This window comes from Electrona antarctica (assembly GCF_951216825.1).
Source record: "Electrona antarctica genome assembly, chromosome: 17".
In the NCBI taxonomy this organism is placed as follows: domain Eukaryota; kingdom Metazoa; phylum Chordata; class Actinopteri; order Myctophiformes; family Myctophidae; genus Electrona; species Electrona antarctica.
In genome coordinates, this window is record NC_136798.1 from 35,822,787 (window position 1) to 36,077,392 (window position 254,606).

At 43.7% G+C, this 254,606-nt stretch overlaps 7 protein-coding genes across 12 annotated transcripts in view; 5 read left to right on the top strand and 2 right to left on the bottom strand.

Annotated features, from left to right (window-relative positions):
- The first annotated feature begins 4,062 nt into the window (after window positions 1-4,062).
- On the top strand, window positions 4,063-7,483 carry LOC306941570 (zinc finger protein RFP-like). 2 transcript variants are annotated; one of them, XM_079527099.1, is made up of 2 exons: window positions 4,063-4,167; window positions 5,314-7,483. In XM_079527099.1, exon 2 carries the CDS (start codon window positions 5,323-5,325, stop codon window positions 6,940-6,942), a length of 1,620 nt encoding a protein of 539 aa, XP_079383225.1. In that variant the 5' UTR covers window positions 4,063-4,167; window positions 5,314-5,322; the 3' UTR covers window positions 6,943-7,483. The 2 variants fall into 2 exon arrangements, with proteins under 2 accessions (XP_079383225.1, XP_079383226.1); XM_079527100.1 differs by having other exon boundaries at window positions 4,083-4,167; window positions 5,321-7,483.
- A 5,020-nt stretch (window positions 7,484-12,503) lies between these two features.
- On the bottom strand, window positions 12,504-18,731 carry LOC306940785 (cysteine-rich venom protein LEI1-like). Its single transcript, XM_079525982.1, has 11 exons — window positions 18,696-18,731; window positions 18,286-18,350; window positions 17,218-17,367; window positions 16,857-17,022; window positions 16,594-16,616; window positions 15,939-16,036; window positions 15,668-15,758; window positions 15,073-15,233; window positions 14,149-14,243; window positions 13,571-13,653; window positions 12,504-13,065 (listed from the first exon to the last, which is right to left on the bottom strand). Exons 2-11 carry the CDS (start codon window positions 18,347-18,349, stop codon window positions 12,944-12,946), a joined length of 1,053 nt encoding a protein of 350 aa, XP_079382108.1. The 5' UTR covers window position 18,350; window positions 18,696-18,731; the 3' UTR covers window positions 12,504-12,943.
- Window positions 18,732-29,444: 10,713 nt separating this feature from the next.
- On the bottom strand, window positions 29,445-33,909 carry LOC306940856 (F-box only protein 30-like). The gene is made up of 3 exons (XM_079526091.1): window positions 33,618-33,909; window positions 30,501-32,621; window positions 29,445-29,929 (listed from the first exon to the last, which is right to left on the bottom strand). Exons 2-3 carry the CDS (start codon window positions 32,598-32,600, stop codon window positions 29,735-29,737), a joined length of 2,295 nt encoding a protein of 764 aa, XP_079382217.1. The 5' UTR covers window positions 32,601-32,621; window positions 33,618-33,909; the 3' UTR covers window positions 29,445-29,734.
- Window positions 33,910-39,472: 5,563 nt separating this feature from the next.
- Window positions 39,473-81,998, top strand: grm1a (glutamate receptor, metabotropic 1a; the record flags this gene model as incomplete). The annotated part of the gene is made up of 9 exons (XM_079526981.1): window positions 39,473-40,196; window positions 44,469-44,718; window positions 63,608-63,849; window positions 65,771-65,785; window positions 66,958-67,204; window positions 68,607-68,775; window positions 73,611-73,737; window positions 77,140-78,085; window positions 81,182-81,998. 9 exons carry the CDS (start codon window positions 39,473-39,475, stop codon window positions 81,981-81,983), a joined length of 3,522 nt encoding a protein of 1,173 aa, XP_079383107.1. The 3' UTR covers window positions 81,984-81,998.
- Window positions 81,999-85,135: 3,137 nt separating this feature from the next.
- rab32a (RAB32a, member RAS oncogene family) lies at window positions 85,136-107,780 on the top strand. Its single transcript, XM_079526982.1, has 3 exons — window positions 85,136-85,573; window positions 102,825-103,102; window positions 106,664-107,780. The coding sequence occupies exons 1-3, from the start codon at window positions 85,360-85,362 to the stop codon at window positions 106,811-106,813; spliced, it is 642 nt and encodes a 213-aa protein (XP_079383108.1). The 5' UTR covers window positions 85,136-85,359; the 3' UTR covers window positions 106,814-107,780.
- Window positions 107,781-109,813: 2,033 nt separating this feature from the next.
- On the top strand, window positions 109,814-224,799 carry adgb (androglobin). 5 transcript variants are annotated; one of them, XM_079526971.1, is made up of 36 exons: window positions 109,814-110,025; window positions 113,105-113,267; window positions 113,398-113,490; window positions 115,055-115,126; window positions 116,635-116,805; window positions 122,056-122,195; window positions 126,350-126,439; window positions 130,045-130,217; window positions 131,523-131,621; window positions 144,582-144,664; window positions 145,220-145,394; window positions 146,933-147,029; window positions 148,691-148,841; window positions 153,864-153,909; window positions 156,794-156,968; window positions 159,270-159,333; window positions 159,459-159,557; window positions 161,364-161,460; window positions 161,950-162,088; window positions 166,654-166,768; window positions 167,136-167,306; window positions 168,647-168,785; window positions 169,600-169,734; window positions 192,058-192,151; window positions 197,896-198,027; window positions 198,825-198,978; window positions 200,051-200,238; window positions 201,917-202,083; window positions 206,944-207,131; window positions 209,359-209,461; window positions 215,391-215,548; window positions 216,667-216,822; window positions 217,521-217,611; window positions 217,808-217,922; window positions 222,479-222,662; window positions 224,373-224,799. In XM_079526971.1, exons 1-36 carry the CDS (start codon window positions 109,946-109,948, stop codon window positions 224,562-224,564), a joined length of 4,689 nt encoding a protein of 1,562 aa, XP_079383097.1. In that variant the 5' UTR covers window positions 109,814-109,945; the 3' UTR covers window positions 224,565-224,799. The 5 variants fall into 5 exon arrangements, with proteins under 5 accessions (XP_079383097.1, XP_079383098.1, XP_079383099.1 ...); XM_079526972.1 differs by having other exon boundaries at window positions 215,394-215,548; XM_079526973.1 differs by having other exon boundaries at window positions 206,944-207,107.
- Window positions 224,800-250,892: 26,093 nt separating this feature from the next.
- The window catches only part of stxbp5a (syntaxin binding protein 5a (tomosyn)), a gene marked incomplete at its 5' end in the record, with an annotated part of 168,772 nt that continues 165,058 nt past the window's right edge, over window positions 250,893-254,606 (top strand). Inside the window, 2 exons of the mRNA XM_079526402.1 lie at window positions 250,893-251,030; window positions 253,530-253,627. Of these exons, the coding sequence (XP_079382528.1) occupies window positions 250,893-251,030; window positions 253,530-253,627 (236 nt within the window). The remainder of the gene's footprint in view (window positions 251,031-253,529; window positions 253,628-254,606) is intronic.

The window sequence follows — 254,606 nt, forward strand, 5'->3', positions numbered from 1 at the left end:
GCCAAGTACAGTGAGTGATCACCCAAGATGTGGAACATCCTTTAGACATGTGTAAACAGAGGGTTCAGGTCTGTACTGTAGGTACTCTGTTGAAATCATGTGAATATTGTGAGGCTATGTGGAGGAATATTAAAGTATAGTAATTAGTAATACCAACACTTAGGTTCAACTGAAGTTGCTCTATGATTTAAAAATCACACCCATTCACGATATTATACATTAGACATTTTGTAAAGGATCTGTATGAATGAATAAGAGGTGAACACTGTCATTATTCTGTCATTAATGATGTCATTATTGTATCTGTTGCGCTCATGTTTTTGTTTTGTTTGTTTTGTCCACTGTTTATACCCTTCGTTTCGTATTTTATTTTATTTTTTATTATTCTCTGTTTTCCCTCTGTTTTATTTTTCACCTTCCGTCATTGTTTTTCATAATCTTGTACATTGATTTAATTTAAGCAACAAAAAGAATGGAATACCGATGTATAATTATCATGAACCCTGTAACTGGGAACGAACGGACTAAAACGAACTGAAACTACTCAAAGAGGGTTCCCTTACCCACCTGGAACTGTACGAAGGACCAGTTATGCTGGTCCTTGAATGAAATGTAAAAGTTTATAGACCACCGGTATTGTAATTGTATAGCAGACGTGAAGTCCACATACCAGCTACCAAAAAACGGTTCCGGAAACGGTTCCAAATGTGATGGAACCGTTGAACCGATTCCCGTTCCTCGATGTTGGATCCGAGTCCTCCGGTTTCAGATCCCAACCTTAGTCGTGTACCATGTAATGTGTTTTAAGTAAACAAAACACTGAGGAGCAATGCCGTTGTGCAGACTTGTGTTCTTTTAAACTGTCATTTTGTGTCAAGCCACTGCTTTGAACTATGATGGCCACGGCCCCTCGGTTTGTCCTTCTGTAGTGTTGATTTTGACAGTAAAGTTTGATTTAGTTTTGTCATAGTCTTTTAGTTGTAGTCTAGTTTTAGTCGACTAAATATCATGTTATTTTAGTCGACTAAATCTACAGTTGTTTTTGTCGACTAAAATGTATTTTGGCAGTGCCTTGATGGCATCGTAATGGCTGATTTTATGGTTGCCAGAGCTTTCTATCTGCTATTTTCAAAGAGCACCCGAGCGCAAAATGACTTGTCTTTTAGTTATACTGAATCCCTTCTCCACTACTCTAACATTTCAGTCTAGTTTTTATTTGTTGCCAATATATTTAGTCTCAGTTTTAGTCATCATAGCTGAGTTTTAAATGTTGTTTACGTCAGTGAAAAAAGGTAGTCGACAAACATTTTTCGCCATGGTTTTAGTCGTCGAAATCAACACTGCAGCCCTGAAGCCACTACTGTGTTCTTTCTTACCCTCAGCTGCTGGTGTTGCTTCAGTTCCAGCCAGATCAACAATGTACACCTTCATGCTCTGTTAAGTTGTGAACACATATAGTTTACAATTCAGCAGACACTCTTAATCCAGAGTGCTTCACAGTAAGCAAGGTAAACACAAGGGCCCTCATTTATCAACGGAGTGTCAATTCTTGTTGGCGTACGCCCTGCACGACCCCACATCAACGTGGCATTTATCAAGCGGATCCTAACGTAAGCTTTGATGAACGCTGAAATCGCTCGTCATTTTAATAACTCAAAATTAAATATTCCTCGAAACGCCCGATTTGTTTATGACATGAACAACTGGAATACGACCAAACAACATATGGGAAGAAGCCAATAAGAAAAGAGTTTCCAAAACACCTCCCGCTTCGCTGCCTGTCATGTTATGTCCGCTACCACCATTTATGTCAAAATCAAAACGTTATCACCAGGGATTATTTATTGGCATCTGATCTCCCGCTGCAGTCCTGTGGTCAAAATCATATGTTAATCATACTGGACATTGAAGTCGCCAGGACCAGGAAGAAGCCTAGTTGCAGTGTTTTTGACAGCAAATTTTGATAGTCGTAGTCTTTTGAATAAGTTTCATTTAGTTTTAGTCACATTTTAGTCACCTGAAATGTTTTAGTGTTAGTGTTAGTGTTAGTGTTAGTGTTAGTGTTAGTGTTAGTGTTAGTTAACTAAGTGTCATAAGATTTTAGTCGACTAAATGTCATAAGACTTTAGTCGACTAAATCTACAGTTGATTTAGTCGACTAAAATGTGTTTTGACAGGCCTTGATGTCGTTGTAATGGCAGATTTTACACTTTGGTTGCATGCTGAAAATAGCAGATCTACAAGTTTACAACGCGTCGCAGCACGACGTGTTGTAATCTGCTATTTTCAGCATGCAATTTAGCATAAAACTGGATCCCTTGTCCACCAGTGACCAGTCCCTTCCTAACATTTTAGTCTAGTTTTTATTTGTTGATGAAATTGTCAATATATTTAGTCATAGTTTTAGTCATCATAGTTTAGTTTTCATTTAGTTTCCATTTTGTTTTAGTCAGTGAAAAAAGGTAGTCGACGAACATTTTTCGTCTTAGTTTTAGTCGACGAAATCAACACTGCCTAGTTGACTTGAAAGTGAAACCAGAGGATGTTATGGCTGGAGGATATTATAATTTGTGCTTTTGGCGAGGGGTCATGATCATGAAATTCCTGTCAATATTTTGAAATTAGTTGAAATAAAGAAAATGCCAGCACTCATGTCCTTTTTGCATGATTTTATTTACCTCTGACGAGAGTGAACAATTAACGTACGCGTTTCGGCCTTCCTCAGCGTTGTGACAAGACAACAGGAAGTGTGGTATTTATGTATGAGATACAATCAGATGTAAATTGAACACAGGTGTCAACTGTTATCACCTTACACAGTATCAATAAGAAGACTCTATTTATGGTACCAAGACAGGATTTCCTTACGTTGTTCACTCTCGTCAGAGGTAAATAAAATCATGCAAAAAGGACATGTAATGAGTGCTGGCATTTTCTTCATTTCAACTTGTATCTACGAGCCATGCACCTAGAAGGATTTTATTCTAACCTGGAGTGTTGGTTGTCTGCTTCGGCAGTACTTTTTTCTCAATATTTTGAAATTAGAAAAAACATTTTCGAGGGGGGGGGGGGGGGGGGGGGGGGGGGGGGTCGACAGCCCATACCTCCAAACAGAAAAGTCCTATCTGATTGACAGCCCATACAACCAAACAGTCCTATCTGATTGCATTAAACAACGTTAAATGACGTTAAACTCACTTTGCCACTCGATTTGCCATTGACTTTATGCATACGCATACCCTCTATAGTTGTACTGCTACTTTAGTTCTGAGTATACTGTAGGCCTATTCTTCCTTCCAGGTGGCAGGAAAGGGTTAACAGCTACAGCACAAGGAGGAGTTCCTGACAGTGAGGAAATTCTACTGAAACGAAACTACAGTGAAAGGTTTGGTGTCGGCGACTCACTGTAGTCTACAGAACCTTCTGTCAACACCACGTTTTACACAGAGACTCACTGTAGTCTACAGAACCTTCTGTCAACACCACGTTTTACACAGAGACTCACTGTAGTCTACAGAACCTTCTGTCAACACCACGTTTTACACAGAGACTCACTGTAGTCTACAGAACCTTCTGTCAACACCACGTTTTACACAGAGACTCACTGTAGTCTACAGAACCTTCTGTCAACACCACGTTTTACACAGAGACTCACTGTAGTCTACAGAACCTTCTGTCAACACCACGTTTTACACAGAGACTCACTGTAGTCTACAGAACCTTCTGTCAACACCACGTTTTACACAGAGACTCACTGTAGTCTACAGAACCTTCTGTCAACACCACGTTTTACACAGAGACTCACTGTAGTCTACAGAACCTTCTGTCAACACCACGTTTTACACAGAGACTCACTGTAGTCTACAGAACCTTCTGTCAACATCACGTTTTACACAGAGACTCACTGTATTCTACAGAACCTTCTGTCAACACCACGTTTTACACAGAGACTCACTGTAGTCTACAGAACCTTCTGTCAACACCACGTTTTACACAGAGACTCACTGTAATCTACAGAACCTTCTGTCAACACCACGTTTTACACAGAGACTCACTGTAGTCTACAGAACCTTCTGTCAACACCACGTTTTACACAGAGACTCACTGTATTCTACAGAACCTTCTGTCAACACCACGTTTTACACAACTCTGACAACTTAAACACAGGTGAGTAATAAACATAATGATTTATTATTATTCAGAGAGAATGTTTACATTAAAAATGTTTCCAGGCAAGATCAGTTTCCCTAATTTTCATATTCAGTTCTCCAGTCCAATCTTTGGTAAAACTAGGGGCGAGTTACCAGGAAGTACAGAAGTATAGAATGTTGTTACAAGTGTGTGTGTGTGTGTGTGTGTGTGTGTGTGTGTGTGTGTGTGCGTGTGTGCGTGCGTCCGTCCGTCCGTACAGCTAATCTCCGGCACCGTTAACCCGGTCGATGCCAAACTTTGCACACACTCTCCCTGGATGCCAACGATGAACCTCTGCCAGAACGGCCTGTTATAGCGCCACCAGAAGGCCGACTTTTGAAAAACACATTTTTTGATATTACTCCTCCAGATTCTGTCCAACATTGGCTTTCAAAGTTGGCAGGATTGGCCCGTTTTGAACAAAAAGCCTCAAATCATGAAAGCAGCGTCCAATTTACGTGAAATCTTTCACAGACTTTCCTACTAGGCTGAGGAATATATCCCACCCTTTTCACATTGGCCTGTTATAGCGCCACCAAAAGGTGGATTTTTGCAAAACACATTTTTGGCACAAAATTCCTCAAATCATCCAATTGCCATCCAAGGCGTAAGAAGAAATGGCTCCCTTTTCACATTGGCCTATTATAGCGCCCCCAGGAGGCCACAACCTGACCTGCCCTGGTGGAGACCTGTGTCCCTCGAGGGGCACTTTATCTAGTTACTATTACTATTACTACCAGAGAAGTGTGCTCCTCTGAGTGCAGATCTCTGCCAGGCCTGGTTGACTATCCAGGGCCTGCAGATCATAGCCAATCAATCTGAAAGGAAATTGACAAATATGACAGATCCATCTCAGTCACATGACTTCAGAGACGATGTGTATAGTGTACCAGTTTAGCATAAAGGGTGTTTTGAAGAAAACACAATATCAACCAAGTGGCCTATAGTGCCACCATGAGGCCAATTTGAAACATTTTGGGTGGAAGTCCTTTATTGGCCTTCTGGGAGTGGGTGAGCAAAGTGCCAGAAACTTGGTGCCAGAGATTAACTGCTCACAGACACAGATGGGCTAAAGTGTAATAACTGAACTAAACTAAACATTTATTTCACTTTTATTCTCAGTGTGAAGAAATGGCGTCTGCCAGCTGTCTCCTGTCTGAAGAGCAGTTCCTGTGTTCTATCTGTCTGGATGTGTTCACTGATCCAATCACCACTCCATGTGGACACAACTACTGCAACACCTGCATCACACATTACTGGGACACTAGTGATGTGTGTCAGTGTCCACTGTGTAACAAAACATTCTGTAATAGACCAGAATTCTCTGTTAACAAAGTCTTCTCTGAGATGGCTGATCAGTTCAGGAAGTCAAAGCAGCAGAGACAAACTTCCAGCACAAACCCAGAACCTGCTGAACCAGATGAAGTCTCCTGTGACGTCTGTACTGAGACCAAACTCAAAGCCCTGAAGTCCTGCTTGGTGTGTCTGACCTCCTACTGTGACACTCACCTGGAGCCTCATCACAGAGTCTTAGGGTTAAAACGACACAAACTAATCGACCCTGTGAAGAACCTGGAAGACATTCTGTGTAAGAAACATGACAGACCTCTGGAGCTGTTCTGTAAGACTGACCTCATGTGTGTTTGTCAGTTCTGCACTGAGTCAGACCACCAGTTACATCAGATTGTATCTCTGGAAGAGGCATATGAAGGAAAGAAGGCTGAAGTTCAGCAGATGATCCAGGAGAGACGAGTGAAGATTCTGGAGGTCCAACACTCAGTAGAGCTCAGTAAGAAAGATGCAGACAGAGAGATAGCAGACAGTGTGCAGGTCTTCACTGCTCTGATCAGCTGTATTGAGAGAAACCAGGCTGAGCTCAATGGTGTGATCGAAGAGAAGCAGAAAACAACAGAGAAACAGGCTGAAGGCTTCATCAAAGAGCTGCAACAGGAAATCACAGAGTTAGAGAAGAGAAGCTCTGAGCTAAAGCAGCTCTCACACACTGAAGACCACCTCCACCTCCTCCAGAACCTCTCATCCATCAACACCCCTCCACCCACCAAGGACTGGACAAAGGTCAACGTCACTCAGTCTTCATATGTGGGGACTGTGAGGACAGCTGTGTCTCAGCTGGAGAAGACACTCAGTCAAGAGATGGAGAAGCTGCGTGATGCTGAGCTGAGGAGGATCCAGCAATATGCAGTGGATGTAACTCTGGACCCTGATACAGCACACTGCCAACTCATCCTGTCTGAGGATGGAAAACAAGTGCACTGTGGAAAAGTAAAGAAGAATCTCCCCGACAACCCAGAGAGATGCACTACATATGTCGATGTCTTAGGAAAACAAAGCTTCTCCTCAGGAAGGTCCTACTATGAGGTTCAGGTTGGAGGTAACACTGAGTGGGATGTAGGAGTGGTCAGAGAGTCCATCAACAGGAAGGGAGAGATCACACTGAGCCCCGACGATGGTTCCTGGACTATAGGGTTGAGGAATGGAAATGAGTATGAGGCTTATGCTAGCCATCATGTCCTCCTCCCTGTAAGAGAGGAGCTCCAGAAAGTGGGAGTGTTTGTGGATTTTGAGGAGGGTCTGGTCTCCTTTTATGACGTGGAGACCAGAGTTCACCTCTACTCTTTCACTGGCTGCTCCTTCACTGAGAAACTATATCCATCATTCAGTCCATGTCTTAATAATGATGGTAAAAACTCTGCTCCTCTGATCATCTCTCCTGTCAATCATACAGATTAGACTAATCCTCAGCTTGACATGAAAACATTTTAATTTAAGAAACAAATGTGTGTTTATATAGAAGGGTTCATTAACAGGTTTATTGTCCTAATGAGGAGATTGATGTGAACTCTATTATTATCAGTCAACCCATTGAACTCTATTATCAGTCAACCTATTGAACTCTACACCTGCATTCTATTGAAACACAAATTACAGTCAAAGATCCTGATGTTAAATTGAGTGTTTCATTTGAGTATTTATCTGAAATCCCTGTCTGTGAGACTTCAGCATTCAGGTTTCAGTTCAACTTTACATCTTTGTTCATTAATGTGCAGGATTAATATCATCAGTCTTGTAAGAATATTACTATAGAACATTTAATTAAATAGGATGTAATAATATTACTATAGAACATTGAATTAAATAGGATGTAATAATATTACTATAGAACATTTAATTAAATAGTGAAGCTAATATTCTTCAAGGTAGCATCATTCCCAAGTAGGCCGGATGTCCCACGGACACAGGTCTAGTGTTATTATAGACGATGGAAATTATTGTTCTTCAAAATAAATGTTGTAATTAATTATGTGCACATTCTTTTCTCAGTGCAGAGTTACTGATTAAGTTTAGGTGATTGTTGGTGTTTGGGTTTAATGGGTTATGTCACATTGATCAATGTATATTTTGGGGTTCATCTATAAAGAGGATTTGCTACAGAATAGTTCTGTGTTTGAAACAATAACTATTATCTGGTGGTTTTACAATAAATATTCATGGAGCATTATCCAGTGTGCAGACTCTATTCATGTTAGATATAACATGCTAGATATAACTAGATGCCTGAACCACGACCTTAACTGGCTCATTTCAACAATAGTGATCCTGCTTTAATAGACTTGAATAAACTGTAAATCAAGTCACTTGACACATCTATCTATAAATGACACATCCAGACACCAATTAGCCCATAAGACATGGAACGCACGTGTGTTGCCTTAGCTTTTGTTTTAACCACTTTTACCATCAGGGCCGCCTATTATAAACTTTAGTGTCACTGTGTCAAGTTTGAGAACAGTTCACTTTGCAGAGGCAGACTTTCTGTCTTGTTGGCATCTCAGCTCTGTGCGGTTAACAAATCACCTTTAAATCACAGTAATACATCAGAAATACATATTGCACACATCAATGTGCAATAAGGTTTGGAGTGTATCAAAGGTCCTGTTTTGGGCCATTGATTTAGTTAATAAAATACATTTTCCAAAACATATACAATAACATTACACAAAATATGTAACATATAAGAATGTTGTTTTTTGCTGAACGGGTTGCGAGATTGCAGCCTAATTGCAGCCGGACGTGACTTCTTCTTTCGTGTAACGTCAGAGGTCCAACTCGGTGTCGTGGAGCCACGCCCGCATCTCTGGTCCCAGGTCAAAGAGGCTGGCTTCCGAGGGTGGTCTGTATAAGGGCAGGTGTATATGATATGGTCGGCGGTCTGCTCAGGGTCACCGCACTCACATGCCGCACTGTCCGCCAATCCCCACTTCTGCATTGATGCATTGAAACGCCCAACCCCAGTTCTTAAGCGGTTCAGTGTGGTCCATTGCTGGCGAGGTAGGTCATCTCCTCCTATGGCACCATCTCCTGGTTCCCAGATGTACCGATGCATGCGGGAGGGCCCGGCTGACTCCCACTCTTGCTTCCACGCTGCTGCCAGCCATGCATCTCTGGAGATGTCCTCAGAGGTGGAGTTGAGCATCTCCTGTGCTGCCCTGTTGTAGGGGTGACGAGACCTGAGTCTGCTTGGAGGCGCTGGAGTTGTGGTGGTGCCATGCAGGATGTGCCAGTCCTGCTTTTGGGCTTTCCTGGCCAGGACGAGGGTGGCAGCCTCCCGTCGGAGGCCGGCCGGAGCTATTCCAGCAAGGACTGGCAAGTGAGACACAGGGGTGGGCTTCAGGCATCCCGTTATGATCCGGAGGGCGTTGTTGATTGCCACATCGACCTTTCTTGCATGGGGGCTTCTGCTCCAGACTGGGGCGCAGTATTCCGCTGCCGAGAAGACCAGGGCTTGGGTGGATATACGCAGCTGTCGTCTTAGCAGAGGCTCCCCAGGTTGTTCCAGCGAGGCGGCGGATCAGCGCAACCCTGGATGTCACCTTGGCCTTGAGTTCTTTGAGGTGTAGACTGAAGGACAGTGTCCGATCCAGACGCACGCCAAGGTACTTCGGGGCTTGCTGGACCTCCAGGCGTTTGCCGTCGACACTCACCTCAAGTTCCCTCCTTGCTTCCCTGGTGCTAAGGTGGTATGCCGCAGCGACTGTCTTTCCAACGCTAAGCTGTAGACGCCACCTTTGAAGGTATGCTACCATGGTGCCCATGTCTTCATTCAGGCCCTCTTCCATCGCCTTCCATGTTGGTCGACTCAACATGATGGCAAGGTCGTCTGCATAGCCATACTTTCTGGACGATGTATCAGGTAGGTCATGTATGTATATGTTGAACAGCATCGGTGAGAGAACCGACCCCTGCGGTACCCCGTTCCTCAGTCTTCTGAGCCTACTGCACTGCCCACTGCTGGTCTGGAGAATGAAGCTGCGGTTGGATAGCGTCTCCATGATGAACTTCACCATATGCCGGTCCGGTATTGTCCTCAACAGCTTCAGGTGGAGTCCCCGGTGCCACACACGGTGTCGTATGCGGCAGTCAGGTCCAGGTACACCACCCCAGCTTTCTCATTGTCCTGGAAGCTGTTCTCGATGTCTTGAGAAAGTAGTGTTACCTGGTCTGCTGTTGACCTTCCACGACGGAAACCAGCTTGTTCCCGTGAGAGCTGTGAGTCCACTACTGGCTGGTGACAAAAAGAACAGATCTACAAGCTCACAACGTGTTGCAGCAGGAGATGTAGCCAATAAGTTGGCACGAAATTTGGAATAGCCTATAGAGTTATACCAATATGTACCATTCTATATGCTTTATTTTTGCTACACTGCCTGTTATTGGGCATTTCACATGGGAGTAAGAGACTCATTGTTGCAATGAATGATTAATATATATGGTCTGGAAATTGGGTTAAATATTCGATTTGGAAAGGTTTTGGGAGTTGATTGGTAAAACTGTGTGGGAACGCTGTAGTTGGCAGCAGGAGCCAGTGCTGCCTCCCTCTGTATTGCTCAGGTGCCGGTGTCAGGGTTTAACATTTTCTGACCACGTACTGAACCCATTTGACCTCAAGGATTCAACTACTGAAGTACCTATGATTTTAATTTGTGTGCAATAGTTAAGGGATAATCACTGGGGAACGAGAACTTTTATTTGGCTGCCAAAGAAAAGTAGGCCTAATTGGATTCCAAAGTTTGGCATCCAATTACTTCCACATACTTTGTGCTAGAAATCTAGTTCAAACTTCAACATGTTCAGCTTTATGCTGACAGACTGCTGATTTCATTTGCATTATTAGTTTTATGTTGATTCCTTTTTATGTTGATTTTGTGTGCAGTGCAGGCATGCTTTTCTTTATTATTTCATTTTGAGTTTCCGTGATTTGGAAGCCAGTCTATTCACATTTTTCCCCGCCAACGTACTGGGGACAGAGTTGTGTGTGCGGCCCATCCGGTGGGATGCTACCGCGGAAGTAGTGTCACACTGTTTACACTTTACAGGCTTGCATGGCCAGACTGTTGCCTCCCACTGTCCCACCCACATTCACGAATAGTAAACTGACGTGCATTGATTGATTGATTTAAGTATTTAACAGTTTGCAGAAGGGGTACATTTCACATGAAACCACAGCTATTAGAGAAGTAAGTTGAACAGGTGCTTGTTTTCTTTTAATGACCTGGACTGCTCTGACTATTCCACTGCTCTGCTTTTATTGTTCTATAGTGGAATAAAATAAGTTAAACTAGAAAAAGTGCCCTTCTGGGCACAGGTCTCCACCAGGAGGATAGGACTGTGTGAGATGTTTGGCAAAATGTTTAGGATTAATATAAACATGTTTTTGAGGCATTTTGTTCCAAAAATGTGTTTTGCAAAAATCAAACTGTTGGTGGCGCTATAACAGGCCAATGTGAAAAGGGTGGGATATATTCCTCAGCCTAGTAAGAAAATGTGTGAAAGATTTCACGTAAATTGCATGCTGCATTCATGATTTGAGGCTTTTGTTCAAAACGGGGCAATCTTGCAAACTGTGAAAGCTAATTATAGCCAATTAGGATGGAATATGAAATATCGGACAGATCCGACTTGAGCACATGACCATAGAGATAGTGTGTAACGATTTGTGAGATTTTTGGACAGAATCTGGAGGAGTAATATCAAAACATGTGTTTTACAAAAGTCGGCCTCCTGGTGGCGCTATAAAAGGCAGATGCGGAAAATGCAGGTCAACGGCTTGTCCTTGGCCTCTAGGGAGTGTGCATGCAACGTTTCACGCAGATCGGTGCAGTTTTAGGTAAAAATGTGAAAAGCTGCCTCATGGTGGCGCTATAACAGGCCGTTCTGGAAAATGTGGGGTTCATCGTTGGCATCCAGGGAGTGTGTGTGCAAAGTTTGGCATCGACCGGGTTAACGGTGCCGGAGATTAGCTGGTAACAGACGGACGGAAGGACGGACGGACACACACACACACACACGGACACACGGACGTGCAAAACATACTCTCTCCCCATGCCTTCGGCCTGGTGGAGAACTCTCTCCCCATGCCTTCGGCCTGGTGGAGACAATAACATTAACTTTGGACTTTGCCTCACCGTGTGGTTTTGTGTGGTGTCTCCCAATTGTGGTCACATATCTTAGAACTGAATTTGATCGTTCACACTACTGTGTAACGTGTGTATTTTTCTTTTTGCATTTCTTTTATTTTGTAAAGGTTTTTGCATGAGGAAGGGTCAGATCTTTCTAGGTTCACACAGAGGCGCCATCTGTGATTGCTATAACAATTTGACAACGCATATAACGTTGCTAAACAACACATTCAAACCTGGACTGGACTGCTCCAGGGATTTTTCTACTGTTCATCATATAGATTGCGGGTTTTCAGCCTCTGTTAACGTTTTCGGAATCTAACTACTACTAACCACATACTTTGTCGTGTGCTCTAGCAGCGAGCCCCGTTTTCATTGGCTACTGGGCTGTTACGTCATGTGGGTACAATACATCATCATAGAGTAGCGAGCTACTTGAGACTAAAAACTTTCAGGAACAGTATTTTCTAGTTGAGAAATTAACCCTGACTGAATATCCTGCTTATTACACAGCTAATTCAGTGCCATTGACAAATCTATTTCAATACAAGGCACAGACCGCCATTGACGTATGATGTCATCATTTGGTGTGTTCAGTGAGACTTACAGACTTTACAGTAAAAGTAGCTGTCAGAATCCTTTCCCACATGTATGAACCATTTCACTGTATGTTTTGTAATGGTGTCACACCTCCACAATGAATATAAACGGGCAAAAATAAATTGAGAAAGTCAGTATTGTAATGCTCAATCTATACATTTATTTTTCACAAAAAAAGCACAGAATGATATTGCCATTTGATATACAGTACATATGGTTCTCAAACAAAAAATGTTCAATGTATCGTCTCCCCTTAACTCTGAAAGTGTACAGTGGGTCCATTTGGTTCCATTTGTATACCGTCAGAGTTACAGACCTGTACGTGTCAATTTAGACCCCTCTATAATAAACAAGAGAGTCCCTGGAATGCACTTTACATAAGTGTTCAAGATTTTTTGAAAACAGCCAAACTACAAACTCAAACAGCTGAAGTATAAAATACGAAGGCAAAACAGCTTTTGATGCTGCATTAACTAATTCAAGGACCCCTGGGGGTCCTCCGACCCCATTTTGGGAAGCAGTGGTATATGCGTATACGTACAGTATGATAGAGACAGAAAGACAGAGAGACAGATAGTATGATAGCCATATAGGTTTGCATAATAAAGAATGTCATTGAATGTGGATTAAATCGTGTTTCTTGTGATGCGTGTGGAGTCGGCGTGGGCAGGCGTTTAGATGATCTCCCCACTCTTGCACTTGCAGGTGGCCTCGCAGTAGTCTGCCCTCTCTTTGCACCCATAATCCCCCAGCTCAGCACAGTTGTCCCACTTATCCTTATAGTTACATGGGTTGGCTGATGGGGAGAGAGAGAGAGAGACAGACGGTCATTGAGTTGATGGCGGTAGATGTAACAGTGAAATATCAACTTCACCTGGATATTGTGTACAATACTGAGGGGTACTGTACAGTACCCCTCAAGGTTAAAGGAGCCTGTTCTCTCAGCCTCGGTTTTCAGATTCTATTAGGGTAAGGGTTATGGTTAGGAATGGGGTTGGGGTTGTGTACATGTCTATCTACTAGCTATTTATTAAACGGAACATACATTTTCAGGTCGGGATACCACTTTGATCCAATCAGGATAGAGAACTCAGTCAGGATGCAGATTAAACAAGACAAAACGAGACAAAGAAGTGAGCAACCAAATTTGTAATTGGAACACCATAAAAACAAAGCTGATATTTATTATCTTAAATGAGGGGGGGGGGGGGGGGATGTTACTGAAGAAACCGCTCTATTCTGACACAGAATAGAGTGGCTTTAACCTTAACAAAAAAATAAAAAACACTTTGGTCACTTACTGCACAGCTTGTCATCACAGTCGTTGGGACAGTCACCACAAGCTGGTCCAGCCTTGTAGGGGTGAATGTTCTTGTAGTTACCACTGAAATGAGGGAAACAACATCAAATAACTAAACATCATCTGATGAGACAGTGTCCATCTCATGTCCATCTACACTAGTGGTTCCAAACCTTTACCGGATCAGGACCCACTTGAAAATCTGTGTGTTTGGTGTGTGACTCAACGGTATGGCGTTGGATTTTCAGTCCACTCGCTGTTCTTTTTTTTACTCTCTCCTGCGTACCACAAGAGGGGGCATCACGCACCGCCGGTTGGAACCACAGGTTGGGAACGACTGCCCTATTAATGCATTTGCATTAATTTAGATCTATTTATTTATTTGGGGGGGGGGGGGGGTTAGGTAGGGAAGCAATCAGGTCAGACAGTGCCCATCTAAGTGTGATCAAGTAAAGTTTCCACTCAGAGTTACAGACAGACCTGTCTGTAAGTGTGGGGGTGACAGATGGTGTCGTTGCTTAAGGTGGACAGTAGTGACACACAGATATTTGTACACAGTGTTGGGACAGTAGTACTTACGGTGAACAGTACTGACACACGTAGAAGTATGGGTACTTGGCATCGGGGCAGTGAGCCACGGCACATCCTATCTGGTTGGAGCGATACCACACAACCTGTACCACACACACACACACACACGCACGCACGCGCGCACGCACGCGCGCGCACACACACACACACACAACATCACTGTTTAAACGTTTTCATGTCAGGGACAGGGGGAACCATTTGGGGTCCAACTCCAAGGGGTTAGCAACTGGCAGCCCCTAGTGTTTAACCTCAAATAATTTTCAACCTATCTTCATATAATTGGTACAGTCCTCACTAATGTTCATGATCAAATTCCATCATTTCCACCATTGTCTGTCTCTCATAGGAGGGCTGTGGGCAGTTCAGAAACCCATCCACCAGTGGCATCATCGATTTCTTTAAACAAGATTACAAAATATTTAGATTTGTATTATCCATCATCTTAACCTTGCTGATTATTGTTACATAAACCTGCTTTTAGCAGCATTGTAAAAAAGAATAGAAGAAAAAAAAGGCATAGGATAGATCAACTTAATTATGCAGGAAAATAATTGTTTGTTTTCCATTTGGCTTCCATTTTTGCACTGCAACTTAGTTTGAATACTGGCCTTTTACTTGTAATGGTGTATTTTGTTGTTGTGATATTGCTACTAGACAAATATCAACTTCCTGTTAATTTTACTATTTGAATATCCGGATCCAGGTCTGCGGATCCAGTCCGGGTTTTAGCAAAAAAAACAAACCTCTCAAAAAAGCAGATATACAAATACACAACGCGGCACAAAGTGCTTGTACCTCTGCTATGTTTGACATTTTTTGAATAATCTTGAACAAAGAGAGAGAGAGAGAGAGAGAGAGAGAGAGAGAGAGAGAGAGAGAGAGAAGGCGGTACTATCTATTCCAGTAGTGTACCTGTGTGAAGTGTCCCACTGTTTTTCCATCGACACGGTCAATGTACTCCGTCTCCCCGTACTTCCAGTCCTTCACCTCATCGTACCACATCTGGATCTTATCGGCCCATGAGCTCTCTGTATGGCCGTGGCCCATGGCTATGTTCTCACCACAACCACTGGCTAGAAAGAGAGAGAGAGAGAGAGAGAGAATCACCCAAGGAGGGTTTGACTTGATGAAACATGACAAAACAAATTCTTTCCGATGTGGAAAGCATATGCACAGCAAATGTGCAGCAAATGCACAATTTCTATACTTTTGTATTAAAGATAGTCTCCTCTCTGAGTTGCAATGTAACGCAGCTGTCATCATGAACATTTATCTATCAGTTCAATAAGGCACACGTCTTTTTTAGTTTCCAAATGAGGGACGATTCCGTATTTCAATTCCACCATAATTAGTGTTGTTGCCCCAAGGGACCACTATAGTAGGCTACTTGGGCGACTTTATTCTTCTTAACGTATGTTGCCGCTCTACTCTTCCCACAGTTTTTGCGGCACACTCATAATGTTATTATAATATTGTATTATTAATTATAATGTTGAAGGGTTCTTACTGCTGATTTCCCTGTCCGCCTTGGGGCTGTGTCCCAAGGTACACTTGTCGGCAAATCTCTGAGCATTGGCAGCAGCTTCCTCACTCCACGACTGTGAGAACGGGAGGACATGAGAGGATGTGTGTTCACAAAAAACGAAACGCCAGCGGTCTCCAAGGCTAGTGTTTACAATGCATAGCATCTGACAACAGTATGCAGCTGTATGTGTTTTATATGATATGAGCGATGATGTCATTAAAGATGTCAGATCAAACCTCCAGTACTGTCTTACCATCTTCAGCATGTTGCTGGCGGTAGGCTTCACACCTCTTCTCAGCTCGTTGTGTCTGTTCACAATGTAGGCCTTCTCAGCTTCGGTCATCTCTGCACCTGCACAGTGGTGGAAAGTATCTAAGTACATGTACTCAAGTACTGTACTTAGTACAATTTTGAGGTATTTGTACTTTACTTGAGTTTTTCCGATTTCCAATACTTTTACTTCTACACTTATCCACTACATCTCAGAGGCAATTATTGTACTATTATTATTATTTGAAAACTTTAGTTACTAGTGGATTTTGATTATTATTACAAAACATACATTAACCACTTCAGCCCTGTTGACAATAGTCGATTTACAAGCTCACAATGCGTCGCATCGCAACGCATTGTGAGCTTGTATTTTAAAAATATTTTAATACATTTGAAAACTTGAAAAGGGACATTCCATCATTCCATATAATTCATATTAATAACTTGAAAACAGCCAGCAGAAGCTGTGCTTACTATCTAATCCAAGAAACATCTGCAATCAATTACTGCTGATGTTATGGTTACTGTGCACTGTACACTATGCAATGTAGGCTATAGGTTGCTGTGTTACTACTTGCCTATCGGGCCATGGCTCTTTAGCCATGGCTACATGAAATACGGGCGGGTGGTCTAACCTTTGGGCTTAGTTGGTTTATTCTCGGTCTCGGGTGCTGGTTTAGGCTCAGTCTCGGGTGCTGGTTTAGGCTTGGTCTCGGGTGCTGGTTTAGGCTTGGTCTCGGGTGCCGGTTTAGGCTCGGTCTCGGGTGCTGGTTTAGGCTCGGTCTCGGGTTCTGGTTTAGGCTCGGTCTCGGGTGCTGGTTTAGGCTTGGTCTCGGGTGCCGGTTTAGGCACGGTCTCGGGTGCTGGTTTAGGGTCGGTCTCGGGTGCTGGTTTAAGGTCGGTCTCGGGTGCTGGTTTAGGCTCGGGTTTGCAGGGTTTGGACACGTAGATAGTTCTTTGGCACTCTGCCTTGTACAGTGTCTTCTTCAGTGTCCCTGTCCGGGGCTTAGTACCAGAGGTGGCGTCACATTCACCCCAGCTGCCAAAGCGATACTTACAGTCAGCTAAACGACAGAACAGAACCAATGTTAGTCAGACAGACAGACAGACAGACAGGCCACAAGCAACATTCTCTTGCGTGTGTATGTGCGTGCGTGCGTGCGTGCGTGCGTGCGTGCGTGTGCGACTGTGCGTGTGCGACTGTGCGTGTGCGTGTGCGTGTGTGCGTGTGCGTGTGCGTGTGCGTGTGTTTGCATTACCTCCAAACTCCTTCTTCCAGTTGCAGGGCACTTTGCATTTAATTTTTGTGGTTGCCTTCTCAGTACACACGCCCACCCTGAACCCCTTACCACAGTCTCCCTTGCTAGGGACACAGGGACACGGTACCGAAATGGGACCATTGGGTTTACCTAGTGAAGGGGGGGGGGGGGGGGACATACAACGTTTTGTTTTATTTATTTATTTTAATGCTGTTTTTATTGGGCATTTTGTATTATGAAAATTACATCAGAATATAATCCAACAAATAAGCAGTATATAACGAGAAAAATAACAGTGATGGATACATTATGTAAATATTCCATTTGAGTACAAATAAAATGCATAGTGTTTACCAGCAACATCATGGTTCAAGATGGAAAAGCTAAGGACTAAAAAGCTAAGTACAGTACATTTACTTATACTGTACTTAAGTACAATTTTGAGGTATTTGCACTTTACTTGAGTTTACAATTTAAAATACTTTTCTACTCCACTACATCTCTGATCCAAATATTGTACTTTTACCCCACTACATTTTTTTGAAAACTAGTTACTATAGTTACGTTCTAGATTATTACAAAACATACATTACCCACTTCAGCCCTATATACATTTCGGCCATTTGAAAATAGCTGATCTACAAGCAAGATCTACAATGCATCGGAGACATTCTGCACAATTAGTACTTTTACTTTTGGTACTTTAAGCACATTTCGATGCCAATACTTCTGTACTTTCACTCAAGTTCATTTTTAATTCCGGACTTTTACTTGTAACAGAGTATTTCTATATTGCAGTATTGATACTTTTACTTAAAAAAACATGTAAAACATGAGTACTTTTTCCACCACTGCACCTACATGAACACACCAGAAAGACCCCAAAAAGATTGAGTAATAATAACTATTTCTATGTTTGAACGTTATTAATTGTATTTACTCAAGTAGAATACTAGAATCTATGTTGCATAAGGCAGTAGGGAATCGATAATAAGGCAGCATAAGGCAGTATGGAGTCAGAAATAAGAAAATCATTTGATCCTCATATTTATACTACTTAGTTCTTACCCTTAGCTTCAGTTCCAGCCAGGAGAGCAAAAAGGACCGTGAGAGCAATTGTGTACAGGTTCATCCTGAAAGCCATAAGAAAACAACATGCTCTGAGTGGATGGATGGATGGATGGATAGATAGATACAGTAGATAGAGCAGTCAAAATAAAGGTAGACACATAATTGTTCTTTTTGTACCATTAGTAGAAGATTAAAGCTGTGGTCAGGGTTAGGATATAACGACAACAGTGTCATTATTACATTATTACAGTTAACTACAACAATGAGACAAAACAGGGGGAAAAAACCCGATGAATGGAACAATAATGAACAGAAGAACAGAATATAATTCCAATGGTACTCTATTAGGCTATCTAACACCAACGTCTAATTTAAGCAGATGAAAACAAAGTAGAAAAAAGACTTACCTCCAATAGCTGTGTGACCCGTTCAGATGAAATAATGGCTGCTGTTGAATGGTATCGGCTGGTCTTATGTGGTGGTGGTATTTATATGCTTAAACTATTAGCTTTACATGCGTGTCACTGTCAATCTGTGTTGACATAGATAAACAGCCAGGGCAATATGTACTTTAAGGGCATGTATGTTTTTTAAGGAAATGTATGTACTTTAGGGGCATAGATGTTTGCGTCACATCTTGTTGTACCAAGTACAGTGATCAAACCATGCTGTGGAACATGTGGTCGACATCAGTTTGTTTTGTTCTTTAAACATGTGTAAACAGAGGGCTCATGCAGGTCTGTACTGTAGGTACTCTGTTGAAATCAATTGGATATTGGGAGGCTTCATGTGGAGTTTGTGGAGGATTATAAAGTATATACATGTAGTAATACCAACACTGAACCCCTTCGACCTCAAATGTTCAACTGAAGTTGCTCTATGACAGGGCTGGGCAACTGGCGGCCCGGGGGCCACATGCGGCCCCCACCTTCACTTAATGCGGCCCTCAGGTTAATGTCAGAATACTGATATAATATTGGTTTCAGCTGTTACAATTCCACAACATGCAAACATGACCCGCTTTAATTACTTCAGTCTAAATTAGTAGCTCATTGCTCAACACAAGTATAATTAAAGGCATTTGAAATTACATAAAAATGTTAATTTTCAGGATTCCAATTAAAAAATAGCAAAAATGTAAGATTTCAATTCGAGTATAGCAAAAATAGCCGATCTACAAGCTCAAAACGCGTCGCAGCGCGATGCGTTTTGAGCTTGTAGATCGGCTATTTTTGCTACGACAGTATATGGCCCTATAGAGAGTGAGAGTGGAAATATAGTGGCCCTCTCCATCGTCAAAGTTGCCCACCCCTGCTCTATGATTTAAAAATGTGTGCATTAAAAGCTGCTCAGCTCAGCTGCTCTTGATGCTTCAATTCCAGCCAGTAGATCAAACAACACTGTGAAAGTCTTTAGGCATTTAGCAGACACTTTTAAACTAGGGTTTTTTTCATGATTCTGAATCCATTGCAAGCAACACTCCTTGGGCTAAAAATGGCCATTTTCGTGCAAAACGAATGCTTGGAATGGATTCAGAATCATGAAAACTACCTAGTTTGACATGTCCCATGAAATTGAGAAAATGTTGCCTTATATAGGTTGTTAATGGTACACCAACTTTCAGCAGCTATCACAAAAGTGTCCCACGGTCGCCGACTCGGGCGCCCTACCTAAATCATTAGAGCATGCCCTGGGCTACATCTGTGCAAAATGTGGCACTTTTAGACGAATTAGCGTAAAATATTCATAAGCTAAGGACCTGGATTATTTAGGATTTTATGGAAACTATTCACCTCTTGGCTTGCTGTGCACAAAAACTTCGGTAGCATTACAAATTAAACCCTACCATTCCATTTCTCCCGCTTTATTTCCCATTCCAAGTGCATTTGCCTTATATGTAACGCCAGGTCCGCTATTCCAAATGTACCTGAGGGGGCACATATTTAAACTATTTTCAGAAATGGTATAATATATTTTTTGGTGGGTAGATCTTGTTGAACTGGTCATTTTGAAAGTAGCTCTCAAGTCAAAAAAGTGTGGGCACGCCACTATTGGGGGTTCCAAATGGACCCTTACAGGTCTGTAACTCTGAGATTTGTACATTCTCAGAGTTACTGTATGCTGGTCCTTGAATGAAATGTAAAAGTTTGAGGACGTGAAGTCCACATACCATCTCTGACAGTGTGATAAAAAACAGTTCCGGAAACGGTTCCAAATGTGATGGAACCGTCGAACCGATTCCCGTTCCTCGATGTTGGATCCGGTTTCTCCGAATCCTCCGGTTCCAGATCCCAACCTTAGTCGTGTACCATGTCATTTCTGTGTTTTAAGAGAACATAACACGGCCTGGATCGTGGCTCAGCGGTCCAGGCACCTTGGCTGGTAATCCAGTCTGGCAGTGTGCCGCGGGTTCGACTCCCGATCCCGATGGCTTTTACTGCATGTAATCCCCCCATCTCTCTCCCCATTTCCTGTCAGCCTACTGTCTGTCCCTCCATAAAAAATATAAAATAAAGGTGAAAGCCACAAAAAAAAACATTACAAAATAAAAAATAAAAAATAAAACAAGAGAACATAACACTGAGGAGCAATGCCGTTGTGCAAACCTGTATTCTTTTGTCATTTTGTGTCCAGCACCATCAACAAACTGGATGTGTGCACTGCACAGCCCACTGCTTTAAACTTTGATGGCCATGGCCCCTCGGTTTGTCCTTCTGAAGTGTTGATTTTGACAATAAAGTTTGATTTAGTTTAATCATAGTCTTTTGATTAAAAGCCCATGCAGTTTTAGTCATATTATAGTCATGTTATCCTGTTACTTGTTAGTTGATTTTGTCGACTAAAATGTATTTTGGCACTGCCTCGATGGCGTCGTAATGGCTGATTTTATGGCTTGCGTGAGTTTGTAGATCTGCTATTTTCAAAGCGTAAAATGACTTTTTAGTTCTGCTGGATCTCTTCTCCACTACCCTAACATTTCAGTCATTTCAGTTTTTACTTGCTGACTAAATTGTCAACATATTTAGTCTGTTTTAGTCATAGCTTCATTTTGTTTACGTCAGCGACACTGCAGCCCTGAACACACAGCAGCCCTGAAGCCACAGTACTGTGCTTTTTCTTACTCTCAGCTGCTGGTGTTGCTTCAGTTCCAGACAGATGAGACCAACACCAACACCTTCATGCTCTGTGAACACAGTTTACAATTCAGCAGACACTCTTAATCCAGAGTGGTTTACAGTAAGCAACGTAAACACAAAGTATGGAAAATGCATGGAGGCACGAAAGCCGTGAGAAAACTGTCCTGTCTGTTCAACGTCCAGGATATTGATTGATTATTAGCCTTAGAATTGTCTGTGTGTCACAGATATACAATGTTTTAATAGCCAAACACCCAGGTGTGTACTTTAGCCTACAGGGCTGCCACGTTTCAACAAAATGTTTTAGGGGTGAGACTTTATAGTTATAGTTAGATTATAGTTAGGTTTATAGTTTAGGCCAAAATAATAATTGTACAGAATATTTGTTTCCATTAGGACAGACTGGAAATAACTGTTATACTTGGTGTTTAACCACTTAAAGCCCATCATCCCTATTCTGGGGTGACAAAAATCTACAAGCTCACGACGCACAACTTTTGTTCAACTTTGACCCGTCTGCGTGTGCGTGCGTGCGTGCGCGTGCGTGCGTGCGTGCGTGCGTGCGTGCGTGCGTGCAAGGCCTGTAGCTTGATTCAGCAGAGGTATTTCTCTCCTGGCTGAGGCACTACATATCAGGATCAGGACAGTTTTGTGTTAATCACACAATATTTAAACGCCTATTTTGTCCATTGATGGCTGTGCATGCATTACACCAGTAATGATAAGCTATTGATTTTCATTATGCTCTAGTAGTCTAGAGAACTTCCAAAGTTCCAAAATGTCAGCTGCTCCTCGGCTGTGGAATGCCCTCCCCGACCACCTGAGAGCATCACAGTCTGTGGATGCTTTTAAAAGGGGACTAAAGACCTTCCTTTTGCCTAAATGCATAGATGCCCTGTGTGCTTAAATTATAACCGTTTAGCTAACCACTGACCAGCATGCATTGTTTTATTCTTATCTTCTATATCCCTTTTAAATATTTCTGCTTTTTATTTTTCTCTTGATGTAGCACTTTGAGATTTGTTTCAAATGTAAAGTGTTACAAATAAAATGTATTATTATTCCAAAGGGATAAACATGCATAGCTGTTTTACTTCCTCACCATTTTGTAGCAGGGCACCTTTTTAAATATATTGACAGAACACACTTTATTTTTGCTTGTGCCAACAGTGTCATTTTGAGATGAGGATTATTGACAATCTTTGCACTTACATCATGGCCAAGTACACATTATACAACTGAACCCAGGGTTCTAGCAAATTTCAACATGGATTAAAAAGTAATTAAGTATAAACTTGCAGATGAGAGGGAATCCTTACTTAAAGCAGGGTTTCTAAACCTCACCCAATTTGATTATGCATTATTATTAGGCCACAGACCTCCATTCAGGGCTTACATTTTTACTGCAGGGCGTAAAGTACCCCAATTGAGAAATTAGCACCAGCAAAAAAAAAGAAAACAAAAACAACAGTATGGTTTGCCAGTAATAAATTCCATACAAATGCATTGTAGGCCACCACTGAGGCTTTATGCAATATTCTGGCAACAAGATTGTAATGTTGTGTGGAATCTTTCCTTAAACAGGTCCGTGGATTATAACCTTATTTTCCTATAGCATGAAATGAGTCGCGATATCCAGGCAAAGTCCTTCTTTATTCAATCAAGGCATATCCCATAGTTACATCAAGTTACACGCATCAAGTCATCAAGAATCAATTCCATACAGCATTCAGGCCAGGCCAAGCCTGTCCTCTCCGTTCTCCAGCCAACCAACCAACCTCCCAACTCTTCTGTGTCCCATCTCTTTATACCAAAATAACATGCAGTGGGTGTCACCTTGTCCCTGTGTGTGTGTGTGTGTGTGTGTGTCAGTTAAGTCAAAGACCCCCACCTGTGACAGGCACTATAATAATAAAATGCTCCTGTAAAGCATCCTGAGTTATAAAAGATGTTGAAACAGACCCCAAAGATAGCCTAGGTATTGTTACAGCTGCCGTAAGCCACGGCCTGTGGTCGCTGACCCTAAAGATAATATCAGCAAAGATCACTTCCCAAGAACTATCTTGAGAAGTCAAATAGTAAACCCTACAATTTGGAATGACTGTCTTTCACCCCCGAGAGTGGCTTCCTGCCTGTGGACCAATTGATATGCAAATAGGCTTCAGTTTAAGGCACTTTGTTAAGACACTGGAGAAATGACTTACAGAAGTTAAAGTTATATGTACAATTGTGACTAACCATGTAGTTATGCCTATGTTATGATTCATAATACACCACAGTTGCTTGTCTGTCAATCATCCATCCATCTCTTGGATCACAGTGGCTTAATTGCTATCTTGTATAAAATCATATGTCATATGATATATTTTATGGTTCAAAATACATAGTACTTGGTACACAATATAGCTGAAAATGCATTAGAAAGTCCTACATTTATTTTCAAGACGCGCCATTTCTGCTGCAGTGAAAATCCCCGTTCTAGACTGCAACTAACTATACAACCTCCACCAGTACTACAAAACAATGAGAGGGGATTCTATGAATTAATATAACTATTAAGGACCACTTCAGCACTTTTCAACCTACCTTCATATAGTTGGTCCACACTAATGTTCATGATAAAATTATGTTCTACTCTTGTCTGCGTCTCATGGGAGGGCTGTTGGCAGTTCAGAAATCCATCCAGCCACCAGTGATGTATGATGGTCAGTGTTTTCAGTGACTCTTACTTTACTCAAGTACAGTAAAAGTAGCTGTCAGACTCAATTCAAATACTTTCCCCACGTGTATGAACCATTTCACTGTAGGTGTTGTAATGGAGTCACCTCCACAATGAATGTCAGTCCAGTGGCTACAGAAGATTACCTGAATGAAACCATGTGCTGTTCAGTTCAGACTTAAAACAATCTGATTCCAATAGGACAAGTCTGATTTGTCTGCCAGTATTATTATTTTTGAGGGGCGATAGCAACTCCTATGTCCAGCTTTTGGTGTATGTACTGTAACAGAATTTGTCCCAACAAACATTAAATGTTTTCAATTACATTTTCATTGAGGGGCACGAGCCCATATTCATCTATCGTGTAGATTTGTCCTAACATTAAATGCCATTGACAATCAATGGACATCATGTGCACATTTATTTGCGTCCTACACAGATTAAATTCCCATTGACAATGAATCAAGAATTTACACCATATAATGTAGCAGAGCAAATCTGCTATTTGTCACAAATCGAGAATTTACATCATCAAATCTGTATTTTTGTTAAATTCCCATTGATAATGAGTGGAGAATTTACATCATAGACATGTTACGACATGATGTACGATGATAAGAGCACGCCTCACTTAATTAAAACAGGCAAAAAGAAATGGAGAAAGTCTGCTCAATCTATTTTCTAGAAGCACAGATTGATATTTACGTTGTACACTAGTAAACAGATGCCTCGCACTTTTCTATCCTGTGGTCGCACCCCCAAGTCCCCAGCCTAGCACAGTTACTCCACCTATCCTTATAGGGACATGGGTTGGCTGAAAGAGAGAATCATTGAGTTGATGGTGGTAGATGTGAAATATAATTGTATTTATAATTTATTACACGTCTCAACTTCTCCTGGATATTATGTACACCCCTCAAGGTTGAAGGGGCCTGTTCTCTCAGTTTACAGTTGGGATTAGGTAAGGGTTGGGGTTAACTTTGCGGGGGCCATGAGGCTTAAGGAAAATATGTACGCTCTCTCTGCTAGCGTATTCAGTAACAGGAGTGTCCATGTCTATCTACTAGCTCTTTAAACTAAACATTTTCAGGTCATAATACCAATTTGATCCAATCAGAATAGAAAACTCAGTCAGGATGCAGACTAAACAAGTGAAATGGGAAGTGGTGACACAAAGAAATTAATAACCAAAATAGGAACCCCATAAAAAAGTGCTGGAGAGACAGGGAGACCCGTTACTGAACACTAGAGTGCTTTACCTTATTTTAACAAAAACAAAAAAAACTGGTCACTTAATGTAGCTTTTAGTGTAGGTTCAATAAGGAAGATCTTAACCAACGCTTTCATTCGGCCTTTCAGCACTATCATGGCTCATCATTATCTGTTCTCAAATCCTAGCACTTTGCAGCAGCCAATCAGGTGATTTGACTCCGCCTTTAAATATCTCTGCCTCTGACACTTTGCCATTCTCTTTTCAGTCACAACAAGCAACCCACCTCCATCCCCAACTCCACCTTGCCATCTAGTGTTGAGAAGGAAGGAGGTTCATCTGCTCAGCTGCCACCACCAGCGTCTAGACTTCAATGCTCCAATGGGGGGGTTCTCCCTATTAAAAGCTAATCTTATTCAATAAATGCAATTGGAGTCTAATCGCCAAAATAATGCTCTGCCATAATTTTGCCATTGCCGTTTGCCAAATATCTCCTTGCTAAACTGCTGCCAAAATCTTTCCAATAAACATTTGCTTATTCCATATTGGTGTGTTCTCTCCTTTATTGAACTGCACAGATTGTCCTCACAGTAATCGCGACAGTCACCACAAGCATCTCCAGTCTTGTAAGGGTAGGTGTTCCAGTTTTTACCACTGAAATGAGGGACACAACATCTGAGAAAGTTAACCTTTTCCCCTTTGTCCATCTACACAGTAGTAGCCCACTTGAAAATCTTGCTAATGTTTGGATATATATATATATATATATATATATATATATATATATATATATATATATATATATATATATATAATTTTAGTTAATTATTTTAGTCTTCTAAATCCTGACAGTTTTCTGAAATACCTATGTTTCTATATCAGTGGTGCTCAATATTTCATGTCCAAGAACTTTTCCTCCCTTCCCTCTTCCTGACATTTTGAGTTAAGCTGTAGTTGCAGTAGTTGCAACTACAGCAGAGTCCAAACTGAGGGCCAAAGGAGTTTAATTGACAGGTTTCTGTGTGCCTTCACAATGAACTGAAATAAATAGTGTGCTGCTAATTACAATCTAGCACACCTTGAGCAGAGGCTTGATTACACAATGTCAATTTGAGGGTACCTTGTGTTTTAGGACAGGACAGGAACACCTGTCGGCCCTTTCTGAAACCAGTCCCTTGACTTGAAGTGCTCTCGGGAGGTTCCCTCGTCAGAAAGTGCCCCTCCAGCTGAATCAAGTTCCATTGATTAGGGTGCTGGGTATAAAAAACTGTTTGGAAATACACTCGCCCTCCTTGTGCAGAAACAGGAAACAGACACCATTCGTTGCCATGGTTACCATCACGCAATTGTGTTACCTGTTATTTTGTTTGTACAGTTATATTGCATTTTATTGTGTATGTTTGTGACATTAATATGGAAAAAGGAAATACAGCGTGTCAAAAATGACATGTCATATACATCCATGGTGTTTATAAATCATAAGTTGTTTTGTTTGTGTGGTTTCATAACTTTCATTTATCGTTTTTTTCACGGTGGGGTAAATAAAGAGCCCTTGTGAACATCAGTTGGAGTGTTGTCTATTCTGCATCAGATGAAGATTGTTTAGGAGGAGTTTATTTATCATTTATTTGTGGTGGTACTTACATTTGTAGGTCGCGTTTTCCATGCGGACAGAGAACAGGGCTGCACAAGGCAATCGAGTCTAGATCGGCACAGACTCGCTCTTGAGGGCTTTATAAGCCACTTCCACTCAAGGCTGCTTGGTTTCGGACGACACTTAATATGGCGCAGCCTCGCGTGAACGCGCATATCGAGGGCAAGTGTGTAGAGCGAGTGGCGAGGAGCTGGTTTCAGAAAGGGGGGTCCTGTCCTAAAACACAAGGTACACTCCTCACAATAACTTGCAAAACAGCACCACCCACTGGCGGACAGTCTCAGCCAGCAGGTTCAAGATAAGCTCTGAATATAATTCCAAATGTACTCTATTAGGCTAACACCAACGTCTACTATATTTAAGCAGATTGTGGATGATCCACTGAAAGTAGAAAAAAAAGCCTTACCTTGAATAGTTTGAAATGTGTCCTTTCAGATGAAATAATGGCTGCTGTTGAATGGTATCGGCTGGTCTTATGTGGTGGTGCACCGTGGTGGTGGTATTTATATTCTTAAATCATTCGCCTTAGAGGTGTGTGTGTGTGTGTGTGTGTGTGTGTGTGTGTGTGTGTGTGTGTGTGTGTGTGTGTGTGTAGAACAAACCTGGGGTATCGCTGTAGATTTGCCATACTATACTGATATTCGGAAGCCTGGGCAATGTGCATAAACTGACCATGCCAGCTAAGAATAGCTGGCATGACAACGAGCAAAGCCAAACAACTTGCCAAATACTGCTCTGTTTCGGCTGTTATAGGCAGTTTGTCTGTGTGGAGGAGGAGGTGCCATGTGTATCCTTAAGTGAACATATATTTGTTTCCTTGTAAAATTAATTGTAATTTGTGGAATCAAATAAATAACTAAAATGTGTGTGTGTTCATAGATAAACAGCCAGAGGGCATATGTACCTTAAGGACATATGTACTTTAGTGTCACATCATATTGTGCCAAGTACAGTAGTGATTCTCAAACCATGCTGTGGAACATGTGGTCAGTTTGTTTTATTCTTTAAACATGTGTAAACAGAGGGTTCAGGTCTGTACTGTAGGTACTCTGTTGAAATCAATTGGATTTTGGGAGGCTACTGTATGGAGTAGGTGGAAGAACAAAAGTATAATATATGAAGTATAGTATTAAATACCAACCAATACCACTATTTGACCCCACTGATTCTGAAAACAGAAGTTAGAGGTGGGGCTTTATTCAGAAATATACATTTACGTGCCATTGATCAGGCCAACGGTGCCAGAGATATATATACACACACACACACACACACACACACACACACACACACACACACACACACACACACACACACACACACACACACACACACACACACACACACACACACACACACACACACACACACACACACACAACCTTTTGACACCACTGATTCCCAAAACAGAAGTTACCAAAGGAGGGGTGTTCCACTATACATTCCCTGCCAGGAAATGCCTCCTCCCGTTTCTCAAACCAGGTGAGTGTTGCATGCATGAAATTGCATGCACCTATTCCAAACAGCCCCAAAGACACCCCAGTGATTCCGAAAACAGAACTTGGGGGTCACCCCTGAGACCAAAAGTGCACAGGCTCACAGGTGTGTGAACACTTTTGACAGATGTACATGCATTTGCTTTGCTACAGTAGAATAGCTTTTGACCTCTCGTTAATATTTATCAAAGATATTGATAGAACATTATTTATACATGAAGTTTGAGGCAGAAATGAATAACCAAGTCAGTCTACTTCACACAACCATTCAATCATTAGACTGACTTCACACACAGCAGAAAATACAGAAATCTACTACTTTTGAATTAAAACACTCTGGTGTTCTTAAACTGAATGCGTGAAACACTTAAAAAGGAGGTAAAGATTTTATTAAATTGTAGGAAAAACTCATGCGTTATAGTACACGTCCTGTTTTGATTTGCATGACATCCAGTCTACTCTAACCTGACTCCGCCAGATGGGGCAGCAGAGTACACTGGGTTCCCCCCTCCTGCTCCCATCTGGGAACTCTCAGGCAGACTTGATGCCCGGCCACAAAACGGCCTGGCCAATCAGCAGCAGCTTCTAGCAGCTTCTAGCAGCAGCTTCTAGCTTCTAGCTGCTGCTGATTGGCCAGGCCGTTTTGTGGCCGGGCATCAAGTCTGCCTGAGAGTTCCCAGATGGGAGCAGGAGGGGGGAACCCAGTGTACTCTCTGCTGCCCCATCTGGCGGAGTCAGGTTAAGTCTACTCACCCATTCAGATAATGTCTCAACCTCTATGCTAGAGTATATTTTTTGTAAAGTGGATAATTGAGTAACATGGGAGGGGTTAACAAACCTTTAAAGTGCTAGCATAACTCCAGTTATGCAAAAATGGTGCAATATGGCAAACAATTTGCTCGTCCCATGGCTGTGACTGAAAGGCAAGACAGTGAAAACATTTCCAACTCCATTTCTTTATCTCACAGTTGATATATTGACTCCAAGAAAATATGTTACCAAAACATAGGGAACTTTGCAACACAAACGAATGCAACGTTAAATACTAAACCGCAGGCTACTATAGTACAGTAGCACGTTTTGTGTTACATCTTTGATTAAGGCTCTCGTGCTTCACCTCCTGTGTAGTACAGACTTTTATTTTTTGTTCTCATAACAGAAAACAAATCAAACGGTAACGTTTCAAATTACACAGTGACCACGGTGCATCTAGACAGGTAAGGTGCTCGATCAAGTGTTAATATGGCGGAGGACACGGAGGAGGGACTGGCCGTCCCGCGCTGTGCACATGGCCGGAAGGGGTACAGGGTCCAACTTGCGGTCTACGGTGTTGAAGCGGCACTTCCTAAGATGGTCCGACATGCTGGGGAGGTCTGAGAAACCCCACGAAGACACCAGGCTGAAGCCAGTACTGAATTTCCACACCTAAAAAAAAAACAGGTAAATTATATAGATCAACAAAGAGATGCATTGTACACATATGCAACAATGCTTGATGCAAAAAATAAGTTTTGTCCCTATTTTTGGCATTTCCACTTAAGGGCCTCCTTGCATATCCAAATGAAAACACTCCAGAAGAATGGACACAGACAATAAGCAGTTGCTGATGTATTGTCTGATCAAACAATTATGTGACAAAGTGATTATTTGATATATGCATGATAGACATATCATATCAATATGTAATACATTAGTACATACGTTACATATTGATATGATATGTCTTTTTAAGCAGTCACACCTGGCCTGAATCCAAACTCATTGGGACTCTGAGCTGGGGCTGACAACACACCTGTTGCGTATTGGATAAATCAGTCATCCTTACACACACTCAGTGCCTCTGTCATGACAACATACCCCGAACCCACAATTTATTCAGGATTTCCTCTGTGTGTGTGTGTGTGTGTGTGTGTGTGTGTGTGTGTGTGTGTGTGTGTGTGTGTGTGTGTGTGTGTGTGTTGTTTAATGTTTATTTATTGCAATATTTAACACTTACCCTGTTTTTTATCTGCCATGAAACAGCACCATGAACATTTGGGGAATGCCTCCGCTCCCACTGCAACTCCACAATACCTCTGGCCTGGAGCAGGCTGCCACATACTTCCCTCATAGTCCGCGACACCATGGCTAGCTGGCACAGGCTGAAGCTGTCAAGGAACCCAGCTATATGCCACAGTATCTCAATGGGCAGCCCGCTGAACTGGTCCGAACAAGAGGCACTCTGAAGCTTCGACCCCGGGCACTGCTGGACCCCGAAGGACCTCAGTTGTCTGTCGTGAACGACCTTGGCCCCCTTGGTGGACGGGTAGAACCTCCGCTGGGAGAACGTGCAGCCGTAGTAGGCCAGTGGACAGCGGTGCTCCATCCAGCCGTTGAGGCCAGCGTGGATGTCGCCGTGGACGTTTTTAAAGTGCGACGAGAACTGGTCCCTGCGGAATGACTGGCCGCAAACGAACGGAAACATGTGCTGGTACCGCGGGTTAGGGGGCAGGTAGCGGTTGTGCGGAACCGCTTCCACCTCCAGAGCCTCCAGGACCAGGCCGAGGCGGAGCGTGCGGAAGGGGCTGGGGTAGGAGAGCTGGGGGGCGGCGTGGTCGCAGGCGGATGCCGACGCCATGTCGCCCACCCTGGTGTTAGTTACCAAGATTGCTGCTGGAAAAGTGAACGTCTGTGTGCCAAAGTCAACGTGGTATCCGTCGACATAGATCGTGTCGGAGATTCTTCGACATTCTCTGGACTCCTCTAAACAGAAAAGGAGGGCGGCCGTGATCAAATCAATCTCCCCAAGACCCATGGGGTCTTCATCCTGCTCTAGGTCAGACGTATCCACCGCTTTGTCCTCCATTTTGGGACAAAATCTACAGAGCGAGCGATCGGGGAGCAAAGCCCTCCGTCCGTTTGACTGAGAATACTGGCCAAAGCCCCTGATAAACTGGTTATTGTGTAGTTTGCGTTCCAGCCCCCAGTCTTCTAAAAGCACTAACCCCCTGTCCTCCAAGACCACGTGACCAGCCCTCTGTGCAATGCCTTGACTGACCGGCAGGGGTGGTGACAGTGGAGGGGTCGGCGACTGAAAAACAGAGGGCTCCTCCTGAGCAGCGACACGCGTGTGCTCCTGCTCCTCAACAGGGCAGGATGCCTCCACACAAGCTCCCATAGTTCCCATAGACAGTGGTCCTTTTGCTGCGTCTGAAATCTGCGGTCCATTCTGAGCCCCCTTTCCACTCAAACAGCCATAACAAACACTCTGCTCAACCATGTCTTTTGCAGCACAACCCTCGGGAGCCACAGCGGCCATGGCTTCCAGTCCCTTGTTTAGATCCCTTTTTCGGATGCGGCTCTCCCTGCTGTCCTGTACAGTAACTCCGTTCTTACACTCCATGCTGTTGTCAGAGTAACTGGCGCCGCTGCTGAAAATATCCAAGGCAGCGGCCAGACTTCTAGCCGTCTCCACCGTGGCCTCGTAGAGCTTGCTGTAGTGCTCCTCGTTCAAACCGTTAATTCCGTTTGCTATTTTCTCTTTCGCTGAACATGGCGCGAGCGGTTGTGGCTGAGCAGGCAGCGACCGCGACTCAGAGGCGGTGGACGCCGCGGAGGATGCCGCGGGCAGAGCGGAGTGCGCCGCGCCATCGTCCCGCTCGCTCTCTGCCACGAGTGTCTCTCTCTCTGCGGTGGGAGCCATGGCGACGACTTTGAGGGACTCAAGCAAAGTGCGTTGGTCCTGAAGGGCGAGCGCCATGTCCAGCTGCTCCACCTCCTCCATGCCCCGGCTCAGGGTCTCGTAGGAGGTGTAGTCCAGGCAGCTGACGGGCCACCTGTTCCACTCCATTGTGCAGCACACCACCCCCGCCGGGCACACCTCGAGGTGCGCGGACATTCGGTTGCGCACCAGGGTGTACGGGCAGCCTGAGCCACTGTTGAGGCACGGGACCCTTTCCAGTGGGCACAGGAGGCGGTGCTCGGTGGCCTTACAGGAGTGAAATACAGATCCACACACCAGGGGACAGGTGACGAGATCACAACAAATGCCCGGATTAGGCTTGGCCGTGCACCTGTGGTTCACACATGACATACAGTGGGCATGGCTTTCCTCCATATTCAGCAGAATTAGAGAGGACTGGAAAACAAGTGGACAAAGAAGGGAATAGAATTAGTCCATTGTAATATGTTTATTTTGTATTTATTTATTGAGGGGCGCTACCCCCTCCTATATGTCCAGCTTTGAGGGTTTGTGTAAACAAACATTGTCCTAACAGACATTGAATGCTATTGACAATGAATGGCCAGTTTAGAGTGTTTGTCCTAACAAACATTGAATGCCATTGACAATGAATGGCCAGTTTTGAGTGTTTGTGCAAACACAAACATTGAAGACGAAGGTGAGGACGCAAATTGTGATTGGCCGGAATGAGATGATGTATGATGAGAGCGCCCCTCTCACTTCACACAGGTGTGATTTTGTTATCTACGACTGATGAGCTCAACATTTAAAGCTGTATGAAACAATAAGCTGGCCAACAGTGAAAGTGGGTGCACGTGTGCATTCGTCTACTATATTATTGTTTACACACACTGCATGGTTACAAATAGTTGTGGAATTCTGATGTGACGCTTCATCTGCACGATGATACATCTACATTTCCTGTCAAACGCTTCAATTATTATATGGACAACAACAACGCCCACTTTATTTTGGCAGACACAATTGTTAGTTTTAATAGCTACGTTTTTGTCACAGTTGAACGCACAGGTAGAATCAGCTATTAACCACACAAGGAGTCCTATTTCTTATCAAAACTGTATAGGCAACATTATTGGTTATATATGCGGAAACTCTTGACAGTAACAGGCAGTTTAGCACAAGAAGAGCACACAAAGCAGTTTGTAAGATCTTATTGTCGGTTGTCGCGTAGCTAACAGTAACAACTCAACTTATATCGGCTAACGGTAGCATGCTAGCTTTCATTGTGAGGCTCAGGCTAACTAAGGCTGGCCCACAACAACCAGCCAGCCAGGCTGAGAAGTTGAACCACGTTATTACAATGTTACTACGAAACATCCCAACGTCCGTTATCCCTTTATTCGCCAGACAAGTACGCCAATATCTTCTTACCGTGTCGTTTTATCAATGGTCTTGTCAAAGCAAACTTCTGATTCGTTGGATTTGATTGAATTGAATGTACAGAGTAGAGTAGACAGTGGCGAAAACTGCCAGCTACATCCTTCCTAGAATAAGGATTTGTCCGTGACGTCACAAACAATGTGTCTGTGAAAATGTCAATACTTCGTCGTACAGTTGTGTCGCGGCGCCGAAAATAGCTGAAAAGTTAAACAAACGACGATCGGCTATAGAGGGTATGCGCATGCTTAAAGTGAATGGCACATCGAGTGGCAATCGAGTGGCAAAGCAACATGCAAAGTGAGTTTAACATTGTTTAATGTTGTTTAATGCAATCAGATAGGACTTTTCTGTGTGGACGTATGGGCTGTCAAGGCCAGAAAGTAGTTTTTTGCCACTCAGTAGATCTTCCTGCATAACTTCCTGGTTTGATGATGATGTCACGCGCATACCCTCTATTGTTATCAGAGCCAGATTACAGCCAGCTGTGGCAAGTTGTCGCTGACAATCCCAGTGGTATTTGTACTTTACTTGAGTATTCTCAAATGCCAATACTTTTTACTTCTCTCCACAGTCTCCACTACATCTCAGAAGCAAATATTATACTTTTACTCCACTACATGTATTTGAAAACGTTTTAATACTAGTTACTTTGTAGATTTTTATTATTATTGCAAAAACATACAGTAACTTGAAATGAGATATTCTTCATAATGAATACTTTTACTATAATTGGTACTTTAAGTACATTTATGAAAATACTTTTGCTTACTCCAGTAGCCTACATTTTTAATTTGGGACTTTTACTTGTGTATTTCTGCATAATACTGCATTGCAGATACTTTCACAAAAATGTGAAACCATACATTACACACATTGCACTGCAGTTGCGTTGATTCTCCACCACGGTGTGCCAAAGCTTCTCTTTTGCGAAATGTGTTGAAAATGTAACACAATTAAGGCTTTTATTATGAGCATACTTTTACCATTATAATAGTCACTGTGATATACACGTGAATTCACCTCACTCGTTGTGTTTGGTAGATGAATGCGTACGAACGTTGTTCCATTGCTTTAAAGTTTTTCAACGACATTTTAAACGGACCAGATGCCTCGACATTGTTATTGGTGTATGGCGTGACACGTGACCAGGAAGCGCCAAGAAACAACCTCCCATATGGAAAGAACTCTCTATTATTTTATTATTATCTCCTATGAAATATCTCTACGTCGATTAAATTGTGTAGTATACCTCCTTATTGCAGAGTTTTGTTTAGTGTGTGACGTTACGTTACGCTTAAAATTTACCACAACTGTTACTGTCATTGCCGAGAGTGACCAGCCCTTTCTGAAAGCCACATCGGCATCGCTTCTCGGCCTTTTGGCTAAGATCAAGTGTAGTATCTGTTCTTATCAGTTTAATATCTGATACGTCCCCTACCCGGGGACCATATATTAAATTGATTTTTGGAACTGGGAGATGGAATAGGGGCTTGCTCCGTCCACTCCACGCATCGACCTGGTATTGCAGTATCTCCAGGAACGGTGCACCCCCTCTGCTTGTCAAAAGGAATATCATAACAACTATATAATGCCAATACTGAAGCAAGCTACATCACCTGATTATTTAATTATGGTCATTATATAATTTCTATCTATGAGTTGAGATTAAAATATAATAATAATAAATACAAAGCCGTAGCTGTGAGTGTGAGTACTAGTGAAATACAAATCAAATGTAAAACAAACGGTGCCAACACAAACATTACATTCTCTTTATTGTTAATGGCATTTGATTTGATGTTTGTGTTAGGGACAAGATGACATACATTTTAACTTTAAACCTGTAGGCCTATATAGGTAAAAAACGTAATTCTTGAAATGTGGCGACGTGTGTGTGTGTGCGTGTGTGTGTGTGTGTGTGTGTGTGTGCGCGCGCGCACGTGTGCGTGCGTGTGTGTGGACGGAAGTGTGTGTGTGCGTGCGTGCGTGGTTGTGGGCGTGTGTGTGTGCGTGCGTGTGTCGCGCGCGCAGGTGTGTCAATTGAAGTGTGCAGCTCGAGAAAAAGATCCCGTTTTCGCCAGTAGATGGCAGCCATCACACATGGCACACAGCGTCGCAGCGACATAGACATGTTCTACTATAACCATGGGAGGTGAATTGCAGTTGTGCCTCATTTTATTTCTCAATTCATAGGCTCCTTTTTTTTCCTTTTTTTAATTCACAATTCTCATTATATTTGTTTGACTGTGATGTTCAATGCCTTCTGTCTGAAGAAACGTATCTGACTCCCCCTGGGAGTTGAAAATAAAATAAATAATAATAGGCTACATCTAGGGGAAATCTAATCAACCACAGTGATTATAAAGCCCATAACATCGTGTATATATATATATATATATTTTTTTAAACTGTACAGAAGTGGTGTGATGATCTAATAATGTAAATGGTGAAATTGTCATCTTGATGCTGTCATAATTCTCATTCAAAAGAATCCTGACTGGTCTTCAAGGTCAGCCAGGAGGGAACAGGTTGGAGAGAGTCTGGAAAGGTGGAGGCATGCACTGGAGAGAAGATGAATGCAAGTCAGAAGGAGTAAAACAGGTGTGTGAACGGATGTAAGGAGTAGAGAAGCTGAAGGAGGTTAAATACCATGGGGTCAGGGCCTCAGGGGACATCAATGTGTCCATACACAGACACAGGTGGCAAGACTTGGCCTTGTCCGTGGCAAATTTGAGATTTATTTTTATTTTCAGATAACATTATAATGTTCTCATTGTGATGATAAATACCAATTACTGAATGTCAATCTCCAGGTTTTCCTCGGAATATGTATGACACACTGATTTACTATGACACTATGTCCATCAATTTGCGCTTGATTTAAAAAAGTAAAAGTAATATATCAGTGCCAAGTTTAATTATACTTAGTATATTGTGCATTAACATAAAATAAAACATTGGCTTGCCAAATGGTAAAAATGTTGATTGATGACAAAAATGTGATAAACTATATCTAGCTTTTAGTCAATGCCTGAGTGATGGCAGCAATATTATGTGAACAAAAACACTTTACTTAGCCATATAGTTGAAGCTATACATAATTTGATTCTTGTCTCTTGGCCAATGGTTCGATTACTGCAACAGTCATTGCTGGAAACAGCCCTGCATGGTCTACACGCAGATCCTCACGCAGCTGCCCCTTTAAAGTATATGGCTCCGAGTCCATTCAGAATTGTCTCAATAGCAGATGTATGTTCTTGCTATATGACCGGGGTATGAGCAGAGCTATTGACATCAGGCCTCCATTCCAATCCTCTGCATAAATTAAGTTGGAATAGAGTGAGTCACGACTCAACTCCGATCTGAGTGAGGCAGCGGCTATATCTCTGCTATGACTGGGCTGGGGCCTGGGCTGCGCTACATCCCTGCATGCAAGTGGGATGCTGCGTGGGGAGGCGTGAGCATTAACCAATTGAGGACCGCATTGTCTCACAAACTCTGCTATATTGGTCTCCACTTGTATTCCTATTGAATCCTATTATCCTACTTTACTAGAAGATTCAGCGGCATCGGTTAGTGGACACTGTCGATGCTAAATGGATATTACTTAAGTGTTTACACAAATATCCTACTGGCTGCCTTTACAGACAGTGCACGTGCGTGTCTGCGCGAGCACATGCACGCTCCAACTTTGTGACTCTCCAACATTACTGCTAGATAACACTAGATGGCGGTGCGAGGTTCTTGAACTATAGTCGATGGCGTTGCTCTCCATGGTGCTGAAAGTATTGGGGGCGAGTTGACCAACAATGCCAGTATAGGCTTTTTAAATAGAATAATGTAACCGAACCGAACGGAAAGGCTTCGGATCTCAAATAAATCCAATCTTCACCCTTTTAGTGATCGGTTAGGATTGACGTATAGGCTAATTCTGAAGTGACAAGGTAAAAACGTGCTTGTCTGGCAGCAAGATCATTACTATACACTGTACAGTACGACTTTGATTGTTGCGCCCGGCTAAGTAAAGATTAGTGTGACAACGTTGGCACACCCTCCCCCCCATCCCTCCCTCCCTCTCTCTCTCTCTCTCTCTCTCTCTCTCTCTCTCTCTCTCTCTCTCTCTCTCTCTCTCATTCTTACCTCATCTCTCTGTAGGCCTATCATATGTCTCCAGATGTTCAGTTAAAATTAGTACGGGTTTTTTTAAGAAGTAGGTTATAGGCTACGTCATGGTTTAATTATTAAAGTCACACACAGAATTCCAGAGTAATTTCCTCTAACATCACCGTTCCTTGACTAGAGGACATGTGATTGGGTTGAATTGGTTAGAACCATAACAGCTATACTACTTAATCCTACATTTGACAGAGATCCAAAAGTAGCATCTCTTAAAACGATTAAAATGTCCCAACATTCGCCAAAAGCTTCACTGAAAGTCGGTATGGTAGGTAAGCTGAGTCAAAACTCTCCCTATCATCCATCTTTGTCATCAGCTGCTCAATTGAAACTTAAGATAACTTAAGTTTGCTTGAGAAAAATAGTGTCACCAAAAAATGAGCTGTGCAATGTCTGGAATTGTTCTTATTTGGCCAGATTTTGAATTGTGGCGAGAGTGAGATAAACAGCCTATAGCGATTGGTGGGGGCGGGTCGTGTGTGTGTGTGTGTGTGTGTGTGTGTGTGTGTGTGTGTGTGTGTGTGTGTGTGTGTGTGTGTGTGTGTGTGTGTGTGTGTGTGTGTGTGTGTGTGTGTGTGTGTGTGTGTGTGTGTGTGTGTGTGTGTGTGTGTGTGTGTGTGCGCGCGCGACTGTGTGTGTGTGTGTGTGTGTGTGCGTGTGCGTGTGCGTGTGCGTGTGTGTGTGTGCATGCATGCATGTGTGTGAGAGAGAGAGAGAGAGAGAGAGAGAGAGGTGGGGGAGAGAGAAACTCAAGTATCACAGCCAAGGACCGCGCGCAACAGAAGATCGAGGGAAGCACGCGATGTGTCTCGAGGATCCAGGTATGTCTCAAGTTCTGATTTACCCAGAGTAGCCTATGAGGGGACCAGATATTCCGTTTTCATACGGAGGCAATTATTGAGAATACCGATGCCCCGCCAATCAGCCGTATTCGATGCAGCCTGTTTTGTGTATGGTAGCCTATTGTATTATCAGTTGGGTCTGCTGATAATTGCGTGGCATGCGGTGACACCTTTCTCGAAGAATGCAGATAGATGTGTATGTGCAATTTAATGTGGAAATATACAATGTTATTCTAATGCTAGACTTAATCCAGATTTATTCGAACCATCTCTGATGGGACTGCTGTTCTCGTATTAGGCAATAGGCCTATATACATGATTCTAATTGTGTAAAATAATGTTTATAACCAAAGATAATGATTGATAGCCCATGCAGGCGCTGCCCCGAAGATGTCCTTGTATCTGGTTCCTTTTTTTAAGTGCACTGTCCATGGTGCTGGACGGGGTCTGTTTTTCTCAGTGAAAAGAGTGCATGGTAGCTATACGATTCAATGGGTTACGTTACAATGATATTGTTATTAGGCTAATTCAGCCACCAGCCTTGGGGCTATTTTAATTAAAGGCTATATAGGTGAAAAATTAAGGGGGAAAGCTGCAAACACTTTACTTTCAAACCCAGCGACGAAATGCAAGTGGTTGCGTTTTATATATGACAGCCGATGTCACCGTCTCCGCAGGTGTGCGTGGATTATGGATATGTTCCAGGGAGTGCGCTCACAGACCGTGGTCTCTGGGTTAAACGTGGATCTACTGACACTCCGCTCCACCGCCAGCACGAGCAGATAGAATGCCTGCACAGCCGGCGCGGCTGCTCACGCGACGTGGAATATGACACGCGTAAAGATGGGTCTCCTCGTGCTCCTGTGTCTTCCCGTGTTGTTCCTCCGCGGCGGCCTCGTGCTCTCCTCCCACAGCAGTCGAATCTACGAGCGGGCGGCGGTCCCGCGCGCCGTGGCGCGCTCCGTGGCGCGGATGGATGGAGACGTGATCATCGGCGCGCTGTTCTCCGTCCACCACCAGCCCTCCGCCGAGAGAGTGGCCGATCGAAAGTGCGGGGACGTCCGCGAGCAGTACGGCATCCAGCGCGTGGAGGCTATGTTCCACGCGTTGGACCGGATCAACTCGGACCCCAACCTGCTCCCCAACATCAGCCTGGGCTGCGAGATCAGAGACTCCTGCTGGCACTCCTCCGTGGCCCTGGAGCAGAGCATCGAGTTCATCCGGGACTCCCTCATTTCCATCCGGGACGACAAGGATGGGTCCAAGTGGTGCATTGACGGCACCACGTCCAACCAGCCCCCGCCCACCAAAAAGCCCATTGCCGGCGTGATTGGACCAGGGTCCAGCTCCGTTGCGATACAGGTGCAGAACCTACTCCAGCTGTTCAACATCCCTCAGATTGCCTACTCTGCCACCAGTACTGACCTCAGTGACAAGACCTTATTCAAGTACTTCCTGAGGGTCGTGCCCTCGGACGTGCTCCAGGCCCGGGCAATGCTGGACATTGTCAAACGATACAACTGGACCTATGTGTCGGCGGTGCACACTGAGGGTAAGTCGCATGAACGTGGGATGTATAAAGCTGGCATGATTGATTAGCCCAGATACAACACAGAGTAGCATACCCTATACAGTATGTAAACCAACTTGAAGTTGTTGATGTTCACTTTCTGGCAATTCAGTGCTATTAAACCATTCCATTCGAAAACAGCCAACAACTTCTTAGTTTGTTTAGTTTAATGGTCTGATTGCCCATCACAACCCATTGCCCATGCAACCTTTTCGAGCTAAGCCCCCAAATCAAGACATTAATGTTGCCAACCCCTGATCTTCAAAATGATCTCCATGTTTTTGCGATTAATTGATTCAATTTTCCATGAAAAAGAATAATATCCTATTTATGTTTAATAGTGAAATGTTGAATACGTCTAAGAATGGATTATTAGGCTACTGAGCGTGTCTACCAGGCTCCTGCTCAGGGGCCCTATAAGCCAGAGTGAAGTCATTGTTAGCCTATAAACATTACATTTTCAACCACAGAGTCAAAGGGCTCGCATCATTTGTGTCAATTACTGTGACCTAAAAGTGCAGGGAACAGCGGGCCATTACCAAAGTAACAGTAATAATACTTCAATGAAATGGGTGAGGAGTTAAACTTAGAAGTTACACATTTGTCTTCCATTAGTGTAGGAACGATCAGTGATTTCTCAACCCTTTTAATCCTTAAGGGTTCCTGGTTTGATACGCAGTAGACCACAGACCCCCATTTGGTGTGAGTTTTATCACTGGGACCCTAATCTACCAGCCAGCCCGTGGCCCCATAACCATAAACAAACCCCATATGCCCATATACTGTATAGGCAGGACCACGGCCACGTCAGACGCAGACTTAACCATAAACAAACCCCATGTGCCCATATATAAGCATGCCACTATGATGTGGACATAACCATAAACAAACCCCATATGCCCATATATAAGCATGCCACTATGATGTGGACATAACCATAAACAAACCCGATACGCCGTACAGTATATGTAGGCATGTCACCATGACTCTGATATAACCATAAACATTATGGAGATCTGGTACTCAAGGGAGTGCAGTGCCCGCCACAGAGTTGTTCTGATATGCGATTGTCCAGAACCGCCAATCCGACCGATATGTCCATATATGGGCATAATTATACAGTATGTATAATTATGCAGTATGTATAATTATTGGAGATAATTATACAGTATGTATAATTATTATACAGTATGTATAATTAATTATGTATATCGGTTGAAATGAAGAAAATGCCAGCACTCATTGTATTTCACATGGATTTATTTACCTCTGACGAGAGTTGATAACGTTTCGGCCTGTGTGGCCTTCGTCAGCGGTATATGACAAGATAACAGGAAGTGAGGTCTTTATATATGTGAGATACAATCAACAGTAATTGAAGACAGGTGTCAACTGTTATCTTCTTACACAGTATCAAAAAGACTAATTATGGTACCAAGACAGGATAAAAAAAATCATGCGAGAGGATAAATAGGTACATAGTAAAATATGAATACATCACAATGAGCTATCATACTAAATATGGGGCCGGCCCCTAAAGTGCCTGGGAAGTTAATAGTCTGCTTCGGCAGTACTTTCTTAATTATGTATATCCCCATATATGGGCAATTGGGCATGCCAACATACAGGGTATGGGGAATGTACAAATGACTTCAGGGATCTCCATGGGCATGAAAGGGACAGACAGATCCAGACCGACAGGTGTTAGACCGACAGATAAAAAGATCTCCATATATGGAGGGACAACAGGTACTCTGACAAAGCTCTATTCATTTCAAATCTTAAAACAGTTTGACTTGCTATTATGATAGACAGGAGGCTATATTTTATTGTGCTCGAAGCACTCACTTTCTTATGGAAACTCTCCAGGTTGCTCGTCATTACAGCACTTTTGCATAAGATGCAGATAAATAAGTTAAAATGGAGAAACAGGAGGAGGGCAAAGTGTAATTACTGCATACTGAATTAGCTGGCTCTTCATTAAAGTGCCAGTGAAACACAATCAGTGGTGTGCACCCAAATTATGCCTGACGGGCTGCATTGCCCAGAATCCCCTCTGGAGGTTTAAGGAGCCGTGTGTACCGTCACACCGTGAGACAACATTGGTCTTGGACGGGAGAGGGACATGAGGAGAATGGGGGGTATGTACTGTAGTACCTCGAGAGATTGCTAGGGGGCGTCAGGTATCTGAGTAGGAGCCTCTGGGTTTGGTGATCAAAGTCACAATGTAAGGATAGAGCATACAGGATGGGGTATATTTGCAAGAGAGAGAAATTATTAGACTATACTGTAATTGCCCAACTTTATTTTTTATTTTTTTATTTTGTTCATTCATTCATTCATTCATTCATTCATTCATTCATTCATTCCCCGTCCAGGACAGGCTTCAGACACGCCACCTCAAAAGAACTGAACCCATTTTAATTTGACGTTAGGTCCCCGTTGCGACCGCATGCCCTTGCTGACGTCGACCCAAGGCAGGGTTCGAACCCACAACCTTTCGCATGAGAGGCCATGCGTTCTAACCACTAGACTGTATTTATGCTAAACTCAAAGCTTGAAATTGTCTTAAAATGGGATGTCATACGGTATATTTCCCACATGGTTCCCATGTAAATGGAAATTCCATAAAAGCTCATGAATGCTGTCTTATACAGTTGAATATATATCACTGCTTTTCGACAAGTAAAATCACTACAATAATCTGGCAGATTAAGACCATCCGCTGAGTTTTTAGGAACCCTGCTGAAAATCCATCTGTTTGAATGTCTGTCTTTAATTGCCTCTGAGTTATCTCTGGTCACGAATGACTCAAAGATCGTGAGACTATTTTCCCCACCACCTAAGACAAGTTCAAAAGTAGCTTGTTTCCCATAGCAACAGCCAGAGAGGTCTGCAATTGCATAAATTACCTGGTCCAATTACCATCAGACTGGCAGGAATACACAACGCAGGCCAATACAGTGTCAAGTGAGCAGGTAACTAATGCACTTCCACCCACCTATCCGACAGTCCCAGCAGAAGGAGAAATAACAGCAACATAATTGCTATCATGATGCCATTTTCCAGGGGGAGACTGAAGTGAGGCAATTGAAACTATCATCAAAGGACATTTGGAAAATCGACACAAGGGCCCATTGTGTGCTAAAGTAAATGCATTAGTCTGGTGCCCATCTCTGCCTCTATCTTCCCTGTTGAATATAACCATACTGTGCCCAGAAATAAGGGCTCCTTGGCTATTTCTATATAAATGTATCTATACTGTCCTGTAAATAGATAGGCCTATGTGTTTCTTGTTTTGACACAAACACGCACGCACGCATGCGCGCACACACACACACACTCGCACACGCACGCACACACACACACACACACACACACACACACACACACACACACACACACACACACACACACACACTCATACAATCTACTAGTCAGATGCTTGTGTATTGTGGTCCACTTTCTTGACTAAGTTACCGGTATTCACTGGGCTGTTAATCAGGTTGTTGTAATGTACCAAAGGCCAACCCTCATTGCCCCTTGTGGCTTTCATTACAGTCAGTCAGTAGCAAGCTCTGACTGTCAGACTGTCACACGCACGCACAAGGCACTGATAGAGTGCAGGGATTTTGAGAAACATTAATTCTTCTGAATGGTAACAAATAGGAAAACATTGCTTTTGTTCTGTATTCTTGCTCTTAAGTACAGTTCAGAAAGGCTCTTCTAGATGAGAAACTCTGTGCAGGAAGAAGACAAAATATGTCTTATATTGTATCCCCTCATTTTGTAAACCGCTCAGACCCTTTAACGTGTTTACATTCAAAGGAATTAGATTGCACTAATATGCATATTTAAATGTTTATTCTCATAATGCAAAAATAGTTTTTTTTGCCCCCCCTGGTACATCATCACCATTTTATGCTATGCTACCACTGTGTGCTTAACCCATTCAGGCCTGACGTCGAAATAAAAAAAACGTTCGCTTTGAAAGAATATATATTCAAAGATTTGTGCCGCATTTTTACGATTTTTCAAAAATAGCAGACCTACAAGTTCATAGCGCGCCACCGAGTGGCGCGCTATGAGCTTGTAGATCTGCTATTTTTCAATAGTATAACATAATGCTTAGTTAAAACACCAAAAGGGGTTCCCGCCCAAAATGGGTTTAAAGCTATAATATGACACACATGCGTCCTCAGGTCTAAATGGGTTAGAAAGAACTGAATCCCTTTCTTCGTCCACCACGCACAGGAAGCTATGGGGAGAGCGGCATGGAGGCTTTCAAGGAGCTGGCATCCCAGGATGGCTTATGCATCGCCCACTCGGACAAGATCTACAGCAACGCGGGAGAGAAACACTTTGACCGCCTGCTGAAGAAACTGCGGGAGCGTCTGCCCAAAGCACGCGTGGTGGTGTGTTTCTGTGAGGGCATGACCGTCCGAGGACTCCTCATGGCCATGAGACGCCTGGGCGTGGCCGGGGAGTTCCTTCTCGTCGGCAGGTAAGTGGAGAATCTCATGGCGATTTCTGGTCGGTCGGTCCTAGCCTGGGAAGCATTCCTTTTCGGGTTTATGATCCGGTCGGGAGCGGATGGTAACTTACGTCATGTTGTACTCACTGATTTGTAGTCATCAGGCAGGAAACCACAAAGCGGAATCAGAAGTATACCCAACATTCCCCGTGATCAAGGGCATCCTAATTTTAGCCAATAAAAGCCTTGACGCGGCATATGAATCAAGTAATTATTGGAATAGTTTGTTTGGTATATCCATATTTTATTCCAAAAAACAACAAAGACAAAACAAAGCGACGCCGAGGTGGAAAGCCTGGTGACGCGAGGTTAGGTGGGTCCACTGCCGAGAGCTTGTGTCGGATCTTTAAGAGCCAGTGATGAGCTCTGGGGGTGGGTGGCTTTACAGGGCACTGTACTGTCTGCCTCCCAATGTGCATATCACCAAGGCAACTGAGAAGAATTAGCCCACATTTCAATTGTGTTGGCGAGAGAACATTTCTCCAGTAATGAATAATTTGTATCCATCAAAGATGGGGAAACTGTTGAGGGGAAAGCTGCCTCATTTTGCAACCCCCCACTCCCCCAAACCAACAAACTCTCGCGCTCACTTTCTGCCTTACAAAACATGGAAATGATTATCAAATTGATGCACACCATTATATGAAGACAGAACTGCATGGTCGATCATGCAGGTCCATTTAAACGTGTGTTGAACATGATTGATCGGTTTAAACTTTAACATTCCTCTCATGGCCTTTGTTCTTTGTGTGATGACATCACCTCGTTCCACTCTCTTCAATGTGTCCTCCTTTTTCCCTCTTTTCCCTGGTCCCCCCCCCCCCCCCCCCCATCTCACTACGCTCTCTCTCTCTCTCTCTCTCTCTCTCTCTCTCTCTCTCTCTCTCTCTCTCTCTCTCTCTCTCTCTCTCTCTCTCTCTCTCTCTCTCTCTCTCTCTCTCTCTCTCTCTCCCTCTCTCTCTCTCTGTATGCCAATGCTGAGTGACAATGAGTGACTGTAGCCTTAATCTTTCTCATTAGAAAAGGGCTAGCAAAGTCACCTCACACTTACCCAGCTGGATGTTATGCCATAAGATATGATATTATATATTATATATTATATTATTGTGTGTGTGTGTGTGTGTGTGTGTGTGTGTGTGTGTGTGTGTGTGTGTGTGTGTGTGTGTGTGTGTGTGCGTGCGTGCGTGCGTGCGTGCGTGCGTGCGTGCGTGCGTGCGTGCGTGCGTGCGTGCGTGCGTGCGTGCGTGCGTGCGTGCGTGCGTGCGTATTATATATATACACATATATACAACAAACAAAGATTGATTGATTGATTGATTGATTGATTGATTGATTGATTGATTGATTGATTGACTTGCCGAACGCTGAATGAACCCAACACAAAATCGATGGGATGGACAGGATGTGACAAACAAGACACACAGCTCAGTCTTTGCTTAAGTACTCTTAGCATTATCTACTGCAGCATTGGCTATAAGACTCCTCTTTGGAGTGTCATAAATCCAGTCCTATCACTATTAGTAATGGCCTGGTCTCATTTCACTAACACATTTGTTATGAGCTTCTGGTTGAGCGCGTATCACAAACTAAAGGTGTCTCTATAAGAGCTGACAAACTAGATCATTTAAACTATAGGTTAAAAACTTCAACTAACCCTGATGACTTTTTGTATACTCAGACATCATGTAGCCTATTGTCATTTTAACTGGATGCAGTGGTTCAGTTCGGCAGGATAGGATATGTGCTTGAACTTTATGTATATGTACTGTGTATACAGTACACACTCGGAGACGAAGTGCAGGGTGAACACTGAGGACTTTATTGTGCATGGGCTGATGTAGGTGGTATGGCAGGATGGGAATCTACTTATGATGTGCCTCACGTCCTGCCTAGATCCATGGACCCTGTAGTCCATTTTAGTAGTGCTGCAGGATTAATCGAAAGAAAGATCGTGATCTAGACTCAGACACCTATGCGATCTCATGTCTAAATTTGAGCAAGAATGTTGCAGCACTAGTTGGCAGTCCGATTCATCTTAGTTCCTCTTGTGTTTTTTGGTACAAGAGAGGTTTAAGTCGAGCACTTTGATGTTGTCTGTTTAAAGCCACAGTAGTTGGTGCCACATTTTGAATGTAATGTAGCAACTGCAGCAACTACAGACCGAAAGACAATAAATAGGCAATGTCCATGGAAAGAAAATGACAATTGTGTGTGAATCGTTATCTCAATTATTGTGGAGGGAAATCGAGATTCACATTTGAGCAAGAATCATGCAGCACTACCATTTTGGTCCATATCTACACTCTCAGCAGGGTTAAGATAACACAGAGGTGTAGAAATGAAGTATTTGTGACTGGTCATGGGAAGAGGTGTTGTAGTGTTTGTGTTGTACTGTACGTCACAGGGAGGCACTCTCCCTTAAGACTTACAGTAAATGCCGCATGAATTATCCATGGTGACGCCACTCTGTTACACCTCTCTCCTTTTCCCTCCTCCGTAGGACACATGAGAGTGCATCTGTTTTTAGCTATTGTGGCAGTCTCCATGGACGCATGGAGCGAAGCGCGGCTTAGCTTCTTGCGCTTCTGGGTCACAAAAGAGAGCGAGAGAGAGGCAGGGAAAGAGGGAGATGACAGCGATGGTGAAAATGACAGAGGAGTCTGTGTGTGTGTGTGTGTGTGTGTGTGTGTGTGTGTGTGTGTGTGTGTGTGTGTGTGTGTGTGTGTGTGTGTGTGTGTGTGTGTGTGTGTGTGTGTGTGTGTGTGTGTGTGTGTGTGTGTGCGTGTGTGTCATGTCATGTCATGTCATGAATCAATCTCTAACAGTAGCCTACTACTAGTATAGTACATAGTTATCAATTTTTACAGCCACACACCAGGCACTGATATAGTGCAGGATTTTTGAGAAACATGTATTTTTTTGAATGGTGTTTTTGTTCGGTGTTCTTAAAGGCAGTTCAGAAAGGCTCTTCTAGATGAGACACTCTGTCCAGGCAGTAAACAAAACCGAGGCATTTCTGTCACCGCGTTTGATAAATGAATGTGTTTTTGTCTTTCGCACAGAACTGATATATTTATCTAACTGATATATTTATCTTATGCTTATGAGAAGGATGGCATGTTATTCTTTTAATATATTTAAAAGTAGCTCAAACTAATTTCTCACAGCATGTTTTGTGCCAAACATGCCATAATTCAACACAAGGCAGCTCCATAATAAATGACGGAAAGTTTATTGTCAGGAGTGAATCTGAAGTTTTTAGCTTTCAACAAATTGCAAACAACATCATCATCATCACAAATAGTATACTATTTTGCATCCGCAATGCAATTTCTTCTGATTATATAGATCTGGCTGCTGCCTTTAAAAGCTGAGGAAGGACATTCATTTCAGTCATAAATGTCCTTGGATGTCCTTTGATTGAAAGGGCTTCTATAGAGCGTCGCTGTCCCGCCCCCTACCCTGGACCAGGAAATGATTCTCCGTTCATTTTCCTCATAGACATTTCAGAAAGTATTTATTTAAAGACGTTTACGCCGCGGACAAAGCCAACTCGAGTCGTGACAAATCATGACAACAAACACAATTTTTTGGGCCGAACAAATAATTAGAAAGAAGAAAAAAACGGCAGGTTACAACACTTTTTTTGTTGTTTTTCTTCTTTGTAATTATTTGTTTGGTCCAAAATATTGTTTGTGTTGTCATGAGTTGTCACGACTCCAGTTGGCTTTGTCCGCGGCGTAACCGTCTTTAAATAAATACTTTAAGAAATGTCTATGGGAAAAATGCATTGGGATTCATTTCCTGGTCCATGGTAGGGGGCGGGACTGCAACGCTCTATAGAGGCAGCAGTTAACACTATGATGCATCATGCATGTCTACTGTCTGCTACTGTATGTTGTTTCTCTCTCTCAGGAGTATGTCTTATTAACCTAGGCAGGTCTTTGAAACCTTCACAAGTCTTATACTGTGTGGCTTCAAAAGTATCTCAACACTAATTTGAATTATGACTTCATTTGTTCATTTTTAAATAGTAACCTTTTTAGACGAGGGTGCAAAGCAGCAGATCAGATTACTTGTCAGGAACACCTCAGTATTTGGACCCGTATGCGGAATAACCCAGGCAACAATGACTTGCACTCAAGTACTTTTATTTTAACTCAGAAAACCCTCCCAGGGCATATATAACATAAAGTCCCACTCTTGGGAAACACAGTGTTATAATCGAGCAACCTAACCAATAACACAGAGTCCCTAATATACCTCCATGCTCATTAACCAAAGTCTCTTCAGCTTAGAAGCACAGGTGGACACAGTCTCACAATCAGCCAGGGGAAGGGAGGCAACAGAGGGGCAAAGGTAGGGACGGCGGTCTAGGCGTGGTACGTCCTAGGACAGGACGTGACATTACTAGATGCTTGATGCTTGTTTGCGGGCGACTCCATTCGTCCATTGCTGTTGGTAGTTGAAAGAAAAGCCACAAACTTCTTAAACATTTGTTTTATAATTTATGGAACTTGTAACGGAAATGACGGTTTTTAAATAATTCATGAAAATGTTGAAAATAATTGAAAACAAAATGTAGGAAACAAAAATTAAAGGGAGTAGGGACGCATACAAATGTGTCCGCAACCCACAAATGGGTCTCGACCCACTGTTTAGGAACCACAGGTGTAGTGTACTGAAAATCTGGTCTTGTTGAGAGTTTGATGGTCAAGCTCATGACCAACAAAGTTTATTTTTGTTGTTGTTGTTGTTTGTTGTTCCACTGCTTCTGTGATTGAATCTGTGCTGCACATAGGCACATTAATTCAACCCCTGCTAACAATTCATAATTGAATATATGTCTTGTTCTTTTCAGCAAGAACACAAGAACTGTGTTTGAAAAATAAACCGATCATCCCGGCCTTTCTGTGGCTGTGCGTCGTTAATGATGTCCATTCATATTTGATACAGCCAGTTTCTGGAGAAAATGGAATTAATTTGGCCGCAAAAGCCTTGAAAGTACATATGAAAGCAATGTCGCTGCTAATATACATCACGCCCAGCTGTCAACACATTGCGTTCCTGAGATTCCTCGTTGACGTAAGCTCAGCTGGCGGTGACTCGAGATCGTACTAAACACGAAATATTAAATATATTAAAAAACAAAACTTAATTAACATGTCAGTTTATGTTGTGCGACGGGCAGCTGCAGCCACCCCACCTACCCTGAAATGTAGTCTCTGGGTTGTTTGACTCGTTTGTAACACTTATTGTGTTACTCTTTGGGTATATTTGTACATTTCCACCTTCAGTCGAGTCATATCCATATGAGTGGAAAGGCCGGGATGATCGGTTTATTTCAAACACAGTTCTTATATGAAGAGATCTAAAATCCCCCTATGGGGATTTCAATGCAAATAAAAAGTACACAAACCTGTGGACTGGCGCCCTCTACTGACAGTGACGTCAGGACTTCGGTGGTCTATAGGCGAACTATTTCGTGAAATGAAGCTTAAAGAACCATGGTTACTGAAGTAACCTGCATATCTCCCCAAAAACAGCATCTATTTCCTCTGTGTTCTCAGCATGATAGAGTCGAGTGAACACACCCACCCGTCCGCCTGCTTGCTCTCTTGCAATTAACTGCGTTCAGCCTCTGTATCTTGTTAATTCTGTCTGAACTCTGAATGCTGTTATTACGGAACGCAATTTGCATAAGCGGCTTTTCCACTTGATGATGGCCATTTCTACCACTCTTACAGACACAATTTTGGTCTGTGTCCCATTTCATTCTACTTTCAACACACTCCAGACAAAATGGACACACAGAGTGGGAAAAGGGAGGCTCTGACTGTACTCACACAATACTGTAGCTTTGCACTAGTGACCGTGCACTAGTGACCATTTAAGTTTGTGGCGCCGCTGAAGTGCACAGAGGGTTGGGGGATGTTACTGTATATGGTGTACTGTATGTCACGCGCCTTTGACTCTGAGCTGGAATAAATGAATCGTTTAGGGAGACAGAGAGAGGGAGCGAGAGAGTTGTAGTGCGACACATCTAACTGGCTTCCTCCTGTCATCACTAGGACTTTTATCCGCCCTGCATCTCTGAGGGGAGAATTTGAAGGATGTGAAATTCTGCCTATTCATGTTCTCTTGCAAGTAGCTGAGCAAATAGTGTGAGCTGTGAACAAAAAGATACCTTATCGCTAGTAGCAGCAGCACTAATACTGAATAGACGAATTAGCCCTGCTTTATTTTGGTGAATACAACAAGAAACAAACACATTGATATTTATCAGGAAATACTGTCTGACGTTGCACATGCATTATCATTTTTGCTCCCATGAACTGGAAGGAGCGCACCGTAATTGCTAGTTGGTTGTCTAACAACAGCTGGGTAACAGCTGATTGAGTAGGATAATTGCTGAAATGATACTATTTCAAGGGTGGAAGACCTTCCCCCAGCTAAAATAGGCTACAATTTGAATGTTGTCTGTCTTAATGTCTATCTAATTCAGAGCTCATACATTTTTAAAATGCACATCTAGTTACTAGTCTACACCTATACTGTATACCACGGATAGAAATGCAACGTAGGGGCTAAAAGTGGGTGGAAACAATTCAGAGATTTAAACAGGCTTGGTTTAATGGGCAGCGATGGCCGGATGGTTTGCGGAACAGTCTTGTTATCGGAAGGTCGCCAGTTCGAATCCCCGGACCGGCACGTTAAAATTACCACCGCTGAAGTGCCCTTGAGCAAGGCATTGAACCCCTACCATGAAATGTTCTATGAGCAGGGTCTGGCTGTAAACAAGCATCTCGAGCTTAGTCCATTCACCCTGGGTAAACAAAGAACTTTGCTTTAACTTTGCTTTGTTTCCAAACCAGTAGGCATACGTTTGTTAATGTAGTTGTCACAGCTGTTCTTGCGCCTATATTGAGTTTAGATGTCCCAGAAGAAGGCTGGCATCCCGATCATGGTTTCACGAGACTACTCCAAATACACCAGTAAGACGAGAAGCGACCTCGCCGCGCTGAAAAAACAGAGCTTCTTAATACGTTCTTTACATGACGTGCATCATGGCATGATACCGATAGCTTAATTGTTCGCTTAAAAAAACCCATCTTTCTTTCATTAGGCATTCTTTGAACACATACGTGTAATACATTATGTCACACTTTGCTCAGTGCGAGGTAGTATGGGCCCAAAAAGGCATTAGATTCAAGACTCAAAAATGTTCAAAATTACCCAAGATAGCAAGTCAGAGTCCTGAGTTTTTATTCACCTTGTGTCTAGAACAAAAACACAGCAAAACTATATACAAATGGCTGAATAGGTTGGCCCTCCTGGTCTACAACAGCCCTACATCGACTGATCGACAGTGGCAGGTCCCCCTTCTTAAATATAGGCTAGGCCCACTGGACCGTACCAACCCCAATTGATTCCACAATTATAACAGCCCCATGTCCAGAGACAATACTTTAACACTTGTATAATTCACATTTAAATCATTACACATTATAATATTTATCCACAATTCACTTAATCCACATATAATATAATCAGAGTTCTCTCTATCTATCTATAAAAGCACAGAAAAATGTCTGTCACTCTGTCTGTCTGTAGCCTACACTTCCTTATATTAACCTGACTCCGCCAGATGGGGCAGTAGAGAGTACTCTCTACTGCCCCATCTGGCCAACATCATTTGCTGTTCATATATTCAGAACGGGTAAGGACTAGTATATACAAAAATCACACCCGTGTGAACTGAGCGGTGTAAGGTCTTATATAGACTGATCAGCTGTGGTCTGACATAATGTCTGACGTAATGAAATCACACCTGTGTGAACTGGGTGACCATAGCAACCATGCTAATTCTTTGACACGTAAACTAACAACACGTAAACTAACAAAGCCAGTTGTAGGAGTGGTTTACACCACTCAAAAACACTGTTGGCATGTCCCCTACCCAAACCCACAGTTGGTAGGTGCTCCCTACAATGGAGCCACCAATCAGTAATCAATCAAGCACCACACAATATACAAAAGTCAAAATAACCAATATCACTCTGCAACATAAATAATACCTCAAAACCTTAACCCTGTGTGTTGAATTCAGTCTCAGTGGCAGGCTGAACTGCCACACATTATACTAATACATGAATTATGATGGCAAAAATCACACCTGTGTGAAGTGAGGGGCGCTCTTATCATCGTACGTCATCATGACGTAACATGTCGATTTATGACCATATTCTCCATTCATTGTCAATGGGAATTTAACAGAAATAGCGATTTGCTCGTCTACATATACGTAAATTACCCATTCATTGTCAATGGCATTTAATGTTTGTGTTAGGACATAAATCTACACTAGCTGAATTTTTTTACACTAGCTGAAAAAGGTGGAGAGAAAAAGAGTCTGATAGGTAGACAGAGATCAGTGGTTTACTTATTCTCACCGTTCCACATTCACTTTTAATCTATCACGAGACATGGCCAAAGCATTTCGGGGGTCCCCAGTCAAAAACGTTGAGAACCCCTGCTGTGCTAACCTACTAATGTCGGCTGCTGCACATTCTCTGTAGAAAGAAAATGTGTCCTTCGGAATGAATGCCGTTGTCGTCCTCACTCTGAGTTTGAGGTCTCACTGTCCCTGGAGACAACAATAGCTTCTTCTCTGACAAAATGGCGGACATGTCAGAAATTCCTGTTTCCAAGATTTTCATTAGATACATTGTTTTGTGGCCTTGCTTGGAATATTTGTCTTCAAATGTGTATGTATTTATTGGCATTTTTGAGAGTCATGATTTGGATATTGGTTTAGACTAAGCAAGGTTGCACAACGCGTGCAATCTGAATATTTATAACGCCTCTCGGTTTTAATTGAAAGCAACAACACGCTGTGAAGGACGTCTCTCTCCACTTGATGCCTTGCTTTACAGTGTGTATGGGGCGAATGACACTGGAGTCACAGTGAGCAGAACATAGCACACTGGCATGGACTCATAACACAGAGGCTGAAAGGCTTGTTCGTACAGCTCCCAGTACCGGAGCACAGTATGAAGATATGTAATGTAATGCACATATACAAACATGAGTATCTCTCTCTCACACACACACACACACACACACACACACACACACACACACACACACACACACATACACATGCTAATATCATACAGAAATATACACGCAGGCAGACGCACACAACACACACAATGACAACAAATCACTCCAATATTAGCTACAGCAGAAGAACAGAATTAACAGTGGGATCTGGTGCAAGAGGGAGAATACATGCTCTCCTCCCCGCAGTGTTTCCTGTCCATGGAGAGGCGATAGATCTCCAAACTCAAACTGGGGCATGATGAATAAGTAAAAGCCGCCTGCATGGGCTTTTAATGGCTCCCAGCTCGACCGGGGTCCTCTCCGTCGCCTCAGGAGAGACCTGCTGGTACCACGGAGCTAACAAACCACCGCTGCTATCACGTTAGATGAGCTGCATCAGATGGAGGAGGCGGGGAGATAAAACAATAGTAGTGTGGAAAGACTTTGGGGAGGCGAGGAATTAAAATGATAGTGGGGCAATGGGGCATGCAGTGCAGTAGGATGGTGTATTATTCTGGCAGCGGTTGTTGCTGCAGTATTCAAAAAACAACCACTACTGCTAGAGAAAATAATCCAAATATACCACAATACTTTTATTTAAGTAAGCTCCCCTCTGAGTGAATGTTACAAATGGGTTTTTTTTAAAACGCAATCACAATGTGTTGGTAGCACATTTGATAGCTTGTGTTAGAAACACAATTTACAGTAAACTTCCCCCCTTAACACCACTGCTGAATAGAAATTACAAAGACAGGATTAAGAAATACAGGAGACGCAGAACAAAGAATGAGAGAAAGTGTTCTTTGGAAGATACATGCACATACTGTGCTAATGTACAATTAAACTAAACTACAATTCTGTTAATTGTTGGGGGGAAAAAATAATTAACACTGAGGACACTGTAATGATAATGTACACCCCAGTAGTCCGTGAGTTACAGGGAAAGTAAAAAGTGTTTTCAAATAAAGCTATTCGGGCATTCATAGCAATTACAGGTAAGTCGTGACCATATAGAATGTATGGACATTTCCATTTATGCAGTAGCAATGCTGTGCTTCCATGTCAAACACGTACTCTCTCAAGAAGGCTTCAGTTTGTTCGATATGACGATGTGTTGGTTATGGTATCCACTATAGTGGCAATAGCTATAGGTGGCTGTGACCGTAGACAGATAGACAGCCTATTACCGCTATCTATTGCTGATGTGATGCGAGAGTGCGGTCTAGCCAACACCAACTCAGCGTCAGTCACTCAGCAGCACTCAGTCTAGCATGAGGGTCATCAGGGTATTGAACTCTGAAGTGTTGTTAGCTCTGCTGTCGCGCCGCAGACTCCACGGTGCATCTATAGGTGATGTGCTTCTTGTCTTTCCTGGCTTTGCCCTGGGTTGGCTGCCAGCCTGCCCACAGTGTGTCAATTTGCTTGCCACTAGTTCCGGCCGGGTGCCTGACGCATACGCACACAGTGCCCTACCAGCCTCATCCTTCTCTCTCTGACTTTGTCTGTGACCAGCGGTAGGTCTCCTGTATACGTACAGAACCTGGCATGGCTTAGGGTCGGCGACAGAGTACAGCATCTTGCAATGGGTCTGGTCCACAAGATTCGATACTCCACCAAGATACCCCCATGTACCTGTGTAGATACTTCCTTAATGTTAACGAAGTCCACACCCACAACACCAGAGGGAGTGCAACGAATCATGTTCAACCCAGATTCGGCACAAACAAGGGACTAAATTCTTTTCGCTCCTATGCCACCAAAATGTGGAACGCCCTACCAACAGTCATTAAGACATGCGAATCCCTTGACTCCTTCAAAACCGCTCTCAAAGGGCACCTACGGATGGCTGCAATTCGAAACTGGCCCCCGTAAAATCTGAATCCCCCCCACCGCCCCCCCTTTTTCCCCTCACTGTATATGTTTCTTTTCCCTTTTTACCTCCATTATGATGAATTCCTGTACTGTTCTTTGTCTATATAGAAGTGTCTATTTGTACGTCTCTAAATGTTTTGATGAATTGAACATGGTGGACCCTGTTGTAAACAAGTGTAATGCTTAATTGGGTCGTCCACTCACAGTTAACAGCCTTTGTATTGAGTTTGTGCTTGAAATGTACTGTAATTCTGCAAACTGTTAATACAATTTTCAATCAATCAATCAATCAACCATATTTCTGATGTGGTCCGTCCATTTGACACCTATAGTATGATTGGTAGCATTCTTGTGTGTAGACATCCAGGGCTCTTTCCTGTTGTGCTGTGAAGGTCCATGTCTCAGCCCCATACAGCAGCACTGTACCTACAATCCCCGGCCCGCCTATACCCAGGTCAATCAGTAATATCACAACAATATCACAGCGACTATACCTTCAAATACACAATATACACATTAAAATTGGCTACAACAAAGACTCTATGGTCATGTAAAATATCTTCCTCTTTCATCATAGGGAAGGTAGGCCTACTTTTGTTAAAGATTCTTTCCAGTTTTTCATGTGTTTATGAGGTGACACCGCAACAGTACTTCATTAGACCCCTTGGTGTGGTTGTTTGTATGTTATGTCTTCCTTTTGTATTTATGGTTTCTTCCTGGAGGATGAAACCTTCACAGTCAAACGTGCCAACGGAAAAAAAACAGTGACATAGTGACATCACAATAGCATCCCCTCCCCTAACCCCTCCCCCTTTATCATGCAACAACAGCTGTGGGTGCGGCTTCAGTTCAGATGGATCACCACCCATCACCAGGCAAACCAGGCCTATACTTAATGAACTGGTTGTGTCCACATAAAAACGACATTTTAACAACTACTGTACACTTTTTTTTTATATATATATATTTTTTTATCCCACGATTTTGTAACCCATTTTTCACCCCTGTGTCAATTATCTAATGTGATCCTGGTATCTACACAGCCTCCGCCAACCTAGTCCCCATATATGGGGGACATGGGGAGAGCAACGGACTTGAACTCATGCTTCCTTCATGCCTGAGTGTCCAAGTTGCTCCTTTACACCTGACAGGGGGGAGTTTCCCTGCAGGTTGGTACACCTTTTTTTTTTTTTTAAATCCTTCCTCCTTATATAATATTAATACCTGATTATCATGATTTAGGGTGGGAAAAAAGTCACGGCACGCCAGACTCTTCCCATTCATTCTCCAGGGGAAATTGTGCATGTGATTAACTCTAGCCTGCCAATTAATTCATGGCTTCATAAATATACAAATGTGCTATCAAACTGGAAGTAGATCATCCGACAGACAGGAGGAGTTTGCACTGCAGGCTCCTCTACCTTAATAAATGATCCAGTTATTATTGGTGTGCTCAGCCGCTCTAAACAATGCTGTAAAATCTGTAGTCTCAGGAATTAATCATTTCTCTGTTATTAATTAATCATGGGGCTTTATAGAAGATACATTTTACCTGAGGAAATTTGAACGTAATGCCTGCTGAATAATAAAATGGCTGAGGCTACAGACAGCATTATCTGTGTGTGTGTGTGTGTGTGTGTGTGTGTGTGTGTGTGTGTGTGTGTGTGTGTGTGTGTGTGTGTGTGTGTGTGTGTGTGTGTGTGTGTGTGTGTGTGTGTGTGTGTGTGTGTGTGTGTGCGTGCGTGCGTGCGTGCGTGCGTGCGTGCGTGCGTGCGTGCGTGCGTGCGCGCCCACACGTTTGTGCGTGCGCTTGTCTGTGTGCTGTGTCCCGATATAACTGAATACTTTCAAGTTTACCTCAATCTTCATGCATATACATACCTGTAAGGTTACCACGTAAGATATAGGTGATAGCATGCAGAGACTGCCTCCAGGTGGGCCGAGTGTCCACACAAACGCAACGGACCATCTCTGTCGCTGCACTAGCCACTCCGCTACTGGTCAAGTCTGGTCAGGGCGCTCGTTCAGTGGGGTGGCGTGGAACGCTACAGAGAGTATATGCACATGTGTCACTTTTCCACTGGGACACACCCATCTAGACTGAGTGGACACGCCCCCCTCATCTAGACTGAGTGGACACGCCCTCCTCATCTAGACTGAGTGGACACGCCCATCTAGACTGAGTGGACACGCCCCCTCATCTAGACTGAGTGGACACGCCCTCCTCACCTAGACTGAGTGGACACGCCCTCCTCATCTAGACTGAGTGGACACGCCCCCCTCATCTAGACTGAGTGGACACGCCCTCCTCATCTACACTGATTGGACACGCCCCCCTCATCTACACTGAGTGGACACGCCCCCCTCATCTAGACTGAGTGGACATGCCCTCCTCATCTAGACTGAGTGGACACGCCCCCCTCACCTAGACTGAGTGGACACGCCCCCCTCATCTACACTGAGTGGACACGCCCCCCTCATCTAGACGTCCCCCTCATCTAGACTGAGTGGACACGCCCCCTCATCTAGACTGAATTGACACGACCCCTCATCTAGACAGAGTGGACACGCCCCCCTCATCTAGACTGAGTGGACACGCCCCCTCATCTAGACTGAATTGAGGAAGCAGATTACGTCACATGCATAGCCTCTTTAGGAATATCTGTACCTCCTCATGCTTTACGTCCTCCCGGGGAACTCTTCACTGTCGGGTGAAAAGACGTCACACAATATAGGAGAAATGTGAGCGTTGGTGCTCTCCCTATAGGACCGACTGTAGTGACAGTAGCCAAGGAACCACACTGTTAACTCTTTAAATGGATGGAGAGTCACCATTGATATGCATCCAAGGTCGGTCATTCCTAGTCATTCCTATTGTTCAAGCTGTGAGCCGCCTGTGAAACTGTGAATAGCTGTTGATATGCATCCAAGGTCGGTCATTCCTAGTCATTCCTACTGTTTCAAGCTGTGAGCCGCCTGTGAAACTATGAATAGCTGTTGATATGCATCCAAGGTCGATCATTCCTAGTCATTCCTACTGTTTCAAGCTGAAGATGCACTTGCTTGCCTGCATCTTCAAACTATCAGGGCGGCGCCCCGGACAGCCCTACCGTCAGCTCTTCCCAGCTCACCCCCATATGTCATATACGCTGACCAATTGGGCATGGTATTTAAGCTCACGGTCACCTAAGTCTGTGTTCTTCATGCGTTCCTTCTACATATGCGTTTGTTCCGAGCAGGGGAGAAATATGTAGCAGAGCCGAATGCCAAGATATGACATATTTTATCCACACTAGAATTCTCATTCTATAATAAACATCTGTTCAATCTATTCGTGAGTTATCTAACTGAACTAAACATTGAGAGAAAAATAAAAATAGGGGGACAATTTTTTGACAAAAACGATAGCTGATAACAGAGATATGTTCTGCTTTCCCTTGTGTTTGTCACTAAACTAGCTGGTACTCGCTGTACCTTGCAACAAATTGCTGAGAATTGCCTACAGTATGTGCTACTTTCCAGTTGCAAAAACTAAGAGGGTATTTGAGGAGTTGTGACATCTTTAAAAACTGGGCAGAGAGTTGGTATAACCAAATGGACCCTTATAGATCTTTAACTCTTGAGAGTGTAAATTGAAACCCTTTGGTTTCATTCTACGCTCGCAAGAGTCTACACAATCAAAGAATGTAAGTTATTATGTACGCAGTTAATTGAACAGGTCCATTTGGGTCCATTCTAACACTCTCCGGGTTTAATTAAGATTGGAAACTAGAAAAAGTGCCCCTCGGGGCACAGGTCTCCACCAGGGCAGGTCAGGTTGTGGCCTCCTGGTGGCGCTATAATAGGCCAATGTGAAAAGGGTGCCATTTCTTCATACGCCTTTGATGGCAATTGGATGATTTGAGGCATTTTGTTCCAAAAATGTGTTTTGCAAAAATCAACCTGTTGGTGGCGCTATAACAGGCCAATATGAAAAGGGTGGGATATATTCCTCAGCCTAGTAAGAAAATGTGTGAAAGATTTCACGTAAATTGCATGCTGCGTTCATGATTTGAGGCTTTTGTTCAAAACAGGGCAATCTTGCAAACTGTGAAAGCCAATTATAGCCAATTAGGATGGAATATGAAATATCGGACAGATCAGACTTGAGCACATGACCATAGAGATACTGTGTAACGATTTGTGAGATTTTTGGACAGAATCTGGAGGAGTAATATCAAAAAATGTGTTTTACAAAAGTCGGCCTCCTGGTGGCGCTATAAAAGGCAGATGCGGAAAATGCAGGTCAAAGGTTTGTCCTTGGCCTCTAGGGAGTGTGCATGCAACGTTTCACGCAGATCGGTGCAGTTTTAGGTAAAAAATGTGAAAAGCTGCCTCATGGTGGCGCTATAACAGGCCGTTCTGGAAAATGTGGGGCAGAGGTTCATCGTTGGCATCCAGGGAGTGTGTGTGCAAAGTTTGGCATCGACCGGGTTAACGGTGCCGGAGATTAGCTGGTAACAGACGGACGGAAGGACGGACACACACACGGACGGAGTGCAAAACATACTCTCTCCCCATGCCTTCGGCCTGGTGGAGACAATAATGATTTGACACATTTCTCATTAGGCCCCTGTCCGGTTCAGAGGAGTGTCAGGAGTTCTGCCACAGCACAGTAGCAGTGTTGATTTTGACAGCAAATTTTGACTTTAGTTTTAGTCATAGTTTTTTGGATAAAATTCCATTTCGTTTTTGTCACACTTTAGTCACCTGGAATGTTTAGTTTAGTTTTGTTAGTCTAGTTTTTGTCGACTAAATAATAGGCCTACAGTTGATTTTGTCGACTGAAATGTATTTTGGCAGGCCTTGATGGCGTCGTAATGGCTGATTTAAAGCTACAAGCGTTGTGAGCTTGTAGATCTATTAAATTATAAAATGACTTGTCTTTTAGTTCTACTGGATCTCTTCTCCATTAGCTCCGCCTCCTCCCTAACGTTTTAGTCTAGTTTTTATTTTAGTCTTAAGACTATAGCTTTTTATTTCGTTTTTTTTAATCAGTATTTCGTCAGTGAAAAAAGGTAGTCGATATGACGAAAAATGTTGGTCGACTACCTTTTTTCCTTCCTTTTAGTCGACGAAATCAACACCACACACTCCTGACAGGAGGACAGTGGAGAGCGAGAGAATGTAATTTTGCTTCATCACAAGCTCCGACGTGAGATGCAGCGAAGCAGGTCCACCTCTGCAATACTCCATTGCATTATTCATGTGGAGTGTTGAATAACAATTCTTCCATCACTCTTTTTTTCTCTTGCTCTCTCTCTCTCTCTCTCTCTCTCTCTCTCTCTCTCTCTCTCTACTACCCCCCAATCCCAAATCCAATCTGTTCTACCACAGCTCTGTTGGGACAGTGTTGGAACACACACACACACATACATGAACACTGGCACTGGCACTCGCACACCTATATACACACACAGATACGCACGCACGCACGCACACACACACACACACACACACACACACACGCAAACACACACATTCTCTCTCTCTCTCTCTCTCTGACACAATACCGCAAGGCAGAATTATTTACTCTAGTCCTACAAGACCCCAGTAAATTACATCTGGCCACAGTAGTTGTTTTTAGTGTGTCTGAACAAACAACTGACTACTAGGGGGCACCGGGCACAGCTGTGTCGTATAGCTCAATCATCAGTTTGTCACCTCCTCCTTCACATTCAATATATACCCCGCGATCTTTTGTGGCCAGATGTAATTTCCTGGGGTCTAGTAGGACTATAGTAAATAATAATAAAGAAATCGCTGTAACGTTTTGTAAAATAGTTTAGCCACTTGTTCGAATGCCCCCGCCCCCCTGTCAGAAAATAGCTAAAATCGCTAAAACAAAAGGAAGCAGGCAAATTAAAGAAAATTAACACTCACCTTTTACTTTCACGAATAACTAGCTAAAACATGAACCTTGGTTGAAAAAAGTTGTCCTTTTGTGTAGTTGTATAAAATGACCGTGTGCTCTCGAACTCTTTTCTTTCAAAGGTAGTGGCTCCTGAACCGGCACCTTTATCCAATTTCTGCAAGCTCTCAAACTGGGACTTTGAGGTCACGCAATCTCATTGGCTATTATGGCTAACTGCCCTCCTGGAACATTTCTCTGACCTTAACCACAGCAAACCAATACGTAAACGTAACAATTTATTATACCGTTATTGACCTCATACCTAAACTTAACTCACATAAATGCCAAAACACATTGATTTTAATGTAATGCATGCAATTAGGTCGGCTCCACTCGGCTCTGCCTGTTTTAGCAATGCATCATGGGTATTGGGTAGTACTGCTGGTTCACTACCTAATTAAATTATTATTATTACGGTACTGGTTGCTGGGCCTGAAGCAGCCAGCCAACTGTGATATAAATCTATGCATGTTAAGAAGTGTGCTGTATTTTGTACATCCTAATATGAGTGATAGCACTTCCTTACATGCTTACAAATCTAGTGCAGTTGAATCTTTCCTTTTGCTCATTTCAATTTTCTTCTAACAGCGTGTAGAGTTTAAAGGATACAAGGTGAACTTATAGAGACCTTGTGACTCACACTCAGACACTCTCTTTCACACTGCACACTCTCTCTCTCTCTCTCTCTCTCTCTCTCTCTCACACACACACACACACACACACACACACACACACACACACACACACACACACACACACACACACACACACACACACACACACACACACACACACACACACACTTCTCCATCACCCCGACCATCGTGTTAGGTAATTGGGTCCTTGGTGAGTCACTCCCTAATTGGTGGGTAGCATGCCTGTCAATAACGCAGGTATTTCAAGGCAGTATAGCCTGAAGCCGGCATTAGAGAGACAGACAGAGAGACCAAAATGGAGCCAGAACTCACTGGGATTCACCAGAGCATAAAACCGCCTAGCTCAGGGGCAGCGCTGTTTTATCTTTTAATTTGTTTTTCTTTTTACCTCACACCTGTACCCATTTATATCTTAGGGCCTCACTGGCTAACTTCATACCCAAATGCTAGAAGTTTCACCCAATTGAGGAAACCAACAAGCTGGCGGGGTGGGGGGGGGGGTGGGGGATTGTTTATGTCAATGTTTTAATTGGGGATTTACTGGATTTGGATTAAGCCACCAACCAATTCTGCCAAAGCCAATTTAACCACCGACTGGCACCGAGTGAAATGTGTATGTAGCCTATTATGCTGAAGAGCACAAAGCTGCACCTTTGTAGATTTTTGATTTAGATGGAAATCACATGTGAAAAAGTGTAGTGAAGTCTTGTGTTAGCAGCACACTTTCCTGCTGTTTAACAGAGTAGTATCATTTGATACTATACCCTGATAATCCAATTGATAATCCAATGGATTAGCCTCTTGGCTAATCCAATTCATACCACGATATTATTATGTCAGGTTACATTTGTTTCTGTTTTTGTTCCAGTGCTTAGTTGAAGCTAGCATTCCACTGCCTCCTTTAATCTTTTTCATTGCTTCACTCGTTCTTATGCAGACAGCTTTACTTTTCCCTTCAATAATAACTCTATAAATCTATCTATCTATCTATCTATCTATCTATCTATCTATCTATCTATCTATCTATCTATCTATCTATCTATTGTGGCAGCGGTGGCCGAACGGATTGCGGAGCGGTCTTGATACCGGAAGGTCGCCAGTTCGAATCAGCGGTCCGACACGTTAAAATTACCACCGCTGAAGTGCCCTTGAACAAGGCATTGAACCATTACGATGAAATGTTCTATGAGCAGGGCCTGGCTGGAAACAAGTTCTTGAGCTTAGCCCAGATACCCTGGGTAAATGTAGTAATCATTTCATTTCTGTCTGGTAGTGATGGCTGGGCAGATCGTGAAGAGGTCGTGCAGAACTATGAGCAGGAGGCTGAGGGTGGCATCACCATGAAGCTGCAGTCGGAGGAGGTGACATCCTTTGATGACTACTTCCTGAAGCTGCGCCTGGACACCAACACCAGAAACCCCTGGTTCGCCGAGTTCTGGCAGTACCGCTTCCAGTGTCGCATTCCAGGCCACCCACAGGAGAACAAGAAATACAAGAAAGTCTGCTCTGGTGAGGGTCCATCAACTCAGAGAGATTTAATAGGCCTATCTCACAGCCCGCTTGCCACTTCCGGTAAATAGTGGTGTCTTTAACATTAGCATTTACACGTTTTTTTCTCTGGAGAATCTAAGTACATTTTCTAATGTAAAAATGTGACAGACCAATATTATTATGAAGCAAACAAGATGGTAAATCAGCTCGAACAGATAGAACAAACCTTACCTTGAGAAAACAAAAGTTGTAGACTTCTTAAATTACCTCTGTTAACATGTAGCGTCTATGGAGTGACGTCACGCTATCACCACTAACCCCGAAAGGGGGCGTATTAAGGGGGGCAGGGAAATTCTGTGAGATGGGCTTATTGGCTGTGCTGGCAAAGATTTAATGCACTTGGCGAGATCCAAGGCCCTCCCATAGTGTTGTTTTCAAAATGATGGTTGTTGAGCTGTTTTTTCCCCCTCTTTTTTTCCCTCATACTTTTTTTTAGTAATTATTAAAATGAATGGACAAGGACAGCCTCACTTTCTCAATTCTGGCACTAGGCAATGTTGTCAGTGAGTGGGTTATTTAAGTGGATACATGATTGATTGCACATTTTGAATGGTAATGGAATGCTGTGTGCTTTCTCCCTTTTTCCTATACGTGAATATTCTCTCTGCTCGCCCACTCAAGGTGATCACGGTAAATTCAAATCAACATGTTTGAATCTTATTTATAGCCAGACTATGTATGCAACGTGTCAAAGCGACAGGAAATGCTACGCTCAGTCACATTCAAAATGCAGAGATTGGCATGCTTTCAATCAAATGATGAATGTGAATCAGGATTGTAACTTAATGGGTTGATAATGCATGCATACTGTGTGGCAACCTTTTCATGTTTTATGCTAGATCACCTCAAGTCAAACGTAATGTAAGCTTCACTTTAAATGTTAATCTCGAAAAGCGGAGCTAACGCCAAGCAATATAATTACCTCGACTATCCCTGTTACTGTTTTACATCAATTTCTATTTATTTAAATGTATATTTCTTTCATTTTCCAAGATCTTCAAGGTGGTAAGTGCATATTTCTAGCCCAAACGAAGGCACTTTTTTAAATTTATTTTGTATTATTATTTTTGCACATGCACTGTACTGTGGCCTATCAGCATCTCACTCCTACAGGACGTAGAAGAGTTTGACTGATGTGTCGATGAGGAGGGGAATTGAAATTCCCTCAGGCCTGATTTCCACTCGGTTGGGAGCCGGCATCATCATGAAGTGAAAATAGCAGGTCTGCAAGCCCACAAAGTGCCGCGGTGTGGCACGTTGTGAGCTTGTAGATCTGCTATTTTGGGCTCGCAAAATGGAAATCAGGCATCAGATTGCTTAGTTTATAGGGACAATTTTAGAGATCTTGGGTGTGGACGGTATCAGTCAAACTCTGCTGCAGAGGACAGGGCTTGTTTTTGAGTAGTACAAAATATACATTTAAAAAAAACGTATATAGAGGAATGATTCCCCCGTACACACACTGTGAAATCCTGACTGAGCATTCATTTCAATTGGGCAACAGCGTACTCTTTCAGTGCACATCAGTGGTTTTCAACTAGTGGTCCGGGACCACCAGTGGTCCTAATGGAGAGTTGGTATAACCAAATGGACCCGTCCCTTATAGATCTTTAACTCTTGAGAGTGTAAATTGAAACCCTTTGGTTTCATTCTACGCTCTCAAGAGTTCAATTATTGTTATGTATTGTTAGAAGATCTGCGTTACTTAATTTACAAGAAGTCTACACAACCAGAGAATTGGTACTCAGATGTATTTTGATCATTTGCCTCTCCTAATGGTACCACATCAACACAGCATGGAATTGTGGAACAAAATCTTATCCAACGGCAACAAATGATTATTTTGGTGTTAGCATTATGTTATGCTTTAGCTATTGAAAAATAGCAGATCTACAAGCTCGTAGCGCGCCACTCGGTGGCGCGCTATGAGCTTGTAGATCTGCTATTTTTGAAAAATCGAAGAACGACTGACATAGAAACATAGCTTTTTCAGAAAACTGTCAGGATGTAGAAGACATTTTTTAGAATCGGATCTCAGGTCAAAATGGGTTCAAGTTTTGGGTCTGGGAGGCAATCTCATCAAATCAAGTGGTCCAGCTGGTCCGTCCGTGGCTCAAATGCCGAAATAAATAATGAACCTTATGTGAAAGTGGTTGAAAAGCACCGGTGTAAATGATGCTCAGGGTTTTGCAGTGCACACAGTTGTATTGGACCCCACACCCCCTGAAACACTGTGGTATGAGACAGCACCGTATCTCCCAGCTATAGACACGGTCCATCACACCCTCTCTGCTGCATGTCCGCTGTCAAAGACACCACGTCTCTGTCAATCATGTGTTATAGAGAAACACAGAAATATATATTTAAAAAATAAATAGCAGATCTAGAAGCCTCGCAAGGAGGAATAACAAAAATGAAAAATCACAGTAGGATATATACTCTGTGGAAGAGAAAAGCTAAAATGCAACACTGATGACTGTAACGTTTATATTTTGGTTTCACTGCGTGACAGCGCTTTTACCAGACTCAGCTGGCCTGACTATCAAGAGCATTTATTTATTTATTCATTTATTTATTTTAATTTACAACACATGTCCAAAGTCTTAGCAGTTTGCCTCAAGTTGGTTCTCGATGTCTAAATCCTGCTAAGCCTCTGGACACCATGTTGTGTGTTCCTCACTGACACCATGTTGTGTGTTCCTCACTGAATTGCAATTATATTTTTCTGTAAAACAGCTAATGTCTGCAGCGTATTTTCAAGGTCTGTTTCAAGGGGATTTTCTCAGTGCGGAAATGCACCCGTTGCACACAGATTTTGCAGCACAATATTTGTTGTGTCATCGCCCACAGTGCAACTGCACCCCTCAACACTGCACAAAAAATCCAAATCCCAACACTGAGTCGAACGACAACCAATGACAATAACAGATTTTCAACAGAACCTTTTCTGTGGCAAATTTGTTATTTTCTGTTCACGGAAAATAACCCTTTTTTCCCCGCAGTCGTTTGACAAAGTACATTCTTTAACACGCTCCTCCCGACTGACACGGTCCTCTCTTCCCCCGCTGACAGGAAACGAGAGCCTGCATGAGAACTACGTGCAGGACAGCAAGATGGGCTTCGTCATCAACGCCATCTACGCCATGGCTCACGGCCTGCACGACATGCACACCGTGCTGTGCCCGGGCCAGCCGGGGCTGTGCCCGGCCATGGACCCCATCGACGGCAGCAAGCTGCTGGACTACCTGCTCAAGACCTCCTTCAGAGGCGTGTCGGGGGAGGAGGTGTACTTCGACGAAAACGGAGATACGCCTGGCAGGTGAGAAGATGTGGAGAGAGAGAGAGAGAGAGAGAGAGAGAGAGAGTGTCGTGGGAGGTGACAGGAAATGGGAAAAAGGACGGCGAGAGATTCCGTTCTGATTTGTGTCTTTTTCGCTCCCTATTTTATCTCTTGCTCAGCCTCTCCCTCTGTGTGTCTCTCTCTCTCTCTCTGTTTCTCTCTCTCTCTCATGTCTTTCTCTCTCATGCACGCACGCACGCACACGCGCACACACGCACACACACACACACACACACACACACACACACACCATGTAATGAGTTCAGACTGGAACAGATCAAGTCGATCGTTCACTGCGGAAATCATTTCCATTTAGTCCAGCAGACAGAAGCTGACAGTCACAAAATGCACTTGTGTCATTTCTTTGCTAGATGTCAGATGTGTAGCCGAAACCGCCTCATTCAATATCCACTTGATATGTCACAGTGCGCTCCGCACAGTTCGGCGAGGGAGTGTGGCGTGCTGTGAGCTCCGCTATTTTCTGTGGGCAGCACAGTGCAGATAACCAAGAATAAGGCATTGCTTCCAATCATGCTGGAAGAAACATATTATGTATACATAATTATACAGATGTTTGTCAAAAAAGGTGGTTTGATTTGAATCCTTGTCATCACTCACATTCTTCATCTCCTATCTCCCACCTCCCCCCTTGCGCTACGAATGCAATCTCATTATTTAAATCCATCTACGGTCTCTCTCTGCCCATTATCCTTTCTGTGTTTTTCTCTTGACCAAACTCTTTTCCAATGGGCTATATGCACACAGAATAACTTCCTACTTCCGGGGCTGCTTCCCTACTTCCTTCACAGGTGTTACCGATGATACTAATAAGGCTCTGTGGACCCTTATGGGTCCATTTAGTTCCATTTGTGCACTCTCAGAGTTATTGGGGTTCCCAGAGTGACACACCTGTACGGGGCCATTTGGAACCCACTCAAGAACACTTTGAGACCCACTGGTGATGCAGAGTGTTTCCAGTGAGCCAACATGCACAACAGCAGCACCGTGACTCTGTTTGGGCAGAATGGAAATGAAATGATTACTATATTTACCCAGGGTATCAAGAACTTGTTTCCAGCCAGGCCCTGCTCATAGAACATTTCATCGTAGTGGTTCAATGCCTTGTTCAAGGGCACTTCAGCGGTGGTAATTTTAACGTGTCGGACCGCTGATTCGAACTGGCGACCTTCCGGTATCAAGACCGCTCCGCAATCCGTTCGGCCACCGCTGCCACTTAACAACAGACAACAGAGCCTTCATTAGTATCATCGGTAACACCTTGACGGAAGTAGGGAAGTGGCCCAAGTTATTTCCAAAACGGCGTGTGTATATATATATATATATATATCCCATTGCTAACTTCTTCCACCCTCTCCCTCAGGTATGACATCATGAATCTGCAGAATGTGGGTGAGGATCACTATGACTACATCCTGGTGGGCTCGTGGCACGAGGGCTTCCTGAACATCGATGACAACAAGCTGTGGTCCAACAGCAGCGACCCGGTGCGCTCGGTCTGCAGTGAGCCTTGCTCCAAAGGACAGATCAAGGTATGGACATGACACAACTAGTGTTAAATTAGTGTTTTAAGCATTGTTATAATTTAGCTATTGAAAAATAGCAGATCTACAAGCTCATAGCGCGCCACCGAGTGGCGCGCTACGAGCTTGTAGGTCTGCTATTTTTTAAAAAAAGTGAAAATAAAATTTAAAAATAAATCTTTTTTTTTTTTTTTTTTTTTTTAAATAATTTGGGGACCCCCTAAAATAATTTGGCGACCCCCGAGGTGTCGCGACCCACGGGTTGAGAACCCCTGTGTTAAAGGGACATCTCACCGCTGGGAGAGTCACTCAATGTTAATAGTATTTGTAGTAAGATAACAGTAGCACAATTTGAAATTTGCACAAAAATAATGTAGGCTGTGTGTTTGACTATAGGGTTTGACCGGATTGCTACAATGCCCATAATGCTTTGGTGCACTCACCTCACCTTGTGGATAGGGGGAGCGGGCTGTCTTACGAAATGGTAAATGGTGCATTTATATAGCGCCTTTATCCTAGCCTGGCTAATAAGCCAGACTCAAATCACACTGTCGTGTGGTATTTGAGTCTGGAGATGCTGTGTATGGATCTTGTTTCCTGGGGGGCGGGTTCAAACATTTTCTCTTTGACGCAATTGGTCAGAGCTACTGTCAGTCAAAGGTCTCAAGCATTGAACGTCACTGTTCCAAAGCCCGCCCATATTGCATACCGTGTCCCGATTGGCCACACCAGGTCTCTGGTGTAGGAAATGGGCGTACAATTGAGCCTCTCCAGACCGTAATCCGCTGGCAGGCAATTTTGTTTTTGCCAACGGCTGATTCGGTCTGGCTTATTAGCCAGGCTACCTTTATCCAAGGCAAACACAAACACATTCATACACCGATTGCGGCGGAAGCCATGCAAAGTACCAACCAGCACATAGGGAGCAATTTGGGGTTCAGTGTCTTGCCCAAGGACACTTCGACATGTAGACAGCAGGAGCTGGGATTCGAACCGCCGACCCACGGATCATTGGACGACCTGCTCTACCTCCTGAGCCACAGTCGCCCCCGCCAGACATCACTGAGATGACATGTAGTCCAGGAAGGAAGTGAGAGCAGTCCGTGACATCACGGACACTTTGAAATACTAAAATATGTAAAAACAAACACATATTGCATGTTTATTGTTTACCAACTCCATCATATAGCTGGGGACCACCTGGAACCGGCTTCAAGGACCACTGGTGGTCCCCGGACCACTGGTTGAAAACCACCGCTCTACAATAGCTTTGCTGAAAATGGCCGATCGTGGCGCATTTGTGAGGTCGTCTCCCAGAACAGTGGCTACTGCATGGGGTTTAATGCTATTCATGGCTTTTGGATGCAGCCTACTTCAGCAGCCAGTGGGTGGGATTGGCTGTGCAGAGCAACACGGTGGGCAACAGAACGTTTGGCCATGTTCAGCTTAACCTGTGGTGAGCCAATAGCCTATATGCATTATGCACACACGCCATTTTGGAGAGAGCTTGGGCCACTTCCCTATACTTCCTTCACAGGTGTTACCGATGATACTACCGATGAGGCTCTGTTCCATTCTGGTCAAACCGAGTCGGGGTGCTGCTATTGTGCGTGTTGGCTCCTCTGGAAACACTCTGCTACTTGAGTGGGTTCCAAATGGCCCCTTTACGGCCTCTTCCTTTTGTGTGACATCCTCTGTAATATGATAATAAAAGTGGGATGGCATGATATATGCTGTGAGTGGAATGAAGAAAATGAAAAAGGAAAGAAATTACTGGATTTGTGTAAGATAAATAATGATAACAATGCTTTTTCGGTCATTTGTCTGGAAACTAATTACGTGTTTTAAAAAAATCGTATTGTGAACCTAGTATCGTGATTCGAATTGTATCGTGAGTTGAGTGACTAGTCGTTACATGCCTATAGTCAGTATAAATAAAAACTAAAGGGCCCCAGCAGGATGCTCTTTGGGACCAGACGCCTGCTTGCAGCATGTTTCACTTGCAGGCTTTCACTCTATGGGAGGAAACCGGTCACAAAGAGATAAAAAAGAGAGAAGTATGACTAAGTAACAGAAGCTGCTGTAGACTGTTGTAATCTGTTTGCCATATCAGATGGACAAAAAGTTGAAAAATAATCATTACAAAGTGATAACCCAAAATAAAGCACTAAAGGCCTACAAGGAACTTCGAGGAGTATTTAAACAACAATGACTCAGTCATAACTGTATGTAGCGCCTGTTTTCGTTCGTTTCCGACGTTCTTTTGTTGGTTCACGCACTGTGTTTTGTTGCGGCTTTCCTCTAGCTCCAGTTAGCTCATACCATTAGCTTCTCTTTCCACTCGCTCCAAGGTTGCGGCTTTCACAGTATGGATTATTTTATTATGCCGTTCAGACTGGGGTTTAAGGGTAAGTCTCCATTGGCTTAGAGGCAGCCTAGAGGCAGCAAATAATGAAAAAGTGTCCATTACAGTCGTCTTTACGGTCGCCAGTAGTGGTGCGTGCAAATGTAGTCCAGGCACTTTTCAAGCACCTGGCAAAAAGGACTTATATATGAATTACACAGCCCATAAGCCTTGAATTCACGGAGATGTTTAGTTTTTTGTAGCATTCCTGAGCCAATACTTTGATACTCAGTCAATAGAAGACTCAGTAGGAGACTGCTTGTGCAAAAATAATGTTAAACTTTAAAGAGTGAATAATGCATTTAGAATGTCTGGAGGGATGAAAGGCTAGTATTTTTCTAGGCCAACCGTCCGCCAGTGCTGTAACATGGTGGTACCTCAACTTGCTACCTCAATTCACTTCAATTCAAAGGCATTTTAATGGCAGGAGAAAACATACGTTTACATTGCCAAAGTAAGTATCAAAATATAATAAAACAGTTGAAAATGTGGAAAGTGAGTATGGTATACACATTTGGAGGGGATACAGAATAGTTTTAACAGAGTTATCTACATGTTATAATATTGGATGAAAAGCTTTTTGGGAAAAAAATAGCAGCAATATTTTGCAGTCATTTTGGGACAAATAGCAGCATTGTTTTTCTCAAAAGTATTTAAATAACATAAGCACTCCGTAACATATCTGTCTGTTGGGCTGGCTCCACTGTTGTAGCTCGGCCAAAAATAGGGCGACAAGAAATTGATGAGAGGAAAGAGTAGGAGGTGAAGTAGACTTTGAAGAGGTGTGTTTCAGACTGAAGTGAGTCTGCAGTCCTGACAGAGGGCCAGGCTATTCCACAGCTTGGGAGTCTAGGACAGTGGAAACAGTGGATCGGGACCCATCTGTGGGTCACCGGACAATTTGTATGGGTCACGACTCGATGAAAAATCCCATTTTCTTTTCCTACTTAAAAAAAAAGATTTTCTTTTAAGATTTATTTTTTTAAAGAATTTTATACATTTTAAAACAAACAAATCTAAGAAATTCCATGAATAAGAGGTGGGTCAAATGCGAAGAACAAATTTCACTGCGGTAACGTGTGTAACAAATCGTACAACTTTGACTTTGATAAAAAAAAATAAAAAAAAATAAAGACAGATCTACAAGCTTGCGGCACGAAGCGACGTGTTGTGCGCTTGTAGATCTGCTATTTTCAACCACAGCCAACAAACGTCAGGGAGTGATTGGGTCCAGATGGATTACATCCAGAACCAGTCCTTTCTGCATCTGTTCAAAATATGCTTCACACACTGAATAAATAATTACATTTAGAAATAAATGTATCATTTATACATGTGCGTGTGTGCGTGCGTGTGAGAGAAATAGAGAGACACACAACATTCAACAATATAAATGAATAATATTAGGCATATGAATTCATTTTATTTTAATAAATTTTTCGTCAGTGAAAAAAAGCCAGTCGACGAATATTTTTCGTCATAGTTTTAGTCGAACAAAATCAACAATTTAGACAATTTACAATTTAGGCATTTAGCAGACGCTCTTAATCCAGAGCGATTTACATTAAGCAAGTCGCTCTGGATTAAGAGCGTCTGCTAAATGCCTAAATTGTAAATTGTCTAAATTGTTGATTTTGTTCGACTAAAACTATGACGAAAAATATTCGTCGACTGGCTTTTTTCACTGACAAAAATTTAATTAAAATAAAATGAATTCATATGCATAATATTATTCATTTATGCATACATTGGTTCCTCCCGGTAAATAGAAACTGTAGTATTGAGCCTAGCTTGAGGAAATGCCCTGGTTCTCAGCCCAGACATACAGTAATTCCCCCTGAGACGGCAAGGATGCATCCTCTGACTGTCCAGCATGCTGTCGCTTCTCTGTCTAACTGCTTTGTTTTGCTGCCCCACTTATCACCCTTACTTTACATATCACAGCACCAATAACAAACATCCTAGTGCGTGAGCAGAGTGTAAATTCTTCTGGCCTTGTTTTCGTAAGTCTGGGAGAAAGAAAACTGGCGCTGTGTACTTAAACAGCACCAACATAACGTTATTGTTTTGCAACCTCTTGATATCTTTTTTTTATTTACATATTATTTATTGATTTTTCTTTACAACATAATACTCTCAAAGCAATTATTCACATATATTGTTTTCCATACACCCAAATGGCAGCACAAACACTAAACAAAATCTTCAAAGAACTGAATACAAAGCAAAAAATAAAACCATTACATACAGTCAAACAAACAAACAAATGCACAATGACTTCCCCTTGATATCTGATTATTAATTTAGCTCGGGGCAATTGAGATCACGTCTCAATTTGTATATAGCTATTTGTATTTTGTCTTGTTCTGTTGCTTGTTGTCACAGCCTCCGCTTCCGCTGGTGTTGGGAATAACGGTAACTGTATCATTTCTGTGTGCAGGTGATCAGGAAAGGTGAGGTGAGCTGTTGCTGGATCTGCACGACGTGCAAGGACAACGAGATAGTCCAGGATGAGTTCACGTGCAAGGCCTGTGACCTGGGATGGTGGCCTGATGAGGAGCTCGAGGGTAAGTGAAGGCTCAGCCAGTCATCTTGTCTCCAGCACTGACTCCATCCCACTACATCCATGCCATTATCAACATGTGTCATATATTTTTGAGTGGTGTAAACCACTCCTACGACTGGCTTTGTTAGTTTACGTGTCTGTCTGTCTGTGCTCAAAAAATGAGCACGGTTGCTATGGTCACCCAGTTCACATGGGTGTTATTTCATTACGTCAGACATTACGTCAGACCACAGCTGATCAGTCTATATAAGACCTTACACCACTCAGTTCACACAGGTATGATCTTTTATTATTGCAACAATAACATACAAGCACAGAAAAATCGCTAGTCACACGTTGTTGTTGTTGTTGTTGTTGTTGTTAGATCTCGGGGGCTCAAACTTAACACTTACAGTCCATATCGCCACACCTCCACTGGCTCATTACTTTATGTAATACTTTATGTGTACTTTATGTGTACTTTATGTGTACTTTGTGCGTGCGTGCGTGCGTGCGTGCGTGCGTGCGTGCGTGCGTGCGTGCGTGCGTGTCACAGTGTATTCTCTATGTACAACAGATTCGTATGTTCAACTTCACAGTGTATTCTATCTACAACATATGGTGTCAAGGGTTGGGGTTTAAGGCCAAGGAAGAGCCGCCACCCCAAACGTTTCACGTCATGTGATCAATCTATATCAGTCAAATCATGTTCCTTATTCCATTCCAATAGGTAGCCTATCATGCTTTTGCCCACGCAAGCCCTCTTTTCACACCACTTACTGACACTCTTGTTTTCATAAAAAAGCTCATTGTTTCAGCCTACGTACGCAACCAACCTTCAATGGCCTGTTTTACGGGTCCATTTGGTTTGTACACTGTCTGAGTTCAATTAGCTCTGGTCCATTAGCAAGCTCTCTCTAACGCTCAGTCAGTCAGGAATAGGCTTTCAACGTTTAAAACCGCCTTGTTTCGGTGAGAAGCTAAATTAATTGTATCATTTATTTTTTTACTACAGTTTAGATATCATACTCTATTAGAAATGTACAGTTCCTGGCAGAATGAGAGTTAAATTAACAGTATTGTACAGTCCATCTTTCTTTCCTCGTCTAACCCAATCAACCCAAACGACCCTCAAAGGTTCATAACCACCCCAACAAGGCAATGTAAAATACTACTTAAACTATCTCAACACCATACAGTTGGGTGCCACCGATATTGTCCCTTATCATTTGACGCATTTAGGCCTGACCTCAAAATTTAAAAAAATCCTTCTAAATCCTCCAGTTTTCTGAAATAACTCGGTGGCGCGCTATGAGCTTGTAGATCTGCTATTTTTCAATAGCTAAATTATAACATAATGTTTAAAACACCAAAAGGGGTGTCCTTTTGCGCAGATCACGCAAACCTCAGCAAAAAGAAAAGGACAATATCGATGGCCTCCAACTGTATATCCATATGTGTTTTGTCATAATTATTAATCTTTATCAGCTGCTCTCTCAGCTGATAACATCCCATTGTCCTCCTCCCCCCTCTCCAGAGTCCTGATTATACCTGCCAAACATTCCTATGCTTGGCTCTCTGCCGAGCTGCTCTAAAATGTCTCTTGCCTCTCCATCATTTGTTGTGACCAGCAGTTATTTAGACGGCAAATTGGTGAGCTGAGAGATGCTCTCAGTTCCCGGGTGAACCGTTAACACAGCGAGAGTCTTGTTCCCCCTTCCCCTCTTCATCCTTATGAGCGCAGACCTTGTGTGAATACAATGTGTTTTACGTCAGTCTATACATTCAATTGGTTGTGGCTTTTTAAAAGGTCCTTTGAGATCCTGTGCCTTTGTCATTTGTTGTTTTCTGTTGAGGTCAAGACCGAGAGTGGGGGTAAGCAGTGAGTGTGTATTTGAATTATTCAACAGAAAGCTACTTAAAGCTCTGGCATGACAGTAGCCTATAGGTTTTAGAGGCATAACGCATTTAAGGCATGTGTGAGAAAGGATGAAGTGCATTTCATCTTCGCCAACATTTGCCATTTGCAGCGCGTGAGGCCGATGGCCAGATAAGCTAAGCTAGCTGGGTGGTCAAAATAAAGGTGATAAGAGTTCTCAGGAGTGGCGCCTTATCTTTTTGAGTGCAGGTCTTTCATAGAACCGTATGTAAAGTGATATTTTTGATATGTTTTTATATATAGCAAATTCACATTCGGTTTCATTTTGGAAAGGATAATGAGGAAAATTACACTATTTAAACCAAATGTGGATTGATAGATTCTAGCACTAGCTATTGTCATGGCACTTTCCCTTGCCTCGACGACCTTGCAAGCATATGCAAAGGCTGAATTAATGGGTGGTCTGACCGACTCAACACCGGGCACTGTACTCCCTGTGGGGGTGTGGAACGTGTGTGTCGAATTTGAAGTCGGCGGGGCGAAACAGTTCTCGAGTTACGTGCATTACAGCAGTACACATGTACAGACAGACAGACATATTGACAGACAGACGTACAGAGACGTGGTGCTATAGATAGTATCTGTTGTTAGGTTCTTATCTTACTTATGATCCTTGATGACTTTTTCTATGCATGATGATGTGTTGTCTTGTTCTTGCTTACTGTATTACCTTGTGTTGTTCTTGGTTACTGTAAATCGCTCTGGATTAAGAGCATCTGCTCTACAATTGTAAATTGTAGATATTTTCTTATGGGACGTACGCCTGCGGTTTTCCCTATGCATAGACCTTGGCTGTGATGGCAGCCAGTGAATATAATGCTATTAGGAGCAGTGCATCATTTGTGGGGTTTTAAACCGACTCAAGGGACATCAATGTTCTCCCATTAAGCTGGAAGTTCCGCTGTGTGCCGGGATGACAAATGCACACTACTTGTGTGTCATGAATCATTACTCATGATCAAATATTCACATGCATAAAAACGCACGCACGCACGCACGCACGCACGCATGCACGCACGCACGCACGCACGCACGCACGCACGCACGCACGCACGCACGCACGCACGCACGCACGCACGCACGCACGCACACACACACACACAGCCACACACACAGCCACACACACAGCCACACACACACACACGGCCGCACGCCATGGTGCAACATGAGGATGAGCGAGGGCTACAGCTTTTGTGTCTGCGTGTGAATTAGTTCACCAGAAATGTCAGGCCATCTTTGAAGTGCCATGATGTCACGTCCATTACCTTCATCACCTCCCCGGTGTCTCTAAATCTGCTCCTTCCCACTGGTTCTGCATTCTTGTATTATTCCTTGATATGGGCTGATGTTTCCTTCAAAAAGGTTTGTTTGGCAATCAGTAAAACGGACTTATATTATGATTTATGACGGGGGTACAAAAACTCCTTTAATGTATAGAGAGACACAAGAATCAGGCTGACGATCTTTTCCACCTGATCTTTCCAGGCTGCCATCCGCTGCCTCTGAAGGTCCTCAACTGGGCAGACGTGGAGTCCATCGTGGCGGTGGCGTTCTCCTGCGTCGGCATCCTCGTCACGGCCTTCGTCACCTTCATCTTCATCCAGTACCGCGACACGCCGGTGGTCAAGTCGTCCAGCCGGGAGCTCTGCCTGATCATCCTGACGGGCATCTTCCTGGGCTACATCTGCCCGTTCACCCTGATCGCCCGCCCCACCGTGGTCTCCTGCTACCTGCAGCGCCTCCTGGTGGGCCTCTCCTCCGCCATGTGCTACTCAGCCCTGGTGACCAAGACCAACCGCATCGCCCGCATCCTGGCGGGCAGCAAGAAGAAGATCTGCACCAAGAAGCCCCGTTTCATGAGCGCGTGGGCGCAGGTGGTCATCGCCTCCATGCTGATCAGCGTGCAGCTCACGCTGGAGATCACGCTCATCATCCTGGAGCCGCCGGCGCCCGTCAAGTCCTACCCGAGCATCCGCGAGGTCTACCTCATCTGCAACACCAGCAACGTCGGCATGGTGGCGCCGCTGGGCTACAACGGCCTGCTGATCATGAGCTGCACCTACTACGCCTTCAAGACGCGCAACGTGCCGGCCAACTTCAACGAGGCCAAGTACATCGCCTTCACCATGTACACCACCTGCATCATCTGGCTGGCGTTCGTGCCCATCTACTTTGGCTCCAACTACAAGATCATCACCACGTCCTTCTCCGTGAGCCTGAGCGTCACCGTGGCGCTGAGCTGCATGTTCTCGCCCAAGATGTACATCATCATCGCCAAGCCGGAGAGGAACGTGCGCAGCGCCTTCACCACGTCCGACGTGGTGCGCATGCACGTCGGAGACGGGAAGTCCGTGACTCCTGCCGGGAGCAACAGCCTGTTCAATATGTTCCGCAGGAAGAAGAATGGAAAGAATGGATCCGGCAGCGCCAAGTGAGTGACCTGTAGCTTCTATGAGGCTTTATATTACACTTACTGAATTATGCTTAGTGGGGTGCCTGTGCAGATAATTGATAGTTTGAGGCCTGAATGCTCAAATGGTGCTGTGACTCATCTAGTGATCTCCTATACAATATTTGTACTGTAAATGATCATTATTTTGATGATAAGAATGAAAGCATGTAAGAGTGAATTCATATTGTGGAATCTTTACTGCAGAACAATTTGAGTCTTCATGCATCTCGCTATCAGCACAGTTTTTCTTCTCAGCACCACAATGTGTTCCATGTCAATCTTTATTGTCCAATTGTTTAGATCACTGTTTCCCAAACAACATGTATAATTTGTAAAACAAACAAATCTAAGAAATTCCACACATAAACAAAAAAATATATAATTTAGAAGTAGGCTAGTGAAAATAGCCGATCTACAAGATATGCTATTTTCACTAGTTTGGGTCCCGGGCAAACGTCTAAGATAAACTACTGGGTTTAGATGGTACAGTTTATAAATGAGAGATAAAAAAAAGAAATAGATATAACACATGTCCCACCACCTTAGAATACCGTATAACTTGGCTGTCAATGGCGATTACATTTTATAAAGGCCTCCCAAGTGTAACACTTTGGTAATGATTAATTTTAGACCAGTGGGCCATGCTGATTATCTCATGACTTACAGTTGGGTGCCACCGATATTGTCCCTTATCATTTGACCCATTTAGGCCTGACCTCAACATTTTAAAAAATCCTACTAAATCCTCCAGTTTTCTGAAATAAATATTTTCACGATTTTTCAAAAATAGCAGACCTACAAGCTCGTAGCGCGCCACTCGGTGGCGCGCTATGAGCTTGTAGATCTGCTATTTTTCAATAGCTAAATTATAATTATAACAATGTCCCGCCCAAAATGGGTTAACTGTCCTTTTGCGCAGATCACGCAAACCTCAGCAAAAAGAAAAGGACAATATCGATGGCCTCCAACTGTATGATGATCAACACATTTATTTTACTCACTTCAATTTTACAGACACACTTCTATTTAGACCACAAATTTACGCCTGATTTATACTTTGTCGTACGATGGTGCACGACACCGGTAAACGATGCAGTATACATTTTGCATATAGGCCAGAGCTATTTTGGGGATTTTTTTGTTTTTGCTTATAAAGGCATAGAGTACCCCTCCCCACGTAGGGATGTCAGGGTTAACTTAATGTGGTTAAATATATAAGTCTTGTATAAAACTACCTTGAGATTCACAGCAAAGACAGCAACGACTGTCTTAACGTAAGCAATGGACAAAGAATGAGAGGGGTCCAACTACCTTTCTGTGTTTGTTGTCTTTCACCCTTACAACGCTGTGTCCTAAACCACTTTAAGCTGTATAGAGTACTGATCCGATGCAGTGACATACAGGTATAGCCTGGCAAATGTTTGGCACAGGGTTCTCGACCCCTGTCCTGGAGAGCTGCTCTGTCAAAGAAATCTTGGTACAGTTTCTAGAGGGGATATTTTATGAACATGGTAAATTCCCGAGTGTTGATTTAAATCTGAGAGTTCAACAATGGTCCCTTACACTCTCAAGAGTTAAATGAACACAGGATGTTCCGTAATTTTGTGCCAACAACTGCTGTATCAGCCAAATGATGGTAGGTCAAATTACCAACTGTTTTTTTTTTATCACACATTTGGTGGTTTTGTTTGCTGTCTTGCCCCTGTGGCTGGTAGGGTGAAGGTCTCTATAAACATCTGTTCAGATTGTTGGGCAGCCAAATAATACCCCTTTGACAATGTAGCCTCCAGGTAGGCCATTTGCAACCCTTTTGGTTTTGGTTTATTCTGAATTCCTCTCACATTTAAAGGACCGTACTGGCATCACTGCATGACATCGTCTATTTATCAATCAACTTATCAATGTAGACCGTTTTTCTGTAAATTCCACTTTCCTTTTATTGTGTATGTTCACATTTTCTCTATAATCATTCAGATGTTACTGAACCTACCTGAATAATACAGTTAACCTTGACTAAACTTGACTGCAGCGATAAGATCCAATTTCCAGATAAAATGCAGCACTTCACCACTTTAATAAGCCCTACTTTTCGTCATAGCAAAAATAGACGATCAAAAGCTCACATATCACATTTATAGACTGGTCACGATGCAACGTGTTGTAGATCTGCCCTTTTCACTATTTGTGAACATTTATGAAAATGTTTGAACTTTTATTTTTTTAATGTTTGCCTATAATGACATAGCCAAAATAGGAATGCTAGGTTGAAAGTGCTTAAATCCAGCCTTATTAAAAGATTCATTCGGCTTGTGGGTGCAGTTTTGCACACCTTTTCAACATCAAATGCAGTGAATGAGGTGGGTAAGAACCAAATATAAAAGCGATCTAAAAAAGGAAACCCCAGAAAAAGAGTCTACCTTTATGTACAATGTGGTTGATGTTGTGAAGAGACAATGACATGCACTGTAGTGATGCCATATGGTCCTTTGACAGTTCTCAGCATGAATGCTTCTCCGTTGTGCCCTCACTAATCACATCCTATCCCACTCTGCACTAAACTGTGTGTCATTTTCAGGCCAGTTTAAGCACTAGCAGGAATATGTTGCAAGTGCATGTGGCACATTTCAGCTCGATAAGCACTAACGATGCACAGATTTAAATCAGCTGAATGGCTCTGATACTGTTCATAATGCACTGCCTGCAGCACATGAACCACTATAAATTTGTGAAGTGCCACCATTGGTAAATGTTTGGAGCTAACGAACAAACCCTGTGCAGTGCTATTAATGTCAAATCATGTCAAGTATTTTAACATGCGCTATGCTTAAATTATACTCTGTCATGTCACGTGCCGAAAGTTGCCGATCTGCAAGCTCACAACACGTCATCGTGAAGGTGACGCGTTGTGAGCTTGTAGATCAGCAACGTTCGGCTTGCGACAAAGTATAAATCAGGCTTAAGAAATGTTGAAATACTGCTGTTTTGTTGGTCAACTGTTGTTTTGATGTTGTTTGTCTGCAACCACCTCCCTGTTGTTTCCTGCGATAGTAACTTGGGTCTTTATCTCGTTTATAGTTCTAATGGCAAGTCTGTGTCATGGTCTGAATCAGGTGCAAGACACCCTCCGAGGGGGGGGAATGTGTGGCACAGACTGTCTGTGCATGTGAGGAAACAGGAAGCCGGCTCGAATCAGACGGCGGTCATCAGGCCCCTAACTAACACCCCCGACCCCCACAGCTGTGAGCCTGCGGCCCATGACCTTGGCACAGACCCCCAGACCCTCCCACACAATCCACCCGACTCTAAGGCTCTGTACAACGTGGCGGAGGAGGACGACGGCGAGGGGGACGTGCGCCGCCCTCTCACGTCTGGAGCACACCCCGGGCCCGACTCCGATTCGGAAACACTGACTTCCTATTTGCCAACTCGCTTAACAAACTGCGCCGCCACCGAGCACCCTCAGGGGACAGTGGTGGACACGCACACCTCCGGTGTCCCTGTGGTGAAGGTCAGCGCCACAAAGGAGTCACGTCCCGCCGGCGAGCCTTTGGGCTCGGCTCCCGCCTCTCGGCTCCCATTCGGGGCTTTGGGAGAGGAGGGGTCCGAGGGCGAGGAACAGGACCTCTTGCACAGCTACATGTACGACGAGACCAGGGAAGAGGATCGCGAGGAGGGAGGGGAGGATTTAACTCAGAGCAAATTAACACTTGAGGATTCCTTGGCTCTGTCCCCCCCCTCCCCCTTCAGGGACTCTGTGTATTCGGGGGGGTCTCTATCCGGGTCCCCCGTTGCCGAGTCATTCACCGGAAGCCCGCCGAGCTCCGTCTACACCGCCGACATCCTCCAAGACTTCAGACAGAGCTCCTCAACACTGTGAGAGCACAATGGGCACTGCTGCTGACACAATCACTATCAGAACGCACATTCACATCACACAGACATGCATACAGTTGGGTGCCACCGATATTGTCCCTTATCATTTGACCCATTTAGGCCTGACCTCAACATTTTAAAAAATCCTTCTAAATCCTCCAGTTTTCTGAAATAAATATTTTCACGATTTTTCAAAAATAGCAGACCTACAAGCTCGTAGCGCGCCACTCGGTGGCGCGCTATGAGCTTGTAGATCTGCTATTTTTCAATAGCTAAATTATAATATGTTTAAAACACCAAAAGGGGTTCCCGCCCAAAATGGGTTAACTGTCCTTTTGCGCAGATCACGCAAACCTCAGCAAAAAGAAAAGGACAATATCGATGGCCTCCAACTGTACGCACACATTCAAACACATTTGCCGGATAGATCAACTATTTCACAGGTTTTTACCTATATATATTTTTTCTTCTTCTTTTTCTTACTGGTTTACTTGCTAGGATTTTACTTCTCTGCTTTTATTGAAGAAGGGTTATAGATAAAAACAGAATAATACCTGGAACTGTTCAGGATTGCTTATTTATGCTGATGAAGCGCTGTGAGTCCTGACTCCTCACAGCCTTTCAGTACACGCTGAAACTGGGAATAGTGCCAAAACTATAGCCAGCGATTGTGCCAAAATTCTTAAGGATTAAGAAAAGCTTAAAAGCACAATGAAGGATGTAGCTATTATTTTCACATTGTTGTGCAATTAAATGGCCTATAGGTAACACATGGCGGGAAGCCCACTTGATGTGTATTGCACTCTAAGCATAGCCCAAACCGATTCCAAGGACTTCAACGGCTAGAATGCATTTACTGCCAGATCAAATTAGCCATGCACATGTCCTACAATGTACTGTACACGTGCAGCTCTCTTTATGTGCATAGCAGTCAAAGCTGGATCCAGAAGCTATTTGCTTCTTTTTTTTTGTCTTTTCCTTTTTCCTTTTTTAAATACTTTTTCATATCGTCAGTGTTAATAAGAAGCATTCACCTCAGCTTTCACACTTCTGACCTCATTACAATTATAACAGTTCAACAGGTTGATTAAAACAAAGTACAATATGTTGGATACACATTTCAATCGAGTATTGCACACTGTAATCTGATTACTTTTCAACTGGAATTCCAGTGAAGACTTGCGTTGTATGATATTATGTTATATGGATTTAATGTGCCAATCAAAGTCTCTATCAACTCTCTCCCTGCTTTCACTTTTTTACTATGTAGCTGGTAAAAGTTTGCTTGATTGTAGGTGATGGTAATGGTGTTTACTGAATTTACACAAACCATGACCTAGCTGAGACCTGTTTGATAAGCATGGGTTGCGAACTTGCGATAACAGCTACTTCTGCTTTTCATGCTGTGTTTGATGATAATGATCTCATGTTTTCTGAGTTGTTGCTGTGTCATTGTAATAGAATACACAGTAATGGTATATAAGTTCTCAATCTTTGTAATACTGTTGAACCATCTCTTGTTTTTTCACATGGGTGGTATGTTTGTAATATCAGTAAATGTTTATATATTTAGAATGTGAAAAAGGAAAAAAAAAACATGCATACTTTTGAAACTGTCTTACACGATATTTCTGAAGGAGCAGTGTGTTGGCATTGGTTTTGAGTGCATTTTAAGCTAACTTTATAAGTCGACTGTATTCTCTTGAAAATGTTCAGTTGTAAAAGTAACCAATGGTTAATTGCTTCTTGTAATGAGATTATGTTTTGATTTCTGCTTAAATCTTGTAGCCTACAGTATTTTAAAATTAAGCGGTTTACTCAGTCTTAAGTTTCTTAGTTAAAGTGCAACTTTCCAAGTACAAGAATAGCCTATATGATGTACACATTAATATAGTGCAATTGTATTGTATTTTTTTGGGGTCTATAATAGTGTAAGTTGTTTAAAGGTTTTAACCAGTGTAAAGTAAAGGTGCCACGTGTTTAACACTTTCAACGCTATAGAATAAAATAGGCCTTCATGTTTTGGGCAAGCTGAACAATGCTGTAAAAATAAAACAAATATTTATATTAAGAAGACTTTGATTACCTCCTGCTATAACCTAATAAGAACACACTTCTATGAGTTGGATGTTAATAGCATTGATATAACGTCAACCATTTGTAAAGTTGGTTCTGGCCGCTATTCGACCCTCACGTCTAGAGTTTGACACCGCTGATCTAACTGATATGCCCATATATGGAGATTTGTATGTCTGTCAGTCCTTTTATGGCCATATATGAATATCTCTGTATGTGGAGATCTCTGATGTCATCCGTATATTATGCCCAATTGCCCATATATGGGCATTGCGGAACTATTTGTGGGCAATATGATGAAATGATCATACCAGCGATTTTTGGAGGCAGAATCACGATCCACGATTGCGTCACAATTTATTTTTCATGTTGGTTTATTATTTTATTATGATTATTCGACTTGCGAGCCCACTATTGTTATTGTCACTCTTTATTTCCGTTTTATAGTCCTCCCCCTTGTTTCTTCAGAAACAGTATTTTCTAGTTGTGGTCTAGAGTAGCGAGTCCACTATTGTTTTTTATAATAATAATAATAATAATAATAATATGTAGGTAGGCTATGACATTGGACAAGTGGTGTGCTGGCACAGCAGAAACAAAAAGCTATACAGATGGACACTTAAAGCTGAAATCTGTAACTTATTTTAATCAATATTAACTATAATGTTATTTTAACCATCTGCCCACTATTTAACTATAGCATATCTGCAGACAGTGCTTATAGGTCTCAGACTTCCATTGAGAAAATGTGGTATGCTGAGTTCGAATTAATACACATTTTACAGTGTGTCAGTGAACCTACAGTTAAGTTAAGACGCCACGAGATGCAAAATGTATCATTATAAAGCTATAGAACGGAGTGAGTTTGAATGGGGATAAATGTATTTGGCTATCAGATTATCTAGCCTAATACGTGAAGTGTGGAATTTGTGGATTAATTCACCCAAGAACACTGTAACTGCAAGAGATAGAAGAAAAAGGCTGAACAAAAAACCCTCTCTCTTTTTCCGGGTCCTATGACTTATCAGGTGGTTGTTGAGGAGGAGGAGGATCGAGGGCCGAGGAGGAGGAGGACTCGAGGAGGAGTTCGTGACACAAATGTATACTTTACTACTTGAGTTAGTTCTGCTTTCTTTCCACTGGACAAACAGTCTCGAGTCGACTCTCGCGTCTTAGCAGAAAAGAGGAACCTGGAAAGTTTTTCCTTCCTTTTTTTCTTTTTAGAGAGAGAGAGAGAGAGAGAGAGAAAGTTGTCATCTGTCACTTGTTGTCGCGCGTCCCCCGGCCTCACGCACGCAGTCACCATGGCAGGCGGTTCTGTGTTGGAATGTAAGGAGTACTTGTTCAAAGTCCTGGTTATCGGGGAGCTGGGCGTCGGGAAAACCAGCATCATCAAGCGTTATGTGCACCAGCTGTTCTCGCAACACTACAGAGCGACCATCGGGGTAGACTTTGCGCTAAAAGTGATAAACTGGGACAGCAAAACGCTGGTGAGGTTACAACTTTGGGATATTGCAGGTAAGATTTGTTATTCAATAGTAATATAATATATCATTTTGTTTTACTCTTTTCGCCATTGGACACTGCAGTGTTTCTGTGAGGAATTCTGTAGGAAATCACAGTGTGTTAAGTTTACTTTGCTCTACTGTAGGGCCTACTGTACAAAGTGGTGGAGCTTGGAATGTTCGCAGGCGCTTGTGATGTGATCAGAGCCGCATGGTTACTCCTTACTGTAGACACTTAGCAGCTCTGTAAATAAAAAAGCCAGCAGGGTCTCTCTCTCTCTCTCTCTCTCTCTCTCTCTCTCAATAAAGTTACACATTTAAACATTGCGTATAGGCTACGTGGAGGCTTGGTCGGTCGACTATTTTCACGACGCATAAATTAACTAAGCATCGCAGCGTTGTATTACTTTCAGTTCATGGTCATGACTGACTGACTGTCACTGACAGGCAGGCGAGGTTAATTGTTAGAGCAATGTAGGTCACGTTATTACCGAATGGCTGCTGCTTGAGCACCGCCCCATGATCGGGGAGACTATCCCATTCAAAAGTATTGTTGGAATTACAAAGTGGCACAGCCAGCCAACCTGCCCCTCCTGAACATTCCTCAGTTCAAATAATGGTGGTTCTCACTTGAGTTATGTTGGGTGTAGGTCAGTAGTTCTCAAACTCTTTCATGTCAAGAACCCTCCCAATTAATATGGTTTGTGTTTCAAGTATTTTAAATTTCTCCACTTATTTTGGGAAAACAGCAGATCTACAAGCTCACAATATGTCCATTGCGATGCATTGTGAGCTTATAGATCAGCTATTTTCAAATGGCTGCCTCTCCATTCAAATTTCACATGCTTGTTTGATCTCCACCCTCGGATAGCCATGCATTTATGCATCTGACATGTGATAGACACGCAGATAAGACTTATGAAATTGCTTTAGACACGCATGATTCAGCAAATCGACTTAGCGTAGGTATGTGAAACATGTTGTTATGAGATCAGGCCAGAGGAACAAATGGGGCCCGATGTGTTCGTGATAGAACGCTGGATAAGATGATTTAATTTCCGGGATACAAGAAGAGAGGGAACCTATTTCGTTGTGGGCATCTCTAAGGTTATGATGTTAAGGCCAATGATTCTGTGTGTAATACAGCAGTGGTTCTAAACTCTTTCCACATCAAGGACCCCCTAAATTAACATGTATTAACCCATTTAGACCTGAGGACGCATCTGTGTCATATTATAGCTTTTAACCCATTTTGGGCGGGAACCCCTTTTGGTGTTTTAACTAAGCATTATGTTATACTTTAGCTATTGAAAAATAGCAGATCTACAAGCTCATAGCGCGCCACCGAGTGGCGCGATATGAACTTGTAGGTCTGCTATTTTTTGAAAAATCGTAAAAATGCGGCACAAATCTTTGAATATATATTCTTTCAGAGCGAACCTTTTTTTTTATTTCGACGTCAGGCCTGAATGGGTTAATATGTTTTTTAAGTAGTGGATCTACAAGCTCACAATGTGTCACATTGACGCATATTAATTATTATTTAAATTAAAATGCTGATGCTACGTGGCCCTCACATCTACAGTTGTTATTAACGGTTATGTCTGAGTCATAGTGACATGCCTTTTCAAAGGGCGTATCAGGGTCTTTCACGGTTATGCCTGCCTCATAGTGACATGCTTGTATATCAGCGTATCAGGTTTGTTTGAGGTTATGTCTGCGTCAGAGTGACGTGGGCCGCAGTCCTGCCTATATATGGGCGTATCGCGTTTGTTTATGGTTATGTTCATTTCAAGTTATAGGGGTCTTGTCTTGAAATCATCAATAAAACATTAGGGGCCCTATTTTCATCAGTGCTAAACCCCTTATCCCTAAACTTCTTTGCCTTTTTTTACTATTTTGAAAAGAATATTACAATTGTTCAACTAGCCGATCTACATCAACGTGTTGTGAGCTTGTAGATCGGCTATTTGATCGATTAAAAGAAATTGTTTTGTTTTTCAAAATAGTTAAAAAGGCAAAGAGGTTTAAGGATAAGGGGTTTAGCACTGACGAAAATAGAGCTCCGCCTCTAAGTAATTGGAAATGTGCTATTTCTTGGTAAAGTGTTGGTAAAATGTGATCCTGTGTAATGAGTCTTAAGGACAGGTTGTATTCAAGCACAGGCACAGTAGTAACGATAGGAGGCTTAGTTAATCATTCTCTACTACTCGGGTCAAACACAAGGTGTGTGTGTGTGTGTGTGTGTGTGTGTGTGTGTGTGTGTGTGTGTGTGTGTGTGTGTGTGTGTGTGTGTGTGTGTGTGTGTGTGTGTGTGTGTGTGTGTGTGTGTGTGTGTGTGTGTGTGTGTGTGTGTGTGTGTGTGTGTGTGTGTGTGTGTGTGTGTGTGTGTGTGTGTGGTGTGCGAGCATGCGCACACATGTGCTTAACTATATTCTGTAATCATAAAAAGTCATGTGACAGTGGTGGAAAAAGTGTAAAAAATCTTTACTACACTTACACTGCTAGTAAAAAGTCCCATAATAAAATGTACTTGAGTAAAATTACAAAAGTATTGGCGCCGCATCAAAATATACTTATACTACCAGTAGTAAAAGTACTCATTATGTAGAATGTTTCACAAGTTATTATTATGTCTAAAATGTATATAAAAGATCTACAAGCTCACAACGTGCCGTGATGCGACTCGTAGATTGGCTATTTTCAAAAAGCCGAAGTTTGAACAGGACTGAAGTGGTTAATGTAATACTAATCAAAATCTGCAAAGTAACTAGTAACTCAAGTAAAAGTAGCCTACGATATTTCTCTCTGAGATGTAGTGGAGTAGAAGTAAAAGTATAGAAAATTGGGAACACTTAAGTACAGTACTTGAATGCTTTCCACCACTATGTGACACTTGCAGGATTTGTAGCCACCATGTCAATACGCACCATGTCAGTGAGATGGCCCTGGTTTGGATGGGAACAACAAACTGTGTAAGCAAAGCATCACTCATGTATTTGTTTATTCGATTCTCTGTTTGTGAGTTGTGGCTAGTGAATAAACGTGACTGGCCTCTGCCTCCATCAAACAGGGCTCATATGCTGTGACAGAAACCAGACAGATGGCCGGGAGGCTGCTGTTTTTAGACCTATTCTGTGGCTTGCAGCAGTGGAGGAGAGATAGCGTGAGGAAAGAGTGTTGGTGGGTGTATGGGGTCTATCGCCAAATCTAGGCTGTCTGTCACAGAACTGATTGGCAGCCGGTGACGAAGTGCAGTCTGTAGGACTCTGTCGTCACACGGGCCCCCAGAGCGGCTGGTCAACGTTGAAGCTGAGAATACCCTACTGGCCAAAGCTGGAACTATAGGACGTTCATGGAGGTGGACGGAGGTGGACACACACACACACACACACACACATTAGCTACACCTAGCCTACAGGGCACTGCTCTATAGATTCTCATAGAGCAGTGTGCCCTCACTGCCCTGTAGGCCAGGTGTAGCTACTGTAATCAGCTTAATGGTCCACCCCAGTAATGGCTGCGCCCAGGGCACCCCTCTGCGGATTCGTCTATAACTCTTATAATGTCGTCACCCCCTGCCTGTGCCAACTTGGCATGCAAGGGCATCTCTGACCGACTGCTGGGAGGATCCCGTCTGCCTGTCACAGGCAGATAGCACTCCACCAGGGGACCAACTGAGAGTAAATAAAACACACATGTGTGTGTATGTGACAGACACACAGGCACACTGGGACTCACTGATATTATTCATGGAGACAAGCTAAACACTCCTATACCACCCCCACAAACCCAAACACACACACACAATTTACAATTTAGGCATTTAGCAGACGCTCTTAATCCAGAGCGACTTACATTAGGCAAGAACAAAAGTATGGGAATACATCACATATATAAAATGCATTTATCAAGAAACATGCGTAAGCTAAGTACGTAACTAGAACATATCTATATAATGACACTATACATATTAAATATACATATATACTATACTATGCTATACATATGTACTATGATGTGCTATGACTACATACAATGCAATTATTGTGCTGTCTACATGACATGCTATAAGTCTGTTTCAAATGCTATCTAAGTCTAAAAAGTGCTATCTAAGGGGGTAGGATAAGTGCTATGGGCCATGATGGAGTCTGAAAAGGTGGGTCTTCAGACTACGGCGGAAGATTGGGAGTGATGCTGCAGTTCTGATTGCAACGGGGAGTGCATTCCACAGTTTTGGGGCCAGAAGGGAGAAGAGTTTGGGACGTGTGGAGCGTTGTCCCGGCGTTTTTAGTGAGGGTACTTCCAGCTTTCCTGCGTTGGCTGATCTGAGTGCGCGGGAGGGTTTGTAGGGTTCAATCATGCTTGCAAGATATGGGGGAGCCATACCTTTGGTTGCTTTGAATGCCAGCATCAGAGTTTTGTATTCTGTGCGGGCAGCGACTGGGAGCCAGTGCAGGGAGCGGAGCAGGGGGGAGACATGTGAGAATTTTGGCTGGTTGAAGACCAGACGAGCTGCGGCGTTTTGGATCAGTTGGAGAGGCTTAAGTGCACATGCCGGTAGGCCAGTAAGGAGCGAATTACAATAGTCAAGTTTTGACAAGACTGTTGTCTGGATTAGGAGCTGGGCTGATTCCTGGGTGAGGAACGGTCTAATTCGTCGTATGTTATAGAGTGTGAACCTACAGGATCGAGTGACAGCTGTGATGTGAGTTTTAAACGAGAGCTGACTGTCCAGGACAACACCAAGGTTCCTGGCTGTTGGGACAGACGTTACCAGGGCGTTGTCTACGGAAATAGTTAGCTCCCGCATAGGGCACACACACACACACACACACACACACACACGCGCGCACGCACGCACACACGTGCGCGCGCACATGACACATCCATCAATTCCAGAACAAATAAAGTTTAGGGTAGAGTACTGTACACATGATAATATTATGCTTAACTGACTCCTCACACATACACCAATGCCTCAAGGACTCACGAAGGGAGGAGAAAAGGGGGAGCTGGGACGTAGACTGAAGGAAAGGAGAGAGAATGCCGGAGGCGTATTTGCAGAGTCATTAAGACAGCCATTAAGCCACCTAATCGTGCAGAAAAAAGGATGAGGACTAATCTTCATGGTAACACGGAGAGGAACAGCACAGTTACGTCGTCCTTTATCTCCGCCCGTTAACTTGGCACCCAATAATGATTACAGTCTAGCAGGAATTATAGTAATCAGGTTGGGGGGGGGGGGGGGGGGGGGGGGGGGCTTGTATAAGATGGACGTACCATGGAATTCGACCTGAATGGTCGATCCCCTCTCACCCAAGAATTGCTGTTCTCCTCCGGGTTTGTCTGAAGTGTGGACAGGATGATTACCACCATGGTGTTGGAGTAAATAAGCCTGTGTCTCGTGCCAGGGGCCCCCGAGCTGGGCTTTAAGTTAAGAGAGGCCACTTACAACAAGGAACTCATTGCAAAACCCTCTAAAAGTTTAATATTAATAATACCCTTTTTAATTATAGCTGGGGGATTTTGCCTCAATTCAAACTCTGTTCAACACCGCTCCAAGCTGTAAGCTGTAGTAAAGGCTCACATGCTGCCGTCGAGTGGAATTTGAATGTGCCAGCCAGTCATGTGTTATTTATTTTTTAACCCATTCAGGCCTGACGTCGAAATTAAAAAAAAAAGTTTTCTAAATCATGACAATTTTCTGAAAGATTTGAGGCACATTTTAACGATTTTTCAAAAATAGCAGACCTACAAGTTCATAGCGCGCCACTCGGTGGCGCGCTATGAGCTTGTAGATCTGCTATTTTTCAATAGCTAAAGTTTAACGTAAGGCTTAAAACACCAAAAGGGGTTCCCGCCCAAAATGGGGTTAAAGCTATAATATGACACACATGCGTCCTCAGGTCTAAATGGGTTAAAAGCTAATCCAGTTTTACGCTGATGTTTGCTCCATCTCAACTAGACCTTTTACTATTATTTAGCATTTTGTTAAGAGGCCGTTCGGTTGAAGGTTCAGTCAGTTGTTGCCTCCTTAAAAACAGACGGAGAGCGTTGCTGTTGCTACTGCCGTGTCTGGCTTGGACAGTTTCTATGGCAACCCACCTACAGAACTGAGATGTCTATGAGCATACTGTAGGAAAGTTGGGTTGCTAGGGCTGTAATGAGGGAACTTCTCTCTACTGTATTTTTCTATTTCTATTTCTCTCTCTCACACACACACACGTGCGCGCACACACACACACACACACACACACACACACACACACACACACACACACACACACACACACACACACACACACACACACACACATGTTTTCTTTTTCATTAGATCTTTAATGGGTGGACATGGGACAATGTGAAAATGTCAAGCCCTAATTAATCCTGGGTCAAAATAATTGCGATTCACAATACTATCCTGACAATAATCCAAATGTGCTTAAAACTCATTAAAACATGTACATATACCTTAAATATTTTATTTGAGACCAGCTCTGGTCTAGTCTAAAGTCTTGTACAGTCCTCCAGTGCAGTATTTCCTTGAAATTGTAAGTGTGCGTTAGATAGTGGGTTGACCTACTGTAGGTGGATTTTCAACACGCGCCGCACAGGCACACACTGCTTGCAATCCAAATCCAATCAATTCCAACACTCGGCTGTTAAGCTTGGTAGATGACACTGCTGAGAGACTCTGTATTGAGGTTGAACAAAATGATCCACAATTATGCATCTTTGCATGGAGTTGAGGAGAGGGTCAAGACTAAGAGGAGAGAGAGAGAAATAATAGTTTAGTTCATTAAATAGTCTACACTATATATCACTTTAATATTATGGTAAAGATAGTTACCATAGTTGTAGACACCATAATACTTGCCGTAGCAAGTTTTCCCTAGCCTCGATGACCTTGCAGGCTTATGCAAAGGCCAACATTTTAATTTAGATAACATGTTATGTAGACAAGATGCCAGGTCATTATTGACCTGGCATCCTAGTGTGTATAGTTTCAGTGTACAGATTATTGTATATTTTCATAGGATATTCCATCCTACATGCGTTTGACCGTGTGTTGTCCTTGTTTACTGCAAGTCGCTGATGAAGGCGCACCTAGCTCTAAGGAAAAGACACCCAAAACACACCCATGACAGTCAGACTAGTAAGTAGTACAACCCCTTTGCGCCTTTCACCGTAATTTCCGGGGCAGATAACTAACTAACACATCTATCTACCATATCTATCTAACAATTGGTTAGACATGTCATTCCCCATTCGTGCCGTACTCTTTAGCAGAGGCGCTGTCCCCTGTTTATTAATGCTACAGTGCCCCGCCCCCCCTTCCCCAGTCCAGTGACCCGAGATCCACAACCACCAATATACAACCATTGGGAGAGGGTCCTCTCCGATGCGACAGACGCAACCCCCGTGCCCCTTCGGAAAGGTGTAAACTCTCACACTTGCTTATTGTTCTCATCGTCTGTGTTAACTTGTTTGTGTGGGGAAACTAAGCCTCGTGAGTGCAGTTATTAGTAGCCTACCTTAAAGACCTAGTGAAATGGAAAATACGTTTTTCACACTTTTAGACCATATCCGTGGTCATCATATGGGCATACCTAACAATGGATGCCAAAACATTTCCATTTTTGTGTATTTTTATATCAAAAGTCCATACAAATCCAATTTGAATTACTTCCTTTGAATGAAAACGTGATGTGTGATGACGTGTCGAGTCCTGCATGAATAAAAATGAAGCTTGATTTAATTCACCTGGTTTATTCCCATTGCTGCGCGTCCGTCCAAACACAGCTGATGATGATTACACTCCACTGCATCTTTAGACCATACAATACAATCACAATCTTATATCTTCCCATCCCTATTAGTGGGGTTGGAAAGTTTTCACATATTCTATAATTCAATACCATAGTTACCCGTGGGGCGGGCTGAGCCGAGTCGAGACATTTTAACTTTATTGGCGAGGCGGGTTGGGGTGGGTTAAATAATGTATAATGGGAATATACATATATATTGTCCTGCGCACACTGTAGCCTACTGGACTGTTGTGTGGAGCTGTGCTGTGCTTAGCTGGACTTCACCATGGCTATTTTGCATTGATGACGTTGATCTCCTCCTTTTGGCCCGGTTTCCCAAAGGACACATGGTGTAAGAGGTATGGGGCTGTATTTTGAGTGTCTTAAGTACCAGGTCTTATGACTTAACTTAAAGGACCACTTCACCACTTTTCAACTTCTCTTCCTATAATTGGTCCTAACTAATATTCATGATAAAATACGACCATTCTTTCCTACTCAGTCTGTGTCTCATAGGAAGGCTGTGGGCAGTTCAGAAACCCGTCCACCAGTGACATCATCGATGGTGAATCCAAGCTAATAGAAACGGCAGGCTTTCTTTTCCTGAAAAGTTGCAATGCAAAAGTTGAAGCCATCATTCTCACGATAATAAAAATCTAAATATATTTTAAAACAAATCTTGTTTAAAAACAATCTGCCTAATGATGATGTCACTGGTGGACGGGTGTCCGAACTGCCCAAAGCCCTCCTATGAGACACAGACTGAGTAGGAAAAAATGGTGGTGTTTTATCATGAACATTAGTGAGGACCAATTATATGAAGAGATGTTGAAAAGTGGTGAAGTGGTCCTTTAAGACCTGGAGGTGTGGCCAATGCTGTGTGGCCACTCAAAATAGCTAAACAGCATTGGCCACGCCTCCAGGTCTTAAGTTAAGTAATAAGACCTATTACTTATGACACTCAAAATACAGCCCATGGTGTTGCACATGCTCAGATGCCCTCTAGGCCGCACACAGAAGCCTGTCCAAATATTATTAAATTAAATTGCGTGGCACATCTATGCACGGAATGTCTATGTTCACAGGCTTCTGTATGCCTAGAGGGCATCTGAGCATGTGCAACACCATACCTCTTACACCATGTGTCCGTTGGGAAACCGGGCCATTCTCTCCGGCAGCAGTCCCGTGCTTACTATTGCATTCATGATTAAATGCGATACGCTGTTGTTCATACTTAGGCAGCATTAGAGCCTGCAGTTTTTTTATTTGCAGCATATGACTCTAATTTATCTGTGCCCTTTACAGCTTCATTTTAGACAGAATTGAACCCACAGATTATTTTGCGAGATAATCCCACACAGAACAAAATAAACAGATTGAATATCTGTTTATAATGTTAAGGGCATATCGGATCAATATGTACCATAGAGCAATTATAGGCTTAGTCTATATTTAATTAAGGAGGTGTAAACCGCGTTCTATAAGTCTGAAGATATTCCTAGAGTAGAAATCGAGACAAACAAAACTAGAAAAAGTGCCCCTTGGGGTCAAGTCAGAAATGTGTGTCAAAAATCCACATGTTGGTGGCGCTATAACAGGCCAATGTGAAAAGTGTGGGATATATTCCTCAGCCTAGTAGGACCGTCTGTGAAAGATTTCACGTAAATTGCACGCTGCGTTCATGATTTGAGGCTTTTTGTTCAAAACGGACCAATCCTGTAAACTTTGAAAGCCAATGTTAGCCAATCAGGATGGAATATGAAATATCGGACAGATCTGTCTTGAGCACATGACTATAGAGATAGTGTGTAACGATTTGCAGGATTTTTTGGACAAAATATGGAGGCGTAATATAAAAAAATGTGTTTCACAAAAGTCGGCCTCCTGGTGGCGCTATAACAGGCTGTTCTGGACAATTTGGGGCAGAGGTTCATCGTTGGAATCCAGGGAGTGTGTGTGCAAAGTTTGGCATCGACCGGGTTAACGGTGCCGGAGATTAGCTGTACACGGACGGACGGACGGACACACACACACGGACGGAGTGCAAAACATACTCTCTCCCCATGCCTTCGGCCTGGTGGAGACAATGACCCCAGTCTGAACATACTCTCTCCCCATGCCTTCGGCCTGGTGGAGACAATGACCCCAGTCTGAACATACTCTCTCCCCATGCCTTCGGCCTGGTGGAGACAATGACCCCAGTCTGAACATACTCTCTCCCCATGCCTTCGGCCTGGTGGAGACAATGACCCCAGTCTGCTGAGAATGTCTGTGGACATGAGTTCAGTTTTACGTAGCCTAAACAAAGTTGATAGTGAAATGTTTGGCTTTAGTTTTTTTAGTGGTTGTGTACCGTACACTACACACTGGTCATTATATAAGTCATTTACAGTGGTTGTGTACTGTACACTACACACTGGTCATTATATAAGTCATTTACAGTGGTTGTGTACTGTACACTACACACTGGTCATTATATAAGTCATTTACAAGGGTAAAAAGAAAGGCCAACTCAAACATAATGAGAGCTTTGTGGTTTATTCATGTTAGTGGTCGCGGAAGCTATCCCGGCCGTTTATTTGACTAGCATGCTTTTCTTTTCAAGAAGTGTGCCAAACTACAGTAGATCATCAATACATCATATAACTGACTTTTGACTTTTTCTAGTTGTATGGTACATGCATGCAGGCATGTAAATGCACAATGGTGGGCAATCTTTTTTCATCTTTTTCATTCAGTCAGTGCTCTGCTGGATGGGAGCACTCTTTTACAGAACGAGGTACACCTCCAGATTGGCCGAATTAGGCCAATTTACATGCTGATGGTACAATCAGATGTGTCACTGGAAGTACAGATGAAGTGTTGAGGGGGAGAGTGTGACATGTTCTCATTTTTGAGTGGTGTAAACCACTCCTACGACTGGCTTTGTTAGTTTACGTGTCTGTCTGTCTGTCTGTCTGTTCGTACCAAAAAATGAGCATGGTTGCTACGGTCACCCAGTTCACCCGGGTGTGATTTCATTACGTCAGACATTACGTCAGATCAGAGCTGATCAGGCTATATAATACCTTACACCACTCAGTTCACACAGTTGTGATTTTCTAACCATCATAAATATTCTGTCGACTATGGTAGTATACTTTCTTTGTCCATTGTGTCCATGTGTCCATTTAGATTCTAAAAAAGCCTTCTAAATCCTGACCTAAATTTTCTGGAACAACTTGCTCAAAACACTTTTTGAGCAAAAATTGCTAAAATGTTATGCTGCCATATAATGTACACACGTAGCAACAAGAACCCCAAAAGGGGTTCTCGTCTTGAAGGGTAAAAAATGGGCGCTCTTGTCATCATACGTACATCATAACACATCATCTCATTCCGGCCAATTTGCGTCCTCACCTTGTCCTCCCTTTGTGTTTACACAAACACTCAAAGCTGGCCATTCATTATCAATGGTATTTAATGGTTGCGTTAGGACAATGTTTGTGTTTACACACACCCTCAAAGCTGGACATAGGAGGGGCTAGCGCCCCTCAAAAACCCCAAAATGGGTTCCTGTCCTGAATGGGTTAAATCACTTGTCCAGAGTGAAGCATTGATTCTTCTTCTTTTCCTTTCGGCTTTTCCCTTCAGGGGTCGCCACAGCGAATCATCTGCCTCCATCTCACCCTGCCCTCTGCCTCCTCTTCTCTCACACCAACTAACATCATGTCCTCTTTCACTACATCCATAAATCTTCTCTTTGGGCTTCCTCTATAGGCCTCCTGCCTGGCAGTTCCAACCTCAGCATCCTTCTACCGATATTCTCACTATCCCTCCTCTGTACGTGTCCAAACCATCTCAGTCTGGCCTCTCTGGCTTTATCTGCAAAACATCATGAAGCATTGATTGATCTGCCATAATCATTTGTCAGGTATTCATCATTGTATAGTAAGAGCTGTATACTGTATGTTGCCTTGGAATTGAATTGGAAGCAAATTATGCTTCTTGTCCAACATGACCAGGGAGTCGGGGACAAAGAACCACATCTTTTCATGAACTGTCATTCCATCACCACTGACTCTTTTCACTGAAACATTGTATCGTACCACAAAAGTAATTTTTCCATTTGATGAAACTTGCCTTTGTCTGTTGTCTAGCGACCACTTGACTGAATATTATGAGTATTCCTTTCAGCAGCTTTTGAAAAACCACCATCTCTCTCCTGCTGCCAGTGTATTGACAGACACATACAATAACATTCTTCTCAATATATCAGAGAGCTCTCTGGTATTTTCTGTCAATACGTGACTGGCATGTCGTGTCCATAATATTTACCCGGCCGACAGCCACTGGATTCTGACAGAAAACGATATCAATGTCGAACAGAGCTCGGGGAAAGGACCAAAGAGAGAGAGAGAGGAAAAAAAGCCTTGACATTGGTGAGAAGATGTTCTAATTCTGTCATTGTGCTGTCTGTTCACTCCAAGGCCTCACTCACACGGTCGCAACAGATTGCTGTATGCTTGTTGTATACAAAGGGTGTGACACAGCTTGCCCCAATGCATTTCCAATGGGAGTCACATGGTTTGACACAACATTTGTGTTGTATGAGGGGGAGGGGCGCAGTCGAAACACAGCCGAAAGCCATACAACAGCTTGTAGTCCAAAATGTGGACTACAAACCATGTGACTTCCATTGGAAATGCATTGGGGCGGCCATGACACTCACAACATTCATACAACAAGCATGCATCAATGTTTTAAAGGTCTGAGTGAGGCCCAAGGCAGTGGTGGAAAGTACATTTACTTAGAAAATAGCCGATTTACAAGCTCACAATATGTCGCGATACGACACATTGTGAGCTTGTAGATATTTTCTAAAGATTCTTCATACATTTAGGCTATACATTTTTAAATGGGACATGCTGCAGAATGAGTACTTTTACTTTTGGTACTTTAAGTACATTTTGACACCAATACCTTTACTCAAGCTCATTTTTAATTATGGACTTTTACTTGTAACAGAGTATTTCTACTTTGCAGTATTGATTGAGTACTTTTCCCACCACTGCCCACTGGACACACACTGAACGGCTCTGTCTCTGTCCTAATGTGTCGCGCTTCTGCGTGGGGAAATCGTCTGGGATTACTAAACTTAGACTTTCAATTATGAGCAATTACCAGCAGACCCGTAGGCCCCAAGGTGTGTATTCACTCATGCTTGGTCACGTCCACACACTGTAGCCTACCATGCCCCTCCGGTTCCTTACGCAGTGCTTGGGTTAAGTATTTAAAAATAGCCTAAACTGAAAGTAAATTGGGGTAGAAGCTGTCCACGCGTGGTTCCTCAAAATGTCTCTCGGTTCTTAATTTTGGAGTGGAGAGAGATTAGTGTGCACAATGTACTGTTACCGTACATTCTGCCATGACATCACACTGCAGTTAAAAAAAAAACCTGAAGATCTATTACGTTAGTTAAATTAAAGGACCACTTCACCACTTTTCAACCTATCTTCATATAATTGATCTCGTAGGACAGCCTGGTCACGTGGTTCATGTACTCGCACGAGCCGATAACCTCCAATGCATTCCGTAAACTTTCTGTGGAGAAAGTACATAGACTTTTCAATAGAAGTCTATGTAGAAGAGCCTGGCCCCATGAAGTGAACGGAGTTGTCGTATCTCTGTCTTACTCTATGGCTCTGAGAAACCTGTCCACCAGTGACATCATTGTTAGGCAGATTTCTTTTAAACAAGATAAAAAAAAATATACAGTATATTTCGTTCTTTTCAGGAATAGAAAGCCTGCAGTTTCTATTAGCATGGATTACCCATCGATGATGTCACTGGTGGACGGGTTTCTGAACTGCCCACAGCCCTCCTATGAGACAGACTGAGTAGAAAGAAATGGTGCCATTTTATCATGATTATTAGTGAGGACCAATTATATATAGGTTGAAAAGTGGTGAAGTGGTCCTTTAACACTAAGTTATTTAAGGTGCGTGTGTGTGTGTGTGTGTGTGTGTGTGTGTGTGTGTGTGTGTGTGTGTGTGTGTGTGTGTGTGTGTGTACGTGTGTGTGTGTGTGCGCACGTACGTGTGTGTTGGGTCTTGTGTGCTGGGCTGGTAGTTGGAAAACTGACCGCAAAAGCTTGGCCAATTTGGTCAGCTGCTTGACATATCACCTATACATCACCCACATAGTTGTGCACATGTGTGTGTAAACCTCTCGAGTGTATCTGCTTGAACTAGCATGCAGGCTACGCATCATATACCAGAATACTGTATAAACACAAGGTTCAAGGTTGGACTTTATTGTTACATCTTGTGTACAGGTACACAAGAGTAAAACGTATTTTTGTTTGGCTTCCTTGCAGACAATGCAGCGGCATATATATTATAATATTCAAACAACAAAAAACACAGCAAGCACAGCAAACAAAGGGATAGAGAGTGCTAGAAAAATAGTAACATATGTACATGTGCATGTTTTCTCAGTAGTGGCAATGTTAGGTAATACGTTTTTGTGAACAGCTTCACAGTAGGTACAATTTGAACTTTATTTACCCACTTGAGTAAAGACATTTAAGAAATGCCAGGTTGAAAGTGGTTAAAAATAGGCTGCACAAAATCCCGATATCAGCCAAGAGCGTTATATCAGTTGAGATTTCCAAACCTCACAGCGTGATCACTTCCCTGTCCAGGCATCACCGACTCTGTATTCATTACTTTCTGTCCCACCTGTGGTTTTGGCAGGGAGTTTTCACTGGATGCAGGTTGTGTTTCATCTCGTCTTTCACACGGTTATCATGATTGTACAATCTGTGACGTGATGACAGATTTCAAAGATGTTAACCCATTTTGACCTGAGATCCGATTCTAAAAATGTCTTCTACATCCTGACAGTTTTCTGAAAAAGCTATGTTTCTATGTCAGTCGTTCTTCGATTTTTCAAAAATAGCAGACCTACAAGCTCGTAGCGCGCCACTCGGTGGCGCGCTATGAGCTTGTAGATCTGCTATTTTTCAATAGCCAAAGCATAACATAATGCTAACACCAAAAGGAGTTCCCTCCCAAAATGGGTTAAACTAGACAAGTCTAAGATGTTATGTTTCAGATGTTTCTGAGGTACAGTAAGACTCCATCCAGGTCAAGCAGGGGGAACCTTTGCCCGTGGAGATACTGATAAAATATCCACCTCCTCACATAAAGTCTGCCTCGTATATTAATAATGTGCCTCATTATTCTCAGGCTGACTGATGCAGAGAGGCTCAAAGATGTTCTGGGTATTTGCTTGTAAATATTTATTTACACTAAACACTAAAACCTAGTTCCTCTTAAGGCAAGGCAAGTGTCTTATTATTCTTCTCAGATCTAATCCGGTTCAAATCAAATCAAAACCGACAACCTGGACATGCTGGACTACTATGTAGTCATTTTCAGAGATGCAGTCGATGTTGTGAGGAATACATCTTCACAAATCATTGACCTGCAACAACTGATTCATTCTTGGAAAAACCAATCGGAAGCATAATTCACATCTGTTTTACTGGGAAAGGTTTCAGGGGTCGATCTTGATTGAGCTGCAGGGAATGTGAATATACCGTAATCCCTAATAACAGAATGTGATTCTGTAGGAGCAAACAAACATATCCTAACCGGCATGTCTGTGTTTGAAGCGGAGGCTTTTTCACATCGATTGTGACATTCAGCTCCCACTGGTAATTCCCCTCGCTTTGCCTTTCATATTTGCTCAGAGAATGACTACAGAGAATGGGTTCATTATCGTGGCAGATTACTTTCTCCATTCCTCTGCCTGCAGATTAGTCTAAAGACAAATGAGTGAAATTGTGTCATTTCTGACACCAAATTCTTGTGCATAGTGGGACAAAACAAATGTCATGCTACATTCAGTAAGTACAGTACTTACTTACTTACGCCTATTGCCCAACCTTGGCCACAAACAAGAGCTCGCCAGGCATCCCGGTCCTGGGCCATTTTCTCCCCCATGTATGGCCAGATCTCTTCACATCTGCATCTAGGTCACGCCGCCAGGTGTTTCTTGGTCTGCCCCTTTTTCTTCTCCCTTGTGGGTTCCAGAACAGGGCGTAGCTTGTGATACTAGATGCAGGCTTGCGAAGGGTTTGGCCAATCCATCGCCAGCGTCTTTGGAGAATGTCTTCTTCCACAGGGTGTTGGCCTGTTCGCTGCCACAGTTCCAGGTTGCTGATTGTGTTAGGCCAGCGGATTCGGAGGATTCTTCTCAGGCAGGTGTTTATGAAAGTCTGGATTTTCTTCATGGTGTTAACGGTTGTTCTCCAAGTTTCTGCTCCATACAGCAGAACAGGCTTTACCATGGAGTTAAAGATCCTGATCTTTGTTTTTATGGGAAGATCTGAGGATCCCCAGACATTCTTCAGCTGATGGAAAGCTGCTCTTGCCTTTCCCATCCTAACTTTCATGTCAGCGTCTGTCCCGCCAAGTTTGTCCGTGATACTGCCTAGATAGGTAAAGCGCTCCACCTTCTCTAGTGCTTCACCCTCTAATGATGGGATGGGAGTAACGTTGTCGGTGTTTAGTAAGTACAGTACCACTGGACAATGACGAGGCGGAGGATGAGATCACATTACATCTAGACCTTTTGCTTATTGTTTAAGGTATTGGTTGTTAAACGTTTTCATTTTGAGGACCTCCGGTTTGGTATGCATTATACTCCACAGACTCCCTTAACTCTCTTACAGTGTATTTAATGAAGGCTATAAGCTGGGGACTCCCTGGGACACCCTTTTAAAACTACTGGTTTAAGGTAGTGATGTGGTAGTTTGAATCACGACACTGGTCCAGTGGATCCAATTTAAATACTTTGTGACAAGCTGTTGTTAATACTACGGTATTCACTTTTATAAAATCCACAGACTTAGTCACTTTCAACCTAGCATCCCTATTTTGGGCATGTCATTACTTAAAAAGGGTATCTTTGCAATACAAAGAAAGGGTCCCGCACACTGTCAGACACTTGCCAAAATGTTGCTCTTTATTGGGTCGACGTTTCGGTCGATTAGACCGAAACGTATAGTGTCGGACACATTGTCTGTACTGATGAAGGTCTAATCGACCGAAACGTCGACCCAATAAAGAGCAACATTTTGGCAAGTGTCTGACCCTTTCTTTGTTTTTCAAAGATACCCTTTTTAAGTATGCTCTATTGCCCTACGCACCTGTCACTAGCCTTCTGAGGTGTGCATCGGCCTTTTGCTAAAAAGGGCATGTCATTACTGACACATCTTTTCAAAAATAAATAGCAAATCCACAAGCTCACAACATCATATTGCAATACATTGTGAGCTTGTTTGTGCAACACTGTCGTCGAAGACGAGTATTAAATAGGGCATTCATTTAAAACATACTAGAACATACGTATAAATGAGGTTTTATCCGTATGACTTCACCATATGCTTTTCTCCTCCCTCAGGTCAGGAGCGTTTTGGCAACATGACACGGGTGTACTACAAAGAGGCCGTGGGGGCGTTCGTGGTGTTTGATGTGACGAGAGGCTCCACGTTCGAGGCGGTGTCCAAGTGGAAACATGACCTAGACAGCAAGGTGAAGCTGGCCAACGGCAGCCCCATCCCCTCGGTGCTACTCGCAAACAAATGTGATCAGAAGAGTGAGAGCTCAAACAACACGTCGCTAATGGACAACTTCTGCAGGGAGACTGGCTTCCTGGGCTGGTTTGAGACATCGGCGAAGGTGAATATTGCAGCGATAGATCGATCATCTGTCTGACACACACTCAATCTGGGCATCTGGTCTGGTGTTGTTTTTGGGTGCTTTGCAATAGTAAATAACATAATAGTCAAGTCAAGGCACCTTTATTTGTATAGCACATTTAAAATAATAGAAGTTGACCGAAATGCTTTCCGTTTTTTTTCCGAAAATTCAACACAGACAGCATGAAAAGCTCATCTTAGGATACGTTGCTGTAGTGTAATATTGATGTAATTGCTTATAACCCTATACTTTCTTGACTTCTCTAAGGTCCCCTACTAAGGACCCCTAGTGGTCTGTATTCGGTCCCTTGTTTCCCCCAATAAATCTCTTTAGATAAAATAGACAAAAATTGTAGGTCTTTTTCAGAATGTTCACCCATTTTTGTCCATGACCAGAATAGGGATGTTAAGGTTCGAGTGCAGCAGGTTAATCAGAACAGTTGGTATACTATACATATACTATACAGACTCTTCTCTGTGGCTTGTTTTCTTTTGTTTGTCTTTGACAATAATCACAGGGTGGAGTCACCAAGCATGCACAGTAAAAGGTACAAAAGCTGACAGACAGGAAGCACAAGAACGTTGCTTGGTGTCGTAAGATACACAACAGTCACCCTTGGGGGTGAGCATACTTAAAGGGATAGTTCAGATTTTTTTAACTTAAGTTGTATGAAATACTTGCCATTAATATAGTGGTTGCAACTGTATTAATTGATTGCCCGAGTCCTGTGGTGGGAGTTCTGCTCTGGTTTTGGTGAAATATCAAGTAGTTCCGGTCATTTTGTGGGGGGCACTGGGGGCCACGCAGTAAAAGTAAATGAATCCACAAAACTAACGTCATTTGTATTGTTGACCTATTTCTAAAATATTAGTGCAACTTTCGTTCTTTTTTTACCCCTCTATCACACAGAACTATGTTTTTTGTGTCCATATCACTACGCCCAAAAAATAGTTCCATGTGATAGAGGGGTCAAAGTTGAACGAAAGTCGCGCTAATATTTTATAGGTCAACAATACAAATTACGTTTGTTTTGTGGATTCATTTACTTTTACTGCGTGGCCCCAGTGCCCCCCACAAAATGACCAGAACTACTTAATATTGACCAAAACCAGAGCAGAACTCCCACCATGGGACTCGGGCAATCAATTAATACAGTTGCAACCACTATATTAATGGCAAGTATTTCATACAACTTAAGTTCAAAAAATCTGAACTATCCCTTTAAGAGAACTACAAGACCTTGACACAGAACAAACTGAACATAAAGCTACAGAAACTAATAAGTAAACAACCAGGGAAACATAACTAAACACAATAAAACAGGTAACAAGAACAGAAGAGAGAAATTAATGTCCAGAAACACAGCCCATAATTCCGACATCCCATTACTCTGACTACATGGCATCGCTCCGGTGAGGTTTGGGTTAGGGACAGGGTTAGTAATGTGGCGAGTTGGACACGGCACCTATTTTGACTGAGCGTGCAGTGTGCACACGCTCACACACCGGTGCAAGTACAGTATGTGCAGTACGTGTTGATGGCATAATTTATTAGCGAATTGTCATTTTCTGAATAGTCTACTCTAGTGACTAGCCCTCCAAATATGCCACTATCCACAAGCCACATTTTGCAATTAAACTTCATCTGTTCACAAATATTAAAGGTAGGGTAAGCAATATGTTTTGGGTAAAACAAAAGGTTTTGGTTGAAAGGATTAAGCGGGGAGTCTTAGAATCAGGAAACGATTCAGATTGGGGTTAGGTTCAGGCATTTGGTTAGGTTTAGGACTCGGGTCTGAGTTTTCCCTATTTGATACTGCCACACCAAAAAATAGCTGATGTGCAAGCTCGATGAGTTGTAGCTTTTGCTATTTTTCTGCAATGTTCAATGTCCTCAGTCACAGGTACTGTATAGTCATACAAATGTGTGTTTTGTGTTTTGTGTGTGCGTGCGTGCGCGTGTTTGTGCGTGTGTGTGTGTGTGTTTGTGTGTGTGTGTGTGTCTGTCGGCTTGTGTCCTGAACCACAGCAGGTCTAACAGACATCCTGCTTCACTGAAAGGCTCCAGGGAAATATACACAGACCCCACACCCACCTGCTGCCTTCTCTTTCTCTCTCTCTCTCTCTCACTCTCTCTCTCTCTCTCTCTCTCTCTCTCTCTCTCTCTCTCTCTCTCTCTCTCTCAGCAGCTCAGCCTTGCTCTCATGGAGCAGCTGTTGAGAGCCAACAAAGCGAGAAAGAAATCAATTAAAAATGGGAGGAATTTGAAAAACAAAACAAAAAAATAACACAAATCTCTGCTACACCGTATCCGTGCGTGCACACACACGCACATACTGTACACGCACATGTGTGTGTGTGAGTGAGCGTGTGTGCGTGCGTGCGTGCATGCATACGTGCGTGCGTGCATACGTGCGTGCGTATGTGCGTGCGTGCATTTATGGGAAGTTGCCAAGCACATGCCGCCTCAGGCTATGATCCCTAGAGAGAGGGAGAGGGCTAAGCGAGGCATGCAGGTCATGTGAGGAACTGTACTATGGTGCGGTCAATGCATCGACAGTTTGACTGTTTTCTGACTGCATTCCGTTATTTTTTTAATACCTCCTTCCTCCCTCCTATCGACAGATTTGTCGATAGGACACATGCACGCACGCACGCACGCACGCATGCACATTGCACACACCATCTTAGCTGTCCATCATGTACAATGATGACGCTTGCTTCTGGGAGGGGGAGGGGGTTCAGCGATGTTGCCGCTGATGCGCCTTGATGTGGCTGTCGAGGCCGATGCGTGAGCCGCAGATCCGTCTACAGGTGGGGCAGGGGAGCCTGGACGTTGGAGGAATGCCTGCTTCCCTCTGGTGTCGCTGGGCACGTCTCTCAAACCTTTGCTGGTTGCTGTCATGGGCCCATGTCATTTGAGCCCATGGAATTTCTGTTTTTTTTAAGGGAGTGGCATGTGTGATTTAAAAAAGAAAAGACACAGACATCACTCTTTGCCTTCGCGTTATCTACCAAGCTAACCGCTAAAACTTAAAGGAACACTTTTTTTTACAGCAGAATCTGTGGGTTCTCTTAATGCTCACTACAGAATATGGATGCTGCGGTTCATGTGGTTAAATTAAAACTGTATGTTAATGTGTGGTCAATGGTCATGCGTCATGATGCCTGCCTTCATACAGTTGGCTACATTCCAGTGTCAAACAAAGCATGCACATCTGGCAGAAGCCAGGAAAGAATATCCGTACTGGTATCTGTATTGTCAGACATATTTTTGCCACTCGAATCCCAGCATCCATTAGCCAGAAATAGCCGATCTACAGCGTGTTGTGACCTTGTAGATTGGCTATTTTTGAGAGATTTTGTGTAGACGGAACATGCAGTGCCAACTCGGCTCCCATGTGAAGAAATAAGAGATTCATTAATTATTGTGTGTACATGGCCTCTATCGTTTAAATTTGTCCCAGTGTATCTTTCCATGAAATCACACGCAACCTTTCTAACGTCTTTGACATCAATGTCATCTTTTGACCTTTTCCAGGACAACATCAATGTGGATGAGGCAGCACGTTTCCTCGTGGAGAACATCTTGACCAACGACAAAGGCTCACCATATGAGGAGAGCAGTGGCGACCGGATCAAACTGGACCAGTCGACCGTTGTTGCTGAGAGCAAGTCAGGCTGCTGCTAACACCGAGCCAGTCTACACTATGCATCGGTGTGGTCGTACCCATGCACCTCCCTCCAATGTGGCCCTATCCTTCTTCAGGGGCCTTGCTGGTGGGGCGAGTGATATGGACAAAATACCTCAATATCAATATTATATCATATTGAGACTACATATCGTGATATGGCAAAAGTGATGTCTTCCTAAGTCACCTAAGTCTTATTTTTAAATTGTACAAAAAAGAAAATTAAAAAATATCGCCACAATACAATATTATCGTCACAATTTCGATATTGAGGTATTTGGTCAAAAATATTGTGATGTTTTATTTTGTCCGTATCACCCAGTCCCAATTGCTGGTATAGCTGGAGCATGATGCCAAAATCATCTCCTCTCTACAGTGAAGCCTGTTCAACCAGAACTCTCAAAGTTACCCATGGTCGCTTTGCTTGTCCATCTCACTCCCCAACTGGTCCCAGAATGGGAATCCATTTTTCTGTCATATTGTGCCAACTGCTATCGTTGCCTGAGGCCTTCAAGCTACATCATCCTTTGTGTCTCTGCTTCCAGAACGGGGGGGGGGTTTGCACTGCAGAGCTTTTCTCTGCACTAAATCTCCCCAAACGTTGACTCTTCTTCCGCACCCCGCTACTGACTGGACCGTACCATATCAGATTAAAGGGGTGCAACCCAAGTGTGTTGTGGACTCACATCGGCTCAGCTAACCTGCCAACTCTCAGTCCTTTTCTTTACGTTTAAGTCTTGGTCAGTCAGGTAGCTTTTACGTGCCACAAAGAAAGTGTCAGGGGCATCTCAGTTTAACATAATCAAATGTCATATTTCATAATGGTATTAAGAATTGCAGTGTTTTTTTGTTTGTTTTTGTTTTAAATGTTATCTGAAAGATGTTCAAGTATTTGTCATAAAGATGTGTAACATCCAGTGATTTTTCCAAACACTTACAATGATGCGAAGGAATATTACACTCACACACACAACTCACACACACACACACACACACACACACACACACACACACACACACACACACACACACACACACACACACACACACACACACACACACACACACACACATAAATACAATATATATGTATGAACAAGTACAATGCAGGTACTACATGAAATGAGAAATACATTTGTTTGTACGGTATGTCTTTGTACAGTAATGGTACAAAAACAAAACACTTTGTATTTAAAAATCACACCTGTGTGAAGTGAGCGGTGCAACTACAGTATTCATTTATTGTTATAGATATTTTACTGTGGTCTGTATACTGTATTGTAGTGCACTGTGCTCTACTGTACTGCCAGTTTACTCTGTGCTGTACTCTACTGGCCACTTTAGGTGGTGCAGCTTTCCGTGCTTGTACATACATACAGACACAGACACACAGACACACATAGCTCCGTAATGGAGCGGAGGCACCGCTCAAAAACTGTGGTTGTGTATAAAGCATAGACATTTAGCCTACAATAAACATCAGGCATGCAACCTTTAACTTCCCATAGGCCAGGGAGTTTACAGTCTCATGAAGTTAACTAAAGTGTGAATTACGGAGTCGGGATTATCGAGTTTACATTTAGACAATGTTTAAGTCTTGTACAAGAATAAAAAAAGAAACTATTTTGTTGTGGTTTATTACAATTATACCAGCTGTTAGAAATGTTACTTTTATTATAATATGAAAAAAATATTATTAATAGGCCTATAATTGGTCAATGAGTGTTGTATGCACATGCATCACTTTTCCTGGTGGCGTATTAGGTGCTGCTAATGATGATAATTATTATTATTAGATTTTCTTATACATATTCTTATTTTAAAGGTATATTCAGTGATTTCACTTAATTAAAATATCACTTCTTTTTTTGTTTTGTTGTGATAATCCTCCCTACTATAGAGTGTGCTGACCATATAAGGAGTTCCTCTCTGTCCCCAGTAAATCCCTGGGGTCAAAAAACCATAGGTTTCGTTTTTGGCTAGGTGGCCAAGTCTTCATCCAATCAGGATGAGAGGGACTTCCGCCTTTCATGATTGAGCAGAGGCGGGCCTTTGTGCGTGCTGTTGGCCTGTCGCGTGTCCCCCCACTGTAGAGCGTGTGCATGTGCACATCTTGCTACCGGGGCGGACCGGGGTTTTTTCCAAATCACCCAAATCACTGAATGCTCCTTAAAATCATTTAATTCTGAGTATTAATTTAACTTCGAGATTGGTTCCGTACATTATATAGCCCACATCATGTGCTTACTAAGTTAATACAGTATGACTCTGAGAATGTATTTTAGACAGGATTCAACAAGCTGAGGGGAACAGTGAATTGGCTGTGTGTGTGTGTGTGTGTGTGTGCGTGCGCTCGTGCGTGATTAGACCACGCGCTTCCACTCAGCAGTCATCAGACTGCAGTCTGCAGTGTTCACCGCTGCTGCCTGCAGCTCTCTCGTGCTTTCCCACACTTACATCATTCATTACCACTTACCAGAGAAGGAATGCCAGTATGTATGCCACCCAGCCCTCGAGGACACACAGTCACCATTTAATAACTTGTTATCATCCATTGTTTTCTTAGAAACAGATCTCTCGACTGTTAGTTTATGCATAACACCGTCTCTAGGACCCAGGCTCTGCGAGCAGACTCCACTAGTAACTAGTACTACCCAGCTAACATTGCCCCGCTAGCTACCGCCTCCCGCTGTCTATTTCACAGGCAGCGTAGCACGCCCGGCGTGGCTCGGACTTCTCCCCGCTGTCCTCACGTCATACGATCTCGCTCAGTTAGATTTTCACTTCTCTTCAGAGTTACAGCCATCTTCACGCTGTCGTGAGTCTTGCGGTGTCCGCTGGTAGCATTATTCTCTCTCTCTCAATTCAATGGAGCTTTATTGGCATTACAGCAGCAGCAGGCTGTCTGACCTAAAATAAACATTATATATCACAGTTGGAATCTCAACACAGCGTCTTTACATTCTAATTTATTTAAATTCTGATTGACGTCCCTCCCTGGCCCTGCCCTCTTCGTTGCTTAGCAATGTACTACAAACTTCCATCAGTAGGAAGTGGAAACAAAAATACACGATTCTGACTTTTGAAGTCGATGTCTATAATTTTGTATTTTTCTACACACACAATCAACTATGTCCAAGTTACTACCGAAGAAAAGGGAATCGTCTTCCAGCAGGGTGACTTCTTCCCGGGGGCAGACGCCAAATAAAGAGTGAGAAAATACTAAACACACACACACCTAATGTTGTTACCACCACCACACACATTAGCGTCAATGCTAGGAGCAAGTGGAAAACACTAAACTAAACTCCACTATTATTGTCCGTATAGGCACCCGTCCTGACCCTCCGGTTTCAAGGTAGGTTAGTACTTAGTAGCTTAAACTGATGAAGTCATTTTACGCAATTATGCAATAATGTATCCAAGAATTCAGTATCTATAGTCACTGACACTCGCAGTTCTTATATTAAAGTAATTTATGCTGACTGCGCCAATTAGCAATTAACCTAATTACCACTTGACCCGGCCAATTCCCATCTTATGTGTTTCTACTTTCTCCGGGCAGACAAATTAATTCCTTCATAACACTGGTTTAAGGCGAGACATGGTAGGTGAATAGGGAAAAAAAGTTAACTAATAGCTATCACAATGAAACTTCTCCAGTTGATTACTTATATTAAAACTAAGTTTTTTTGTATTACAAGTTTTCTGAAATGATATGTTTAAATATGCAAATTAGGCATTATATGCGCTAATTTGCATACATTTCGGGGCGATAAATCTGAAGATCGGATAAAGCCAGGTTCAAAATGATTTTCATTTTGTTGACATATTAGAGACAAAGAAAATTACAGAAGGGATTTTAGATATCTCACTCCACAAATCAGAAAATAGTGTCAACAGGCATAAAAAACCCAATTTTCGGCATGTTTTTAGGTATAAAATGTGATGTAAATCAGGCTGTGAATGATATATCAACAAACCCATCTGTAAATATCTGCAGAATATAGTTATGAATAAGACTGGAAAGTTTGGTGTATGTGAGTGCAAACTGTGCAACTGAAGTGGAGATTCTTTGTCCCAGGTATGAGGAAAACTAATTTTGAGTAAACGGCCTTTAAAGAATTGTATTGTAAAATTCCAAAACGTTTTATTTGAAGCCACTATTTTGAGACAAAATATCTCATCCAAACCTTGGCAACAACATGCCATATATCATTGGAAAGGTCTGGACCTCGAGCTGACTGTGGTTTGATCCGAATATGGTCACTTCCTTTGTACCAACAACCAATCATGAAAATTGAGAGGGTGGATTTTCACCCAGCAAAACGAGCTGTCATTGGCTAAAATAAACTACTAAAATAAACATCTAAATCTGTGTTTTGAATGTTTATTTTGCTTTAGTTTGAAAGAAAACATGTTTAGGAAGCAAAATAGCAAAAAAAAAGAAGAAGAAAAATCATGATTTCACCTACCACGTCTCGCCTTAAGTGGTTTTAAACTAAAGGCACCTAGGACAGGTTGTCGCCTGGGAACTTGTACTGCAAATTAACGTAGGCCTGTGCTAATCTGATTCTGATTACACATAGCAGGCCCACGTGTTTTGTGAGTATGACATTGGGCTTATTACCAAACATTGGATCTGGACACACACACACACACACATGGCTGAGGGAAGTAGGGGTGCTGGGGGGGCTGTAGCACCCCCTCCCCCCAGGCACAGCCCCCCCTCGAACAGGAGGGGAAGAAGAAAAAAAAGAATAAAATATGCTGTATCACAGTATTGGCACCTTATCCTGGTTAATTGCCTGTGTCAGTTCGTTCATATAACTTGCGTGTGGAGAGGGAAAGTAAAGGCCACGTTTGCGCGTGAAAATGCGCGAAAATGCGCGTGCATGATGCGCGTGCACACGCATTTTTGCGGCGCGCGCTGTGCGCGCGCACCCCCTACCAGACGCTCAGCCCCTGCGAGTGTAAAGTACTTCCCGCGGGCCTGCACACACACACACACACACACACACACACACACACTACAACTATAGCTGATTCACATTCAGAAAAGGATAGGGAACTTGAGGGATATGGCACCAGGCTGTCAGCAGGTATGTTGGGCGCATATGTCCTCCTGCCTGGTGGGGGCTCCTCATTGGTAGGTGAGTCAGGGAGGATTGGCATGGTCAGAGCTAGCCCTGGTCCAGTGCGTCAGCGAGTCTCTCACTGAAGACTCGCTGATGCACTGGACCAGGGCTAGGTCAGAGCCATAGAGTAAGACAGAGTTACGACAACTCCGTTCACTTCATGGGGCCAGTATCTTCTACAGTGGCGTGCACAGACATTTAGAGGGGCAGGTGCTCAAGTGAAAAAAGGGCACCTTGTGCAGCGTGTGGAACTGACAGGTTGCCTTAATAGTGTGAGATTTATAGATTTTTGGGAATAAATAATATATTAGAAGCTTTTTATCAAGAATTGATCAATGTCACCATGGTCCATACTGTACAGTGTACACTGTACAAATTGCTGTCCAGAGGACAAAGGGCAGGTGCTAGCACCACCTGGTGTCAATCTGTGCACGCCACTGCTCTTCTACATATAGACTTCTATTGGTTTGTCCCCGTTTGTCCCTTCAAAAGTGGACAACCAGAAGTTTCCGGAATGCATTGGAATCCATGGGCTCGCACGAGTACATGAACCACATGACCAGGCTGTTTTCTGCCCCCTCAATGTCGTAGCTCTGTCTTACTCTATGATGGCTGAGCTCTGGGCATGGTGAACGACTTAAATTCCACACTCACTCAGAGGGAGTTCAACAAATCACGTGCAACCCAGATTCGGCTCAAACAAGGGATTAAATTAATTTCGCTCCTATGCCAACTAAAATGTGGAACGCCCTATCAACAGCCATTAAGACATGTGAATCCCTTGACTCCTTCAAAACCGCTCTCAAAGAGCATCTACGGACGGCTGCAATTTGAAACTGGCCCCTGTAAATTAAGTCTGTGCTCTCCCACCCCTTAGTTTCTCCCCATACTGTGTGTTTTCCCTTTGTTACTTTCTTTATATGATGATTTCCTGTTTTTTCTTCTTTTTTCTTTTCTTTTAGAAGTGTATATTTGTACGTCTCTAAATGTAATGATGAATTGAAAATGGTGGACCCTGTTATAAATAAGTGTAATGCTTTATCATGTATCGTCCACAAAGTAACAGTTTTTGAATTGACATACCGAAATAAAAACTTCAATCAATCAATCCTTTGGCTTAATTTAATATGCATCATCTCATGTTAATTTCAGAGCAATGTCCCTGGTAGCCAGTGGCTCGGAGGGCCCAGGAGAACCAGCTAAACGTTTTAGATGCCCTATCTGGCCAGAGTGGAATGATGCAGAGGTCAATATGGAGAAATGGGATGCAGCCAAAGGAGCCAAAGACGGAAAGTTGGGCAAGAGCCCTTTTACTGTAAGTGTGGTGTGGAACAGACAAAGCAAATCTAATGGATCATGTGTTCATTCACAGCAATGGTAACTATTTGAGCTTCAAGATGCGTCCTTACGTTGTTTGAATTTCATCTTCCCCTTTTTTGCTGCAGCCATTCTTTGAAGATCCGGAGGGGAAAATCTGTATGCCTCTATCATTGAAAGTGCACTGCTGGAAGCGCCCGTCAGAGTTCATCGTCAATAAGGTAAGTTAGATTTGACATTGAAACCTATGTAATGGTTTCAGACGGTACACTGTGAGGACAAAGCCTGGCAGGACTGAAGAACAGTGATCACTCAGATACGAGTTAGAGATATTAATGTACACAACCACTTTGCTGTTCTCTCTAAAATTGTCAGCGACGCTGAGGGGACACTTCACTCCACAGAGCCATTGTATTTGACTACGTCATCGTTCAAGTGCATGTCAGAGATGGCTATAGCAAACAATAGCATGTTATGTTTAGGAATGTACCACGTCAACAAAGAGTCATTTTGTGCCATTTTATGTAGAGGAGGAACTCGGGTTCCTGCGGCTGCGAGCTTCAGGGGCGTAAACACCCATGACGCAGACAGCGTAATTCCGTTGAGGCCCAGGGTCATTTGGGGCCCACAGCCGCCCACCCGTGCCGTCAGTAAAATAATACATTACACACAGAGATGCAATGACAGTCGAGTTGACCGAAGTTTGGCGGAGCCCGGTGGCTGCTGCTAGCACACACGTGCCCCACCATGCACCTAACGTGGAGGAAGTGCGAAGAGGCGAGGGTGCAGTGCCTGTGGGCTCTCCCGACCTCGCTGCTGCTGCTGCAGCTCTGTTCACAATTGTGGCAGTTTCGTTCACAACTACTGTACAGTACGCCGCTGAGACCAAAAATCGCAGTTTGGGTTTGTTTTCACCAGCAGGGGGGGGGGGAGACGGGGGGGGGGTCGAGAGCCGAGGTTGACCACCCTACTGACATCTCGTTACGCCACTGGCAAGCTTCTAATGCAGGCCTGACAATTTAACGTCACTCTAACAGCCCCCCCCCTCTCTCTCTCTCTGTGTTTGTGTGTGTGTGTGTGTGTGTGTGTGGCCATGAAGCAATTACGTTTCATGGCCTTTAAATTTGTCCTCAGTAGCTGGCTCAAGATGGTCTGTGTTCGTCATGTTAAGAGCATTTCATTAATGTTGTGCAAAAAGAACACAGGAATAAGTGTGGCTCCACTCTACCATCTTCTTTCTTATCCCCCGCAACAATCATGAGACCGGTGTGTCCATAAGAGCTTTTCTAATGGACGGAAATGTGTTCAATATTGTTTGTGTGCGTGACTTGACACAGCCAGAAAGAAAGTGTCTCTCTTGACCCAAATCGCTGCGTACACGCACGCACACACAGTCTTAATTTATTTCTAACTCAAAGAGCGTACAAAATAAATGTAACCAAATAAACCCGCAAGGGTGCTTTTGATTACAGAGTTACAATAACACTGAGCATGCCAACGGAGCCATGAATTCATATTTGATTAGTAAGCTGTTGGAGTCTATTATCTCAGTTATCAAATATTCATTGCAAACATGCTCTCTGGAGCGCCATGGTTCAGCGAGATCATCTTAGGCCTCAGAATGAAGTAGAGAAAAACGTATTTAATAAGTAGGCCACGTAGACCGAGTCTACGAATGAGTCAAATGAATATTTCCAGTTCACACAGCAGATCAACCTTTTTTCTGTTCTGTCTTGTATTGGTATTCTAATGAGTTGAATGATCGCTCCTTGCACATCGTTCCAGGGTCCTGCAGTTGTTGAGTCTGAGGCTGCCTTTGACCTAATCTCACCCAACGATCATCTGATCTGCAGCGAGGTAACATCATTCAAAAAGGGCTTTTTATTTGAATATTTACTGCCCCTTTTTTGCCACTGCATTCTACACATTTCACATTTCTGTGTTATGAAAGTGTCAGATACTGCTGACATAAAGTGTCAATAATTGCTCCATTGATTAGTAATTGATAATTGCTCCCCATTGACTTACATTGTACACTTTTAGCCCATGAACGCAATGCAAAATGCAAAATTTGATTTTGACAATATAGAACATCACCAAACCCGGTACTATTTTGTTGTTAAATAAAGAAAATCCTAAAACTTCTCAATTTCTAATTTACTGGAGCAGTTATTTTTTATTTTGCCAAGGTAACTACACACAACACACAACACTTTAAGTGGTTAAGCAGACTAATCAATTTTATCGATTATAAAAAAAATCACACCCCTGTGAACTGAGTGGTGCAGTGACGTCACACACTAACCATAGCAACCATGCTCCTTTTTTGAGTGGACAGGTACACAAACATACAGACAAAGCTGGTTGTTGGAGTGGTTTGCACCACTCAAAAATCAATGGGATTTTTTTCTCTCACATTGATTCATTTATGTATAAAAACTATTATATTAGGGGCACGGTGGCACAGTCGGTAGTGCTGTCGCCTCACAGCTAGAAGGTCCTGTGTTCGATTCCCGCTGGGGACGCTGTGGGTGCTGGTGGCGTATTCTCTCCTCCGTGTCATCAGTGCCCACACCAGAGGCTTGGTTGGCTAAAGGGCCTTTCTGTGTGGAGTTAGCATGTTCTCCATGTTTACCCTAGGGTAGGTACCCTCACAAAAACATGCAGTAATCAGTAATGCAGTAATAAAGTAGTCTCTAAACTACCTCCCCCTGTCCAGCCAGGGCGCGGCCTGATGGAGGGGAAAGGAACTGGTAGAAATAACATGTTCCTTACACGCGTTACGTCCAGCCGGGGAAACTCTCCCCTGTCAGGTGAAAATAATTAAGCAGCTTGGACTCCTCATGCATAGAAGGAAGCATGAGGTCAGTCCACTGCCCCCCCAGGTTGGCAGAGGAAGTGTACCGCCCAGGATTACATTAGATAATTGACACTGGGTGAAAGAAATGGGTTGCAAAATCATGAAAAAAAACAAAAACTATTATATTATATTATTAAAAAAATGACTTGCTTCTCGATTATTCGATTAATCAATATAATAATTGCTAAGAAGATAATAGATAGTTTCAGCCCCAGTAGACAACCGTACTTTACCCATCTGTGCCAGTGAAAGATTCTCGTCATTTATTGATTACTTCACAAATATATCTTCTCTGAATTGAGGCTCAGAATGAGGTGATTGAACAGAACGTCGATGTCGATGCTCAATAAAATAAATCTCAGCTACCTCGATCGCGGTTACTCCATTAACGCTTCTGATGAAAGTGAAAGTAACTACAGTGCCGGAGTCAATGGCTGCATAAAATGAGTTGCCACACTTGGGGTCGCCCCACACTCTCTCTGACACCCTTCCCCTTGTCATCCAGCTGATGAGGTGGATCATCAGTGAGATCTACATCATCGGGAAGCTCTGCACACCAGGAGAACATGATGGGTGGAAGCCCTGGGACCACATCTACTCCCTGTGTAAGGTGTCGAAAGGTCACACGCCACTTTACAACGGCTACGGAAAGTACGTGGTCAGACTTTACTGGATGGTGAGCCTTTTTCTCCCTTTCACTCTGTTGTTTCCACCGAGTTTAGCAAGTACAAACCTTGAGGCTGCCTAGTAATCAACCTTTTGCCATTGGTTTCGGTGCTTCAGACCTTGAAGTAATTGTAAACACAGACTTGTAATGAATTTCCTTTTCACAATACTTTCTGTGGAGGCTGACAGAGGGTAGGAAAAGGCTCAAATCAATCTGTTTTGCTGCTGTGCTATATAAATGATCATGGCTTCAGACCCTGCCTGATGAATAGATATGGCTTAACAGGAGTCAGCTGCTTTTTAGAGGGCTCACAGCATGGCTCAGTTGGATTTACGCTAGTATGAGAGTCGGGCTCCGCCACTCTCTTTTCTGCATTGTGTTGACATTAAAAAAATCACACCCGTGTGAACTGAGTGGTGTAAGGTATTATATAGCCTGATCAGCAGTGGTCTGACGTAATGAAATCACACCCGTGTGAACTGGGTGACCATAGCAACCATGCTCATTTTTTGGTACGAACAGACACGTAAACTAACAAAGCTGAAATCACACCTGTGTGAACTGGGTGACCATAGCAACCATGCTCATTTTTGAGTGGTGTAAACCACTCCTACAACTGGCTTTGTTAGTTGAGTGGTGTAAACCACTCCTACAACTGGCTTTGTTAGTTTGTCTGTCTGTCTGTTCGTACCAAAAATTGAGCATCGTTGCTATGGTCACCCAGTTCACACGGGTGTGATTTCATTACGTCAGACATTACGTCAGACCACAGCTGATCAGTCTATATAAGACCTTACACCACTCAGTTCACACAGGTGTGATTTATATTTTTGGTACGGACAGACACGTAAACTAACAAAGCCAGTTGTAGGAGTGGTTTACACCACTCAAAAATAATCAGGTGCGTAAGAGCCGTTTGATGATGTCACCGCAGAGCTTGGTCCAGGCCATGGTTGCCTAGAGCCAAATTCCAATACCCCACATCTCGCTCGCTCACACATTTATTGGAATTTGATGGTGTTTAACCAGGTCCCTAAATCAGAGTCACACCGGGTTTTGACTCTGTTCATGTGGGGTGCTGGTCTGTATCCTGTGCGTTTGATTGTTTATACTTATTTGTATGCTGACGACAGGCTACAGATAATACATAAATAAATAATTTGGTCAAACTCAACAGACACTTTTGGACATCAGTTATTGAGCATACTGTACGTCTGAACTTCCTCTGCAACCTGTAGTACTTAAAAGTATAGGACTTTGGCACTGCAGGGTGTGAGAAGTGTATTGCATCATACCTCCAGGGGTTCTCAACCTGGGGGTCACCACATTTCTTGGGGGGCTCCCCAGATTCTTTTCACCAAAAGATCACACCCGTGTGAAGTGAGGGGCGCTCACTTATCATCGTACAGCTTGACGTACATTGTCCATTAATTGTCAATGGGAATTTCATTTTAACTTTGTGTAGGACGAGAATAGCCGATTTGCTCCGGTATGACATATATGACACATATGATATATATATATATATATATATATATAGAGAGAGATATTCCAACTGAATGGCTGGAAAATGGAAATTTAGAGTTTATATACTACACATAGTACATGTGCATAAACCTTCCTTAATGATTATATCTGGTTTCAGTATTTATTTATGATGTATTCTGATGTTTTCTCTATTATTAAGGTTATTATTGTAGCTGTCAATTTGTATTTGGGGTCGGGAGGGTCGCAAGACATGGCCAAAGCATTTCAGCTGGTCCCCAGCCAAAAACGTTGAGAACCCCTGATGTAATCTACCATTAGATAGAACTGTGAGGTTCTGTCTATACGCCCCTTGCCACATGTGTACTTACAGTAGGACACGGCTAGGATTTTTATGATTTTTATACATTATATTATATACATTTTGATTAATTGTTTAGCTTAGCTCTTGGAGACTCGCGGGTGATTTATACACAACAAAAGTAGCTAATCTACAAGCTCACAACATGCAGTGTAGTGACGCATTGTGAGCTTGTAGATCTGCATTTTTTGGAATGTTATTTCCACCGTTCTTTCTGAAAAACTCACCAGTCTGCAAGGACCCAATCTGAAAAATGCATTAGTTCGCAAGCAAGCAACTTCACTGTAACAATCTTGACATGCAACCGTGATGACATGGATGTGGGCAGCTTTACCCCGGGCCGTGCCAACCTCAGCACGCTGAACAGATGGTTGCGGCGAAGGCATTATCTCTCCCCCCTCTCCTCCCCCCATCACTCCGTGGTTTATTTCCCCTCCCAGGCTACTGTTCCACCCACACCTCCCCTGCACTGCTGTAAGTGCTGCTCTTCTCTTTTCTTTTCTCTGCATCTGATTCCTTCACGCCGCAGTGACCTCCCGATCTCCTATTGTCTCTTCTTCTTCTTGTCCTCTCTTTCATCCTCTGCTTCTTCTTGTCCTCTCTTTCATCCTCTGCTTGCATTCTGTGCCCCTCAATTCCTCCTTCCATGTTGTTTGTGTCACCCAGCCAACACACACGCACGCACACACGCACACACACACACACACACACACACACACACACACACACACACACACACACACACACACACACACACACACACACACACACACACACACACACACACACACACACACACACACACAATTCAATTCAATTCAAAGGGCTTTATTGGCATGAGAAAACATACGTTTACATTGCCAAAGCAGAAAGCACAATACAACAATACAGCAATACAATCAAAACAAAAAATGTGTACATTTGAACGTCAGAATCTTCAATAGATACACACACACACACACACACACACACACACACACACACACACACACTCACACTCACACTCACACTCACACTCACACACACACACACACACACACACATTTATGCCCTTGCAATGCATACCGCCTTATGCATGTGCCACTTCTATTAAGAGTAATGCTTTATATTGTTTAAAGAGAGAGACAAGAGAGCGTGTCTGTGTGTGTGTGTGTGTGGACACGCTGGTGCGACAGAGGCATAACCAGAGTGGATAGCACAGCTGTGAACAGTCAGTCAGTTTGCCGCCTGTTTCCGCACAGGCTGCCCGCTCCTCGCTGGCAACCGTGTGAATGAAACTCCCACAGTCAGCCAGCGGACAGTCACCCCACGAGTCAGTCAGTCCGCCCACACACAATGCTTTGTTTGGTATAGGCTACGCTGGCGAACACTGCACGATTACATCTTCAGCGTTCGTTTACCTCTTGAGGGTGTCTCATTACGGTTTGTCTTCATTCAGGTTGAACTGTGACGGTGTTCCTGTAACAACCCGCCTTGACAAACAGCCATGTGGTCAGCTTTACCCCATGCAGCCTAAACCGATGAGATGTTCAGATCCAATTATATAGGCCATTTTTGAATTGAACAAATAACGTCACCTAGCATTAAATTGTTTTAGGGGAAGAACTATTGGCCACTGATGCTGGACTGTTGTCATCTTATTGAGGGATACCCGTTAAGACATGTATACTATATTTCAGCGGGCTCATATAACAGTAGTCTGCGAAATATAATTTTGTCATGTACTGTATGTTCGTGCGTGTGCAGTGTAACTCAATTGTTTAGGTGTGTGAGTGGAAATGAAATCACCTTTTGTGGGTACTACAATCAAGTGCACGGATGACAAATGGCCAGTGGATTTTAATAAGAGCCACTTATGTACCTCCTCAAGTATAGCACGCTGCCCACAGCACAGCTCCAAGGCAATAGTACTTTATTAAAGCCATGTCTTCAGTGTTCTGAGAGGATGTTCGACGTAGGGAATTGATTAAAGCAGTCACTTTGCGGCTCCAGTAATAACTACAGTGGGCCAGTGGAGATCAGATTTCACACCACCACTACAGGAATCTTTATAGCAGAAGGGTGATATCAGCCCTCAACGGCTTCTGTCAGAAATATGGGAAGGGGAAGCCTCGCCCCTACCAGAGCCATCTAATAGAAGAGTTACGATATAGAGGGGGAAGAAACCGAGCGCTCGAGCGCTGTTCATGCAGCCTGAACTGAGACAAGCTGGAGTTGGAAATACATTGTTTTCAACGAGGGCGGCGCAAACAAGCTATTTTAAGCATGTGTGCAACATGACAACTGTTTTAAAGTATTGTACAGTAACAACTAAAGTCTCTTTAATGTTTATGTTGTACTATTACTACAAAACAATTTAAAATAAAGGGATTTAAGATCATTAAAGTTGGGCTGTTACCTGAGTCCAATGCATTTCTGCCTACTTCCGGTCCAGGACTTGGCCCAGTTGGTTGTCCCACGCTCAATGCGTAGTCTACTGTATGTAGGAGAGAGACTGGCCCCATGAAGTGAACATCAGTTTGCGTAACTGTCTATATCTAAGGCTTTGGCCCCTACCCCTCGCTTACTGGGTGAGGATTTTCTTACCCCTCTCCTACTGGGCGGGGCTTTCCTTTCTTTTTACATGAGTTGGGCGTTGTCATATTCTACTAGAGCCTGAAAACCCATTCTGCCAGCCGGCTCGTAGCATGGCTCATTAGTCAATAGACTTTCAATCCATACCTCCTGGGTTCGAATCCTGCTTACGCCACTATTTCTGTGACAACAGCAAACAACCTTTTGAGGTTGACTGAGGCGACGGAGGCCGACATTCATGGCCGGTTAAGACTGAGGTTATGGTTGTAGGGTTTGGGGTAGGGTTGGTAATGTCTGACATACAGTACCTACGTTCACCCGTGGCTTCGTGCGGTGCCACTCAAAGTGACTACTGGGTTGGGCTTGCTGGATGCAAGGGCCAACCCCCATAGTATGTATGTCAGAAGCAGTTGAGGGCTGATTTGACCCCCGTGCATCTTTATAATGGCACACAGCTCGTTGCAGTAACTGTGTAGGATTATCTGCGCTAGGGCATTAAGCAACTAGTCGACTAGTTTACTAGTCTACTAGTAAATCCACTAGTCGACCTTGTTGGTACTAGTTGACTAGTTGATAAGAAAAAATTAATAATAATATTTTTTATTTTTTACCCGATTTTGTAGGCCTCAAGATCAGATAGTTATAGTCACCATGTACACAGTTTTTCAATGTACAAATATTTATTTCCAAAAAAAAAAAAGTTTATTTTTTAAATTTATTTTATTTTTTACATAATAGGTAGTTAAACAACTAGTCGACTAGTAAACTAGGCAACTAGTAAGAATGACTAGAAGTGAATGCCCTAATCTGCGCTCCTTTTCACCTTGTCTATCTGTCAGGGCTGCTGGAGGAAGGTGACTGTGGATGACACCATGCCATTTGACGAGGAAGACCACCTGCTTCTTCCTGCCTCCGCCAACCAAGCAGAGCTGTGGCCCATGCTGCTGGCCAAGGCGCTCATTAAAGTGGCCGGCGCAAAGTGAGTGTTGTTTCAGTATGCCAAGAGAAAGGCTCTACTGTGCACTTCAGTATGAATTGAACTCGGAGTCCTGTATTGTCTTGCCCGTCTCTCCCCTCTCTGCTCTCCCCTTCGGTTGTCTTTGTACTGCCAAAAACAAAAGGCAAAAAAAAAGCATTAAAGGTATATTCAGTGATTTCACTTAATTCAAATATCACTTATTTTTTCTTTTTGGATAATCCTCCCTACTATAAAGTGTGCTGACCATATAAGGAGTTCCTCCCTGTCCCCAGTTAACCCCTGGGGTCAAAAAACCCTAGTTTCGGTTTGGGCTTTGGGTGGAAAAGCCTTCATCCAATCAGGATGAGAGGGGCCTTCCTCCAATCATGATCGAGTGGGGCGGGCCTTGGTGCACGTGCTGTTGGTCTGTTGTACTTCCCCCACTGTAGAGCGTGTGCATGTGCACATCTTGTTACCGGGTGGACCAGTTTTTTTTCCAAATCACTGAATTCTCCTTTAAATTAATAAATAATAAAAAATATCATGAAAGTTAAAGCTGCTACAGTACCTATTCTGGCAATTACAGGTTTTGTGGGTTAAATGGGCGAATCAAAATCTGCTATGTTATGTGCAGGTTCATAATTTAAGGATATAACAAGCAGATATAAACGCACAACCTCCCAATCTGGTGGAATGATTGATCCTGGCCCAAAAGAAGAACTGATGCACATAACCTCTAAACGAATTTACATAACACAACAATACCAGTAATTAACTGGTTACTCCATTTTGATCTCAGCCACTCGCTTACTCACACTCTGTCCCTCCAGAATGGCGGTGTTACGGTGAAATTGGTGACATGTTGAAATATGTGACAATCGTGTAGACATTGTCAGAGTTGCGGAACGTAAATCAGTGTCCGAACGTAAATAATTGCGGTTTGTTTATTAGTAGAGTTCAATTTTAGTCTACTTGTCAGCCCATAGAGCCCCATTGTGAACCCGGACATGTTTTGAGTACACCAAGGTTTTATTTTAGAAATGTTGAGTATGGGTCCCCAGCATGTAGAAACTGCCGGATGCTAACTTGCATATGTTGAGCAAATTTCATAATTGGCATAATATGTGACCATGCCATTAACTCTATCTCTACCGCTAGCTGTTAGCATAAACCCCAGTTCCAGGTGCCAGCATACTCGTTCACTTTAAAAGACAGTGTTATAGATGGAGTATACGTTGGGGTACGTATATATACGGACCTGGGATATGACGCCACCTAGCGTCGAAAAATGGGGGAAAAGACAACCTAGAGAAGGTAAATAATTTAACATTTCATCATTCTTTATGTAGCATGTGACGTGTCAAACTAGGGGGTTTTCATGATGCTGAATCCATTCCAAGCATTAGTTTTGCAAAAAAGCAAGTTTTACTTAAAGCATGATGAAATTTAGATTTTAATTTCCCTTATAGGTTGTTAATGGTATGGTCACATATTATGCCAATTATGAAAATTGCTCAACATATGCAAGTTAGCATCCGGCAGTTTCTACATACTGGGGACCCATACGCAACATTTCTAACATAAAACTTGTATGGTGTACTCAACATGCCTGGGTTCATATTCTGGCAAGTGGACTATATAGCGGTATTTAGGCCACGTATTTAAAGACCTCCATGCAAGTTATGTGATGTCCACAAGATGGTCACATATTTCGGCAGGTCACCAATTTCACCTTGAAACTTTTGACAGAGTGTGAGTGAGCGAGTGTTAGAGATTTGGGGTATTGGAATTTGGATATTTGGAGGTCTCTGCTGTAGTTTTTGCCCTGGCATACATTCGCTGACGTATGTCATAATATTAATGCATAATGTGACAATTGGATGCAATTCAACTCGCAGGAGTTGAAGTGCATAATCAGGGTTTGACATTTTTCACATCACAAGGTGTCACGTAATCATGTAATGAGTGGATATACGACGAGAAAAATCTGCAGGAACCTTTAGCATGATATGAAACTAAGAGGATTCAAGAACACATTTACTCTACAGCCTTAATAGTACATTCTTATATCTAGGAGGAATGGGACAACAATGCCATATTCTATGCACACCATTGACTGTTTGCTCTGCAAAGTATTGACTCACAAAGCTTAAAGGAATCCTGTGTAGGATTGTCTGTAACTATGCCACTGTATAAAGAGTGCTTCAGCTTCTTTATTTATATTTCCATCTGTTGCTTTGATGTGGAATCTCAAAGAGTCTCCTGCTAAGAATCTAGTCTGAGATCTCAACAAATTGAGTCAAAAAAAGCACAAAGCAAGTCGTTCAGGCCCCAATAGTGGCGACATGGTGCTTTACCATTTCCCTCATTTTGAAAGTTGCACTATGATACAATGCGTACTGCTTTAGATTTACCATGTTTGGAAAGGAATGCAAAGGAATGAAATGATCACAGACCCTGTGTCGGCATACACATGCACGCACGCACGCACGCACGCACGCACGCACGCACGCACGCACGCACGCACGCACGCACGCACGCACGCACGCACGCACGCACGCACGCACGCCCATACTGCCATTTGCCTATTGGGCAAACCTCAGGATTCAACCTAATCTCCTCTGCCGGGAGCCGTGTGACAGACGGGCGCCGTGTGTGTCGGAGACAGCAACGAGACGGATGCACGTGTCTGTCAAGGTGCTGTGTCTGCGGAAGGTCAATGCATAAATGTTTCATCCCAGACAGAAAACAAAGAATTCATCATTTATATACTGTAGCCTACTGTTTAAGCCGCAGTGACAGTTCACAAGAGCTACACCGGATTTTCCCAGGTGTGTCTACGAAAGCCATATCTTGATCACAGCATAGTCTGTTTTATTTTTGAGGGGTGCTAGCCCCTCCAATGCATGACTTTTGAAGATGACGTCATATGGCAGCCAAGTCTATGGGATTATTGTTTGTTTTGAGCACTTACAGTTGGGTGCCACCGATATTGTCCCTCATCATTTGACCCATTTAGGCCTGACCTCAAAATTTAAAAAAAATCCGTCTAAATCCTCCAGTTTTCTGAAATAAATATTTTCACGATTTTTCAAAAATAGCAGATCTACAAGCTATGAGCTTGTAGATCTGCTATTTTTCAATAGCTAAATTATAACATAATGTTTAAAACACCAAAAGGGGTTCCCGCCCAAAATGGGTTAACTGTCCTTTTGCGCAGATCACGCAAACCTCAGCAAAAAGAAAAGGACAATATCGGTGGCACCCAACTGTATGACATAAATGGTTTGCCAGCCAAGTCTATGCACTGATTCCGTCATTGATTTTAATGTCATGGTTGTCTCTGCAGTGAACAGGACAGGTTGTCCAGGCCGTCCAGGCACCCATGAGGATCAATTAGAGCTGCAACCATCTGTGGAGGCAGAGAAATATCACCACGACACTGACGTTCCCACACACATATACGCTCAACACACACGCACAAATCAATTTTGGATTCTTCATCACAGAACGCAGCCCCATACCTTTGGCATTCAGTAACATAGGCAGCAGCCAAACCTCGCTGAGATGACATTAAACGGCTTTGTTGTCTCGGCTAAGCCACGGAATCCACGTCGCTGGGCACTGCACCCCCCCAAATCTAATTGGCTCCTTCTGTGGAGGGGAGTCAACGGACCTGATCTGGTACACCGACCCATTTCCTTAGTAGTTTAGAGTTTATCCCACTGCCATCCTTTCTCTGTGAAGTTCCCCTGATAGTAGAGGAGTATAGGGAGAGAGAATGGTGATTTTGCGCTAATTTGTCTAAAAGCGCCAAATTTTGCACATAATGTACTGTAGCCCAGGACCTGCTCTAATGATTTAGCTAGGGCGCCTGAGCCGACAACCTTCGGGGTCGCCACAGAGTGGCCAAATCCATATGCCAAGTAGTGTTTTTTTGTGCAAAACTAATACTTGGAATGGATTCAGAATCATGAAAACCCCCTAGTTTGACACATCACATGCTAAAGCATAATGACATTTTGAAAATGTTGCCTTATATAGGTTGTCAATGGTGGCCATATGGATTTGGCCGCTGTGGCGATCCCAAAGGCCCTACATCTGTGCAAAGTTTCCCGAAATATCCCTACACTCCTCGACTATGATGCTTGTGTCTTTTTTTGGTCATTTCTCAGTGCAGTATCGGAGGACAGCAGGGAGGAGGTGGTTGACTTCAGCTTCATCCACGCCCTCACCGGATGGATCCCAGAAGTCATCCCCATACAGTATGTTATCCTGTTTAGGCCTGACGTCGAAATTAAAAAAAACGTTCGCTGTGAAAGAATATATATTCAAAGATTTGTGCCGCATTTTAAAAAAAATTCAAAAATAGCAGACCTACAAGCTCGTAGCGCGCCACTCGGTGGCGCGCTATGAGCTTGTAGATCTGCTATTTTTCAATAGCTAAAGTATAACGTAATGCTTAGTTAAAACACCAAAAGGGGTTCCCGCCCAGAATGGGTTATTATCACACTGCATTTTCCTGCCAGCAAACACTACTTGGACAATCCGCACACACACAGTGTACCCATCGCCACCCCGGCATGTCAGTCATTAAACAAGATTGAGGGAGCAATGAAAGCAATTAAAATGGGAAGCAGCAGGGAGATCGGAGAAAAGGGAATGTCTGCTTGTCAGGGATGTAACTTTAATGGCCAAGCGATGTTTTGGAGTGGAGCATGGAGAGAGCTTATTCTCTCTGCCTCAGCAGGTTAGCAGTTGTTATCAGTGGATCTCCTGGGGTCCTTATCAATGTGCGCAGGCACTAAGCACATTTTGTGTCCCCCGTGGTCTCTAGCAATGGGGGGGGGGGGGGGGGGGGGGGGGTGTGTGTGTGTGTGTGTGTGTGTGTGTGTGTGTGTGTGTGTGTGTACACATAATGTACTGTATGTTACTCTCCACTTTTTTTTTTTTTTTTTAATATATGTTTATTGGTAGCAGGTTTCAACAATTTAAGTTCAGTTTGAACATACCATTTATTTATTTTTTTCTCCCTCACCCCATCCCTCCCCCCACAGTTATCGTCATTATTTAAACAATATATTAAAAAAAAACAATAATAATTGAGTACAGACATATAAAAACAACAACAGCAACAAAAAAAAAAAAAAAAAAAAAGATCCAGTCCAATCAAACAACCATACATTTTTGACCAAGTGTAAACAGTAGGACACAAAAAAATAATTTAAGCACAGATGACAAAAACAATAATTCAAGCACAGATGACGAAAACATCTCTCCACCTTTTTGACTGGATCGCAAAAGTCTGTGACTGAGTCACTGACTGATGAACTTCCTTGGTTGGAGTTTCCCCCACTGGCCGTTGCACTTTCAGAATTATTTTGAACAAAGTTGACTGCAGTGTTGCATCATCAGGGTCCATTTACAGAGGCTCCACAGTCTTCGATTATGCCCTCAGGGGTCTTCCGTTGCGTCCTCAAATGGCCTTCACAGTGGCTCATCTCATTTGTGGTAGTACTTTACTGAAACGGTATGGTATCATCTCCTGGATAACTTCATTACAAGCTTCGCCTGAGTCTCGCCTCTTGCATTTAAATTACAAACCCTTTAGCTTTTCGTACACGGTCCAGCCATATACAAGCTTTCACTTAAAGGACCACTTCACCACTTTTCAACCTATCTTGCAGTTTTTTCCTACTCAGTCTGTGTCTCATAGGAGGGCAGTTCAGAAACCGTCTTCCAGTGACATCATAGATGGGGAATACAAGCTAATAGAAACTGCAGGCTTTCTAGTCCTGAAAAGTTCTCACGATAATGAAAATCTAAAAATGTTTGTAATGTAATGTAATGTTTAAAAAAAAGATCTGCCTAATGATGAAGACTGAGTAGAAAAGAATCGTGCCATTTTATCATGATTATTAGTGAGGACCTATTATATGAAGATAGGTTGAAAAGTGGTGAAGTGGTCCTTTAAGGTGCGTTCAAGCCCGAAGATATATATTGGTTTCCAGTCGTTTAAATTGCTTCACTTTGGTCACACAGGTCAGCGTGAAAAGAACGAGAAAAATAGGCCCGTCAGTTTGATTGTGGCTTTACTACCATGAGATGTATGGGAAATACCAAACCACTAATAAATGTCGAATAGAGAAATATGACATGCACATATTCCTGGCTTTGCAAACATATGTGATGTGTGTATACAGTACATTAAATATGCGTGTTTGTTGCAGATGTACTTATGGGGTCAGTGCATGTTGTATTGAAATGCATGTTCAACACAGAGGGAAATGTCATACCAGTGTACTCCAATCTGGTGAAAATGTTCTAATTTGAGCATATATAACAGATGGTGCCGTTTTGAGCTTTAGTTTGTATTATCCCAAGGATGACTGCTTGTCCAAGAGTCCTGAACCTGAATACATGCACACTATACTGTAATAAATAATAAACAGCATGAAACAAATAAGTAAAACTAAGATGCACATTCAAATAAAACAGTATGGCGCATTTGCATTAGGGATGGAGATACCGGTACTTACTGTACCAGTAATTATAATAAATGGTAAATTGTGCATTTAAAGAGATTAAAATAGGGTGCATTTTGCATCCCAAAGCGCAGTTTATAGTTGAGGGACGCAATAAAACAACGACCTCTGCATCCACGGGATGCACTACTGTACTACTGTACTGTTTTTTTTATTCTAGTTTATTTTGCTAGCTTTAGTTATAATAATCATTTCTTCTGTTTTCTACATGAATAGTTTACAACATTATAACCATATGAAATGAAATGGGAGTTAAATGCTGCAATTTGTAAAAATGGCAAAATGTGACTCCTAACGTCGTTGAAGTGGGACTTATAAAATGTCCCTGGGACTCATCTAAAAGATCATCCCTGCATCCTGGGACTCATCTAAAAGGCCATCCCTGCATCGTGGGACTCATCTAAAAGACCATCCCGGGACTCATTACATTGAAAACCTATTTACATCACTGCATTTATAGCACTTTTATCCAAAACGTTTTACATAGATTGTGCATTACATTCACACACACACACACACACACACACACACACACACACACGCACACGCACACACACACACATTCATACACATTCATACACTGATGGCGGAGGAAACCTGCACATCGGGAGCAGCTACACTAGGGGTTCACAGTCTTGCTCAAGAACACTTTTGACACTATATAGGGCAGTATAATGCGTGTCTTAAGTACCAGGTCTTATTACTTAACTTAAGACCTGGAGGCGTGATCAATGCCATTTGGCTATTCTGAGTGGCCAAACAGCATTGACCACGCCTCCAGGTCTTAAGTTAAGTCATAAGACCTGGTACTTAAGACACGCATAATACTGCCCTATATATGGGGGAGCCTGGGATCGAACTGGTCAACCTCACGGTTGCCATCCGGTCGCTCTACCGGCCACTCTACCCCTCAATCACTGCCGCCCCACCCCGTTATTGATAATGATCACCTTATCGATCCTGCTTATTGATCCGAGTCCCACGATCGATCCTTTTGTGTTATTATTTATACAGTACTAGACTAAGGAGTTTCTAGTCTATGTGATTGAAGAATTTAGCTAAAAGCTATGAGTTCAAAACAATGCTAGGACTGCAGTGGTGTGGCAGTGAGTGATGAGCATGCTAATGGTTCCACCAGTCCACAAGTGACTTTAGAGATGTGGGTCTTAACCAATAAAGATAAATCAATATATATGTGGTTCAGTTTGTCAGCCCCCACGATATGTTAATCGTAAGGCTTCAAGAATCAACCAGAGCATTTTCCACGGGGTGTCGTACAAAGACGAGTGATTATCTGATGTTTTTCTCTTTGTCCTCCACTCAAGGTCCAGATGCATAGGAAAAGTGTGGGATTTCTTAAATGAATCCATCCCCAAATTCACACACCCCACAGAGGACGAGCTCCTGGCCAAAGAACCAGCTGTGAGGACGGATTCTCCGCAGAACGACCATAAAAGTCCAACGCCTCCGACTACCAAGAGCCCCGCGAAAAGCAAAGGTGCGCAGCACACACACAACGAAACCACGCACACATGCAAGCAAGCATGCCAATGCTCCCTCAATTACGCACACTCCCTGGGCACTTAATTGAGCGAGTCGACCACTCCATTGATTAGATGAGGGTAATTTATGTGTGTTTTACCCAATTAACCCATTTTGGGCGGGAAGCCCTTTTGGCGTTTTAAGCATTTTGTTCAACTTCAGCTTTTGAAAAATAGCAGATCTACAAGCTCATAGCGAGCTTGTAGGTCTGCTATTTTTGAAAAATCGTGAAAATGTAGTGCAAATCTTTGAATATATTATTTCAGAGCGAACGTTTTTAACTCAAATCTTTGCTTCTGACGGGTTCCTGGAACAACATATTTTCAGATGGGGGTCGGCGGCCAATTACATATAATTTTTGGGGGTCTTTGACATGAAATATTGAGAACCACTGACATATAAACATAGGTTTTTCAGAAAACTGTCAGGATTTAGAAGGTATTCGTAGAATCGTCCTCGGGTCTAAATAGGTTAAGCTAGGGCTTGTGATCATAATCGGCTAATTACTTTTTACCAGTGGAGGAAAAAAGGAAATGACGTACAGTATGTAACCTAAGTGTTTTATGAGCAATGAGCTCACAGGGCCAATTGGCTGACATACTGTAGGGAGTAAGAGAAGGGTGTTCTGGTGAGCTCATTGAAACAGAACATCGTGATTTGCCGTTTCATCCAGGTGAGTTCATTGCGAAATGCATTAACACTCCCATCGCCCAGGACGAAGTTCTTTGTCCTTTCTATTAATAACGCCCGACGCTCAGGACGAAGTATTGTCCAAAAGACGAAGTTTATTGATACGAGAACAGATCGCATGGCTGTATAGCCCAGGCGCGCCTGCTGGGCTCTCCTCGGTGACGCGCAAGAGTGAGGCGTCATCGAAAAACTCCCTCCCCTGTTTAGCTGATGAAAACGAAAATCTTAAAACATTCATAAATCGCGATCTAAATCATCCCGTCTTTTTCTGAAAAAAGATCCTGTGTTAGACGGCGCTCCGCGGTCCAGTCGCTAGTCTCGATAGATTTATTCTTGTCTCCCGTTGTTGTCGATCGACTCTATAGTGCTGTGGCTATTGTTAGCTGCTACACAACATGATGAACTTCCGGCCGGTCCGTCCGGAAAAGGCGTGTTTATAAATCGACTGGGCGCATGAATGTAATGGATTAAATAGTTCCGGTTAAAGTGTATGGTAGTTGTGGTTCGAGTATACACTTTTATTCGTGTATTGCTCTATATTGCATGTTTAGTTTTCACGTGTTTTCAGCAGATTCTGCAAAGAAAAAATGGAAGGAAAGCGATAAGGACAAGAAGACGGATGGATGTGTCCCCCCACAGCCCAATGTAGACAATCAGCCCACAACAGAAGGTATGTACAGCCCAATGTAGACAATCAGCCCACAACAGAAGGTATGTACAGCCCAATGTAGACAATCAGCCCACAACAGAAGGTATGTACAGCCCAATGTAGACAATCAGCCCACAACAGAAGGTATGTACAGCCCAATGTAGACAATCAGCCCACAACAGAAGGTATGTACAGCCCAATGTAGACAATCAGCCCACAACAGAAGGTATGTACAGCCCAATGTAGACAATCAGCCCACAACAGAAGGTATGTACAGCCCAATGTAGACAATCAGCCCACAACAGAAGGTATGTACAGCCCAATGTAGACAATCAGCCCACAACAGAAGGTATGTACAGCCCGATGTAGACAATCAGCCCACAACAGAAGGTATGTACAGCCCAATGTAGACAATCAGCCCACAACAGAAGGTATGTACAGCCCAATGTAGACAATCAGCCCACAACAGAAGGTATGTACAGCCCGATGTAGACAATCAGCCCACAACAGAAGGTATGTACAGCCCAATGTAGACAATCAGCCCACAACAGAAGGTATGTACAGCCCAATGTAGACAATCAGCCCACAACAGAAGGTATGTACAGCCCAATGTAGACAATCAGCCCACAACAGAAGGTATGTACAGCCCAATGTAGACAATCAGCCCACAACAGAAGGTATGTACAGCCCAATGTAGACAATCAGCCCACAACAGAAGGTATGTACAGCCCAATGTAGACAATCAGCCCACAACAGAAGGTATGTACAGTAGGGTTTATGTACAGTAGGGTTTACGGTCGGGTGATCGGAAACCCCATCACATGATTTTCTCGGGGAGAAAAGATCACAGTATACAATACAGTATACATGCGCGCGCAGTATACTGTACATACACACACACACACACACACGCACACACACTCACACTCACACACACACACACACACACACACACACAGCCTCGCAGTGGCCAGACGCAAATCTGCCGCTGGCAAAAAAAAAATCCCACACGACAGTGGGATATTAGTCTGGCTTACTAGCCACACACACACACACACACACACACACACACACACACACACACACACACACACACACACACACACACACACACTGAATATGCTTGCACCTGTTTTCCATCTATTAAGCCGCATCATCATTTGTGTTTATCTGGATTTATATAAGCATACAAATACAGTACATGACATAACATATATGTGCTCCCTGTCTGTGCAAAACGAACTGTTCCTCCCGCTGCATACATTATTGAAGTATAGTACTGTATGGTGCATGCGATGAATATTTCATTGTCATCCAGAAACACCCCATCTTCTCTCTGAAAAGGCCTATCAATAATTCTGTCCCTGAATAACTACAATCACCCTTATATCCCCTGCATCATTTATACCACTGGTTCTCAACACCAGCAGTCCAACTGGACCTCTGAGGAACTCCAATCGACACTGTACAATTCTATGATTTATTTAACTCAAGAGTTAAATAAATTACAGACCAGGGTCAGTTACAGACCCATAAGGGTCTATTCTCTCCCCCCCCCCCCCCCCCCCACCGAAGTTGAGACAGTGATTTCATTTCATTACCAAAATGGTGGTACTTTAAAATTAAAATAAATAACTAAAGCCAGCGTTTTATTGTACTTGGCTGCGTGCCGCATCAAGAGTGCGTCACATTGTGCTCTTGTAGGTCTGCTATTTTTGGTATTTCCGGTGCGTTTTATCGCTGCGTTTTGCCGATCCGAAAGTAGCAGGCTATCATACATCTGTCGGCCTGTCACCAACACCCCTCTAACACGAAATACCAACACGAAATACTGGGCGGCACTGTGCAAACGTGATTGACGTAAAGTGAGGTTGATTCTTTTTTTTTGAGGGCCCCCGGCCCCTATAGCCCATGTCCAGCTTTTAGTGTGCGTGTAAATACAAACTTCATCTAACTCTGGATGACACAAAATGAATGGCCGGTTTTGAGTGTTTGTGTAAACACAAACATTAAACGACTATTGACTGGCCAGAATGAGATGATGTATGATGATAAGAGCGCCACTTCACACGGGTGTGATTTCTTTTTTGAGTGGTGTAAACCACTCCTACAACTGGCTTTGTTGAGTGGTGTAAATAAACCACTCCTACAACTGGTTTTGTTGAGTGGTGTAAACCACTCCTACAACTGGCTTTGTTGAGTGGTGTAAACCACTCCTACAACTGGCTTTGTTAGTTTACGTGTCTGTCTGTTCGTACCAAAAAATGAGCATGGTTGCTATGGTCACCCAGTTCACCCGGGTGTGATTTCAGCTTTGTTAGTTTACGTGTCTGTTCGTACCAAAAAATGAGCATGGTTGCTATGGTCACCCAGTTGATCAGTCTATATAAGACCTTACACCACTCAGTTCACACGGGTGTGATTTTTTCTTCTTTCACGTCCTCTGAAATTTGCTCCGATATGAGGAGAGAATTTTGGACCACCGGTGTGCAAACACCTTTAAATGGGGCTTCATGGGCCTGAGGCTGGCCCCTTGCATACTGCACTGTTAAAACACCTTTAAATGGGGCTTCATGGGCCTGAGGCTGGCCCCTTGCATACTGCACTGTTAAAACACCTTTAAATGGGGCTTCATGGGCCTGAGGCTGGCCCCTTGCATACTGCACTGTTAAAACACCTTTAAATGGGGCTTCATGGGCCTGAGGCTGGCCCCTTGCATACTGCACTGTTAAAACACCTTTAAATGGGGCTTCATGGGCCTGAGGCTGGCCCTTTGCATACTGCACTGTTAAAACAGCCTTCATGGGCCTGAGGCTGGCCCCTTGCATACTGCACTGTTAAAACAGCCCACATGGGCCTGAGGCTGGCCCCTTGCATACTGCACTGTTAAAACAGCCCACATGGGCCTGAGGCTGGCCCCTTGCATACTGCACTGTTAAAACAGCCCACATGGGCCTGAGGCTGGCCCCTTGCATACTGCACTGTTAAAACAGCCCACATGGGCCTGAGGCTGGCCCCTTGCATACTGCACTGTTAAAACAGCCCACATGGGCCTGAGGCTGGCCCCTTGCATACTGCACTGTTAAAACAGCCCACATGGGCCTGAGGCTGGCCCCTTGCATACTGCACTGTTAAAACAGCCCACATGGGCCTGAGGCTGGCCCCTTGCATACTGCACTGTTAAAACAGCCCACATGGGCCTGAGGCTGGCCCCTTGCATACTGCACTGTTAAAACAGCCCACATGGGCCTGAGGCTGGCCCCTTGCATACTGCACTGTTAAAACAGCCCACATGGGCCTGAGGCTGGCCCCTTGCATACTGCACTGTTAAAACACCTTTAAATGGGGCTTCATGGGCCTGAGGCTGGCCCCTTGCATACTGCACTGTTAAAACAGCCCACATGGGCCTGAGGCTGGCCCCTTGCATACTGCACTGTTAAAACAGCCCACGCCGTTCAAGCAATCTTCTGCCTGTTTCATGCCTCATTTCCTGTTTACTCCGCCCTGTAATGTGGCCTGCTGCATGTGTTGATCTGAGGTATAAATAACCCATTCTGGACGGGAACCCCTTTTGGTGTTTTAAGCATTATGTTATACTTTACTGTAGCTATCTACAAGCTCATATAGCTTGTAGATCTGCTATTTTTTTGGAAAATCGTGAAAATGTGACACAAATCTGAATATATATATATTCTCTCACAGCGAACGTGTTTAACTCAAATCTTTGCTTCTCGATCGGGGGTGCCTGAAACAACATATTTTCAGATGGGGGTCCGCAGCCAAATTCAGATAATTTTGGGGGCGTCCTTGACATGAAAAAGGTTGAGCACCACTGACATTTTTTTAGAATTGGTCTCAGGTCTAAATGGCATAAATCAACAGGGGGTGGGGGGTGACACGGAGAATTATTTGGCAAGCCCTACAGGGCAGTGGAGAGGGCCTATCGTCACGTGTGGTTAAGGTCTGACAGAGCAATGGGAAGAAACATTAACCGTAATAGACAGCCCGTGGCTCCCAGTTACCTAGGGTCCTAGAGGCAGATGAAGGCTTCCATTGGAAGAGCAATCCGCCATAATTCAATTCAGAATGTTAGACGATACAGTTGCAATATCGATTACGGTCATTTTCTTTTTTTGTTGTTGTTGCTGTCCCTTGTTTTGTGGGAAAGGTGTGCCTGCATCTCTTCTAGAACTTGTCTTACTTATCTCTTATCTACTGAGCGAATACGATATCAGCCCAAACCCAAAGATGCACATATTATTGTGTGGTTGGGCAACAGGGCAACCACACTATTGTTGCTACCGTAAGTCGCATTTACTATGAAAATCAGGCGGATGTGTGCACGCGACCTTCGCCCTCAAGTATTGTTTCTGTCTGACGTCATATGGTCTATGGTGTTTAGCACTATTATGTCATCATGCTGATGCCATAATAATCTATGGAGTTTTCCATTATTCCAATTATTATGATGTACTAGAGCGGTGCCCGTTGGGCCTACTTGCCTACTGGCCTACTTAGTACGATGCAAGTTGGAAATGTATGTCGATGGTCCCCTCAGCCAATTAGGGATTGTGTATTTTTGGTGGCCCCCTCTCGGCCAATCAGGGATTGGGTGTTTTTGGTGGCGTCACTCGGCCAATCCAAACAGGGATAGTGTATTTTTGGTGGCGTCGCTCGGCCAATCAGAGCGCAAGTCGGCAGCTTGCTGCGTATGTCGGTGGCCCCCTCGTGTCCAGAGCTCGGGCAGAGAGGCCTTTTGAGGCGGGTCTGGACAACCGTGGGTCCGACCGACTCGACACCGGGCACTGCACTCCCTGTGTGGGTGTGGAACGTGTGTGTCGAATTTGAAGTCGGCGGGGCGAACGGTTCTCGAGTTACGTGGATTACAGATGTACACACGTACAGTACAGTACAGACAGACAGAGACATGGTGCATTGATAGATATATAGATAGATAGATAGATACATCAGATGACATAATATAACATATAACATCAGCATTCTTTACTTAAATAAAGTCTGATCAAATCTATTACAAGAGGCAACCACACTTGCAATTGCTGCTAATTGCATCATTCTAGTTAGAATTTATATTGTAATCTGTGGCTTATTTTATTATTTCACCATTATGTTTTCAGCTGAAACATGTTCTGTGTAGCACAACTCAATAGATCACATTTACATAACCCTGATGAATTCCTCAAAGGCTTTAAAAAATCCCATGGCTTCACGGTGTCCATAAATCGAAACGCTTAACCCATTTTGGGCGGGAGCCCCTTTTGGTGTTGCATTATGTTATGCTTTAGCTATTTTTGAAGAATCGTGAAAAGTGACATGAAAGTGTTTGAGAACGACTGACATAGAAAAACATAGCTTTTTCAAGAAAACAGTCAGGATTTAGAAGACATTTGCAGAATCGTTCCCAGGTCAAAATGGGTTAAATCAGTATGTAACCACCGCTCCATTCTATTCCATATGTCTAGTTTATATCAATCCTGCAGCACTTTCATCTGCCGTGACTCCAGCCATGGTTCGTCAAATTGATTTTCCATGTCTTCTGGCCTATATGCATCTCATTTCCTACATAGTGAGATTGGCAGTAGAAAGTGGACCCTAGCACAAGGCTCTCTGTGCTAGGGAATAGGATACAGAAAGTGGACCCTAGCACAAGGCTCTCTGTGCTAGGGAATAGGATACAGAAAGTGGACCCTAGCACAAGGCTTTCTGTGCTAGGGAATAGGATACGGTATCTGTGGCAGTAGAAAGTGGACCCTAGCATAAGCAGGGCCGGATTAACCCTCCCAAGGGCCCCCGGGCTATACAACATTTCAGGGCCCCCCTGGGCTGCACGGTGCGTTTTGGCGAAGCCGTACGGCCGGAAAAGAATTAGCAGGGCAGGGGCGCTGGAAGGTATTTATACCAGAGGGGGTGGCCGCGCAAAATTTCAGGTCTTATTCGGGTATAATTGGCCTAATAATGACTTATTTAGGACCTAGCACCGCAGCATCATGTACGAGAGAGAGAGAGACTCGTATACACATGCGCACACAGCAGTGTAGTGTCTCCACTCTCCATATATGATCTCTCTCTGGAAGGAGCTGTATATGAACTGTGCGGCCGCACTGAGTGTTCCAACACAAACACTCGACAAACATCTCTAACACACACACACACCTGTTATACTTACTATATATTAGTTGTCGTTGTGTTGTTATTTCCACCTCCTCATCCGAGTAACCGAGTTAATCATAATAACAGTATGTGACTCTTATTGTGTTGTTGTTTGGGTTAGATTTTTTGAAACCACTTGGTGCAGGTGAAAGTAAAACTACAATACGTTTAGCGTCTCGTCATGTTGTTGTGTCTATCTGTCAACTCACTCACTGTGCAATCTGCATGCTCTGATAGACATGTCAAAATATTCTCCTCTCCACCAGCAGGGGGTGCTGGCGCACCCTCCGCACCCCCCTTCCAGCGCTGATGAGAATTAGGGTATTTTGTTTTAATTTCGCTGTAATTTTGGGGTACCCAGCCCCCCCCCCCCAAAGAGAGAGCCAGCGGCTGCAGCCCACGCTAGCCCAACAGTAAGTCCAGCCCTGGTCATATATGAGATTTGTGGACTCTTATCCTCAGTCTACAGGCAAATCAGAGCACAAGCCACAGACCACAGAAAATCTATACTTTTTGGGTGCAATAAAATTACAAAAACTTTTTTTAACCGTATTAATGCCAGGAACACGGAGTTACGTTAATTTCTCCACCCCCTGCCTGTGACAGAACGTGAAATTTCGTCTTTCTTTAACCCTTAGAAGATGAAAGACGCCAATTGGCGTCTTCATCAGAATTCCGTAAATGATCAATGACGCCAATTGGCGTCTTCACAGTTTTTGATGAATCTAAACATATTAATATGCTCCGAAGCGCTGTTTAAATTCCTGAGCTTATATTCCAACTACATTACCCAGAAAACCCGTGTCACGTGACACACGTGTACGTGTTGCCATTGGAAGCTGGTCCCACCCCCTGTAAACAGTGGGGGCAGAGGGAGTCTTCATAGTTTTCATTGTTTTGCCTGTTTGCCGTCTCGCCCGAGCGATTTTCTAGCAGAAAAAGTTGAAAGCAGTACTATTTATTTGAGCGAGTTTTGTGGTAGTAGTATTGATCCATACGCGTCCCAGTCGCCTTCTCCAGGCGGAGTAGCCCTGGTCCAGTGCTTACAGCGAGACTCGCTGCTCCCTCCCTCCTTTTTTCATTGTCTCCCCATCGTCGTCCGATGAGCTATACCGGGAAACCATTGAAGAAGACGATCAACCCGGAATGTTTTGAGGTAATCTTATTGTAGAAAATGCCCTTCTATAGTGATCAGAAATCATAAGATGATCGCTACAAATAGATGCTTGGATAATTACTACTACTAGTCAGATCATGACGCCAGAATGACTCACCACGATGGCCCCCAGCCATTAGCCAGCACCGAAGGTGCTGGCTAATGGTGTTGGTCGGTGCATTGGTGCTGGCTAAGGGCTGGAGGGGGGGGTTGGTGTCGATCGGTTGGTTGGTGCAGTACAAATGTATCGTAGCAGGCATGCACGCATGGCAGTACAAGTATTTTATATTGTAGCGTGCCTTATAGGCGATCTGATCTTTAGAGTAATGTTCGCTCCTTTTATTTACTGTCTACAAAGACGGAGAACAAACATGCATCGTTTACTGAAGCAACGCGTGGTTATGATGACGTTGCTACAAGGATCGGAGGGGGGACGGGGAGTGAAGCTAACAGTAGCGTATTATATAAGATCTGTATGACGTTTCATTGACGTCTGAGCTTGCATGATAATTGCATTCATTGTATATTGTATACAATCATGATTGTACATTGTTTAGTGTGTCTCCGTGTGATGATGATGATGACGATGATGTCAGATAGCCTACGTCCCCCCCCCCCCCCCAACTGGCTATTGGCCGGGCTGACTACAGCTAAATGTTTATTTTTATATATTTAGAACTGGCATCGGAGGAGGAGGATGATGATGATGATGATGATGATGAAGACGAAGAGTCAAGACTGCGATGGAGTTCTCCGACACTGAACCGGATGCATTCATTCATTTCAGTTGTTGTTTTTTTTTAAATTTAGCCTACACACACACACACCGTCAAGAACAACTGGAATGCAGTGGTTTGGGGACACTGGGGAGTTTGGGGACAACTGTTTTGTATGTAGGCCTATTTATTTTCTGTAATATTTATTATAATTGTATTATGTTAGTAGTCATAAAAAATAAAAGACAAGCTTTTACAATGAGTTAGACCTGTCATGGCTATTTTGTTCACTAGTCTGAGGTTTATGGTTTGACTAAGCGAGTTTCAACTGTGATTTACTCTGTAACGGTAGATGGTAAGAACCCAATTTCTTTGTTATAATACAGTATACATTCAAGTCTATATTTTGATACATATCATGGGCACAAAGTCATATCAAAACAATGTCCTTGGATGAGTTTTTTATCAAAACTGTTTCTTCACAACAGGTTTTTGAGATACATGCATGAATAGACACGGTACTGGTAAGACTATGTAAACATGGTATATATCAAAATGTGCGTTAGAATGTCTAATTTTACCCCAAAAAAGAATTGAGTTTATATGATGTTCCATTTCAGAGCTAGGGGGACTTTTAGCTGGATAGGTCAGATTGATCATGACTGACCATGCTATTTATAGATGGCAAAATATCTACAGTGGTACATGTGAGAAACTTTTTATTTTATTTTAATTGAACTAGAAAACTCACCCTTTAAAATGAGATATTGCATGGCTATGTACGCCCAGCAGAAAAAAAGTTATTTAGAAAATAAAACTTCAACCGGTCATAACTTTTTTTGTTGTCCTAGAAACACTACCCAGTGTAAATGCAGGCTCTTTTAAATGGCTTCCAACACCACAACTAAACATTTTATCAACTCAGTTCATTTTTTTCCTGGAAGCAGACAAGCCAAGCTTTCTCTGAAGGTCTTTCGTTGTCACACATTCACAACAGAGAATTTTCAATAAATCATTCAAAAACGCCATTCTGCCATAGAGAAGTCTAAAAACTATATAGAAATCCATGAAACTCTCAAAGAGTTAATATCATTTAATCCGGTAATTAAAAAATATTTTTTTTGTTTTTTTTAATAGTCCTTATTTTCCTCAAAATGAGGCAAACTGCCATCTTTGAGACCTTATAAAAGTCTAAACTTTGATCGCGCTAAGAAAGTGAAAGCACTCCGCAGCGATGCATTGCCTGGAATGAGAATCTGGCTCAAATTTGGTCTCTCTTACCCTCTGCTGCAGCCTGCAGGGAACCTCTCTCTCTCTCTGTCTCTCTGTGTGTGTGTGTGTGTGTGTCTCTCTCTCTCTCTTGCGCTTTAATCATAAAATGGTAATTGGTCATTACGTCCGCTATATTATTTCATAAAGTCCACATTGATGTCTGCCTGGCTGGGTCGGGTCTCTTGGAATAATCGGATCTCGGACAGGCTCGGCGCCGCCATTTGAAAGATATCTCGGACCAGATCGGAATCGGATGAAATAGTCACGGATCCATTCGGGTTGGGTTTCCTCTTTGAAAATGTTTTCGGAACGGGTCGGAATCGGTAAAATGTCACAGATTAATTTCGGATTTCGGGATTTTGTTTGGACCCGTGAAGAGCTCTAGTGTGGATACGCAGGTGTGACTTCAGGTTACCTGACGCATAGAAACTCTTGTCACACTGTTCACAGTGGTAAGGTCTTTCTCCAGTGTGGATACGCTGGTGTTTCTTCAGATCACTTGACTCACGGAAACTCTTGTCACACTGTTTACAGTGGTATGGCTTTTCTCCAGTGTGAATACGCTGGTGTCTCTTCAGATGATTTGACAGACGGAAACTCTTGTCACACTGTTCACAGTGGTATGGCTTTTCTCCAGTGTGGATACGCATGTGTAACATCAGGTTACCTGACACAGAGAAACTCTTGTCACACTGTTTACAGTGGTATGGCTTTTCTCCAGTGTGAATACGCTGGTGTCTCTTCAGATTACCTAACTGACTGAAACTCTTGTCACACTGTTTACAGTGGTATGGCTTTTCTCCAGTGTGGCGACGCTGGTGTCTCTGCAGCTTCTCTAACTTACTGAAACTCTTGTCACACTGTTTACAGTGGTATGGCTTTTCTCCAGTGTGGATACGCAGGTGTGACTTCAGGTTACCTGGCGCATAGAAACTCTTGTCACACTGTTCACAGTGGTAAGGTCTTTCTCCAGTGTGGATTCGCTGGTGCTTCTTCAGATCACCTAAACTACTGAAATTATTGTCACACTGTTTACAGTGGTATGGTTTTTCTCCAGTGTGGATTCGCTGGTGTTTCTTCAGACCACTTGACCCACTGAAACTCTTGTCACACTGTTTACAGTGATATGGCTTTTCTCCAGTGTGGATACGCAGGTGTGACTTCAAATTACTGAAACTCTTGTCACACTGTTTACAGTGATATGGCTTTTCTCCAGTGTGGACACGCAGGTGTGACTTCAGGTTACCTGACATAGAGAAACTCTTGTCACACTGTTTACAGTGGTATGGCTTTTCGCCAGTGTGGATACGCAGGTGTGACTTCAGGTGACCTGACGCATAGAAACTCTTGTCACACAGTTTACAGTGGTATGGCTTTTCTCCAGTGTGGACACGCAGGTGTGACTTCAGGTTACCTGACAAAGAGAAACTCTTGTCACACTGTTTACAGATGTGTGCTTTCTTTCCTTTGTAACTCGGCTGATTTGTCTTTACTCCTCCCGCCAGAGCTACATTCGTGGTAAACTGTTGATGACTGTTAGATGTAGGTTCATCTGTGTCTCCATGTTTCTGGCTGGTTACAGAGCAGTTTATTATTTGCTGACGGGCCGCTGAAGGGATCTGCTCACTCCTCTGTGTCCTTCCTTCCATCATGAAATGCAGCTATTAAATGGACTGTGAGGAGAACGAGAGATCATAGGTTCCTCTGTTAGGGTTGGACAATAGTCACTCACTCAGGGCTACTTCTCAGGAAAGTCCTCCAAGGTAAACCTCAATACTAAGCTCGGAGATGAAGTGAAAGTAATGACAATTCACACTTTATGTATAGGCTGACCAGGAGGTAAGGTCTGACATCACACACAGCACAAACTGTTGCCGTGCAAGCCTGGAAATGCAGATTTGTGCAGGCCGTCCATTTTTGAGCGATTTGCCGACACCATACAGTGGTTCCCAAGTGAGGTCCGGGGACTCCCAGGGGTCCTTGAGGGAGTTCCAGGGGGTCCCCAACTAAATGATAGTTTGGAACCAAATTGACCCTTATGGGCAGAGCCGGATTGACCTTGATGAGGGCCCCCGGGCTGGAGCAAATTTGAGGGCCCCCCTCAAATTCGGGCCCGCGAGGCCGATTTTCTTTTGGCTATTTTGTTTTCATTTTGGGGTACCCAGGCCCCTAAAAAGAGAGGCAGGCAGGCAGGCAGGCGCTCTCAATGGTTTAACCATAATACAACTAAATACAATAACTATACACACATTTCACTTGAATTTGATTTCAATACTTCACAATTTTATAATTACATTTATTTTGGGGGGCCCCCCTAGTCGGGGGCCCCCGGGCTGCAGCCCACCCTAGCCCAACAGTAAGTCCGCCTCTGAGCATAAGGCTCTCTGTGCTAGGGAATAGGATACTGTATCTGTGGCAGTAGAAAGTGGACCCTAGCACAAGGCTCTCTGTGCTAGGGAATAGGATACTGTATCTGTGGCTTATTTATACCATGTTGACCTGAGATCAGATTCTATAAATGTCTTCTACATCCTGACAGTTTTCTGAAAAAGCTATGATTCTATGTCAGTCGTTCTTCGATTTTTCAAAAATAGCAGACCTACAAGCTCGTAGCGCGCCACTCGGTGGCGCGCTACGAGCTTGTAGATCTGCTATTTTTCAATAGCTAAAGCATAACATAATGCTAACACCAAAAGGGGTTCCCGCCCAAAATGGGTTATACCATGTTGAGAGTTTCTCATGTTATTTTTGGTTTTGTTCCAAATGTAAGAGGTAAGTTCCCAGAATTGTTTATATAGATTTGTGTACACCGGGTTAGTAAAGAATTGTGTTACAAAGATTCTAGTATATTAGACGTGTTCTTGGCAATTGACCTATAGCTAAGCCCCTCCCCAAACTGCTATGGTCCAATCACAGCTAAGCATAACATGGGGTAGACAAACCACTCCACCAATAGTTTTCCTATATGACAAGACAAATGTCACGCACATATTTTTGCAGTGCATACGGCAGACCTTGTTGGCGGATTTGGAAGAGATTTTGAAGGTCTGGTTCCAAAAATGAACCAGTATTTAATTTAAGTGTACGTGTAAAATCCATGATGTTTACATTGGAATGAATGAGCCCGGCTGGAAAGTGTCCAAGTGGGAGTGACTAAGTGGGAGAGGGCGGGGCTTAGCTAAAGGTGAATTGGATATTGAATTCGAACCGTCTTTCTTAGACGACTGACGGGTCTAGAAGATAAGCTCACATACAGTACTCTACACAGTCATAATACTCATGAGTATGTATTGTACAGTTGGAGGCCATCGATATTGTCCTTTTCTTTTTGCTGAGGTTTGCGTGATCTGCGCAAAAGGACAGTTAACCCATTTTGGGCGGGAACCCCCTTTAGTGTTTTAAACATTGTTATAATTTAGCTATTGAAAAATAGCAGATCTACAAGCTCATAGCGCGCCACCGAGTGGCGCGCTACGAGCTTGTAGGTCTGCTATTTTTGAAAAATCGTGAAAATATTTATTTCAGAAAACTGGAGGATTTAGAAGGATTTTTTAAAATTTTGAGGTCAGGCCTAAATGGGTCAAATGATAAGGGACAATATCGGTGGCACCCAACTGTATGTACTGTAGTATATTTGACATGCACTAATGTTTGTGTGTTTCTCAGGCACGTGTTGTCCTGCCCCAGAGATGCTGGTGTGTGCCAACTATAATGCTCTCAATAACAGGAGTTCTGTGCTTGGTGAGATGGTAAGTCACAACCGCACCCCTCCCCTCTGGAAAGCTACTACAAGTAGTAGCAAAAACAGTTTTGACAAAATATGCCTCACGGTGGTGCGATAACAGGCCAACAAGCAAGTGTGGGGCAGAGGTAGCCTGGCTAATAAGCCAGACTCAAATAACACTGTCGTGTGGCAATACTGTGAGTGCAAGGTTTCACGGCGATCGGTTCAGAGGTGGCCGAGATTAGCTGTTCATGAGATTAGCTGTCTCACAGGACCAAAAATGTACATGGTGTAAAACGTAAGATGTCTGATTTGAAATATAATACGCAACGTTTGCCAAATAATATAACATCCTGGACATGCTGGTCTATAATATCAATCCCACCTTGGATTAGAAAGTCCTTTTCACAATTTGATTTTGTCCGTAACACTGGACAAACATCTGCCCTTGTGTAAGTGGCTGTAGGAGGCTAATTCACTGTGTGTGTGTGTGTGTGTGTGTGTGTGTGTGTGTGTGTGTGTGTGTGTGTGTGTGTGTGTGTGTGTGCGTGTGTGTGTGCGCGTGTGCGTGTGAGATCAGTCGGACTCCTCAGAGGGTCTGCGCCACTACGGTTTCTCCAAGCTGTACAGTCACACTGTCCTGCTGACACAGACCCGGGCGTGTCCGCTAGACGCCCCGGCCAAACTGCCCCCTGTGCCCCGCTGGAAACTCATCCGCCCTCGCAAGCAGACCCTGATCGCTGATGAGCCCACAGGTGATTGAAGAACAGAGGAAGAAGACCCTAGAACCATAGAGCCTAAAGTCCTGACGTCACTCGCTCATGCCCTGGTTCAAGTTTTTAACATCTTAAAAATCTCATATAAGCATTGTGGTCCAAAAATAAACTAACTTTAACTCTAACATCCTGACGATATTGTCGGGGAGGTGTCTCTGTCATTTAAGACATCATTAAGTCATATTTGATGTCTGTTTCTAGCGAAAATGTAACTAATTCTGCAGCAGTATTAGCGTTTTCTCTCAGTCAGTTGATTCTTCATATCCATATGAGTGAAACGGCCAGGATAATTTGTTTATTTTTCAAACACAGTTCTTATCAGAGGCGATCTAAAATCCCCTTATGGGGATTACAATGCAAATAAAGAAGTACATGAACCCGTGGAACTATAGCGCCCTCTACCGATATTGACGTCAGACTTCGGTGCTCTATAGGGAGGAATACTGTACAGTGTATGCTAGAATGCAAAGGCACTGTCGCTTCAGTGTTGTTTTAGATTCGACAACGCTGGCATGGCCGTATCTGACATCAGGGGGCTGTAATGTGTTAAAGCACTGATGTGTGTTGACTGTGCATGCGTGCGTGTTCCCTACCTTAAAGCACTGATGTGTGTTGACTGTGCGTGCGTGTTCCCTACCTTCTGTAATGTGTTAAAGCACTGATGTGTGTTGACTGTGCGTGCGTGTTCCCTACCTACTGATGTGTGTTGACTGTGCATGCGTGTTCCCTACCTTCACACTGATGTGTGTTGACTGTGCGTGCGTGTTCCCTACCTTCACACTGATGTGTGTTGACTGTGCGTGCGTGTTCCCTACCTTCACTGATGTGTGTTGACTGTGCGTGCGTGTTCCCTACCTACTGATGTGTGTTGACTGTGCGTGCGTGTTCCCTACCTACTGATGTGTGTTGACTGTGCGTGCGTGTTCCCTACCCACTGATGTGTGTTGACTGTGCGTGCGTGTTCCCTACCTTCACACTGATGTGTGTTGACTGTGCGTGCGTGTTCCCTACCTTCACACTGATGTGTGTTGACTGTGCGTGCGTGTTCCCTACCTTCACACTGATGTGTGTTGACTGTGCGTGCGTGTTCCCTACCTACTGATGTGTGTTGACTGTGCGTGCGTGTTCCCTACCCACTGATGTGTGTTAACTGTGCGTGCGTGTTCCCTACATTCTGATGTGTGTTGACTGTGCGTGCGTGTTCCCTACCTACTGATGTGTGTTGACTGTGCGTGCGTGTTCCCTACCTACTGATGTGTGTTGACTGTGCGTGCGTGTTCCCTACATTCTGATGTGTGTTGACTGTGCGTGCGTGTTCCCTACCTACTGATGTGTGTTGACTGTGCGTGCGTGTTCCCTACCTTAAAGCACTGATGTGTGTTGACTGTGCATGCGTGCGTGTTCCCTACCTTAAAGCACTGATGTGTGTTGACTGTGCGTGCGTGTTCCCTACCTTCTGTAATGTGTTAAAGCACTGATGTGTGTTGACTGTGCGTGCGTGTTCCCTACCTTCGCAGGGCCCTCCGTGCCAAAACCGGACCGGTTCATTGAGGTCTCGAGCCCGTTCCTCTTCTACAGGATCAAGAGCGGAATTGGCGGAACTGTCCCTGAACTGTACGTATACATACACAGAGGAGATGAAATGTTGAAAACGAACATATAAGCAGCTTTCTTTGATCTCCATCAGTTTGCTTGTCCCTCTCTGTCTGTGGAGAGCTCCCTTAGTAGTGCTATAGTGCAACCAACCACACAAGACTATGTAGTATGTACAGTTGGAGGCCATCGATATTGTCCTTTTCTTTTTGCTGAGGTTTGCGTGATCTGCGCAAAAGGACAGTTAACCCATTTTGGGCGGGAACCCCTTTTGGTGTTTTAAACATTATGTTATAATTTAGCTATTGAAAAATAGCAGATCTACAAGCTCATAGCGCGCCACCGAGTGGCGCGCTACGAGCTTGTAGGTCTGCTATTTTTGAAAAATCGTGAAAATATTTATTTCAGAAAACTGGAGGATTTAGAAGGATTTTTTTAAAATTTTGAGGTCAGGCCTAAATGGGTCAAATGATAAGGGACAATATCGGTGGCACCCAACTGTACATGTAACCATGTGCCATTTGGACTGCAGTTAGGACCCTTTCCCTATTTTTCAGGGGCGCTAGCCCCTCCAATGCATGGCTTTTGAACATTACGTCATATGGCTGCCAAGTCTATGGGATCTTTAATGTTTTGGACTAACAAGTCTATGGACAATAATATTACATATTACAATGTTTGTTTAGAGAACTTTAGAGACAGCCAAGTCTATGGACGTTAATGTTTGTGTAGTGCACTAAATGATGACTTAAGACAGTGGTTCCCAAACTGTGGTGCGTGCACCCCTTGTGGTGCGTGCACCTCTTGTGGTGCGTGCACCCCTTGTGGTGCGTGCACCCCTTGTGGTGCGTGCACCCCTTGTGGTGCGTGCACCCCTTGTGGTGCGTGCACCCCTTGTGGTGCGTGCACCCCTTGTGGTGCGTGCACCCCTTGTGGTGCGCGAACACCCTCTAGGGTGTGCGTGACATGAACAGGGTAATGGTGGTATTATGGTGTTATTTAGCACAAACGTGCAAAATCGGGTAAACCACTGTTGTAAGATGTATACAGCAGCTGTGTGTCTCTCAGTGCAGTGACATTCTATTTGCCATAATCATATTGCCATAATCATATTAAAAAATCACACCCGTGTGAACTGAGTGGTGTAAGGTCTTATATAGACTGATCAGCTGTGGTCTGACGTAATGTCTGACGTAATGAAATCACACCCGTGTGAACTGGGTGACCATAGCAACCATGCTCATTTGTTTTGGTACGGACAGACACGTAAACTAACAAAGCCAGTTGTAGGAGTGGTTTAACACCACTCAAAAATGTATCATTTTTGGCCAAATTCAACAAGACTGGGCAGGTGCGTCAGCTAGGTCAGGAGGTAACAGGGGGTGGCACGCCCTTACCAAGTTTTCCCGACCGTGAATCTATAACCGTGCGTCACCAGGATCAATGATATGGTCAATGACAATGATATTACATTATGTAGCGGGTAGGCTACTTGAGGTCCAGTCAATTGTCTTCTGTGTTTTGGTACCATGATGCGACGTGACCACCGCCCAGCCATGCCGGTCCGCGAACATTTTATGAACTGTCAGCCGGTTCCGTGGTAATAGAACGTTTGGGTACCCCTGCTCTATACTGTACTGTATGTATATTTGTATATCTGTGTGTGTGTTCATGGTTGTCAGAGAGGCAAAGCAGAGCGTTCGTGCAAAGCCACCGTGCGGCTCCACTCTGGTGTCACCCCCTGCTGTGGAGGAGACGAAGCAGCCTGACACGGCAGAACCTGACGACAACTCAGCCAGCGGCTCTGACCACATGGAGGCTGTGGTGGAAAAAGTACTCACGTTTCTCACTTAAGTAAAAGTGTCAATACTGCAGTGATGTACATAGGTTTTCAATGTAATGGGCCCCGGGTCCCAGGGGTGGTCTTTTAGATGGGTCCCAGGGGTGGTCTTTTAGATGGGTCCCAGGGGTGGTCTTTTAGATGGGACGTCTTTTAGATGGGTCCCAGGGACATTTTATGAGTCCCACTTCAGCGACGTTAGAGTACAGTACCGAGTACAGTATTGCATCACAGGACCCCCGGAGGGTGCCATGATTGCGTCCGTTCTCAATTTAGTGAGTCTAAAGGATGCAGGAGGCAGGCTATTTGCGTCACTGATACTGTAATGTATAGAAGTACTTTGTTACTAAGTAAAAGTCCTTTGTTCAAAACCTACGAGTAAAGGTACAAAAGTATTGGTTTCAAAATGTACCTAAAGTATCAAAAGTAAAAGTACTCGTGCAGTACCCCCATTTCAAGTTTTCCAATGCACAACAATCTTTTGAAAATAGCAGATCTACAGGCTCACAATGCGTCGCATTGGCTTAAATTATATTATAATAATTGCTCCTATTTCTTACCAAACAAAGTCCACGCTGTATATCATTAACGGAACATCCAATCATCCATGTATTGATATTGCATTTTGTGGGGCCTCTGTAGAGCACACGTCAAAAAAGAGCTTTCACTTCTGCCCATAGGGGGCTGCCACAAATGCGTAATGTTGCACTGTACGTTGTAGAAATGCACTGTACGTTGTAGAAATGCACTGTACGTTGTAGAAATGCACTGTACGTTGTAGAAATGCACTTTAACCCATTCAGGCCTGACGTCGAAATTTAAAAAAAAAAGTTTTCTAAATCATGACAATTTTCGGAAAGATTTGAGGCACATTTTAACGATTTTTCAAAAATAGCAGACCTACAAGTTCATAGCGCGCCACTCGGTGGCGCGCTATGAGCTTGTAGATCTGCTATTTTTCAATAGCTAAATTATAACAATGTTTAAAACACCAAAAGGGGTTCCCGCCCCAAAATGGGTTAATGGTTAATGTGGTTAAACGCTAACGTGACATGGATGCGTTCCAGGTCTCAATGGATTAACTTTCAGATAAAAAAAACCCCACACTTGTGTGAAGTGAGGGGTGCTCTTATCATCATACGTACATCGTCATACATCAGCCAATCAAATCATCAACACATTCCGTGCTCATGCACACAAACACACAAAGCTGTGCATATGGATGTGAGTTTATAATGTGCGTTTGCGGCTGTCAGTCAGATGTGAAGAAACCAACACACAGAGATGAGCTGAGATTAGCCAACAAGGAGGGGGGGGGGGGGGTGGGGGGGGGGTGTAACTAGCTAGTCCCTCCCTCTATTCTCTCCGTCCCTGACCGCCTATATCTGAGTGCAGTCAGTGCACTGCTGAATGCTCGTCGGAGCGCTGCTGCTGTTGTTGTGAGAGAGAGAGGCCGTCATCCCCCAGTCTCAATGTCACGGCTGCTGCCTCCCAGGCCAGGCCACTACTGACCAGGGGCATATCTGCACTAAAGAGGGAAAGGGAGTGGGACAGTTGGGACACACACGTGTGTGTGTGTGTGTGTGTGTGTGTGTGTGTGTGTGTGTGTGTGTGTGTGTGTGTGTGTGTGTGTGTGTGTGTGTGCGTGTGCGTGTGCGTGCACACAGAGTATAGGGGGATCTCGGTTAGCAAGAAATTGACGAGGGATAGGCACAGCAAGATGCAAGAGAGAGAGAGAGAGATGAAGAGAGAGAGCGAGAGAGAGATTCTCTGGTGTATGGTGGTGGTGAACGGGGCGCGTGGGCTTCATAAAAGGGAGAGGTCGCGTACTCTGGCGATGGAAAAAAGCAGCGCAATTAGGTGGCGAGCCGACGGAGACATCAGTGTCGGCGTCTCCTGGGGTCCTCTCATTATTATACCTCGCTCTTAGTGCACGGAGAAAAAATAGAGTTCATACTAATCGCCCTCTCGTGTAGCTGTGGACACTTATAGAGTTGGTTATGGACACTGTAATCTGTGTGTGTGTGTGTGTGTGTGTGTGTGTGTGTGTGTGTGCGTGTGCATGCGCGTGCGTGCGTGTGTGCGTGAGCACGTGATGCGTGACACTCACATGGTCTCCCATATTGTGTGCAACATCTACAGTACGTTGGGCTCGTAATGGCATGTGCACATGCGTTTGTCAGCATGTGTTCAGTCACGTGCGTTGTCGCGGACAATAGGTCAATTATGAAGGAATTGTCTCTGCTCTGACCCCGTAACTCCTGCCTGGTTCAACCCGGGCCAACAGAGACAAGCTTTGTGTGTGTGTGTGTGTGTGTGGCTCCCAGGATAGGTGGCCTCACATGATGTCCCTAATGCACTGCTCGACCAATTTAGCGTAACTCCAAAGAATGTGGCCCTAATATGTAAACGAGCTGTTTTTGTTTTACCATTGATGTGCTCAGAATGTGGCTAATCGGTAAATCACCAAAGCCCTTGGTTGCTGCAGGTTAGCATGGCGCAGGAGAACCACATTTGCTACAGTGCACTGCAGTCTCAGTGAACTCAGGTGTGAACCTGCTCTACTGCTTTCAATTGGATGTTTCTGAAAGCACATCCTGAATGCACGCTGTGAATTCTATTAAGCATGTACTAACGGGTCGTTTCGAGGAAGCAATCTGATTGGTTGAAACAGCCTTGAGCCTTCTAGCCGTGGTTCAAACGAGCACCACTCCCACCTACACCTAATCAAAACAAAGAATTCAGCTGCTCTGTTCTCCCAGAGCGCAGCAAACTCGGTGGCTAGGCTAGCTAGTTTCTTGGGACATTTGTGGTCGTAGTGACTACACCTGTCATTAAAAAAAAAAGGGTAATTGTTAGTTTATAATTGCAATATTACACTCGAGGGGGTGGTTTAACGTCATTAATGCACTTCTGCGTTGCTTTCGGAACTCGCCCTGCGGACTCGTTCCTGCAGCATCGCAGGCGTGCATTAATTACGTTAAACCACCCCCTCTCGTGTAATATTGCTTAACTCAGTACTGTACTGTATACATTGAGTTGAGTCACATGCTTATTGACTATTAACAAACTATTTTGGAGAACAACTGTTTCAAATTCTGCAGCACTACACTGATCCCTTGGAAAGACACACATTAGTTGGGACTGTTTTCTTACAGATCAGCTAATGTATCCTTATGGTTGTGAAGTGGAACATGCTTTATAGTTCCCCGTCATGCGGATCTGTGTTATGCTATAAGCTCGTATGCATGCTCACAAGTCCTGCCATCAAATCCATCAGTAACAGCTGTGTGTTTGTTTGAAGGAAGGGCGCCTCGTTAAACACTCAATTGACAGAAAAGTAGAAAACTAAGGATCCGCGATTAATCGGTCATCATATCGGTATCGGCAATATCGGCTTTAAAATGCATTATCGTACCGGACCGATATCAAAATAATATACCGGTATTGGTTTTAGCCAATATTTTATTTGAATGTGTTCAATTCAATCTGTGTTTTCTAGAGAAGCAAGGGGGTCAACATGTTGAAAAAAAGGATAAATTAAAATTCTACATTTACATTGTTTGAACTAATATATGCATCAGTAGGCCTAATAAATCAGGAAATAAGAATGTACTGCTAATTCGAATTTTGCATCCGACCCAAGAATGACAGGTGTATTAGCAGGTGCAAGGTAAACCCAACTGGGAACTTGTATTGCAATATGGGTATCGTTATCGGTCGATTTGACCATGCAAGTAATCTGATATCGGGCCAAAATGTCAACATCGTGAATCCCTAGAGAAACACCTAATCTAAAATTGATGCGGTGAAATTAAACCTGAAGTTAAATTTCGTTCAGTGACCTCACCTGGGCAACTCCCTATGGTAAGACACAATGAAATAAAAGTGAGTACTGTCTGTGTATGGACTGGATGTTGATATGTTTTAGGACTCAAACGTTCTGAATACAGTTTTGGTCCTCTAGGCTTTGAGGTCACTCCATGTAAACCGTTCCCATGCAGATACACACTTTTCAAAGGAACCGACAGTGCCTTTTGTCCCAGACTGCACCTGTAACTGGCACTGCCATGTTTGAGGAGCACAAAGACATGGCGAGGGTATTTGAAGGACTCCATAATGACTCGTTATTGTCATCAGCCATTCTAATTGTCTCGGTCAGACGAGCGTGAAATGGGTGATGTCGAGTAAATCGATTCTATGAGACTTAATATTGCTAAACATTATAGCTTGTTGTCAGTCGGTGACAGCAAATTATAGCTTGTGTTTCCCCCAGTGGTGTGTTTTAGCTGGGGAGGAGTGGCCCCTGTCACATTAACCCATTCAGGCCTGACGTCGAAATTTAAAAACAAAAGTTTTCTAAATCATGACAATTTTCTGAAAGATTTGAGGCACATTTTAACGATTTTTCAAAAATAGCAGACCTACAAGTTAGCTAAATTATAACATAATGTTTAAAACACCAAAAGGGGTTCCCGCCCAAAATGGGTTAACCCATTTCCACCTGAGGAGGATTCCACAAATCTGAAAATATGTTGTTCCAGGAACCCCCCAGAAGAAATTATTTGAGGTAAAAACGTTCGCTCTGAAAGAATATACATTCAAAGATTTGCGCCACATTTTCGCGATTTTTCAAAAATAGCAGACCTACGTACAAGCTCGTAGCGCGGCACTCGGTGCCGCGCTACGAGCTTGTAGATCTGCTATTTTTCCATAGCTAAAGTATAATGTAATGGTTGAAACACCAAAAGGGGTTCCCGCCCAAATTGGGTTAAACCATGTCTCATCTCCTGTGGTGTTCAGCTGAACAACGGCACAATGCCACAGCTGGCATGGAATCACTAGACTAGAGGGTGGAGGCGTATAGCCCTCTGTGGGGCATGTTTACTGTATATTATGTTCATCAATCCCGTGTTCATGCATCTCCCTCCATCTTTTTCTATTTCTCTTAGTATTGTTGTTGTCTAATCTCTCTCTCTCTCTCTCTCCCTCCCCCCCCCCCCCCCCCCCCCCAGGTTACTGCAGAGGACAGGAGGAAGGGCGTTAAAGGCACCTCCAACGGTATTAGCTCCTCTGGTCTGATGCCACTCCACTCATTTTGTAGAGAATATAATCCACCCATGTGTCTCTTTGCACACCATTTATAATACTGTAGGTTAGACCTGCACATGGTCACAATTATTGTACCAGAGTAAAATTTGCTGTATAGCCGCGGGCTGGGGTGCATACGTTGGTTAGACATATACCAACAGTCCTACAGTCATTAGTCAGACAAACCTGTGCTGCGAGGTTAAAAATCCCCCGTGCTGCGAGGTTAAAAATCACCTGTGCTGCGGGTTCAAAATCACCTGGTTAAAAATCACCTGTGCTGTGGGTTAAAAATCACCTGTGCTGCAAGTTAAAAAAAAATCACCTGTTCCGCGGGTTAAAAATCACCTGTGCTGCGGGTTGAAAATCACCTGTGCTGCAAGTTTAAAAAAAAATCACCTGTTCCGCGGGTTAAAAATCACCTGTGCTGCGAGGTTAAAAATCACCTGGTTGAAAATCACCTGTGTTGCGGGTTAAAAATCACCTGGTTAAAAATCACCTGTGCTGCGGGTTAAAAATCACCCGTGCTGCAAGTAAAAAAAATCACCCGTACTGCAAGTAAAAAAAATCACCCGTACTGCGGGTTAAAAGTCACCCGTGTGGCTCACGACATGCGTGGCAGGTTAAAACTAATCTGTGCTGTAGGTAAAAAATCACCTGTGGCTTCCTGTGAGGTTAGGGTTAGGTTAGGGTTTGTCTGACTCATGGTGTGTCTAACTAAACACTATAAGTATAGCTAAAGTATAGGCATTAGTGCAGCAGCTGTACGGCCGTCTTTCCCATTCTCTCATGATCTCATTCTCATGATAGTCCCCCAGGATTCCACAGAGGAAAAGTCCTTGATTCTCTCATGATCTCATTCTCATGATAGTCCCCCAGGATTCATTCTCTCATGATCTCATTCTCATGATAGTCCCCCAGGATTCATTCTCTCATGATCTCATTCTCATGATAGTCCCCCAGGATTCCACAGAGGAAAAGTCCTTGATTCTCTCATGATCTCATTCTCATGATAGTCCCCCAGGATTCATTCTCTCATGATCTCATTCTCATGATAGTCCCCCAGGATTCATTCTCTCATGATCTCATTCTCATGATAGTCCCCCAGAATTCATTCTCTCATGATCTCATTCTCATGATAGTCCCCCAGTAGATTCCACAGAGGAAAAGTCCTTGATTCCGCGGCTTGATAGTTCATATTAAAAACTACTACTGCTGACTGACTGTAAAAACCTAATGAGTTGACCAGCACATTTTTATTTTGTTTTAATAATCAAGTAAAATCCTTTATGAAATAGATACAATTAATTGTAATTAGGGATGAGCCATAATAATCAAATATTCCAATAATCGCAGATTCCTGGGGGGACTATCGTGAACTCATTCTCATGATCCCAGGGGGGATTTCTTCAGATGTCCAGTTGAACTCACTCAAGGATGAACTGATTAGATTTTGGTGGTCCAAGGTCAAGGTCACTGTGACCTCACAAAACATGTCTCATGTGAGGTATCATACATTGATGCCTTACATTTTGCTAAAAACGGCACTTTTTTAAATAGATATTCATTAAATTCCTTCAAAGTCTTCACTACAGTACATAATATTATGGCCAAGAATGGTGGATGTAATCTGCAACTGGTTGGCGGGCACATACAACCACGATGCAACATTTCTAGTTTAAAGATTATGCTGTGCGTCTCCGTTACACAGTAGGTTGACTTGGTTAGCGGGCTTTAACATACAGCCTTAACGATGACATTAGAGGATTCTTCTTTTTCTCCCGCCTTCGTCCGGTCCTCCTCTCCATCCGTCCGTCCGTCCGTTGGCTGCCAAAGGACTCGGTTTCGGGAAGACGGGTCTGGAATTATGCCTCATGACAAGCAGCCAATTACCCGCCTTCGCTCTGCCGCCGTTTAGTTGCTTAGTAACACCTGCAGTTTGAGTGAGCAGACCAACCATTGCTCAGCAGCCCTGGCCGTCTCAGTGCTATGATCAGACGTGTGTGTGTGTGTGTGTGTGTGTGTGTGTGTGTGTGTGTGTGTGTGTGTGTGTGTGTGTGTGTGTGTGTGTGTGTGTGTGTGTGTGTGTGTGTGTGTGTGTGTGTGTGTGTGTGTGTGTGTGTGTGTGTGTGTGTGTGTGTGTGTGTGTGTGTGTGTGTGCGCGTGTTTGTGTGTACGTGTGTACGTGCGTGTGTGTGTGTGTGTGTGCGCGCATCCTGTGTTCATGAGTCTGTATACAAGTGTGTTATTTTAGGGCAGGGGGTTAGGGGTGAGCGAGCGCGTTGGTGTGAAGTAGTGTCTGTGATGTACTGTAATCTCTGACTTGGCTGTGTGTATGCATGGGAATTGTGGGCGCAGATGTGTGGGAGTGTGCTTGTGTGTATGTGCACTGTGCCGCGAGTGGGCGATCGGCTACTGCTGCTCAACCGTTTTTAGGAGGGCGATTTTTAAGTCTACGATAACTCACTCTGAGTCACGAGAAGGAACGGCGTTCTCTTGCCAACAGCATTCCTTCAGAACGGGAGGTTTCAGAGGAATGTCGAAAGAAAGCAATTTTCCACCTGCCAAAGATGACCGTAGAGAGTAGACCCTGAAATGACAGTAAATGTAATACAATTACGTAAGGTTTCATTTTAGAACATGGAACAAAGACACATTTTTTTGGTGAAGTGGAAGCGGCACGTTTATACGATACAGTCCATTACAATAGCGATTATTCAATCACTAAAATGGAATTAGATCAATTTACGCGTTTGACTTGCTTTGACCCTCAAATGTCATTATCCCCAAAAAAAAACCATATCTCCGCTCTACAATACTGCCTATTCAGAGGGTTTAGTGCCGTCTCATCCTGCAGATAAGAATGTGGCTGACTCACCAGGAGGTCCACTTCCAGATCAAGCCAGGACTGTGACTGAGGAACCCACAGCGCCGCTGCAGCCTAAGCCCCAGGATGCACCAGCAGCTCCAGATGGAGCCATGCTGCTGCAGGAGTCCTGGGTGGACCTGGAGGACTTTGCTAAATGCTTCCAGTAAGAGAGAGAGACGTCAGGCACTCGTTGACATGAACTCTGTTTCACAACTGATCTAGGACTAATTCAAAAGTGCAGTAATCCAAAAGTGCAGTGAAAGTGGCTTCCAATGTGGATACAGTTGGGTGCCACCGATATTGTCCCTTATCATTTGACCCATTTAGGCCTGACCTCAAAATTTAAAAAAATCCTTCTAAATCCTCCAGTTTTCTGAAATAAATATTTTCACGATTTTTCAAAAATAGCAGACCTACACAAGCTCGTAGCGCGCCACTCGGTGGCGCGCTATGAGCTTGTAGATCTGCTATTTTTCAATAGCTAAATTATAACATAATGTTTAAAACACCAAAAGGGGTTCCCGCCCAAAATGGGTTAACTGTCCTTTTGCGCAGATCATGCAAACCTCAGCAAAAAGAAAAGGACAATATCGATGGCCTCCAACTGTAGATATTTTTTGAGGGGCGCTAGCCCCTGCTATGTCCAGCTTTGAGGGTCTGTGTAAACACAAACATTGAAGACAAAAGTGTGCAAACACAAATATTGAAGGCAAAACGTGTGTATACGCAAACATTGAAGACAAAAGTGTGTTTACACATACTTTTGACTGAGATGATGTATGATGACGTATGATGATAAGAGCGCCCCTCACTTCACACGGGTGTGATTTCTTTAATAATAATATTCATAATAATAGGGAAAATTGGATTAGTATTAGAAATACCCTAAATAAATAATAATTACTGTATAAATGTAGATTGTTGTTTTTCAAACATTTAAAAACAAATCTTTGAAAATTGCCAAAACTTGTCGATCTACAAGTTAATTTCTCTACATGTTGTGAGCTTGTAGAGAAATAAGGTGTGGCGTGTTCTGAGCTTGTATATCAATGTGTAAAACACACAATGAAATCAAAAGCAATTGAAACGTACAGTACATACATCCTCCTCCTCCAAAGCACAGTTTATTTCTCATCTTGGCCGCAATAATTCTGGTAGGTACCGTTAATAGGCCTAACTTTCCATTACATGCTCGATATATCCGCACGGCTCACAGTGGATTATCCCACTGGCCACTTGCCAACAATCCAAATACAAGTAGTGTTTATTCATATTTTGCGGCATTATGACGTTATCATTATCAACCGTGAAATGAACTTTACTCCAGCAAATGGGAGAAGTCATAGAAACTTCACTGCACATAACACACCAATGTTTGTGTCCATCTCTTCTGTTATCAATGGAAGAAACACGATTTTTTTTTGTGGAGAGAGAGGAAATGTGGAGTGAGTATAGGAGAATGACATGCATCATTTAATGGGCTGGGAATCAAACCATGGACACATTTATGCACCCTAAACCACTTGGCTACTGTATAGCTACCAGGCTGCTCATTGTCTCCACCAGGCCGAAGGCATGGGGAGAGAGTATGTTTTGCACTCCGTCCGTGTGTCCGTCCGTCCTTCCGTCCGTCCTTCCGTCCGTCCGTTACCAGCTAATCTCCGGCACCGTTAACCCGGTCGATGCCAAACTTTGCACACACACTCCCTGGATGCCAACGATGAACCTCTGCCCCACATTTTCCAGAACGGCCTGTTATAGCGCCACCATGAGGCAGCTTTTCACATTTTTTACCTAAAACTGCACCGATCTGCGTGAAACGTTGCATGCACACTCCCTAGAGGCCAAGGACAAACCTTTGACCTGCATTTTCCGCATCTGCCTTTTATAGCGCCACCAGGAGGCCGACTTTTGTAAAACAAATGTTTTGATATTACTCCTCCAGATTCTGTCCAAAAATCTCACAAATCGTTACACAGTATCTCTATGGTCATGTGCTCAAGTCGGATCTGTCCGATATTTCATATTCCATCCTAATTGGCTATAATTAGCTTTCACAGTTTGCAAGATTGCCCCGTTTTGAACAAAAGCCTCAAATCATGAACGCAGCATGCAATTTACGTGAAATCTTTCACACATTTTCTTACTAGGCTGAGGAATATATCCCACCCTTTTCACATTGGCCTGTTATAGCGCCACCAACAGGTTGATTTTTGCAAAACACATTTTTGGAACAAAATGCCTCAAAAACATGTTTATATTAATTAATTAATAAACATTTTTGCCAAACATCTCACACAGTCCTATCCTCCTGGTGGAGACCTGTGCCCAGAAGGGCACTTTTTCTAGTTTTGCTACTGATTTTGAGAAGCAACTGAGTAAGATCTTGAATACTTTATTAGCAATGCTATAATGTGCACAACACATGAACCAACAACTAATGTGAACCGTCACTTTTTTCCAGGACACTCTTGGTGTTCCATAAACCGCAGATATACCCACACCATGTTCAGAAAACTCATTTTAAGGTGAGCATCAGACATCCACTTGCTACTGTCTTCTTTCTACGTCCTATCCTTTCTAAATGTGAATGCACAAAATCTCTGTCCGTGTATCCGACTTCAAACTCACATTTTGGTGCTTTTCTCTGCAGAGCATCAAGTTGTCCAAAACAACCGCCTCAGGCATCGGTTGCACTGGGACCTCTACCCACTCTACTGCTACTGCCTCATCTGCTACTGGTCACCTTCAAGTACGAACACGCACGCACGCACGTTTGTATATTATTATACCACAGGTCGTTTTGAGGAAGCAATCTGATTGGTTGAAACAGCCTTCTAGCCGTGAGTTAAACCAGCACCATTCACCACCTAATCAAAACAAAGAATTCAGCTGCTCTGTTCTCCCAGAGCGCTAGCAAACTCGTGGCTAGGCTAGCTAGTTTCTTTTTTTCAGCGATTTTCTTAGTTTTAAGGGTAACTGTTGTATAATTGCAATATTACACTCGAGGGTGTGGTTTAACGTGATTATTGCCACTTCAGTGATGCTTGCGGAACTCGACTTCGTCTCGTTCCTGACCACATCACTGTCGTGGCAATAATCACGTTAACCCACACCCTCTCGTGTAATATTGCTTAACTATACTATACTATCGACAATCGCTGATCTACAAGCTCACAACCCTGTCACAGCATAAATCCAACCCCTACACCGAACCTAGTATACATCATACATCATGCTTAGATTAACAATACCCCAACCTCAATCTTTTCCAAATTAAAATCCTGACTCAAAACATCATTTTTTTTAACCATATAAAGAACCGGACAACATTTCTTCCCAATTCTACTATACTTGTGGGGACATTTGGCCTTTGCACCTGTATTGCACAGACATACATACACAAACAAACACAAGCCACCTCCTCATCTACTCACAGACTACCCACAAAACCTCTTTTTCATCCTGGTCACGTTTGTATCGTCTCCTTTGCTCTTCACATGGCTTGTCTGTCTGTCTGTCTGTCTGTCTGTCTCCTACTCTTTTTAATCCCTCATGCAGCCCCTCCTCCTTCCTCCGTTCCCTCCGTTCCCTGCCTCTCTGTCATGTTATCATTCCCAGCTCAGTCTCTGTCTGTCTGTCGGTCCATCCATTATCGTCTCTCATTCCCAGCTGTCTGTCTGTCTGTCTGTCTGTCTGTCTGTCTGTCTGTCTGTCTGTCTGTCTGTCTGTCTGTCTGTCTGTCTGTCTGTCTGTCTGTCTGTCTGTGTCCGTCCGTCCGTCCGTCCGTCATCCCTCCCTGTGTCTCTGCTGTCCTTCGCCCTCCTTCACTCATTGGATTTGTCACATGTTCCCTTAGTTACCTTGGTTTGTACTTATACCCTACACTGGGTGTCTTTGTTGCATTGTGGCCCTGTGGCCTGACTGGCCTCCTTCAGTTATTCCCCTTTTGAACTCCTTTCGACATTCAGACATCAACATTGTGTTGCTATAATGTGCGTGCGTGCGTGCGTGCGTGCGTGCGTGCGTGCGTGCGTGCGTGCGTGCGTGCGTGCGTGCGTGCGTGCGTGCGTGCGTGCGTGCTGTAAGTGGTAAGTACTGTATTTAGGTACAATTTTGAGGTTTATGTACTTGAGTAATTCCAATTTCCGATGCATTTACTTCTACTCCACTACATCTCGAAGGCAAATATTGTACTTTTACTTCACCACATTTATTTGAAATCTTTAGTTACTAGTTACTTTGTACATTTTGATTATTAACAAACAGTAACCACTTCAGCTCTATATTATACATTTTGCACATTTAAAAATAGCCGATCTACAATCTCAGCTTGTATATGTGCTATTTTCAAAAGGTTTGTATACAAGACATTTTGTACTGTTACTCAAGTACATTTTGAATTCCGGACTTTTACTTGTAACAGAGTACTTCTACATTGCAGTATTGATTTTACTGCAATGTAAAGTGTGTGTGTGTGTGTGTGTGTGTGTGTGTGTGTGTGTGTGTGTGTGTGTGTGTGTGTGTGTGCGTGTGCGTGTGCGTGCGTGCGTGACAGTGGGCCTCTTACTACCTGCATGTGGACAGCCTGCAGCCTTCCCACATTCTGGTCAGCCTCTCTGCTTTGTTACAGTGGAGAGAGACAGCTGAGGACAGTAAGGATTTAGCACACACACACACACGCAATCGGGAAATATCATAATTATGCAATTCAACTGTTGCTATTGCTGCTATAGTATAAACGCATGGAATCTGTATTACATAATAGGGCAATGCAGTGGCGTACATTTTGTGGTTCCACAGGTAGAAAGCCCATTCTTTTTTTGTATCAAAAAGTTATTTTGGAAAATAGCCGATCTACAAGCTCACAATGTACTTTTACTCCACTACAGTTAGTGGAAAACTTTAGTTACTATTAGTTACTTTGTATATTTTGATTATTATTACAAAACATACGCTAACCACTTCAGCCCTCCTACAGTATATACATTTCAGCCATTTGAAAATAGCAGATCTACAAGCTCACAATGCGTAGTGATGCGATACATTGTGAGCTTGTAGATCTGCTACTTTCGAAATATTTGTATACATTTGAAAACTTGAAATGAGACATTCTGCACAATGAGTACTTTCCCCCTCTACAGAGAAGGAGCTGTCAGCAGTGTGCAGGCGCGGCGTTCTCCTGGCTCAGCCGTACTCATGGAAGAGCCTGGTGCGCCAGCCGCCTGTCCTCCACATCAAGACCACCTCCTGCAAGGCTGCCTCCCTCACCTTACCGCCAGGGTAGGCCTCTCTGCTAGCACCTAAAGTGGGTTCCTATATTATGGACCCAGTTCAAATGATCAAGACCCAAAAAGCAATATCATTACACGAGAGGGCTTTGCACGACGACGGTGCTGCAGGAACGAGGCTTTGGGTTCCGTAAGCAACGCTGGCGGTGAGGTAGGGCATTCACATCTAGTCATTTTTACTAGTTGACTAGTTGCCTAGTTTACTAATCGACTAGTCGGCTAGTTGTTTAACTACCTATTATGTAAAAAATAAAATAAATTAAAAATATTTTTTTGGAAATAAATATTTGTACATTGAAAAACTGTGTACATGGTGACTATAACTATAATCTACCTGATCTTGAGGCCTACAAAATCGGGAAAAAAATAAAAAATAAAAAAAATAAACTTGTTTTTCTTATCAACTAGTCAACTAGTACCAACAAGGTCGACTAGTGGATTTACTAGTCGACTAGTAAACTAGTCGACTAGTTGCTTAATGCCCTACGGTGAGGTGAAGCGCCACACCCGGTTGGCTCCCGGTACTTACCACGTGACTTGTCGCGCCCCAGCCGTGCTGCTCATGCGCCGAATTTGCGGTGTCCAGGATCGGTCCATAGGCTATAGAGCTCTACCAACTGAGCTACCCGTGTACAAGTACTGTATATGATAGAAGATCAAATTCAAAGGAAGGCCAGAAAGAAGCTATAAGGTACAGTAGGAGAGATGAGGTCATCGTAACATCATAACTCACTGTATTCTCGACACAGCATCGTTCACGACATGCATGGCCCTGAGTAGGCCTTGTGTCTATAGTGTAACATGACTGATCTAATCACTGGTGCACAAACTGTCTATTGTCTCAACGTCTTTTGATCCAGATGGACACGTCAGTATCTAATCAAATCAACATTGCACACCACATAAAAACTAAAGGCATGTACAGTTGGGTGCCACCGATATTGTCCCTTATCATTTGACCCATTTAGGCCTGACCTCAAAATTTAAAAAAATCCTTCTAAATCCTCTGTTTTCTGAAATAAATATTTTCACGATTTTTCAAAAATAGCAGACCTACAAGCTCGTAGCGCGCCACTCGGTGGCGCGCTATGAGCTTGTAGATCTGCTATTTTTCAATAGCTAAATTATAACATGTTTAAAACACCAAAAGGGGTTCCCGCCCAAAATGGGTTAACTGTCCTTTTGCGCAGATCACGCAAACCTCAGCAAAAAGAAAAGGACAATATCGATGGCCTCCAACTGTAATGTGACGTGTTAGTTTGAAGATCTAACTCGGTATCGTCTAGCAATGACGAGATCAAATCTGGGCCTCTTAAAGTGACTGTTCAGACATCGACCAACACCAGTTATCTCCTCCATACTGGAAGTCTGGGATGTGATGCAAGCAACACAAACAACTGTTTTTATGCAACGTGTGGTGATCATTTGTATATTTATAACCGTTATCTGAATGTTATCTCATTCTATGGCTTAAGTATTGTGCTGCTGTGATAATACTGTATAATGCTATATAAGTCTAACCCTTAAAAATAAGTTTCTTCTAACAACAATGTCAGAGAGGCTTGCAGTGATCAGATCAAAATATAATCTTATTTATTTAATAATCTTTGAATTATTGTATGCTGTCAGATTTCTGTCTTTCTAATGTCTTTGATTCTATAAATGCATACGCAGCGTTTCAACTCCAGACATTTCATCTTAGAAACGGAATACAGAACGTTTGTTACGCCGCATTATGGAACAGATTTATTATACATTATTTTACACAAGTAAGTCCACAAGTGTTCATTTGGCTGGATCCATGGTCTGATTCATGCAGTAGAAGCATTTAAATGTATGTATTCATGGAGATCTATCTGAATAAATACATACAATGCTTTTCCGCATACTACAAGTAAGACGCGCGAACGCGGGAAGCGAACGCAGCTCGTAAATTGCAATAACAACAATTAGAATAAATTACGTACTTCTTTAAGGTTTTTTTTAAGTTCTCTTTTTTTTTTTAAAGATTTTTTTAAGGTTTTTTTTTAAGTTAAGTTTTTTGTAAAGATTTTTTTTAAGTTACGTTTTTTTAAGTTAAGTTTTTTTTAAAGTTAAGGTGTGTGTGTGTGTGTGTGTGTGTGTGTGTGTGTGTGTGTGTGTGTGTGTGTGTGTGTGTGTGTGTGTGTGTGTGTGTGTGTGTGTGTGTGTGTGTGTGTGTGTGTGTGTGTGTGTGCGTGCGTGCGTGCGTGCGTGCGTGCGTGCGTGCGTGCGTGCGTGCGTGCGTGCGTGCGTGCGTGCGTGATACAGCTGCGCCCTCTGGTAGTGGGCGGGTGGTGTTACAGCGTGACACACAGACAGACAGACAGACAGACAGACATGATCTGCTGGGTCTCATAGTAAATGCTCACTGCGTTCACAATCACTGCGTTCGCAATAACCGGTTATTTGAATATAGTATGCAGTGTACAGCTACTGTATAGTGTGTAGAGATACAGGCGTGAACAAGAAGGGGTGTGTGTGTGTGTGTGTGCGTGTGTGTGTGCGTGCGCAGGCATTCATGTGTTCAAGCATTCCCTTAGATGCTCTGAGAAGTAGTAGCAACAGAAAAAGGGCCTGTCCTAGTCTCTATTAATGGATGCTGCTCGGCCTAGAAGCAGGGGGCCTAGTTTCTGGGGTCAGGCAGAGGTACGTGCCGTGGCAGCACAATTACTTCAGAGCCGTAATCACACACTGCACTCAGCTTATCATACTGGAAGGCCCTGTGGAGTCCTACACTCTCTCTCGTGCTAGGGGGAGGGGAGAGCTGATTCCGCTGACTTGTGTGGGTTTTTTTGTGTTTTTTGTTTCTGCCGCGATCAATCTTAAAGGAGCATTCAGTGATTTGGGTGATTTGGAAAACCACCCAGTCCGCCCCGGTAACAAAATGTGCACATGCACGCTCTACAGTGGGGGGAAGTGCAACAGACCAACAGCACGTGCACCAAGGCCCGCCCCCACTCGATCATGATTGGAGGAAGGCCCCACTCATCCTGATTGGATGAAGGTTTTGCCACCCGCCACCAAAACTGAAACTAGGGTTTTTTGACCCCAGGGGCTCACTGGGGACAGGGAGGAACTCCTTATATGGTTAGCACACTCTATAGTAGGGAGGATTATCCAGAAAAAAACACTGAATATACCTTTAACACTCTCTTCTCTGTACTTATGTCAGCGTCTCTGTCTGTCTGTCTGTCTGTCTGTCTGTCTGTCTGTCTGTCTTTCTCACTCTTTGATCTTTTCCCACCTTCTGTCACTGTCTCTGCAGTCCGTCTCTCTGGAGTGTGTTTGCCATATGTGTCGTTTTTGAGCGGTGCCTATAACCGCTCCAATGAACAGCTGTGTGTGTCTGTCCCTATGTATGTACCGGTATGTCCGTTTGAGTATGGACAGCTGCAGTACCGCTGGGTGACCTAAAGTGCCACTGTTGAGCCGCCTAAAGGGCTAGAGTATGGCTGTTGAGCTTCACACTGACCACTATAACTATTACAATAGCACAGTACAGGGTACAGCACACACACACACACACACACACACACACACACACAGTCTGCACCGCTCAATTCACATGGGTGTGATTTGTTTTTTTTACTATTCTGGACCCATTATTATCTAAACATTGTTGTCTAGTTATTTCTATAGATTCTGCTCGTTCTCCCTCATGTCCCCATGTTCTTGCTTTGTCTCCCGTACCCCTATACACTCTTCTGCCTCCCTCTTCCGTTCTCCCATTTATGCCCATATCCCCCGTGTCACTCTGACCCAGTGCTGCTTGTGGCCATGCAGTTACAGTAAGCCATGATGGTTGAATTATGTAAAGCTAATGGAGGTTCCACTCCATCAGGCCTGACCAGGGCCTGTGAAGTCAGCCTGGCGCTGGACTATAGAGGGGACCGGTGGTGCCTTGCCTGACCTAGTCACATCTATAGTTTCCCTAGCGTGCTCTCTGGTTTGAAGGAATTCCCGCAGGAACATAGTACACAGTCAAATCCACCACCCCATTCGACTGGTATCATGTATTGAATCGGCGAAATCATCCGTTATCAGCACGTTTGAATGGTGCCAAAATGTCCATACTGGCATCCTCACGGTTCAGTATGTCATTATCTGCGATTGTAGCATTGTCATTATCACTGATGTCCTGACGGAGGCGCGCCGTGTCTGGTGGCCATGAGCTACGTGAGGCACCGCCGAGCGAGGCGCTAGCCGAGCGAGGCGCCGTGCCGAGCGTTGCGAAGGCCACCAGACCCGACTCAGTGCCGTCCGAGTTACGTCCTGATAGGCAGAGAATAGTATATATTAGTAGCTCCTAGTTCCATGCACCGACAATAGTTGGAAATGACACGTCCACCAGGGGGAAACCTTGACCAGGCTATGTGGTGAGGATGCCAGTATGGACATTTTGGCACCATTCAAACGTGCTGATAACGGATGATTTCGCCGTTCCAATGCAGAGATAACGGTCGAATCCGCTGAATCCACGGTGTTCACAGATGCTTTCCTTTCCTCTCTCGCCCCCCCCCCCAACAACCCCTCCAGGCGCCACGTGCTGCATGTGTCCACCAGGGCGGCGCTGGGCTACTGCATCCAGCTGTGCAGCAAGACGCCCTTTGTCTTTGGGGATGAGGAAACCGTCATGCCACACCTCACCAAGGTGATCTCCCTTTCTGTCGTAATAAATAGAACCATGTCATGATGCAGACCATCGTTCTCTGACCTCTCTAAATGTCCCATCGTCTCATGCTCAAATTGCTACAGTACGTGACACGGTCCATATGGGAGATGATTTTCTTTTGCTTTGTTTTGGCTAACTGGGCCATGGGTTGGAAGTGGGCAAGTCCATGTAGTTCCCACATGGTCTACATGTGGGCTAGCCTGCTCCAGCCTGTGTGATATTTCTGGTCTAAAACAGGTGATAGATCCTATTGGTTCACCGATCTGATCGCCCTCCCCGCATGTTTGATTTACACCACGTGAATGAAAACTATACACTCATGGCTCCATCCCCTGCTTGGTTGTAGGAAAGTGTGCGTTTCCGTGAGGGGGCCACATCCATGCTGAGGGCCCTGTCCAACGTGGTGTCGTCCATCAGCGATGAGCAGCAGCAGCTGGCAGCCAGGAAGGCCCTGGAGGAGACGCACTGCCCGCCAAACATCACCACCACTGCCCTGGGAAGATGGCAGCATCGCAGGGTAACATGTTAACACACACCACAACATCACCACCACTGCCCTGGGAAGATGGCAGCATCGCAGGGTAACATGTTAACACACACCACAACATCACCACCACTGCCCTGGGAAGATGGCAGCATCGCAGGGTAACATGTTAACACACACCACAACATCACCACCACTGCCCTGGGAAGATGGCAGCATCGCAGGGTAACATGTTAACACACACCACAACATCACCACCACTGCCCTGGGAAGATGGCAGCATCGCAGGGTAACATGTTAACACACACCACAACATCACCACCACTGCCCTGGGAAGATGGCAGCATCGCAGGGTAACATGTTAACACACACCACAACATCACCACCACTGCCCTGGGAAGATGGCAGCATCGCAGGGTAACATGTTAACACACACCACAACATCACCACCACTGCCCTGGGAAGATGGCAGCATCGCAGGGTAACATGTTAACACACACCACAACATCACCACCACTGCCCTGGGAAGGTGGCAGCATCGCAGGGTAACATGTTAACACACACCATAACATCACCACCACTGCCCTGGGAAGGTGGCAGCATCGCAGGGTAACATGTTATACACAACATAAAAAAACACATGCACATAGTACATGCCATCCATGTCTGTATGTACAGTACCGTCAAAACCTTGTATCTCCAAATTAGAAAAGTTTTCTTTTGTAAATGAATGCCCTATCGTCGTACAAACTACAAACGTGTCACACAAGAGTAGTGAAAACAGCCGAACTCTCGCTGCGACATGAGCTTTTGCATCTGCTAATTTCACTATTATTGAAAGAATAATAAGTGTGTCTGTGGATTTGACAAATATTAAACCAATGAAAGGTATTAATAAGAGGTTGTAAATAATAACTGCATGGCTCTATTGGAACACAGGTTTTTCCAACTCCTGAAAAGGGACAGTTTTGGACATATACTAGGTTTCGCCCCGACTGCGACGTTACGCGCCGCTTTGCATGTAATTGCAGTGCTAAGTGAGACAGTACATCTACGCACGCATTCATGATACAGTGATACAGTACATCTACGCACGCATTAATGTATGCTGTCAGATTTCTGTCCTTTTGTATGTCTTTGATTAATTCCAGAAATGTATGCATGCACAAACGCAATAAAGCAAACGGGCTGTGAATGTGATTCCTCTGTTGTTCTGCATCATTGCGCGTGTGTGCGTGTGTGTGCGTGGGCGCGTGTGCGTGCGTGTGCGTGTGTGTGTGCGCGTGTGTGTGCGTGGGCGTGCGTGTGTGCGTGCGTGCGTGTGTGTGTGTGTGTGTGTGTGTGTGCACGTGTGTGTGTGTGTGTGCGTGCAGGTGTTTAATGAGGCGGTGTACTACATGGTCTGTCGAGCCCTGGAGAGGAGGCTGACAGCTGAGGAGCTGCTTGCTGTTCAGCTCCTCACTGCCGACCCTTTACTCTACTGCCTGGACAACAAGGAAACCTCACCTGCATGTAAAAGCTGTGTGTGTGTGTGTGTGTGTGTGTGTGTGTGTGTGTGTGTGTGTGTGTGTGTGTGTGTGTGTGTGTGTGTGTGTGTGTGTGTGTGTGTGTGTGTGTGTGTGTGTGTGTGTGTGTGTGTGTGTGTGTGTGTGTGTGTGTGTGTGTGTGTGTGTGTGTGTGCGTGCGTGCGTGCGTGCGCGCGTGCGCGCGCGCGCGCGCGCGCGCGCGCGTGCGTGCGTGCGGTAATCAAAATTGACATCAGTAAAGTACTCACTATGCAGAATGTCCCATTTCTAGTTTCCAAAATGGATAAAGATATTAGAAGATATTAGATTCGATATTAGATATTCGATATTAGATTAGATATTTGATATTAGATTAGATATTAGATTAGATATTTGATATTAGATTAGATATTAGATACTACAAGCTGCGACTCATTGTGAGCTTCCGAGTAGAAGTAAAAAATAATTGGAAATTGGAAATACACAAATACCTCAAAGTTGTACTCACGTACAGTTCTTAAGTAAAATTAACGTACGTAGTTACAATCCATCACTGTGTAAAGGCTGTGCGTGTGTGTGTGTGTGTTATTTGTGAATTTGTATTCATGAGTACACTCCACATTGAGATTAAATTGCTGAAGCACAGCCTGTTGTTGTAATATTTCTCACAATCGCACGTTTGCCACAATCATGAAATGCGTTGGACACATTCCGTTCAACAGAGTGCGTCGAGTGTGATTGGAGAGAGAGAGAGATAATAGGCCTTTCAAACTATGAATATTTCCGCACACAGCCGCTGTCTTTTGTTCTGTTGCTCTCAGTGGAGGTGGTGTCGGGGAGGCCCGGGGAGCGGTCAGACAGACAGCCGACGGACAAGGAGACCAGGGCAGTCACTGTCCTACAGGCCGCCTTCAGAGGACATCTGGCACGGGAGCTCCTCAAAGCTTCCAAACCTGGTAGAGAGAGAGAGAAATGCACGCACGCACGCACGCACGCACGTGCATGCGCGCACACACACACACATACACACACACACACACACACACACACACACACACACACACACACACACACACACACACACACACACAGACAGACTCTGTCCAGAGGCAATATGCAATTACAGTCCATTCATGCAATTATTATCCAAACCAAATGACAATAATTTATTTGGAATTGCTTGCGATTATGAAAAGACATCAGGCTGGGTTTGGGGAGGGGATAATAGAGGATTCTGATTATTAAGAAGTTTGAATAACCTCGAACAAATTCTATTTGACTTTGGATTAAAACATATTACAATAGGTTGTAATCTTTACTCGCACACTGTGCGCATAGATTATTATTAGTTTGTGTAGTCTACATCTATCCCATAGCCTGGAGGGACGATTGCCAAGGCTTGGTGATAACCATAGACATAAGAGATACTGTAGGGGAGAATGGGCTAAGATGAGCCAGCGGGTAAATTGAACCACCCCCTTTATCTAGAAAACTAGAAAACGGTCTTGTCATGTGACCTTAAATCTAGTAAAAATCCATCATTTACACCTGGCTGTGAAGTTGGGAGGCACATGGAGAAAGTAGAAAACATTCTTTTACAGTTTTTTAGTTTTAGTTTTTGGTCAGTCAAAGTAAGATTTCAGGTCAGGTAAACTGACCCAGGCCAGGTCCAAAATGTAATATCATACACATACATGTTGGTGATTTGCCAATTAAATCATTTAGCAAAGAAAATTGTCTGAAGTATTATTCTAGTCATTTGTTCTAAAATGGTGGCTGTGGGTCAACCTACCGCTTGACTTGGATCAACTTACCTGGGGCAGTTTGAGCTACATCACCACTTTGAGTTTTTAATAAGTCATATTGTTATGGCCCTTTGTGATAGATGCTTACTCATCATTTCAATTGATAGAAGACACACTGAAACAAGCGTAGATCTTTAGATTTGACTGCCATCTCATTTTGCCTGGCTTCTAGACCAGGACAACTTAAGTAAAAAAAAGCTCTCCCTATATTCACATATTAATCTCAGTATCCACACACTCATGTAGATTCCAGTCCAAATGCACTTCCCTGTCAACAACCATATGACATATGTCACTTTTATGATAATCTAAAGCTACAAAATTAGACAATTAGCTCTGCAAGAACTAGGGTAAACTGACTGGGTGTGCTATGGATTGGCCATCTTTATTGTTCCTGCAATACCTGCTGGTCCATAATATAGCGCCGCGTTTCATCCAAGTGTAGATAGTGCAGCTGTGTTGATGTGGGATGGCAGTTCGCATGGCCTTTTACCCTGATATACAGTACATACTATGTATACTGTACATATGTGCATACTGTATCTGCACAGATATACCATAGTGTTGCTGCCGGGCAGACGCCTCATATCGACATGTTTTCTTTTTTCCCCCTATGAACGCCTTACTTCATCATACAACAGCCTTACTTCATCATACAACAGCCTTACTTCATCATACAACAGCCTTACTTCATCATACAACAGCCTTACTTCATCATACAACAGGCCTTACTTCATCATACAACAGCCTTACTTCATCATACAACAGCCTTACTTCATCATACAACAGGCCTTACTTCATCATACAACAGGCCTTACTTCATCATACAACAGCCTTACTTCATCATACAACAGGCCTTACTTCATCATACAACAGCCTTACTTCATCATACAACAGCCTTACTTCATCATACAACAGGCCTTACTTCATCATACAACAGGCCTTACTTCATCATACAACAGCCTTACTTCATCATACAACAGGCCTTACTTCATCATACAACAGGCCTTACTTCATCATACAACAGCCTTACTTCATCATACAACAGCCTTACTTCATCATACAACAGCCTTACTTCATCATACAACAGGCCTTACTTCATCATACAACAGGCCTTACTTCATCATACAACAGCCTTACTTCATCATACAACAGGCCTTACTTCATCATACAACAGGCCTTACTTCATCATACAACAGTCTTACTTCATCATACAACAGTCCTTACTTCATCATACAACAGTCTTACTGCATCATACAACAGTCTTACTTCATCATACAACAGTCTTACTTCATCATACAACAGTCTTACTTCATCATACAACAGTCTTACTTCATCATACAACAGTCTTACTTCATCATACAACAGTCCTTACTTCATCATACAACAGTCTTACTTCATCATACAACAGTCCTTACTTCATCATACAACAGTCTTACTTCATCATACAACAGTCTTACTGCATCATACAACAGTCTTACTTCATCATACAACAGTCTTACTTCATCATACAACAGTCTTACTTCATCATACAACAGTCTTACTTCATCATACAACAGTCCTTACTTCATCATACAACAGGCCTTACTTCATCATACAACAGCCTTACTTCATCATACAACAGTCTTACTTCATCATACAACAGTCTTACTTCATCATACAACAGTCCTTACTTCATCATACAACAGTCTTACTTCATCATACAACAGCCTTACTTCATCATACAACAGGCCTTACTTCATCATACAACAGTGTCGCGCAAAAGTAGTGACATTAGCAGATCTAAAAGCTTACAACACACTGAGCTGGTAGATCTGCTATTTTCAATATTTTCTTAATATGATTATTAAAAAGGAAGCAAGGATATAGACTGCATCCGTAGGCACACGTCACACTCGCACGCTCGCTCGCTCGCACGCACGCACGCACGCACGCACGCACGCACGCACGCACGCACGCACGAACGCACGCACGCACGCACGCACGCACGCACACACGTCACACTCGCACGCACACACGCACGCACGCACGCACGCACGCACGTCACACTCGCACGCACGCACGCACGCACACACACACACACACACACACACACACACACACACACACACACACACACACACACACACACACACACACACACACACACACACACACACACACACACACACACACACACACACACATTAGCCCATGGCATGTGTTGGGCCTCTGGGCAGAAGGAGGAATAGTTATTGATGAGACTGCCACTCTTCCTAATACACCCTGACAGGTGAGGGGGTGGCCAGAGATGAGGAGCACGCACGCACGCACGCACGCACGCACGCACGCACGCACGCACGCACGCACACTTGTATTACTATACTTGTGAGGACATCAAAAGTTTAGGAGGCAATTTTATAAATGGAATTTTTAACCTTAACCTTAAAATGTGTTGCGCACCAAAGATACCTGATCTGCCAGCCCACAATGTACAGGGCTATGCATTGTGAGCTTGTAGATCAGCTATTTTCAGCACACAAACATCGGGCATAATTCTAACCCCTAAATGTCTCATTTCTCTTGTGAGGAGGACCAGGAAGATGGTCCCCACAATGTATTTTCTTGCTGAATCATAAGTCCTAGAAATTACCAAAGTAAAACAGATGCAATCATAATTATGTAAACTAGTACAGGGCTCGCACACACAGGCTCACAATGCGACGCATTGTGAGCCTGTAGATCTGCTATTTTCAGAAGATTTATTATACATTTGACAACTTGAAGTTGAAATGGGACATTCTGCACAATGAGTACTTTTACTATTGGTACTTCAAGTACATTTTCATGCCAATACTTGTGTACTTTTACTCAATTACATTTTGAGTTCCGGACATTTACTTGTAACACAGTATTTCTCTATTGCAGTGCTTGTTCATAGGATGTTTTTTTGAAGGGCTACTATATATACTGTATATATATCTTTAAACACGCACGCACGCACGAACGCGCGGGTGCGCGCACACACACACACACACACACACACACACACACACATATTCTAATCAAAATGAGCTTCACTGACATTCATTTCATCATGCAGCAATTGCAGCTTTTAGAAAATGTCATCCGATGACATATGATCGCCTTCCCAAAGCGCCGCACACTAAACAAAAAAAAAACAATATCGAAGCCATCTGGGGAACAAAATAAATTGGCCCATTGTTATCCGAGCTGACAAAAGCAATGTATGGCAGACAGCTCATTCCCCAGCACTCTGCTCGCTGCACCTCAAGTGCCCTGTCAATGACCCATCATCTCTCTCTCTCTCTCTGCCTCAATACTCTTTGTATATGTCTCTCTCTCGTCCTGGCTCTCTCCTATCCTCTCTCTCCCCCTCTGCTTAACCCATTCAGGCCTGACGTCGAAATTTAAAAAAAAAAGGTTTTCTAAATCATGACAATTTTCGGAAAGATTTGAGGCACATTTTAACGATTTTTCAAAAATAGCAGATCTACAAGTTCATAGCGCGCCACTCGGTGGCGCGCTATGAGCTTGTAGATCTGCTATTTTTCAATAGCTAAATTATAACATAATGTTTAAAACGCTAACGCTAACGTGACATGGATGCGAGTAGTAATAAGGCACCCGATAATGGTCAAAAAGGGCCAAATTCCTGCATAATTGACTGAGGCACCCTGTGGGCGTGGCTAGCGGCCATTTTGATGACGTCACCAGAGTGGGAGTGTTTGAGGGGTGGGGGGCGGGGGGGCGTGTTTGGGGCATGCCCGGGCTTATCTATGACCCCCTACCTGTGTGGGCTGAAGGGGGGGTGGGGAGACGGGGGTAATTATATGTAATTGGATTAGTGCATGCGGGAGACAATGATGTTATTTGAATACCTTTTGTTTAGTAAATAAAAATAAATTGTGTTTGGGGATGCCAGTGATGGTCTATGACCCCCTACCTGTGGGGGTAATTCTATGATGGGGGGTGTAGGAGGGGTGGGGGTGGGCGCCCCGTAGAGCAGGCTATTGTTTTCAATGTCCTCTGAGACTCTGAGGTGTTGTTGAATTTAACATACTATTGGCCTGAGGGCCCGACTTGTTTGTTTTTTAACATTTCTATGCTTGGTGACAGAAGTTAGGGCTGTGTAGACAACACTCAATAAAACTTCTTGTAGTTAATACGTTTATAAAATTTCCATTCAAACAGACTGCCGTAGCTAAGTGTGAAGACTCACAGATTCCCATATAATAGCTCTGAGTTCAAGGGGGGAGTCAGGCAAGAATACAGATTACATTATTGGAAGTAGGGGTGGGGGCTCTCACCTTGACGTGCTGTGTAGACTCACGGTTGCACATGGGTGTAAATAGAGTTGCTTGTAAATAGTTGGGGGGAAGCACTGCTGCATTGTGGGTAATTGGGGGAGCGATTGGGGGAGCCCAGCTTTGACGTGCTGTGTTGACTCGCGGTTGTAAAGTGCTTGTAAAGTAGGTGCATTGGAAGTAACCATTGCATGCTGGGTAATTGGGGGGGGAACACCGTAGTGTGAGTCAGGATTGGCACACCCCCCTTCTTTCAGTCAGAGATCTTATTTTATTTAGTAAATATTCTACATTATAGTGTGACAAAATATGATATAGATATAATGTGGTACCGGTTATAATTAGTTACACGTATACTTTTAAACTGATAGGCCTACAAAATAGCTACATTCTCACAATGTATCACTCATTCATTAGTTAAGTTAGTTAGTTTGGTCTCCTATTTTTGTATTGCTTGATTGGGGATAAAATATGTGCATGTTAAAACAAACACGCAGATATTTTTATTGAAAAATACTCTCACTCTCACTTAGTGGTTACATCATGTGAACTAATTTGTGAATAAACCTTTCCCCATAACTTACATAATATTACACATAAAACTCTGGGGTAATATAAATCTACAATAGGATAGATAGAAAATAACGTTAAATTATTTTTTTGTTTTAGGCAAAAATGATAATAGTACTTTTCATGAGTACTTAAAGACATTTTACACTTTAGATGTTGTGTTGGAGGTATACACTAAACCAAATGTTGGGAGCCCAGCTTTGACGTGCTGTGTAGACTCACGGTTGCACATGGGTGTAAATAGAGTTGCTTGTAAATAGTTGGGGGGAAGCACTGCTGCATTGTGGGTAATTGGGGGAGCGATTGGGGGAGCCCAGCTTTGACGTGCTGTGTTGACTCGCGGTTGTAAAGTGCTTGTAAAGTAGGTGCATTGGAAGTAACCATTGCATGCTGGGTAATTGGGGGGGAACACCGTAGTGTGAGTCAGGATTGGCACACCCCCTTCTTTCAGTCAGAGATCTTATTTTATTTAGTAATTATATAGCAAGATGTTGAACAATACATGAGTAGCAACATGTTTATGATAAAGATGCTTGCCTGAAAATACATACGTTGTACTAGTCAAGACATCGGTAGAGAACATTTTTTTTAATTTTATTTATATGTCACTTTCAGTTAGTTGTCAGTTGTCAGTTTTTGCTACCAACTCACGGCATTTGTCGATGTGCAAATAATTCCAGTAACTGGTGGCTTGCTAACATACATACATACATACATACATACATACATACATACATACATACATACATACATACATACATACATACATACATACATACATACATACATACATACATACAGTACATGTATACATACATACATGCAGACAGTACATGCATACATACATACATACAAACATACAATACAGTAAATGCACAACACGAAACGAAAAAAACATGCAAACAAGTACATGCGTACATACAAGCAGTACATACCTACATACATACATACATACACACATACATACATACATACATACATACATCACAATGCAAAACATGAAACGAAAAAACATGCACAACACGAAACGAAAAAACATGCAAACAAGTACATGCGTACATACAAGCAGTACATACATACATACCTACATACATACATACATACATACAAGCATCACAATGCAAAACATGAAACGAAAAAAACATGCACAACACGAAACGAAAAAACATGCGCAACATGAAAACAAAACACTACCTAATAACAAGAAACAGCTAGCACCCAATGTTATAGTTAGTACAACATGTCCCGTATGGTCTAGCGTTTAAGGGTTCCTGGTTTTCATCGGGGAGGCCCAGGGTTCGAATCCCTGTACGGGAATATCATATGTTTATGTTCTGATGAATTGAAAATGATGATCAGTGTTGTTAACAAGTGTAATGGTTTATCATTGATCGGCCGCAAGTAACACTTTGTATCTGTGTGTATATTTGGTTATCATAAAAGTTACAATTCATTTCTGACACAGTGAAGCTGTTCGTAAACTACGCTCACGTAAGTACCGGTATTTGTTTAGTAATTACTAAATAGCTACAGGAGCCATTGAGCAATAATACAGTTTGGGGGTGGGGTTAAGCATCATTTTGTAGGGGTTAGCCTCTTACTTCATACTTCATGAATAGAGTATAGATGAAAATAGATTTGACATATTAATGGCTCAATGTATAACATTTTATTTACATCATACACAACATTGGTTATGACAAACGGGGAATAGGGATGACCTTGAGGTACAGTGACTGTCCATATAATATACCACTGATGTGGGCAGTTTAGAACTCCTAATTATGAATGTTTAAACTACTGGTTATGTGGTATGTTGGGGGTTGACGTTAGATCTAGTATTATGTTCAAAGTATTTTAACATCTCGTGTCAGAGTTGATATTTTAATATCGTCGTTTCTCTTCGGCGATGGAGACTAACCAACTTAAAATGTTAGAATCCTTATCATGAAAAGTATGGGTTCATTGTGTTAACATAAGATGCAGCTGTACTACATAGGGTATGCTATAATCATGTTTGTGACCTCAAAACCAACTGTTACTAATATGTTACGGGAAAACAAGATGAATCTTTATGAAATCATAAGAAAACATATCGATTTTCTAATTGAGATTGTTTGTAATGCAAAATTAATTACAAAGCGTGATGAATATAGCCTTTTATTCTTGGATGACCCTACAATCACACTACTGGACATTTTAATCCATAAAAATAGTGAACAGTGTTCTCATGCTTTCGCGAATATCCTTAAATCTGACGAAGTAACAGCAACAATACCATTTCTTAAAACATTGATCAGTAGTGAAATAGAACGCTACAATGCAGCAATTTCTAAATATTTGTGTGATGAGTGATGTATAGGGTTCAGTGGTCTATCTCGCTGAAAAGAAAACCTGTGTATGGATTACCAAGCGTGCCCTAGCAGTGTTATAGGGATTCTCATTATAAACCCCCACTGAGTATCAATTCCGCAACATAGGCTGACATGATACACTAATCTCAAATCCATATAACTAGCTAGAAAACCGAAGGGCTGCTAGATGCACCCACTATACACTTCCCCCCTCATCTAGAATGCCGAAGGACCACTAGTTGCAATTAGTTACAAAAGCATAGTATACTACCCTGTAATTATGGAGGACTATACTTTATCAATGGGGGGAAACCAACGCAAGTGGAGGAGACAACCCGTGCTGGAGGACACCTGAGAGCCTGAGGGCCCAGGATGAGGAACCATGGATGTACACCAATCCACCCCGGTTCATGGCTGGCGATGACGATGATGGATATGATGAGATGTCATTCTGGAGCTCACCTCCATCATCACCTATGTATTCCTATGATACGCGTGACTCACCCTACGTTTGGCCATCACCCATACATTCACCTGAGTCCCATGACAATGATGACACTTCAACTGCAAGGCCTTCACCACCACCATCCATAGTTAATTTACCCCTGAACCATACTGATGGGGTGATCAGTACAAAACTTATAGATATTATCACAGTATGTGTTGTTAAACTACTCCAAAATGCTATAACTGCACAGATGAGAGAAAGTTGCAACGGTTGTCAGATAGACCATTGTAGTCAATCCGTTATGCATATAGTGAAACAATTGTATAGTTGCATATATTGCAGACAGTTTTCTGACCTCGTATTATTACATTGCACATACTGTACATTGTATGTACTGTATTGAGAAAAATATTGGGGTGATAATGTGTACCATCTACAGTGACTACGATGATTATTCCTAAATATGCAATCATTATAAAATATGTAATCATAAAAGATTTGTATATTTTGTTATCATTTTGCTAGCTGCAATTAATTTCTACAACATTGTATGTGTTTAACATCAGTATCTGTTTTATTAATTCGCTTTGATAGCATGGGTTGGCTTAGGGGTAAGTCTCTTTTGAGGGTTTAGCCTCTACAGTTTACAATTTAGGCATTTAGCAGACGCTCTTAATCCAGAGCGACTTACATTAAGCAATAACAAAAGCATGGCATACATCACATATATAAAAAGTAGTTATCATGAATCATGCCAAGACTAAGAACGTAACAGTGGAGTATCTATGTAAACTATACATACTATACTATATAATATATTATACATGTGTACTATAAAGTGCTATGACTCTCACTTCATACTTTATGTATAGAGTATAGACAAAAAATAGGTGAATTTTGTGATAAAAATAATGAGTGGGTCTAGTCAGAAGGTGGGTTATATGATGTCATATTAATGACTCAATGTATAATATTTTTATTTACACCGTGAACAACATAGTTTATGACAACTGAGGGGGTAGCTATAGTATAGTGACTGTGTCCACATGACATACCCCCGTGATGGGGAGTAATTTTGTTTTGAAATTGTGACCCCTACCCAAACATAAACAACTTGAATGTAGAATTTTCAAGTTTAATGTGCCAACTTGTTGACTCTTTTGAGAACTTCCCCAGAAAACCCTGATAGAATTCATACAATGATCGTATTCATCACCCCTAACGCTAAAAAGTTTTGTGTAAAGATACGGAGACAAACAGATTCTGTACATATTTGGTATATCTTTATTGACCCAGTTGTGGACAGAGAGTTCCCAAGTCAGATATCAGGCTGTCAATAGTCACAAATATGGTGTCTATCATTAAAACAAACAGCCCTTAGTGTGCAATAAGTGGTATCTGGGTCTATATTATGGTTGGCTTTAACAGTTAATACAATATCTTCAGGTCTCTTTAGGTCTTTATAAACCGAAAATGCTATATATTTACCACCCCAATGCATCCCTTACACTGTATTTTACTAGGCCCCTGACATAAATAATAGCTCTGTCAGATGTCACAGCATTTGTTGTGAAGTTTCACAGCTACTCTGGGTGAGCAAATGATCTAGTGACCCATTGGCCTACTACCCTCAGCCATGATTGAGAACTATTATGATGATTTAGCCTAAGATGTTAAGATACGATGTTCACATTAGCCTATTATTTTGGCTAAGATGTTAAGATACGATGTTCCACATCAGATTTCATTCCCTAGGTGTGTGTTTTTTTCCCGTACAATACCCCCTAGGGATCAATTTAGTGAGATAATAGGGGGAAAACCATGTTTTAACCAGAATGTAATGGTAAATGAGTGATTGGGCATTTTACGATGATTGGCTCTGTAATTACCTACCCACCAGGGGGGAATGGTGAAGTATGGGGGTCTTTTACCACTACAGAGGTTTGCATAGTTACAAAATGGATAGAGAACATGTCTGAAAAATGATAAAATAGCTGAAATTAACAATTATTCCAAATTTTGTTGCAAAATAGTTATTAGTTAATAGTTATTGGTATTGGTTGAATAATGTACTAGTCATAATATAATGGGAGAGAACAGCTGAGTGAATGAGTCAAAAGTGGTGTATGTCGTGCATTTTTTATTAGTAACGTATCATTGTCTTTACTATAGACTAGTACATAGTACACATGACCACACAATTAATTCCCAAATGTCTCACTCATTCAATAATGATATGATTCGCATTCATGGCAATTGCCTTTTGTTATAAATACACCCTATAAATAAATTGGCTAGCTAATCTACATGTGTGTAGTAAGTGTATGTTACGGGGGCAGTCCTTAAAACACATAGCCTACGGTATAATAGGCGAACACATATAAAATTAGCCGACCTGGCAAACATCTAGTTTCGAGAAAATGTCCACCACAAGATGACATGGTGGTGACCCCTGGTCCTTACATTGAACAGCATAGGCCTATTGTTAATAGTAGCTGTTTTCAATCAATCATACCGGTACCTAAAAAACAGATGATCAGTTCTCAAACTTCTCATATCATCCCTTAAAAAACCTTAAATCACATCTGTGCATGGGTAAAAACTATAACGACATATAGGTTTGTCAAATACTTATTTCTTTTTTATTATGATTACATAATCAGCAATACGTGTGTGGCACACAATGTCATTGTAATATTTTTTCACATTTCTTTTCACATTTCTTTTCAAATAATTTGGACTCTCCTAGCAAGGAATTGTTCCATCCAAACTGCCAAAGTCTGTTCTTTCTGTATGACGTGAGGAAAGACAGGACAACCAGGAGATATGTACCACGGCAGCGTCTTCAGAGCAGGAAACCGTTCTGATAGATGTGGCCCCTGTATGTCCATAGACATGAATACCCTGCAAGTTGTTTCGCCCTTGTCCAATATTATGACCACGAGATCGGTGACAGGATCAGAATAACCGGAGTATGTACGCGTCAGGTTCCGGTGTTCTCTCTCCGTGATTAAGTGTCCTTCGCAGAGTAGATTGAGGGTATAATCACTGTGTCTACATAGTCTACTTCGACCCGTCGGTCCCTAATCCGTGATATGATCTATGAATTTCAGGACGATTATCCATTGAGAACAATGTTGCACCAGCCGGTTTGGGTATATTTATGTTGCGGGGTTTATTCAGATCTACACGCCACGGCTTCTTTGCAAAGGGATAGTCCAATGACAATACATGATTGACCCTTGTAAGGCGTCCCTCCAACAGTACAGCCTTTCTACACTCTTTTGCTCTGACGAAAAAATTATTGATTAATTTCAACACGTCTTGTAACAACCATAAATCTCCTGAATGAAACGCTATACGGATCGGGAAGTATTTCTCTTTATCCATCATAGTTTTAGGATTTTCAGGAGGGCCCTGGTGAGACTGTGATCTCACCAACAGCCACAAATTTGATCTTGAGCAATCGACAAGGAGCTTAGACCTAGAAGCGACTGAATCATCTACTTCCACCATTACAGGAGGTTTGATGTAGTCATTGCTAGCCCATCTCTCCCAGAGCAAGTAATTGATGAAATCCATAAGAGCCATGTTCAATCTTTCAAATTCAGACGCATAAACTCTCAAATGAGGCATGCCTGTCTCAAACAGTATTTCGCCATCTTCCATTGTATATAGATCAACATACGAGAAACAGGCAGCCGGTGAAAAACAGCACCGCAATTTACGCCCATTACATAACTGGTATATCTGCTCGTCTTCGTCATGGTAAATCATGTGAGGTGAATACATCTTTCGTCTTCGCTGGTTACGTCTCAATACTTACGTACTCTTCGGTTTCTCTACATTTAAAGAACAGGCCCATGAGAGGCGGAGCTTTCTAACTCGGCTTATACAATAACCGGGTAGGTAATTACAGAGCCAATCATCGTAAAATGCCCAATCACTCATTTACCATTACATTCTGGTTAAAACATGGTTTTCCCCCTATTATCTCACTAAATTGATCCCTAGGGGGTATTGTACGGGAAAAAAACACACACCTAGGGAATGAAATCTGATGTGGAACATCGTATCTTAACATCTTAGCCAAAATAATAGGCTAATGTGAACATCGTATCTTAACATCTTAGGCTAAATCATCATAATAGTTCTCAATCATGGCTGAGGGTAGTAGGCCAATGGGTCACTAGATCATTTGCTCACCCAGAGTAGCTGTGAAACTTCACAACAAATGCTGTGACATCTGACAGAGCTATTATTTATGTCAGGGGCCTAGTAAAATACAGTGTAAGGGATGCATTGGGGTGGTAAATATATAGCATTTTCGGTTTATAAAGACCTAAAGAGACCTGAAGATATTGTATTAACTGTTAAAGCCAACCATAATATAGACCCAGATACCACTTATTGCACACTAAGGGCTGTTTGTTTTAATGATAGACACCATATTTGTGACTATTGACAGCCTGATATCTGACTTGGGAACTCTCTGTCCACAACTGGGTCAATAAAGATATACCAAATATGTACAGAATCTGTTTGTCTCCGTATCTTTACACAAAACTTTTTAGCGTTAGGGGTGATGAATACGATCATTGTATGAATTCTATCAGGGTTTTCTGGGGAAGTTCTCAAAAGAGTCAACAAGTTGGCACATTAAACTTGAAAATTCTACATTCAAGTTGTTTATGTTTGGGTAGGGGTCACAATTTCAAAACAAAATTACTCCCCATCACGGGGGTATGTCATGTGGACACAGTCACTATACTATAGCTACCCCCTCAGTTGTCATAAACTATGTTGTTCACGGTGTAAATAAAAATATTATACATTGAGTCATTAATATGACATCATATAACCCACCTTCTGACTAGACCCACTCATTATTTTTATCACAAAATTCACCTATTTTTTGTCTATACTCTATACATAAAGTATGAAGTGAGAGTCATAGCACTTTATAGTACACATGTATAATATATTATATAGTATAGTATGTATAGTTTACATAGATACTCCACTGTTACGTTCTTAGTCTTGGCATGATTCATGATAACTACTTTTTATATATGTGATGTATGCCATGCTTTTGTTATTGCTTAATGTAAGTCGCTCTGGATTAAGAGCGTCTGCTAAATGCCTAAATTGTAAACTGTAGAGGCTAAACCCTCAAAAGAGACTTACCCCTAAGCCAACCCATGCTATCAAAGCGAATTAATAAAACAGATACTGATGTTAAACACATACAATGTTGTAGAAATTAATTGCAGCTAGCAAAATGATAACAAAATATACAAATCTTTTATGATTACATATTTTATAATGATTGCATATTTAGGAATAATCATCGTAGTCACTGTAGATGGTACACATTATCACCCCAATATTTTTCTCAATACAGTACATACAATGTACAGTATGTGCAATGTAATAATACGAGGTCAGAAAACTGTCTGCAATATATGCAACTATACAATTGTTTCACTATATGCATAACGGATTGACTACAATGGTCTATCTGACAACCGTTGCAACTTTCTCTCATCTGTGCAGTTATAGCATTTTGGAGTAGTTTAACAACACATACTGTGATAATATCTATAAGTTTTGTACTGATCACCCCATCAGTATGGTTCAGGGGTAAATTAACTATGGATGGTGGTGGTGAAGGCCTTGCAGTTGAAGTGTCATCATTGTCATGGGACTCAGGTGAATGTATGGGTGATGGCCAAACGTAGGGTGAGTCACGCGTATCATAGGAATACATAGGTGATGATGGAGGTGAGCTCCAGAATGACATCTCATCATATCCATCATCGTCATCGCCAGCCATGAACCGGGGTGGATTGGTGTACATCCATGGTTCCTCATCCTGGGCCCTCAGGCTCTCAGGTGTCCTCCAGCACGGGTTGTCTCCTCCACTTGCGTTGGTTTCCCCCCATTGATAAAGTATAGTCCTCCATAATTACAGGGTAGTATACTATGCTTTTGTAACTAATTGCAACTAGTGGTCCTTCGGCATTCTAGATGAGGGGGGAAGTGTATAGTGGGTGCATCTAGCAGCCCTTCGGTTTTCTAGCTAGTTATATGGATTTGAGATTAGTGTATCATGTCAGCCTATGTTGCGGAATTGATACTCAGTGGGGGTTTATAATGAGAATCCCTATAACACTGCTAGGGCACGCTTGGTAATCCATACACAGGTTTTCTTTTCAGCGAGATAGACCACTGAACCCTATACATCACTCATCACACAAATATTTAGAAATTGCTGCATTGTAGCGTTCTATTTCACTACTGATCAATGTTTTAAGAAATGGTATTGTTGCTGTTACTTCGTCAGATTTAAGGATATTCGCGAAAGCATGAGAACACTGTTCACTATTTTTATGGATTAAAATGTCCAGTAGTGTGATTGTAGGGTCATCCAAGAATAAAAGGCTATATTCATCACGCTTTGTAATTAATTTTGCATTACAAACAATCTCAATTAGAAAATCGATATGTTTTCTTATGATTTCATAAAGATTCATCTTGTTTTCCCGTAACATATTAGTAACAGTTGGTTTTGAGGTCACAAACATGATTATAGCATACCCTATGTAGTACAGCTGCATCTTATGTTAACACAATGAACCCATACTTTTCATGATAAGGATTCTAACATTTTAAGTTGGTTAGTCTCCATCACCGAAGAGAAACGACGATATTAAAATATCAACTCTGACACGAGATGTTAAAATACTTTGAACATAATACTAGATCTAACGTCAACCCCCAACATACCACATAACCAGTAGTTTAAACATTCATAATTAGGAGTTCTAAACTGCCCACATCAGTGGTATATTATATGGACAGTCACTGTACCTCAAGGTCATCCCTATCCCCCGTTTGTCATAACCAATGTTGTGTATGATGTAAATAAAATGTTATACATTGAGCCATTAATATGTCAAATCTATTTTCATCTATACTCTATTCATGAAGTATGAAGTAAGAGGCTAACCCCTACAAAATGATGCTTAACCCCACCCCCCAAACTGTATTATTGCTCAATGGCTCCTGTAGCTATTTAGTAATTACTAAACACATACCGGTACTTACGTGAGCGTAGTTTACGAACAGCTTCACTGTGTCAGAAATGAATTGTAACTTTTATGATAACCAAATCTGTGTATACACAGATACAAAGTGTTACTTGCGGCCGATCAATGATAAACCATTACACTTGTTAACAACACTGATCATCATTTTCAATTCATCAGAACATAAACATATGATATTCCCGTACAGGGATTCGAACCCTGGGCCTCCCCGATGAAAACCAGGAACCCTTAAACGCTAGACCATACGGGACATGTTGTACTAACTATAACATTGGGTACTAGCGGTTTCTTGTTATTAGGTAGTGTTTTGTTTTCATGTTGCGCATGTTTTTTCGTTTCGTGTTGTGCATGTTTTTTCGTTTCATGTTTTGCATTGTGATGTATGTATGTATGTATGTATGTAGGTATGTATGTATGTATGTATGTATGTATGTATGTATGTATGTGTGTATGTATGTATGTAGGTATGTACTGCTTGTATGTACGCATGTACTTGTTTGCATGTTTTTTTCGTTTCGTGTTGTGCATTTACTGTATTGTATGTTTGTATGTATGTATGTATGCATGTACTGTCTGCATGTATGTATGTATACATGTACTGTATGTATGTATGTATGTATGTATGTATGTATGTATGTATGTATGTATGTATGTATGTATGTATGTATGTATGTATGTATGTATGTAGGTATGTACTGTATGCTTGTATGTATGTATGTAGGTAGGTATGTATGTATGTATGTATGTATGTATGTTAGCAAGCCACCAGTTACTGGAATTATTTGCACATCGACAAATGCCGTGAGTTGGTAGCAAAAACTGACAACTGACAACTAACTGAAAGTGACATATAAATAAAATTAAAAAAAATGTTCTCTACCGATGTCTTGACTAGTACAACGTATGTATTTTCAGGCAAGCATCTTTATCATAAACATGTTGCTACTCATGTATTGTTCAACATCTTGCTATATAATTACTAAATAAAATAAGATCTCTGACTGAAAGAAGGGGGGTGTGCCAATCCTGACTCACACTACGGTGTTCCCCCCCAATTACCCAGCATGCAATGGTTACTTCCAATGCACCTACTTTACAAGCACTTTACAACCGCGAGTCAACACAGCACGTCAAAGCTGGGCTCCCCCAATCGCTCCCCCAATTACCCACAATGCAGCAGTGCTTCCCCCCAACTATTTACAAGCAACTCTATTTACACCCATGTGCAACCGTGAGTCTACACAGCACGTCAAAGCTGGGCTCCCAACATTTGGTTTAGTGTATACCTCCAACACAACATCTAAAGTGTAAAATGTCTTTAAGTACTCATGAAAAGTACTATTATCATTTTTGCCTAAAACAAAAAAATAATTTAACGTTATTTTCTATCTATCCTATTGTAGATTTATATTACCCCAGAGTTTTATGTGTAATATTATGTAAGTTATGGGGAAAGGTTTATTCACAAATTAGTTCACATGATGTAACCACTAAGTGAGAGTGAGAGTATTTTTCAATAAAAATATCTGCGTGTTTGTTTTAACATGCACATATTTTATCCCCAATCAAGCAATACAAAAATAGGAGACCAAACTAACTAACTTAACTAATGAATGAGTGATACATTGTGAGAATGTAGCTATTTTGTAGGCCTATCAGTTTAAAAGTATACGTGTAACTAATTATAACCGGTACCACATTATATCTATATCATATTTTGTCACACTATAATGTAGAATATTTACTAAATAAAATAAGATCTCTGACTGAAAGAAGGGGGGTGTGCCAATCCTGACTCACACTACGGTGTTCCCCCCCCAATTACCCAGCATGCAATGGTTACTTCCAATGCACCTACTTTACAAGCACTTTACAACCGCGAGTCAACACAGCACGTCAAAGCTGGGCTCCCCCAATCGCTCCCCCAATTACCCACAATGCAGCAGTGCTTCCCCCCAACTATTTACAAGCAACTCTATTTACACCCATGTGCAACCGTGAGTATACACAGCACGTCAAGGTGAGAGCCCCCACCCCTACTTCCAATAATGTAATCTGTATTCTTGCCTGACTCCCCCCTTGAACTCAGAGCTATTATATGGGAATCTGTGAGTCTTCACACTTAGCTACGGCAGTCTGTTTGAATGGAAATTTTATAAACGTATTAACTACAAGAAGTTTTATTGAGTGTTGTCTACACAGCCCTAACTTCTGTCACCAAGCATAGAAATGTTAAAAAACAAACAAGTCGGGCCCTCAGGCCAATAGTATGTTAAATTCAACAACACCTCAGAGTCTCAGAGGACATTGAAAACAATAGCCTGCTCTACGGGGCGCCCACCCCCACCCCTCCTACACCCCCCATCATAGAATTACCCCCACAGGTAGGGGGTCATAGACCATCACTGGCATCCCCAAACACAATTTATTTTTATTTACTAAACAAAAGGTATTCAAATAACATCATTGTCTCCCGCATGCACTAATCCAATTACATATAATTACCCCCGTCTCCCCACCCCCCCTTCAGCCCACACAGGTAGGGGGTCATAGATAAGCCCGGGCATGCCCCAAACACGCCCCCCCGCCCCCCACCCCTCAAACACTCCCACTCTGGTGACGTCATCAAAATGGCCGCTAGCCACGCCCACAGGGTGCCTCAGTCAATTATGCAGGAATTTGGCCCTTTTTGACCATTATCGGGTGCCTTATTACTACTGATGCGTTCCAGGTCTCAATGGATTAACGCATTAAGACCTGGAACGTATCTTTGTCACCGTAGCTTTTATTTTTAAACTTTTGAAGGGGCGGCGGTGGCTCAGGGGTAGAGTGGCGGTGGCTCAGGGGTAGAGTGGCTGGATGGAAACCGCAAGGTTGCCAGTTCGAACCCGGGCTCCCCCAGAGTTGGTGTCGAAGTGTCCTTGAGCAAGACACTGAACCCCTAATTGCTCCTGATGTGCTGGTTGGTGCCTTGCATGGTTTCCGCCGCCATCGGTGTGTGAATGGGTGAATGTAATGCACAATCTCTGTAAAGCGCCTTGGATAAATGCACCATTTACCATTTTTGAATATATATTCTTTCACAGCGAACATTTTTAACTCAAATCTTTGCTTCTGGGGGTCCCTGGAACGACATATTTTGAGGTGGGGGTCTGCGGCCAAATGCATATCATTCTGGGGGTCCGTGCGTGACATGAAAGAGTTTGAGAACCACTGACATTATGTTTTTCAGAAAACATTTTGTAGAATCGGGTCTCAGGTCTGGGCGGGAACCCCTCTTGGTGTTAGCATTATGTTATGCTTTAGCTATTGAAAAATAGCAGATCTACAAGCTCATAGCGCGCCACCGAGTGGCGCGCTACGAGCTTGTAGGTCTGCTATTTTTTGAAAAATCAAAGAACGACTGACATAGAAACATAGCTTTTTCAGAAAACTGTCAGGATGTAGAAGACATTTTTAGAATCTGGTCTCAGGTCTTAATGGCTTAAGAGATGATAGGGGTTTTTCATCTCTGCGTTGCTGGCCTCTCAGAACCCCATAATGGTTCTATTGATTTGGAGAAGTGATCGTGTGAGGGATGAAGTTATAGGGAGCGACGACGAGACCGGGTTGAGGAGGGGGCCTCGCCTCTGCTGCCTCCACCAGGGTTGAGGAGGGGGCCTCGTCTCTGCTGCTTCCACCTGGTTGAGGAGGGGGCCTCGCCTCTGCTGCTTCCACACGGTTGAGGAGGGGGCCTCGCCTCTGCTGCTTCCACCGGGTTGAGGAGGGGGCCTCACCTCTGCTCCTTCCACCAGGTTGAGGAGGGGGCCTCGCCTCTGCTCCTTCCACCAGGTTGAGGAGGGGGCCTCACCTCTGCTGCTTCCACCGGGTTGAGGAGGGGGCCTCGCCTCTGCTGCTTCCACCTGGTTGAGGAGGGGGCCTCGTCTCTGCTGCTTCCACCAGGTTGAGGAGGGGGCCTCACCTCTGCTGCTTCCCCCGGGTTGAGGAGGGGGCCTCACCTCTGCTGCTTCCCCCGGGTTGAGGAGGGGGCCTCGTCTCTACTGCTTCCCCCGGGTTGAGGAGGGGGCCTCGTCTCTGCTGCTTCCACAGGGTTGAGGAGGGGGCCTCGCCTCTGCTGCTTCCACCAGGTTGAGGAGGGGGCCTCACCTCTGCTGCTTCCACACGGTTGAGGAGGGGGCCTCGCCTCTGCTGCTTCCACCGGGTTGAGGAGGGGGCCTCGCCTCTGCTGCTTCCACCGGGTTGAGGAGGGGGCCTCGTCTCTGCTCCTTCCACCAGGTTGAGGAGGGGGCCTCACCTCTGCTGCTTCCCCCGGGTTGAGGAGGGGGCCTCACCTCTGCTGCTTCCCCCGGGTTGAGGAGGGGGCCTCGTCTCTACTGCTTCCCCCGGGTTGAGGAGGGGGCCTCGTCTCTGCTGCTTCCACAGGGTTGAGGAGGGGGCCTCGCCTCTGCTGCTTCCACCAGGTTGAGGAGGGGGCCTCACCTCTGCTGCTTCCACACGGTTGAGGAGGGGGCCTCGCCTCTGCTGCTTCCACCAGGTTGAGGAGGGGGCCTCACCTCTGCTGCTTCCACCGGGTTGAGGAGGGGGCCTCGTCTCTACTGCTTCCCCCGGGTTGAGGAGGGGGCCTCGCCTCTGCTGCTTCCACCAGGTTGAGGAGGGGGCCTCACCTCTGCTGCTTCCACCTGGTTGAGGAGGGGGCCTCGTCTCTGCTGCTTCCACAGGGTTGAGGAGGGGGCCTCGCCTCTGCTGCTTCCACCAGGTTGAGGAGGGGGCCTCGTCTGCTGCTTCCACCTGGTTGAGGAGGGGGCCTCACCTCTGCTGCTTCCACCTGGTTGAGGAGGGGGCCTCGTCTCTGCTGCTTCCACAGGGTTGAGGAGGGGGCCTCGCCTCTGCTGCTTCCACCGGGTTGAGGAGGGGGCCTCGTCTCTACTGCTTCCCCCGGGTTGAGGAGGGGGCCTCGCCTCTGCTGCTTCCACCAGGTTGAGGAGGGGGCCTCACCTCTGCTGCTTCCACCTGGTTGAGGAGGGGGCCTCGCCTCTGCTGCTTCCACACGGTTGAGGAGGGGGCCTCGCCTCTGCTGCTTCCACACGGTTGAGGAGGGGGCCTCACCTCTGCTGCTTCCACACGGTTGAGGAGGGGGCCTCGTCTCTGCTGCTTCCACCGGGTTGAGGAGGGGGCCTCGCCTCTGCTGCTTCCACCGGGTTGAGGAGGGGGCCTCGCCTCTGCTGCTTCCACCAGGTTGAGGAGGGGGCCTCGCCTCTGCTGCTTCCACACGGTTGAGGAGGGGGCCTCACCTCTGCTGCTTCCACCAGGTTGAGGAGGGGGCCTCGTCTCTGCTGCTTCCACCGGGTTGAGGAGGGGGCCTCGCCTCTGCTGCTTCCACCGGGTTGAGGAGGGGGCCTCGCCTCTGCTGCTTCCACCAGGTTGAGGAGGGGGCCTCGCCTCTGCTGCTTCCACACGGTTGAGGAGGGGGCCTCGCCTCTGCTGCTTCCACCAGGTTGAGGAGGGGGCCTCGCCTCTGCTGCTTCCACCAGGTTGAGGAGGGGGCCTCGCCTCTGCTGCTTCCACAGGGTTGAGGAGGGGGCCTCGTCTCTGCTGCTTCCACCGGGTTGAGGAGGGGGGCTCGCCTCTGCTGCTTCCACCAGGTTGAGGAGGGGGCCTCGCCTCTGCTGCTTCCACTAGGTTGAGGAGGGGGCCTCACCTCTGCTACTTCCACTAGGTTGAGGAGGGGGCCTCGCCTCTGCTGCTTCCACACGGTTGAGGAGGGGGCCTCACCTCTGCTGCTTCCACACGGTTGAGGAGGGGGCCTCACCTCTGCTGCCTCCACCGGGTTGAGGAGGGGGCCTCGCCTCTGCTGCTTCCACCAGGTTGAGGAGGGGGCCTCGCCTCTGCTGCTTCCACCAGGTTGAGGAGGGGGCCTCGCCTCTGCTGCTTCCACCAGGTTGAGGAGGGGGCCTCGCCTCTGCTGCTTCCACCAGGTTGAGGAGGGGGCCTCGCCTCTGCTGCTTCCACCAGGTTGAGGAGGGGGCCTCGCCTCTGCTGCTTCCACAGGGTTGAGGAGGGGGCCTCGTCTCTGCTGCTTCCACAAGGGTTGAGGAGGGGGCCTCGTCTCTGCTGCTTCAACCGGGTTGAGGAGGGGGCCTCGTCTCTGCTGCTTCCACAGGGTTGAGGAGGGGGCCTCGTCTGCTGCTTCCACACGGTTCAAACGGCGGTTCAGCGTGAACCGGATGACGAAACGCCTGTCTCTCCAAAGAAAGAGCACTTAGGCTACACAGGAATACAATTCTGTAACATGTGCATGCGCGAGAACGCACGCACGGACGTATGCATACATACAAATACTGTACATGCATGCACACGCATTACGACATCACTAATGCAAGACAGCTGTGGCTGTGGGCCGATCTGCCGGGGGGAAAAGTTCAGGTGTCATCTTCTTTCTTTTCTTTCGGTCAATGGCAAAACGAGAAATATCGCTGAATTGCTGCATTCGGCGACCCTGATCTAGGTCAGCTATAATAATGATATTTTCATGTCTTTGACTTCAAGGTGCCTTGACTGTCCATCTTTTATGGATGCCAAATGCTTGTCTCTTCTCTGTGTGCGTGTGCGTGTGTGTGTGCGTGTGCGCGTGTGTGTGCGTGTGCGCGTGCGTGTGCGTGTGTGCGCACGCAACGTTTGTCCAGGCACAAAGGAGAATCTCAGTGCATCTCAGACCCTTGCAGAAGTGTGGCAGAGTGTTGAATCGGAGGCAGAGCGACACGCCATGTCCCTATTATGGTAAACCATGCATAAACATTTCACAAGTAATCAGTGGTCGAAAGTAGCAGAGTACATTTACTTAATTTACTTAAGTACTTTTAAGTAGAATTTTGAGGTATTTGTACTTTACTTGAGTATGTCCAATTACCCAATACTTTTACTTCTACTCTTCTACTACATTTATTTGGCAGCTTTAGTTGCAATTACTTTGTAGATTTTGATTATTATTACAGAACCACTTCAGCCCTGTATACATTTCGGCCATTTGAAAACAGCCGATCTACAAGCTCACAATGTGTCGCGATCTGGTATTTTCAAAATATTTGTATACATTTGAACATTTTGAAGCCAGTACTTTTACTCAAGTAAAATGTTGAATTCTGGACTTTTACTTACTTGTAAACAGAGTATTTCTACATTGCAGTATTGATACTTGTACTTAAGTAAGAAATGTGAGTACATTTTCCACCACTGCAAATAAATAATTGTAAGGAAAATGAAGCCACATTTGTGCACAATGATTAACCCTGAATATTCACGACTGTCCAACTGTACCAACTACCAGTTTGTGCAACACTTTCTAACTAAACTAAACTAAAGCAGCTCATCATAGTGTAAAGTAGCCCCTCCGGAACTGAGACCTAAACTCTATTTTTAAGCCGTTAAGACCCGAGACCGGATTCTACTAAACATCTTCTAAATCATGACAGTTTTGAAAAGTCTATCACTGAGTGGTGCTCAAACTATTTCATGTCAAGGAACCCCAAAATGATGATGTATTTGGCCCGCAGACAGACCCCCACCATCTCAAAATATTTTGTTTTCCGGCCGGGAACCACCAGAAGCAAAGATTTGAGTAAAAAAATGTTCGCTTTGAAAGAATATATACACAAACAATTGTGCACATTTTCAAGACTTTTCAAAAATAGCAGATCTACAAGCTACATAGCGCGGCACTCAGTGCCGCGCTATGAGCTTGTAGATCTGCTATTTTTTCAACAGCTAAAGTTTAAAATAACGGTTAAAAGCTATAATGTGACACAGATGCGTCCTCGGGTCTAAATGGGTTAACCCATTTTAGGCGGGAACCCCTTTTGGTGTTTTAAACATTGTTATACTTTAGCTATTGAAAAATAGCAGATCTACAAGCTCATGGCGCGCCACCGAGTGGCGTGCTACGAGCTTGTAGGTCTGCTATTTTTGAAAAATCGTGAAAATGTGGCGCAAATTTGGAAACATAGGTAGAAACATAAGGTATTTCAGAAAACTGTCATGATTTGGAACTTGGAAGACATTTTTTAAATGTCGACGTCGGGCCTAAACGGGTTAAGTAACCCTAATTGCACCATGGCTTGGGTACACACAGGCTACGTATATATACGCCACACCAGTTGCCAGCCCGGGCTGCCCGTGTGCATGCCTGCTTCGTATGGCATCCGTTTAGCCTCCCCTCTTTCACCGCGTGCCCAGAAATCTGCCCTCCTCTCCCGGGCAGTGCTTCCTGTAGGAGGGCCAGAGACGGGTGAGTATTTTTCCACGCCGTCTTCCATCTTTTTCTCTCCCCGGTGGTACCATCTGCTGTTTATCCTGTCCTCGCTCCAATCGGGGCTAGCGGCGTCTGCTGAATGACCCGCCGCCTGGGGAGAGGCGCGCGAGTGAGCAGGCGCAGGTTTTGTTTGGTGGCTGTGTGTGTGCGTGTGTGCTGTGTGTGTGTGTGTGTGTGTGTGCGCACTGGGGGTGATTGCACTGCTCAACAGAGGCATCCACTCTGCTCTAGATCAGAGCGGAGCCGTGAGGTGTGTGTCCATTCTATTCTCTTCAGTCCATGTTGATAAAGCCACATCTCTTCAATGTCCTCCACGTGCACGTGCCCAGGCTTTGGCCTTTGGTCAGAGACGGCTTTCTGTTACAGGATTTTACGCTGGATTTAGAATATATATGGTATGATGTGAACGGTTTTACCCACTATAAGACCTGGAACGCGCCTGTGTCACCTTACAGTTGGGTGCCACCGATATTGTCCCTTATCATTTGACCCATTTAGGCCTGACCTCAACATTTAAAAAAATCCTTCTAAATCCTCCAGTTTTCTGAAATAAATATTTTCACGATTTTTCAAAAATAGCAGACCTACAAGCTCGTAGCGCGCCACGCGCTATGAGCTTGTAGATCTGCTATTTTTCAATAGCTAAATTATAACATAATGTTTAAAACACCAAAAGGGGTTCCCGCCCAAAATGGGTTAACTGTCCTTTTGCGCAGATCACGCAAACCTCAGCAAAAAGAAAAGGACAATATCGATGGCCTCCAACTGTAAGACCTGGAACGCGCCTGTGTCACCTTAGCGTTTAACCCCTTTAAACATTATTTTAAACATTAGCTGTATAAAAGCAGATATATTTAAGCTCATAGCTCATTTAAGTTTTTTTTTAAAAATCATGTTAAATAAGAACTGTGTTCCGAAATAAACAAATGATCCCGGCGGTTTTGCTCATATGGATATGAAGAATCATCCGACTGCGAGAAAATGCTAATGTTACTGCTGCCGAATTGGTAAAATCTTCGCTAGAAACGGACTATGAAATATGACAGACTGACTGACTGTCGTAAACGATACAGAGCCACCTCCCCGGCAATATCACAGAGACAGTTTGTTTATTTTTGGACCACAATCCTTATATGAGACGATTTTAAGATGACCCCATATTATTCTCCATAGAGAAGTTACTCTAAATCCGGGGGTGAACGAGTGACGTCAAGACTTTGGTCTATTGCTGTCATTGGTGCTGAAAGCTGCACACACAGGGGAAGTCTGTAGGATGCTTACACTGTGATTATAGAGTTATAAGAGTGCATTATGTACCGAATGGTATCTAAAGGTTTTCCTGGTCGGGGCACCAGCTCTGTGGGGAGTACTGGGAGGAATTTCTCTGTGCTGCAGATGAGCCAGCCTGACTGCCCTTGACTACCTGTCTGATGTTAGAAGGAGCTTCAGTGCCCAGGCGGTGGCGTAACCGTCTGGGCACCCGACTGGTAATCCAGTCGCAGTGTGCCGCGGGTTCGACTCCCGAGCCCGACACGGCCTTTACTGCATGTCTTCCCCCATCTCTCTCCCGTTTCCTGTCAGCCTACTGTCTGTCCCTTCAAAAAACAATAAAAAAAAATATCTTTAAAAAAAAGAAGGAGCTTCAGTGTTTAAACCGTTATTAACCGAATGTATGCCAAGAACGCGGGACCTCGTTCTTCTCTCCACGACCCGCCTGTGCCAAAACGAGGGAACTTGTCTCTCTTTACTTTCATTTAATCCAGCAATTTAAAAAAAAGTTATTTGTTTTTTGCTTTTACTCACATGTTAGACAGCCTCCACACGGATCCGACCCACACGTGGCCGCGTGCACGCTTAATAGTCCCTTTTCTCCTCAAAATGAGACAAATTGCGATCTTTGAGACCTTATAAAAGCCGCTTCTTTTCACCTGACACGGGGGGAGTTTCCCCGGTTGGACGTAGCGCGTGGAAGGAAAGTTCAATTATTTTCACCTGACACGGGGGGAGTTTCCCCGGTTGGACGTAGCGCGTGGAAGGAAAGTTCAATTATTTTCACCTGACACGGGGGGGAGTTTCCCCGGTTGGACGTAGCGCGTGGAAGGAAAGTTCAATTATTTTCACCTGACACGAGGGGGAGTTTCCCCGGTTGGACCTATCACGTGGAAGGAAGTTCAAGGAAATGTTATTCCAAACAGTTCCTTTCCCCTCCATCAGGCACCGGCTGATCTATGCAAACAAAGTGATTGTTTTGTATGCAGCATAACCGCCCGAACCACCTACTGAAAACATCTTCCTGTGGCTGTGGTAGATAATTACAATTAAACTTGGAGTGAAGAAGACAGGGTACGGCACGCGCGCACACACGCACACACACACACACACACACACACACACACACACACACACACACACACACAGACACAGACACAGACACACACACACACACACACAGAGTTGTCCTCCCTGTCATTCACAGTGCTTCTCTCCAGAATTGGCCTGGCACAAATCGTCAACAGTGCTCATGCATTTGAAGATGAAGCATCCAACCATCTCGCCAAGAAACACAAATGTTCCCAAACAAGAGAATTTATTGTTGACTCTAAACAGCGCTTACAAAACGTATCATTCTCGGTTAACGATCCTCCTGGGAAAATAGATACGTATGCTTATGGTACGCTTGCTGAGCCCATTTAGAGCCTTCTAAATCCTGACCTAATTGTACGTTTTCTGGAAAAACTTTAGAAAGCAATTACAAAAAATGACAAAACAAATTCAAAAAACATGTTGCTAATTGCTATACAGAACATAGCAAAAACTACTTTTCAAAGTAAAATAAAGAAACATTTGATTTTGAATTAATAGCAACAACTACCCCAAAAGGGGTTCCCATCTTGAAAGGTAAAAACCCCAAAAGGGGTTCCCGTCCTAAAAGGGGCATGAAAACTAAAATACAGAATAAAAAAATACTGCGTGCAAAACATCTTTTTTTGCCACTCGTTCAATAGCTACACGGCCGTACCAAACCAAACGACCTGTACCCAAACAGGTCGGTGCGAAGACGTGTACGTCTATTTAAAACTGCCCATCACGACTGCAATATCACATTCTGCCTCCTACCCAGCCCTGAGTAGGCCACCTGGCCTGTCAGAGATATGTGGTGTGCCCCTTTCTCCTTAATTATGTCATGCAGAGGCATCATTGACAGGAGCACTCAGAATAACAATTATTTTAAGCCACAAGAGTCCCAGCTTCAAGAGTAGCCGAGTTTATGTATTAATGAGCCACGTTCTCATAGCACAGCCAAGGACCGTGGCTCTGCAGCCTAATGACACTTAAAGTAGAATGTTATGCAGATCAACCCTCGCCATCTTGACTGCACAGAAACTCTCTCTAGGTCGTCTTCAGACCAGCCTCTCCATCGTTGCTTCCAGTCATCCCGGTTCTCCATACATCTGGCCAGCTCGTTGGTACTTTGCGCTCCTGCGTCTTTCTTGCGTGCATCCACATATGTTAACAGTTCTACTGCGTAATCCGCGTTTCCCGCATTATAATCAAATATCCTACGCTGCCTGGATTGTTTTTTACCTTTAGATCATACGCTGAAGTATCTGGGCTTTTTTTCCTCGAAATTCCGCCGAAAATAGCTTGCGCCATTTGTTTTCATTCCAGCGCACCAATCGCCATCTTGCCAAGCAGAATGGAGGGGGCTGTGAGGCTGTTGTAGTCAGACAAAACCCCCGTCCTCTTGCATTGGACTCAATTTCCCAGAAGCCCTAGCAGCCCAGCTTAAGTTTCGATTTCCGGTTTCGTCATCATAACATGAAGCTCTCTCCCCCTGCTCCGCGGCAGAGGCGGACTTTTTTTATTATTATTAATGCGATGCGATTTAGACACATAAAACAAATAGCGGGGATGTCGTATTACGCAGCATCGGAACACTGGAGTAAACAATTCTCGGCCGTCAAACTTTAATGTGGGACGTCATATTGTGAATCCACATATCCACATTATGTTAATGTGGGACGTCATAATATTATGCTAATCCACATATGTTAATGGGGGACGTCATAATATTATGCTAATCCACATATGTTAATGTGGGACGTCATAATATTATGCTAATCCACATATGTTAATGAGGGACGTCAAACCCTCCGCACTTACTCTCTCTCTCTCTCACACGCTCATGTCCTGTTGTTGTTCCTGTCACACACAGGTATGTGCTCAGCCACTGTGAGCAGACGGCAGAGTTGTACCCTTGTCAGAAGGATGAGTGGACCAGGATCGTCTTCTCTGATTACTCGGTGCCACTGCCAGCCACGGCGAGCCCCTGGGTTCTGGTCTTCAGGTTAGGGCATGAAATAAACACACATGCACGCAGAAGATATACTCACTGTATGCTTGTCAAAACCTGTGCAGGAAAAAGGTGATTGTTGACATTTCTCTCTCGCCTTTGAACAAGGGGTACTACTACTAACTGTACATCAATTCCTAATGATGCAAATGATCCAAACGTCCGCTAAGCGCTTGATGTTTCTTCCAGCTAAGGGGGAGGTTTTCCTTACCACAAAATTGCTTGCTCAGTAGGTTCTCTGCTCTACATGTAAAGTGTCTTGAGACAACTTGTTGTGATGTGACACTTTAATAAAATGTAATTGAATTGAATTGAAATGTGAACCAGAACAGGTTTCCAATATTTAAAGGTATATTCAGTGATTTTACTTAATTCAAATATCACTTATTTTTTCTTTTTTTCTGGATAATCCTCCCTACTATAGAGTGTGCTGACCATATAAGGAGTTCCTCCCTGTCCCCAGTGAGCCCCTGGGGTCAAAAAACCCTAGTTTCAGTTTTGGTGGCGGGTGGCAAAGCCTTCATCCAATCAGGATGAGAGGGGCCTTCCTCCAATCATGATCGACTGGGGGCGGGCCTTGGTGCACATGCTGTTGGCCTGTTGCACTTCCCCCCACTGTAGAGCGTGCATGTGCACATTTTGTTACCGGGGTGGACTGGGTGGTTTTCCAAATCACCCAAATCACTGAATGCTCCTTTAATGATTACTCCAATACCTTCTGAACAAGCAGCAGCCGATCAGGGTTTCTAACAGTCTGATATGGCTTCACTGTTGCCTCCGCTGTGTTCCAGAGAGGTGTTCCTGGTTCCTAAGAGCATGCTGCTGGTACCTACGGTCAACTCTCCGGTGCCTTCCTGTCTGCTCCACGTCGTGGACAATGACACGGGAGTGGAGCTGCCCAGGGTCTTCAACGGAGTGGCACCTCACGTCTATGAGCCCAACCAGGTCCGTGCACGCTTTCACAACCCAGTTTGACCTCCATGTCTCTGACCGCTGGCACTCTGGGGTTTCTTATTTTGCAACTTGAAATGATCGGCATAACACCGCTTTTGTGTTTTGTCACGATTAAGTATTTACCTTCAGCAAAGACTTGCGCTTAAACCCATTTAGACCTGGTGCTACCTATACGTCGTTTTACCTTTAATGCCGGCTGCGCCCTCTGTGTCTCATACACCTCTGTGTCACATACACCTCTGTGTCTCATACTGTACACCTCTGTGTCTCATACACCTCTGTGTCTCATACACCTCTGTGTCTCATACACCTCTGTGTCTCATACACCTCTGTGTCTCATACTGTACACCTCTGTGTCTCATACACCTCTGTGTCTCATACACCTCTGTGTCTCATACACCTCTGTGTCTCATACACCTCTGTGTCTCATACACCTCTGTGTCTCATACACCTCTGTGTCTCATACACCTCTGTGTCTCATACACCTCTGTGTCACATACACCTCTGTGTCTCATACACCTCTGTGTCTCATACACCTCTGTGTCTCATACACCTCTGTGTCTCATACACCTCTGTGTCTCATACACCTCTGTGTCACATATAGCAATTTTTTTTAATTGTTTTATATTTTTCAGAAAATCTTAGGTTAGGTTTTAGGAGGCGTTTTTAGAATCGGCCACTCAGGTCTAAATGGGTTAACCTGGCATTTTTTTCAGGCTTGTTTTAGATGATGAGTGGAATGTCAAAAGTACATGTTGTGGTAAAAGATCATCGTTCCCCTTTGGGATACGTCGTGAGTCATCAATGCTGGGGCTGCTGTTATCGATTTTGGGGTGAAGAGGGCAGAGGTCACACACGGAATTCTCACCAGCAGACATGAGACAAATCATAAGAAGGAGCTTTGCTGTCATAGTTACTTGCATATCTCTCTCTCTGTGTCTCTCTCTCTCTCTCTCTCTCTCTCTCTCTCTCTCTCTCTCTCTCTCTCTCTCTCTCTCTCTCTCTCTCCCCCCCCCCTCTCGGTAAGGGAAAATGTCTTGTCATGTCTAAATCTCTCTTTTAGTTTGGTTATACTTTCGTGGCAGAGATGAAGACACCCGAAGTACCTCTCGTTGGCGCCAAGTGGAGAATGCGTCTGATTGGCTCACGGGAACCGCTTCCAGAACTGGCCCGTGAGATTCCGCTCAACAACTTTGCCGTGAAGGAATTCAGGGATTACTACATTCCTAACAGCAACAACATCATATGTCGGTAAGACACAAGGCTCGTGTTCACATGATTGCTGCCGATAAGATTCCATTTTATTTATGTAACAGTGAACTCAATGTGCTTCACAAAAAGACACTAGAACATATATTCTGTATCTACTGTACAGTAGATACAGATGTTTAAGTACAGTAGCCCCCCCCCCCCACACACACACACAAAATAAAGCATTCTTTTAAACTCGTTGATCCATACATTGCCATGACACATAATTTATGACCCCACCCACACATCTCATGCATACAGTACACCCACGTAGGATGCATTAACACCTCACATACACAGAGAGAGAGAGAGAGAGAGACAGACTAAACATTACCCTGAGAGAATAGGAAGACCTTAAACCTGCTTTTAAAAGATGAGGTCTTGCGTCATCAGGTGGTTTGCTCCAGAGTGTGGGACCATAATGACTAAATGCAACAGATTTAGATTGTATCATAAATACATATTTAGCTTGGTATCGATGTTTTTTGTTTAAAGGTATATTCAGTGATTTGACATAATCTAAATATCACTTATTTTTTCTTTTTTTCTGGATAAATCCTCCCTACTATAGAGTGTGCTGACCATATAAGGAGTTCCCCCCTGTCCCCAGTGAGCCCCTGGGGTCAAAAAACCCTAGTTTCAGTTTTGGTGGCGGGTGGCAAAGCCTTCATCCAATCAGGATGAGAGAGGCCTTCCTCCAATCATGATCGAGTGGGGGCGGGCCTTGGTGCACATGCTGTTGGCCTGTTGCACTTCCCCCCACTGTAGAGCGTGCATGTGCACATTTTGTTACCGGGGCGGACTGGGTGGTTTTCCAAATCACTCAAATCACTGAATGCTCCTTTAAAGCATATGGAGGAAGAGTGCAAGCTAATTTGTATGTATGGCCCGTTAAATAATTTCACCAAATACAGTACTAGATGAGCTCTCTGATCGCAAGCTGCTTGATTTAATATAAACGTGCTATACCTTTAGTCCTGTGTAGTGAGGACAACTGTCATATTACAGCATGTGTTTTATTAACCCATTTAGGCCTGACCTCAAAATAAATAAAAAAAATCTTCTAAATCCTCCAGTTTTCTGAAATAAATATTTTCACGATTTTTCAAAAATAGCAGACCTACAAGCTCGTAGCGCGCCACTCGGTGGCGCGCTACAAGCTTGTAGATCTGCTATTTTTCAATAGCTAAATTATAACATAAAATACCAAAAGGGGTCCAAAATGGGTTAACACGTTCACACAGGTTGTCAGATGCTTCCATTCACCATCCTCTAGTCTCTCAAGACATACGTATTGTGTTATATGAATAAGCTCCACGTTCAACCGTATAGCTCAGTTTTGAGGTTGGAATGAGATACAATTGACATTTTAGGCAGACGCCCTTAACCAACAGCCACTAACACTAAGCAGGGTCAACACAGGGTATATACGCACGCACGCACGCACACACACACGCACACACACACACACACACACACACACACACACACACACACACACACACACACACACACACACACACACACACACACACACACACACACACACACCACACACACACACACACACACACACAAAATCAATAATCTGTACATTGGAACTATACACACACAGGATGCATCTGTATACATAACATGCTACTACGGGCACTCCTACCACTCTGAACATTTCCAACAGCTATTCTGTCAAGGTCACAGAAGACCACGTGGGAACAGTCCAGTTCCAGACGTCCAAAGCAGACGTACTGATCCGCCTGTCCGTCTTGGACCAGGAGGAGGTGGTGGCCAGCGCCACCGGGACGGGCCACGTGCTCATTCCCGTGTTCCGCTTCCTGTCGCAGAATGGTGAGCAGTTGCATTGGTTTTGTCCACAGCACACAGCGACTGTACTAATGTAGTAATGTTCGCTTCATCATTTAAAGGAGCATTCAGTGATTTGAGTGATTTGGAAAACCACCCAGTCCGCCCCGGTAACAAAAAGTGCAACAGGCCAACAGCATGTGCACCAAGGCCCGCCCACACTCGATCATGATTGGAGGAAGGCCTCTCTCATCCTGATTGGATGAAGGCTTTGCCACCCGCCACCAAAACTGAAACTAGGGTTTTTTGACCCCAGGGGCTCACTGGGGACAGGGAGGAACTCCTTATATGGTCAGCACACTCTATAGTAGGGAGGATTATCCAGAAAAAAATAAAAAATAAGTGATATTTAGATTAAGTCAAATCACTGAATATACCTTTAACCACTTTCCACCTGAAAACACAAAAAAAAAACGATTATAGCAGCAAGTGTGTCTCGAGTGTGTCACGTCGCGAGACACACCGCGTTGTGAGCTTGTAGCTCAGCTATTTTCACGGTGCAGCATCATTGTACGACCTTTTCAGGCCGGGAGCGACTGACGTGACTTTCGATGTGAGGCGTGCGTTTGTTTTGGACGCGCGGAGAAGTTGAGGGGCGATTATGCAAGGGTAATTTTCACGGGCACGTTCCTGTGAAATTGTCACACGCGTGCTCATGGTCGTTTGTGCACACACACACACACACACACACACACACACACCCGCGGGCGACTATACCTGGATTGTGGTGAGCTTGTTTTTGTTGTCCCGACTCCCGCGCCCCTCAATGAGCAGATGCGTCGCTGATCCAGGCGAGAACGCCTGCGTCACTTGCTCCCCGTCTGAAACGGCTTAAGTGATTAACCCCCTCGATTAGTCATAATCACTACACTATAGAGCGTCGCAGTCCCGCCCCCTACCATGGACCAGGAAATGATTCTCCGTTTATTTTCCTCATAGACATTTCAGAAAGTATTTATTTAAAGACGTTTACGCCGCGGACAAAGCCAACTCGAGTCGTGACAAATCATGACAACAAACACAATTTTTGGGGCCGAACAAATAATTAGAAAGAAGAAAAAAACGGCAGGTTTTTCTTCTTTGTAATTTTTTGTTTGGTCCAAAATATTGTTTGTGTTGTCATGAGTTGTCACGACTCGAGTTGGCTTTGTCCGCGGCGTAACCGTCTTTAAATAAATACTTGTAAAATGTCTATGGGAAAAATGCATTGGGATTAATTTCCTGGTCCATGGTAGGGGGCGGGACTGCGACGCTCTATAGAGAGTATGCGCATGCTTAAAGTGAATGGCACATCGAGTGGCAAATCGAGTGGCAAAGCAACAGGCAAAGTGAGTTTAACATCGTTTAATGTTGTTTAATGCAATCAGATATGACTTTTCTGTGTGGATGTATGGGCTGTCAAGGCCAGAAAGTAGTTTTTTGCCACTCAGTAGGCGTTCCTGCATAACTTCCTGGTTTGATGATGATGTCACGCGCATACCCTCTATTTGGTCCAATCCAAAATTATTAATTATTGTCCACTTCCATGTGGTAGTACCTTCTTGTTATTCCATTGTAAATGTATCTCTGGGAGAGAATCCACACCAAAAAAAGGGAAAAAAGGGATAAGGGATAAGGGCAAGATATAGCCCCTAGCGTTTTAAAACATCAATTTACAGGGATTAGAGATTATGTGGAATTACCAAGGAAGCCAATTATTTATATGTTGCTGCGGTAGACTTTCTTCTGGTTTGTTAGAGAGATTCATGTAGTCCTATTGGACATATTGTTTTATGATAGACTTTGTACATTCAAACTTTAGGTACTGCGTCTTGGAAGTGTTACATTAGGAGTCATATTACATTTGGTACTAGCAATGTATTTACTGGCTGCAATTAAGAAGTCTAACTAGAAATTGGCTGATATCAGACGCGATAAAACGTTGATGAAAGGCTGGGTGTAATTTATGAAATCTGTCTAATGGAGACGTTAATCTTAGCTTGGAGGCTGTCACGTGATACTTTGGCTGGAAGCTGAGAAAAATGGATTTTGTTCACAATGGTGACAAAGCCACAGCTTTAGATCCATTTCACCCTTGGAAGGAAAAATGGGACAATCTGTTTACCCCTCGGTTCCGCCTGTTCACTGCTTCTATAGATTGTACAGAGTGCCAAGCAGTGGGAAAGGGTAAACTGTGGACAGACGTGGCTCAATTTGTTTTGGGGAAAATACATAGATTTGTATAATCTCCTTTTTTAGAATTTCAATTAATTTCTCAAACAATCTGTTTTGGCTTGAATTTATTGAACCACTCTAACTCCACCTTTCCTATTTTGTCATTACGGAGAAAATTGCAGATCGACAAGATCGCAACGCGTCACAGTGCGAACCCTTCATACAAATGTAGGCATAGTGTTCATTTAATGTTTCATTTATTTGATTTAGTGTTTATTTATTTACACGAGATGGTGTGCTTTAGCGTGATTATTGGAACATCAGTTGCATTCAGGAACGAGGCTTTAGCAGAGTTTGGTGCCAATAATATAGGTAAAGCACACCCTCATGTGTAATATTGTGGTTATACAAGTTACCCATAACACGTCAACTCAATTTCATTGTAAGATATTCGATGGAAATTCATAATGTTTAATGACAGATTTAGCCACTACGACCGCAAATGTCCCATGGAAGACTAGCCTAGCCAGCCGGCTCTACTCTGCGAGACCCCGCCTCAATCAGCACAGCTGATTTTTGTATTTCGATTAGGTGTGCCATCATGCTTGTTTGAGGCACGGGTAGATGGCTAATTCAACCAATCAGATTGCTTCCTCGAAACTTATACCTGTATAATGTGAGATGAATTGTAAATGCAAGGCGATACAAAGGGGAACACCGGTCAACAGCAACATTAGCTGGATTTAAACCTGTGACATTGCAAGTGCACAGCATGTTATGATGAGCCTCCAGGACATTCTTACCTTACTCTCACCTTGATGGTGCATTTGGCTTTCCCTGTGTGTTATGATGAGCCTCCAGGACATTCTTACCTTACTCTCACCTTGATGGTGCATTTGGCTTTCATGTTATGATGAGCCTCCAGGACATTCTTACCTTACTCTCACCTTGATGGTGCATTTGGCTTTCCCTGTGTGTTATGATGAGCCTCCAGGACATTCTTACCTTACTCTCACCTTGATGGTGCATTTGGCTTTCCCTGTGTGTTATGATGAGCCTCCAGGACATTCTTACCTTACTCTCACCTTGATGGTGCATTTGGCTTTCCCTGTGTGTTATGATGAGCCTCCAGGACATTCTTACCTTACTCTCACCTTGATGGTGCATTTGGCTTTCCCTGTGTGTTATGATGAGCCTCCAGGACATTCTTACCTTACTCTCACCTTGATGGTGCATTTGGCTTTCCCTGTGTGTTATGATGAGCCTCCAGGACATTCTTACCTTACTCTCACCTTGATGGTGCATTTGGCTTTCATGTTATGATGAGCCTCCAGGACATTCTTACCTTACTCTCACCTTGATGGTGCATTTGGCTTTCCCTGTGTGTTATGATGAGCCTCCAGGACATTCTTACCTTACTCTCACCTTGATGGTGCATTTGGCTTTCCCTGTGTGTTATGATGAGCCTCCAGGACATTCTTACCTTACTCTCACCTTGATGGTGCATTTGGCTTTCCCTGTGTGTTATGCCTGTGTGTTATGATGAGCCTCCAGGACATTCTTACCTTACTCTCACCTTGATGGTGCATTTGGCTTTCCCTGCCATGAATACACAATGAGCAGTGGGAATAGATTGTTCAAATTAAAGTGCCTCAGGGACCAGGTAAGTCTTCATCAGGTGCACACGCACGCACGCACGCACACACACACACACACACACACACACACACACACACACACACACACACACACACACACACACACACACACACACACACACACACACACACACACACACACACACACACACGCATGCATGCACACATTGTTTACCTCTGTTCTGACTCTCAACAAAGCCACACTCTGATACACACAGGAACCAATAACAGCGCATTCACTTTGTTGTCAAGCGAAACGACAACATTCTCACTTTGCGTTCAACCCTGAATCCCTTGAGCACGTGACTACATTTAGCCCTACTCCTGTTACCTGGGCTAGCAGCCAACCTGCTATACACAAACTGGGCTACAGAACCACAAGTTCATCCCACTAGCCTCATTTCCCCTGCTGCTTAAGCCATTCTGACCTGAGATCAGATTCTATAAATGTCTTCTACATCCTGACAGTTTTCATTCTTCGATTTTTCAAAAATAGCAGACCTACAAGCTTGTAGCGCGCCACTCGGTGGCGCGCTACGAGCTTTTTTCAATAGCTAAAGCATAACATAATGCTAACACCAAAAGGGGTTCCCGCCCAAAATGGGTTAAAACCACACGGGGTGTACCTACATTATGATTGATGCCCCCCAACCACCAGACTGTCTAACTTGATATTAATCAGCTGGGATCATGGCCAAAAGGATTTTTTTTGGGGCTATAAAGCTATGGATTTGTAGATGATGCCTCACATGATACATTAAAGCAACAGATTCTGACATACAGATATATAGATAAGATTAATATATGTTAGATTTACAACATACGGTATGTGAGGTTTGCTCGAGATCTCTGCCAGGCAAGCTGTGATCAGCAATAGATCAGACATAAAATACACTAGAGCCGCTCAAGCTAGTCTAGTTTGTTTTCTTCTTGGGTAGCATTTTTGGCATGTCGGTGAAAGACGGCACATTTTGCAGGCTGCTCTCCTCAACCCATGTTGTGACTTGCATTTCACTCCCACTATCCCTATCAGTGGCTCCCTGCGGAGGTCAGAGCGTTGAGGAGAAACAGAGCCAAGGGGGACCCCCCTCGGCCCAGGACAAGGGGGTCAATGCGACAGGCGCCCCCCAGGGTGGAGAAGGGCAAGAGGGCACGGCCGGGAGGACGGAGCCCGAGCAGCCTCTCACGGAGACCGCGGTATCACTGACAGATGTCTGCATGGTATCTGCTGTCACTCGCTGTCCAGTCTCTCTCTGTCTCTCTCTCTCACTCTCCACTGCACACCCACTCGTTTGGACATCTATTACTCTCTAACCATTCTGACGCGCACACACACACACACACACACACACACACACACATGCGCGCGTGTGTGCGCGATGGGATGCAGCAAATCTGCATGATTTGTTGTTATCATTATCAAATGTCGCTGCAGTACCGTGTTGTGTGTACTGTATGTTCATGCTAAGCCTCTTCGGCGCTGTTTGCTTGTCTCAAATACGATGCCACAGAAAAGACAAAGAAAAGTGTGGCGGCAATCGATGGCGATGGGATCGATTGCGTCAGATCTCATAGATCAGGACGAACTCGAAGCGAAGCACTATTGATCAGGATTTACAGCGCTTAGAGCCCTGAGTCAGTGATCAAGGCACTCACTGCATGAGCTCATACTAGACATACAGTATTGATGCTCAACACCTCCATGGCAAACAGACTGGAATGGAGAGAATTGTATAAACACACATGCACGCACACACACACCTACTGTAGAAGCTCACATGCACGCACACACACACCTAGTGTACAAGCTCACAACATGAGTTGTGATCTAGATCTCTAGATTTTGGGGAATTATTGTCAAATAAGAGGAGCGAGGATTCATATAATTGGTCCTCGCTAATAATCATGATAAAATAGCACCATTTTTTCCCCTACTCTCTGTGTCTCATGGGAGCGCTGTGGGCAGTTCAGAAACCCGTCCACCAGTGACATCATCGATGGGGAATCAAAGATAATGGAAACAGCAGGCTTTTTTATTCCTGAAAAGTTGCAGTGCGAAAATGGAAGCCACGATAATAAAACTCTTAAAAAAAAACTATTACAAAAATATAATTGGTCCTCACTAATAATCATGATAAAATACCACAATTTTTCCCTAATCGATCCGTATCTCATTGGACTGTGGGCAGTTCAGAAACCCGTCCACCAATGACATCATCGTTAGGCGGATTGTTTTTTAATAGTTTTATTAGGACCACTTCACCACTTTTCTACCTATCTTCATATTATGAAGATAGGTTGAAAAGTGGTGAAGTGGTCCTTTAATGTGGTTATAGGAGCTAGGTCATTCTAAAGTTACAAACTGAAATTGGTCACATAATTAGACCATATAATATTATTATAGATCAGGACAGTTTACAGTAGTGTCACTATCACTGATTATGTAAGCCACTGTTTTCTGCATGTCCTTCACTCCCTCTAGTGGAGACTTGTGTATATGCTGAATGTGGACAGTACACAGTGGTGGAAAGTAACTAAATACATTTACTTAAGTACTGTACTTAAGTACAATTTTGAGGTATGTACGGTGTACTCCACTTGAGTATTTCAAATTTCCAATACTTTTTACTCCACTACATATTATTGTACTTACTTACTCCAATACATTTATTTGACAACTTTAGTTACTAGTTGATTTGTAGATTTGAATTATTATTAAATTATTATTAAAAAATATATAGTAGCCCTATATATATATATATTTCGGCCATTTGAGAATAGCATTGCGACACATTGTGAGCTTGTAGATCTGCTATTTTCAAAAGATTTGTGTACGTTTAAAAACTTGAAATGGAACATTCTGCATACTGAGTACCTTTACTTTTGGTACTTTTACAGACTTTTACTTGTTACAGAGTACTGCTCCATTTCAGTATTGATATATATTCTTTCAGAGCGAACGTTTTTAACTCAAAGCTTTGCTTCTGGGGCGGGGGGGGTCACTGGAACAACATATTTTGAGATGAACGACTGACAGAAACAGGGTTTTTCAGAAAACTGTCAGGATTTAGAAAACATTTGCAGAATCGTCCTCAGGTGTAAATGGTTAATGGTTAATTAAATGGTAAATGATGCGAGTACTTTTTCCACCACTGTATATACATCTTATTTAAAACCTTATTATTATTTAAAACCTTGAAAAATGAAGTTTTCATTGTGATGTGATACCGATAAATATAGGAACTTATTTTAGGTACATTGATACAAGCCGGAATACAATGGATTGATTGATCATTCAAATGCTGCAAATGCATAAGGCTGTCAGAGTGGTCAGATGGGTCCATGAATTATTTCGAGATTTTCAAATGGGCCCTAATATAGCTTATTATGCTTTTATTTGTGCTGTTTGTGCTCAGTTTATGTGTGTATTCCGTGCTGTTTTCCCCAGGTTCATAAATACATGGTGCAGGCCGAGGTCCTTTCCAAGAGCTGGACCCTGCATGATTCTGAGTTGGCCTTCGTTCACACACTGCTGAAAAATGAATCAAAAGGTACATAACTTCATAGAGGCCCCTGCTGCACTCCGTATCTCCAACAACCCACATTGAGTCACTTGAGAGAAAGTCAGTTCTCTAGAGATCAAATGAGAACCACTGTGTACTATTTTTGTGTGCGTGCGTGCGTGCGTGCGTGCGTGCGTGCGTGCGTGCGTGCGTGCGTGCGTGCGTGCACGTGCGTCAACTCTGATATATTGAACTTTGATGAGTGTTACACTGTTACTGATACTCATATTTATGCAATGCAAATATCCTCATGATGGGCCCTGACGTCGTTTTCCGCTTTCCTTGATTTTTTTTTAATATTGCATTTCAAATATTCGCAGCATTGAGTTCTAAATGGCTTTCGCTATCATGTTCGTTATCAAGAAGATAAGCCGAAACGTGGCAGATTTTCTAAGCGGGCATCATCTGGAGCTGTGAGACACCATACAGTGCTTGTCCTCTGCCTCTGCTCGCCAGGGGCCCGTAATCACAGGCCTAATGAAAAACAAATGAATACAGCTGCTTTTTCAGATCACAGTATGATGATGTGCCCCGCTGGAGGCGATATGCACCCCCCCCCCCCCCCCCCAACACCCTGCATGTGAACCACTGGCCACTGGCAACCACATAAATTGGATCGATTGAAAAAAATCGGGGGGCCTTTGAAATGGATGAGATTTTTTCTGAAGGAGCTTTTCATCCATTTCAGAGGGCATGGATTAATTGTGCCGCCGGTACGTCTGATGCTGATGTCGAAAGAGGTTGTTGCGAGGGTGACAATTTGCATGATTGCCGCCGGGAAAGGCCGGCCGGTCCTTTGTCATTAGAATTCTCATTGTCTTTCTCCTCAATCCCACGGCGCTGACAATAGAGCCCTCTATTTAGCCATTCAGTTTGCATGCCAGGTCTGATGCACTCTCACTCTGTGTGTGTGTGTGTGTGTGTGTGTGTGTGTGTGTGTGTGTGTGTGTGTGTGTGTGTGTGTGTGTGTGTGTGTGTGTGTGTGTGTGTGTGTGTGTGTGTGTGTGTGTGTGTGTGTGTGTGTGTGTGTGTGTGTGTGTGACAGACACGTGCATGTGTATTTTTGCGCGTGATGAGACCGCTTTAAATGAACATTTATGAAGTAGATGACCATGTGTTGAATATAGATTAATTTGATGCGTTTACATTCATAGGAATGGTCGGTATGAGTTGAACACTAGAGGAGTGTGTTATATTGAAATATGGTGGAAGTACATCAATTTTACTTAAGCACTGTACTTTTACTTCTACTCCACTACATTTCAGCAAATATTGTACTTTTACTCCACTACAATTATTTGAAATTTTTACTTTAGTTACTTTGTAGATTTTGATTATTATTATTATTATTACAAAACATACAGTACTCACTTCAGCCCTATAGGGGAGAGCGTAGTGACGCGTTCGGTAGGATTATTTGGCTTATTTGGTCGCCATCTTCCTGCCTACATGTAGGCTAGTAGGATGCTAGGCTACTTGGCTGCCTGTCTGTAGTTCGTAAGTTTGCTTGTCAGTGACGCTGGTGTGTCCACTGTCACTTCAGTACACCATCTTCCATCTCTCCTATCTTTGACTTGTCACAACTCTTCTACTCTATGGCTCTGGATTGACGGTGGTATTATTATTATTCGCCGTTAGAAAATGTTCGGGTGTTCTGATCTGATAGCCGTCTCCCCTCCACTCAAGTCAAAACAGTTCTCAATGTTGACGACAAGACATGTGGACATATCCTTATGGAACCAGGGAGAGGGGGGAAAACACCACGAGAGTGACGAGTGATCACTGACACGATCTGACCATTATTATTTTGATTACACTGTTTGAGGACAGCAGAGCATACATGTGTTTGGGAATGTTGCTGAAGGTTATGTTATTTTGTCAGCTGACATCCAAATCAAAGAAACCATACAGCGTGTATTTAATTATTTGATAATTAAAGGTATATTCAGTGATTTGACTTAATTCAAATATCACTTATTTTTTCTTTTTTTCTGGATAATCCTCCCTACTATAGAGTGTGCTGACCATAAGGAGTTCCTCCCTGTCCCCAGTGAGCCCCTGGGGTCAAAAAAACCCTAGTTTCAGTTTTGGTGGCGGGTGGCAAAGCCTTCATCCAATCAGGATGAGAGGGGCCTTCCTCCAATCATGATCGAGTGGGGGTGGGCCTTGGTGCACATGCTGTTGGCCTGTTGCACTTCCCCCCACTGTAGAGCGTGCATGTGCACATTTTGTTACCAGGGCGGACTGGGTGGTTTTCCAAATCACCCAAATCACTGAATGCTCCTTTAAGCAGCAGCCTACTACTATAGCCTACTGGTAGGCAGGAAAAATCTGCTATTTTCAAAAGATCTGTTATGCATTTGAAAACTTTAAATGAGACATTCTGCATAATGACTACTTTTTCTACTACTATTCGACTACTATTTCTACTGTTCTACATTTTCATACCAGACTCATTGAATCTATTGAATACTATATGCCATGTCATGTGTAAGCCTATATTTTTGGTGTGACTGTGCGTTTGTGTGAACGTATAATATGTCCAACCACCCATACTGTACAGTTGGAGGCCATCGATATTGTCCTTTTCTTTTTGCTGAGGTTTGCGTGATCTGCGCAAAAGGACAGTTAACCCATTTTGGGCGGGAACCCCTTTTGGTGTTTTAAACATTATGTTATAATTTAGCTATTGAAAAATAGCAGATCTACAAGCTCATAGCGCGCCACCGAGTGGCGCGCTACGAGCTTGTAGGTCTGCTATTTTTGAAAAACCGTGAAAATATTTATTTCAGAAAACTGGAGGATTTAGAAGGATTTTGAAAAATGTTGAGGTCAGGCCTAAATGGGTCAAATGATAAGGGACAATATCGGTGGCACCCAACTGTATATGCCATGTCATGTGTAGGCCTATATTTTTGGTGTGACTGTGCGTTTGTGTGAACGTACAGTATAATATGTCCAACCACCCATACTGTATGTCCACGTAGCCCCTCCTCTGTTTTTTTCCCAATAAGATGGTGAAAGTGGGTCAATAGGAAATCCAATGAAGCTGCGGCTCTTGCCCCCGGTGTCCAGGGAAATATCTTGGCAGGAGAGTGAATTAATTTCACCCAGTTTAACCCATTAAGGACGGCAACGCATCTATGTGTCGCTTTAGATTTTATACACTTTATCCATTATTTTATACTTTAGCTGTTGAAAAATAGCAGATCGAGCTTGTAGATCTGCTATTTTTTGAAAAATCGTGAAAATGTGTGCAAAATGTGGTATATTGTTCATTCACAGCGAACGTTTTAACTCATATATTTGCTTCTGGGGGGGGGGGGGGTCCCTGTAATAACATATTTTCAGATGGGGGTCGGTCATGGCCGATTACATCTAATGTTGTGGCTCCTTGACATTAAACAGTTTGAGAACCACGGATATAGAAACATAGGTTTTTCAAAAAATATGTTAGGATTTAGAAGACATTTTGTAGAATCTGGTCTCTAGTCCTAACTGGGTTAAATGTCTCAGCGGTGAGGCTGTGGCCTTGATCATGCTCTGTCCATGCAACATGGAATATACAAGTTCTCCACACCAAGTCAAGCTTTGATGCCCAGTGGCGTGCACAGATAGACACTAGGGGGTGCTAGAGCACCCCCTGCCCTTTTGGCAATGTGCCCTTTTGAAAAAAAAAAGAAAAAAGAAAAATCTTTTAAAAAAATAGCAGACCTACAAGCTCGTAGCGCGCCACTCGGTGGCGCGCTATGAGCTTGTAGATCTGCTATTTTTCAATAGCTAAAGCATAACATAATGCTAACACCAAAAGGGGTTCCCGCCCAAAATGGATTAAGGCAACCGGCCGGTTCCACGCGCTGCACAAGGTGCCCTTTTTTAACTTGAGCACCTGCCCCTCTAAATGTCTGTGCACGCCACTGTTGATGCCTATACTTAACAAGCTTTCATTTGCAATGAAAAGACTGCCTGCTTTGCAGATGTTTGCGCGGCTGCATGCAGAATTATACAATTACAGCGACTGCTGCACTTGCTATGCTTTTACAGTAACCACCTTCTGATCCCTGTTTGCTCTCCCTTCTCCATCTCCATAATCGGGGACACCTTCATAATCCCAAAATGGTATTACTATTTTCATGGTGAATAACAGTTGTTGTCTTTCAGCATGAGTCACAGTTACAGTAGCCCGACCATCAGATAATGTGGTCCAAAACCCCCCTTCAGCCCGTGACCCAAAAACAGACATTTAGATATTCGCCCAGGACCCAAACTATAGTGAAAATAGCAGATCTACAAGCAAATAGTTACTGTATGTTTATGTTATAAAATGTTATAATAATTAAAAACTAAATTTAGGAAACCCAAAACTAAGGGGACCCATAACAATGTCCCGATGGACCCGCTGCTTGGGTCCCGATGGACCCGCTGCTTGGGTCCCGATGGACCCGCTGCTTGGGTCCCGATGGACCCTCTGCTTGGGTCCGGGTCCCGATGGACCCGCTGCTTGGGTCCTGATGGACCCGCTGCTTGGGTCCCGATGGACCCGCTGCTTGGGTCCCGATGGACCCTCTGCTTGGGTCCCGATGGACCCTCTGCTTGGGTCCCGATGGACCCGCTGCTTGGGTCCCGATGGGCCCTCTGCTTGGGTCCCGATGGACCCGCTGCTTGGGTCCCGATGGACCCACTGCTTGGGTCCCGATGGACCCGCTGCTTGGGTCCCGATGGACCCGCTGCTTGGGTCCCGATGGACCCTCTGCTTGGGTCCCGATGGACCCTCTGCTTGGGTCCGGGTCCCGATGGACCCTCTGCTTGGGTCCCGATGGACCCGCTGCTTGGGTCCCGATGGACCCTCTGCTTGGGTCCCGATGGACCCTCTGCTTGGGTCCCGATGGACCCGCTGCTTGGGTCCCGATGGACCCGCTGCTTGGGTCCCGATGGACCCACTGCTTGGGTCCCGATGGACCCCCTGCTTGGGTCCCGATGGACCCGCTGCTTGGGTCCCGATGGACCCGCTGCTTGGGTCCCGATGGACCCGCTGCTTGGGTCCCGATGGACCCACTGCTTGGGTCCCGATGGACCCCCTGCTTGGGTCCCGATGGACCCGCTGCTTGGGTCCCGATGGACCCACTGCTTGGGTCCCGATGGACCCGCTGCTCGGGTCCCGATGGACCCGCTGCTCGGGTCCCGATGGACCCGCTGCTTGGGTCCCGATGGACCCCCTGCTTGGGAACCAGTGAGCTAAATGATGCGTTATCATAGGTGTACGATCAGAACACATGGACTGGACAAGTGTCACGGCTGCATTGAATCCATGTACACTTTGTGCAGTCAAATGTAACTACAAAGTGCAACAGCGCCATCTAGCACTAACCCTTCCACACAGCACACATTTCCTCATGCTGTTCTGAATTAGATTTCACATGATAGATTCCATGTGGGTTTTAAACACTTTCAACCTGCACCTCTATTTTGGGCATGTTATTGTCAAAAGAATCTTAAGGACAAAGGCTTAGCTTAGCATAATGACTTAAGAATTGGGTTTGGCACTTCACATTGCAATTGCTCTGAATTGTACAAAACTGTAGGTTGGGACTTTTTTTTATATAATGATTACATTAAGAGTTCCCCCTATTGTGTAAACTGTAGGGATTCCACTAAAGAAGGGAAGAAATGAGACACTGCAGTAGTGTTGATTTTGACAGCTAATTTTGAGTCTTTTGAATGAAATTGATTTTATTTTTAGTCATATTTTAGTCATCTGAAATGCTTTACCTTTAGTCTAATTCTAGTCGACTAAATATAAGATTGTAGTCGACTAAATCTACAGTTAATCGACTAAAATGTATTTTGTCAAGCTTTTGATGCCGCAGCACTGCAGTGCAGAAAGAGTGATTGCCTACTGTCTGTGTGAAATGTACAGTAGGTGGGGACAAGCCAGAGGAAGTGAGTGGTTCAGCTGGTGTTGAGACCGCCAGCAACGAGGGCCCACGGTCTGCCGCGCACAAAACCAAGGGCAAGCTGGACAAGGAGAAGAAGAAGCCATCTGCCAACTCAAAACCTGGCTCCAGCCAGGAAACGGTAATCAGGAAACATCTAGCATAAAGAACTGTTGAAACATAAACGGATTGTAACACCCCGTCCCATTCAGGTATGCGGTCAGAGCCAAATTAGCCATTGGGCCAGTGGGGCCGTGGCCCAGGGGCCCTTGGCTCTCAGGGGCCCTTCAGGGAAATTGAACCGCGAGGTACTGGGTTTGAGGCCCTAAAAAGGGCTCCTGGGGACCTTCATTAGCTGTTGATTTTGCTAAATTTAGGTCAAAAAGATAACAAAAACACCAACATTTTGTGCACACGCGCGCTATAGGGGCCCCAAAAAGATTACCGGACCAGGGGCCCTCGTGGGGTTAATCCGTCCCTGTATGCGGTTAGGCGCAAGCTTGGCTCAGGCAGGAGGACGCCCCTGCCAGGCAGAGTCCAAGGCACTTTGGATAATAACATCATATCCCTTGTTTGTAAAACTGATAAAATGGCATGAGTTCCCCACTCAAAATAATGAATTTGTTTTATTGGTCACAACCATAACTGCCAGATGAATCGCTATGTTTTTTTGTTTGTTTTTTCATTTTCTGTTGCTAAGCATGTCAGATACAAAACACAGTGACATTTCAATGGCAGACTTTAAGAATTGTGCCCCCCCCCCCCCCCACTCCCCTTTCAATACATTTCCACTTTGAATGTTTATCTTGCATTGTCACTGAAATATGGAGGAGCTAAAGTCTGTCTGAAATGAGCCAGAATGATCTGTCGTGCATCTGAATAGCACAAAGAGGGCTGTACAGTATGTGTGTCTGTCTCTACACCACAGTTGGTTCATTGAATGGGACACATTCATAATATATATACACACACACCGTATTATTATGTTGTGACCTTGCATCTGGGTGTTAAAAACAGGTGTGTGTGTGTGTGCGCGCGCGCGTGTTCTTTGTTCTTTGTCTATATAGAAGTGTCTATTTGTACGTCTCTAAATGTTTTGATGAATTGAACATGGTGGACCCTGTTGTAAACAAGTGTAATGCTTAATTGGGTCGTCCACTCACAGTTAACAGTCTTTGTATTGAGTTTGTGCTTGAAATGTACTGTAACTCTGTAAACTGTTAATACAATTTTTAATCAATCAATCAATGTCATATGCAGCACCTGGACCTGACCAAACCTAACTGGACACTGCGTGTGGTCACTGAGCAGAGCACAGCTGATATGGTTGAGGTGAAGAGGGACACGGAGAGGAAGGATCAGATGGAGGTCATGAAGGCGTCCTGGGAGGCGGCTGAGCCTGGCCGCTCTGTCAAGGTAACCCTGCACCGCCCGCGAGTCCCGAGCGACTGCGTGTAGGGCCACCTGTGTCACCCACCGCGCTGGAGCTGCCACAAGAAACATGACTGTTGAACCATGAAATGAACCCGACTGTCACAAGTGTCACATGCCCACACACTGAACAAGGTTGATCTCCCAACTCCATCTCTCTCTCTGGCACAGTCTAGCACACACACGGGCAACTGGCGGCCCGGGGACCGCATGCGGCCCCCGCGATCACTCCTTTTCAACATTGAACTGTGTCATTAATATAACTTTAGAGTTGTCAGAATACTGATTGTTCATATATTATTGATTACAATTCCAAACATGCAACCATGACCCGCTTTAATGACTTCAGTCTATTGCATAGCTTCATTTAATGAGTAGTATTAAAATGTTATTGTCTTTTTTTTTATGTCAAATGTATTTAGTTCATAAAGTTAACATAACTATAACTAAATTGGTTTGAAATTAACTAAAAATTTCACTTTTCAGGATTCCAATTAAAAAATTGCTTGTAGATCTTCTGTTTTTGCTACGACAGTATTCTGCAATGTGGCCCCTCTGTCTGGAGTGAGTGTTGAAATAGAGTGGCCCTCTCCATGGTCAAAGCTGCCCACCCCTGGTCTAGCGCACACACAGAGAGATCATTTCACCTTATCCCAATGTGAAACTGTTCCCTGCTGTTTCAGGCGGCACAGTCTCGAATGAAGTTCATCCGCCAAGTCCAAGGCAGGCCGAGCCATGACACACCTGTGGATGGCACCAAGAGTGGAGAGCCCGGTACTCTAACATTTAGAGTAGTGTATTTGTAGTTGTATTGTATTGTAGTGTATTTAGAGTCTAAATACACAAACAAATATGCACGCACGCATGCGCACACACACACACACACACCTCACACTTCAGATCCAGCTGCATCTAGCAATTTTTACAACTTACTTGACATTTCTTTCATTTTTATTTCATTATTTTTCAGTTGCTCCGCCCCTTTCTCCGGGCACGCCTCCCAGTCCATCCAATCAAGAGCTGACTCTGCTCCAACCCAATCCCTCGCACCCGTTTGTTTCCATGGACTACACCCCGTTCATCAGGTCACCTCCACCTCCTCTGTCTGTCTGTCTGTCTGTCTGTCTGTCTGTCTGTCTGTCTGTCTCTTTCTCTTTCTCTCCTCTCTTTCATTCAGCTGGAGTCATGAGAGGGATAAAGCAGAGAGATGATGATGATGTGAGATTAGATAACACAGCACGTTCGCCAAATTCCAAACCCCCATCAATTTAGTCCAGTTAGTGGACACATGGTATCGTTTCATTCAGACTTCAGTTTGTAATCCAGTCTCTGGTCCCAACGCTGGGCTTTCTGATCCTGTGGTGGTTCCAATCTGCTCCGTGGCCGGGCCGGGACGGGGGGTGGTCACCGTGCAGTGCTTCTCTGCAATAGAACCGGGCTGTGCCAAATCTGCCTGTAACGCTGGAGAAAGCAGCCAGGAGGGAATAAGAACAGAACTCTATACGTAGTTGGAAACACAGCCTAGAGTAGAGACAGGCACTTCTCTTTGCAGTGTATTTGTCGAACACACACTCTTTTCATTTGTATCGCAGTCTTGTCCTGCGGGGAATGTAGCCAGTGTGTGCTGGCTGTATCCTAAATCCCATTGTTGAGTCACAGTTTGGCTAGCCTTGAGAGACTGTGTTACTGTAATCCTTAGTTGACAGGCCCGACCGTACATGAAAACGAGGAGGGCAGAGTAGAATGATGGTTACTGTGTGTGTGTGTGTGTGTGTGTGTGTGTGTGTGTGTGTGTGTGTGTGTGTGTGTGTGTGTGTGTGTGTGTGTGTGTGTGTGTGTGTGTGTGTGTGTGTGTGTGTGTGTGTTGCGCGTGCGTGCGCGTCAAATCTGATATATTGAACTTTGATGAGTTTTACACTGTTAAGGTGGTTGCACACCGGCCGCGTTTTTCGGGAAACCGCTAAAAATCCGAATTCCCATCCGATTCGCGCCCGGTGTGTGGAGACCTTTACTGATACTCATATTTATGTAATGCAAATATTCTCATGATGGGCCCATGAAAGTGTGTGCGCGCACGTGCGTGCGTGGCGCTCGTTGGTTTGTGTGCCTACTGCCTATATCTAAACGTATTCTCATGTCATTTCATTTGGTGTCCCAAATACATATTTGCAACTCAAGTGTCCCGTCCAGGCCTGGTTCTGGATAAGTATAATTGTAATAGTGAAAGATGTGAAAGAGTTTAGTAGGTAAGCGGATGGATGGATGGATGGATGGATGAACTCCTGTGAACTGGGTGCTCCACTTCCCTGTGGTGGCTCTACCATCTATCTGGAGCCACATGGCCACGTGCGGTGCCTAGCTGTGTCATGACCTTAGATTTGACCCCGTGGCTCTCGCTCGGTGAGTGAGTGAATGAGTATGTGTCCTCCTGGAAGTCAGCGTCCCACTGCTCTGAAAGTTCACCCAATAACCTACCTCTCTTGTCCTTTAGACCCCCCCCCCACCCCCCACCCGCCCTCCAACGCTCTATTCCTTTCTCCATCCGTGTCCCTCTCCCTCATCGCATGATAAATGAGATGATATTTGGGTCTGTTAATTAGAGTGCTATTTCAGGACCCCGGCGGTGAGCTAGCTAACCACTCTGCTGAGATGTGGCCTCAGTCCCTCACCCCTCCATCCTGTCCCCATGTGCGTGCGCGCGTGTGTGTGTGTGCGTGTCCGTGCGTGTCCGTGCGTGTGTGTGCGCGCGTGTGCGTGGTCCAGCTGTTAATGGCTGCCGACACCGTGCTGTGCGGTTGCGTCCCACGGAGCAGTCTATTAGGAGCAGTCTGATTAGTCCTCTCTATGCATCTCGCCTTCTACCTCTCATATGCTCCCTGCTTTTCAAACACGCACGCGCACGCACACACACACACACACACACACACACACACACACACACACACACACACACACACGCACACGCGGCAAAAGAGGTCGCATGGGGCGATGTTTCATTAACTGGCCCAACCTCCACTGCCCTCCGCTCTTCATCAAGGTCAGCTTATAGGAAATAGGTACAGTAGCTGGATTTAGCCCTGTCTAATCTCCACTTTGAATGCCTCCCCGCTCCCTTACGCCTCTGGGAGGAGGCCCACACTCCAGTACACCAGTGGTTCCCAAACTTTCTCATGTCAAGGACCCCCAAATTGACACTTAATTAGCCCGCGGACCCCCCATTTGAAAAGATATGCCAGGGACCCCCATAAGAGAAGATTTATTTTACCGCTCTAGCAGTGATTCTCAACCCGTTTCGTTTCAAGGACCCGCAGTTTGACATGCATTAGTCTACGGAGCCCCATTTAATGGCATTTCTATCTCTGGGACCCCCAATTTGTATTGTAAAATCAATGTTAATTTTACTCCGAGAGTGTACAAATGGAACCAGAGTTACAGACCCGTAAGGGTCCATTTGGTTCCAAACTAGCATTTAGCTGGGGACCCCCTGGAACTCCCTCAGCATGGCTGCATGCACCATGTGACAAAAATGACCACCTATTATATACATTATATATATCATTGTCCTAATGCTTTCATTGCTATAGCCTGAGCGCTGTTGAGGTTGGTTGTACGCTGTACAGTGTTTAGGTTATTAACCCTTATGTAATGTAATTGCGACCAATGGTTGCATTTACTATGAAAACCTGCATCTCCCGTCCATTAGTTAGTTACGTCACCCACGTCTCCATATATGGTATCGCGCCTCGTGACATCTCGTGACATCATGGAGACCCGTAGATCTCCATATATGGTTGTCAGTCTGTGTGTGTGTGTGTGTGTGTGTGTGTGTGTGTGTGTGTGTGCACACCTGTGTGCGTGTCCTGCGGTCATAAGCACATGGGCGAGCTGAGCACATCTCACGAGCTCAATGCAGTGATACGAGGACACACTTCTGTGTGTCATTTCTATTTTCTAGGAGGTTATCTCTCCATTTGATCGGCATTCCATCTCTACATGACTGTGTGTTCACCTTCCTGCTGCACTCGGGTGGCTCCCCCTGTGAAAACCATTTCCATTCCATTTTTGCCAGAGGGCTTGACATTTGCCCGCTCTAATATCTGTAATACATTGTTTAGCGTTGTGTTTGTGTTTTGTTTGTATTTGTCGGTATTTGAGGGGCGCTAGCCTCTCCTATATCCAGCTTTTCGTGTCTGTCCAGTCCACATACTTTGTCCTACACACAAACATAAAATTCCCATCGACAATACATTTTTCGTCATGGTGTCTGAGCAAATAGTCACAGTGTCTATTTTACGCCGTGATGTCGTACGATGATAAGAGCGCCCCCAAACTTCAAACGGGTGTGAAGAATGTCATGGTTCAGGTGTACTGACCTTTTTCTGAAGGTGCCAGATCACAGGCTTTCTATTAGCACAAACATCCTGCCATGGTTTTCACTCTGAAACACATGACACGGGGACCTGACGTTGCACTCTTAACCCATTTTGACCTGAGATCAGATTCTAAAAATGTCTTCTACATCCTGACAGTTTTCTGAAAAAGCTATGTTTCTACGTCAGTGGTTCTTCGATTTAAAAAAAATAGCAGACGTACAAGCTCGTAGCGCGCCACTCGGTGGCGCGCTATGAGCTTGTAGATCTGCTATTTTTCAATAGCTAAAGCCAGAGTAATGTAGTAAGAGAGTGGTGGCCTGGGCCGTGGCTCAGCGGTCCAGGCACCTTGGCTGGTGATCCAGTCTGGCAGTGTGCCGCAGGTTCGACTCCCGATCCCGACGGCCTTTACTGCATGTCACTCCCCCATCTCTCTCCCCTTTTCCTGTCAGCCTACTGTCTGTCCCTCCATAAAAAATATAAAATAAAGGCGAAAGCCACAAAAAAAAACATAAAAAAAAAAAAAAAGAAGAGAGTGGTGACACGCTTTGATCTCGCCGCAAAGCGTGTGCCTTTGGGCGATAGTTCCAAACATTGCTCCTATGGCTGGAACTATTCCATTGAGATAGAATGAGCGCTTCCGCATTCCATTGTTACAATGAGAGTCAACGGGAGTGTCATTGCTCTCTTTTATACTACTCTGGCTAAAGCACAACATAATGCTAACACCAAAAGGGGTTCCCGCCCCAAAATGGGTTAAATGAACACTGAGGATTTGACAGTGCAGAATGTGGTTCCAGCATACTGTAGTTTTAGTTTGTTTTGTTCAAATTGTTTTGGTTTTATTTCAAGGACCCCAGTTTTATATGCTTTAGGCCACGGACCCGTAAGGACCCTTGGTGGTCCCCGAATCCGACGTGAAGAGACCAATGGTCTAAAATGTCTCTAAAACCATTTAGGCCTGACATCGAAGTAAAAAAAAAAGTCTTCTGAAAAAAGATATATTCAAAGATTTGTGCCGCATTTTCACGATTTTTCAAAAATAGCAGACCTACAAGCTCGTAGCGCGCCACTCGGTGGCGCGCTATGAGCTTGTAGATCTGCTATTTTTCAATAGCTAAAGTATAACATAATGCTTAGTTAAAACACCAAAAGGGGTTCCCGCCCAGAATGGGTTAAACAGCACAGACCCCCTGTGAAATATCCCTAATGTGTAAGTGTGTGTGTGTGCGCGTGCATGTGTTCGTGCGTGCGCACGTGCAAATCTATAGGAAGTGCAGGGCCGCCCCGGTGCTGATGGACCCAGAGATGGAGGAGAGCCAGCGGAGGGAACGCTACGAACGCATCCAGACCTTCCAGCTGCTTCGGGAGACGGTGCTGGAGCACCGCAGGCAGGAGCGCCTCCACAGGACACACGTGAAGAGACAGCAGCTGGACATGTACGACAGCATGCAGGTCAGTGGTGGTTAGACAACAATCTCCGAGTACTATATAGAGTCTGGAACTACACCTCCCGAAATCCGAGTAAGGAAGCTGCCACTGTCGTTTCACGAAACTATATTTTATTTTATTTGCGCGACTGTAAAGGCGAAACGGAAGTGGGGAGGAGGACGCTTCACTTCCGCTTTATATTGTACTCATGATCAGAGCTTCCGTTGCGCGACTGTAAAGACGAAACGGAAGTGGGGAGGAGGACGCTTCACTTCCGCTTTATATTGTACTCATGATCAGAGCTTCCGTTGCTCCAGACTGTATGACGGAAGCATTCGGAAAATTGTGAGAGGCAACAGTCTGGCAACGCGAGACTAGTCAGTGCACGGTATTGAAGAAACACTCCGTTAACAAGTTAAAAGTCATTTCAAAAATGCATTTGAGTAAAAATGCAAAAGTATTTGGTATCAACATGTACTTAAAGTACCAAAAGTAGAAATTGCTCATTATTCAGAATATCCCGTTTCACAGGTTATCAAATGTATAAGATGTGGACAAATCTTTTGAAAATAGCAGATCTACAAGCTCACAATGCATCACGACTCATTGTGAGCTTGTAGATGTATTGTATGTATTTAGGCCTGAAGTGGTTAATGTATGTTTTGTAATTATAATAATAATAATAACCATACATCAAAATTGTACTTACAGTTGGAGGCCATCGATATTGTCCTTTTCTTTTTGCTGAGGTTTGCGTGATCTGCGCAAAAGGACAGTTAACCCATTTTGGGCGGGAACCCCTTTTGGTGTTTTAAACATTGTTATAATTTAGCTATTGAAAAATAGCAGATCTACAAGCTCATAGCGCGCCACCGAGTGGCGCGCTACGAGCTTGTAGGTCTGCTATTTTTGAAAAATCGTGAAAATATTTATTTCAGAAAACTGGAGGATTTAGAAGGATTTTTTTAAATTTTGAGGTCAGGCCTAAATGGGTCAAATGATAAGGGACAATATCGGTGGCACCCAACTGTAAGTACAGTAGACATTGAGTAAATGGACTTAGTTTTCACTTTCCACCACTGATGGAGGTCGTCTAAAGCTACAGCTCTAGTATAGAGACATATACATACAGCATATGTAGGGGGAGACAGGAATGCTTGGCGTATGGAAATGTGCAGGAGGGAAGTCATGTACAGTACAGTATATACTGTACCGTCACGCTGCGGTAAGGAGTTCTTCTGACAAGGAACAGAGCGCTACAGTTCATCTGAGACACCCTGTCTCCTGGCTCTGTTCTTATAGCTAACCCATGGGTTTTCAAACCGGTGGTTCGCGGACCCCTGGTGGTCGGCGGAGGTATTGCAGGTGGTGCATTCAGAAAATCATATATTATGTACTTTTTTAATTTTACTTTAATTTGCTACTCATGTTTCTTGTTTGCAGGTAAACAATACAATTTTGAGAGAGGACAGACAGGGGTGTCCCCCAAAAATGTTAATGTAATGGTAATAAAATGCTTTTGAGAACTGGATTTGTTTTGTCCAGCTCAACGAATGTAGTCTGTGATTAGTGAGTAACAACGAAGAAAATACAAAACATAATCTTCCCACGGAATGGTGCATGACCCCCCCCCCCCCCCCCCCCCCCCCCTCCAGAAAATCGACATTGACACAGGCTCAAAATCAGTTGAAAACTGTCTTATCTAATGTATCTCCATATACCTCTCCTCTATAGGTGGCCGTGCATCAGCGGCGCGAGGAGTTCTTAGCTGCGCGCGAGGCATTCCGCAGCCGCCAGCTCGGCGCCGCGACGAAGACACTGGAAGAGGATCAAGCTGTGGAGGTCACGCAGCTGGAGAATGTAGCTGCTGCCTCCGCCGCTCAGCAATCTGTCAAACCAAGCAAAAGTGACCGCAAGAAGAAGTGACGGCCATCCGTTCAGACTTCGACGTATCCTGAGCCCTTGTCTGCCTCGCCTGTCCCTGCAATCCCTCTGTTTGAACATTGAATAGAACACATTTAGTTCTCCTACGAGAGCTACGGTAGAAAGTATGAGAAACAACATGAAGTCACAGCAGATGGATGGAAACATTTCACACAACATTCTTAATGCAACTCATGTGTACAGTATGTGTGCAATGCAATTTGGCCTGGTTTTAAAACTATTATTAGGTGAAGGTGAAGCGCTGTTCGCCGCTTCACCTCCCAATGTATGAATGAATGAACCATTGTAAAGCGCTTTGAGCACTTGGAAAAGCGCTATAAAAATGCAATTAATTATTATTATTATAGAATTTGTTGGGGTCCTTGACATGAAATATTGAGCACCTAAATGGGTTAAGACACACATCTGCTTGTATCCCAGTCATCTTTTGTTTCCCTGAAGGTCATCGTATTGACCGTGGCATGACTAGAGGCCAACGCTTGCTAGACTTGCGGCCAGATCGAACCTCAGCAATCCGATCAAATATCTGACCAATGCAGTCTCGTGTGTGGGTCGTGCAATACAACTTAGTTCATTCCTGTCCCCCAGGGACACATACATACCACAGGCTCCATAATAAGTTCCAGCTGGAATAGAACCTGAACCTGTCGATCACCATAACTCTCATCAAATGTCTTTGGGTGTAAGTAAATAGACCATTAAATACACGCTTCGGCCTTCAATATACACAAAACTGCTGATCAGCGCGTGGCTCCTGTCAAACGAAGCTGATCGCTTAATGCAAATGCCCTCTATCTCTGCTCTGTGTTTGGAGAGGGTCCATTTGGTCTCTGTCCCACTGTGTGTGAGTCAGCTGATCGGCTGAGCAATGGGCAACTAAATTGAAAATGAAAGGGCAGAGGGTGCCATCTAGTGGTGTTGCACGGTCATAAATTCTCATTATCTTCTCTCTCATTCAGAGACCTCCACTATGCTGTTTTCAAGGTTGACAATAATGAATAGTTCAATTTTGTGCCTGCACTGCAGCTGAGGGAAATGATCATTAATGTGTGTGGCCCTATGAGATGGAATGGTCATTGTTATTTTGTGCCCGCTTCCGCGTGTGTGTGTGTGTGTGTGTGTGCGTGTGCGTGTGTGTGCGTGTGCGTGCGTGCGGGGCTGTGCATACCAAAAAATGCCTTCTCTTTTGTTTTATTTCCTTACAGAATGACATTAGACCATGTTGCGATTTATCTAGGCTACTACTTACTGTGACCTAACTCAAAAACTGAGGCCAAGCTAAATATCATTGCAACTAAATGTACGGATCAAGTTGGCCTTTAGCACAATTTGTACTTCTGACTGGGGCGTCATAGCCTGGCACAGCCAGACTTCATCTGCCCCTAATGCATATTGTGCAGCGCAGTGGTATATTAGTATCGCAATGCGAGGCTAGGGGTGTCAGTGGCCGGATGGCAACCGCGAGGTTCCCAGTTCGATCCCGGGCTCCCCCAGAGTTACTGTCGAAGTGTCCTTGAGCAAGACGCTGAACCCCCAATTGCTCCCGGTGTGCAGGTTGGTGCCTTGCATGGTTTCCTCCGCCATCAGTGTATGAATGGGTGAATGTAAAGCACAATCTTGCGGATGCAAAGAGTTGTGAGGTTGTACAATAGTCTCAGTGTGTGTGGGGAGGGGGAGCACATTGTGCTTCCAGGTTCCGTGCAGGTCTGTCAGGCCTCATCTAGCCAGACTGCTTGTCCTCTTGCAGCCACATGACAGAGGTAAAGCACAGCTTTGTTAATTGTTCCCAGCACCAAGCATTGGCTACTCTATACTTCGCTCATTTCATTGATTCCTCCTAGAATATTTGTTGTTCACTAGTTTCCATAGTGCCTCCCTTTGTCACTGCATGTGTGTGTGCATGAGTCAAAGCTGTGTGTGCGTTAACAGAGAGGCTGTTTGATAATTGGACAAATGTTGGCTTGTGGTTCGATGAAGTGACAGAATAAAACTCCTGCCTTGAAACTTCAACTCGGAAGGCCTCTTGCATCGCATGTGCGCGTGCCTGCTATGCCTTCCCGTGTACAATATGGTTTCTGAATAGTGCTACAGAAAAGGATGATGAAATCAGCTGAAACGGAATACACAAAAACGTGCACGTCAACTCAGCAGAGCCCTCCAACCCTGAGTAATGCGTATTGTTTGAAAAGTGGTTGACCTTCGGTTCACACATTCTTTTTTTTGCCGAGAGCTGCCGAATCATACATCTCTACACGGCACAAAACTAAGTAGCCTATAAATCAGTCCATTTGGGAATTCTTATACACACACACACACGCACACGCACAGACACAAACTGTCTTAGATGTATTTATTTTTGAGCGGTGCCTCCGCTCCATTACGTAGCTTTGTGTGTCCCTATGTCTGTCCCTATGTGTACATGTCTGTCCAAGCACGGACAGCTGCAACACCTAAAGTGGCCAGTAGAGTACAGCACAGAGTAAAGTGGCACAGAGTACACCACAGTACGAGCCCTGGGCGCGTTTCTTGGGGGTCTAGATATCCCCAAGATATCTAGACACGTTAACTTTGTCATTTCTTGAAGGTCTTTTCGAAAAATAAATACAGTGCACACAGTACAGTACAGTAGGGAGCACAGTACACTACAATACAGTATACAGAGCACAGTACAGTAACTATCAATAAATGTATAGTTGCACCGCTCAGTTCACACAGGTGTGGGTTTTCTTTGCTCAACACACAGACAGTACTGTCTCTGTGATGTTTGTTGCTGTTCTCTTCCCCACCCCTGGCAACGGTGGTCCTCCTGCTGTAGGTGTTAGACTGCCTACGTGTCTTCTATCTAGACGGAGGACGAGGGACATTTCGGATAGAGGCCTGCTGCCACCACCGTGTGGCTCAGGCTCAGCGCTGATGATAGGAGGGCATTGTACCAAAGCCTTGAAGTTGATGGAACGACCACACCAGTGGCAATAAAGGTGAGAGCTCACACATTGACACAGGCTTTACTGCAGTAATCCAACACCCTCTCTCTCTCTCTCTCTCTCTCTCTCTCTCTCTCTCTCTCTCTCTCTCTCTCTCTCTCTCTCTCTCTCTCTCTGTCGCCAAGCTGGGTGACACCCAGTCGAACAGACACAGAAATGCTGACCTGGTTGCAGCTTCCTCCATCTACTGTAACCTCACTACTTGCTCCTCCCTGTTTCACCCGCCCTTGTTTTCCTTTTTCCTACTCCTCATCGCAGCCTTCAAAGCAGAAGTTTCTGCAGACTCCAGGGGGTTGGGAGAGGGGGGCGGTGCTGTGGAAATCCAATAATGAGTCGCGAGAGGCCAGAAAAGGAGCAGCCAACCTTTTTGAAATTCAGAGCTATACCTGGAAACAAGGTTGTCATCGCTGGAGGACACAATAAAACAACTAAAAACAGTGTGTGAAATAAATAAATATATACATAGAGTTAATGAGCCAACCCCGGCAGGACGAGAATATCTGGGTACATATTCCGCTTCGTTCTGTCTCCATAGTCTCGGAAATGCCATGAGGAATTCTAATTGAATCTCTCTTATTCACTTAATCCCCCAGTTGCCCTTCCTTGTTGTCAGTGTCTACAAAGTCATGTGCAGCATCGCTGGGGAGGACACACTGCACAAACATGACTCTGTTTCAGTTAGTGTTGAGGGATTTGCACTTGACTTGAGTATGTCAAATCTTCAGTACTTTTACATCATCTGCATTTCAGAGACAAATATTGTACTTTTACTCCACTACAATTATTTGAAAACATTAGTTACTAGTTACTTTGTAGATTTACGTGCTGTACATTTACAAGCTACAAGCTCACAATGCGAGGGGGCAGTATGACAGTGGTGCAAAGTAACTAAGTACATGTACTCAAGTACTGTACTTACCAGTAAGTAACATTTTGAGGTACTTTTACTTTACTGGATTATTTCGGATTTCCAACACTTCTACTCCGCTACATCTCGGATCCAAATATTGTACTTTGTACTCCACTACATTTATTTGAAAACTTTAGTTACTAGTTACTTTGTAGATTTTGATTATTATTATTATTACAAAACACACATTACCCATTTCAGCCCTATACATTTCGTCCATTTGAAAATAGCCGATCTACAAGCTCACGTTTACTCAAGTACATTTTGAATTCCGGACTTTTACTTGTAACATTTCTACATTGCAGTATTGATACTTTTGCTTCAGTAAAAAAAATGGTACTTTTTCTACCACTGCTGAAAAGTGTATATCCATATTCCAGCTTTCTTTGTGCACTATAGAGCTCACTATAGAGCTCACTATAGAGCTCAGGAGTCTGTGTGACACGGTGAAATAGGAGAGCTGCCACTCAAAGCACAGGCGGTGGTTGACAGCTGGTTGACGGCATCCAAATTCCAAACTTCCAACTTTATGTTTCAAATATCTTTATTGTGAAGCACAGGATAAAGACACAGTTAGTACAAAATTCCCATATTTTCCAAAAACAAAACGACATACACACAAAATAAACAGGCACAATAATGACATGAAAACAAACAATGACAAAATGTACAGTTGGAGGCCATCGATATTGTCCTTTTCTTTTTGCTGAGGTTTGCGTGATCTGCGCAAAAGGACAGTTAACCCATTTTGGGCGGGAACCCCTTTTGGTGTTTTAAACATTATGTTATAATTTAGCTATTGAAAAATAGCAGATCTACAAGCTCATAGCGCGCCACCGAGTGGCGCGCTACGAGCTTGTAGGTCTGCTATTTTTGAAAAATAGTGAAAATATTTATTTCAGAAAACTGGAGGATTTAGAAGGATTTTTTAAAATTTTGAGGTCGGGCCTAAATGGGTCAAATGATAAGGGAAAATATCGGTGGCACCCAACTGTATGTCTAATGCATTTAACGCTCATTTTAAAAGGGCTGGTCATCTTTTTGATGAGCAAAATGCCGGAGCCCCTCAGCAAGGCGTCCACGAGAATGCTGTGAATGTGTAGGCAGACAGTCTGGGTGGGAGGTTGAGACGGTCATATACTGTAGGTGTCCACTACATTGCCTGACAGATATTCTAATTACTATTGATATTCAGAAATGGTTTCTGCCATACCAAATCTTTTGTGTCCACTGGGGATCTAATGTCTGTCGGGAAAGGTTTGCAAATTTATAGATTAGATGCTTAGAAAACGTTACTAAGATGCTAGAACACAATCCATAGCAGTGCACTAAAGATGACTTCCTTTCTCTATCCTTATTCGTATAGCAAAGCAAAGCAAAGTTACTATATTTACCCAGGGTAACTGGACTAAGCATAAGATACTTGTTTACAGCCAGGCCCTGCTCATAGAACAATTCATGGTAGTGGTTCAATGCCTTGCTCAAGGGCACTTCAGCGGTGGTAATTTTAACGTGCCGGTCCGGGGATACGAACTGGCGACCTTCCGGTATCAAGACCGCTCCGCAAACCGTTTGGCCACCGCTGCCACATAGTATTTATATGTACTATACAGAATATAGAGGTGCTTCGACTGTAGCATGTATTATTAATTTGTGTGTACATTAATGCGTAGCACATTGCAATCACACACACTGTAACAACCTGAGTGTCAATTTATTTTCATTATACAGTAAGTTAAAAATTAACACTTCAGGATTTTGCAGTGTATGCAATATGTTATGGCGTGTGTTCAAGGTTTTGATTTATTGTTACATCTTGTGTACTGTACAGATACATAGGAGTAAAACGTCTTTTGGTTTGGCTTCCTTCAGACAATGCAGCAGCATTGACAATAACAGTAGCAATGATAAAAAAAAAATCACACCCGTGTGAACTGAGTGGTGCAAATCCCCCCCCCCCCCCCCCCCCCCCCTGTCTCTCTCTCTCTCTCTCTCTCTCTCTCTCATTAGCAGGCAACATGCAGCACTATCTCTCTCTCTCCGTTTCTGGCACAACAGCGCCACTTTTGGTACTCATTGGTACTGGTCACACACACACAAACACACATAGTTGAACACGGACATTGCTGTTCGTTGGAGTGGTTGCACCACTCAAAAAGATTAAAGAAAGGAAGAGAGTGCAAAAGAGAGCAAGGAGAGAATAAAATAGATTCAGGAGCATCATGTGCATATATAGAATCTGGCTATATTGTTGTTGTTGCTTTCGTCGACTAAAACTATAACGAAAAATGTTCGTCGACTAACTTTTCTACTGACGAAAGCAAAATCAAAACTAAGCTATGATGACTAAAACTATGACTAAATATATTGACAATTTCGTCAACAAATATAAACTTGACTAAAATGTTGGGGAGGGACTAGTGGAGAAGAGATATACTGTAGTAGTACTAAAATACCTACTTATAACTAAACTAACTAAAATAATAAGTAATTTTATGTGCTCTGAAAATAGTCTATCTACAAGCTCACAACGCGTCGCAGCGTGTTGCGCGACGCTTGTAGAAAGGCTATTTTCAACATGCAACCAAGTGTAACATTTTCCATTACGACGGCAAAATACATTTTTAATGACAAAATCAACTGTACATTTAGTTGAGTAAAATATTTATTAAGTTGACTAAAACTAAACAAAAACTTTTCTGATGACTAAATTGTGACTAAAGCTGGAATTTTATTCAAAAGACAATGACTAAAACCAAAATCAAAATGTGCTGTCAAATCAGCACTGTGTGCATGCATGTGTGGGATTTTACCACTCAAACCCCAGCGTCCACATTCTGGGGGGAACAATAGCCAAAACTAGATCTACAGTAAGAGCTCACGAGGTTGTTAGCTTGTCTTGTAGATCAGCTATTTTTTGATGTCGGCAAAAAAAGTGGTCAAAGTAACTCAAGTCCAGTTCTCTAAGACCAGTAGTGGAAAAAAGTACTCAAATGTTTTACATAAGTAAAAATACTATTACAGAATTGAACTGTTTTTTTTCTGGCTTTTGCCTTTATTTTATATATTTTATGGAGGGACAGACAGTAGGCTGACAGGAAATGGGGAGAGAGATGGGAGGGAAGACATGCAGTAAAGGCCGTCAGGATCGGGAGTCGAACCCGCGGCACACTGCCAGACTGGATTACCAGCCAAGGTGCCTGGACCACTGAGCCATGGCCCTGGCCAGAATTTAACTGATTAATGTATGTTTTGTAATAATAATCAAAATCTAATCTAAGTAAGTAAGTGTTCACTTCATATAATCATAGTGGCGTAAAAGTACAATATTTCCCCCTCAGATGTAGTGGAGTAGAAATACTCTGTACAGTACGTAAGTAAATGTACTTAGTTACTTTCCACCACTGTCTAGGAATACGGGGCTTTACGTGGTAGGGTAAGGCGTTGTCTTATCTGGCTCAGCAGCACTCATCAAACAGCGACAGGATATTGTCACTACAAAGCTCCAGTATATTGTGCCCCAACAGACTGTAATCTAATAGACGGATGGGTGGATGGGAGGATACACACGTTTACCTTAAATAACATCACAGCCGCTTCTTGGATCGCAGGCTAATTGCCTCTCGTTTGAGATGATTGCATTACAGCAGCCATTGCTCAGTCTTGAATTTGCGCAGCAGAGTATCGGGTTGCCAATAAAGTAACGGGCTATAGGTTTCACCAACAGTGTAATGACATTCACAATCACAGGGAATAATAATTAAACTGCTTGAGTTACTGGCAGAGGACCTGGCGACTACACATCTGGGAAGAGTCCTATAGGTAAAAGACTTCACTTCCAGTCTCCGGGGAAATTGGGTTTCATTTACTTGTTTTTCAGTGTGCCTTTGAACTGAGTCAAGTGTCATGCAGTTATGATATTTCAAGATGTTATTGTTACATCATTTGATTTGATTTCATACATCATGTTCATCTGAAACACATCAAGGATACAAACACAAGAAAGTCTTGCGCCTTGTTTCCATTGGTGACAATTCTATTATTGGAGAGAAACGACATTGCAACAAAATACAGTAGACAGTACATCAACAAATAAAAAGCTGCATTACCTATATAAATACATAGAATCCCATTACTAATTTCAGAACTAACATGATGGAATCACGTTAATGTGTATTGTCGAATTTGTCGGACATTTAACCACTATCAATACTTATAGTAAAGAGTACAAATCTTTGGTTTGTATTCTTCAGTATTGTAGCAGCCAAAATAACGAGAAATAATTAAGGATATTAGAGACAATTAAGGATAGATAATAAAGAAATAAAATGGGAAAAATGCCATTAGCCATGACACACCTTGCGGTGCTTGAAGGGGCTGTGTACATTGGTCCTAAATATCCATAAGAAAAATACTAATAATAAAATAAAGATTAACGAGTCAGACATAGGGTTAAAATAAAAATGAATCGTGGAAATAGCATTCAAAAACTTAAATTATTAAAGTGCTGAGGATATAGTGCTAAGAGAGAGAGAGCTAACTTGAAAAGTGTGTCTTTAGTTCATGTTTAAAACTTTCTGTGGAGTTGGCCTCTATAACTTAACTTCCCCACAAAGTATGTTCCATAGTTTTGGTGCATAAAAGGAAAAAGCTTCCTCTATGGGTGCTGAGTTGTGTCAAGTGGAGTGACCTATGGTGTTGAATGCTGTCATCTATAAACAGCATTCTCACACAGGAGTTACACTTCTGCAGGTGGCAGATGGCAATTGCCACCAGCTGGGTGGGTGGCAGCAACCTTCTATTGATCATGCATCTCAGAGCACTTCATGCTCCCTGTGCCACAACCACGACCCCCGTGGAGGGCCAGTGGTAGCCAGGCCCTTCCAAGACTGTAAGTGCCACGACCATGACCCCCAGATGTGTGTGCCCCGGGCCCGGCCTTGCCCATGGTGGGCTGCCCAGGGAGAGACGACAGACGAGAGAGACATAGCAGCAGACACGGACCAGGCACAAGGCGACTATACAGGACTGCCCTGTGGGAGACGCGACCCAAGTACTGACGAGGAATCACCGCAGCGGCAGGGCAAATGCTCTAGGTATCACTATCGATAAACAGTATGTGCTCTAGGTATCACTATCGATAAACAGTATGTGCTCTAGGTATCACTATCGATAAACAGTATGTGCTCTAGGTATCACTATCGATAAACAGTACGTGCTCTAGGTATCACTATCGATAAACAGTACGTGCTCTAGGTATCACTATCGATAAACAGTATGTGCTCTAGGTATCACTATCGATAAACAGTACGTGCTCTAGGTATCACTATCGATAAACAGTATGTGCTCTAGGTATCACTATCGATAAACAGTACGTGCTCTAGGTATCACTATCGATAAACAGTACGTGTGGTCATGAGACGTGCTACTGGTAGCTAGACAGTGACACGGGTCGCTACCTGGTTATCTGGTGTCCTTTCTCTGTCCTCCACAGGGCCCCAAGAATGAAGTCAGTGTCCGAGGTGGCGTCGTACAGCGCTTTATTTTGTTTTTATTATTAGTTTAGTGGGCCCTTTGTAGGCACTTTTATTGCGTGTTGGGTTGGCGTTTTAGAAGCTGCTGTATTTATTAGTTTTAATTCAAATAAAAGTTTCTTGATTCTTGTATCATTTTACCAGACCAGACCTCTTAAAAAGGTGTCGTGGTTCGGGTGTTTGGTTGCGACCGTAGGTCGTATTTACTATGAAAACCTGCATTTCCGTGTGTCACGTGACGCCACACCTCCATATATGGTCACGCCTCGTGACCTCACGCCTTCATGGTTACGCCTCTGACATCATGCCTCCATCTCCATATATGGAGCTGACCTGTTCTGACATTCCATATGTTGATCCCTCCCCACCCCGTCCTTCCTCTTCAATGTCTCCCTTTTGACTGATACCTGTCCATTCAAACTCTAGACGGGACCGCCTCAAAGTTATTAGTGCAGCCGTGCCCGGCAGCCGGCGAAAACTAGAGTTCTCAACAGGCCCGAAAAATGAGTCCCGGCTCACCTGGGCCTCATCAAACCCTGTACACTCAAGACACTGCCCCCGCTGCCACCCATAGGTCCAGCTGACCTGTTCTTTTTTTTAAACATCTGTTTATTATGATTTTTGGTATACAAGCATTTCAATAATGTTTAACCAGTAAGTTACAGATTGGTCAAAAAAATAGCAGAAACATACAAACAAACAAAACAAGAGACTTACAATAAAAAGAGACAAAACATAACCGTCAAAGAAAAAGACAAAAACAATAAAATAATAACTGACATGGTTGATGACTACACCGCACTCCGAGGACAGAAACAACATCACAATCAATTATAAAAAACATTTCTGATATGGAAAATAAACATATTATGTATACATGTGTACCCACATAGACAATATAAACATACATACAGTACACACATATCAAACATTCTATACATTAATTAGATGACATTACGGGGCAGAACAATATTGTATTCAATCACTTCAGTCCAACATAACAAGCATCTCAATAATGGGTGACCAGATTTTTGAGTGGTGTAAACCACTCCTACAACTGGCTTTGTTAGTCTGTCTGTCTGTCTGTGCAGAAAAAATGAGCATGGTTGCTACGGTCACCCAGTTCACCCGGGTGTGATTTCATTACGTCAGACCACAGCTGATCAGGCTATATAAGACCTTACACCACTCAGTTCACACGGGTGTGATTTTTTTAAATAAGGGTTCCCTTTTTGACAGGGTAAATCTAATTTTCTCCAAAGGCAGCACTCCTCCCAGCTCCTTTAGCCACATATCAACTGTCGGAGGTTTATCCGACTTCCAGGCCTGTAGTATTCAGCTGACCTATTACATTCCATATGTTGATCTGACCTCATCAAACCCTGTACACTCAAGACACACTCCATACTGTATATGACCATACCTCATCAAACCCTGTACACTCAAGACACTGCCACCGCTGCCACCCTTGGATCTCCATATATGGAGCTGACCTGTTCTGACATTCCATATGTTGATCTGACCTCATCAAACCCTGTGCAGTCAAGACACTGCCCCCGCTGCCACCCTTAGATCTCCATATATGGAGCTGACTTGTTTTGACATTCCTTATGTTGATCTGACCTCATCTAACCCTGTACACTTAAGACACGCTCTAAATATGGCCAGTACAGAATTCATTCCATATGTTGATCTGACCCCCCCCATGCCAAAGCACCAGCGCTCGCCCAGCAGTCTGCCGTCACCCAGGCGGATGCATGCACGCTTTTAGTACCACCCTCACACACACACACACACACACACACACACATATATATATACACATGCATACACACAATTCAATTAAATTCAATTTAAAGGGCTTTATTGGCATGAGAAAACATATGTTTACATTGCCAAAGCACAATACAATAATACAGCAATACAATCAAAACAAAAATTATGTACATTTGAAAGTCAGAATCTTCAATAGATCAATTTCTATGTACCAAGATCACTCGATGCAGGTATAGTGCAGGAATATACACAATGATTAGTATTTAGGGTGGTTGTGTTCCATTTGATATCCTTCTCCTATCAGGCAGCGGTGGCCGAACGGATAGCGGAGCGGTCTTGATACCGGAAGGTCGCCAGTTCGAATCAGCGGTCCGACACGTTAAAATTACCACCGCTGAAGTGCCCTTGAACAAGGCATTGAACCACTACGATGAAATGTTCTATGAGCAGGGCCTGGCTGGAAACAAGTTCTTGAGCTTAGCCCAGATACCCTGGGTAAATATAGTAATCATTTCATTTCATCACAGCAACTCATGAATCTTGCTGCTGTGTTTGCACATTGTTGTACTTCGCCCAGCAGATATGGGAGTTTTTTGTCATTGGTCATTTTTTCAAAATCTCCGTGTGTGGTTGTAATCTGTGGGAAGTATGTGTCTCTGGATGTCTTGGTACAATGGACAGATAGTTAGGAAGTGTAGCTCGGTTTCCACTTCATTTTGTGTGCAGTGGGTGCATAGTCTGTCTTCTCTCGGGATACAGGTCTGCCACACACATACAGTAACTCACATCCATGGCCACGGTGAAGTGCTGAATGATGTTGTGTGGATTGATTAGAGCTTTTGAAAGCGGCAGCGACTGGCCAGGCCTGCATGCCTCTCAGGGGAGTTGTCGCTAGCCAAAGCGTCATTGATTATCACTGTCTTAGATAATAGGGTGTGAATCTTTCACTTTCCCTCCCTGACTCTCACAGTTTCTACGTCTTTCTCTCTCTCCACACACACACACACACACACACACACACACACACGCACACATTTCCATTCTTCTCTTTCTGTGTGTGCGTGCTGCCTGCGTCACATAACGAGTTTCCAACCCAAGATCCTCCCCCCTCCATTGTGAGGAAATAGCTGTGTTGTGTTTTTCTGTCGATGAACCTTGACTGTTTTTGTGTCACTTTTGTGTCCCATACACACACACACACACACACACACACACACACACACACACACACACACACACACACACACAAACACAAGGGTCTATTGTCTCTGACCTTGGAATAACTAGCTTAAATCAACTAAACATTTGGGCAGCAGCTTCTTCCCTGGCGTCTGTCCTCCCCGAGGCCCTGTGTGCATGTGTCACGGCGCTGGTGACATTGGCGGCGCCCTTTCGTTTAATAATGGCATCCATCTTCGTTGTCTGTAGGTGTGTCAGTGTGTGTGTGCGTGCATGTGTGTGCTGATGGCCGCCTTATCGCCATGATTATTGGCTGACACCAGCTGTGCCGCTGCGGGTACAGACTAGCCACCAGTCACGTCCATCCCCTGAGCCCCCACTTGGCTGTGTGCAGGAATGCATGCATTACAGCAGTGCACACGCACACACGAGCATGCTCGCTCACACGCACACACACGCACACACACACACACACACACACACACACACGCACACGTACAAACACACACACACCCCTGTCATTTCTGGCTTGTTAGTGCCTTAATTGTGACCTCGAAAACAAACCCAATCAGAGAATTTTAACAACCATTAACCATGACCTTGAGTCTTCTCTTCTCTTCTCCTCACACCTCACCCCGTCTGTCAAAGATGAGATGTGAATCCAGGGCCATAAAGTAGTGCTCATATTAGAGCTGAGTTTGATTAGCTGCACTATGGAAATAATGAAAGCTTTACGATGGTTTCAATATCTACACCCCCATCTCCTAATCTCTTTTATCCCCACATCAATATTTATGTCCTGCTCTGTGGCGGTGCAACATTTACAGACATATCTCTGTGCTTGTCTCTACTGCACATAAATACTGTACAGTATGTGTGTTTTCCAGGAAATAGTGATGCAAAATAAAACCGCAGCTGACTGAGAGAGGCTGTTAACAAACAATCACTTAAGGGGTGTGCATACAGAACGTGTGTGCCTGGCGTGCGTACCGGTAGGGTATTTTGCGTGTGCATTTGTGTGTGACCACAAGGTGCATATTTCCTTGTCCACACAGCAGGCTGTGGCAGCCTTCCGTGTGATTGTTTAAATATGAAAATATGAGAGTGCGTGTGTGTGCATGTAAACGTAAATATGTCCCCCAACCTTGTTAACTGGCGTTTGGGGGAAGGGCAGACGCCGCACTGAGGCCGAGTATACTGCTGGGAGGTCATATAAGACTATACTCAGGTGTGCCGTGACTCACTTGATTAACTACGGCTGTCAGCATGGGGTGGGGGGGGTTGTCGCCTCTTTAGTCCTTCTTTACGCATGACAGACAGATTCCCTGCGACCTGTCTCCGTCCCCCGTCCCCCCCGTCTCCGTCCCCCGTGTCCCTCCTGCTTTGTCACGCAGACAGCCCAGGGCCTCTGCTGCTGCGTGTGTGTGTGTGTGTGTGTGTGTGTGTGTGTGTGTGTGTGTGTGTGCGTGTGCGTGTGCGCGTGCGCGTGCGCGTGTGTGTGTGTGTGTGTGTGTGTGTGTGTGTGTGTGTGTGTGTGTGTGTGTGTGTGTGTGTGGTGGGGATAAACAGGCATGATGGTGCCCAGCTATGGGGCTGCACATGTGTGCAGTGCTCGGGCGGGATAGGTCTTGACTCTGCTGTGACAGAAAGCAAGCCACTGGGGGACCGTTGTGTATGCGTGTACTGTACGGGTCCATTTCTAATTGAATGATTCATTATACGCTGCACTTTCACATTAGCGCTGAAGGTATTGCCTTGCGGACCTTTGTGTGTCTGTGATCCCGGGTTACCTTTAGATATTTGCGCGGGAAGAGACACTGTACAGTTGGGTGCCACCGATATTGTCCCTTATCATTTGACCCATTTAGGCCTGACCTCAACATTTTTTAAAATCCTTCTAAATCCTCCAGTTTTCTGAAATAAATATTTTCACGATTTTTCAAAAATAGCAGACCTACAAGCTCGTAGCGCGCCACTCGGTGGCGCGCTATGAGCTTGTAGGTCTGCTATTTTTCAATAGCTAAATTATAACATAATGTTTAAAACACCAAAAGGGGTTCCCGCCCAAATGGGTTAACTGTCCTTTTGCGCAGATCACGCAAACCTCAGCAAAAAGAAAAGGACAATATCGATGGCCTCCAACTGTACGTAGTCTATTTCTGTTTGTGTACATGTTTGAGTGTATATTGTTTGAGCATGTCCTGTTTATGCAGAGGCATATTCATAATCTTTATGCAAATGTCCATGTAATGTATGCAAATGTCTTTGTGTAGGTGTATTCTGCGCGCTCCAACGGCTCACAGGCCAGTGGCACATAGTGCTTGGCCCAAAAAAATATGGAGAAAGCGTTCTCCGGATCTGATATGGAAGTAAGATGAAGCCTGCCAGTCCTTGAACTGTAAGTCGCCATCTTTCTAGATCCGTTTGGGCCCAGCTGCTGCCATTGGCTGTTAATCCTAGTAGTGTGTAGAAATGAATACCAGCACTCGCGTTGTATCCTATAGGATTCTTGTTTTCTTTTGTTCCCTCCAGCAGCAAACAGCAACAAGGGGTTGCTGTTTGCTGGGGCTTTGCTGGGGCTTTGGGGCTTGTTTCTAAAGTGTACAGTATAGTAGTTGCTTATCTGGGATTGCTTCCTAATGTTGTTTAATATCAGTGTTATTGTTCCTTGTATATGTCCACCGCAAAGACAGCCAAGATGCTCAGATTGTACGGCTTGTACAGAATGGTACGCAGAGCGCTGTGCAGCACCCCGGAAGTCAAGCACTGATACGCCGTGAAAATGCTGCTATTTGTCCCCAAGTCACCGCAACATAATTGCTATTTTGCAGTCATTTTAACATGTGACATGGATCCAACAGCAGTAATGTTAACATGTGACATGGATCCAACAGCAGTAATGTTAACATGTGACATGGATCCAACAGCAGTGTTAACATGTGACATGGATCCAACAGCATGTGTACCTTTTTGGGGGAAGCATGAGGGGGACCTTCATCTACATGTTGGAGAGCTCCTTCATCTGTATTGTTTTCCACTGGAAAATCAAAATGCGGTGTCATGTTTGCGATGTTAATAATTAACATCGCAAACATGACACCGCATTTTGGGACCAAGATGTTGGATCATGGAAAAGTTGCAAGATGGTCCATCACATGTCAGTGACACAACCTGGACACCAATTTTGTGAAGGCGAATTAGGCTCTCACGGACAATGTTGGCCCTGTCTGCTCCAGTCAAGCTGCGGGGAGGGGATTTTCCATGAATCGTTACAACCATGAGAACCAGTGCTTGCGTGGCTACTGTGTTTTCCATTTCACCGGTACCAAGGTCAACATAGCCATGAATTTGATCTCCACCAAACTCAACTTGCTTGTGAATGTACATTTCATCCAGCATCAGCGAGCAGATGGTATCCTTTCCGTCTTCCGTTTTTTTAGCTACATGACATTTCAGAGCTGTGAAGGATGCCTGGGTAAACCCTGGATCTGCCTCGACACTGCTGTACCAATCACGAATTGTTTGAAGGTGTGGCAAAGCTTTTTAGGAACTCGCATAATCATAATCCCTTGCAGAGTAAAAGTGTAATGTAGTCGCAACTGTTTGAGTTCCTCACAATAAGCTGACTTCTTCTTTTGTTGCAATCTATTTATAATATGTTTAGGAACATCACTAACAGAATCCAGCATGAGACCATGGTCTCACTCTCAGTGTGTTGCATCACAACGGCATTGTTATGATCAACAGACGGTATAATACCACTATCTCCATTGTCGTTGTCGATAACAGCTTCACCATCGAAGCACAGAGGCGCAACAGCTCTTGATGCCTCATGACACTGAGGCAGGGCACTGGTAGACGGAATGTCACTTACCTCACTTACCTCCACAGCCATACTTACCGCCCGGGTCCGTGTGGGCCTGACAGCCTTCTTCATACTTACCGCCCGGGTCTGTGTGGGCCTGACAGCCTTCTTCTTTGGCATCAAATGAGACGGCAACTGGAAAATGGTAGGTACAGCATCAGCCTTCAGCTTCCTCTGGCCCTAAATAGAAAACACACCAAAAAAAGAGTAGGTGCATATCATGCGATTTCATTTACCTACCCTCACCATAATGGTGTTGGTATTGATTTAAATAGACTTGTTAAGGGTGTGTATCTTTTTTTTCTCTTCCTGGAACATAAACGTATAGCGTAAAGTGCAGCAACAGTGCACTTTAACAGTGCTCTTATTTTACATTCCACAGACCAGAAGACAGCGATCGGATGTGTTCAGGTGTTTAATAGCCGGGGAGCCACAGGCCCAAAAGCTCAACGGTTAAAACTCATTCATCGCCACCAGGGGGCGCCAAAAGGCCCAGACCGCCACCATATATCTTTTATTTTATTTTATATATTTTTATTTTTTTCAAAAAAAAAAGTCTAAAAAAAACTAAAACATTTTTTTAATTTTTTTTACCATGTTATAAAACACGAAAAACACGTCCTTAGCGCTCCAGGACATCATGAAAAAGAAGTTAAATAAGTCCTTGGCGACCATTGAATTTAAGGATTAACCTGTGATGTCATGCCGTACTTTGTATTTGTGTTTTCTCTATTCACTTGGTCATTAAGGTCCACAGAATGAGAGGCCTGCTCTGCCGAAAACATCGCGGAAAAAAAAGGTTATGGCCATTTTTGTATACCACACCATAGACAACCAATATAAGGCAAACTTTCCCAAATTGAATCATGCTTTAAGCAGCATGTGACAATTGTGACATATGTCAAACTAGGGGGTTTTCATGATTCTGAATCCATTCCCAGCATTTGTTTTGCACGAAGAACACTCCTTGGATTAAAAACGGCCATAGCCGTCATCACAAATGTGATGAGGTCAGCACAAAAGTGATGAGGTCAGCACATTTGGGCACATTTTATGGCTATGGACGAATTTAGTGTTTTTCATGCAAAACTAATGCTTGGAATGGATTCAGAATCATGAAAACCCCCTAGTTTGACATGTCACAATTGTCACATGCTACTTAAAGCATGATGAAATTTGGGAAATGTTGCCTTACAGTATGGTGTGGTATACAAAAATGGCCATAACTTTTTTTCACGATGTTTCCGGCAGAGCAGGCCTCTCATTATGTGGACCTTAATGACCAAATTAATAGAAAAAACACAAATAAAAGTATGGCATGAAATCACAGGTCCTGTCCCATTTTGGGCCTGTGGCTCCCCGGCTATAAACAGATCTTTATAGACGGTTGCATCCCCTCTCAAACAAGCACGTGCACGGTCGGGCAACCTGAAAGCAAACTCCACCTGCCCTAAAGTGTTATTTGCCTGCCAGGGGCAGGTGGGCCACCCTTAAGTGTTAACGCATGATATTATATTTTGCGACCCCGAGATCCTCTGAGAGGATAAGACCAAGATATTTTAATTCTCTAGACACACCCAGAGCAGCATCTGTGAGATACAGTTGGGTGCCACCGATATTGTCCCTTATCATTTGACCCATTTAGGCCTGACCTCAAAATTTTAAAAAATCCTTCTAAATCCTCCAGTTTTCTGAAATAAATATTTTCACGATTTTTCAAAAATAGCAGACCTACAAGCTCGTAGCGCGCCACTCGGTGGCGCGCTATGAGCTTGTAGATCTGCTATTTTTCAATAGCTAAATTATAACAATGTTTAAAACACCAAAAGGGGTTCCCGCCCAAAATGGGTTAACTGTCCTTTTGCGCAGATCACGCAAACCTCAGCAAAAAGAAAAGGACAATATCGATGGCCTCCAACTGTATAGAACACTGAACATTTTGAATTCCTGTACTCTCTACATCCGACAATGATGTTATATATTTTGGCATTATATGTAATGTCATGTTCCTTGCCATGCTGTGAACATATCCTCAATAACCATCTTAAAACAGCCTGGCGTACATTAATGCTCTGCGGTAATATGATCCAAACCACATGCTGTTATTATCAAGAAAATAGCATCTCAAACATCACTTGACTTTACCACATTACTGGCCAGATCAATATTAAACAATTGCATTATTCTTAACACAGTTGAATAGCAAGAGGGTGTCTGAGCCACAGATACCCTCAATGTCAGATGGTACTACAATTTACAATTTAGGCATTTAGCAGACGCTCTTAATCCAGAGCGATTTACATTAAGCAAGAACAAAAAAGCATGGGAATACATCACATATATAAAAAGCATTTATCATGAAACATGCGTAAACTAAGAACGTAACAGTGGAATATCTATATGGAACTATATAAACTATACATATACTATACTATGCTATACATATGTACTATGACGTGCTATGACTACATACAATGCAATTATTGTACTGGACCTAATGGAATGGTGTTTTACCATTCATCACTCATCAATTCAGGGAGATTGTACCTTACTGTCTGTGAAGAACTGATCATCCTCAAAATGCTAAGTGCAAAAACGGGCGTCCTTTGTAGGCTCCCAATTCGCTCTCCTCATCTTTAACACCCATAACTTCTGCCTGTCTTTGTCGGTTCCAAAACTGACACACACACACACACACACACACACACACACACGGCTTGGCCCCAGGTTTTGCCTATAAGCACCCTTGCATTCTAAAGTACAAAAAGAAACGACAGTAGTTGTGTGTCTGCGTGCGCATGTGCACGCCGCAGTGCACGCGCGCTTTGATCTTATACTCATGGATATTCGAGTTCTCAGTCGCCGAGACTGCTTTCAGTCATTTGGATTCCATAGAAGCCAGCATGTCTTCTATGGAAGCTCGTCGCTCACCGAAAATAGCATATCGGTAAGCTCACAACACGTCGCACTGCCACATGTTGTGAGCTTATAGATCGGCTATTTTCAATTGTTGCGTTATTTTAAGATTAGCTTTAGTTATTTTTTGATTATTAAGAGTATTTGAATTGATCAAACTAGCAATAGAATACATGTTTTTAGAAGCATCTGTGACATGCATGGTCTCAAATCTGTGATTTCTTCAACTGGTTGGCTGTTATGTGGAACAGCAGCAACAAAGAATGACCTAGACATAATTAATGAACTTTCAGTCATTTATATGTACATGGTTATCTCTTTGCTATGTTCCGTATGGGTGTGTCACATATATTGTCATATTATTTGATTTACAGTATACCCTGAAATCTTGAATAACCAAAACAACTTTCAGTCATGATATTTTATTTAGCTTTTCTCCATGCATACACTAATGAATGTGTATTGCATAATGCTTTTAACAGGCTTACCCTGAAAATAGTCCTTTTGCACACCTACAGGAACAGGTGCGCTGGAGCAGGCAACCAGTGCGGATTACCTTACAAGGTTTCGGTCTCGCAACCTTTATCTGGTATTTGATACCTGATGAAGGTCGTGAGACCGAAACGTTGTAACCTTCAGTAGCTTAATAAACTACTGTTATACAAGTGAAGACAGTGTGCGGGACCTCCTTTTTCTCAACAGGCTTACCCTGACATGCCACTGCTGATGTTGTGACCAAGAATATCAAGTCATTATGTTACACCCGGTGGCCTTAATTGTTGGGCTGTAGAGGGAATGCTCCTAGGGCCCTGGATTAGCATTTGAATAGCAAATACCCTAAGATTTGGGGTGGGCGGACAGACCACGCTGTCACCATGACATAGCCATAACCATATAAGGAGTTCCAAATGCAGCTATGCCCAAATATGGAGTGTGTTGTCCATCAAACCTCAATGTGTCGCCCGCAAAAACATCAGTCAGATCCATATATATGGGCACAAAAGGGTGCATGGCCATATACTGCTAGCCTGGCGCGGCCAGACTCATAGCGAGGGTTCACTGATGTTTCCTCCCTGCATCTTCTGTGAATCCCCGCTATGAGGCTGGCCGCGCCAGGCTAATATACTGCGGCCCGAACCTCTTAGAACTTCACATATCAATTTCACCACTTTTGCAGTAATATTTTTATACAAGAATCCATTTCATGTATGGGAGGCCTTAGAATGACTCTATAGAAGATCAAAGAGCACCTTCAACCACTGCTTGTATTAGCACACAAGCATCACTCAGAGCTAAACATACAGTACAGCCGCTTCAGTGGTTCTCAAACATTTTTATTTCAAGGACTCCCGGTTTGGTCTAAGTGTCGATTTGGCAGTGGTGGAAAAAGTACTCATATTTTTTTTTTTTAATATATATTTTTTGCGGCTTACGCCTTTTATTGGTTTTTTGAAGGGACAGACAGTAGGCTGACAGGAAACGGGAGAGAGATGGGGGAAGACATGCAGTAAAGGCCGTGTCGGGCTCGGGAGTCGAACCCGCGGCACACTGCGACTGGATTACCAGTCGGGTGCCCAGACGGTTACGCCACCGCCTGGGCCAAAAGTACTCATATTTTGTGCTTATTGTAGAACTACTCCGTTACAAGTAAAAGTCCGGAATTCAAAATGCACTTGAGTAAAAGCATTGTCAGCGAAATGTACTTAAAGTATCAAAAGTAAAAGTACTCATTGTGTAGAATGTCCCATTTGAGAAGTTCAAAATGTATACAATAAAGCTTTTGAAAATAGCAGATCTACAAGCTTGCGATTGTGAGCTTGTAGATCTGTTATTTTTAAAAAGGCTGAAATATATAGGTTTGTAATTATTATCAAAATCTACAAAGTAGCTATAGTAACTAAAGTGTTCTAATAATTGCAATGGAGTAAAAGTATAAACAATTGGAAATACTCCAGTAAAGTATACCTAAAACGTTTACTTCTGTAGGCCTACTTGGACTGCTTCTGTCCGCCTACACAAAATGTCCTCACCAAAAATAGCCGATCTTAAAACTCACTGCGTGATCACGTTGCGATTTGTTTTGAGCCCCCAGAAAACGGATGCTGGGATTCAAGTGGTTAAAAGCAGGCCACAGGTTCTTCACCGCCGTGATGTTGGCATCCTATAAACATGATAAATGTAATTTGTTAGTGCCATAAAATCTTAATTTGTGACGTATGTTTTGTTCCCCATTATGTTTTAATATATTATTAATTGCCTCCGCCAGGCCAGACGGTGGAAGGCTAGAGAGGCTGGCCCAAGGCCCCCAAACGTTTTCATCGGGCAGTTACAGTGCCACCAGGACAGAAGGCTGAATTCTGCTAAACACTTGTTGTGCTACTACTCCTACAGATTTTGTCTGAACAGTTTGAAAGAGATGCACCCAGTCTGGCAGACGAGACTTGGTGTGTGAGAAGTGAGAACCGAGAAGTGCGTGTTTTTTTGTTTGTTTTTTTTACTTGCGAGTGCACAAGCACTCACAGTATGCATGCGCCAACAGGTGAGTAGCAGGTCATTGGTTGAAATACAAATTGATAATATACAGTATAAACAATGTTACGCATAATTTATGCAAATACATTTCGCCTGCTGAAAAGTATAAAAAACTAGAAAAAGCTAGTTGGAAAGTGTGTGAAAAATGTCACGCTGCGTTCATGATTTGAAGCTTTTTGTTCAAAACAGGCCAACCCTGCAAACTTTTGGAAGGAATATGAAATATCGGACAGATCCGTCTTGAGCACATAGAGATACTGTGTACAGAATCTGGAGGTTTTTTCCTTGGCCTCTAGGGAGTGTGCATTCAACGTTACACGCAGATCGGTGCAGTTATAGGTTAAAATGTGAAAATCTGCCTCATGGTGGCGCTATAACCGTTCTGGCCGTTCTGGGAGTGTGTGTGCAAAGTTTGGCATCTAGCGGGTTAACGGTACCGGAGATTAGCTGTTAACGGACGGATGGAACGGAGGGCATAACATACTCTCTCCCCAAGCCTTCGGCCTGGTGGAGACAAAAATAACTGATTTTAAATGAGTTATTTTTGGTGAACACTAAATTAGGCATTGGTCTTCTAAGGTGCAACACTTCATTACAGTTGCCATGCAGGGCTATTTTTTAAATAGTTCATCTTCACATTGCAAAGAATGAGACACTAATCAGAGATTTTGCAATGTAAAAAAAGTGACCAAATGTTGAAAGGTTTATATAATATAACCCTGTCACCTTGACTATGTTTGGGATTTACATCTCTGCTTATCCATTCTTTGTCTTTCTGCAGAGCTCTCTTTGCACTTTGGCCCTCTCAAAAATACAATACAGCACTGCCTCAATGGAAAGCCTTATCAAAGAAGACAAACACAGCAGTCGCACTCTAAATACAGCACACACACGCACGCACGCATGTACACACGCACGCACGCACGCACGCACGCACGCACGCACACACATTATGTACACACACTCACACACATGCACAATGCAGCCAGATGAATGGCCTTACTGCAATACAATGGCACTAAATTAAATCACTGATGTCAGAGTTGCCAAGAGCCATCCCCTCCCACATCGCACACACGCGCTCGTGCACGGATACACTCGATTGACTAATAAGATCCTTTTTGTTTGGCTGTGTAATGTATTCTGAATCAAGCGATATCATTAGAATGGGTTGGGACTTGGGAGGTGTCTGTGCGCGTGTGTGCGTGGTCAATTTCAGTTCATTATGTAAATCAGAACAACAACAATTGCTCCCGTGCAACCCTGTCTTAATTGCCCAAATGATAATTTGCTTTCTTGTCCCCTTCATCTGTTTTGGGCCTGTTTATTCAACTTCATCTTCTTATATTTGTCAGTGTATCCATATTATCCCATTCCCTGGTATATCAGCCACACTCGACTGACTGGTTGCATGGAAATACAAAGCAGCCGATGCTTGCAAAACGCTTTGGTTATTAAGGTCATATTACAGTATATTACTTGGCATGCTTCCACTATGGGGTTGAGTCACACATATGGCCTATTTTGGATCAACTCCAGCACTTGTATACTACTGTATATTATATAAGCATATAGCCTACTGTGCTGTACTGTACATTTGTGATGCGTTGTGAGCTTATAGATGTGTTTTTCATTAGCTATTTTATTAACATTTGAACCCATTAAGACATGCATCTGTATGTGAGCTTCTAGATGTGTTTTTCTTTAGCTGTTTTATAGGGATATCCCGATCACGTTTTTTTGGCTCCCGATCCGATCATTTGATTTTTCCACATCCGATATTTATATTTTTATAGAACACTATAACATATCACAATAGTACAATAGTGATACTAGGGATGTCCCGATTTTTTTGATCCCGATCCGATTCCGATCACTAGAAAATGACGTGATCGGCCCCGATTTCCGATCACGTGATCGGATCGGGACAAGTTGGACAACCCTAGTATTTTATTAACATTTTAAAATTGACATACATACGATAGAGTTGGGTACCATGTGTAAATATTATGCTGGACAAGAACTGCCGCCGGAAGTGTGTGAGCTTATATAGAGGAACTACTGTCCAAGAGTTGATGCTGTATAGATCTGTTTATATTCCCAGGACATGAAAACTGTGTTGCGATTGGTTGAAAAAAAGACTTCCAGATTAAGTATGTAACGGATTTCACTTTCTGCCTGTCGTCCTTTGCCAGGCTTTTCTCCTTGTGAGATGAGCAAAGGCTGGGAACGAGATTACCCTGTGGCATGGCAAGATGGCAAACAGAGATATAACTTACACTGCTGCAGTGTTCATTTTGTTGACGAGAATAAGACTAAATCATTTCAGGTGACTAAATAGGACTAAAACTAAAATGGTGTGATTCAAAAGGTTAAAGTCCTTCTATTTGTCACATACATTTCTCTATGTAAGATTTGTTCTCCACATTTGACCCATCTGTTGGAGCGGTACGTGCTCGGCAATCATTTGTAGTTGATCTAACCCCCCAATACAACCCATTGTGGCTGAGTGCCGAGCAGGGAGGCATTCGGTCCCATTTGTACAGTCTTTGGTATGACCCGGCCAGGGATCGAACCCCGACCTCCCAGTTTCAGGGCTTACACTCTAACCACAAGGCCACTGAGCTGGTAATGCTAAGACTAAATCTGAAATTGCTGTCAAAATGAACACTGCACCGCTGCACTCGGGTGTAGCTGCCGGCGTGCACCTACCCATGAACCATGATGCACATGTTAACACACTGACGGTCAGTCAGGCATGGGGGAACCGCAGATGACCTTGTCAAAGCTGTTACTTTAGTCCAGCATCTTTCGTAGTGGTAGATGTCACTTAGGCCTGCGGGCGAGATTTGACAAATTTGAAAAGTCTGATCCAACAATAGTGCTGTGTAATATTAAGTACTGTATATATAACAAGTTGTTATGTTTGACTTTGTTGTAAAAAAGACATTGAGTTTAGTGATCAATAGCCTACTGTGATATTGTTGGATGCATCCTACTTGCTAGTCAGTGTGCACACTCAAATGGTTGGGCTTTCAAACATTTTAATTTCAAGGACCCCAATAACTGAGAGAGTCCTGAGTTACAGACCCGCACAGGGCCATTTGGAACCCACTCAAGGACACTTTGAGACCCACTGGTGGTGTAGCAGTGGGCAAAGACAATTATAATATCTCAAACGCTTTTCTGAGTACCCAAAGACGCTTTATGTTGGTCCGACTTGCAACAGTCCGACACATGTGTGGCTGGTAAAGACTCACCCGTAGCTCCCGATATGCGTTGCCGGTTACGACACATGCGTGGCCAGTTAAAACTCACCTGTGGCTCCAGACATGCGTTGCCAGTTAAAACTCACCCGTGGCATCCCTGTGCGGTTATAGGATTAGGTTATGGTTTGGGGTAGAGTGTCAGACTAATGCCTGTCAGACTCTTAGTAGGCCTACATCGGAACGTGTAGGAGATTGTTTCCAGTGAGCCAACAAGCCCAACATGCACAATAGCAGCACCCTGACTCTGTTTGAGCAGAATGGAACAGACAACAGAGCCTTCATTAGTACCATCGGGGCCCAAGTTCTTTCCAAAATGGTATGTGTGTGCATGCATAGAGCCCATTCAAAGCCAAACAAGTAACATACACAGTGGTAGAAATGGTTAGATGTAGTGTAATCACACAAGGTCAGCGTCAACATGGTGATTTTTGAATTCGCTCGGTTCAGGTGCATCTTCTGAATACTGATGTGACTCGTGTAATGTGTGTGTGAGGTTGGGCCGACAAGGTCACCTGGCTGCTGGCTGGGCAGCTGGCTGGCATGCGTGCACACTTTTGTCAGTCTGCCTCGCCTGAGCCTCACCCATTGCTGCATCCCAACATTGCCAGGTGCAGTGGAGCAGAACCTGCTGTGGGGTAGGGAGGGAGAGAGGGGCGGGGAGTGACTTAGTGAGAGGGAGAGAGAGTGAGAGAGGGAGACTGACTTAGAGAGAGAGAGAGAGAGAGAGAGAGAGAGAGAGAGAGAGACTTAAGTCGTTTCTATTGCTAGGGTGGTCGATGCAAGCCAGGATTAGAGACGGGTGGCCAACAACAGGCAGATAGTGGGATCTTGTGGCGGTGTGAGTGAGGCAGCCTCTCTCTGTCAGACAGACATCCGGGTGCTGAAATGCGCAAGAGCACCGCGGCGCTGCGTTTCCGCGTTGGCTGAGAGCGTCGAGCGGACGGACGGGAGGGGAGGAGGGACGCCCAGAGAGGAGGAGAGAGGAGAGGAGAGAGGGAGCGAGCCACCGAGACGCAGTGGGACACCGACGCACCACCACGGCCATTCAGCTACCACACAAGAGACACACCGCCACAAAGGGAGCCCGCCGACCCAGGTGGTTCGCGGCCAGAGCCTTTCAGCATGGAGACTGCGTTAGAAAACATGCTCTAATATGCGAGATTTACAGAGGAAATCAGGAGAGAGAGATAGAGAGCAATAGAGAGACAGTGAGCGAGCGAGAGAGAGAGAGAGCGAGCGAGAGAGAGCGAGAGTGGTATCCCCCCCCCCCTATATCTTCTGCGGGTGATCTCAGTTTTGTGGTCCACACAGTCCTGTCCAACGTGTTTCTTCTTGGGGGGTTAAAATGAAGAAGTTCAACATCAGGAAGGTACTGGACGGCTTGAAAGAGGTCTCCTCCTCATCGCCATCTGTCCAAGTGGGGCCACAGGAGAACCATCTCGTCCAGGAGACCCTTCAGTCCGATCATTTTCAGCTCTGCAAGGTGGGGACAGATGATGTTTTATTTTTTATTTTTACTGCCTTTATTTAACACGTCTATAGCCCCGTTGTGTTACCCCCCCGTGTAGACGTTGTACGTGTTCTTACCTGCATACAGTTTTCACCGCACCACTTATCCCATTTCAAGATACAGCAGGTGCATTAAGTGCGCTCCCGCAGCTGCAATAAATTAGTCTATCGACACTAATTGCTGAACGCTATTCTCTAGTCTAATTTTCCCCACATATCTAACATTGTAATTATATAACCCGGTGTTGTGATCGAGCGTCATATAGCCATGGGGATCATTGTGCATAGCTTTTATTAGGTCTCTGCTTCAGCTATACAGTATGAATTGACAGCGCTCTGCATACAGTATACCCAAGGCTTGGTCGCCAGCAGCATCCATCCAACCTTCAATGCGCATATGGCTAGTGCGTGCGTTTCGCGAGCAACGAACCAAACGAACGAACGACAATGACCATGCATGCTGCACGAGCTATTCAATGATCGTCTTGATATTTAGATAATTTGTCTCTCGGATTTGTCTCGAGATGACCCAGTGATGTCAAACGTTGATTTGCAAACAGTGTAGTCCCTATAGTGTGTCACGCAACGAGACGGTGCTCTTGTTGCGACCATATCGTTCATGAGAGCTCTCTTCGCATCATCAACTGTCATATACCGCGGGGTGGGCCATATACAGCTCGCTTCTTGCATAATCGGTTCGGCTCTGGATTAACATTGTCATTCTTTGCTGGTTGAAAGGCAGCCAGCACACTATTTCCATCCCCGTATAGCACTCGAATCAATCTGATACACACGGTTTACTTTACCCCCCATGCCCCATCACCATCGATCTATATACAAGGGGGGACTGCGACTCTGGAATGATCATGGCCTGCTTCTCTTTTTTTTTAAAGAAGGAAATGCAGTGATGTGCCTTTCAAGAGAAATGGATGGTATTAATAAACAGAGCAGAGTGAGAGAGGCTACATTTGCATGCGAGGTGCGACTGCCTCTTCCTCCACAATATAACGCAACACATCCCCAAAGGCACCGCTATAGAGCTTTGTCCTGGTCCTCCTATTGATTACTCATCTCCTAAACTAAGCGTGTTAAATCTGCTCTTCCTCTATATGTGATTGTTTGTATATAGCCTTTCGGCCTGCGCGTGCCATGCGGCGCATTACGTGATAGTGATAGCCTGTGGCGCTCAAAGCTGCCGCTGCTGCTGCTATCCACAGAAAGGAAAGGGGTTCATATCATATCCCTCGGGAATGATGACGTTACACTAATCTTTTTACGCACTTCCACCGAATTGGTGATCAGAGAGTGTGTGTGTGTGTGTGTGTGTGTGTGTGTGTGTGTGTGTGTGTGTGTGTGTGTGTGTGTATTTGTATTTTATTTATTTTGTGTACATTTGTGTGTGTGTGTGTGTGTGTATTTGTATTTTATTTATTTTGTGTGTGTGTGTGTGTGTTTTATTTTATGTATTTTGTGTGTGTGTGTGTGTGTGTGTGTGTTTTATTTTATGTATTGTGTGTGTGTGTGTGTGTGTGTGTGTGTGTGTGTGTTTTATTTTATGTATTTTGTGTGTGTGTGTGTGTGTGTGTGTGTGTGTGTGTGTGTGTGTGTGTGTGTGTGTGTGTGTGTGTGTGTGTGTGTGTGTGAAGACGGGCTACAGATGAAACCGTCATGATGCAATCATGCACACAGGTTGGTGGGTTGTATGACCCACAGTGCTCTTTGTCCGTGTTAATGCGTGAGAAGGGCAGGTGTCTAGGCTATGAGCTCATCTTATGTAACAGGCAGCTCTAGTCCTCTGCTTTAGCTCTTAAGCAAACAAATCCAACAACCCGCCAGCTGACTGTCATAAAGCAAGCGCTCTGCCCGTGAAGCCTGTATTGTGGTTTTAAAAAAAAAAAAAAACATATTGGTGTATTTTATTCTCTGAGCTCAAATGTAATCTCGTCTGCATGTAGGATTCGGGGGAAAGAGATGAGAGAGACGCACAATATTATAGAAGGGTTCATGTCTAGATTCTGTGGAGCCAAAAGTGAGTGTTTTATATAGTAAAGCATATTAAAAAATGGCGCAATTTCCTTCTCTGCGGGTGGCATGTGACACATTGCTTACAATCAAAATAATACCGTTGTCCTCTCTTAATCCATTGAGACCTGGAACGCATCCATGTCACGTTAGCGTTTAACCACATTAACCATTAACCCATTTTGGGGCGGGAACCCCTTTTGGTGTTTTAAACATTATGTTATAATTTAGCTATTGAAAAATAGCAGATCTACAAGCTCATAGCGCGCCACCGAGTGGCGCGCTATGAACTTGTAGGTCTGCTATTTTTGAAAAATCGTTAAAATGTGCCTCAAATCTTTCCGAAAATTGTCATGATTTAGAAAACTTTTTTTTAAAAATGTTGACGTCAGGCCTGAAGGGGTTAACGGCTTAACGACTTTCCTTCTTCTGTCCTCACCCACGACACCAGACTGTTCGCCATGGCTTCCCCTATCAACCGTCGTCCATGGCCCATGATCCCGTGCAGAAGATCCTGGCCATCGGGACCCAGAGCGGGGCTCTCAGGCTGTATCCTTTCATTTTTTTCCCCCCCATTGATCTGCAACTTGTTAACGTGGCCCCTTTAACGCTGGTCTGGGCCCTCGCATTCCCGAGAGGGTTGGCCTTCGCAGGGCTTTAGCCTCCCCTCAGCAGCAGCAGCAGCAGGTGGGTGTGTGAATGCCTAGTGTACTGTTATTATTGGTCAGATGGAAATGGTTGTTGTGGCTGTTTTGAAGTTGAAGCTATGGTCAAATAATGTACTTATCTTACAAGGGATACAGGCTGTCCAAGACGGAGGAGAGTGGAGCATGGTGTTTGGTCATGTACATGATGTGCCACTTTGTGTTTGTTATGACATAATTCATGACATTAAATGAAGGGACGCAAACAAGTATAAGCATACCTTATGAATCCCAATTGGTCCCCATATTGTTCTCTCTGAAAACACAGCTCACATCGTCTATCTATCGCACACTCATTTTAGACTCCCCACTAAATCTGCCTGTGTTTCCTCCTCGTATCCATGTCACCTGTGATGTAGGTGTGGTTATGGTCGCTCGTAGCGTCTTCGCTAGCAATAGCAGGCTGTTTACACAAACGGGGACGCCAGCTTGCAGCGAAACGGCACCGCAGGGAGTCGTATAGCTTCAGAGAACGCCTGCTTGTTTGCCTGTGTCAGGCTAGTTTTACAGTTCCTCCATGTGTCCCTCTCCTACAACCTCTGCCAGCTCATTATGGTGTGATGTAGAGCTGTCCGCTTGGCACTCTCTCTCTCTCCTAAAACCCCCTTCTGGCACCTGCGGCAGTGGCTCGTACGCACGCTCACCTGCATGGGACAGTCTAATAACGGAGTGTGGTGTATACGTACATAGGAAAGGATGAATCTTTTGATTGTTCTCTGACATTTCATCAAAGTCACCTGAGTTAGCTGTGGCAGTGCTCCTGTACAGTCATGTCTTTTTTTGTATTGTCTACTATTCCATGTAGACGAAATGCCGTAAAATGG

What these genes read in the sequence shown, in the direction of transcription:
- LOC306941570 (XM_079527099.1), top strand. Translation starts at nt 5,323, where the DNA reads ATGGCGTCTGCCAGCTGTCTCCTGTCTGAAGAGCAGTTCCTGTGTTCT.
- LOC306940785 (XM_079525982.1), bottom strand. Translation starts at nt 18,349, where the DNA reads ATGAACCTGTACACAATTGCTCTCACGGTCCTTTTTGCTCTCCTGGCT. An exon ending in TAAACCAACTAAGCCCAAAG is followed by an intron (nt 16,037 to 16,593) that starts GTTAGACCACCC and finishes ACCACTGTGCAG; the next exon opens with GTGCAGAGATGACCGAAGCT. An exon ending in CTGTGATGACAAGCTGTGCA is followed by an intron (nt 13,066 to 13,570) that starts GTAAGTGACCAA and finishes TCTCCCCATCAG; the next exon opens with CCAACCCATGTAACTATAAG.
- rab32a (XM_079526982.1), top strand. Translation starts at nt 85,360, where the DNA reads ATGGCAGGCGGTTCTGTGTTGGAATGTAAGGAGTACTTGTTCAAAGTC. An exon ending in ACAACTTTGGGATATTGCAG is followed by an intron (nt 85,574 to 102,824) that starts GTAAGATTTGTT and finishes CTCCTCCCTCAG; the next exon opens with GTCAGGAGCGTTTTGGCAAC. An exon ending in GGTTTGAGACATCGGCGAAG is followed by an intron (nt 103,103 to 106,663) that starts GTGAATATTGCA and finishes GACCTTTTCCAG; the next exon opens with GACAACATCAATGTGGATGA.
- LOC306940856 (XM_079526091.1), bottom strand. Translation starts at nt 32,600, where the DNA reads ATGGAGGAAAGCCATGCCCACTGTATGTCATGTGTGAACCACAGGTGC. An exon ending in CATGGCAGATAAAAAACAGG is followed by an intron (nt 29,930 to 30,500) that starts GTAAGTGTTAAA and finishes TTTTTTTTTTAG; the next exon opens with GTGTGGAAATTCAGTACTGG.
- adgb (XM_079526971.1), top strand. Translation starts at nt 109,946, where the DNA reads ATGTCCAAGTTACTACCGAAGAAAAGGGAATCGTCTTCCAGCAGGGTG. An exon ending in GACTTTGCTAAATGCTTCCA is followed by an intron (nt 156,969 to 159,269) that starts GTAAGAGAGAGA and finishes ACTTTTTTCCAG; the next exon opens with GACACTCTTGGTGTTCCATA. An exon ending in CACCAAGAGTGGAGAGCCCG is followed by an intron (nt 217,612 to 217,807) that starts GTACTCTAACAT and finishes ATTATTTTTCAG; the next exon opens with TTGCTCCGCCCCTTTCTCCG.